General features: G+C 44.6%; 8 protein-coding genes and 1 pseudogene across 15 annotated transcripts in view; 2 read left to right on the top strand and 7 right to left on the bottom strand.

Moving 5' to 3' along the window:
* Window positions 1-8715, bottom strand: part of PRIM1 (DNA primase subunit 1) — an 18838-nt gene extending 10123 nt beyond the window's left edge. The window contains exons 1-6 of the mRNA XM_066584703.1: window positions 8556-8715; window positions 6945-7102; window positions 4658-4764; window positions 3511-3584; window positions 3071-3207; window positions 676-734 (exon numbers count right to left, since the gene is read on the bottom strand). Of these exons, the coding sequence (XP_066440800.1) occupies window positions 676-734; window positions 3071-3207; window positions 3511-3584; window positions 4658-4764; window positions 6945-7102; window positions 8556-8664 (644 nt within the window). The 5' untranslated portion in view covers window positions 8665-8715. The remainder of the gene's footprint in view (window positions 1-675; window positions 735-3070; window positions 3208-3510; window positions 3585-4657; window positions 4765-6944; window positions 7103-8555) is intronic.
* A 4032-nt stretch (window positions 8716-12747) lies between these two features.
* LOC136586571 (retinol dehydrogenase 16-like) lies at window positions 12748-27980 on the bottom strand. Its single transcript, XM_066584707.1, has 5 exons — window positions 27544-27980; window positions 22154-22473; window positions 20041-20299; window positions 15488-15651; window positions 12748-12990 (listed from the first exon to the last, which is right to left on the bottom strand). Exons 1-5 carry the CDS (start codon window positions 27696-27698, stop codon window positions 12803-12805), a joined length of 1086 nt encoding a protein of 361 aa, XP_066440804.1. The 5' UTR covers window positions 27699-27980; the 3' UTR covers window positions 12748-12802.
* Window positions 27981-56073: 28093 nt separating this feature from the next.
* LOC136586578 (retinol dehydrogenase 7-like) lies at window positions 56074-118067 on the bottom strand. 3 transcript variants are annotated; one of them, XM_066584718.1, is made up of 6 exons: window positions 118032-118067; window positions 74612-74934; window positions 72252-72510; window positions 65270-65433; window positions 62036-62274; window positions 56074-58210 (listed from the first exon to the last, which is right to left on the bottom strand). In XM_066584718.1, exons 2-5 carry the CDS (start codon window positions 74922-74924, stop codon window positions 62054-62056), a joined length of 957 nt encoding a protein of 318 aa, XP_066440815.1. In that variant the 5' UTR covers window positions 74925-74934; window positions 118032-118067; the 3' UTR covers window positions 56074-58210; window positions 62036-62053. The 3 variants fall into 3 exon arrangements, with proteins under 3 accessions (XP_066440815.1, XP_066440811.1, XP_066440819.1); XM_066584714.1 differs by lacking the exon at window positions 118032-118067 and adding an exon at window positions 78605-78718; XM_066584722.1 differs by lacking the exon at window positions 118032-118067 and adding an exon at window positions 78605-78718 and having other exon boundaries at window positions 56074-58128.
* LOC136586597 (retinol dehydrogenase 7-like) lies at window positions 88424-112722 on the bottom strand. Its single transcript, XM_066584734.1, has 4 exons — window positions 112410-112722; window positions 97990-98248; window positions 96156-96319; window positions 88424-88644 (listed from the first exon to the last, which is right to left on the bottom strand). Exons 1-4 carry the CDS (start codon window positions 112720-112722, stop codon window positions 88424-88426), a joined length of 957 nt encoding a protein of 318 aa, XP_066440831.1.
* A 9818-nt stretch (window positions 118068-127885) lies between the features above and the next one.
* LOC136613318 (retinol dehydrogenase 7-like) lies at window positions 127886-171610 on the bottom strand. Its single transcript, XM_066594041.1, has 6 exons — window positions 171515-171610; window positions 161222-161544; window positions 158461-158719; window positions 155957-156120; window positions 133277-133515; window positions 127886-128019 (listed from the first exon to the last, which is right to left on the bottom strand). Exons 2-5 carry the CDS (start codon window positions 161532-161534, stop codon window positions 133295-133297), a joined length of 957 nt encoding a protein of 318 aa, XP_066450138.1. The 5' UTR covers window positions 161535-161544; window positions 171515-171610; the 3' UTR covers window positions 127886-128019; window positions 133277-133294.
* A 17765-nt stretch (window positions 171611-189375) lies between these two features.
* On the bottom strand, window positions 189376-203895 carry LOC136586541 (retinol dehydrogenase 16-like). 4 transcript variants are annotated; one of them, XM_066584687.1, is made up of 5 exons: window positions 199660-199817; window positions 198024-198346; window positions 196560-196818; window positions 194787-194950; window positions 189376-189645 (listed from the first exon to the last, which is right to left on the bottom strand). In XM_066584687.1, the coding sequence occupies exons 2-5, from the start codon at window positions 198334-198336 to the stop codon at window positions 189428-189430; spliced, it is 954 nt and encodes a 317-aa protein (XP_066440784.1). In that variant the 5' UTR covers window positions 198337-198346; window positions 199660-199817; the 3' UTR covers window positions 189376-189427. The 4 variants fall into 4 exon arrangements, with proteins under 4 accessions (XP_066440784.1, XP_066440774.1, XP_066440778.1 ...); XM_066584677.1 differs by lacking the exon at window positions 199660-199817 and adding an exon at window positions 199053-199358; XM_066584681.1 differs by lacking the exon at window positions 199660-199817 and adding an exon at window positions 203738-203895 and having other exon boundaries at window positions 189377-189645.
* A 31504-nt stretch (window positions 203896-235399) lies between these two features.
* LOC136586526 (retinol dehydrogenase 16-like) lies at window positions 235400-250517 on the top strand (annotated as a pseudogene).
* Window positions 250518-269445: 18928 nt separating this feature from the next.
* LOC136586520 (uncharacterized) lies at window positions 269446-271965 on the bottom strand. Its single transcript, XM_066584645.1, has 2 exons — window positions 271831-271965; window positions 269446-270502 (listed from the first exon to the last, which is right to left on the bottom strand). Exons 1-2 carry the CDS (start codon window positions 271875-271877, stop codon window positions 269608-269610), a joined length of 942 nt encoding a protein of 313 aa, XP_066440742.1. The 5' UTR covers window positions 271878-271965; the 3' UTR covers window positions 269446-269607.
* Window positions 271966-272897: 932 nt separating this feature from the next.
* LOC136586500 (retinol dehydrogenase 16-like) lies at window positions 272898-285372 on the top strand. 3 transcript variants are annotated; one of them, XM_066584635.1, is made up of 5 exons: window positions 272898-272996; window positions 278279-278603; window positions 279616-279874; window positions 282324-282487; window positions 285165-285372. In XM_066584635.1, the coding sequence occupies exons 2-5, from the start codon at window positions 278291-278293 to the stop codon at window positions 285356-285358; spliced, it is 930 nt and encodes a 309-aa protein (XP_066440732.1). In that variant the 5' UTR covers window positions 272898-272996; window positions 278279-278290; the 3' UTR covers window positions 285359-285372. The 3 variants fall into 3 exon arrangements, with proteins under 3 accessions (XP_066440732.1, XP_066440717.1, XP_066440725.1); XM_066584620.1 differs by lacking the exon at window positions 272898-272996 and adding an exon at window positions 274346-274528; XM_066584628.1 differs by lacking the exon at window positions 272898-272996 and adding an exon at window positions 277894-277983.
* Window positions 285373-288358: the final 2986 nt, after the last annotated feature.

The raw sequence follows: 288358 nt of genomic DNA, 5'->3' as shown, positions 1-288358 counted from the left end.
ACAAATCAGTTATTTAGGGCGAGTTCACACACAGCAGAACTGCTGCTGAACTTCCACAGCAATGTACAGCACAATGTAAGTGAAGGAGCTTGTAGCAAACCCCAAACCCTGTGTAAGATATACCCGCCGCACGCTCCATCTTCTGTGGAAATACCACGGATTTTCACAGCGCAATGCAGTAAAATGCAATGAGTGAAATCTGGAGTCAAAATTCACCCACGGATTTGGGTGCGGATTTACGCCACAATGGATGATTATAGGCTTAACCCTTTGCAATCCAATTTTGGATTCAGGGTTTCCTAGGGGGTTTTCTCTTTCTGCCATTATACAATCGCGCCACCTGCTGGCTAGAGCCAGTACTGCGGTATTGGACATGCTGGAGAGGCCCCCAACAACAGAGCGGCCAGTAATATACAGTAAGAATACCCTGCTGGACATCTTCCAACATCAGAAACTGTACAGCCTTCAATCAGAATGTCTTTAGACATCAGACAGTGGATTGGAAAGGGTTAAAGATGTACTTAGATCAAGAGAAGGCAGAAAATAAAATCAAGACATGTAAAATATAGTAAAGCAGGAGCAGCACAAAACATGCCGGGCAACGCTCAAAATACTAAATCAAATAACCTGTACTTCAGTGAAGATGACCCAACAGCAGCGTGATTGCTACAATACCTTATGAGCGGATGAATTGGATCAGAGAGCTGGACCTTCTTTATGGTTTCTTCTCCTCCCTGCAAGATAAATGTTAAACTTTCAAAAAAAAAAACCCAACACATTAACCATAACAATATAAAAAAATGCTAAAAAAGTGCGGTCACATGATGGCATGGACTCGTGGTCTGAGCACGGTGAGCTATGGCCAGAAAAAACATCTAAGTTTATTACAGCACGGCTTTCATTTCTTATACTTTATCATTATCTATAGATTGCAGCGCTTTAAGTCAGGCAGCTGAGCGATCGGACCCCATTCTAGTCCTAAGATGGAGCCGTCTGGCCACGAGGATTTCCCTTTCCTGCTCCCCCCCGGACAGCGAAGCCCCTGTCGCAGATGTGAAACGCGTTCCATTACCAACAGTCCTGCATGAAGGTTAAAGAATACATAAAGACATAAATTGTTTTCAAAGTGCTAACTAAATGGTTACTGGAAAGTCATCCAGAAGGGCCAGTCGCCGTGCCTTTTCAGGGGTTCACTTTCGCCAAGAGGCCGGTTCAGACTACCGAATGGTGGATATCAGCACTTAATAGTAGGAAAGATGCTCGAGCTACGTCACAAAATATTTAAGAAAACAAGATCGCTTTCTTCCAGAAACAGTAACATGGGTCCATGGGTCATGTCTGGCATCATGGAAAGTATAGGGGCTGAGCTGCAATACCCCACACAACCTACGAACAGAAGTGGCAGTGTTTGTTTTGGGAAAAAAGTATGCTTTTTAATCAAGTACATCCCCCCATTAGGGTATGATCACACATTGCATGCAGAGTTTACATCCACAGCATGCCTGCAGTTAGCTTCTGCTGAAAGCGCAGAGGGTTTGTTAAAACCACATTCACTGACATTGTATTGTACATTGCTGCGGAATTTTAGCTCCTTCTGCCGTACATGAACTCACCCTTAAAGGCGTTTTCCAGGCAGCACCGGCTGTCAGTGCCGAGATGCATCAGGGTTGGAGAGGAAGCTGCTTCTCCGACCCCTGTGTAGTGGCCAGAGCTTGTAATTGCAATCTGCCTCTCACTGAGCGCTATGTAGCCTGCTATAGAAAAGGCAGAAGCGGTTAAAAATTACCTCTGCCTTCTCCTCCGGATTCTCGGCTGTGACTTAATAGCCGAGGACCCGACCTGCTCCTGCTGCATTGTAGGAACTTTAATTTTTTTACTATCAGCCAGGATTAAAACCCAGGGCCAAGTGTTGTAAATTGATGGCACTTGGTGCTTATTTGGTTAAATGAATGAAATACAAGTTATATTGAATCTTTCCCCATAAAGCTATATACCCATCTGCTCAGCTCCTCCGCTTCTGTAACAGCATGCCTGCAGTTTGATTATCATGCTCCAGCTGATCGGTTCCTTTAAAGTAGCACTCCATCGTTTCATGTGCAAGCAATTGCAGAGTTGTGAAGTGGTCCATAAAGTTCTTAAGGCCTCATGTCCGCGGGGAAAATCAGGCCTGCTACGGATTCTCCATGGAGAATCCGCAGCGGGTCCCTCCTGCCCTGCGGACATGAGGGCTGAAAATAAGAATAAACTTACCCGCAGCGGACCGGGCAGGTCTTCTCTTCTTTCTCCGGCCGGCAGCGTGCCGCGCGCATGCGCCGGGCCGAAGAAAGAAGATCCGGCCGTGAAGAAGAGCAGACCTGCCCGGTCCGCTGCGGGTAAGTTTTTCTTATTTTAGGTCTCCCGCGGATCCGAACGGCTTCCATAGGCTTCAATAGAAGCCTGCGGGAGACCCGCACGAAAATGGAGCATGTCCATTTTTTTAAAATTCACTTTTATTTACCATCCTCGGGTATTTATCTACCCGCGGGTGGTCAATGCATCCCTATGGGGTGCGGATCCGCATGCGGGTGATCCGCTGCGGATTTAAAATTATCTTTTGCCCGTGGACATGAGGCCTCAGTCAATACTTTCCGTAGCTTTATTTTCCAGTTACCTGGTCACGTGACCCCAACATCTCACTCCAGCTCTTATTCTGTCCACCAGAGATCAGACTCACCCTGCAACAGTCTTCCGCGAACTATAACGCAATGTCCCCTACACCTAGTCCCTTCCCACTTCTGTCGGTCACCACGGGTTGCGGAGCATTGACTTCACCCTCGTAGCAGCAAGGAAAGCAAAGGATGCACAACGAGAACTGTATGGCTAGGCATGACTAGGCTTGGCCGGACACAGTAAGCGGCTTCTGTGTCGAATGGGGAGAGAAGCAACCAAAAATGGCAGCTGGTGGTGTCGAAAAAAGGTAAATCGATCTATTGCACACAATGGAATACTATTTTGGCCACTTTTACCTATAATAGTTTGGGAAGAAAACCAAAATGAAGCGCTTCTATAATGCAGTAAACTCTTACTATACCTTGACTACAGTTAGGTATTCGGCCACTGCGGATCTCTCCGCCTGAGAGAGCTTCCTTGCCGACTCGTCACACACCCAGCAGTGAACGCCCCTCCGACCGGAGTAAACCCATAATCGGTGCTGGAAGCCAAAGTCCTCTGAGAAAGAAAGTTTGAATACAATGACATTAGGGGCGTCGCGTTATCCAGGAAGAGGGGTCACATACTAAGACTAATTAGGAAGAATAATGGGAAATCATACAACAAAGTAGCGAGAAGTGAAAAAGGCAAAAAAAAAATAAAATAAATAAATCAAAGGAACCGTTACTCTTTTCCCAATCATCAGCATGAGACGTCTTCCCACTGCAGTGTACGGGATTCAGCAGGGATACGCCACGTACAGATCAGACCTATATCACACCGTATAAAACGTACAGAACCATATCAGCACAAGGCGCCTACCATAGAGCGCTCGGTCCAGGATTCGAATAGCGATGGTCATCAGCGTCCAGCATTTATTGCAGATATCTGCGGAGCTAAAAAAAAACCCATTAATCAGACCGGTCATTAATTTAGAGCGTATATCTAATGACGCACTGCAAGGTGTTTAAGGTCTCGCACACACAGACGGCTTTTACAGCGTTTGGCGGGCGTTATTACCGCCTGTTAAAAACGCTGTACTAAGCCTCTAATCATTTCAATGGGACTTCTCAAACGAGCGGTTTAGCGCAGTGTTTATAATTAGCGCTAAAACGAACGCTGTATGTTCTATTTTCGGGGTTCGGCGCATTAGACGCCCTGCATCGCCCAATAAAATGAATGGGGTGCGATAAAAACGCTGTAAAACACATGTAGAGCGTTTCTAACGCCGCTTCCTATGCGATTGGGAAGGGGGTAAAAAAAAATTATAATGTCGGCAACTTGCCTTGCCTGCGTTGTTACTGCACAAAATGTATTGTAAAACCGCAGGCAAAGGCTCACAAAAACACTGAAAATGTAGTGCTTTACAAACGCTCGTGTGAGAGCGGCCCTAAAGCACAAGGTCAGCCTTGAACAGCACTTACATACAGAATACACCTTAACAAAGAGTGACTTGGTAAGTACATTGTAACTGCGGATCAGAACAAGTAGTCCAGAATATGTACGGTGGCCTGTGAGGGTCCGTGTCATCAGTGACCGCAACAGGCTGTACTGTTGGTACTAAATGTGACAATGCCATATAATACACCGAACTACATAAGCAGTGCAGTGTATTAGCTAAGCGATCAAAGGATCATATCTTCAAGTTCCCTTATGTGACACAAATGTGGAATCGTTCTTTTTTTTTACCCCCTTTACTGCAAAAAAATAAATCTTAAAAAAAAAAAAAATCAACATTTTTTTTTTCAATAGAACGCTATAATTGGAAAAAATGCCCCGCCACACATTTAGTATTGACAATCGGTACTGTAAAATTAAGAAGTACAAATTGTGAATCCAGCTCTACTCTGTAAAACAGGCAGGATCAGTGCAAAGTAAACTACTTACAAAGTTACTCAACTTTTCTAACATCTATAAAGAAACTGTAAAAGGGTCTTCGAAGGTTCAGATATCCTTTATATCATTTTACCTGCAGCATCTGCGAACGTCGTCATAGTCTGTCATATCGATATCAAATACCAGTTCCTTCTCCTGAGCTTGAAAGGTTCCTGATTTCACAGAGTTGTGCAAGCTGGGCTGCAGAGGGGGGGTGACAAGGATACAATATTAACCCCTTAATGACGAGGCCATTTTTCTTTTTCCATTTTCATTTTTTCCTCCCCCCTTCAAAAAAAATCGTAACTCCTTTATTTATCCATCGCCGTCGCTGTAGGAGGGCTTGTTTTTTGCGGGACGAGTTTTATTTTTCAATGGTGTTATTTAAAGTACCATATAATATACTGAAAAACTTAAAAAAAATTCTAAGTGGAGTAAAATGGAAAAAAAAAAAAACGACATTTCGCCATTTTTCAGTGTGTCTTGTTTCTACGGCGCACAAACGGCAACAAAAGCGACACGACAACTATATTCTATGGGTCGGTATGATTACTACGATACCAAACTTGTATAGTTTATTTTTTACTATACTTCTCTTTTTTTTCCCCAAAGACATTTAATTTTTTTCAATTATTTTCTGCGGTCATTTTGTGCACACAATACCTTTTTTTATTTTTCCGTCGACGTAGTTGAGCAAGGGCTCATTTTTTGCTGGATGTCCTGTAGTTTCCGATAGTATCAATTTGGAATACATACGACTTTTTGATCACTTTTTATTGCGTTTTTTCTGGGAGACAGGGTAACTAAAAAAGTGCATTTCTGGCGGGTTTTTTTTTCTTTTTCAGACGACGTTCACCGTGCGGGAAACAATGCGTTACTTTGATAGATCGGACTTTTACGGACGCGGCGATATCAAATACATATTTTTATTTTAGGATTTAGATTTTTTAATAATAGATATGGCAAAAGGGGGGTGATTTAAACTTTTATAACTTTTTTTTTTACAATTAAAAAAAAACTTTATTGATTTTTTTTTAACTTTACTTTGAAGTCCCCCTGGGGGACTTTAACATGCGATGCTTTGATCGCTCCTGCAGTATGATGTAATACTATAGCATCACCCCACGGGGATGGCTTAATAGGCAGTCTGGTAAGGCAGCCCTGGGGCCTTTCATTAGGCCCCCGGCTGCCATGACACGACACACGCACGGCTCCCCTGATCTCACCGCGGCAGCGGCGGCGGGGGTGGGGGGTGGGGGGGTGCAGGACCCCTGAACATCGTTCGGGGCATTTAAATGGTTAATAGCCACAATCGGCCGATAGCAGCTATTGCCCGCGGGTGTCAGCTGTTATAAACAGCTGACGCCCGCACTGTATACATACCCCGCCGCTCCATGACGTACCGGTACGTCATGGAGCGGGAAGGGGTTAAGAGTTGCCCAACTATCAGATGTATGATAGGGAATGATGCTGACAGTGTAAAGGTGTCCAAGTGCCCGCCAAGAGCGACAGTCGTACAGCCAGTGGAGGCAGAGCGTGCAAGTAACCTCTTCTGGACACCGACCTCCATTCAGAGTAAACAGACAGTCGTTCATAAATAAACAACTAGTACTTATTAGGAAATTATAGCACCAGTGTTTCTGGTGGTGCAATGCACCACTTACTAACATAATATAGTGGAAGGGATTGGAGTTGGTCATGGGTCCTAAACCAGCAGAGCAGACAGCAGCCTGTGCTTCCAAGACCCGTGATGTCACCATCATGTGATCAATCACCAGGGCTATGAGCTCCGCCCCCTGATAACATGACGGTGATGTCATTACAGGTGCTAAACCAGCAGAGCTGGACAGCAGCAGTGTGCTTACAGGACATGTGATGATGTCACCATCATGTGATCAGTCATCAGTGCTATAAGCTCCTCCCCTGATCAGGACGGTGACGTCATCACAGGTGCTAAACCAGCAGAGCCGGACAGCAGCTGTGTGGAGACCCAATGACTGATCACATGAAATCCCTCATTCAGTGCACAAGGATAAAGAACCTGTGATGACATCATCATTATGTGATCAGGGGCGGAGCTCAGAGGTGACTGATCACATGACGATGACATAATCACATGTAACTCACGGACAGGTCGTCGTTAGTATTTTGATTGCCTGTTTACTCTGAGTGGGAAGTTGCTAATTGGGATGCACCGGGTCAGAGTGGCAGCTGCTCCGACCCATGTAGTGGCCGGCATTCGTAATTGCAGGCTGGGGTCTCATAGGAGTCAGTGGGAGCTGCACCTGCATTTACCAGTGCCGGCTTCTTTACAATAGAGCATATGCTTTTGGCGCCGGTTTCTATCGAAAGTTGCATTCGTCATGAAACCAAATACTGACCTTGTGTGAATAGACGGCCCCTATGTCTATTTTATAGGGGTTCATCTTCTGCATCTCCTTCTCCAGCTCGCTCATGTTACTGAAGGACTGGTACCGCACGTAGATGTCGTCCTTCAAGGTGAAGCTGAACTCCCTGTTCGGGAAGTAGTTCTTTACAACTGCAATACACACAAGCAACGCCATTATAAACCTGAAGGGGGCAGTAGAGAACCTACCCTCAGAATAAGTCATCACTAGTTGATCAGTGGGGATCCGCCACTTGGGATCCCGGCCCGATCAGTGATCGCTGGGACTGCTGTCAGTGCGGATAGGGCTGTTAACATTGCAGTAGTCCGTTTGGCACTATAGGCACGGCTCCCAATTCATTCAATGCAAGCTGTGCCCGCACTACCAAACTGCGCAGGTGCGTATGGGTGGACATGTACGCCCTCCTGTGCCCGGGTTTGTATGGAGTGGGGTTGATCCATAGACAGCGGGTACCAAATGGCTTTGACAACTGCCCAGAACAGCTGTGACAAGCAATGGATGCTGATTGCCGCTGTTAACCCTTTAAACGTGGCTATCAATTCTAACAGCAGCATTTAAATGCCCTGATCCAAAAAGACCCCACGATGATCAGATCATAAGGTGCCGTTCGGTTGTCATGGCAGCCATGTATTTTCTGCCTATTGGCCTGTGAGTGCCGGCAGAAATGACATATTACAATACTAGTTTGCAGTATATGGTATAAGCGATCAAAGAGTCACAAGTTCAAGTCCTCTATGGGGGACTACAAAAAAGTTTAAAAAAAAGTAAGTGGAAAATTATAAAAAAATAAAAGGGCTTTTAAGAGTTACATTTTTCATAAGAAAAAAAAAACAAAACAAAGAACCCCAAAACATAAAAAACCAAAAACCACCACAATTCCAGAATTGCGCTTTGTCGGCCACCCAGCCTCCAAGAAAAAAAAAAAATGGAAAGTGATCCAAAAGTCATCCATACTCCAAAATGGTACCAATAGAAACAGAAAGGTCATCCTGCCAAAAGCTGGTCCTCATCCAGCCCTGTCGGCGGTCAGATCTTGGGGAAAAAAATGCGTTGCAGGGTTTGCGCTGAAAAAACAACCCCCAAAAGATGGTAAAACTGTGTATTTTTCCCCATTTCACTCCACTTAGAAACTTTTAAGAGTTTGAAAAAAAATCATCCTGCAAAAAAATAAAGCCCTCAGACATCTACCTTGATGGAAAAGACGAGCGTTATGATTTCTGCTCTTCCCACAGCCGTCCACAGTGGCCGCGGATCGGACGGCTTCTATTTACTTCAATGGAAGCCGTCCGTGCGGGAACTGCAGTAAAGTGGAGCATGCTGGGATTTGTCATCCACTAGCGGAAACCGCAATTGCTATCCGCTCGTGTGCAGGAAGAATCGCTTTCCCGTAGCGTGCTATGGGGGGGTTACTGCTGCGGAACCCGGCTGCGCCATTCATCTCTATGGGGCATCTGCACCAGGCCAGCAGAGACTAATGCAGGATCAGTCATCTAGGCTGCTGGACGTGGTCATAGAAGCCTCAGCATGATGTGAATGGAGTCCAGGCTTCTATACAAGGGCAGCATGGGACATAGCAGAGCTCACCGCCGCCGTAGTTGAGCCATCGGTAGTATTGGTAGAAGGGGAAGAGCCTCCGGTAGTAGAGCGGCAGCAGGTCCGGCAGGCTGGCCGGCTCATACACTGACAGGTCCATGCCACAACCCGGAGCAGCAGCACAAACTACGCGGGAAACCCCAGCTCACGCCCACCGCTTCTACCAAAAATCCCTACGTCACTTCCTGTTCCTACCCAAAGCATCATGGGAGATGTAGTTTTTGTTTCTAGAAGTAGCCAGAGCTCAATTGTAAGAATAAGCGTGGATCGCACTACAGTCAGAAGTAACCGCCGTGTGGAATCTTCAGCCGGTAACGTATATAACAAGTCACCTTGGCAGTGAGCGAAGAATGACTCTTTTCTGCACTGCTTGACCAGTGTTGACCACATGATGGCGCTCACTAAAGGTGGAGTAATGATTAGTCGTGTATACTGTAGATGATTCCACTAGATGGCAGTGTAGTTCTACCGTGTACAAACTCGCACGCGGCTTGATATAGTGTATTTATTGGGTGTAGACAATTTATTTATTGTTGTCATCTTTAACCCTTTAATAATGGGGTAGATTACTGAGGCAGAGGGATCAATGGAGAATCTGGACAGTTCTTCAGATTCTCCATTGATCCCTCTGCCTCAGTGATTTGCCTTAATAATGGGGCGTTTATTTCTTTTCATCATTTTTGTTTTTTCCTCTGCATTTTCCAAAAATCATAACTCTTTTTTTTTTCTTTTTTTTCCATCGATATAGCTATTTGGGCGCTTGTTCTTTGATAAATAATGCATTGGCAATACCAAATATGTTTTTTGGGTTTTATTTAGTTTTAATTTTTTTTTTTCATTATAAATGCAGAAGAGGGGAGGAGGGAGGATTAAACTTTTATTATCTTTTATTTTTTCTAATTAACTTGATTTTCAAATTTTTTTTGAAAGAGGGGGGGGAGGGGGACATGCACTTGCAACGATTTGACCATTCCTGTAGTAGGAAGTAATGCCTTAGTATTGCACTTTACTGCGATCTGACAGGCATTGCTAGATAGGTAATCTGCAATAGCAGCCCCAGGGGTCTACAGCAGGCCCCTGCCTGCCATGGCCACCGAATGGGACGTTGGGAGTCTCATTGCAGAGGACCGATTGGGACCCCAGAACAGAGAGTGGGGCATTTAAATGCAGCTGTTAGAATTAACAATGGCATTTAAACGGTTAACAGCTGCGATCAATCCTCATAAGGAAATTGAGATCATTCCATCACTCATACAGTACAATGCAATACTATAGTATCGCATAATACCGCTATTTAACAGACAGTCTTCACAAGGCCCCAGGCTGCCATGGCAACTAAACGGCACCTAACGATCTCTTTCGTCTGGGCTGTTGGGGATCCCCGGACATCGATTGGGGCATTAAAATGGCTAATAGACATGAATAGCGTTCACGTTGATCGGGGCTCTTGCTGGCATATGTCAGCAGTCAACGACGGCCGGCGCCTGCCATGTATGGGACAGGAGTGGGAGTCTGTCTGTTGTAACCTTTCCTGCCAGAAGTCAGTCTGTTTCCACCACAGCCGAAAAGCGAATGTCTTCAATACACTGTGAAGTCAATGGGAAAAACGGAGATCAATCAGGCACAGGGGCATAAAGACAAAGTTGTGCCCAAGTTTAGGCAGCATTCACACTGCACATAGTTCACTGAAGATGGCAGCCGCGCATTACAATTTTATCCCCCTTAATTTGGCATGCAGGCATATTGAAAAGAATGGTTTACTATAGAGTTGGTGGCATTTGTCAGGCCTCTAGAACTATGGGCACATGTATAGGCCAAATGTATCACTCAAACACTGTGTGAGCCTAGCATAACGGTATATTTACTGAGCGCTTAAAGGGGTTAGCCAGTTATAAGTTATTTCTGACAGTAGTAGACTGGTGAGAGTCTATCGCCTGAGACCACCACCGGTAAACTGGGCCTTTGGGCTTGTGAAGTGAGCTAATTTCTGCAGGAGGCAAACAGCTCCGTTCCGACTGTAGTGGCCCCCCTCGTTATTACCAGCATTGAAGTGCATGGCCTGCAATACCAAGCCTGACCACTGCAGGGGGAACTGAGCTGTCCGCTTCCTGCAGAAATCAGCTCAGTGCACAAGCACGAAGGTCCAGCTCACAGCAGACCTGCAGGTGTCCTAGGCAATGGAACCTCATTTATCTACTTTTGATGACCTATCCTAAGGACGGGCCATAAAAAAATAAAAAATAAAAATAAAAACACCCTTTAAGCACCTGACACCTGTACTTTCACACAGAAGTAATGATTGCTCACTGAATGGAGGCGGAGCATACCGAATATCTCTTCCCTAGTCACATGCTGTTTGCTTGCTATCTGAGCTCCTTAATTGGTAATCCATAAACATTGCTGATCTTAGTTAAGGTTTGCATAGTTAACTAGGTATAGAAGATCAAACAGCTGATAAAGCATTCTATTTGCTAAGCAGAGTACATTTCTAAAACAAAGTCTATCTTTAGTCAGCTGTCTTCCCAGGAGTAGATTCTGGAGTGAGCGATGGTCAATCGCAGCCTTCGTCTTCAGGCCCTCTATAACTTTCTGATTGTCCTATTCTTTAGAACAAAATATATCTGCATGTGTGTGTCAAGTAAGTTAGTCTGGAATGTTATCATCTCTCCTTAAGGAGAGCGCCTATAAAAAGGTGACTGAGGAGACTTATAAGGCCATGCATGGTCCTCTGGGAAATATATGCAAATAAGGAAGATGGAATAATACCTCTGCAGCGCCACCTATTGGATGGAGCATTCCTGCAAATCAGTGTCCGACCCTTTATACAGGTATTTAGAACAATGATTGGGAATTGAAAACCAAGCCAGAATAAGCAGCAACTAAAGGCCTGTTTAGACACAACGATTAACGCACAAAATTCGCCCAAAAGCCATCTTTTTAGCGATAATCGTTGTGTCTAAACGTGCGGCCATCATGAACTGTTCGTGTACTATTCGTTCATCGCTGATTTCTAGCACACTAAATATCAGTGATGAGCCTTATCAACACCGCCCGCTGAGTTCTCAGCGGGATACCAGCTGATAGCGTTCTTTCAGCTGGTATCCCGCAAGGAGCTCTCTTTAGCTACTTAAGTAATCGCTCAAAACTGTCATTCAAACTGCCATTTGAGCGATCATCTTGCTGTGTAAAGGCACCTCAAGTTAGAAAATGGAGTGGGGAACAAGATAGTGTTCAAAGACTACTTGTAATTATTAGGAAATTATAGCATCAGTTCCCCACAGCTCTGCTACATGCACGCGCACACACACTTTTCATCCCATGCAACAGGGATCACAACCAGCACAGCAGAATCCTGCACACACTGATCACCCCCTGGTCATGTCACCTACATAGGGGACTGATCACATGACTGACACCACAGGTGCTTTAAGCACACGGCTGCTGTCCATCTCTGAAGGTTTTTAATAAAGTGAAGGACCTGTGAGGACTTCAGTCATGTGATTAGGGACAGAGCTCAGAGCCCCGGTGACTGATCCTATGATGGTAGCATCCTCACATGTAACACACAGTCCGTCACAGACATGGTCGTTTTCCATAGCAGCTGAGGTGGCAAGGGTTTGTAAGGGTTGTAGCCCGATTGTAATCTGTACATGGATGAAGGATCTGTGATGACGTCACCGATATGGAATCAGGGGCGGAGAATGTAACTCACGAATACCGAGCCCAGGTGACTGATCACATGACGTTGACATCACCACAGGGCCTATAAGCACTTGGCTGCTGTCAGGCTCTGCATGTTTTATGTTTGAGGACCTTTTATGACAGTCATGTGATCAGGGGTGGAGAATATAACTCACAGGCACAGAGCCCAGGTGACTGATCACGGTGACATCAACACCGGTCCTGTAAGCACATAGCTGCTGTCAGGCTCTGCATGTTTTATGTTTGAGGACCTTTTATGACAGTCATGTGATCAGGGGTGGAGCATGTAACTCAAGGACAGACAGGTAGGCGCATCTTTGTTGGCTGCAAACAAATGAGCATGCCCTGTGGGTGCAAAAAGTACAATGAAATACACTGATGCACGTGCAAAAAAAAAAGCATTCATTCCACAAAACAGCGCTCAGGCACGGGCAAATGTGAAACAAACACAAAGAACAACTTTGATGGGTGAATAAACTTTTATATGTCAATATAGTTATAAAACGTAGATTTTTTTTTTTTTCATCTACAGAGGATTAACCAACTATGTAATCAGCAACACACGTAGGAAGATAAGACAGCGGCATGTAGAGGAGTTTGGCATATGGGCCAGCAGAATAACGGGTCCAGGGATGTACAGCAGTCAGGGCATGCTCCATGCAGTCTGTGACGACTGTCAGCTTGGCGCAAGTCCGTTCGCAGAGCGCATCGATGAATTTACAATCTGCAGAGAAAATACATATTTACAGCATCCAGTATTCTAATAGCAAACAGTAATATTACATAGTCTGTGAAAGTGATAAATTCAGGATTTTGGGGACATCAGCCAGTCGGAATCACCTCCTAACTTGCATTTTGTAAAGGAGACCGGTCTCCTCTCCCGATACGGCTGTTTTAGTAATAACTGAAAGTCCCAGAAGACTACAATTCTTTATAATCTGTATGTGCAACATTGTATCGTTCCTCTATTGTTCCTCCTGTAAACTTATGAATGCATTTACACTTGGATGTCACTTTTCTCCCCTCATCTAAAGAATGTGTCCCTATATAGTGTAAGCCAGGGGTATCAAACTTATTTTCAGCGGGGGCCACATCAGCATTAGGCCTTCTTCACATGGGCCTATATTTGCAGACTTTTTGTGCACGCAAAATTTATGTACGCAATATTCAGAGAATAGAAACCATTGATATCAATTGGTTCGTACACATTTTCCGTATTTTGCGGGCGCATTTCTTGCATGCGGAAAAAAAATAGCTGTAAAATCCATGAAAAAAACCCCAAACTGTATCCCATTAGGCTAAATAGCCATTTAAATCCTAACGTGGGCGAGTTCCCCGCACATATGCGCATGCCCTGTGTGTGCGCAAAAAAAGTACAGTAAACTCTGAAGACATGTACACAAAGCAACCTCCTTCATAGCGTAAACATGTTGCGCTGAAGCATGTGTATTTGCGCATATGCCAGTCTGAAGGAACCCTTATAGTTGTCTTCAGAGTCATTTATAAGGGCTCATTCACACGGGGATATTTGCGCTCCGTATGAGGTGTGTATTTTTCCATGCGATATACAGACCGCTTAATCCTCTAATTTTCATTGGAATATTCAGACATGCATTTTTTTTTTCACACGTGTAAAAATATCCAGCAGGTCTCATTTTGGTCCATATTGGACTGAATTTGCTCATTAAAGTTAAGTTTTTTTCCTTCTTCTCTTTTTGAGCACGTTAAAAACACAGTGAATACATGTGCAAAAATATACAAGCAGGTCCAAATACGCACAGTTTTGGTCCATCAAAACAGTATATTTCACGTACCGAAACTGCATACAACTGTGTGGGTGAGCCCTAAAATGTAACTACTTCTTAACATGACTACGGCGCTATAGGCACTGTGATGGGGTTTCTCTATTTCCACCTTAGTTTCTTGTCGAATGACTGCTGGGCTCTTGCTCTAATAGCAGGAACTGAAGAGACCTTTGATTCCCACTGTTTAACCCTTTACACGCCGCAGTAAATCAAAGTCCCCTACTGGGACAAAAAGTAAAAAAATTAAAAAAAAAAAAAAAAGATTAAAAAAATAACCCAAAGACTATGTAAATAAAATCAATCACAAATTAGGTATTGTTGCATTCATAATAAGCCAGAGGAAAGAAAAAAAAGGGTACCACATTATTTAACCCACAGAGTACACACCAAGGGAAAAAAAAAAAAAAAAGCAAAAATAGCTAATTGTACCTATCTCGTCTTGCAGAAAACAGAATAGAACGGAATCAAAATATTGCAGGGGATCAACAAATGGTACTAATAAAAATTACAACTGGTCACCAAAAAAAAAAAAATTAAATAAATAAAAAAGACCCTCACATAACACAGTTAACAATAAAGAAAAATGATAGGGGTCTTTAAATGCAGTGATAAACAAAAAATAAGTGTTTAAAAAAAACAAAACAAACCGTATAAATTTGGTGTTGACGTAATCGTACCGGTCTGCAGAATTAATTTAACTTCTAATTTATACTGCAGGGTGAACACCGATAATAAAAAATAGTAACATGCCAGTACTACAGATCTTGTTAAAACAAAAAAAAAGAAAAAAAAAAGAAAGTGGAATAAAAAGCAATTAAAACGTTATATATTCCCAAAAATTGGATAAATGAGGAGTTCATATCGCAAAAAAACAAGCTCCGTTGATGTACAAATAAAAAGGCTATATTTTTTGGAATGAACACCTCAAAAGACAAATCTTTGAAAAAAATAAATAAATAAATTAAAAAAAAAAAAAAATTGTACAAAATTTGCAAAAACACTGTATAAACTTGGTGCTGCTGGAATTGTACAGACCCCCCGAATAAGGTTATTGCATTATTTATTTTGCACACTGTACACCATAAAAATGAAATCCAAAAAAGCTGAATTTTCCCCCCCCCAACCCCCTTAAAATAATTAATAAAAAGTTATACAATACATTGTGTCCCCAAAAATGCTGGCATTAAAAAACACAACTTTTCCCGACAAGAAACAAGCCCTCATGGCTATGTTGAAGGAAAATGTAAAAAGGTTATGGCTCCTGGAATGCGATGAGAACCCCCCCCCCCCCCAAAAAAAATAAAAAAATAAACCACACCTAATAAAGGAGTTGGTCATTAAGGGGCAAACAGGCTTCGTCACTAAGGGGTTAATGCCGTAACATCGATAACACACCCCTTCATGCCCGATACTTACAGTTGTGATAGTAATGCTCCCCGTAGTCGTTTCTAACATCCGGCCGTATTTTCTTCCATTTGTCGGTAACCGCTTCTTTTAATCGTGCTGCATGGAGAATTTCAGTTTTAAAGAAATCCGGATTAATGATGGAGACCTTCACGCCAAAGGTTTTGAGCTCTCGTCTGCAATAAGGAGTAAATGATGAAAGAGCGTCATTTTTTCATTTTTTCTTCTTTAACCATTTTGTTTCAAGATCCATATAGTAGTAGGGGGGGAAAATCAGAAACTGAACCCGCACCATACAATAGGGGTAATGGCTGTTTCTTACAGCTGACACCCACCTGCAATCAACACTCCCAATGTCGGCAGCATTTAAATTCCCCGATTGGTGTTCGGGGTGTACTGAATGCCCCCCCGCGATCAGTTGTCATGGCAGCAGGGGGCTTTCTAAATGGTGTATTATAATATGGCCGATAGGAGTGCCCGCCCTGGGCCTGAGGCTCCAGGGGATCCCCATGGCCATCCAAAATTACCCATATTGATAATCCGCCAGTCCTTGGGCCTCTTGGAGGGGAAAGACATTTTTTGGAGGTGGGGGAACCCCCCCCCCCCCCAAAAAAAAAAAAAAAACCAAACAAAACACAACCTGTGCCGCTCCTAATACTCCTGGCCTCTGCAGTCCATGCTGCCTGCACTGTTCACCCAATGGGTTCCTGGTAGAGAAATCATGTGATCACTGCAGCCGGGCACTGGGCTCAGCAATCATATGATTGCTTGACCTGGAGGGGAGTGGGCAAGCTATGCAGGTAGCAAGGACTGCAGAAGCTGAGGCGTAAGAGAGGCGGCACAGGCGAGTGGAACCTTGCTTTTACTATACACAAAGGGTACTGATACTGAATGTGTGTGGTGGGGAATATATGGGGCATTATCACTGAGGTCTGTGAGGGCTTTTACTACTAAATGGTGGCCTATATGGGGAATTATCATTGAGCGGGAGCCTATAAGGAGCATTATTACCGACTGGGGGCCTGTATGGGTCATTACTACTGAGTGGGGGACTATTTAGAGCATTACTACTGAGTGGGGACAGTTTTACTGTGCGAGAGACATAAAAAGTGGCACTTATGTGGGGCCTCAAGGGAGTACATAAAGGGGGAAGCTATTACTATGTGTGTCACCTCAGATGACATTAGTACTATATGGGGCACTATGGATGGGGAGATTATGTGGAAGTAAAACAGAGCTAGGTGCCTGGAAAAATTGAAAAGTGAGGCTGCCTGCAGACGGGCAGGTCGGATCTGGCTGCGAGGATTCTCGCCGCGGGACCCGAGCGCCTGCAGAGAGCGTCGTGTACTCACCCGCGGCTCCGGCTGTTCGATGTGCCGGGTTGCCGGTGCATGCGCAGACCGGAGCCGGCGGCCGGGCAGTGATGTTTCGAGCCCCGCACAGAAATAGAGCATGCTGCAGTTACTTTGCCGCGTGGCCGTCTGCTTAGCAAACGCAATCCTATGGCAGCTTCCAAGGGTGGAAATTCCGCGGGAAATCCCGCCGCGAAGTTTCCGCCCGTCTGCAGGCTGCCTGAAAGAGGTCTATTTTCAGCAGATTCTAAAGAGACTAGGTATGACTGGGAGAAATCATGGCAATCTGGGCTGGATGAAGAAAAAAAGGAAAGTGAACGACTCAAGTCAGAGGAGACGTCACTGATCACTGGATATACCAGTACAGTAATCACTGATATGGTCTGTTTGTGCCTGTGTAGATCTTGTATATACTACTATATGGTCACTGCATGGGGGTATTAATCAGCATGTAGGGGCATTATGTTGTCTTGATTTGGAGGTATGAATGGACCCTCATATGGTGTTGTTTTGGTAATATTGATCTTTGTAGTGGTCTTTATTCAGTGGCGGTATGTTGGTATTAATCACTATGTGGTGGTAATATGTGATCACGATGTGGCAGTATTATTTGGCCCATCATGATAGTGTTACTATTGGTAATGTTGGTCATGGTATGATGGGTTTTGTTGAGTGAGTGTATGGAGGTAATTACAGTTAGGGCCAGAAATATTTGGACAGTGACACAAGTTTTGTTATTTTAGCTGTTTACAAAAACATGTTCAGAAATGCAATTATATATATAATATGGGCTGAAAGTGCACACTCCCAGTTGCAATATGAGAGTTTCCACATCCAAATCGGAGAAAGGGTTTAGGAATCATAGCTCTGTAATGCATAGCCTCCTCTTTTTCAAGGGACCAAAAGTAATTGGACAATGGACTCTAAGGGCTGCAATTAACTCAGAAGGCGTCTCCCTCATTAACCTGTAATCAATTAAGTAGTTAAAAGGTCTGGGGTTGATTCCAGGTGTGTGGGTTTGGATTTGGAAGCTGTTGCTGTGACCAGACAACATGCGGTCAAAGGAACTCTCAATTGAGGTGAAGCAGAACATCCTGAGGCTGAAAAAAAAAAGAAAAAATCCATCAGAGAGATAGCAGACATGCTTGGAGTAGCAAAATCAACAGTCGGGTACATTCTGAGAAAAAAGGAATTCACTGGTGAGCTTGGGAACTCAAAAAGGCCTGGGCGTCCACGGAAGACAACGGTGGTGGATGATCGCCGCATACTTTCTTTGGTGAAGAAGAACCCGTTCACAACATCAACTGAAGTCCAGAACACTCTCAGGGAAGTAGGTGTATTTGTCTCTAAGTCAACAGTAAAGAGAAGACTCCATGAAAGTAAATACAAAGGGTTCACATCTAGATGCAAACCATTCATCAATTCCAAAAATAGACAGGCCAGAGTTAAAATTTGCCGAAAAACACCTCAAGAAGCCAGCCCAGTTCTGGAAAAGTATTCTATGGACAGATGAGACAAAGATCAACCTGTACCAGAATGATGGGAAGAAAAAAGTTTGATGAAGAAAGGGAACGGCACATGATCCAAGGCACACCACATCCTCTGTAAAACATGGTGGAGGCAACGTGATGGCATGGGCATGCATGGCTTTCAATGGCACTGGGTCACTTGTGTTTATTGATGACATAACAGCAGACAAGAGTAGCCGGATGAATTCTGAAGTGTACCGGGATATACTTTCAGCCCAGATTCAGCCAAATGCTGCAAAGTTGATCGGACGGCGCTTCACAGTACAGATGGACAATGACCCCAAGCATACAGCCAAAGCTACCCAGGAGTTCATGAGTGCAAAAAAGTGGAACATTCTGCAATGGCCAAGTCAATCACCAGATCTTAACCCAATTGAGCATGCATTTCACTTGCTCAAATCCAGACTTCAGACGGAAAGACCCACAAACAAGCAAGACCTGAAGGCTGCGGCTGTAAAGGCCTGGCAAAGCATTAAGAAGGAGGAAGCCCAGCGTTTGGTGATGTCCATGGGTTCCAGACTTAAGGCAGTGATTGCCTCCAAAGGATTCGCAACAAAATATTGAAAAAAAAAATATTTTGTTTGGGTTATGTTTATTTGTCCAATTACTTTTGAGCTCCTAAAATGTGGAGTGTCTGTAAAGAAATGTGTACAATTCCTACATTTTCTATCAGATATTTTTGTTCAACCCTTTAAATTAAACGTTACAATCTGCACTTGAATTCTGTTGGAGACTTCATTTCAAATCCAATGTGGTGGCATGCAGAGCCCAACTCGCGAAAATTGTGTTACTGTCCAAATATTTCTGGCCCTAACTGTATATGGGCCATGATGATTACAGTGATACCATGTGTAGCTTATATGTAGCTCATTATCAGGGCTGAATCCGTATATATATAAAATGCCAATGATATCTGCTGTGTTCCTCCAGGCAGATTCGGAGCAGTTAGGGTACATTCACACATAGCAGATTTTTGTGTGGTTCCGCACCAAAAACTGCACTGTTGGTGCAGCTTTCACTCTGAATTAAAGGGATGAATTGTGCTGCAGATCCATGTCAAAAATCAGCACCAAATCTGCTACATATGAACATACCGTTAAAGGCAATCATATTGGGAATATTGGGGTACACACACACACACACACACACACACACACACACACACACACACACGATTTGCTGTTGACATGGAGGAACCTAAGTTGTGGGAACAGCCCCAGGCCTTTGGTCAACTAAATCTGCCATTGGTTGGGACCCATCTGCGAGAGTCTGCCTTGTCAAGGCAGATGGGCTTACAAAATTTGATCAAAATGTGTGCCAAGAACCTCAAACTTGAAAGTCTAGTAAATATGACAGTAATGCAAATTAAAATGATAAAGATATTACATGTTTGACTATATCTTGGCACCATCAGAATGCTGCCGCTTCTTTGGAATGATATCTGATCAGTCATTCATGCCTAAAGATGTTTGGGAACAAATATGACCAGAATCTAGAACGCCAACACAAAATTTTACATGCGGTAAGAATGGGAACAGGGTTCCACCTGGATATGGAAAGTTGTTTTTTTCTAAGGGGGTACCCCATTAGTAAGGTTGGAAATCAATGCCGTATACATTATTTTAAGCTACTCATGGTAGCAGTTTGTATTATCCCACATTTCGTATCAGATAAACTATTTTACCTTAGGCTGTCTGAGAATGCTTCAACGCCAAACTTCGACATGCAGTATCCGCCTCCACACAAGGATATCCTCCCAGCAATGCTGGATACATTTACAATGCGGCCTTTAGATTTTCTGATCAACGGAAGCAAATTGATTGTTACATCTACCATCCCCAGGAGATTGACATCTAGAATTTTTCGAAAGTCTTCCTTTGTTAGCCATTCATTAGGGGCCGTAGGGATTAAAATACCAGCATTATTTACTAGTCCCCATAGACCTGTGAAAAAAAACAAAAACATAAAAAGTGTCTTATCTGCCCCTTTAATATACCATGCTAGGACATTTACATTTTATAGGAGGAGTTCCGCTTGGAACATTCCCTCTAGGAGCCGGAGAGAAGACCGGGTAGCAGGGAGCAGCTCTAGCTCAGATCGACCTGGCCCAATAGTTGCCTAATGATTGGATGCCATATAATACTACACTAGTGCTACCTGCAGGAAAGGGGGGGGGGGGGGGGTTTGCATTTGCGCACGGCAGACAAACACGCCCCATGTTTAATGGCTATTTAACCTAATTAGGTCCAGATGTCTGCTTTTTTTTCCCCCCACAGGATTGCGCAGTGTATAGCGCATCTGTGTGCGCATTGCGTGTTTATTTGCAACTAAGGAAGATGGAACTGCCAATAGACTTCTATGGAGACCTGCGATGCGTAAATACAGCGTGCACGCAAAAAAAGAAAAGGAGAACAAACCGAATTAAATCAATAGGTTCTCTGCGTATTGCACCGCAAATTTTGCGTACACAAATATTCCCGTAGACTAATGATGCGAACTAATGCAGTGTAAATGCACAAATCTCTGTTTGTCCAGGACCAGAGGGTCCCTTTAAGCTTTTGCAATCCAATTTTGGATCAGGGTGTTTTCTCTTTCTGCCATTATACAGTAGCGCCATCTGCTGGCTAGAACCAGTACTGCGGTATGGGACATGCTGGAGAGGCCCCTCGACAGAGCGGCCAGTAATATACAGTAAGAATACCCTGCCGGACGTCTTCTGACATCGGAGCTGTACAGCCTTTAATCAGAATGTCTTTAGACATCAGACGGTGGATTGGAAAGTTTGGCAATTCAGGTTTATAAGCTGCCGTAGATTTACAGCTCCTGAACACTTGCATTTTTCTTGCATGTTTTTTTTAACGCAATTGTCAATGGGACTTTCTAAAGTTAAAAACGCGTCGCAAGTTCATTTCTTGCAATTTTTGTGCGATGCGTTTTTAACATTAGAATGTCCCATTGACAATCGCGTGAAAAAAAAAAAAACACAAGAAAAACGCAAGTGCGCAGGAGCCCTTAAAGGGGTTTTCCACAATTTAAAATTGCTTCACAACCACTCTATTCTTCCCCTTTGCTGCTGACTGGAACATGTGACTGCTGCAGCCAATCAGGAAGGACAGAATGGTTACAAAGCTATTTTAAGTAATGGGAATACCCTTTTGGGGCTTATTGTGACGACTGTATATCGGCCAGGTATTCACGCCCAGCCATTATACAGTGTCCCTCTCTGCAGGGAGAGGAGGCTGGAAGAGGCGGGAGCAGTGCTCTGAGCTCCGCCCCCTCTCTGCCCCTTGGCACTATTTGCAAATGAAGGGGTGGGATGTGGTTGGAGCTAAGTCGGGGAACTTAGCCCTGCCCCCACCCCGCCTCCTCATTGCAAATAGTGCCAAGGGGTGGAGAGGAGGCAGAAAGGGGGCGAGAGCTTAGTACACTGCTTCTGGCTCTTCTAGCTTCCCTCCCCTGCAGAGAGGGATGCCGTATATCAGCCGGCGTGAATACCCGGCCGATATACGGTCGTCTGAATAAGCCCTTAAGCCAATTTTTGGTGTAAGTGATAGTAAAGACGTAAGGGGGTGGGAGGCCCTACTAAACACAAATTTCTCTCACCACTTTAGAAAAAAGGCCAGATAAATACAAAAATGTCAGAAACTTCCAATTTCTAGGCCAAATGTGGCCTGCGCTATAATTCGCAACTTTTTGCATGCCATAATTGTAACATAAATTCCCCTCTAGGTTCCAACCGGGGAATCCAGGACTTTTTGGAGCTCGTTACCCATTAATAAATATTGTCCAGTAATTACCTTTGTCAGTAACAATGTCAGCAACCCACTTGGCAGCCGCACTGACACTTTGGCTGTCGGTGACATCAAGGTTTATAGTTTGCAGTCTGCTGGAGGTTTCCTTCTTTAACTCCTTAGCTCCTGCATCTGTTAAACAAGCTGCCAAAACCTTCATTCCTCGGCCGTCCAGCTGCTTAGCGATCTGTCTTCCAAATCCCGTGTCACACCCAGTGATAAAGACATACTTGTCTGAGAGATTTCCTAGGAGCTGACTCTGTCTGTGCCATCTGTACCAGAGGATCAACCCCAATACCACCAGCAGAGGGAGCCACATGACTGCACTGGAAGACATCATTAAAGGGGTTTACAGTCTTGTCAGGTGTTTCTTCAATATTACGGCGGCTTCACATGAGCGTATGCATAAATATATTTGGGCTATGAACGAGGTAGATTTGCATTCATATTGATGCATTTTAATACACTTTTTGAGCGCTTAGGGCCTGTTCACATGCAGGCAAACCCCTGTAGTGTCCTAGTGTAGGGACCTTTCAACTAAGGTTGCGACATCGAAAAACGATATATCGCTAATGCTTTGGTGATACTTTTCATCGATGTTGTTATGTCCGATATATTGGTAACATCGATCATTTAAGGCGATTTATCGATTTTTGTTAAAGGAGATGTCTCGAGGCAGGAGTGGATTTTTTTTTTGCCCAGTCCCCCTAATTAAGCACACATTACTAATTACCCCTGTAAATGACATTTCTAGCTGGTTTGTACTTACCGTTCCAGCAACTTATAAACATTTTCCCAAGATGGCCGCCGGCTCTTTTCCAATCACTTGCTGCAGCCCGATGTGCGCGCTCCCGAGACGCTACCAGCTGTGTCTCCCTGACAACCAGACGCCCCGCAGCCGCCGACCAGACCCCTGGAGTGAACACGGACGACCAGTCACCCACCTCCAGGCAGCAGGTAACCAGCGCAGCCGCCCACCCCCCATCGCAGCGACAGCCCCCCCGGCGCAGCGGCAGCCCCCCCCCGGCCCATCACTTACCTGGGTGGCAGGACGGCGGGACAGCTGGGCAGCTTCTCGGGACAGCAGGGCGGCTCTGCACCTTCCTCTAACAGAGGATGGCACGGAATGGCCGCTCCAGCGCGCTCCCGAGCAGTGACAGCTCGTCTGCGCATGCGCAGAAGAGCTGTAGCGGGGAGCACACTGAAGCGGCTCGTGCTGAAAGGAGGAGAACGGACTGCGCAAGCGCATCTAAAAAAGCAAGCTGCCAGCGAATTTAGACGGAGCCATGGAGACGAGGACGCTAGCAACGGAGCAGGTAAGTGGAATAACTTCTGTATGGCTCATATTTAATGCACGATGTATATTACAAAGTGCATTAATATGGCCATACAGAAGTGTATAACCCCACTTGCTATCACGGGACAACCCCTTTAAGATGAAACATGTCTTGTGGTCTAATGACCAGATTTTCTTGCCCTTTCCTTTGTGTTGTACAGGATGGAGTTTTGCTTGAGGCACTAATGAACTTATAAACAAGTTCTAGAAACTTTTGGAAAGTGTGAGGTGACTCTGTCACCAATAAGGTTTGCTCCAGGCAGAACGACTCTCAGAAAAGTGGGGTCTTGAGCCCCTTCTCCACATGCGTTTCTTCATCGCGTTAGACGCAGGCTCTGTACGCTTGCATCTACCGTGATGGCTGTGGGCAATGCTTTCTAAATGCAAGCATTTCCACATGCAGATGGAGGGCTGTGCTGAACGCAGTGCCCATAGAAAAGATAGGAGACCCATCTAACGCAATTACAATTGCATTGGCGTTGCCAGTCCCTGCATTGTTTACAAGTTGCCATGGAGACAGTTGGTCCCTCAGCGACAACTTGAAAAAAAAAAAAAATGCAGGGCACGCAGCCCCACAAACTCAGAGATCATGCTCACATCCCGTCAGATTCAGCGTCCATCTTCTAGTCTCCTTGTAGCTTGTAGGACCTGGTTTCAGTGTGTTTGTTGGCTCATTAGATAACGAACGATTATTGGGGCCAATGATAAAAAAAACAACTTCCTTTCATACACCTGATTTTAATTATCTGTAATTTTTTAGTTTCATTTGTAACTTTAATATATTTTCATGATGTTATTAATAGTTATAAGTTAATAATGAAGTCAACAGTTTAATAAAAAAAAAACAAAAAAAACAACTATAATTTTTTTGTTGATTGTGTTGCTTTATTAACCACAGACCTGTTTTATTTGTATACAGCATTAAAAAAACGTCGATATATCAATAGTTTTCCACCAATATTTTACAATAAGCAATAGATTGTTCAGTGATAGTTGATAAACCTAGCTTATCTCCCAGCCAATCCTAAACTAGTAGGTCGGCTGTCTACCTAATCCCGGGGCTGCTCAGGGTGACTGACACAACACACAGACTTAGGGCGAGTTCGGCACAGTCACTCCGGGTAAGGTTACACAGACACCAGACATTTGGCCTATTATTGACCTAGATAAAGCCAATACACACAACACATTCACCAGTACAAACTACAGGAGACAAACAATAAAGTGTTGAAAGTAGGGTTGGGACATCGGCACAAAAATGTTGATAGTGAGTTCGTCTGGAGAGGAGAAGGAGTGTGTGTTTTGAGGAGCCCAGAGCCAGAGTATGGAGCTTAAACAAGCCAGGCTTAAGTCGAGGAGGAGTGTATGGAGTGTATCCAAGTTCAATAGAATGAAGAAGTCAAGATTTAAAGTCTTTCACCCCTGCTGGTGGATGGAGCACTGTCATGCCAGACCACTATGAACTAGAAGAAAATTGTCATTACCAAGCATACTAAATCGGGGTGAAGCAAATTATGCCTCAGGATAGAACTAGATGAAAAAGGGCTGGTATTTCAAGCTATGTCTGAGACGTTTATGTCCCATGAATTGTAAAGTTGAACTGTTCTGTTGCTGTGAAGTTATTGAGTAAATTGCGTACCTTCAGTTTACTTCATCAAATCTAGTTTGGCCTCTTTATTTGATCGCTACCAGAAGGAGTCTTCAAGAAGAGGTACTGGCGTCACGTGAACATTTAAATGGCAGCATTCAGCGATGCCCTTGTGCCTTTTGTCACTGTAAGCAGCCAAAACAGGCCATTTCTTGGTGCTCCGGGGAGGAATGGCAGTGCCATCCGTGACAACCATCTTGCTTCCCCGGCTGTCTCCACCCCTCCCATGAAGGTCTGCGCTTGGCGGCCATACCCCTACCTCCTTCCCCCGATTTAAAAGGCTGTCTAGCCTAATCAGGTCTGGAGGTGTTCTTTTTTTCATGGCATTGCACAGTGTATTGAGCATTTGCACACGTCCCAAAGTAAAACAAGAAGACAATCTGGACCTCATTGAGCTAATAGCATTCTTTACACAATCTTTTATTGACTTTTAACCCATGGAAAGGGTTTCGCACAAACTGGCCCGGTGGGAGTAAAACCTAAAGTACTATGTGCAGACACTCATGCACATGTACCTCATCCAACCTCATTTATGCGCAAATATGTTGAGCTGCGGCGAGCATTTCTTGCGCATATGGTCATCTGAATAAGCCCTTACTTTGGTGTTAAGACTGTAGCAATATTGTACAGCGATAAGGAGCCCGTAATTCGCTCCACAGTAGCTTTCTAGCAGTATACTGTAATTAGTACAGAAGTGATGACTCTGCATCAATAAGCAACCCGGTCAATAAATAGACAAATGGGCATAAAAGTAGAGCAAGCTGCGTGTGACACACACACACACACACACACACACACACGACCCCATTGCAATCAATGGGTTCCATTTTATGCATATTGCGTGCACAAATTTTGCACATGCAAAAATGCATAAAAAATAAAAGATACGCCCATGTGAAGGAGCCCGAAGACCGGGCTTACATGTGTATGGTCACAGTGCATTACGTGCACACGTAATACACTGTACAAATCTTACGTTCACGAATTGCTTAAAATATGCACACAAAACAATTGCAGCATATTCTATCTTGGCGTTTATTACGCCTTTATACACGCCAAGATGGTGATTGGCAGCACAGGGCAATAAAAGCAGGTCATTGCAAACCCTCTGCGTGTCTCGCACGCGGCACATTACGGCCGTGTGAGCCGCGCCTAACACTTTTGGGCTTGTTTTAAACATGGAGGAATGTGCACTAATATTTACGTTATTGAGAGTAGGCACCAGCGTTATATATTCCAATATTATATTGTCTGGGGTCTCATTTGGTCCGCCAGAGGAAAGCCCATCCCTCCATCTGTAAGGATATGTATGTCTATATAGCATAATAAGCTATATTCCCCATAAACCCAAGGGGCACAGCAAAGGAACATGCGCAATATGCTGCGCAATTCTGGACCTCAATAGGCTACAAAGCCTTGTAAATCAGGGCTGGGTGCAAGAAGTATAGCACTGTGCGCCGTAAGTGTAACACCACATATTCTGGACCACACAGGGGTTTTCTTCTCTTGTGCAAGCGCTGTACAGACAGGACTTTGCATGAACAATATAGAAGGCTATGATCACACATGGTGGAAATACTGCGGAAGAAAAACCCGCAGCATATACTGGCAAACACCGTGAATGAGCTTTTAACAAATTTCATCCATATGGTGCAGAAAAATGCTTACAGAATTGACAAACTGAGGCTTCATACGCACGGCCGAGCGCGATATTGGGCCGTGAAACTTGGCGTTGTACCAGCAGCGATGCAAAGCTTTTAGTGTAAAAAAAATAAATAAAAAAATCTCCGCCTCCCATCACGACGGTGAGGTTGCAATCCTCTGGCGTGGCTTTCAACCACGGCAAGTGTTTTCCATTGTTTTCAATGGGAGGCCTCGCATCGCATGAACTGAGGGAATGCCCAAAGATAGGACATGCGGTGAGTCTTTTTTTTCCTACATCACGATGCTGGAAAAAAAAAAAATTGCCCATGTATGTGACCCCATAAAAAAAAAAAAAAAAAAAAAAAAAAAAACAAAAACAAAAAGTGGTTCATATTCCTGCGCCTTGCAGTGCACATATGTCATGTGATTTTCATGACCGTGTGAAAGCGGCCTGAACAGATATTAAACTCGAAGCGTGTCAATTTATTATGCAGATTTTCAGTACTTCAAACGTTAAATCTGCGTCAAAATCCCTATGTAACGTGCAAATCTTACATGGGACTGCAGCAAAGACGTAGAAGAAGTGCAAAGTTTTCCTTTATACTTGTGTTCTGGGTTTGGCTTACAAATATTGATACAAAGTAAGCTCCGCAGTCATATAGAACACATGTAGTTACTTTATACATGGATACTTTAGATAGTTGTAAATAGAACAGATGCCTCTATTAGTCTGTGGAATGGCCAACTAAACATCTAAAACTCACTTACCTTTTAAGATGCGCAAACCTCTTTTTCCGAGGTTCTAGCTGACGCTCCCCCCTTCTGCAGTAACATACAGCAGGGACTTTAGTTGAGACCTTGTAGAGGGAGGAGAGAAGAAAGAACTTGCTGATTCGGTACAACCTGAAAGTGTTTGCTGGCATATTAACCCATTGTGTTCTGGAATGTATCGAGGCAGAAGATATGCGCACACCGTACTAGATGCCAATGCTGAACGGCGAAATAAACCAGTTATTATTCCGTAATAGAAAGCAACAAGAACTGGGCACCTGCCTCGGCGGAAGCGCACTTAGGCGTGCATGTGCGTGTTTTACTGCACTGTAAGGGCTCCTTCAGATGAGCGTTTGTGCAAAAACGATCACCGCAGCACAGTGGATTTGCGCACACACACGAGCGTGCATTAAAGCCTAATGAGGTCCAGCTGTCTTCTTTTCCCACCTTTTGCGCAGTGCTTCAGTCATCCCCTTGAGTATTTGTGCACATCACATAGACTTCTATAGGGCCATTCCTGTGCAAAATGCAGGACAATAGAGCAAGAACTATTTTTTTGCGCAACTGAAATGCGCGCGAAATATATACACATGTGAACGAACCTATTGAAATCAATGGATTCTACTCTCTGCGTATTGCGCACGCCAATTTTGTGAGCACAATATGTGTATGAATTTGTGCGCCCAATATGCAGTGTATACAACCCATTGATTTAAATGGGTCAGTTCACACTTTTGTATTCTGCGCATGTATATGTGCAAAAAAAAAAGAAAAATCGTAGCTTGCTCTACTTTTGTGCGCATTTGTGCAGTAAAGGTAAATTTTCCTGCGTTCTGCACAGCAAAAGTACCATAGATATTGGTCCTCTTTATACACAAATACCCTGCGCTGCGGCGAGCGTCTGAGGCTATTACTAGTCTGGATTACTTTAAAATAAAATTCTTTTGCAACTGTGCAAAGTCTGTTTACTGACAGATGAGGACTGACAGTAGTTTCCCACACTAGAGCTCCCTCTAGTGACAGGGATACAACACTGCACAACAAAGCTTCCTCTACTGTTTAGTACTACTACATGTCAGCACTGGCTGAACATGGTACTACCTCCAATTTGGAACACCTTTTATGCTATATGACACCTATTAGCACTGCCATGGGCATATCCATCATTGCACTTTGAGCATGCTCCGAGGGCAATAATGAATGTGCCCTATATAAATCTTGCTCTGAGCACCAACAGGTGCCAAAGTATCCGGCCCCATCCTGACTCCAGCATTCCTGTATTTGTATTTGATATTGGCTTGTGACTTCTCTTTTGATCCGAAAAATTAGCATCTCATGCCCCATTCAGTGTTTGGTACTGGAATCAGGAAATAAAGGTACTTTTACACTGGGGCGCATTATCACCGGACAGCCTCCCCAGCATCTATTGTTCGCCGTCAGTGGCTGCTTGAACAAATTCACTGTCAGGCAATAAATCAGGTAATAATTGTCCTGTGTTTAATTAAACAGAATAAAACCAAAAAAATTATAGAAAAACAGAAAATTTAATTTACTTTAAAAACATTCCTAACAGTTCACGGAAGTTTTATGTTGCTTACTTACTGTTTTCAGTATCGAACACTGAACATGTGATACAATTTTTTTCCACACCCATGTATTAAAAAGTAACCAACCAAGTAGTCTCTCATGTAATTTGTCTATTACAAATTACCCTAGTAAGCTGGGTACTCATTTTAGCAATTTCAGAAGGATGGAAGCCAGAGTCAACCTTGATCTGGCTACCTGAACCAGGCAGAGATTGAACCTGCAACCTTCAGGTCGTGAGCAAGAGCTTAGGACTGCATTCTGCTGCCCTAACACTCTGCACCACACAACTGGATTTAATAAATACAGTAGCAAGAACTTGCTGACAGGTTCCTTTTATACTTGTCCATTATATGGGATTTCAGCATGCCAATTATTATTATGAATGCGTAGTAATTATAACAATGCATATTAACATTGGCTTTCAACTGTTTTGGCAAACAATGGGAATTCGTTGCATTAAACTCAGATTATTAATCCCAGAGAAGCCATTTACATGATCTGCAGGAACGTTTTCGTTTTATTAAATCCAGATGCAATTATATAGATTATTTATCAATTAGGTCGTTATGTCACTAATCAGTGTGAATAGTGTTATCCTGGTGAAACAGAATATTACACAATGAACAATACACGTCATTGTGGACTAGCAGTGATAATACATTCCTAAGGTAATGTTTAATGAAATAAAGTTCACAAAGTTAATGTTTGATGTAAAAGGGTTTTACCAAGGTCACCAAACATTACAAAACTGAAGCGGTTGAAAGGTAACACTTCACCACTGCAGGTATGAGAGGCCACTGCAATAGCCAAGTTTGTAGATGGCTAGAGGCTCATGCACTGCACACCCCAGCCCCTAAAACAGATATATATTAGATGGGATATTATAAGGGAAGTGTTGACTTCATATATAGCATATAATTGTACTTGCTGATCAATCTTCAATGACAGCCAGAAGATCAGAAAAGTTAAATGGGGTTATACCAAGAACTTTATGATCAGTGGTGGCCAATTGCTGGGATCCCCACCGATCCTGACAACAGGGGTACTGACGGTAGCAGAGGTTGCGCTTACTTGCCGCCACTCCATTAATTTCAATGACACCACAGGAGATTGCCAAGTGCTCAAACTCAACAAAAACTGCACCAAAAACTTTCACAAAGTTCATGCCTGATCCCAGTCTTAGTTCTATTTTACACGGGCGTTGCAATTTTTGGCCACCCGCATTACAGCCAAAAATCTCATGAATGAAAGAAAGCCGCGACCAAGTCACACCTAAATTTTCTCTCCCATTCAGATAGCTGGGTGAGGCGTATATACTCTCTCCCACTCCCTTTGCTGGCTGATCATGGCAAAAGAAGCTCCCATAGGGAGGGGGAGGGAAGTGGTAGGGAGCTTAGCAGCGCAAGCCACTGCTAATGTCCTAACCCCTCTTACCCCCTTTCCGGTAGCTCCCATAGGCAAGACCTATCTTTTCCGGCTGTGCATAAAAAAGGCTGCCTGGAATCTCCAGCATATGTGCTTTCTTTTCTGAATGGCCAATTTTATGCACCGGATAATCGCCCAGCTGAACGAATGCAATGGAACCCAAAGCTTCAGATGGTCGCAATTTTTGGCCGACGTTTTAAACGAATATGAACCCTACTCTTTTGAATCGGGTCATACATCCGAGTATTTTTTTTTCTCTCCCACATCCCACTGCGATGCGATGCCGGAGAAAAATCGTGGCATGTCCTATCTTTGGTCATTCCCTCACATTGCATTGCCCGTTGTTTTCAATGGGGTCAACAAAGCATTGCACCACGTGCTAGGTCCGTTTGAGTGCGATGCAAGGTTTCCCAGTGAAGGCAATGGTAAACACTCCGCAATCCTCCGCCACAGCTGTCAGCTTCACCTGAGAATTGCTACTTCCCCGAAGTGATGCGAGACGTTTTTGGCTATCACATTTTGGTGAGCGTGATATCAGACCATGTTGTACAGCCTGATATTGCACTCACACAACTGTAATTAGCCCTAGGCTGCGTTCATATGGCTAGAAACTCACGCGAGATTTGTGCATTGCGAGACGCCCGATCATGAACCCCATTCTTTTGAATGAAGTCATATACACGTGGAATGTCCTATCTCTGTGAGTTCCTCGGAATGCATTGCTCATTGTTTTCAACGGGACCTTAAATGCATCGCATGGCGCTGCTTGCTGTGTGATGTGCATGCGAGGGCAATGCAAGGTTTCCCATTGAAATCAATAGAAAGCACTTCCTATCCTCTCTCGCACTTGAAACTCACGTAATAGGATCGGAATTTCACAGATGCAAGGCTTTTTTCCTAAAAACACCTTGCATCCGCAAGTAACCCGCACGTTCACAAGCACAATATCAGGCGGAGTTTTACTGCCCAATAATGCACTTGCCCATCTGTAGGTAGCCTTACGAGTAGAGACAGTGGGGACAGAGTTGAAGTAGCCAAACCCACTGATTCTATACCATGGCAGATTTTCTTTACATGGCTGACCTTTTAAATCACTTGTGCTTAGCTAATAGCCATTGTGAAAACAAGCAAAAGTGCTAATTATTTTTTCTAAAATGATGTTTTTGTGCTGAAAAATCTCACTAAAGTGCTAACCACTAGGAGGAAACCCTATAATTTGCTGTTCATTCTTTGTTGTCAACCGAAGTCCATCCCTAGTAACAGGATGTGCAGGAGGATGATCACTTGCGGCTGGGACAGGAAAGGGCCAGCTGAGCAGGATCTATGTTGGCAGTTGGAAAGTCCGGTCCTAGGGCCCTTTCCTGTTTCCCCCAAAATAAGACCTACCCTGAAAATAAGCCATAGCCTAATTTTTGGAGAGGCTCGAAATATAAGCCCTACCCCGAAAATAAGCCCTAGTTACACTACATTAAAAAAAAGAATACATTACCTTGCAGGCTCGGTCCAGGCCCCTCCCACTGCTCTCTAGAGGTTTGATGCAGTTCCAGCAGTCCTCAGCTGCTCGTACAACATTACATCCTGGTTACGGGATTCATAAATCGCAACTCCAGGAATCGATGGCTGCGATTTGTTCTTCGACTGCTGCTCAGCCAATCAATGCAGTGCTGAATAAACTAATGACAGTCATTTATGAATCCCGTAACCAGGAAGTGAATTATAATAGATTTGAATTTTTTGTAACTGAAGTATGTGCCCCTATAAAAACTGCTGCCTGTCAATCAATAAACAGAAAACTTTGGATCACATCCCTAACTGTGTGGTTTGATGTTAATCTCCTGAGCCCAGCTTATCCTAAGAATTTGGACCCCAAAAGCATATCATATAGCAAATATAATTGTTTGCACTAACACTTTTGACGTTCAACAGGGGCATTGGATTGGCTCCAGATTCCAGCGAAGAATTTAGTGACTTTCACTTTCTCGGGAAAGTGCTGATAGCGTGTGCTCCACAAAAAAGTAAGATTTCTTAGAAAGTGTTTGTTTTTTCTTTAGGCTGTGATTGACCATCTGCACTGAAAGACCAGAGGGCACATTTCATATTTTGATCCGTACAAAGAGCCCAGCAGATTGATATGCTTTCAGGTAAGTTTGTGAATGTGCTGTCTGGACAATTTGTGAGGTGAGTGCTATAAAGTACATGATTTTATTGTCCTGAGATGAGATTGTGAATGAATGCTACAGTAGCAAATTGAGTGAATCTGAAGTGAAAAAGTTTGCTGGGTGATAAAAAATTATTGGATGGCTTAACCCTTTTTCACTCCAATGCCTGACCTGTTCCAATATAATGAGCTTCCTGTACAGCTCCGATGTCAGAACAGGTCTGCAACTGCAGTGCAGGAGTGCACCTGCACCCGCTCGTCAGACACATTCGGTGCAGATGCACTCCTGCACTGGTCCTCATTGAGGACCCCCGAGATGCTAATCATGTGACCACCGGGAGCCTCCTGATCTCAACTATCAGTCACCGCCTAGATCAGGAGGGTGAGGTAATACTTCCGCATTCCCCCGGCGATCATGTGACTGCCAGCACCCTCCTGATCTCAGCTGAGGGTTAAGAGAGAATGCCAAATAGGCATTCAAATAAATAAGCTGGGGAGAATGGAGGGGGAAAAATAAATTGGAAAGGGTTAATAAGTACTGAAGTATGTTATACGCTATGTAAAATGCTGGTGTCTTTGGAATGTGTGGGTCTTGGTGACGTTTCAAAGGAAGAAAAATATGTTTATCAAATGGAAAGGGGGGAATATCTAAAGAAGAATACAATACAGTCTGCAGAAACTGTAGGGCAAGTGTCAGAAAAGCTAAAGCTGATAATGAATTGAGGCTTGCAACAGAGGCCAAAAGCAATAAAAAATGATTTGGGGATATGTCAAAAGCAAAAGAAAAGCCAAAAGATGCTATTGGATGCTTACAGGATGAAAATGGTGAATTGGTTACGAATGATGTTGAGAAGGCCGAACTTTTAAATTCCTAATTTGTATTTGTTTTCTCTCATAAAGTAGATGTAACATCAACTGATCTTCCCTGTCTTATTGGGGGAATAAAAGAATGCAGGCTATCTATAAGCAGAGAGATGGTGAGGGAACACTTAGTCTCAAGTCTCAAGGTCCAGATGAATTACATCCTAGGATACGAAAGGAAGCAGTGGAGGTAAATGCTGAACCACTCACCATAATCTTTGAAAATTCCTGGGAACTGGTGAAGTCCCAGAAGACTGGAAAAGGGCAAATGTTACCCTTATCTTCAAAAAAGAGAAGAACGTGGATTCAGGAAACTACAGGCCTGTGAGCCTGACTTCTGTACCGGTAATGATCTTTGAATAAAGTATTAAACAGCATGAAGGCAAGTACTTGGATAAAAATGGAGTAATTAACCAGAGCCAGTATGGGTTTGTAATAAACAAGTCATGCCAGACAAATCTAATTTTTTTCTGTGACAGAATCACCGACTGGGTTGATCAGGGAAATTCGGTGGATATAGTATATCTTGACTTTAGTAAAGCATTTGACAAAGTATCTCATACCATGCTTATTGAAAAAATGACCAAATATTGGATTGAGAAGGCAACTGTTAGGTGGATTCACAACTGGCTGAGTGATCGTACTTAAAGAGTGGTCATAAATGGCTGCACATTCAAGTGGAAGAATGTATCAAGTGGGGTACCACAAGGCTCTGTCCTAGGCCCAGTGTTGTTCAACATTTTTATAAATGATCTGAAGGAGAGAATTGATTGGAAACTGATCAAATTTGCCAAAGACACAAAGCTAGGAGGGATAACTTACACTAGGGAAAAGAGGGAGAGTATTCAAAAAGATCTAGAAAAGCTTGAACAGTGGGCGGCGACTAACAGAATGGTATTTAACAAGGAGAAATCCAAAGTCCTACATCTGGGTAAGAAAAATGAAAAAAGCACATACAGAATGGGAGGATTTGTGCTAAGCAGCAGCACATGTAAAAAAGACTTGGGTATATTAATAGATCATAGACTGAACATGAGTCAACAATGTGATGCAGCAGCCAAAAGGCAAACACAATTCTGGGATGTATTAAGAAAAGCACCCCACTTTAAAAAAGACATAGACAAACAGGAGCAAGTTCAGAGAAGAGTTACCAAGATGGTGAGCGGTCTGCAAATCATGTCCTATGAGGAACAGTTAAAGGATCTGGGAATGTTTGGCTTACCAAAAAGAATGTTGAGAGGAGACTTAATAGCTGTCTACAAGTATCTGAAGGGCTGTCACACTGCAGAGGGATCAGCCCTATTCTCATTTGAACAAGGAGACTAGAAGCTATGGGATGAAACTGAAAGGGAAGAGACACAAATTAGATATTAGAAAAAAACTTTCTGACAGTAAGGGGGACCAATGAGTGGAACAGGTTACCACAGGAGTTGGTGAATTCTCCTTCAATGGAAGTGTTCAAACTGAGGCTGGACAGACATCTGTTTAGGATGATTTAGTGAATTCTACACTGAGCAGGGGGGTGGACCAGATGACCCTAGAGGTCCCTTCCAACCCAAAAATAGCAAAATAAAGTAGGGCATATAAAAGCAGAAAGAAAGTTAAATTATATTAAATTATTAAGTTGGGCAAATCGCAAAAGGAGCTTTCGATCCAGGCCGTCCAATCTCTTTAAAATTTTTCTTTTTTAGTTAATGCACTTGTGTGCATGCTTTCAAACCACCAATTGCCAACATTGCAACAATGGAGTTACTATTCCCGTGTTGTACGATATTGGTTCTACATGCAATTAAAGGGGTTGTCTCGTGAAATCAAGTGGGGTTCAGCACTTCTGTATGGCCATATTAATGCACTTTGTAATATACATCGTGCATTAATTATGAGCCATACAGAAGTTATTCACTTACCTGCTCCGTTGCTAGCGTCCCCGTCGCCATGGATCCGTCTAAATACGCTGTCTTCTGGCGTTTTTAGACGCGCTTGCGCAGTCCGGTCTTCTTCCTGGTGAATGGGGCCGCTCGTGCCGGAGAGCTGGTCCTCGTAGCTCCCCCCATCACGTGTGCCGATTCCAGCCAATCAGGAGGCTGGAATCGGCAATGGACCGCACAGAGCCCACGGTGCACCATGGGAGAAGACCCGCGGTGCATCGTGGGTGAAGATCCCGGTGGCCATCTTGGTAAAGGAAGAAAGAAGTCGCCGCAGCGCGGGGATTCGGGTAAGTAATAAACTTTTTTTTTTAACCCATCCCTTGGGTTTGTCTCGCGCCGAACGGGGGGCCTATTGAATAAAAAAAAAACCTGTTTCGGCGTGAGACAACCCCTTTAAGATATGAAGAAGAGGAGCGTGTAGTGTAGGGGGTATCTGATCTGCATCAATATTTAACAAGACTAGAGCAGGATTAGGTTGGATTTGGATGTTACTAAAATTGGTGATTAGTTGGAAGGCCTTGGTCCAAAGGTTAGAAACATATTGACACTCCCACCATAGATGTAAAAATGTCCCGTCTGGTGAACCACATCTCCAACACCTTTGGGAAAATCAACGTGCCATTTTGTTGAGGGCATAGGGAGTTAAGTACCATCTGTATAATATTTTATGAGAATTTTCAAAGTGGTTGGTACATTTAGAGTCCAAGTTAATTGAGAAATACGCCTCACTCCATTGGTCCTCTGATATTTGGGTTTTTAAGTTGTTTTCCCATTTTCTGTATAAATCTCCCAAGGGATCCACCAGCGGGGTGTTTAGTATAAGATAGCAGGTGAATAGGCCCTTATTGGAACCTTAAAGCGACGAGTGCCAGGCATCCAATTTGGAGGAAATGCTAACTCTTGTGGGAGGAAGAAAATGGTTTTAGAAGGTGGCTAATTTGAAGGTATTTGAGGAAATCTGATTGAGAGATAAAAAATCTGCTAGCAAGTTCTGAAAAAGACAAAAAAAACCCTATCTTCAAAAAAAATTGGTTGATATGAGTGAAGACTAATTTTTTTCCAGTTAGAAAGAGATAAGTTTTCAATGACTACCTCCAATAGTTATTTCAGTTTTATGGATTGGAAAGGAGATTCATTTTACCATTTTTGCCACCACGTTCCAAACATTAGTGTCACCATGCAGCGGTTGCGGCTCCTCCCGAGGCGACGGTGTGCTGGGTCCCGCGGTTGGGACGCGTCCCCCCCGACTTGTGGTCCGGCTGCCGGGGGTGTGGGTGCCGGGCTAGCGTGGTGCTGGTGGCTTGCGGCGCAGTGCATGCACTCAGTAGTCCTGGCAGCGCTGGGAGTGCAGCTGCCGTGCACGAGCTCCCTTCTGATGTGCTATGGGGAGTTGGCTGTCTCCCTCTCTCTGCCTCTGGGTGGAGGCCTCTGTTTAAAAGTCTGGCAGTGACTGCAATCACTGCCAGTTATTGGTTTCCCTCAGGTTTCTAGCTAGTCTGCATCTGTAGGTCTCCTGCCTGTCAGCTTGTCTGCTATTTTGTTACCATCTGCCAGGTTGTTCCATCTGCCTTGGTACTATCAGTATTGTTTCGTGTTGCTTTTTTTCATCTGCCTGTCCTGTCGATAGTCTAGCCATTTCATCTAGGTACGCCAGCGCTCCTTCTCAGTCCCTAGATAGCATAGGAACTGCCACCCAGTTGCCCGCCTAGGGTTAGCCAGGAATGGAGGCAAGTAGGCAGGGACAGGGGTTCCGGGTAAGATCCAGGGCAACCCGGGCTGGTGTATCCAGGGTAGATTACTGTAACATAATAACTGGCCCTTAAAATTGCCCAGCGGGTTTTGCTTTACACTCCAATGGAGTCCATGAGTACCCTCGCAAGTCAGTTGCAGGAATTAGTGGTCATGATCCAAGACCTGTCTGGTCGTATGGTGGCCCAGGAGCAGCAGGAGTCAGTGCATGTTTCTGCTGCCCCTTCCATTCCTAAACCCAAGTGTCCTCTTCCGGAGGTGTTTTCAGGGGAGAGAAGCAAGTTTCTTGTTTTTCAGCAGGCATGTAGATTGTACTTCCGGATGCGTTCACGCTCATCCGGCTCAGAGTTCCAGAAAGTGGGATTGATTATGTCCTTACTTCGGGGTTGCCCCCAGACATGGGCCTATTCCTTACCCGAGAGGTCGGCTTGCCTGCAGTCAGTTGATTTGTTTTTTCGGGAACTTGGAGTTATTTTTAATGAGCCGAACCGTGCGGGGTTGGAGGTATCTCATGTCCCTTCGTCAGGAGGAGCATTGGTTAGAGGACTATTGCTCTAAATTTAGACAGTATGCTGGTGAAACCTCTTGGAATGATAGTGCACTTAAGGATGTGTTTTTGTTGGGTCTTTCTGACGCTGTCAAGGATCTACTCATTTCCCATCCTGCTCCCGTGACACTTAGTGAGGCGATGGAATTGGCAGTCAAGGCTGACAGAAGGCTGAGATCTAGAAAAGAGGAACGTCAGGCCCGCAAAGCTAGGGAGCCCAGCAGACTTGCTCCCTCTTCTCCCAGGCCAACTTCTGGTGCCTAGCCTATGGAAGTGGACCAGCTAAGTCCCGAAGAACGGCGACAGTTCCGGATGACACAGCGTCTCTGTCTCTATTGTGGGAAAGCTGGACTTCGGTTAACAACCTGTGCTCAGAAGCCGATGCAGCATCAGCCTGAACCGGCGGAAAACTTCAGATCCTAGGCAACTGTCGGGAGGGTCGCCTAGGATCACAGGTACTCCCTAAGTTGTTGGTGCCCTGTCATATTGGCTTCACTCGGTCCAGTCAGGCTTTTATTGATTCGGGTGCTGCTGCTAATTTGGTTAGTCTAAGCTTTGTCAGACCCCTGATACCTGAATTCTCGGCATTGGAGACACCCATACGCTTCACTAGCATTGATTCCACCCCTCTGTCTGCGGGTGTTGTCCAGTGGAGGACTCCCATATTATAGTTCACCGTGGGTGTTCTCCATTCTGAGATTCTGTCGTTCTTAGTAATGGAGAGGATGCCTGTTGATGCAGTGCTGGGTATGACCTGGTTGGCACTGCATAATCCCCCATTTGATTGGTCCACTCGGGAATTGACACATTGGGGGTTGTCCTGTCATGGTCATTTAGCTACTATATCCATGTGTTCAGCAGATGCCATATTTATTCCCAAGTATTTGTCTGATTTCCATGATGTATTTTCCAAGAAACTGTCTGAGATTTTGCCTCCCCGTAGGAAGTGGGACTGTGGTATTGATTTGATCCCCGACAGTCCCATCCCAAGGGGAGCCATTTTCAATTTGTTGGGGCGGGAGCACAAAACCCTTAAGTCCTACATCTCAGAGTCTCTGGCTAAACGACACATCAGGCCGTCCAGGTCCCTGGCTGGGGCAGGTCTCTTCTTTGTAGAGAAGAAGGATGGCACATTGAGGCCTTGTGTGGATTATTGGGCTTTGAATAAAATTACTGTGAAGAACCAGTGCTCCTTGCCCTTGATTCCTGCCTTATTGAATCAGGTGGTAGGGGCCCACTGGTTTTCCAAATTGGACTAAAGGGGGGCGTACAATTTATTTCTAATCTGAGAGGATAAGGAGTGGAAGATTGCGTTCAACACCCCATTAGGACATTTCGAATGTCTGGTCATGCCCTTCGGACTTTGTAATGCCCCCGCTGTGTTTCAGGGATTTATGAATGCAGTCTTCCACGACTTCCTGGGGGTATTCTTGGTCATATATCTCGATGACTTTCTGGTGTATTCCCCAGACTGGGATGCACATGTGCAGCACCTGAGGCTGGTTTTAACCCGTTTGCACGAGTACCAACTTTTTGTCAAGTTGGAGAAATGCAATTTTGGTACTAAACAAAGTGTCCTTCCTTGGTTATGTGATTTCACCCACGGAGATTCAAATAGATTGGCACCAGTCTCCCAATGGGTCAGACCAGATAACCTGAAAGCTCTCCAGCGGTTCCTAGGGTTCGCAAATTTTTACCGTAAATTCATTAAGAATTCTTTGGTTATTGCGCAACCCCTGACCGATCTTACCAAGAAGGGGGCCGACTTGGTAAGTTGGTCAACAGAAGCCCTAAAGGATTTCAGTCATCTCAAAAGGGCATTTACTGCCGCCACGGTACTAGTACAGCCTGATGGACGGTGACCGTTCTTCAATGAGGTCAATGCGTCTGAGGTGGGGGCGGGGGCTGTATTGTCTCAGGAAATCAGTGGGAGAGCTGGGTATAGCCCATGTGCTTTCTTCTCGCGGAAGTTCAGTTCGGCGTAACGGAACTACAACGTGGGTAATCGTGAGTTATTGGCAATTAAGTGGGCTCTAGAAGAGTGGCGTCACCATCTTGAGGGGGGGGGGGGGGGAGCAAGGCATCATAAAAACTTGGTATATGTCGCCAATGCTGAGAAACTCACAGCTTGCCAAGCCAGGTGGGCGTTGTTTTTGCCAGGTTTAACGTCATTGTTACTTATATTCCAGGGGAGAAGAACGTGAAGGCAGACGCCCTCTCACGGAGTTTCGGTTCACTGGAAAGTGAGACAGTGGCTCCCGAGAATATCCTGTCACCTGGGGTAGTGGTGGCAGCTGTAGAATCTGATCTCATCTACAAAATTATCAGCAAGACGCTCCCTCGGGGGTGCCGGAGGGCAGATGGTTTGTGCCAGAGACCTTGCGTCTCAGGGTCATTGAAAAGTGTCACTCATCTGTGCTCGCAGGTCATCCGGGAGTTCAGGGGACTCTGGATCTTTGTTTTAGACACAACTGGCGGCCAGGCATGTCTCGGGAGATCCGCGACTTTGTTAAAGGAGGCTCTGTCTGTGCACACAGTAAAAGTCGTCGTCGTCCGGAGGGGCCTTTGAGACCATTACCGGTGCCTTCTCGTCCATGGACACATTTATTGGTAAATTTTATTACCGATCTACCTGAGTCTCAGAAGTTCACCACGATCCTGGTTGTTGTGGCTCATTTCCTGGAGCTAAAGAAATCATTTGTCTACATAGGGTTCCCGAGAACATTGAATCTGATCGCGGGGTTCAGTTTGTTGTGCCAATCTGGCGAGCCTTCTGTAGAAACCTGGTAACGTCACTTTCCTTCTCATCAGCATTCCCCCCGCAAACTAATGGTCAGACTGAGCGGAAGAACCAGGATTTGGTGCAATATTTGCGGTTGTTTGCTAGCGAAAAGCGCTCATCAGTGGGCAGAGTTCCTGCCATTGGCAGAGTTTGCGCTAAACAACCATACTTGTTCTTCCACTGGGGTGTCTCCATTCCGTTGCGTATATGGTCAGCATCCCTACTTCCTTTCTGCTATCTCTACTCCATCTGCCTATTCTGCAGCTGATGTCGCCACAGATGCGCTGCAGGGAGTATGGAGAGAGGTACAGAAGAATCTGGAAGCAATGGGGGCTCATATGCAGTAGCATAGTGGGAAGAGTTTGTCGGTGTCTGAATCTTACTGGGTGGGACAGAAGGTGTATTTGTCGTCTAGAAATCTCAAATTGAAGGTTCCATCCTTGAAACTGGCACCATGTTACGTGGGTCCCTTTGTCATTGCGTGGGTAGTAATGAACTTGAATTGCCAGCTACTTGGAGGGTACATAGAGTTTTTCACAAGTCGTTATTGAAACCTTTTGTCCCTTCGGTAGTCCTGGCGGCGCTGTGTGCTCACGCACCTAGGATTGCAGCTGTCGTGCAGGAGCTCCCTTTTGATATGCTATGGGGAGTTGGCTGTCTCCCTTACTCTGCCTCTGGGTGGAGGCTTCTGTTTAAAAGTCTGGCAGTGACTGCAATCACTGCCAGTTATTGGTTTCCCTCAGGTTGCTAGCTAGTCTGCATCTGTAGGTCTCTTGCCTCTGTCAGCTTTTCTGCTATTTTGTTACCATCTGCCAAGTTGTTCCACCTGCCTCGGTACTATCAGTATTGTTTTGTGTTGTTTTTTTTCATCTGCCTGTCCTGTCGTTGTCTACCCATTTCATCTAGGTATGCCAGCGTTCCTTCTCGGTCCCTAGATAGCATAGGGACCACTGCCTAGTTGCCTGCCTGGGGTTAGCCAGGAGTGGGGGCGAGTAGGCGGGGACAGGGGTTGTGGGTAAGATCCAGGGCAACCCGGGTTGGCGTATCCAGGGTAGATTACTTTAAAAATTAGTAGCAGTAAGAAAAGTAGCTGAACTGTAATGTAATTTAGAATTAAAATATAATTGGACTAGTAAAAGATATTTCAAAGGGTATTTATTTAACCTAAAATTTCCCATTCTTTGGTAGTCATTTAGCCAAGAGAATCTGAGCTAATCTAAAATATTTGCCCTATAGTACCATTTTCAGGGTATGTCTTATTTTCAGGGAAACAGGGTATTGAATAATAGGGGGTGTCTTCAGGCCTCCATCCCTCCGATGTCAGCAACGAATGTCCCATCTTACCCTGAGTCTCTTTTTCCCCCATATAAAGGATAGAAGAGTAGTTTGGATGCTTTTGAGATAGGAAATTGGTAAGAAAATAGGGACATTGTGTAATAGTAAAGTATCTTTGGGAGAATCATCATATTGATCGCTGAGATTTTCCCCAAAGAGATCCCATAAATCTTCAGTTTATCTAGTTCAGTTTTAATTGATGAGGAGAGGGTCAAACAGCTTAGAAGAGGGAAAGGTTAGGTAAATCCCTAGGTATGGAAGAGTCTCCTTGACCCAACAAAATTTAAATTTCTCCATAAGGTAGATGACTAAGGATTTTTTGACACCAATATTAAGTATTTGTGATTTAGAAGTATTAACTTTGTAATAAAAGACCTCAGAGAATTTTTCAGTTATGTTGTTCACTGCTGATAGAGAAGTGGTTGGGTTAGACAAAACTAAAATAACATCAGCATAAAGACCTATTTTATGCTTATAAGTGCCCACATGGATCCCAGAGATATCTGGAGATGTTCTAATACAGTGTTCCCCAACTCCAGTCCTCAGGGACCGCCAACGGGTCATGTTTTCAGGATTTCCTTAGTGTTGCACAGGTGATGTAATTATTGTCAGTGCCTCACACATTGCCACAGGTGTTCTTATTATAGGATATCCTAAAAACATGACCTGTTGGTGGTCCCTGAGGACTGGAGTTGGGGACCCCTGTTCTAATGCATTCTGCAAAGGGTTCCATTATTAACGCAAATATTAAACACCCTTGCCTAGTTCCATTACTAATTGAGAAGAATTTGGACATGAAACCTGAGGAGTAAACAAAGGGGTTAGGGAAAGAATATAAGGACATTGTAGCAGAAAATAAATTTCCATGAAAACCAAATTTCTCTAGAACCGTCCACAGGTATCCCCAATGGACAATGGTCAAATGCCTTTTCCGCATCTAATGATAAAAGCAGAGAGGCAATTCGACCAGACTCAGCTAGTTCAATTAAGTTGATAAATCTCCTAGTCACGTCCGATCCGAAGATTGCCTGTTTTTGATGAAGCCCACTTGATCATTTTGGATTAAACTCGGCAAAATGTTAGTGAGGCGAGAAGCCAGGATTTTAACGAAGATTTTTGTATCCAAATTAAGAAGGGAAATTGTCCTGAAGTTTGCAGGGCTAGTATTCGGTTTACCAGCTTTAGGCAATGTGATAATCAAGGCATTCAGCATTTCTAATGAAATGGGGCTTGTTTGAATAGCGTGATTGAAGATTTTAAGAGGGTAAGGAGGAAGAACATTGGCAAATTTGTTTGGACCAGGCGATTTATTTAGTTTTAAAGAAGCAATGGTGTCCAGAATTTCGTCTATGGAGATCTCCTTGTTAAGAAATGTACCTTGTACGTCAGAGAGAGAGGGAAGAGAGATATTATTCAGGAAAGTATAGTATTCGTGTCATTTTTCAGGTAATAAAGCGATTTGTAATAGAGTGCAAACTCCTTTGATATTTTACAGGGATCGGTAATTTTCTTTTTACGCGAGTCAAGAAAGAATGGAACTCTTGTTTTGGTTTCTTTAACTTTAACCCTATTAGCTAGGAGTTTGGAGCCCTTGTTCCTTTGGCTATAGTTAATGAGCTTCGACTTGCGAAAGGTGTAGCTCATACTTATTCTGCATAGGACTGTATAGACTAAATCTCTTTTTTCAATTCTAATAGAATTTTATCAGAGAAGTTGTTTTTATTTAAGTCTTCTAACTGCTTAGTATTAGAGATGAGTGAGCGTACTTGGTAAGGACAGATACTCGAGTATCGTCCTTACCGAGTGCCTGCCTGCTTGCCTGCAAAGATTCGTGTGTCGGCGGGGGTGAGTGCTGTGTTGCGGGAGTGAGCAGGAGGGAGCAAAGGGGAGAGAGAGATCTCCCTCCCGTTCCCCCCGCTCTCCGCCGCCACCGGCACCGAGTAGGCAGGTACTCGGTAAGGACGATACCGAGTACGCTCGCTCATCTCTACTTAATATGTGACAAAAGGTCATCTATCTCTTTTCATATTTTTTTCTTTTCGGAAGCTGCTTTTTTTTTTGGAAAGTGACCTCTTATCACAGCTTTGTAGGCACACCAAATAGATGTTATTGGCGTACCACTAATGTATTCCAGACAGAAGTAGTCCTCCAGACGTCCCCATGTCTCATCTAAAAAGTTTAGTTCATTAAGAAGAGAGTTGTTAAGCCTCCAAGGAGATGACAGAACTCATATTAATAGCGATTAGGGCATGGTCAGACCAGGATATGAGACCTGTGATAGATGAGTCAATTCTTTGAAGTAGCCATTTGTCTAAAAAGTAGTCGATATGTGAGTGCAACTGGTGGGGATGTGAAAAAAAAGAATAATCGCATTCATTGGCATGCTGAATTCTCCACACGTCGTATAGATCATTTTTAAAGATGAGGTCCTGTAAATCCTCGGTGTCGGGATTAGGATGTGTGCCGCTTTTGTCGAGGGATTTATTGGGAACAATAGGGAAGTCTCTGCAAATTAACACTGCCACTTGCTTAACATTGGATATTTGATCTATTACACCTCAGAAAAAAGTTGTTTAACATTAGAACACAGAATGTACAATGGCTATTAGAACACCTTTTTTCTTCATAATGGCATGGGAAAAAAGATATGGAGAAATCTTCTATTTTTAAATCTAACGCTTCAATGTTTCGGTGGGTTTCTTGGGTGCAGAAGATGTCACATTTTTGTTTATAGGCTTCTTTCCAAAAAAGTGGTAGTTTAAAATAGCTATTAAGACCCTTCACATTTAGTGTGGAAATTTTTGATCACCATAATATGTAATAAAGTGTTATATGCTGAGATTGTTGTGAACGCCTGCAAAATCTTACCCTCGGAACGAGGATCCCCAGTGTATAATACCATACTACAAAATATCTATCAGTACTAGAGATGAGCGAGTACACTCGCTAAGGCACATTACTCGAGCGAGTAATGCCTTAGCTGAGTATCTCCCCGCTCGTCTCTAAAGATTCGGGGGGCGGGGAGCGGCGGGGGAGAGTGGGGAGGAACGGAGGGGAGATCTCTCTCTCTCTCCCGCTCCCCTCCGCAACTCACCTGTTACCCGCGCCGGCCCCCGAATCTTTAGAGACAAGCGGGGAGATACTCGGCTAAGGCACTACTCGCTCGAGTAATGTGCCTTAGCGTGTATACTCGCTCATCTCTAATCAGTACCAATTTCTGAGAGATTTAACAAGACATTAGTAAAAAGCCATATACCGTGAAGTAACCATATAGTAAATAAAAATAAAGCAAAGATCAATATTAGTCCAGGTTCTACGTGAACCAACACGTGAGCGGATTGTAGAAGAGAAGTTACCGTCTGTAATGGGAAGGGTATCAGCTCAATAGAACAAGGTGTGTAAGCTCTGCTCTAAGTAAGAGAGGATTCGAGTACTGAGATTGAGGAGGAAAAGAAAAACAGAACATTTTGACCAAAGCACATATTGCATAAGTAGGCATACTATCAAAAATTCTTGGAAGGTTGCTACTCATGGGAAAAATTCAAGCAATTGAGTGGGAGTTCTGTATTCAAGCAGAGACATTTGGGGAGTGCCTCTGAAGGGCTTTAGACCATTCCTGATTGAGAGGCAGAGGCCTTTTTCTTGGAGAAGGTTTGGATTCTTCTTCTTCTTGTGGAAGGGCGAGAGACCATTTAGAGAACATAACTTCAGCTTCCTTGGGAGAGGAGATAACATGAGTGGTGTTGCTTTTGAAAACCAGGGGTTTCACTGGGAAGCCCCATTTATAAGGAATTTTTTGATCCATTAAGATATTTGCATATTTTGCGAATTGTCTTCTCCTAGCTAGGGTTGCTGGTGAGAGATCTGTGAAAAGAGAAATTTCTTGAAAGTGATTTGGAAGATCTTATAGCTTGTAAAGAAGCTCTGAGGAGAGCATCTTCAAAATGTAAGAAGTGTACATCTCTAGGCAGTCCAGGCGTTAAATTTTTGGGTTTAGGAACCTTGTGCGCTCTCTGTCAATCAGTAGGTTGGATTGTTGTGCATTAGGGATGAAAGCAACAAGAAGATTAGTGAGGAATTCTACAAGTTGCGGGTCTTTGATGTTTTCTGGTATATTCCTGAATCTTATATTGTTCCTCCTCGATCTATCCTCCAGGTCTGCCAACTTTATTTTGTGTGGTGCAGAGTGTAAGCTCTCGCCTACGACCTGGAGGTTGCAAGTTCGATTCCCACATGAATCAGGTAGCCGGCTCAAGGTTGACTCAGCCTTCCATCCTTCCGAGGTCGGTAAAATGAGAACCCAGCTTGGTGGGGGGTAATAAGTAATAATTACCTGAAAGCGCTGCGGAATAAGTTGGCGCTATACAAATACCATGATTTGATTTTGATTTTGATTTTATTGCCAGAATATCCCCCTCTGCCTCATTGTGAGCGTCCACTAATGTGTTGTGAGCTACCATAAAGTCCTTCATTTTTTCTTCGAGATGCGAAGTACGTTCGCCTATAGCTTTGATGTCATTGTGAATAGATGAGACAGCGTATTTTAATATCTTTTTGGATTGTCTCTTTAAGGTCTTGGAACATAGCTTTTAGCACTTCAGATGTAATGTGTTCCGGACCTGTATTGGTAGATGAAGACGGTTTAGTCTCATAAGAACCATGTGAATCTTTGTTGGGAAAGATGGAGGCTGAGGCACTTGGTTTGTGGATAGCGGTTCAGCAGAGTTAGAATTCCTTGTTTCTTGAGGAGAAATCATAGTTGAGAATAAGGAAGTCAGTTTAGGGGGACTAGCACCATTTTTCTTAGCATTTGGCATCAATGTGGTTAATGTAACAGTGCAGTTATTAGCAAAAGATTAAACTGGCAGACTCGGAGGGAAGTGCAACTGTGCTTGAGCTGATTAAATCATGGTATCTAATTCACACGCCTTATGTCATTGTATGTTTATCTTCAGTAAAACATTACTTCAAGGGTTATTAGGGAGTTAATGGGAACTTAAACCTTGAGATAGTAGATTTTAATATGCACCACTAGATGGCGATGTCCATTTACAAGATGAGTAATAAAAGAGAATACTTGTATGGTAGAATTCTAAAAAAAAGGGGGGGGGGGGGGGGGAACTAAAGTTTTTTAGGCTTTTTATGCTTTTTTTATTTTTTACGTTTCTTCTATGCTGATTTTTTCTGCTGTTTTTTTTGTAACTCTATCCTTTGCTGTATTTTTTTTATTGTAATTATTTACTGTTTGCACCAATCATACACCATATTTATATACATTTATCTATATGAACTGTTAAGAGAGATATTACTGCCCAGATATATTTATTAATCCACAAATTCTCTCCTTTTAATGAAGTTATTATCGTTCTTTGTTAAATGTTACATACAGGACTCCACATATATGGCCTGTATATAGGTTCGAATTAGGTCTATCTATGTGAGCATTTGTATTTGACCCTGTGTAGAGAAAATATAATGTACAGTGCCATGTCGATTGTGTGCAGGCGCAAATAGTGGAACGCACGTTGCGTTCCAATAGACGTTATGGGTATCTCATTATTGCCTTAGTCTGCTCATGTGCAGACCTTGGAGCAAACGTTGAGTACCAATAGACGTTGTGGAACCCTCATCATTATTTTCAAGCGCAGACCTTGGAACGCACGTTGCATTCCACTCGGCAGCCATGGCGGCTTTCACTGTGAGAACCGGGTCGCTGCCTGTGATGCTCTTTCAGCGCCCGGTATTCCCGCAGTTCAGCCACACATTGAATCTGTGAACAACTTCCAGGTAATTACGGCCTTAACCCTTTGCAATCTAATTTTGGATTTGGGGATTCCTAGGGGGCTTTCTCTTTCTGCCATTATGCAATGGCACCATCTGCTGGCTAGAGCCAGTACTGCAGTATGTGACATGCTGGAGAAGCCCCTGACAACAGAGTGGCCAGTAATATATAGTAAGAATACCCTGCCGGACGTCTTCCGACATCGGAGCTGTGCAGCCTTTAATCAGAATGTCTTCAGACGTCAGACAGTGGATTGGAAAGGGTTTATTCTATTTATGTATGCTTTCATGCCGCGCTGAGTTATGCCTGAGAAAGATGCCGTTTAAAAGATGACTGAGGAGGGCAATGGCAAACCACTCAGCAGAAAATGTTACAATGTGATGTCACCCTAGGAGTCAGTGATGACTCGGTGCTTGCACCAGGGGACTTTACCTTTTACCTATATTCACCTTAACACTAGAAATTGAAAACTGCTCTACTAGCAATAGGTTCTGGAAGGACTATTTGTGGGTCACAGTGGCAGTCTTTATGGCTCCTTGCTCCAAGTACCTATATGCATAAATTTGATATCAATGGAAACAAACTCAAAAACTTTCTTTTAGCAAAACTTTCTAACAGTAAAGCCCCATTTACCCGGGCAAATGATTCCCAACACTCATTCCAGTGATGTTTGCTCCAAGGCTGTTACACAGGAGCGAGCACTGCTGGCATCGTTCAGAGCGCAGCCAGCCTGGAGCAAGGACAGTTTTGCTAAATGGAGCCCAAAAAGTTTTATTCTGCTGTAGTCATTGCTAGGGAAATACGAGACAAAATGGCTGCCAACAATAACAGGAGAACTCTTTGTGTCCTTAATTTTCCAATCTGCAAGTCTGTTATTAGTCTGAAATGTCATTTTCTAACAAAGTTTGATGAAGATCCACCCAGTGGGTGCACAATTTGTAAGTGGTCCTCCAGTTTTAAAGAAAAAGGTTTCATCTGTAAGCGAAAATCATACGGCCGTCCACCAGTAAGCACAGAAACGGTGAAATGTGTCCGAGCAAGTCCTCAGAAAGAGCAAGCAGAGAATTGGATGTCCCGCCACCAACTGTGTGAAAGATTCTGTGCAAATGTTTGAAGTGTTTTCACTACCTATTGCAGTTGTTACAGGCGCTGAAACTGGATGACAAAGCGAGGAGACGTTCTTTCTGCGAGAGTACGCAAAGTGTAGTGGAAAGCGAAGGTTATATGGAATCTTTAGGCCTCATGTCCACGGGCAAAATAAGAATTAAAATTCGCAGCAGATTTTAACTCTTCTCCTGCCCGCGGATCCGCACCCCATAGGGATGCATTGACCACCCGCGGGTAGATAAATACCCGCGGATGGTCAATAAAAGGGATTTTAAAAAAAAATGGAGCATGAAAAAATCTGGACCATGCTCCATTTTCGTGCGGGTCTCCCGCGGGGACGGCTCCCACGGGCTTCTATTGAAGCCTATGGAAGCCGTCCGGATCCGCGGGAGACCTAAAATAGGAATTTAAAAGAATTTACTCATCCGGAGCGGGCGGGGAAGGTCTTCTCTTCCTCACGGCCGGATCTTTCTTGCTTCGGCTCACCGATGTGACGAATTCATCCGCCGGCCGAAAAAGAAGATCCGGCCGTGAGGAAGAGAAGGCTTTCCCCGCCCGTGCCGGATGAGTAAATTCTTTTAAATTCCTATTTTCAGCGCTCATGTCCGCGGGGCAGGAGGGACCCGCTGCAGATTCTCCATGTAGAATCTGCAGCGGATCTGATTTTCCCCATGGACATGAGGCCTTAGTGTTTAGTGATGAAGCCGCCTTCCATCTTTCAAGCAACAAACGTAATGTACGTCCGAAGGCCAATTAGGGACTGAGGCCTCATGGAATCTGAGCGGAAATGGTTTTAAAAGGTTTTTTGGGTGTTAATTATTGGAATATGGGCTTATTGGGTAGGTATTTAATAGATTTTCTTTGAGTTCACTACAGGGTCAGCTGTGAGCGGGCTGGAAGGTGCTGGAGGTTGCCAGGAAACGTTGGAGCCCTAGGATGGATGGTGATAGGTCTGAAGAAAATGGCGGGAAGAAGCCTGAGGAATCCTTCTGTGAAGCTCGGGCCCCACCACCAAGAGCTGATTGGTGGGAGTGATTGTGAGAGAAAGCTGATATAAGGAGGTGCTGACAGGACAGGGGCTTCAGTTTTTTATACAGCACCACAAGATTGTCCTGCCCGCCCTCTTGTTTAGCTTTCTTCTTGTCGCGGCATGCTTAAATGGGGGAATGCCGCCTGCCCCCTGCGGGTGGGTATAACATGGATTAAAGATTGGTTATTGGTGTAGACTTGAGTAGGTAGGGCTCAGTCTACCTGCTATATATGTTGGGTTTTTGAGTTACTAATATTTATAAGGTAACCCTGTTTAAAATAAATGCCGCAGCCTTTCAAATCCATGCTGGCGTCTGTGTGTTTTCATTTCAGGTATATGTTTGGATATTAACCCCTTCCCGCTCCATGACGTAAGGGTACGTCATGGCAGGCTGGTACTTCGCGCAAAATGATGTACCCTTACGTCATCGGGATAGTGCGAGATCATGACTGACCTCGCGCTATCCCGCAGCGGGAGCTGGCTGTCAGTCACAGCCGGCGTCCCACTGCAACCGCAGGGGGGCATCAGAGATGCGCCCCCGCTGTTAAACCCTTCCCTGCCGCGATCTAAGTAGATCGCGGCAGGGAAAGAGTTCACAGAGGGAGCGCGCTCTCTCTGTGTCTCCGGCCGGCTCTCGTGATGTTACCGCGAGAGCCCGGCCTGTTGCCATGGCAACAGGACGCCAGACACTGGCGTCCTGCAGTGCCAATGCCTATGATCGCTGTATAAGATACTGCCCTGCCAAGCCTTATCACAGCGATCATAAGTGCAGTGATGTAAGCCCCTTAGAGGGACTCAAATAGTGTAAAAAAAAGAAAAGAAAAATGTAAAAAACCTAGAGCAATAGTCTTCAGCACACTGCTGCCCCTGACGCAAAGCCATGAGGTGAGATACAGCTAACCCCGCCCGGTCCGGCTCATCAAAAATACCTCCTAGTTCCTGAAAAAATAAATCAACAGACTGCAGGCAAGCAGAGCTCTCGGGTAAGGAGTAGGCCCATGTCTGGGGGGGACCCTGCAATCCCACCTTCTGGGACTCAGAGCCGGAGGATCCGGACCGCATCCAGAAGTATAGTCCACATGCCTGCTGAAAAACAAAAAACTTGCTTCTCTCCCCAGAAAACACCATAGGGAGAGGAAATTTGGGTTCAGGAATAGATGCGGCGGCAGGAACCTGCGCCAACATCCGCTGCTCCTGGGCAACCATACGACCGGACAGGTCTTGGATCATGTCCATTAGCTCCTGCAACTGATTAGCAAGGACGCTCATAGTCTCCATTGGAGAGCAAACAAAACCCACAGGGTAATTTTAAGGGCCAGTTATTATGTTACGGTATCCTATCCGATGATACGCCAGCCCGGGTTGCCCTAGAACTTATCCGCAACCTCTGTCCCTGCCTACTTTCCTCCACTCCTGGCTAACCCCAGGCGGGCAACTGGGCGGCGGTCCCTACACTCGCTAGGGACCGAGGAGGGACGCTGGCGTACCAAGATGGAACTGGGTAGGATACCGACAGGAAGGGCAGATGAATAAACCAACAGAAAATATAAGCAGACCGAGGCAGATGGATAACCTGGCAGATAAAGCACACAAGCTGAAACACAGGAGACTGACAGAGGCAGGAAGCTAACACACTGAACAGAAACCAATAACTGGCAGTGAATGGAACTCACTGCCAGCCTTATAAACAGAAGCTTCCGCCGAGGGGCGGAGAAGGGGAGACGACACCTCCCAGCAGAATCCCATAACAGGGACTCGTGTATAGAGTTGCACTCACAGACGCCCGCGCACGCCGCCACCCGGACCCACGAGCGCACGCCACACGCCGACCAACCACCCGCGGCCCCAGCAGCCGCCGCATGGTAACAGGGGCTTTACTCTACACTATATTTATGTGTCCCAACGTAACAGAAAATTTGCAAAATAAATGAAAATCCAGAGAAATCTAAACTGTTTCTCCCAAAATTTTTACAGCGGTGTCCACACATGTATGCCACTGCACCATGCACGCCAATGGGAACTGCAGGAGACAATCAAGTTGAAGCACTTAACAATCTCTAGTAGTCTAATTCACTTCAATAGGACTGCCAGAGATTGCCATGTGCTTGAACTCGGCTATGTTCAGAGGTTGAATTAAAGTGAATCGTGTGGTTGCATGCCTGTATAGCTACCACTGTCAACATTTTGGGACCTGCCAAGGATGATTTCTCTGGATTGGTGAGGGTGCAAACAGTCAGACCCCACCGATTTGCAGGTTATTCCCTATCCTGTGGATGGGAATGCCCTTTTAATCTAAAGTGGAAAACAATTCTGCCCCAAGATCATTTTCGTGGAGCAGTGATTTAGACCAGACCTGGGCAAAGCACGGCCCGCGGGCCACATCCGGCCCGCTGAATAGCTCGGACCGGCCCGCAAAGAGTGTCCTGGTGACTCACCAATGAGTCCGGTGTCAGCAACGGGAAGCAGCGAAACTATGCACTCCGAAGCCTTGTCCATTTTGTTCACTTCTGTGCTGTGCTAATAGTTATTCAGGCCTTACTTATTCAAGCACCTCTACCAATGACGTAGGCTTGAATAACTTTATTAAACAGCACATAAGTTAACAAAATGGACAAGGCTTCGGAGTTTGTAGTTTCACTGCTTCCCGATGCTGAGTAAGTGATGCCACTGTAACTTCTGAGTGCCAGGATGCTCGTTGCAGACCTTGGGGAGTGCCAGGACAATCGTTCCACGCTCGTCATTGGTAAGTGTCAGGACTTTTCCCTTTGCATTGTAATTAGAATAATAATACTAATAATATTCACTTTTTAATCTCTCTTCTTGGGGCAGCTCTCTGTGCCCTCTCCTAGGAGCATACTACTGTGTATTAAAAAAATCTATTTTCCGAGGTTAGCTGTTAACCCTTAAATATGGCGGCTAACATTAAAAAAAGAAAAATTGATGCAGAATGCCGAGTTTTTAACAAAGAATGGACTTCTAAATATCTATTTACTGAAACCAAAGGTAAAGCTGTGTGTTTAGTTTGTGGAGAGCAGATAGCTGTATTTAAAGATTACAATTTGCATCGCCATTATGAGACTAAACACGGAGAGAAATACAAGAACTTGACGGAGGCAGAGCGGGCACGGGTATCTGAAGATTTGCTAGCAAAACTGCAAAGTCAGCAAGGATTTTTTAAAAAGCTTCACTCATCCAGGGATGCAGCCGTAAAGACCTGCTTTGTAGTATCCTACAAAATTGCAAGAAACAGTAAGCCATTCTCTGATGGGGAGTTTGTCAAAGAATGTTTGGTGGACTCTGCAGCGCTAATTTGTCCTGAGAAAAAAGAAGCATTCGCAAATGTGCCCCTCTCCAGGCGAACTATAACGAGACGGGTCGAAGACATAGCGGGGAATTTGTTGGTCTGGCCCTCTAAAACCATTCCAATTTCTCATGTGGCCCCATGGGAAAATTAATTGCCCACCCCTGATTTAGACACATCTTTGCCACATATTTAGGTTTATACATCAAAATTTATTGTGACATCAGAATGTAATTTACTATTAAGTCAATGGAATTTTAGAATAATCATCAGATAGCATCTCCTAGTTTAGGCTGTCCAATGGTTTACATCAAATCTGAGGCCAGTTTACATGTATAGGGGATTTTTTTTATTTAATGTGGTTTTATTTGTGTGTATTTTTGTGCCTTTTTCTTTTTGGATGTATGACTTTTCTGTATTTAATAAACTATATATATATATATATATATATATATATATATATATATATATATATATATATATATATATATATATGTTTTGTAAGTCCTGTACTCCAGTTTGCTTTTTTTTCTATATGAAAAATAAGAAATTGGTGGATTAGTAGACAAAAATAGTTAATTCATTGTCTTTCCCTTTTTTCCTTTTATTATGTCTAACTTCTCGCTTTCACAAAAACCCCCAAAGCTATTACATAGATGTTAATGTGGATGATATTATGAAGATCTTTTAATGATCAGATGTTCAATCTCTTTGCTGGTCTCTGTTGACTTGTTTGTGAGGTACACCAACCAATATATTACATTTATAATACATTTTCATAAGACGTTTTGTATTATCGTCCTTTGCTATTATTTTCCCTTTGATATTTCTTGGTATCGGCTTCCTTTTCTTCCGATCCGGTATCAGCTGTCTTTTTGATCTTCTTGATCACTTCCTTTTTGAGTTTCTTCTCTTTTACCTTGGACCCCCGTTTCCTCTCCAAACATGTATTTAAACATCTGATTTTCATTGATAGTTTATAACTAGAGATGAGCGAGTACCAAAATGCTCAGGTCCTCGTTATTCGAGTCGAGCTTTTCGTAATATTTGAGGGCTCTATTCGAGTAACAAACCCCATTGAAGTCAATGGGAGACCTGAGCATTTTTGTATTGGACCCACCGGGTGCCGAGCTTTTTGCTTTCTTTTTTTTTTTTTTTTTTATATAACTGATCAAGACTCTGCTTTGGTGCTGCAACACATAGTAATCAATAAAGAATTCAACTTCACCACATTGGTCCATTTATCTATATCCATCATGTGATTGTTCCTTTTACATCCACACTGGATGCACGGGGCAAACAAACAAAATGGAGCACTACTGTGCGTGACTAACAAAACAAAACCAAATAGCGCACAAATATAAATGCCGCCGAGGCGACACAGTAGGGAACAAACCAATAGAAGACAAAAAATAAACCAGCGCTCCGGTGTTTCGGAAGGTGACAATCAGAAGATGCAGAGATTTGTGTTATAATTGTAGTTGTATAGTAATAGATATTACTTACTTTACAGGGGTGCTTATGGTTAAGCACCCCTGGATCCAAGATAGCAGGCAGAATTCAAACAATATATACGGAAATTCTGTAATTGCGACGCGTTTCGGACGTAATCTCGGCCTTTTTCAAGCATAAAAATATATACAACATGTCTACATTATATAGTGCAGATAATTAAAGGGCAATAGGTCATGGCCTGCTGAGATGACGTTACAATAAGTTAGATAATAGACATGGACTGGATTGTATGTCAATGAATGAAACTAAATAGCAGCTTACTATGTATATATCTACCCACGTGCTGAGTGGCCTTATCAGACATATAAATTAGATGGTGTTGCAGTCCGGAGGTTGTTCATTGAGCTTTTAAGATTTACCGGCACACTGCCGGCGTGTAGCCAATGACGTAATTTACAGGGTGTAATAATGATGGAGGTGATCATCACATGATTGTGAACGTCAGATGTGCGCCACAAGGGCGCCGTTACTATGATGGAGATGGTCATCACATGATCATGGGCGTCAAATGTGCGCCGCAAGTTATGGGAAACCCATCCGAGGGGGGGAGAGTCACGTGTACAGCGTCATATTGTGTCACTGATGACCACCATATGGCACCGCCCCATGAACTATTACTGCATTATGAACGCCATTAGATATGGCACCGCCCCATGAATCATAACTCCACCATGAACGTCATTAGATATACGCATGCCCATTGACATTTTCGGATGGGTTTCCCATGACTTGCCGCGCACATTTGACGCCCATAATCATGTGATGACCATCTCCATCATAGTAACGGCGCCCTTGTGGCGCACATCTGACATTCACGATCATGTGATGATCACCTCCATCACAACGGCGCCCTTGCGGCGCACATTTTACGTTCGCGATCATGTGATGATCACCTCCATCATTATTACGTCCTGTAAATTACGTCATTGGCTACGCGCCGGCAGTGTGCCGGTAAATCATAAAAGCTCAATGAACAACCTCCGGACTGCAACACCATCTAATTTATATGTCTGATAAGGCCACTCAGCATGTGGGTAGATATATACATAGTAAGCTGCTATTTAGTTTCATTCATTGACATGCAATCCAGTCCATGTCTTTTATCTAACTTATTGTAACGTCATCTCAGCAGGCCATGACCTATTGCCCTTTAATTATCTGCACTATATAATGTAGACATGTTGTATATATTTTTATGCTTGAAAAAGGCCGAGATTACGGCCGAAACGCGTCGCAATTAAAGAATTTCCGTATATATTGTTTGAATTCTGCCTGCTATCTTGGATCCAGGGGTGCTTAACCATAAGCACCCCTGTAAAGTAAGTAATATCTATTACTATACAACTACAATTTTAACACAAATCTCTGCATCTTCTGATTGTCACCTTCCGAAACACCAGAGCGCTGGTTTATTTTTTGTCTTCTATTGGTTTGTTTTCTATCCCGTGGTGTGTTTTTTCCATCTCTGGGAGCAACCAAGACGCTCTCTTTCAGATGTCCTTGGTGACCGATGCAAGGAAGCTTCATCCTCATCGTGGATTGATGTGTCATCTTGGATTTTGAAGCACAGACATCCATCACACGGGCCCGGCGTCACTGGGTGAGTTATTTCTCCACATCATTTTCTTGCTTCATATACATATTTTTTGTACACTCTCTCATTTTCCATCCATTTCTTGGAGCGCTATCCATTATATTTTTTCTTTTTACAGTAGGGAACAGAAAAGGAAACCAAAAAGGAAAATCTATCCCTCAACAAAACCCCTTACCCAGGAGTAAGCACTACCTAGTCAGCAGGCCAATCGCCCTGATAAAGAGCGGACCCACACATGAACCTCCGTCACTATGAAGTCCCTATCAAGAAAGAAAAAGGAACAGGAGCAGTGGCAAAGAATAACAACAACAATGTTACTTAGCTCAGCAGCAGTCCACAGAAAGGAACAGGAGCTCCAGAAAATGGCTATACACCTCAGCAATCCCAGGAGGATACTAAAATTGATCAGTACTGCAGTACAGCCAGAACTAGATTATAAAGGGCCGGACAACGAGAACCAGGTGAGAGCTATTAGTTTTAGGGTTCACCAGGCCAGCGTGTTCCGTACTATAGATTTCTCATACTTCCCATTTATGCATGAATCCTCTTGAAGAAGTTAACTCTGTGTTGAAAGTGTCAAAAGTTGCTATAAATTTGTACCTCCAAATTCTTCTATGGCTTTGTGATTTGAAATTGCCTTTAAGTATAATAACTTTCCTGTGTTCTATGTTGTGTCCGTGACTAGAAAAGATCTCTGCCACAGGTAATTCTGTCTTTCTTTCTTTAATTGAGTGGCGATGAGATCTCATCCTGGCTTTTAGTTTTTTGTCCTGTTTCTCCAATATAAAGGGCCCCAACAGAACATTTACAGCACAGGATCAGGTACACAACATCAGACGTGGAACATGTGCATATTTCGGGGATCTTGCAGTCCCGCTGTGTGTTGGGGATTTGTATTCTATCCATGGTCAGTACATGTGAGCAGGTCTTGCAGTTCCTTACATTACAGGGGTAAGTTCCTTTTTATGTGTCAGAGGACAATGCACTCCTGATTATAAAATTCCTCAAATTTGGAGATTGCCTGTAACACAGAGGGAGAGGGTTCAAGAATTTAGTTCTCAGATGGTCCTCCTTGTGTAGGGTATCATGGAGTTTCTTTGCGGTTTCCTTAGTACCTCTAGCTGTGGTTTGTAGGTCATTATTAGAGGTACATGATTGTTTTCTTCCTTCTCTTTGTATTCCTGGGTATCCTGGTGGCTCTGGTGATTTAATCATCAATTAAGGTGCGATGGTAGCCCTGATTTAAAAATGTCCTTTTAAGATGGTATAGATGTTCCTCTTTGTCTGTTGGGTTGGAGTAGATCCGGTTGTATCTGATGGCCTGGATGTAGACAATGGACTTTTTGATGTGTTTAGGATGGAAGCTGTTCCATCTGAGGTATGTGGGCTGATCAATCAGTTTTCGGTATAGGGATGTCTGTATTGAGTTGTTTGAAATTTTTATGGTGGTGTCCAAAAAGTTGATTTCTGTATACGAATAGCTTAATGTCAGGTTTAGGGTGGGGTGGAACGCATTGAATCTCTCATGGAATTTTATTCATTCTTGTTTGGTGTTGGTCCAGATGATTATGATGTAATTAGTGTAGTGGAAGTAGGCTAATGGTTTGCTGGAAAAGGAGGACAGAAACTCACTGTCCAGTTTTGCCATGAAAAGATTGTCATATTGCGGTGCCATTTTGCTGCCCATGGCGGTTCCGGTAAGTTGCAGGAATATCTCTTTGCCAAAGGAGAAATAATTGCATGTGAGGATGAATCTGGTGAGTTGTAACACGGATTCAGACGCTACCCGATTAGCCTCAAGGTGTGCCTGGCAGGTGGTCAGTGCATCTTCATGTGGGATGTTCCATTAACAATAGAGCGGATCTGAAAATTTTGATTTCTCTGATTGATAGCCCGTAAAGAGATAAAAGTGAAGATATGAAGTTTGAAATATCATGAATGAGGATTATTCTGAGTAAAACATCTATCAAAAAAGAAAGACAATTTTATTAATACTAACAGTAGTAATGGCGCTAGTAAATATATAAGTAATGAGACAGTTTTGAAGATGTCCACAAGATACAGTGAACATTCCCAGCATAAGCAAAAAGATATTTGCCACTATGGAAACAATGGACTTTCTGACCATTTATGAAGATCTAACTGATCAGAACTAGACACTTTACAATAAATGTAACAAATATCATTTAATTGATGTCTGTTAAGACAATGAATTTAAGCCCCACTACACACAGAAATTGTCGTTTTGACGAACAAACAAACGAATTAACAACTTTTTTGCGTACAAATACTGAGTATTTACACTTAAAGATAATCTTTGAAATCCTATCCATTTCCCTCCATTTCCATAAACACTGTATACATACACACCTTATACATTTATGTTTGCTCAGGCGGGCGTGTGTTTATGCGAGGAAACTCTGGCCAGGAGGTTTTTAATTAGAGTGAAGAAAAGCCATTGTCATCTGCAGCATGAGAAGCATGGCAATCAATCACTCCTTTGAACGAATTTTGAGCGATAATTGTTGCATGTAAATGGGCCTTTAGGAAAGTTCGGGTGACAATCAGCAGTCTCATTACTCATATTTCAAATCATAGCCCAAAGACTGGACAAGATTTGTCTTTGTCACACTTCCAAAAAAAGGTGATGCTCAAGAATGTTGCAATTACCGCACCATCGCCCTCATACCTCACACAAACAAAATTATTTTAAAGATCATACAAAAATGCATTGTAACAATTGTTGAACGGGAACTGCCAGACGTTCAAGCTGGCTTCCGCAAAGGATGTGGCACTAGAGACCAAATCGCATACCTGCCCTGGATCATGGAGAAGACGCGGGAGTATCAAAAGGATGTGTACATGTGTTTCATTGACTACAGCAAGGCATTTGACTGTGTCAAACATGACAAGCTTTGGAAGTGTGGGCATCCCAGAACAGGAACAGCTGATAAGGTCGCTTTACCACAACCAAGAAACAACAGTCAAAACGACTTATGGAAAGACGTATTGGTTTGGAATTGAGAAAGGCAAATGGCAAGGTTGCATTCTATCACCAGTCTTTTTCAATCTGTATGCAGAAATGATCATGATGTGATGCAATCTGGACAAGTCATTTTTTTCAAGGTGCCCGATGTTCTGCATTGTTTTCAATGGAGCCGCGGCTGCTTCCGGCGGCTCCATTAAAAACAATGGTCTGCTGGCACCCCTGAATTGTTTTTCATGGAAGGACTTTACATATAAGCCCTTCCCTGAAAAACAATCATTTTAGTGTAAAAAAAAAAACACCCTCCGCCATTGCCGTTTCCCCCGCGGGGATGAAGAACACATCGGCCGCATGCAGCAGATGTTTCCTTCATCTCCGCTAGTAAGAAGAATTCCCTGCTGCTACATCTGCCACAGCTGCGGTAGAGGATCCTGCTGCCGACACCCGTCAATGGTTTTCAGGGAAGTGCTTTAATATAAGCCCTTCCCTGAAAAAACTGAAAAAATAGTGTAAAAAAATTTAAAAAGTGATACTTCCATCCCTTCAGCTGCAGCTCCCCTCAGCCAATCACAATCAGCTCTTTCAGCAGGCAGTGATTTTAAATCCCCGCCTGCTGAAAGATCAGCGGAGCTACAAAGCCGGGGACAGCGCGGCTAAGACGCGGCTGAGCCCCAGCAGCTGATGGTTTTTCAGGGAAGGGCTTTAAAGAATAGTGTAGAAAATAAGAAAAAAAAGAAAAATTGATACTCACCTGCATTCAGCTGCCGGGGCTCAGCCGCGACTTCTCTGCACTGTGCCCGACTCTGTAGTCCTGATCTATCAGCACGCGGGGATTTAAAATGTCATGTGTGACATCTGCGGTAGGTACTTGAAGAATTCCTCTACTGCATCTGTCACAGATGTGGCAGATGCAGTAGCAGGGAATTCTTCTTACTAGCGGGGATGTAGGAAACATCTGCCGCATGTGGCAGATGTGTTCTTCATCCCCGCGGGGGACATGGCAGCGGCGGAGGGTACGTTTATTTATTTATTTTTTTTACACTAAAATTATTGTTTTTCAAGGAAGGGCTTATATGTAAAGCTCTTCCATGAAAAACAATTCAGGGGTACCGGCAGACCATTGTTACCAATGGAGCAGCCGCGGCTTCATTGAAAACATGTGGGGAGGGACAAAATTTTCTCGAGCACCCGAGCACCACTGTGGTGCTAGGCTAGAGTAACAAGTACCTCGAGTATGCTAAGTACCATTATATGCTAAGTTCAGTATTAGAGGTACACTAAAGCCAAGCTGTTGTATCTGGGCCTAACATGGTGTGAAAGTTATCTTATGTTGTCTTTAATGTGTATGTACTTTTGCTTTTTCTGGGGAAAAAACAGGTCCTGCTATGCTTTCATTTACAGGCTGTCAGGACATCACTACTGGGGTGAGTAGAGTGGGGACCAATGGTGGATTACAATAGGGGTGATTAGGGCAACCGCCGTGAGCCCGAAACTCCAAGGGGGCCCAATGCCATCCAAATTGCCCCTATTGTAATCTGTACTGCTAAACCTTCAACTTCAGTGGGGGACCCTATTATTACTTCATCTGCAATGGGGGACTCTATCACTATTGGGGTAGCAATGGGGAACCCTATTACTACTGAGGCCACAATAAGTGTCACTATTACTACTGGGGACAATAGAGAAGATGCTATTACTACTGGGGCCACAATGGGGGAGCCTATTACTATAGGGGTCCCAATAAGGGTCTCTATTACTACTGGGGCCAATATAAGGGTCACTATTACTACTAGGGACAATATAGGAGTTACTATTGCAGCCGGTGGGCATTGAGGCTCTATTACCCTGTTTTACCACCTGTAGATTAGAAACAAGGTGTAATACAGGCACGCATGGAGGCTCTAGTACCCTGCTGTACCACCTCTAGTTTGGATACAAGATATGATATGAGCGGGCATGGAGGCTTTAGTACCTTGTTGGGCCTTCTCCAGCTTGGATACAAGATGTGATTCGGGCGGGCATGGAGGCATACAAGTTTGGTATGGTATCCTCCACCTATTGCTCTACATTTGCTGTAACTGAGTCTCTAGATCATGCAAACTTGTAGGCTGTGGAAGTTGGCATACCAGATGGTCCCATACATGTTCTATTGGTGATAACTCTGGTGACTGGGCAGCCACGGAAATGTGACAATATTGTGGGGACTCCTGTGACACCCTTGTGTGCCGCCGAGCATTATCCTGCTGGAAAATATACAGGAGATGTATAACTTATACCAGCTGTACATATATAATTATATACAGGAGATATAAGGTCTCTGCAGCCCTCTGCCATTGTTTTCAATAGGACCAGCGGCAGCAACGCGCCACGTGCTAGGTGATGTGATGCAAGGTTTCTTAATCGCTACTTCCCCGGAGTGATGCAAAACATTTTCTGTACAAAAATGCCTCGCATGCGCTGCAAAATCTCAGGCTGTTGAGTGCGATATCGGGCTGTGACTTACGGCCACATATCAAACTCATCTGTGTGAAATTAGCCTAAGAGGCATATTTTTATGTAGTCCAGGAAATGAGTCATGTTTGGAAAGCTTATGCCAAGGGGCTAGATCATGTCTGCAAATTCATTTTGCAGCTGTAGGAAGCACGTTTTAGGTATGGGTAACGGTGCAGGTGATGGTGGTAGGGGGGCCCGAGCTGAACATTTGCACCCAGACCCCTGAGCCTTTAGTTACACCCCTTCCTGTAGTAACACATATAACCAAACAGTCTGCTATAATTCACTAGAGTATTCATATTCACCCACCTTTGCACACTTTGTGCATCACTGCATCGCTTGCGCTGGTTTTGGTGTATACCGTGATAGCAAATAATCAATAATAAATGTCGGGAAGTAAGAAAGAGGGATGAAGAACAGTTTAGCATCCCATCCAGCACAATATCTTGTCCACGGGTGACGGGCGGTCAGTGCATGCTCCATACAGTTGGTCACCAGGTAGATCTTGGAAGTACCTGATGTAACTAGTTGGTTCAAATTATCGAGATCTGCATACATATAAGAAGATAACACTGTTTAATAGCATTTTTGTTACAAAGAATGTGAATGGTGTTCATAGCTAAGTCATGGGTGCTGAATTCGAAAATCAGTTTTTAGTCTATCGGTTCAGTTTTCTTGTGAAACGCTATCCTTTTTATAGAAATCCTTGAAAACGCTGCATTTTGGTATTCTGCTGGGGCTTAATTTAATTCAGCTGTTCTAATTCTTGAAAAACAATTGAAATATCCTAGGAATTACAATACAAAACCCTTAGAAAATAACGGAGGTTTCGCAACATTGCCCATGAGTCTGTTGCGTCAGCTGCCAACAGTGATGAACATGGAGAATGGTTCCACCAGGACAATTCTCAAATGGAAAAGCGTTATTAAGGCAAATGGATTACTGCAATGTTGTCTGACTGCTGCTGGACCTTACGGAGAGACGTTTCCGAGGCAAAGTACCGCAGGAAAATTTAGGAAGGAAAATTTTTTAGGTATGTTTCTTCACTTTTCTTGACTCTTAGGCCTCATGTCCACGGGGAAAATCAGGCCCGCTACGGATTCTCCATGTAGAATCTGCAGCGGGTCCCTCCTGCCCCGCGGACATGAGGGCTGAAAATAGGAATAAATCAGAATTAACTTACCTCTCACACGCTCCGGATACTTCCTTCGCTGCGGCGTCATCTTCTCTCGTCGCGGCCGGATCTTCTTTCTTCGGCTCGGCGGATGTGCATGATGACGTCGGTGACGTGCCCCGCGCATGCGCCGGGCCGAAGCAAAATGATCCGGCCGCGACTGAGAGAAGATGGCGCCGCGGCGAAGAGAAGAACCGGAGCGTGTGAGTAAAATCAGATTTTTGTGTCCCGCGGATCCGGACGGCTTCCATAGGCTTCAATAGAAGCCCGCGGGAGCCGTCCCCGCGGGAGACCTGCATGAAAATGGAGCATGTACAGGTTTTTTCATGCTCCATTTTAAAAAAAATCCCTTTTATTGACGATCCGCGGGTATTTATCTACCCCGCGGGTGGTCAATGCATCCCTATGGGGTGCGGATCCGCGGGCAGGAGAAGAGTTAAAATCCGCTGCGGATTTTAATTCCTATTTTGCCCGTGGACATGAGCCCTTAGGGCTCCCACCCACTGGCGATATTTTTTTTCCACTGCGATGCGATTCTAAAGTTTAAGTCTCGCATCGCAGTGTGAGAGAAAAAATCGGCATGACGCTGGGATATCGGCATCACGACGACATATCGGCAGTCTATTCAATGGGGCCAGCGGCAGCAGCGCTAGCCCCATTGAAAAGAAATGGAGAATGCCGGGGACTTCTGCCCCAGCTGTGACAGCTGTGGCAGAAGTTTCCTTCATCCCCGCGGGGACTGCTGCAGATCCCATTGAAAGCACTGCTGTCTGCCAAGCCGCGCGGAATGATTATTGGGGAAGGGCTTGAAATATAAGCCCTTCCCCGATAATCTGACAAAAGTGTGAAAAAAAATTAAAAAATGTATTACTCACCTCTTCTGCGCTCAGCTGCGTCCTCCTGCTGGCTCCCCGGCACTGCTATGAAGCCCTTTCAGCAGTCGGGGATTTAAAAATCCCCGCCTCCTGAAAGGGCTGTGCAAATTGGCTGAGGGCTCAACCAATAGCAGCCACTGCTTAGCTATTGGCTGAGCACTCAGCCAATCACACATAGCCCTTAGCTATTCATTCATTATTATCTTAGCATTCTGACATCTTTCTACATTCTGATTGAAGCTTGTACAGCTCCAACGTCAGAAGATGTCCGACAGGGTATTTTTTACCGTCTATGGCCAGCCACTCCGCTGTCGGAGCCTCCCTGGTGCACACACACTGGCTTTAGTCAGCAGATGGCACCGTTGTATAACAGCAAAAAGAGAAAGCCTTTAAGGAAACCCTAAATTCAAAATTGGATTGGAAAGGGTTAAAATCTATGGACACTAGTTTGGTGTGAATAAAATTATAATTTCCGAACATGAAATCTGCACCCGCAATTCTGCAGCTAATCTCCAATGTGTGAACTCACCCTTAGGCCTCAGTCACACGGGCGTACCGGAAGACGGCCGTCTCTCTCCAGTGCTGATCATAGAACACATGACCGGCAATGGAGCCGGTTACATGTTCTTCCTCCCGACGCTGCAGAGAGACGGCTGTCTTCAGGTACGTCCGTCTGCTGGTGTCAGTCACACGGGCACATCGGCGCCGGTGTACAAGTGCCGATGCGCCTGTGTGACTGAGGCCTTAGGCCTTATTCACACAACCGTTTATTTGCAGTTATTTGGCCGAAAAAAAAAAAAATCGCCCAAAAATCGTGACCATCTGAAGCATTGGTTTCCAATGTATTTATTCAGATGAACGATTTCGAACACAGTCGCTGATTTTAAGCGCTGCGGTAAAAGTTAGCTCTTGCCATATCTTTTGCTGAGATAAGCTCCCATAGATTTCAATGGAAATTTGAAATAAGGGAGGTGGACGGAGCTACATGGCGGAGATATGTTCTGGATCTATTTAAGCATTTTTGGTCATTCCGAGGATTTTACAGCGATCAATGATTTTCATCACTACTGCCTTTTTTTTGCCGATACGCAGCAGCTGCCCGTGTGAATGACGAAAAATACTCAGCTAAAATTTGTGACTCGATCGCAGCAATTATTCTTTCATGCGATCATATGGTGCATACAGGAGAGCATAAAAACGCATACGGTCATGTGTAGGGAGCCTGAGAAGTGCATTTAGTTTTCAACAGCCAGGCAATACACATCAGCTAATTGATTGGTATGGGTAACTTTTCCTCTGCACTAATTTTGAGAAATCCCCTCCATTGAATCTATAGAGTAATTGGCTTCATGACACATAATGAAACATTTAATTAGGCCATATTTGGCTGATAAAAATGTTAGAAAATTACAATATTCAGCCTGCATTTAGTCGAAGTGGGAAGAGGGGTCAGTCTGATTCCTATTTTCACAACAGAGTATAATGAACACTTACATGTTTTGAAGTATTGTTCTCCATAGATCTTCTTGGTCTCAGCTGGCAACGTCTTCCATTTATCCTCCACATTCTTCCCAACTGAAGACAACATTGCAATGTTTGTTTTGAATGCCCCTGGTTCAACTATTGAAACTTTTATCCCAAAATCTTTAAGTTCCCGTCTAAAAACAAGAACATATATTAAAAAAATATTCAGATTCATCAGATGTTTAGTGATCAAATTGTAAATGAAAAGCTTATAAACTGGTTTATAATAATCTGTGTGACAACCCTGAAACGTAACACTTCTAAAGATGTGTAATCCAGTTGGCTTATTCCTTTTCCAAACTGTGACATTATACAAAATTATGTTAAAGGGTTCTAATCTCATGGCAACCAGTGTGAACACTGCTGTCCCCACGGATAATGGTTCACCCAATACAGGAACAACTTATTGAACTTCTTTATTTCACAACTGAGGCCTTAGTCAGACGGGCGTTTTTAGCCGCGATTTGCGCATGCGCATGCGTCCGGCGATTTTATAAAACCATTGCTTTGCAATGGTATCGGACACATGAGCGCTTTTTATGCGCTCGTCCGATAAATTATAGAACAGAAATCGCAGATCGCACCTATGTGCGGGCGACTTGCGCGCACTGGTCACGCGATTTGCGGATGCGCATCCGTCATGCGATCCGCAAATCGCGTGAAAAAACGCCCGTCTGACTAAGGCCTGAGGGTGACTACCCACTACAGTTCTTTTTCACTGTGAAATTTGCAGCGTTTTTTTTCTCCAGGGGTCTATGGGACTTGTAATGTTAAAATTGCATCGCGCAAAATCGCGATTTCGCGGTAAATTGCGATTTTTGCCGCGATGCGTTTTTAACATTAGACAGCCCTGTAGACACCTGGAAAAAAAAACCGCTGCAAATTCGCAAACGCTAGTGGGTAGTCACCCTTAACGTAAAACGTTTAATAGCCACTTAAAGTAGATCTCATCAGAGCAGTCAGGGGACAAGTCTGCTCCCCTAATAGCCAAAACATCCTAAAAAAATAGTACACATAGCTTATGTATTCGATGTATATGCTAGCATAGAATCATGGGCATTGAATTATATATTAACCCCTTAACGCTCCATGACATGCAGTTACATCCTAAAGGTTAAGGGTTTGTATGGAGTGGATCGGAGAGGGGGTTGCATTTGCATTGTTCTCCATACAATGCATGTGCTGGCTGTCTCTTAGCAGTGATCAGCACTCCAACTTTTAAATGCTTCGATCGTCGTTCAAAGGTGCCAAACGATCCTCCGCGATGAGATTGCAGGATGCCATTTAGTTGCCATAGCAGATGGGTATCTTCTGAAAGACACCAGGGCTGCCATTGCAGATTGCTATCAAGCCATGCCTGTGGTGTGGCTTAATTAATTGCTTGTCAGATCACAAATTGATGTAATACTATGGTATTACATGATACTACTAGAGCGAACAAATCAAAGTCCAATCTATCAAACTAGTGCATTATTTTCCCCGCAGGGTGAAAGTCATCGAAAAAACAAAATACACATCATCAGAATTGCGCTTTTTGTTCACCTTGTCTCCAAGAAAAAAAAGTAATACAAAAGCTATCAAAAACCTATATGTACTCCAAAATTGTACCAATATAAACCACAGGACATCCTGCAAAAAATGAGCCCTCACACAACAATGTTGATGGAAAAATAAAAACGTTAAGGCGGTCAGAAGATGAATTTTTTTTAAACGTTTTTCAGTGCATTATATGTTACCTTAAATAGTACCAATGAAAAATACAACTGGTCCCGCAAAAAAACAAGCCCTCAGACATCTATGTTGATAAATAAATAAAAGAGTTATGATTTTCTAAATGTGAAGTGGGGAGAAAAAACAAAAATGGGGGTAAAAAGGAAAAAGTCTTTAAGGGGCTAAACATTTAAAAAAATACTGTCAAAAGGGTTATAAATAGAGATGAGCGAGCACACTCGTTTTAGGGCGGACACCCACTTGAGTTTTTTTTCTCCACTGCGCTGCAAGAGTAACTGAAAACTCTCGCAGCGCAGTGCGAGAAAAAAAACGGGATCACGCCGGGATATCGCCTGACTTCTCAATGGGGCCAGCGGCAGCAGCGCTAGCCCCATTGAAAAGATATGGAGAATACCACGGACTTCTGCCACAGCTGTCACAGCTGTGGCAGATGTGGCAGAAGATTCCTTCATCCCCGCATTTAAAAATCCCCGCCTCCTGAAAGGGCTGTGTTGATTAGCTGAGCACTCAGCCAATAGCAGCTAGTGCTTAGCTATTGGCTGAGTGCTCAGTTAATTACAGATAGTGCGCAGCTATTCATTCATGAATGGCACTATCTTAGCTATTCATGAATGAATAGCTAAGCACTATCTGCAATTGGCTGAGCGCTCAGCCAATAGCTAAGCACTAGCTGCTATTGGCTGAGCACTCAGCCAATCAGCACAGCCCTGCCTGCTGAAAGTGCTGGACAGCAGTGCCGGGGAGCCAGCCGAAGGACGCGTCTGAGCAGCGGAGAGGTGAGTAATTTTTAAAATAATTGTTCTACCACTTATTGATGACTTTCAGGGAAGGCCTTATATTTCAAGCCCTGCCCCGAAAATCATACTGCAGGGTTTGCCACAAACCACTGCTTTCAATGGGACCAGCAGTAGCGCTGATCCCATTGAAAGCAATGGCATAGCATGTTGCACTTCTGCCACAGCTGTCACAGCAGTGATAGCTGTGGCACAAGTCCACGGTATTCTCCATATCTTTTCAATGGGGCTAGCGCTGCTGCCGCTGGCCCCATTGAGAAGACTGCCGATATCCCGGTCTTATTTCGGCGTCTTTCTTGCGCTGCGAGGCAAAAGTTTTCACGTGCTCTCGCAGCGCAAGAAGGAAAATATATCCAGTGGGTGTCAGCCCTAAGGCTGATGCTCGAGCTAGCATCGGTCTTCTCGAGTAACTGATTACTCATCTGAGCACCATGCGAGGGGGCAGCGGGGTGGAGCTGGGGGGAGAGAGAGATCTCTCTCCCGTGCTCCTCCCCGACGCCCCCCCGCATGGTGCTCGGATGAGTAATCAGTTACTCGAGAAGACCGATGCTTGCTCGAGCATCAGCCTTAAACGAGTGTGCTCGCTCATCTCTAGTCATAAACATATGCAACCCCATATATGCGATTGACTTTCAATATAAGAAAAACGAATACCTTAAGATACATTTTTGCAAAATATCAGGCAGGTACAATTATTGTGGTATGGAATAGTGCACTATAGTACTTTGTTCAATATAAAGGCATAATAATAATCTTTATATAGCGCCAACATATTCCGCAGCGCTTAAGAGAAAAAATGGTATCCCATGGTAAGCATAAGAAAAATGGTATACCATGCGATGTATGTTTTTTACAATAGGGGACTGTTAGCGATGTATCCCATTGTATGCATTAGGCTGGTATATGTAAACACACTTTTTCTTTCGTGGTATGGAATAGCATAATAGACTTCTTTTATTCTATAAAAGGTAAAGTCCCCTTGTGCACCGAGTCATGACTGACTTCTAGGGTGATGTCACACCGTGACGTTTTCTTGGCAGACTGTTTTGCGGGGTGGTTTGCCATTGCCTTCCCCAGTCATCTGTTATCCACCCAGCAAGCTGGGTACTCATTTTACGAACGTTGGATGGATGGAAGGCTGAGTCAAGGCTGGCTACCTGAACTACATGGAGACTGAACCTGCAACCTTCAGGTCATAAGTAAGAGCTTAGGACTGCATCTATTCTATACAGATAGAAAAATCCACAAATCAGCTGACCTGCAACTATCTGCCAAACTGCGAAAGGCCAAAGATCCATATATAGATTTGCAGAGAAAAAGATCCAGCATGAAGCTGCGAGGCAAAAATACTTTTGGTTTAATTAGAAAACTAACTGAAGCAAAGGATGTATTCCAAAATGCATAACTAATCACCTCTTTCTATCTTTTTTGTACGTTTTTTGGTTTCCTAATAAAACATAAAGTCTTATTGCCTCACAGTTTGGTGCTGGATCTGTTTCTCTGTAAGTTTACTATTCTATGCAGAGGTATATGTATCCTGCTGTATGTCAATAGGGTGGGTTATGTCCCAACCTTCCATTGGAGTTGTACGTCAAGAGAGCGTCCTGTTGTATACTTCCAATGTAGGCTCCAAAGCGGATTTCAGTAGAGCCTAACATAGGGCAAGAATGTGGTGTGAACTCAGGGGAACATTTAAAGAGCCTTTTATATTAATGCGGTGATTTGTGCAAAAATGTGTAACTTTTTGGCTTTTTCCGACAACTGCCATGGTTGCCCCTTATGACAGATTTATGTTTAATTTAGACCAGAAACTGGCGTAAATTATACTAGAAGAGTACACCAGTACACTACACTACATTTCTGTGTAGGTGCAAGGAGGTGTCGAGATATGAAGAGGTGTGTGCCTCTTCATGTAGAAGGCGGTTGAGAAAATCGCACGATCTTTGAGCGATGTGAGAGTATACGGAATTATGAAACCCATGATTTTCAATTACTTCATTCCCATGTGCGATGTTTACTATCATGCAGTGTTGCATGGGTTTCTTGCGGCGATATTATGCTCGCCTGTGTGCCTTTACAGGGCCTACTTCACATGGGTGAGCGCGATATCACCGTGAGAAATTCAGGGCAATATCACATATTTGCTCATGACATGTCTATGCGCTAGCGATGCTTTTTCCTGGAAAATAATCTTTCATCACATCGCTGCTGCCAGTGATTATCTTGTGCGATAGACTACAACAGGAGTTGCTAATGTACAGCACAAGTTCATGTGCTGCGATGCAATAAATCGGAGACTCCATAGGGAAATATGAGCGAAAAAAAATAGCAAAACGCTGGAAGATAGGGCATGCAGAGATTTCCAAATCTCGCAACATCGCTTGACAGGAAACATCACAATGAAGTCATTGAAAATCATGGGCTTCATAATTCTGTGTTTTCTTGCAACGTCACATCGCTCAAAAAATCTTGTTACTTTATTGCCAGTGTGAAGGTGGCCTAAGGCACATAGTGCAGCGGGGTGAATGCAGGGCTTAGTAAATTTTCCCTCTTTTTGGAGAGCTTAGCCAAGCTAATATCAGAGATAAGGGAATCCATTTTTTTAAAATAGTTATACCCAACTCCTCATATTTACTAAATTAAAGAGAGAATGACAGAAATACAGATTGCAAAGCCTTTTTCTAGTCACTGACACAACATACTGTACGAGAGTTATCATACTTAGGCCTTAGTCAGACGGGCGTTTTTAGCCGCGATTTGCGCATGCGCATGCGTCCGGCGATTTTATAAAACCATTGCTTTGCAATGGTATCGGACACATGAGCGCTTTTTATGCGCTCGTCCGATAAATTATAGAACAAAAAATCGCAGATCGCACCTATCTGCGATCTGCGATTTCTGTTCTCTTCTGTATATGCGCTCAATGGGGCCGGCGGCAGCAGCGCCGACCCCATTGAGAACATATAGAAGACAAATCATTCTTCTCTGCTACAGCTGTAACAGCTGTGACAGAGAAGAACGATGTTTGCCCATTGAATTCAATGGAGCCGGCAATACAGCCGCTCCATTGAAAGCAATGGGCTGCCGGCGTGCGCGGGGTTAATTGTCGGGAAGGGCTTAAATATATAAGCCCTTCCCTGCAATTCATCCTAAAATGTGTTAAAATAAAAAAAAATTGTATACTCACCTTTCCGCTGCAGCCGGAGTCCAGCCGCGGCCGCTGTCAGTTCTCCTGAACTGCTTCTCGGCACTATCAGCCGGCAGGGCTTTAAAATCCCCGCCTGCTGAATGATCTGCCTCTGATTGGTCACAGCCCTGACCAATCAGAGGCAAGTTTCACTCACACACCCATTCATGAATTCATGAATGGGTGAGTGACTGCTGCCTCTCAGCGCTGAGCCAATCAGGGGCAGGTCTGACTCACATCCATTCATGAATTCATGAATGGGTGTGAGTGAGACATGCCTCTGATTGGCTCAGCGCTGAGCCAATCAGGGGGCAGGTCTGACTCACACCCCCTTCACACCCACTGCAGGACGGCCGCGCGGAGCTCCGGCTGCCGGGAGAAGGTGAGTACATATATATTTATTATTTTTACACATTTTAGGATGAATTGCAGGGAAGGGCTTATATATTTAAGCCCTTCCCGACAATTCATCCCGGGCTCGCCCGCAGCGCATTGCTTTCAATGGAGACGGCTGTATTGCCATCTCCATTGAATGCAATGCGCTGGACAGCTCCGGCCTGTTTCTAATGAAACGCGGCTAGGAGCAGATTTTCAGGCGATTTGCGGGCGACTTGCACGCACCGGTCACGCAATTTGCGGATGCGCATCCGTCATGCGATCTGCAAATCGCGCGAAAAAACGCCCGTCTGACTAAGGCCTCAAAGGCAATTTTAAGTCCCAACGTCACAGAAGAATTTGGGAATATAAGTTTATAAACATCTTTGATACTATCAGAAATGGTATAAATTTCAGAGGGGCATGGGGGGGGGGGGCCTACATCCGTGGGGATTATGAGATATTAAAAACCCAGAGCAGAGGTAACAGTTTGGCCTGGTGTTGACCCCCTAACAGCAATTTAGAGACTATAAACGTTCACATTTCTTGTCACTGGACTAATTTTTTACTGTTATGCTCATCCCTCCCTGGTATCTAAGTGCTATTAGTCACAATGTCTGTGCCCTCTTATTCTCTCTCTGGTATTTATCTCATGCAAATCAAGTTCACTATGTTGTACCCTCCCATGTGATCATGTGTCTATATTAAATACATCTTTAGATTTATGCCTGAGGAAGGAGCCTGAGAGGTTTGAAAGCTCACAATAAGATCATGTATTTTTGTTAGACATTTAAAGGTATCATATCTACAAGATTATGTGGTTTTTCTTACTGAGAACAGTAACAGGTTAATAAATTATATTCACCTTAAATTATCAGAAAAGACTTCCACACCATATTTGGACAAACTGTAAGGACCTGAAACAAGAGGCAATCTACCGGCAACACTGGAAACATTAACAATCCTTCCTTGGGCTTTCCTGAGCAGTGGTAGGAATGTCAGTGTCACATCGATCATTCCCAGTAAATTCACGTCCATAACCTTAAGAAGGTCTTCTTTTTTCAGCCATCCAAAGGGAGCGAATAGACCTGGAATCCCAGCATTATTCACCAGACCCCAAAGTCCTACAAAAACATTTTTGAATATACAAAGCATGTTTAAATGGGCATCAAACTGGGACAGACTTCAAGGGCTGTTTACGATGGGAACATGTAGTGACCATGAGTTGTCATTACTAAGTGTTAATACAATTCTGGGAAATTACTGCCATAGAACTGTGCGTTACTGTGATGATTCTGGGTTGTTTTTCTTGTTAAATAGGCTGAATAGATGTTTATATTGGAGCTGGAGGATCAGAGAGTTTAGATCAGAAGATAGAACAGCCTCAGTTACTCTGTGTTATTTAATGTAGTTGTCCTGCCCCTCAGCTCTGAGCCACTGGGAGGACCCCAAAAGTTTATAAAATTCCTTGTACAGTTCCAGAATCTTCAGTAGAGCCCATGAGGTGTAGCAAAAAGTGCCGACTGCTGTTTAGGGAATCGGCATCAAACCTCATGCAGCCTTATTTCTGGGTCTGAAGAAGGAGCAAGGTGCCAGATACATTATTGCAAGAGTCTTCCCAGGGCCCCAGTGAAAAGCCTCGATAAGCAGTACAGAATTTTCTTATAAACAACGGTATCTCCAGTTACCACCTATGAATTTGGATGCTGAAAATTGTAAGGAATGTTACCCTGTATGCCACCCGAGTTTATTTGCTGTTAACTCCTTTCTAACTCCGGGAGCTCCTTTCCACTAGGGACCTGCACCATGCTACACCATAACCTCATACCCAGGAACACATACCATCTTGTCGTCCATCATTCACTGTAGTGCAGCTGGTGGGAGTTAGAAAAATTAGCCACTGTAATATTAGCCTCCTGTCCTGGCTCACTACAAACATATTGTAAAGTATTTTTGCTGTAAAATGTTAGCATAATTAGAGCATTTGTCCAATTGTTAACTATTGGTGACCTTTCAGAAGAATAGGCTACTAATTGTAGATCAGCAGGACTCTGCCACCTGGGATTGCCACTGATCAGCTGTTCACTAGGCCAGTACTCTTGTGCATTCAGCTGATTTTTGCAGGAAGCTGACAACTCTGTTCCCACTGCAGTGGTCAGGCTTGGTATTACAAGCAGTGTTCCCATTGAAGTGAAATAAAATGGGAACTTTAAATGTAACACCAAACCTGGCCAGTGCAATAGGAACATAGCTGTCTGCTCCTTGCAGAAATCAGCTCAGTGCATGAGTACATAAACCTGGCAAGCAGCTGATCAGTGGGGGTTCCTGGGAAGTGGACCCTGGCTATTATTAATGGTCTATCCTAATGATAGACAATCTGTAGTTACAACTAGACAATTCCTTTAAGGCTCAACAGCTAATGTTTAATCTGATTCAATTGAAGGGGATGTGCCAGGTTCTAAAGTTATTCCCTATCAAAAAAGATAATGGATAACTTTATGATCAATGGTGGTCTAATCTCTGGGACCTCTATCAAGTCTGAGAATGGGGTCCTGAATGTCCCCCCATTTCTTAGTGAGAGCATCGAAAATAGCCAAGTATATAGCAGTCTCTGTCTCTCCCATTGAAATGATTGGGGTGGCGGTGCATATGTGTATCTTCCACTCCATTCATAAGGGAACCTTTGTGACCCCTGTTCACGGTTGGCATCCAAGTGTTTGGACCCTCACTGATCATACAGTTATTACCTATCATTTGGATGGGGATAACTTTATAACTTTGCACAACCCCTTAATAGTTCATATATTTTTATAATTAAATGTCAACTATTATTTCTGACAGTTACAAAAAAATGGCCCCAGGGTAGCGAATGGCATAAAAATATTTTAAAAAAGGACTCACCTCTATCAACGAGAGTGTATGTAACATGGAGTCTACTCTAGTGCTAACTACTGACCCTAGTGACAAGTTTTAGTAATCCTATGACATTGCAGGTGCTATTGGGGCACAATAATATGTAGACTTGCCACCAGATAGGGAATTATTTTGTCTGGGAGGATCAATGAATAATATTTAGTGTGCGAAATTGTGCACGACTTGACTGTGCAAAAGTTACAGTAAAATATGCTAATGTGCATGCAAAAAATGTAAGGTTCCTTCCATAAAAATGCTATGCTAATAAGCGAACAAATACGCATACACACTGGAGAATCCGGCCTAACTTACCTCTGTCTCCAACAACACGAGACACCCACTGAGCTGCAGAGCTCACACTCTTGCTGTCAGAAACATCTAGTGTTCTAGTTTGTAGTCTACTAGATGTCTCCCTCTTCAGGTCTTCAGCCCCCGTCTCTGTAAGACACGCTGCTAGAACCTTCATTCCACGTTTATCCAGTTGCTTTGCCAAAACATTTCCAAATCCGCTATCACATCCGGTAATGAAGACATATTTATCAGAGAGATTCTCCAGTATGTGACTCTGTCTGTACCATCTGTACAGGAGAAGGAGACCCATGATCACCAGCAGGGGGAGCCACATGATGGAAGTGCTATATAAAAAAGAAAACAAAGAAAATACAAAATAAAAGAATAATAGAAAAAGCAATGTCATAATCACTTGGATATGCAAAACCTTTACGGAGTTATTCTACGTTAAAGTGACACGTCAGATTTCCCAAATTTGGCCTGGTCATTAAGGCACAAAGAGACTTGGTCACAAAGGGGTTAAATGATTTTTCAATTATATAAACTGTAAAAGGATTTGCACTGAAAGCACTGGCCCTTTAACAATCAATGCAGGAGAACCATAGAAAATGATGGGGGGAAGGCAAATCTATTAAATCATTTTTTCTTAAGTGTATTCACAAAGGAAAAAGAAATATCACACGGAATACAGGGGGATAAAACGAATCCCATGCTAAATTTCACCATGAAGAAATGTAGACCAAGTTAAAAAGGATTAAAATCAGCTAATCCCCGGGCCAAGGGTTCTAAGGGAACTAAGGGACGTGAAAGCTAGACCGCTATTTCTTATATTTTTGGACACTAGAGACTGGGGTTGTACCACTGGATTGACGTATTGGCAATGTGATTCCAATATACCAAGAGGAATCAAGAAAAGAGCCTGGTAACTACAGGCTGGTAAGCCTCATTTCAATAATAGGAAAAATATTCAATGGGTTTCTGAGAGATGCCATTTTGGACTACTTCAAGGAAAACAACAGTATAACCCCTTGTCAGCATGGGTTCATGAAGGGTCGATCATGTCAGACCAATCTGATCAACCTCCACAATGAAGTAAGCTCTAGGCTGGACCTAGGAGAATCTATTGATCTCGTATATCTGGATTTTTCTAAAGCATTAGACACCGTGCCGCATAATAGGTTAATATATAAAATGAGACAGCTCAGTCTGGGCAAAAACGTGTGTATCTGGGTAAGGAACTGGCTCAGAGATAGGAAGCAGAGGGTGGTAATAAAAGGTTTGTTCTCTGATTGGGACACTGTTGCTAGTTGGGGGGCCACAGGGTTCAGTATTAGGCCCCATTCTGTTCAATATATTTATCAATGACCTGATAGAGGGACTGCACAGTAAAATATCAAGATTTTCAGACGATTCATAATTAATACAAAGAAGGACAATATACGGCTGCAGGTGGACCTAGATAAGCTGGGGGGTTGGGTAGAGAAATGGCAAATGAAGTTCAATATTGATTAATGTAAGGTTATGCACATGGGCAAGGGAAATGGATGTTACCAATATACACTAAATGGGGTACTGCTAGGGAAAAGTAATATGGAAAAAGACCTGGGGGTACTAGTTGACTGTAGACTTAACTGGAGCAATCAATGCCAGTCAGCTGCTGGAAAAGCTAATAAAGTCTTGGGGTGCATTAAAAGAGGTATAGGGGCGAAGGACGAGAACATTATTCTTCCATTATATAAGGCACTTGTCAGGCCTCACATGGAATACTGTATACAGTTCTGGACACCGATGCTTAGGAAAGATGTTGTAGTGCTTGAAGGGCTTCAAGAAGGGCAACTAAAATAATAAACAGAATGGAAGGACTGGAATACCCGAGAGGCTATCAAACTGGGATTATTCACCCTGGAAAAAAGACAGTTAAGGGGCGACCAAATAACTAAGAATAAATACATGAGGGGACAATACAAGGATCTCTCCTACAATCTGTTTATACCCAGGACTGCGACTGAAACAAGAGGGCATCCTCTACATCTAGAGGAAAGAAGGTTTCATCACCAACACTGAAGGGGGTTCTTTACTATAAGAGCAGTGAGACTGTTGAACTCTCTGCCTGGGGATGTGGTGATGGCAAAATCCATAGAGGACTTTAAGAGGAGACTAGATTTCTTTTTAGAGCACTATGATATTGCACAATATAACCACAGAGGTTGTTGATCCGGGTCTTGGAGTCTGGTAGGAACATTCAAACCCTGATTCAGGGATTATTCTGACTGCCATTATGGATTGGGAAGGATCCCCCCCCCCCAAATGAGCTAATTTGGCTTCTGTCTTATTGCAAGTTTTTTGCCTTCCTCTGGATCAACAAGGGGGGGTGGGGGGTGGATACAGGCTAAACTGGATGGACATTGCCTTCATTCAGCCTAACATGCTATGTTACAAACAATAGCGACTGCAATATGTAAGCAGAAGGCAGGGGGAGGAGGCTCTTTCTGTCACCCATCAGCACAACACAGTATGATCATGAGGTACCAATGGGTTCCCGTGGCAGCTGGAAGCCTGACAAAGGCCTCCGTGCCTGTCATGTAACACAGCTTATTAGGACCTGCCTTCCACTGAGTCTAATAGGCTGCTGTCATAGGCTTAGTAGAATGCACTACATAAGTAATGCCATGTACTATTCTAGCGAACGAACAATTGCATTTTCAGGGACTAAAAATGGTTTTAAAAAAGTCCAATAAAGTTTAAATTAAAAAAAAACAATTTCTAAAAAAATATGCATTTTCCCCCCCAAAGACTTAAATGGATAAATAAAGTTTTTTTGAAAAGCAACACAAAAAGGATATTACCGCATTAATGATAACCAAGACAATGAAAATATTTAGTGATTTATCTCACATGGTGTATGCTGTAAAAATAGTTTAAAAAAATAATGCTGGAATTGTTATTTTTCTTGTTTTTGCCTACCACAAAATGTAGTAATGTAATAAAAAGCAATCCAAAACAGTCACACGTACCCCAAAATCCTACCATTAAAACCTACAGCTCTTCCTGTAAAATACAAGACCTCACAGAGCTCCATTATTGAACAATTAAACATGTTATGGCTCTTAGAGTGGGACGATGCAGATTCAATAGTTTTTCTTTAAAAATCTATCTAAACTTAATACTGCAGTAATTGTGCTGATGAGATAAGAAAGTTATAAGAAGGTTATTTTTACCAAATGAACGCTGTAAAAACAAAACCCAAAAACAGTGATAGAATTTCAGGATGTCTTTTTCATCTCCCCATCCCACCCCAAAAAAATGTAATAAAAGTTCTAAAAAAACCCAAAGTGGTGCCTTTTAAAATGTTCAACTTATCCCAAAATGAAACAAGCCCTCGTGCAGCTATGTGAACGACTCACGGCTCTTGCAAAGTAACAATGAAAATCGCTTGATCCTTAAGGTACAGAATAGGCTGGTCTCTAAGGGGTTAAATATTAACAAAAGTTTAGGCTGCTGTACTTTTGTTTCCAGTTCAAGAAACGGAACCGAAATAGATAGCAACGTTTATGTTATGTTAACATTGCTGTCAATGGAAAATGGAAGCAAGCGGAACGTTATCTGTTTGCTTTAGCTTTTAATTTCTGTTTCTTTTCCTTTTAGCTGCCCCCACAGCTAGACGGAAGCAAAAAACGCCAGTGTGGACCAGCCCTAAAACATCATTTTTTGGTATGAGCATATGTTGCAAATATCAGCTGTGTGAGGTGTATCAAAATGTATCTGCTGCATAGAGATAGTATCATACTGTGTTAAACATGAGACCGCTTAGAGCTCTGCAGAGCATTTATGTATGTCTGTCTGTCTGACAACCAAAACGTTACAACAGATATTATGCATATGTTACAAATATATGAACCCTGAGTTCTGACAACGCCAACCCCTGTGTGTTTAGTACGCCCTTACTATACCGTGCTGCTATTACTGAATACTAATCATACAGGTATTTATGAAAGATTTTTATTTCTGTCTTACCTTTCTAGTCCACGTTCAGAGTAAAGGGGTTCTTGAAGCTCTATGTAAAGTAGTCAGAGTCGACCTGATATGCTTCAATGGACTGGATAGATAAATTGTGGGCTTCACTTTTTTTACATCACACTGTGCAACTATTTGGAAAGCATTTACATTACATTTGCATTTACAGGCAGGTTTTGTCATGTGTTTGTCATACCTCAGACTTGGAATGCATCCTAAAGGGAGGAAAAGCTTAAAGGCAAGACTGTACATAGCTCCAGAGATCTGGTTTGTTTTAACTTGCCTAACACTGCCTATAACTTTTTTTCTTGACACTGCCATAGATATGTATGCTCAGCTCACATGTAGTGAGGGAAAATAGTCATTCCCAGACACATCTCCTGGTGTAACTCCTGAGGCAAAAAGTATCGGACAGTTGAAATCCAGCTACCTGATGCTTGTCTCCTTTGACACGTGCCGTTGAGGGAGAATTGGGAGACCCCAATACAGAATGGGGTCCCATATTCCTCCGTTTGCTGATTCAAAGGAATAAACAGCATATAACCACTGAATTTCATAAATGTCCCTAATGGGCTTTCTTTATTTGCAACTAGCTTGTTACTCGCAACTTAGTCCGTGTGGAGTTTGTAATTTTTTATCTAATCTGTGTTTTGTTGTATATTGAAACGTAAAAAGTTGAAATAGTGAAAGAAATATATTGCAATCTGCTATATCAGCACAGCTCTGTACACTACATTTTTGGTCTTGTCATATTTTGCTAGGATAGAATGGTTTTGTGGGCTATATATACGTGAGCCGCCAAATACAGTTGCCTATGAGAAAAATCTGTTTTTTCTAAGTGTACACCTGCTACCTTAAGTGTTTGCCCTTGATCCTTATAGAATCATCACCACAAATGCTATTTTAGAGGGAATCGCAGCCTTTTGAATTGAAAAGGCAAATCCGTTGGTATTATCTCCTTTTGCTATTTCAGTCAAAATAATGGCGCAGAATGCTAAGGCAACAGAAATGCAGTCCAAAGCTCTCGCTTACGACCTGAAGATTGCAAGTTCAATCTCCGCATGGTTCAGGGAGCCGGCTTAAGTTTTATGTTTGACTCAGCCTTCTATCCTTCCGAGGTCGGTAAAATATACCCAGCTTGTGGAAAACCTTTGTGCTATACAAATAACAAGATTTTATATTTAATTTATTTCATCCCAGCTATGTAATTTGTAATCGTGCGCCGTTGCACAGTTTTGGCACATCAAGATTACGCATTAATAGGACCAGAACGCCAACTTTTAACCTCAGCTTATGGGAAGGCATTCCTGACGATTCCAAAGATTTAAGAAACTCTACAGGGTATGAGGGGACGTGTTCAGTGTCCATTACATTAACCACCGACAGATACTCTACAATTTCTCCTTCGACTTGTGAAATAATTTTTTCATCTGTCCTACAGTTTCATTAGTTGGTTCCAAAATTGCCATTCTTTATTCCCCATATTAGGTTGCAGTTGAGAATAAATCTGGTTTATCAGTTCCTCTGTACTATGAACATTACAGAATTCAAGATTTAATGTAATTATACCGTTAGTATCTTCGCTGATTTCCAAAAGAGCAGCAGCATATTGCCTTCATTCTGCCTCGTTGTGCAGTTGGACTCGCATATTTGTGGTCAGACGAAGTATTTTTACATGCTGCCATAACCTAGATGCCTTTGAACATGCATTTATTTTATCTGCCAGTGTGGCCCTACTTATTACAGGTACAGGCTGTCTAAAATCACCAGCCATCAATATCACCATTAGAGATGAGCGAGCGTACACACTAAGGCAAACTACTCGAGTGAGTAGTACCTTATGTGAGTACCTGCCCGCTCGTCTCAAAAGATCCGGGTGGCGGCGGCGGAGAGCGGAGAGTTGCGGGAGTGAGCAGGAGCGAGCGCGGGGGGGGGGGGGGGGGAGAGTGAGAGAGAGATCTCCCCCCCATTCCTCCACGCTCTCCCCCGCCACTCCCCGCCCCCCGCCGGCACCCGAATCTTTTGAGACAAGCGGGCAGGTACTCACGTAAGGTACTACTCGTGCGAGTAGTTTGCCTTAGTGAGTACGCTCGCTCATCTCTAATCACCATCCCTCCCACTATACTTTCGTTGCCATTAATATTATTCATGGTCCAATTTAGGGCTTTGACTGCCCTTTTATGGAACGTTGTACATTCATCCCAAAGTAACAGCTTACATTGCTGCAACATTCGTTCACGCTCACTATTTTTTACTGATGTTGCAAATTGGTGTTTCCTCATAAACTAAGTACAATAGCAGCTTAAGCAATGAATGTGCTGTTCGTCCACGATCAAGCAGCATGGCGGCTATTCCAGAGGTGGCTACCGCAACAGCAACTCCTTTATCTTTCCGATTTTCAGCTAAGAGCAGCTTTAAAAGGTAAGTTTTATCAGTAGCCTCATAGGGCATCCTCATGGGGCATCCAGGCATCTTTGTTCTGGGTTCAAACATGATGTGATTGTTTTCAGTAAGACAAACTAACAAGTAATATCTTGTATATATGATCCGTATCATAGCAAGCTTTCAGATCCTTCTATGGACCCTTCCTCAGCTTAATGATTTGGGTGGAATACATATATATATACACAAATGCAAAGATGACACTCCTCTTGACCTAAATACCAATGTTCACACACAGAAATTTGAGACTGATTTGCACTTAAAACAATACCAGACAAGATGAGCAGAGAGGTAAATCTGTAATCAGGCAACTCCTAAAGAATGTGACAGTTTTATAATGTGTGTTATCTGTCCTTCAGGCCTGCGCAAAAGAGAGATGGAGCAATATCTCCGCAGCATCACCTTTAAATATCTGGAACAATATCTCCGCAGCATTCCTTTAAATCAATGTATGAATTCTTAGGAAGTTTTTTAACTTTGGGGAGGCCTTGCTTGTGATCTGCAACCTCTTACCCTCCAGCGCCCTTAAAGGGGTGGTCTCGCGAAACCAAGTGGGGTTATACACTTCCGTATGGCCATATTAATGCACTTTGTAATGTACATTGTGCATTAAATATGAGCCATACAGAAGTTATTCCACTTACCTGCTCCGTTGCTAGCGTCCCCGTCTCCATGGTTCCGTCTAAATTCGCTGGCAGCTTGCTTTTTTAGACGCGCTTGCGCAGTCCGGTCTTCTCCATTCAGCACGAGCCGCTTCAGTGTGCTCCCCGCTACAGCTCTTCTGCGCATGCGCAGACGAGCTGTCACTGCTCGGGAGCGCGCTGAAGCGGCCATTCTGCACCATCCTCTGTTAGAGGAAGGTGCAGAAACTGGAGCTGCCCAGCGGAGAAGCCCAGCCCAGCCCAGCAGCCCCGAGAAGCCTCCCAGGTAAGTGATGGGTCGGGGGGGGGCTGCCGCTGCGCCGGGCTGCACCGGGGGGGCTGTCGCTAGGCCGGGGGGGGCTGCCGCTGCGCCGGGCTGCGCCGGGGGGGCTGTCGCTAGGCCGGGGGGGGCTGCCGCTGTGATGGGGGGGGCTGTCGCTAGGCCGGGGGGGGCTGCCGCTGCGCCGGGCTGCGCCGGGGGGGCTGTCGCTAGGCCGGGGGGGGCTGCCGCTGCGCCGGGCTGCGCCGGGGGGGCTGTCGCTAGGCCGGGGGGGGGGGGCTGCCGCTGCGCCGGGCTGCGCCGGGGGGGCTGCCGCTAGGCCGGGGGAACTAGCGCTGGGCTCCGGAACCTAGCGCTGGGCTCCGGGGCCTTCACCTGGGCTGAGGGTCTAGCGCTGGGGAGCCGGGGGCTAGCGCCGGTTACCTGCTGTCTGGTCGGCGGCTGCGGGGCGTCTGGTCGGCGGCTGCGATGCGTCCGGTTGCCATGGAGACACAGCTGGCGGCGTCTCGGGAGCGCGCACGTCGGGCTGCAGCGAGCGACGGGGAAAGAGCCGGCGGCCATCTTGAGGAAACTTATATAAGTTGCTGAAACGCTGGAACGGTAAGTACGAACCAGCTAGAAATGTCATTTACAGGGGGGCTTAGTAATGTATGTTTAATGGGGGGGACTGGGCAAAAAAAAAATTTAACTGCTTCCTCGAGACATCTCCTTTAATAATTGCATATGTGCAGCAACGATGTCTGCCCTCACGTGTCTGGCCATTTGTTTAGCCATAGTTTATGATGTGCATCCCTTTCCCCTCCTCCTCGCCGCACGGCGCCGGAGCAGAGGTTCGCCTGCACGTCACCAAATAAATTTGTGTTGTTGCGCTCCCTAAAGAACTGTATAAATTTTTGGGATAATACATAGCCTATGTTCTTCCTCAAGATGCAAGCTATCCCCCTGCCAGATTTCATCAAAATCTCTTCAGCAGTTTAGCCGTGAAAAGGTAATCAACAGAGAGACAGACAGAGCTACTTTCACATTTGTAATATTAGTATGGATGTATATGGGCACCTTTCCATGTGACAGTTGGAGGGCCCTGTTACAGAGTTATGGTCAAATTACATGCAGCATATTCACAGGAGTGGCTCTCGGAAATACGTGAGATTGGCAGAAATATGGTACAGCTGATAAAAAATCGTTCACTGAGTTCTAAGATATTGGTCATTGGTGGCTCGGTGGTTAGCATTACACTGCTGAGGTCCTGGGTTCAAACATGACAAAGAATAACATTTGTATGCTCTCCCTGTATTTGGGTGGATTTCCTCCCTCTCTTAGGCTTTATTTGCACGAGTGTATATTGAACGCTGTTTTCATGACCGGCCGATATGCGCTACTATCTGATTCATTAGATTCCAATGCATCAGATCAGACGGCGTATTCCCGCGGTGTAAAAGCGCCCGACTGGCCAATATATTGATGGGCGCTTTTACGCCGGGCAGGATAGTCCTATCTTTTCCAGCCGGAATACGGCTGCTGCCATAGACTGCTATCGGAGCCAATGATAGCTGACGGAGAAGGCAGGTGGGAGGGAGTTTAGCAGCGTGACTGCTAAACTCCATGCCCTTTCTCTTCTCTCCACCCCTTGCTGACTGTTTAAAATGGGAGGGGGCAGGACAGGGGTGGAGCTAGTTTCTAAGCTCCCCCCCTCACGACCCCTCCAATTGCTGGCTGCCAACAAGGGGTGGAGAAGGGGCAGGAGCTTAGCACACTAGCTCCCACCTCATCCCGCCTCCTCCCCTTGCAGAGAGTCGGCGAGGGGTAGGGAATGGCGAGACAGCTTAGCAGGGCTAAACTGTCTCCCCCCGCCCGACGGCATTGTGGGCTTAGCGTATACGTGCCGTTTGAACGGGCGCAGAAACGTTAGATTTGTGCACCTGTTTCCACGTTCATACGGCGCTGGCGGGCTCATGTAAAAACGCCTACAGCCTTATGAAGGACCCCTTAGAGAAACATTAATTTGGAAATTATATTGTGAGCCCCAATTGGGGACAGGTACCATAAGTGATGGAATTTGTGTATAGGAACATGTATGTGCTATATAAATATATGATGTAAGCCTAGCTATCAAATAAAGTTTCCAGCAAATATGATTTGCAAGATTAACTCTATAACACTATATTTATGTGTCACAAAGTAACAGACAATTCACTAAATAAATGAAACTTGAAAGGGGTAAAATCTGCTGATTTTCTATGTAATTTGTGCAGGCATCCTTAGGGCTTTTACCCACTAGCGTTTCTTTTAACGCTGCGATATCGCTGTTTTTTTTTTTTCAATGGGACTTTCTAATGTTAAAATCGCAACACACAAAAATCGCCTAGCATTTTTTGTGCTGAAAAAGCCCCTCTCGGCTAATACTAGAGTCAGGGAAGGCTTAAAAAAAACCCCTCCATACTCACCTCCCAGCCGGCGTCTGTGTCTCCGGCAGCGGTGCGGCAGGCTGCTTCAATTCTCTCTGCTGTCATCCCTCGCCGTCCTCTTTGCTCGGCTCTGTCATCCCCCGCCGTCAGCGCTGTGTAAGTAAGAGCTGTGATTGGATCGAGCGTCAGCCAATCACAGCCGGCGCTCGATCATTCACAGCCAATCAAGCTGCTTTAGAATTCTCCCCGCTGTCATCTCCCTGCTCGGCTTTTAAATCCCCTGCCATCAGTGCTGTGTAAGTAAGCGCTGTGATTGGATCGAGCGCTGAATCCAATCACAGCGCTTTCTTACACAGCACTGACAGAGCCAAGCAGAGAAGACGGTGGTGGATGACAGCGGGGAGAATTCCCTTTAAGTGCAAACCAATCACATCCATGTCTGTTCCTTGTCATAAGTATATATGTTATAAGTGTGTATAAATATTCATGTCTCTTCAGATCTATTCCATTTTTAGCCTGAAGAAGAGGCCGAGAGGTTCGCAAGCTCGCTATAACATCATGTATTTTTGTTAGGCATTAAAAAGTATCATATCTACAAGATTACTTGGTTTCTCAGTATTGTTATACACTGTATTTATTAGAATAAGTGCAATCATTCATTCATTGTAAAAAATGTTTAATATTAACTATTGTTGAGTTGGGGTTTCATGTCACAAGTATGGAAAAAAGCAAAGAAACTAGAAAGTTAAAGAAGTATTCCAAGTACTGCAAATTATCCCTATCCACAGGATAGGGGATAACTTGCGGATCTGTGGGGGGCCAACCGCTGGGACGCTCACCGATCCAGAAAAATCCACCCCAGCAGATCCCAAAATTTTGACAGCGGTGGTCGCACATACATGCCAAGCAAGACAGCTAAGTCTTTACTGGTTTAATTCATTTCAATGGGATTGCCAGAGATTGCCAAGCGATTGAACTCAGCTATCTGCATTAAAGTGAATGATGTCGCTGCATGCTTGTATGGCCACTGCTATCAAACTTTTAGGACCTGCTAAGGATGATTTGGATTGGCGTGGGTACAAACGATCAGACCTCACGGAGATGCAGGTTATTCCCTATCCTGTGGATGGAAATGCACTTGTAACCTAAAATAGGAAACAACTCTGCCCCAAGATAATTGTCGTACAGTGAATTAGACAAATCCTGGCCACAAACTTAGGTTTATAGGTCAAAATTTGTTGTGACATCAGAATGTAATCAAGTATTAAGACAAAGGAAATTTAGACTAATTATCATATAGCATCTCCTGGTCTAGGCTGTCCAATGGTTTATATCAAACGTGAGACCATGGTAGGTAGATAGGAAAGAGGCAAATAGATGAATTTGGCATCCCGTTCTGCAGAGTAATGAGTCCAGGGGTAAACAGCAGTCAGAGCATGGTCCATGCAGTCTGTCACCAAAGACGGGTCTTTGTTGCACATTGTTAACATTTTGTCGAGAGAGTATATATTTTTTATTTTCATAAAACATTTTGCATTCTCATACTTTGCTATTATTTTCCTTTGATATTTCTTGATTTAAGTTTTCTTTTCACTTTCTTCCTATCCGGTATCAGCTGTCTTTTTGAGTATCTTTCCTGTTTTGTATCAACTTCATTTTTGACTTTCTTCTCTTTTACCTTGGATCCCCATTTCCTCTCCAAAACATGTATTTAAGACCCTGTTTTCCTTAATGGTTTATGCCTGACCAAGGCTCTGGTTTGTTGCTGCAACACATAGTAATCAATAAAGAATTCCACTTCACCACTTTGATTCATTTATCTATATCCATCAACACTAGAGGTGATCTGAAAATTCTGATTTCTCTGATTGATAGTCAGTGAATAGATAAAAGTGAAGATATGAAGCTTGCAATATAACAAACGCAGAACATTCTGAGTAAAACATCTGTCAAAGGAAAAAAAGACAATTATTTATATATAATAATTTCCTACTATGGGAACAATGGGCATACTGACCAGTTATGAAGATTTCGTTGATCAGAACTGATCAATTTACAATAAATGTAACAATTATCATTTAATTGTCATGTTTGTTAAGACAATACATTAAACCATTAAGCCCCATTTATATGCAAAGATGATCTCTAAAATTGGTTCAAAAGATAGGATGACTGACAGTTTGAGTAATCCTTTTGCATAAATTGCTAATGGGCACTAATGCCTATTAGTAGCTTATTCACTTTATTTGCATGTAAATGAGCCTCCATTTACTGTATGCAGATAATAGCAGGTGCTCTGTTATCTGCATACAGACCCTTTGTTCTCTTACGGGACAGCAGCCCGTATACAATATAGTTGCGTATGGGCTGTGGGTATATCCACGACCATGGAGCACAATAGGCTCTATGCTGCGTATATCTGCGGTAAAATAGAACCTGCTGCATTCTCTTTTCTGCGAGTGGATTACGCAATTCGAACCCGCTAATGTGAGTGGAATTGTGTAATCCAATGCGATTGATCTGCGTATTACCGCGGATCAGACGCATGCGGAATCCATAATTCCTATCCGGTCATGTGAGACTGGCCTAAGGTAGATCGCTACCTTTTTATCACGTGACCGGGGACCGCTCACTGCTCCAGGCTCTCGGCAACCGTTGGTCGCCAAGAGCAAGGAGACTGTAGGTTTCCTGGGCTCCCTGCCTCCTGCGCATGTGTGCAGCATTTTGCTAGCAGTTGCATGCGCAGAATGTCGGGAAGGTACACGGAGATATGATCCGTGGGGGAGATGAAATGTAAGCGTTTTAAACTTTTTTTTTTACTTTTTCAAACTTCTTTTTTACCTTTTTTTTACTTTAAATGATCACTGTTATCCATTGCACATGGCAGCCAGGAGCAGGGGGATTTTAAATTTTCCGGGTCCTGAGCCCCTCTGTGCACGCGCCCGACCGGGACACCGCTAAGGACCGGGCGTGAGTATTTTCACCTCCCCTCATGGATCCAATCCATGAGGGGAGGTGAAATTAACTTTATTTTTACTTTTTAAAAACTTTTTTCGCGATCGTCGCTATCCACTGGATAGCGGCGATCGCGCAAAATTGCAATTTACCACGAAATTACGATTTTGCGCGATCGTGATTTTAACATTACAAGTCCCATAGACCCCTGCAGATACAAAAACGCTGCGAATTTTGCAGTGAAAAAAGACTGTAGTGGGTAGTCACCCTTAGGGTATGCAGTATTAACGATCAAATACTTGCAAGCTCGAGTCCTCTGTGGGGACTAAATGAGACTCTAAAAGAAGATTTAATAAAGTTTAACAGTAAACAAAGGTTAAAAAAACAATAAAAGTTCAAAATAACCCCCTTTTCTTATTTTTCCAATGGAAAAAATCCAAACAATTAAACATATTTGCTATCGCCGTGTACGTAATAGTCTGAGCTATTAAAATATTACAACATTTATCCCACATAGTGAAGGTTGTAAAAAAAAAAGTTCGGAATGACCAAATTTCCAGTTTTTTTTTTAATCAATGTTTGCAAAAAATTTCAATAAAAAATTATCAAGACCATTAAAAAATACAACTTGCCCTACCAAACCAAGCCCTTATACAGCTACATCTATGGAAAAATAAAAAAAGTAATGCCTCTTGGAAGGTGGGATAACAAAAATGAAAATAAAAAAGTGAAAAATCTCTTGTCCTGAAGGGATTAATAACAATGATTCTAAGGACTGAAATGCACATAATAGAAGGAAATTTGATATCATCAGGTGATATAATGCCATTTCATTATAAGATTATAGAGCATTTAGAACAATGGTGCGCCCGTGTGACTGTGCCCTTCTGCAGCGCAGAAGAAAGAACACATGACTGTTAATGAAGTCGGTCACATGTTCTATCTTCCGGCGCTGCAGAGAGACGTCCATCCTGAAGTGCAGCCGTCTCCTTCCTGCAGTAACACGGGCGCCGATGCGCCCGTGTGACTAACCCCTACCAGTCTGCTCTAATCCACTAGAGTATTCATTTTCACCCACCTTTACACACTTTGTGCATCACTGCATCGCTTGCACTGGTTTTGGTGCATTCCGTGATAACAAATAATCAGTAATAAATGTCGGGAAGTAGGAAAGAGGGATAAAGTGTAGTTTAGCATCCAATCCAGCAGAATATCTTGACCACGGATGACGGGCAGTTAGTGCGTGCTCCATACAGTTGGTCACCAGGTAGATCCTGGAAGAACCTGTTGTAGGTAGTTGCTTCATATTTTCTACATCTGCATACATATAAAAGGATAATTAATGTAATCTGTGCAGTAGTATCTCCATTCACCAAACTAGGATTTGCAATATTTTATAGAATATTTAGGTTGAATTTACAATTAGAGATGAGCGAACACCAAAATGCTTGGGTGCTCGTTACTCGAGATGAGCTTTTTGTAATGTTCGAGAGCTCATTTCGCGTAACGAACCTCATTGACGTCAATGGGAGACTTGAGCATTTTTCAAGCTGACCCATGCTCTGCATTGTTTAAAAACAATGGTCTGCCGGCACCCATTTACATATAAGCCCTTCCCTGAAAAACAATAATTTTAGTGTAAAAAATAAATAAATAAACTTACCTCTCCGCCACTGCCGTGTCCCCGGCGGGGAGGAAGAACACATCTGACGCATGTGGCAGATGATTCCTTCATCCCTGCTAGTAAAAAGAATTCCCTGCTACTGCACCTGCCACATCTGTGATAGATGCAGCAGAGGAATTCTCCAATTCCCTACCGCAGCTGTCACACATGACAGCTGTGGTAGAGCATCCTGCTGCCAGCACCCTGTCATTGGTTTTCATAGGGAGGGCTGCTCTCAGTAGTATTCAGCAGGCAGGGATTTAAAATCCCCGGCTACTGAATGGGCTACTTCTGATTGGCTGAGCACTGTGACCAATCAGAGGCAGCTCTCAGGCATGAATGACAGCTGAGAGCTGCCTCTGATTGGTCCCTGCGCTCAGCCAATCTGAGGCAGCACTCACCCATTCATGAATTCATATACAATAAACATCTATCTGAAAATGAAAGAGCAAATATAAAGCTCGAAGCCCCCAAAAGATAGTCACCTAGATAACTCCTAAGGCTGAGAAAATTGTTCAAGATTTGTTTATTGCAAGACACACAAATCACGCACAAATATGAATCCTATTCTTTTGAATGGGGTCATATACGTAAGTGGGGAAAAAAAATTACGACATGTCCTATCATTGGACGTTCTTTCAGAACACATCAACCATTGTTTTCAATAGGGCTGGAAAACACATATCAAGGCGTGTGGTGTGTACGCGAGTGTGATGCGATGTTTTCCATTGCAAACAGTGGATTGCAACCTCACTGAAGTGGTGGGAGATGTTTTTGATACAAAAACACCTCGCATCCACGGTGACATCGAACATGCAGGAGTGCAATATTGCACTCAGTCTGTGAAACTTGACTAACAATCATGTACTATGCACATAAAGTGCATCAAAATGCTATTGTACAGTACTAGATGGATGACTGTCTTAGACCCCACTGCAGACATGAGAGTTAAGTACTCCTTTATGCCCCTATATCTATTTGATATTGCAATAGGTTTTTGCACTTTATTGGATGTGAAGCTTATTCCTGGATGCTTAGTCTACAGGGGTTTACAAATTCCATGTGCCTATTATTTCTAGTATTTTATACTTGCATTTTGTACTTTATGTGCATACTAGCTGATATACCCAACCTCGCCCAAGCTAATTTGATACAGGTGTTTACGTGTTGTTTGCACTGAAAATGTTATTAAGTCAAGGTTACCTTAGAGTAACAAAATATGTCCACACATAGAGGAGCATTAGATTCTCCTCTGGCTGCATGTACCGATGTCCAACTGCAGAATGTGCCACCCCTCCCACTTTCCTCACTTAGGACCTAAAGAATGCTTGCACCAAATTTAATGCTTGTACAACACCGAGAAGTTACAATGCATGGGCGTGAACTTACTTTTGCGATTAGTATTGAATGATCGAGTTATGACCCCTTTGATTTTCCTATTTAGGACCAAAAGAATTGTCATGCCAAATTTCATATTTATATGACATCGGTAAGTTAGAGAATTAGATTAGGCACATTATAGAGGGGCGCCAATACTTTTGCACTTAGCTTTGAATTTTTGAGTTGTGACCCCTTTACGTTTCCTATTTAGGACCTAAAGAATGATCATCCCAAATTTCATGTCTGTACGACATCAGGAAGTTAGAGAATTAGATTTGGTGCATTACGCAGGGGTGCCAATACTTTTGCACTCCGCTTTGATTTTTTGAGTTGTGACCCCTTTACTTTTCCTATTTAGGACCTAAAGAATGATCACCCCAAATTTCATGTTTATACGACATGGGGAAGTTAAAGAATTAGATTAGGTACATTACACAGGGGCACCAATACTTTTGCACTTAGCCTTGAATTTTTGAGTTGTGAGTGACCCCTTTATGTTACGTGTGCTGCTGGAATCTGTAGTTCTAGGCTTCCTAGCAGCACAGCTACAGGTGGTTAAGGGTTAATTGAGCTGGCTGGGTGTGGTACATCCTGCTAGCCAAACTCCTGGGTCTGTGCTCACATATAAACTCAGCTCTTGGTCAGTCTGTGTCTAGAGTTCAAGGTGAGCAGTCATAAATCCTTGTCTGTTGAAGTTTGTTGTGTGATTTGCTGGTTCATGCCTGTTTGTTCGTTTAAATTCTGTCAGTTTTGTGTTGGCTTGCTGTGTGACCTGCAATCTGTGTAATGTCCTGTTGCAGCGTGCTGTGTGAACTGTGTCCGGTTCTGCTGGACTCCTGGTTAGTGTAGGGACTAGCAGTATAACCAGGAGCTGTGAAGTGGCCTGCTAGCTTCCACATATTGTACAACATGTCAACTAATACCTGGTATTTATATTCAGCTTATCATGTGTTACTAGTGGTTGCATTCAGGCTGCTGTATGCAGTGTATTCTGGCTCTGTGTGTCCTGTTGTTCAGTCCCTGTCATGTGAATGCATCCTGTTCTGGTGCGTGGCTCCTAGAATCAGCTAGGGCCCAGATCCGAAGATGGCTGGGCTGCTCTTATTGGGGCAATGTCCCCGCTTAGGTAGGGCCACTGCCAACCTCCCGGTAGCAGAGGGTCAGTTTGCCCGCAACCCATGTGCGTGCATCCACCCCCTTTGGTCGCGATCGTGTGGTCCCCGTGCCTATGTCTGCCCACACGATCGTAGCACTTTACTTTTCCTATTTAGGACCTAAAGGATGTTCCTGCCAAATTTCATGTTTGTATGACATTGGGAAGTTTGAGAATTAGTGGCGAGTCAGTGAGTGAGGGCTTTCACCTTCTAAAATATGGATTACGTGATGGTTTATGAGTTATCTGGATGACTACCTTTTTGGGAGCTGTGATCCAATCGCAGTGCTGACGGCGGGGATTTCAAAAGCAAGCCAGGAAGAAGATAGCGGGAAGAAGACAGCAGCAGCTGGCCCCACCGCCGGGGACAGCATCATGCCAGGGAAATAACCAGAAATACTAAATCGAGTCTATAGAATCCATTGGTAAAAGCAAATTTGGGGGTTGCTGCATTAAAATTCAAGCAAAGGCAAAAAAATGCCAATAAGGTTGCCAAGACAACAAAATTTTAGAATTTTTCTTTGGCCTATAACCTTTTCCGGGTCAAGATTATACTTTGTGAAAATTTCATGTCAATACAAATATACAGACATTGACAAATATATAGAAGATTACTGACTGAATTTTTAAAAAAACGAAGTATAAGGGCTGATTCACACGGGCGTCAGCCTTTTTACATTTTACTGGCTAACAAAAATACATGATGTAATAATAGCGAGCTTCCGAACCAACGCAGGGTTCTTCTTCAGGCTTAAATGGATTGGATCTGAAGAGGCATGGATATTTATACACACTTATAACATACATACTTATGACAAGGCACAGACATGGATGTGATTGGTTCTCACTTAAAAGGAATTCTGCAACAGCAAACAAACTTTTTTTTTGTCTAGGCACTGATAGCGGAGTAATTCAGAGACCATAAACTTTTACTCCCTTATCAGTGTTTAGTTAAAAATGTTTGTGTATCTCTTGTGGCATTTCTAGCCTGAGGACCTTCCACCCCCACCAACAGTAATTTAGGGACCATAAAACTTTCACTCCGCTATCAGTGCCTAGACAAAAAAAGTTTGTTTGCTGTTGCAGAATTCCTTTCAAGTGCGAACCAATCACAACCATATCTGTGCCTTGTCATAAGTATGTATGTTATAAGTATGTATAAATATGCATGCCTCTTCAGATCCAATCCATTTGGCCTGAAGAAGAACCCTGCGTTGGTTCGGAAGCTCGCTATTATTACATCATGTATTTTTGTTAGCCATTAAAAGGTATCATATCTACAAGATTACGTGGTTTCTCTTACTGAGAACAATCACACGACTGTATGTGCAACGCAGCATATTTGTGTATGGATGAGGTTAGAAGAGGTACATAATCTGTGTGCTGCATGTTTGTCTGCACATAGCACTGTACTTTTTACACATGCAAGGCCAGTTACACATGCGTGTGACACCCTTTCTGTGGATTTCATGGCTATTTAAAGCTTAAGGAGCTCTTGCATATTTTCACACGACCCATAGACTTTTATGGGACTTTTGCTGAGCAAAGCGCAGGAAAATATGGTAGGTCCTTCTTTTTCCTGAGCACGTGAAGTGCTTATGGGAATGAACCGATTGAAATCAGTGGCTTCGATTTTCTGTGTTTAATGTGCATAGATTCTATGTACGCACAAATCTGCACAAACACAGTCGTGTAAAGAAGCCCAAACATATTGTATACATTTTCTATGTATGGTGGTCTATTGAAAATCGCTATTCCCTACACTTGGGGCTACAGGATCCTGACACATCCTGGCCAAGAGTATGTTGAAAAGTCACTCTTTCAGTGTACAGCTGCCCATTAAACTCTATGGACACTAGTTTGGAGTGAATAAAATTATAATTTCCCCCAATATCTTCATAGTGAAGGCAGTGTCAGCTATACTCTGCACTGATCCGCCTGAGAACCAAATGAGATTGTGAAAAAGCATATTGCGCAATTTGGGTATGTTTACACATCATGGAGAAAATCCATGACAAAATCCAAGTGAAAGTCTACACCAAAATCTGCGTTTAAAAGAATTCTTTGTTGTAAATCTGCGCCATTTCTGCAAGTGAATGGGGTTTGTTAAAACTTTGTTCACTTACATTGTGCTGTACATTGCTACAAAATTTCGACATGAAATCTGCACCCGCAATTTTGCAGCAAATCTCCAATGTGTGAACTCAACCTTGGACTTTATTCACACAACCGTATATATGCAGCTATTTAGCCTAGCCCCCCCAAAAAGAAAAAAAAATATTTGCCCAAAAATCAGCTATCTGAAGCATTGGATTCCATTGGAGTGTAAAAAAATTGCGCCAGGAAAAATAGCACATCAGAAAATGGTCACTGATTTTATACACCGCATCGAAAGATAGGTCTTGTGTAGAGATGAGCGAACGTGTTCTTCCGAGCTTGATATTCGTGCGAATATTAGGGTGTTCGGTATGTTCGTTATCCGTAACGAACACCATGCGGTGTCCGGGTTACTTAAACTTTCTTCCCTGAGACGTTAGCGCTTTTTTTTGGCCAATATAAAGACAGGGAAGGCATTACAACTTCCCCCTGCAACGTTTAAGCCCTATACCACCCCCCTGCTGTGAGTGGCTGGGGAGATAAGGTGTCCGCCTGATATGAAAGTCGGCCCCTCCCGCGGTTCGCTATGGATGCATTCTATATGCGCTCAATGGGGCCAGCGGCAGCAGCGCTGACCCCATTGAGAACATATAGAAGACAAATCCTTCTTCTCTGGCACAGCTGTAACAGCTGTAGCAGAGAAGAACGATGTTTGCCCATTGAATTCAATGGAGCGGCAATACAGCATGTTCCACTGAATGCAATGGGCTGCCGGCGATCGCAGGATGAATGGTCGGAAAGGGGTTAAATATATAACCCCTTTCCTGCAATTCATCCAGAAATGTGTTACACTAAAAATATATACCGGCGTATAAGGCGACGGGGCGTATAAGACGACCCCCCAACTGTCACCTTATACGCCAGTAATACAGTGGAGCAAAGAATAAAAATCATTACTTACGTTTTTAGATGATCTGCGGCGCTCCTGCAGGCTGTCACTCCCTCCTGGTCCACGGCAGAGTATTGCTTTCTCCACGAAAGACTTTAAATCCCTGACTCCAGAAGCACACGTGCCTTCAGCCAATCACAGCCAATGACAATGATGTCATTGAATGGCTGTGATTGGCTGTGTTTCTGGAGGCGGGGATTTCAAGGCTTGAAATCCCCGCCTCCAGAAACACAGCCAATCACAGCCATTCAATGACATCATTGTCATTGGCTGTGATTGGCTGAAGGCACGTGTCTTTCTGGAGGCAGGGATTTAAAGCCTTTCATAGAGAAAGCTTGTCTGCCGTGGATTAGGAGGGAGTGACAGCCTGCAGGAGCGCCGCAGATCATCTAAAAACGTAAGTAATGCTTTTTATTCTTTGCTCCACTGTATTGCCGGCGTATAAGGTGACAGTTGGGGGGTCGTCTTATACGCCCGGTCGCCTTATACGCCGGTATATATTTTTAGTGTAACACATTTCTGGATGAATTGCAGGAAAGGGGTTATATATTTAACCCCTTTCCGACCATTCATCCTGCGATCGCCGGCAGCCCATTGCATTCAGTGGAACATGCTGTATTGCCGCTCCATTGAATTCAATGGGCAAACATCGTTCTTCTCTGCTACAGCTGTTACAGCTGTGCCAGAGGAGGACGATCTTTATGCTGACAGTGGGGGGGGGCACTCTTGCCGCTATTGTGGCTTAATAGTGGGACCTGTGAACTTGAGATGCAGCCCAACATGTAGCCCCTCGCCTGCCCTATCCGTCACTGTGTCATTCCCATCACTTTCCTGAATTGCCCAGATTTTCACACATGAAAACCTTAGCGAGCATCGGCGAAATACAAAAATGCTCTGGTCGCCCATTGACTTCAATGGGGTTCGTTGTTCGAAACGAACCCTCGAGCATCGCGGGAAGTTCGTTCCGAATAACGAACACCCGAACATTTTGGTGTTCGCTCATCTCTAGTCTTGTGCTGTCTTTTGCTGAGATACTCAGGAAGCTCCCATAGACTTCAGTGGAAACTTGAAAGAAGGGATGTAAAGGGAGTTACCCGTCGGACAACGCTGGGAAAAGATGTGTTCTGGCTCTATTTAAGCATTATTTGTCATTCAGAGGATTTCACAGTGATCAAGGGTTTTCATCAATACTGCATATTTTTTTTCCCGTACGCAAGTAATATTTGGGACTCGATCGTGGCAATTATTCATTCATGCGATCATATGGTGCATATATCATATACGAGTGAACGTAAAAGCGCATACAGTTGTGTAAGCTTAGAAGCGCATTTAGTTTTCAACAGCCAGGCAATACACATCAGCTAACTGATTGTTATGGACAACTTTTCCCCTGCACTAGTTTTGATAAATCCCCTCCATTGAATCTACAGAGCCACTGTAATCATGACACATAATGAAACATTTAAAGACGCCTCCTTTGGCTGATAAAAATATTAGAAAATTGCATTATTCAGCTTGCATTTAGTCGAAGTAGGCAGAGGGATCAGTCTATAAAGGTTCTAGAAAAGAGTATAATGTATACTTACATGTTTTGAAGTATTGTTCTCCATAGATCTTCTTGGTCTCAAGTGGCAACGTCTTCCATTTACCCTCCACATTCTTCGAAATTGAAGACAACATTGCAATGTTTGTTTTGAATGCCCCCGGTTCAACTATTGAAACTTTTACCCCAAAATCATTAAGCTCCCGTCTAGAAAGAAGAATATATATATATGCAGATTTATCAGATTTCTAGTAATTAAATTGTAAATAAAAGGCTGGTTATAGGCTGTTTCATAAATATCCTGTGTACTGTGTGACAACCATGAAACATAACTCCACATTTCTAAAGATGTTTAATACGGTTGGCTTATTTCTTTTCCAAACTGTGACATTATTCCAAATTATGTAACTTCTTTATTTCATAGCTGAACGTAAAAAGGTTTGAAGCCAATTAAAACGGATCTCATCAGAGCAGTCAGGGGACAAGTCTGCCTCCCTAATAGCCAAAACATCTTAAAATAAAATACTGTGTTCCCTCGAAAATAAGACCCTGTCTTATATTAATTTTGGCCCAAAAAGAGACACTGGGTCTTATTTTCCGGTGATGTGTTATTATGCTTAGATAGCAGGCTTGGTCCAGATCCTTCCCGCTGCTTACCAGAGATCCGCGTGCTTCTTACAGAACTTGGCTGCCCACAGAAGATCACTTCATGGTTACGGGATTCATATTTCCCACCTCCAAAAAAAGCGATGGCTCTGACTGGTCCTTGAACGCTGCTCAGCCAAGCAATGTAGTCGTTGATGAACTAATCTGACAGCTGTGATTGGTTCATGAAGCGCTGCATTGATTGGCTGAGCAGCGATTGAAGAACCAATCATAGTCATTGCATTTTGGAGGCGGCATTTATGAATTGAGCCTAACATAGGGCAAGTATGTGGTGTGAACAAAGGGGGACATTAAAAAAGCCTTTTACACCAGTTTCTGGTGTAAAAAAGTTGCAAATGTGGGAATTTGTGCAAAACTGTGCAACTTTTAGTTTTTTCCACCAACTGCCTTGGTTGCCCCTGACTGACAGATTTATGATTGATTTACACCAGAAACTGGTGTAAAATATGCTAGAAGAGGTACACCACATTAGAGTGTAGGTGCAAGGAAGTGCCAAGATAGGAAGAGGTGTGTGTCTCTTCATGTATAAGGACACCTTCACATGGGTGAGAAAATCGTGTGATATTTGAGCAATGCGAGAGTACGCAGAATTATGAAAACCATGATTTTCAATGACTTAATTCCCACGTGAGAGGTTTACGGTCATGCGATGTTGCATGAGTTTCTCACGGCAGGATCATGCTTACCCGTGTGCCTTTACAGGGCTTAATTCACACGGGCGAGTGCAATATTTGCTCATGCAATGTCTAAGCGTCAGCGATGCTTTTTCCTGGAAAATAATTATAGATCACTGCTGCCTGCGATTTTCTCGACTGGGACAGCCGCGGCAGAGATGACGGGAACCTTGCAGGGATGTGAGGCTGTTGCATCCAGGGGATTCCACATGTTTTCAATGGGGCAGGCAGCAGCAGTGCCGGCCCCATTGAAATCATTGGTAGAGCAATATGATCAGGACATCCAAGGCGAAGATGGAGAGAATCCTCGCAGTGATGCGTGACAGTATCCTTGTAAAAACGCTCCGCATCCAGGGCTTTTCAGAAGGACTGCGAGGCCAATATTGGGCCGTGAATCACAGCCCAATATCGCTCTTGCCAGTGTGTAGGAGGTGTGAGTCTTTTTTAGAGAGCTTAGCCCAGTTAATTTCTGAGATAAGGGAGTCCATTTTATTAATGTTTATGTCCAATTCTTCATGTTTAAGAAATTATATTCACCTTAAATTATCGGAAAAGACTTCCACGCCATATTTGGAGATACTGTAACCTCCTGGCATAAGAGGCAATCTTCCGCCAATACTTGAAACATTAACAATCCTTCCTTGGGCTTTCCTGAGCAGTGGTAGGAATGTCAGTGTCACATCTATCATTCCCAGTAAATTCACATCTATAACCTTAAGAAAGTCATCTTTTTTCATCCATCCAAAGGGAGCCACTAGACCAGGAATACCAGCATTATTCACCAGACCCCAGAGTCCTACAAAAAAATGTTGAATATACAAAGCATGTTTAAATGTGCATCAAACTGGGACAGGCTTGAGAAGTTGTTTAAGATTGAAACATGTAGCGACCCTGTTATAGTAATAATATATGTATTCCATTGTGTAAATAAATATACATGTTTCTTACATCAGCCTAGGCAAACACGTGTGTATATTCATATATCTACCTTCGTAGTAAGTAGCTGATAGCCTAGTGGTTAACGTGCTCAATATTATACACTGGTATGTGCAAGCAGAATGTTGTAGCACACTCCTACACAGCACTGTCTCCAGATGTCTTTCTCATGAGAACGATCTGGGATGCCCACCCTCATTAGGGGGAGCTGCTCCTTAACTATTCTTATGGATTCTTTGATCCAAGTAGGGACATTGATAAAGTCTATGCTAGTTGAGTTTCTTAAGAATTACATGTTTGGTAGCGGTATACACCAGGGGCATTAACTTATGTTAATCATTAGAGTCATTACATACTAAGCCAATAATGAGTTTTTATGATGTTGGAGGCGTACATATGTATTGATGCGTCATTTCCATTATATCTATACTGTTATGATGTTAATAAAGCAGAAGTGTACTGATGATTGACCAACATGGAGTAAGACTACTTCTTATTATAATGAATTTGGAGCAGGACAGTGAAGCAAATGGAATAGGATAATATTCCTGTAACATCTGGCGAACAGGAACAGACAAATGCTCCTGGAAATACGACTTCAACCAATGGACATGCGGTTTGATGGATGCACGCTGTAGCAAACAAAAGGTGGGAACATGTTCTCCTCTCCCCCATTATACATACCAGCATTCTGCGTACCAAGCATTGGGTGAGTAATTTCCGTTGATCGGATTAATTTTTGTTAAATGGTCACTTGTCTATTGAAGAATCCCGTTTTATGACTGCACTGTTCGGTGTTGCTATGCGCTGTTAAAATTGTTGTTTAGACATCAGATTGTTCTCATCATCGTTAGTAGCGTTTATCCTGGTAGCAAATGGATTTGATGGTTTCTTGAGATAAGTGATGGTTTCTTGAGATATTGATATCCTCACATATTGATATTCTCAAAGTTAGTTTAATTACTTCGGGCAAAATATTGCTAAGTAGTTGACAGTATAACCTGGACCATAAAGAGTTGCTTTTAGTGGTAAATAATGGGTAACGCTGACTTTAAAATTTATGATGCTGTAGATAGGATGTTTACAGGAGGAGCAATAGTGCAAGCTGTTGAAGGTAGAAGGCATCTGCAGAGAGTGAAGAGCCTGATGGAAATTGCGGACTGTTGTCCCAGTGGACGTTTAGATGAGAAGCTTTGGAAAAATGTGTTAGAGGATAATAGTGGATTTTTGGCTGATAGACGATTGCTCAAATTTGCAGAGGCCTGGTGGAGAATGTTTATGCAGGTCACGAAGAGTAAAAGATAGCAGAAGTTACAAGATTGCGGTTGTTACATGTGCTTTGTGTGAAATACAAAGAAGGCCAACCTGAGGGTTCTGCCCTGGCTGTGTTACGGATAGTGTTTTCTCCTTATTGCCATGCCCCTAGATGGCCGTGGTGTTAATATGGTCTGCATACTTTGATACGTGTCTAGTGTATAGTGTTCCTAAACCCGACCCTTACCATCACCCAGTCAGGCCATATTCCGGTGACCATTTCAGTGCCAGTTATGGGCCAGCAGCCATTTTAGAATTTGCTGTAACAATACCTTTGGCCGCCACCCAAGTGTCATTTTTGCTCCACAGCAGGCATGGGCTGGCTTTTAACCTCCCATCGATGTACCTTTTACCTGGCGTCCTAATGCTTGCACTGGTAGTAGAACGCACCACCATGCGTGCCTTCTCTGAATTGCATAGAAATATTCAAACTCCCCCCCCATCCCAGGTGTGCCTACCCGATTATCTGCCCTGCAGCCTGTGTTAGCACCCACCTAAAGTCGATTTGCCCGGCATTGTGCATAAATTGCCCACACATAAAGTTGTTGCTGGAAAGATCTGGGGGATCTTTTATTCTCCAAAGCAGAGGGGAAAGGGGAATCCTTTTATCCTCTTATTCATGTAGTCTGTGTCCCTCTATGATATGAAGGAAGTTCAAGCAGAATCTGTGGAAAAAGTCTCACTAACAGGTGTCTGTCATACGTGACAAATAACCCCTGTTTGTCCTGTGTGTCTTGATGTTTTGCTGTCTGCCTTAACACTGATGTTTGCTATACGTATTAGTCTCCTTAGAGAGTGCAAGAGTGTTATTGTGTCACCTTGGGAGGAATATAGGAAAAGATGTATGATAATAAACATTAGTATTGGACAATGGGAAAAGAAAACAAATCAGTTAGTCCCGGAATAAGACAGTGAAAAGAAATGTAGGCTACATCAGCATTGAATGGAGTTGCATTTACAAATAGCTTGGAGTACTAGCTCTGTGTGGTATGGCTAAATTTACAAATGGTTAAAGAATGCTTGATTCTTGCAAAGCTCTGATAGCAAAGTTGCAGTTCCACCTTCACCCCTTTCCAGCCTTACAGAACTTGTGTGACACTTTCAATGAGAGAAGGGAGGAAGGAATGTGTGTTGACCTTGTAACGTAGGAGTCTGGCAGCGGTACTCTCCTTCCGTGAATGGAATAGAAACTTGTAGTGAAGACAAACGTGAATTAAGTGAATTACACTATCTTACTATAAGCTCTTCACAGAATAGACTAATAATGAAACTAAATTATATTGTGTAGTTTAAAAAAACATGTAGCACAATTGGGGCACACAAAACATGTGTAACGGACTGAGTATAATGGCTGTCACACCAGGATAGGAGAATCTTGTTGTTTGAGAACACAAGATATCTATCAATAGTAGGCCTAAAGAAATCAGCCTTAATGCCACCTGATATGATTTTTTTTAATCTCGAGATTGGTGAAAAACATGGGAGCGAAGATAATGGCAAATCTCTGTAATCCTACTGAGATAGAATGAACAAACAATATGATTCATGTAGGGGACTTCTTATAAAACTTCGGCATGTCTCCCTGTGGATTCCATGGATCATCAAGAAATTATTAATAGGTTCCTTTGAATTAATCTATAATTCAAAAAAAACTCATCATCGGGCCAATTCACTAAGAATTCAATAGTGACCGAGGAGCACTGGGATAAAAGAACAGTACTGCATATGATGCCGGCGGGATTTGCTATTATACTCAGTCTAGTTGCTGGTAGCAGGGAGGCTTGTTCGCTATAGTTTGCTGGACAGCTGGTGGTTACCAGCCAAACAACACCCTGACGGTCATAGGGGATGCCTTAAGCCTATAAGGACACTTATAGTGAACGTAACAAAAACAGTGTATATATATATATATATATATCCGTCACGTGATGATAGCAACTCCTGATAGACTACTTGTTGGTATCTTGTAACCTGCACTAATTAGCTACTTCGGCATATTAGACCTGTCTAGGGAGAGTGATGTCTCTCCCCCTTCATCTTTTCCCCCCATAAGAGGATAAGAAAAATAACAAATCACTCATAGCCCTGATGGTAGACTAGAGTGTCAACCAACCTCCAAATAATGCATTGATAAATAGTGTCTTAAGAACCACCCATAGGTTGGGGATTGAATAACTCCTCCCTCCGCATAGTGGGCTGCAACATGTCAACAAAACCCTGGAGACTTATCCCTATCGGGGCATCTGTGAGGTGAAAACTGCCATTCACAAGAGCTTCAGGATTGATTTATGCTTTCAAAGTATACCGCCTAGGAGACGCCAGAAAACGGGCCAGTATAAGCTAATAAAATCCTTTATTAGTGGTGCTTTGTTTATCATAGTCGCCATGACAACATGCAGAAACTCCTCCTCAGGTGCTGCCTGTCTTTAGCAGCCGCAAACCCTATTCGCCGCGTCCTCTGACGCTATGCGGTCTGCAATGATGACATAGATATGTCAGTGACCCTGGCGTGCCTATGTGTGCCAAGACATCACCACACTGACGGGCTTCCCAGGTGGACAGGCGGCCGCGGCAACGCCTGACATGCTGCCCTCATGCGCATAACCACATTACGAGTGGGGCGTAACATAATGACCTCACGCGATGAGCGTGGTGACATCGGCTTAGGGCATAACCGGACCCTCCATCTTGGATAAGAGCATGGTTGGAATAAAGTATAATAAAGGTGATTTACAAATATTGTAGGCATCCCAAATATAACATGTATGTATTAATAAACAATAATATTCAATCAAAACTTTTATTTCTCTTGATTTTGATGCTGTTTTGAATAGCACAAAGTATGTAAAGATTGCCAAGGTTTTTCATAGGTACTAAGCCCAACAATGGAAGGGTTAAGCCAAACGATTTACGTTTTACCATGGTAAAAATTCCATAGCAGTGGATTTAAAATGCTTGCTTAACAGTATTTCCTCAAGCAATCCATTATGCGTGATATTCACCTTAGTGTCTAATTCTTGCAATCGCAGTATGTGATGATATTCATGGTTTTCAGAAGATAGCATAATTTGTTCCCTATCTAGGGCAACTCTCTATAACGGTTTCTTATGGAATATTTCAGCGTGTGTATAACCCATAGGTGGCTTGTGCAAATAGGAAGTTTAATAAGGAAAGATACAGGAATTTTAAGGTATATTCTTGCTGTTTTTGTAAATGTCAGTTCTGTGATTGGTTGGGCATGTATATAATTGTTAAATGGTGCTACAGTTGTTTATTCAGTGTGATAATGTCATTTAAGAGAAATAAGTTTTTGATAACCTGTACGTGAGACCTGAGTGCTCCAATTATGGGAAAATATTAGTAATACTAGTATTAGCTGTGGAATCTGTTGTACAGCTCTAGTATTAGAAACAGCTAAAGTTTTGCTGTTGTTTTTCTTCTTTTGTCTTCACTTCTGCTGTTTCTGATAACAGGAATTCCAGAGGGGGTAATAGTGATCGAATCCATTTGTATGCAGATGAGGAGAGTTGCTATTACCATGTGGCGGTTGCTGCTCCTCTTGGGGTGGCGGTGTGTGGGGTCCCGCGGTCGGGGCGTGTTCCCCCAGCTTGTTGTTCGGCTGCCGGGGGTGCGGGTTCTCCATTCTGAGAATCTGTCGTTTTTGGTAATGGAAAGGATGTCTGTTGATGTAGTACTTGGTATGCCCTGGTTGGTACTGCACAATCCATGATTTAATTGGTCCACTCGGGAATTGACACATTGGGGGTTGTCCTCTTATAGTCACTTAGCTACTATATCTGTGTGTTCAGCAGATACCATTCTTATTCCTGAGTATTTGTCTGATTTTCATGATGTATTTTCCAAGAAACTCTCTGAGACTTTGCCTCTCATTAGGGAGTGGGACTGTGGTATTGATTTGATCCCCAACAGTCCCATCCCTAAGGGAGCCATTTTCAAGTTGTTTGTGCGTGAGCACGAAACCCTTAAGTTCTATATCTCAGAGTCTCTGGCCAAACGACACATGAGGCTGTCCAGGTCCCCTGCCAGGGCAGGTCTCTTCTTTGTAGAGAAGAAGGATGGGACATTGAGGCCTTGTGTGGATTATCGGGGTTTAAATAAAATTACAGTGAAGAACCAGTGTTCCTTGCCCCTGATTCCTGATTTATTGAATTAGGTGGTGGAGGCCCACTTGTTTTCCAAATTAGACTTAAGAGGGGCGTACAATTTCATTTGCATCCGAAATGGAGATGAGTGTAGGATTGCATTCAACACCGGACATTTTGAATGTCTAGTCATGCCCTTCGGACTTTGTAATGCCCCCGCGGTGTTTCAGGGATTTATGAACGACTTCCTGGGGGTATTTTTGGTCATATATCTTGATGACATTCTGGTGTACACCCCAGACTGGGATTCACATGTGCGGCAACTGAGGATGGTTCTGACCAGTTTTCGTGAGTACCAACATTTTGTCGAGTTGGAGAAATGCATTTTTGGTACTAAACAAGTATCTTTCCTTGGTTATGTGATTTCACCAACGGAGATTCAAATGGAGTCTGATAAAGTGGCTGCAATCTCCCAATAGGTCAGACCTGAAAGCTCTCCAGCGGTTTTTAGGTTTCGCAAATTTTTACTGTAAATTCATTAAGAATTATTATGTTATTGCTGAACGCCCAACTGATCTTACCAAGAAGGGTGCCCACTTGGTAAGATGGTCGCCTTTCAGCTTGATACACGTGACTATGCACAAGCTAATGGCCCAGGAGACAGGGGATTCAGTCTTGTTGTTGATCAGTCATTAGATGACCCTGATTTTGCACTGTTTGTGGATAGATTGAGGTATGGTCAAGAAGGCAGGTTCTATACAGGTTATGTTCTGCTCTTCTTACATGATATGGTCAAGGCCAAATCCATTTCATCCTGCATGTCAGCTCGAGAAACCAAATTGCGAGCCTTGGAAGAAGCATGCAAGCATGCTCAAGAGAACACATCTAACCTCTACACAGACTCACGCTATGCCTATGGCATTGCTCATGACTACGGACCCATCTGGAGAGTGAGGTCATTCTTGAAAGCAAATGAAAAAGCAATTAAAAATTGTGTACAGGCACTGATAGAAGCCCTCTTGCTGCCCAAAAGAGTGACCTGAAAGTACAACAAAATGCCACTCCAAGGATGGCACAAAAAAGGCAACCGTAAATCACCGGGCTGATCAGGCTGTAAAGACAGCCACACAGAAGCCCAGACTCGATCCTTCAGGGGTTGGGTTGGTACAGGTACCCCCCTCAGGCGTTACTGCCAGTGGATTATGACCTGTTGATACAGCTACAAAAGCAGGCAACTAAGGGGAAAAAGGAACAATGGGAACTAGCAAAATGGGCAGAGACACCTGAGATAAATGGATGGTATCTAATAAGCTCTGTCTTCCACAGGCCCCCATACTATCATGGCTCCAGCCTCCCATGGAAATACACACCTGTCAAAAACAGCTATGACAGAGATGGTTGCTAGTCACTGATATGTACCAGGATTTAGTGTCACGGGAACTAAGTACACACAGGGCTGCCTTATTTGTACACAGAACAGCATAGGTAGGTCTGCACAGACTCCCATGCAGTGCACCCCTCGTCCCGACTACCCATTCCAGCGTATTCAAATAGACTACTTACAACTGCCAAGAGTGGGCAGGTACAAGTTTGTTCTGGTCTGCCTAGACCTGTTCTCAGGGTAGCCAGTCTGGCCTAACCACTTACAAATTTCACTGCCAAGAACTGATATCTAAGGTGGTATGCAGTTACAGAGTACCAGAGATAAGTGAGAGTGACCAATGCACTACCTCCATTGAAGAAGTGATACAAAAAGTAATGAAAGTGTTGGGGGTAGAACAGGCCTTTCATGCTCCGTACCTTCCACAAAGCAGTGGTAGAGCAGAGAGCCTAAATAGTACCTTAAAACCATGATCCAGAAGGCCATGGCAGAGCTCAATAGATCATGGACTGGGTGCCTCCCCCTGGCATTCTTCTCCATAAGGTACATACCTAACAGAATACGCCTCAGCCCTTATGAGGTACTTTTTGGATTGGCCCCAAAGTTAGGATTGTAACAAACTGTTATTGCTCTCACAAAAGGCTTAAAGGGGTTGTCCGGCCACACAGAGTAAAAATCTTTTAGAATGCTGCTGCTTCCCTTTCAGTAAGGATAGTAGCACACAGCATACAGGGGCTCAAACCGGCAGGCAGATCAGTTGCAATGTCAGTTTCTTACCTTAGTATCTGATCTTCACTGCAGCTTTCAAAGATGGCGCCTCTGTGCTGCCTTCCCACAATGCTCTGCGCTCTCCCTCTTCTGTGTGCGCGCTCCCGATGGCAGTAAGAGGCATGAAAAGGCAGGATTTCATGGCCTCCCTCAGCTCACGTCCTAGCCCCGCCCACGACACGCCCACCTCTATTGAACTGCTCTACAGTCTCTCCCCGCCCAGGCCCCGCCCCCTGCTGCATACTATAATCAGAGGGGGTGTGGCCAGGGGAGACTGCATTATACACTCATGGTTCAGGATAAAATCCTACCATGAGTGTAAACAGCAGCACTATGTATAGTGAATGGAGAGGGGCTGGGGAGAGCCGAGAGAGAACTCTCCTGCAGCCCCCCACTGCAAGGCTACCTACTGCCCCCCCCTGCTAAAGTAAAGTAAAACAAAACATTTCCCCACACACACACATGCCCTCATAGTGCCCCTCCCACAGCGACCCCCCCTCACAATCACCCCCCCACAGTGCACTCCCCCACAGTGCCCCCCTAATGATCCCCCACAGTCCCCCCCTACAGTGCCACAAACAGTGCCCTCTACAGTACCCCCTACACATGCCCCCCCACAGTGCCCCCCAGTGTCACCCCTACAGTGCCCTCCAAAGTAGCCCCCCTCATTCCCCCCAACCACAGCATTCTCCACAGTCCCCCCTCAACAGTGCCCCCCCAGTATTCCCCCCCACAGTGCCCTCCACAGTACCCCCCCTACACATGCCACCCCCCAGAGTCCCCCCAGTGCACTCCAAAGTAGCCCCCCTCCACATGCCCCCCACAGTCCCCCCATCCACAGCGTCCCTATACAGTGCCCCCCCGTGACCTCCCCCACAGAGTCCCCCTTTACAGTGCCCACACACAAGTACACTAACAGCACCCCCTGCCCCTCCCCCCTACAAGTACAGTGATACCTATATATAGATAACACAGGATCCACCATTCACAACAGACACAGCTCACCTCCTCCCCTCCCTGCACAGGCAGGATTATACCGTGTGAAAAATTACTGTGACAGCCCCACGCTACGCCCCCCCCCAGCGCGGCAAATTACTGTCACAGCCCCCCTCCAACCCTACGTGACAAATTACTGTGACAGACCACCCCCCCCACAGCTACAAATCTATGTGACCGCACACCCCACCGCGAAAGTCTATGTGACCGCACACCCCACCGCGACAAGTCTGTGACCGCACACCCCACCGCGACAAGTCTGTGACCGCACACCCCACCGCGACAAGTCTGTGACCGCACACTCTGCCGCGACAAGTCTATGTGACCGCACACTCTGCCGCGACAAGTCTATGTGACCGCACACTCTGCCGCGACAAGTCTATGTGACCGCACACTCCACTGCGACAAGTCTATGTGACCGCACACTCCACTGCGACAAGTCTGTGTGACCGTACACTCCACCGCGACAAATCTATGTGACCGCACACTCCACCGCGACAAGTCTATGTGACCGCACACTCCACCGCGACAAGTCTATGTGACCGCACACTCCACCGCTACACACACATCACTGCCCCCCCCGGACTTCTGACAGCCGGGTCTCCTGACATTACACTAGCACACACACACACATCACCGCCCCCCCCCCCCCCGGACTTCTGACAGCCGGGTCTCCTGACACCACACTAGCACACACACATCACTGCACAACCCAGACAGCCCCCCCCCCGGGACTTCTGACAGCCGGGTCTCCTGACATTACACTAGCACACACATCACTGCACCATCCCCCCCCCCCCCCCCCCGGACTTCTGACAGTCGGGTCTCCTGACACCACACTAGCACACACACATCACTGCACAACCCAGACAGCCCCCCCCCCCGCGACTTCTGTCAGCTGGGTCCCCGCACACCACTTGCACACATCCATCCATCCTCCCCCCTCCTCTCCCCCCCCCCCGCGAGAGCCCGCCCCTCCACTCATTTTTACCTTGGAAATGAAGAGCCAGCAGCCACGCCTCCCCTGCAGGCAGAACTGAGCTTCCCAGCGGCTGAAGTTCTTCTGCACATGCGCAGAACTGTGCTGGAGAAGCGCGTCCCCGTCGTCCCGACAAGAAGAGGACAAGAGACTTGTCGGAACCAATGGCAATCGAGGAGCAACACGGGGGGGCACCCCAAAAGGTAAGTGAATAACTTCTGTTAGCCTAATTTACAATGCACAATGTATATTACAAAGTGCATTGTATTGGGCAAACAGAAGTAATGAGATCTAATGTTTATGGCCGGACAACCCCTTTAACTAATGTATATTCTCAAGTGTTTGCTTCCCTCCTAGATCCTGATAGCTTAGCAGGAACTCATTCTGTGAAACTAGGAGGTTGGGCGGTTACTAAAAGACACATTCTAGAACCCAGACTTGACGGTCCATGACAAGTGTTCCTGACCAACACTACAGATGTTCAGATGGAAGGACAGAATCCATTTGGATACCCGCTTCTCATTGCAAGAGAGTCTTCCTAGTATGATGAACATATGCTTTCTCCTAGGTTGTTCAATCCATGTTATCTTTTTCACAGCTTTGGTTCCATAACTAAGGCTCTGAAGGGTCGAACTAGCGTCTTTAGAGAAGTAGCAGCAAATTCTGGCATCTCCGACCCCTTTGATTACTGGCCGACTGATACTTTTGGACTGATACTGCTATTGCTATTATTGGCTGCATTATTCTGTGCCTTCGAGGATTTATCTCAAAGACTATTGAAAAAAGTTGTCCCTGTTATGTATAATGAATGGTTTGCCTACTGTCTCTGAAGCTGAATCTGCTTTTGATCAACCCTCTCTTTTTGCAGTGCCATCCTATGATACTTTTTCTTTGTGGGTGCTAGGGGGCATCAGTTGGGAGATCCGGGGAAGTTGTGTAGGAATTTAATCACTAGGGCATTTGTAAGTACCTGGCTAGCTGTTCTCTTGGTTGCTCTAAAGAAACAAAAGGAGGGACTGTTATAGGGATAATATATGCATTCTATTGTGTATATATATATATGTTTAATACACCAGCCTTGGCAAACACGTGTGTATATTCATATATCTACCTTTTTAGTAAGAAGCTGGCAGCTTAGTGGTTATCGTGCTCCCTATTATACACTAGTATGTGGAAGCAGAAAAAAAATAAAGTAGGTCAGCACTACCCAATGGAAATATTTCCCAATAGAAATATATAGGTACACTTTAAACCATGGCTGCAACATACATTAGAAGCAGAAACCAAAAATGGCAACAGCACACAAAATAAATTTACTATCAGAGGTATACATACCTATAATCAATACTTTAACCACATTGCATAATGCAAGGTTTTTGGTATATAATTTGATGAAATTACATTGGCCCACCTACGAACATCCACTGGTATGTGCAAGCAGAATGTTGTAACACTCCTACATAGCGTTCCCAGGACACAGCATTGTCTCCAGGTGTGTTTCTCATGAGAAAGACCTAGATGCCCACCCTCATAAGGGGGAGCTGCTCCTTATCTCCTCTTATGGATTCTTTGATCCGGGCAAGGATATTGATAAAGTCTATGCTAGCTGAGTTTCTTAAGAATTACATTTTTGGTAGTGGCATACACCTGGGGGCGTTAACATGGGTTATTCATTAGAATCATTACATACTAAGCCAATTATAAGTTGTTATGATGTTGGGGGCATACATGTGTATTGATATGTCATTTCCACTATATCTTTACCATTATGATGTTAACAAAGCAGAAGGGCACTGATGATTAACCAACATGAAGTCAGACTCCGTTACATTGCATCCATGCTACTTCTCATTATAACGAATTTGGAGCAGGACAGTGAAGCAAATGGATTATGATATTATTCCCATAACAACCATGAGTTGTCACTACTAAGTGTTAATACAATTCTGTGAAAGTACTGCCATAAAACTGTGCATTACTCTGATTATTGTGGGTTGTTTTTCCTCTTAAATAGGCTGTATAGATGTCTATATTGGAGTTGGTGATCGGAAGATAAGGGAGTTTAGATTAGAGAGACAGAACAGCCTCAGGTACTTATTTAGTTTAGTTGTCCAGCCCTCAGCTCTGTGCTGCTCAGAGGACCCCAAACGTTTCTTGTACAGTTTCAGAATCTTCAAAAAGGAGAGCCCATGAGGTATAGCAACAAATTCAGACAGCTGCTTAGGGGAATCAACATCAAACCTCATGCAGTCTTATTTCTGGGTCTGAAGAAGGAGCAAAGTGCCAGATACATTTTGTTATAAATAATGGTATCTCCAGTCACCACTTCTAAACTTGGATGCTGGTAACTGCTAGGAAAATTACTAGAGATGAGCGAGCATACTCGTCCGAGCTTGATACTCGTTCGAGTATTAGGGTGTTCGAGATGCTCGTTACTCGTGACGAGTACCACGCGATGTTCGGGTTACTTTCATTTTCTTCCCTGAGAAATTTACGCGCTTTTCTGGCCAATAGAAAGACAGGGAAGGCATTACAACTTCCCCCTGCAACGTTCAAGCCCTATACCACCCCCCTGCTGTGAGTGGCTGGCGAGATCAGGTGTCACCTGAGTATATAAATCGGCCCCTCCCGCGGCTCGCCACAGATGCATTCTGACATTAGTTCAGGGAAAGTGGTATCTTGGTGGAGCTGCTATAGGGAGAGTGTTAGGAGTATTTTAGGTTTCAAGAACCCCAACGGTCCTTCTTAAGGCCATAGAAATCGCAGATCGTACCTATGTGCAATCTGCGATTTCTGTTCTCTTCTCTATATGCGCTCAATGGGGCCGGCGGCAGCAGCGCCGACCCCATTGAGAACATATAGAAGACAAATCATTCTTCTCTGCCACAGCTGTGGCAGAGAAGAACGATGTTTGCCCATTGAATTCAATGGAGCCAGCAATACAGCAGGTTCCACTGAAAGCAATGGGCTGCCGGCGTGCGCGGGGATGAATTGTCGGGAAGGGCTTAAATATATAAGCCCTTCCCTGCAATTCATCCAGAAATGTGTTACAATAAAAATATATACCGGCGTATAAGGCGACGGGGCGTATAAGACGACCCCCCAACTGTCACCTTATACGCCGGCAATACAGTGGAGCAAAGAATAAAAATCATTACTCACTTCTTCTGACGTTCTGCGGTGCTCCTGCAGGCTGTCGCTCCCTCCTGGTTCCCGGCAGAGCATTGCTTTCTCTACGAAGGGCTTTAAATCCCCGCCTCCAGAAACACACGTGCCTTCAGCCAATCACAGCCAATGACAATGATGTCATTGAATGGCTGTGATTGGCTGTGTTTCTGGAGGCGGGGATTTGCCCGATTGGTCCCGCTGAGCCAATGAGAGGCAGCAGTCACTCACCCATTCATGAATTCTTGAATGGGTGTGTGAGTGAAACCTGCCTCTGATTGGTCAGGCTGTGACCAATCAGAGGTAACTCATTCAGCAGGCGGGGATTTTAAAGCCCCGCCGGCTGAATAGTGCCGAGAAGCAGTTCAGGAGAACTGACAGCGGCCGCGGCACAACTCCGGCTGCAGCGGAAAGGTGAGTATACAATTTTTTTTAATTTTAACACATTTTAGGATGAATTGCAGGGAAGGGCTTATATATTTAAGCCCTTCCCGACAATTCATCCAGCGCTCGCCGGCAGCCCATTGCTTTCAATGGAGACGGTTGTATTGCCGGCTCCATTGAATTCAATGGGCAAACATCATTCTCTGCCACAGCTGTTACAGCTGTGGCAGAGAAGAATGATTTGTCTTCTATATGTTCTCAATGGGGTCGGCGCTGCTGCCGCCGGCCCCATTGAGCGCATATAGAGAAGAGAACAGGAATCGCAGATCGCACATAGGTGTGATCTGCGATTTTTTGTTCTATAATTTATCGGACGAGCGCATAAAAAGCGCTCATGTGTCCGATACCATTGCAAAGCAATGGTTTTATAAAATCGCCGGACGCATGCGCATGCGCAAATCGCGGCTAAAAACGCCCGTCTGACTAAGGCCTTAAAGGGATTTTCTGACAATTGCAAAAAAAAATGGCCTCAGGGTAGCGAATGGCATAAAAATATTTTTAAAAATGACTCACCTCTATCAATAAGAGTGTGTGCAACATGGAGTTTACTCTAGTGCTAACTGCTAGATATATGGTTATGACCCTAGTGATAAGTTTTAGTAATTCTATGATATTGCAGATGCTATTAGGGCACAATAGTATGTAGAATTACCATCAGATGGGGAACTAAATCCAGCACTTGGGTGAGTGCATTATTTTGGCTGTGAGGATTGGTGAATATTAATTAGTGTGCAAAATTGCCACTACTCGACTGTGCAAAAATTGGAGTAAAATATGCCAATGCGCAAAAAGGTAAAGGTCATTCCACAAATATGCTATCCTAATAAGCGAACAAATACGCATACACACTGGAGAATCCGGCCTAACTTACCTCTGTCTCCAACAACACGAGACACCCACTGAGCTGCAGAGCTCACACTCTTGCTGTCAGAAACATCTAGTGTTATAGTTTGTAGTCTACTAGATGTCTCCCTCTTCAGGTCTTCAGCCCCCGTCTCTGTTAGACAAGCTGCTAGAACCTTCATTCCACGTTTGTCCAGTTGCTTTGCCAAAACATTTCCAAATCCGGTATCACATCCGGTAATGAGGACATATTTATCAGAGAGATTCTCCAGCCTGTGACTCTGTCTGTACCATCTGTATATTAGTAGCAAACCCAACAGCAGCAATACAAGGAGCCACATGATGGAAGAGCTATTTGAAAAAGAAGACAGAGAAAAAGGAGAATAGTAAAATAGAATAATAGAAAAAGTCATTCTTATAGTATTTGGAAAATGAGCATTCATTGTGACTATATTGGGCATGCGTTCTTTAGAATTGCTCTAGAACTGCGGCCTACAATTCCTAGCATGCCTTATAGCCTTCAGTATCTAACTATGAGGCTTCTACAATTTTAATATTGCCTCTTTGAAGCCAAAATCTGGATTGGACCTAAAGAAAAGAAGCTATAAATGTATAAAAAGTGTGTATAATATATATATCTAAATCAATTTTGAGGTTCAGGTGTCTATATTAGTCCTCGTGCACTATTATGGGAGCAGAATAACATTTAGGGGCATTGTATAGCAGTTCAGTACAGCAACAGGGGCAGCTGGGACAGCAGCAGGCACGGTCTTGATGGTATCTGGAGGATGGCAGTGTTAAAGGATGGGAGATGTTGCTGTAGAAGCTAGGGATGGTCTGTAGAAGTGAGGAGCCAAAAGAATCTTGGCAAAAAAGTTATGCAGTTGTCAAGAGAAGCTATCAAGGCAGTCTGAGCCGGATGGAGAAGAAAAGTGAGTGACTACGATTAGAGAAAAAGTTGCCTTTGAGTCACTGAATGTTATTGTAGTTCTGCTCTGACTGCTTCTGAATTGCTAAGTTCGCAAGTATGATCTCCGCCTGTATAAAACTTATTTAGTTACTGTATAGGGGCATTATTGGTCTTTGAATATTGTCACAGTATAGTGAAATTATAAATGGTGGTAATAGTTGGTCATGATATGGTGTTATATGGTGGTATAATTGATGATGAAATGGTGTTACTATTCTACAGTCACTATATGGTGCTGCTGATAATTAGCTAAATTGTGGTAACATTTGGCCATGAAGTGGTGATATTAATCAGTCTTTATATTGCAGTTTTATTTTACCAATGTTTGGTTGTTTCATTTCATAATAAGGGGATTTTTGAAGCAGGCAAAAAAATACAGATATTGAGTCGGCTATATTGTGGAAAATACATTATGTGTGATTAGAGACAGATGGATTGTGTTACAGTTTAAGGCCTTAGTCAGACGGGCGTTTTTTCGCGCGATTTGCGGATCGCATGACGGATGCGCATCCGCAAATCGCGTGACCGGTGCCCGAAAATCGCCCGAAAATCTGCTCCTAGCCGCGTTTCATTAGAAACGGGCCGGAGCTGTCCAGCGCATTGCATTCAATGGAGCCGGCAATACAGCGCTGAGCCAATCAGGGGGCAGGTCTGACTCACACCCCCTTCACACCCACTGCAGGCCGGCCGCTCGGAACTCCGACTGCCGGGAGCAGGTGAGTACATATATATTTTTTATTTTAACACTTTTCTGGATAAATTGCAGGGAAGGGCTTATATATTTAAGCCCTTCCGGACAATTCATCCCGCGCACGCCGGCAGCCCATTGCTTTCAATGGAGCCGCCTGTATTGCCGGCTCCATTGAATTCAATGGGCAAACATCATTCTCCTCTGCCACAGCTGTTACAGCTGTGGCAGAGAAGAATGATTTGTCTTCTATATGTTCTCAATCGGGTCGGCGCTGCTGCCGCCGGCCCCATTGAGCGCATATAGAGAAGAGAACAGGAATCGCAGATCGCAGATAGGTGCGATCTGCGATTTCTGTTCTATAATTTATCGGACGAGCGCATAAAAAGCGCTCATGTGTCCGATACCATTGCAAAGCAATGGTTTAAAAAAAAAAATTGCCGGACGCATGCGCATGCGCAAATCGCGCAACAAAACGCCCGTCTGACTGAGGCCTAAGGGTGCATTCCCACGAACGTATATCGGCTCGGTTTTCCCACCAAGCCGATATACGTTGTCCTCATGTGCAGGGGGGGGATGGATGGAAGAGCCAGGAGCAGGAACTGAGCTCCCGCCCCCTCTCTGCCTCCTCTCCGCCCTCTGCACTATTTGCAATGGGGAGAGGCGGGGCGGGCCTAATTCTTAGAACTTAGCCCCACCCCCGCCCCACCTCCTTTCATTGCAAATAGTGCACAGGGGTGGAGAGGAGGCAGAGAGGGGGCGGGAGCTCAGTTCCTGCTCCTGGCTCTTCCATCGTCCCCCCCACTGCACATGAGGACAGCCGATATACGTTCGTGGGAATGCAGCCTAAGTGTAACGTTTCCATTCCTTGAAGAATATCTTGAAAATAATATATAGATTATACAGCAAGAATCTGTATTATCTACACTATTGTTATTATATATAGTTTTCTGTAAAGATTGTTCACTATTTTAATGTGTGGAGTTCCTAATGATATTCCAGGCATCACGTACAGGGAGTGCCTATTAGGCTTAGTTCACACTGGCGTTTTTTGTTTCTGCCTAGCTGTTATGTTGTGCGAGCAGCAAAAAGGAAAGAAAACGCTTATGTTTGCGCCCATAGACATGCATTGAAATTGAAGTTTTAATCCAGCGCCATTCCATTCTTACCTCATTAGATACTACAATACGCTTTTTTACTGACCTCATTACTGAGCCTTAAATCTGCACATACATCTTATTAAGGGATCAGTCAGATGGGTGTTTTTATGTGCATTTATTCGCGCATAGAAAACATCGTGTGACCATGTCCATTGCCAACCATATGTTCTATCCCTTGTAGGTGCGAATTTTATGCACATGTAAAATTCGCACATGTAACCGCTGCCATTGAAAAGCATTAGTTCTGTAAAGATGTGGACCGCAAACACAACTAACAAACGCACGTGGGACTGAGCCCTAAGGTGGTGGCCTGGCTGACTACTGACAGCCAGGCTCCTGTTCTAACCGCCAGGAATAGATCAACTTCAGATCCTGGCACTTTAACCTCTTACATGTTCCAATCAGTAGCATTAGTAGCATCTAAGCAGATGACAGGGGGAGGAGGCTCTTTCTGTCACCCATCAGCACCTCGCACTCGCAAGGTACCAATGGGTTCCCACTGCAGCTGGAAGCCTGAAAAAGGCCTCCATGTCTGCCATGTAACTCAGCCTATTAGGCCCTCCCTCCTGCAGAGTCTAATAAGCTGCTGTCATAGGCTTAGTACAATGCACTACATAAGTAATGCCATGTACTATTCTAGAGAACGAACAATTGCCTTTTCAAGTCCCCTTCAGGAACTAAAAAATAATTTCAAAAAAGTTCAATAAAATTAAAGAAAAAAAATCCACTTTAAAAAACTAGGCATTTTTCCCCACAAAAACCTGCATTAAATGGGTAAAATAACTTTTTTTTTTGAAAAGCAACACATAATAGTTATTATTGCATTAATAATGACCCAGAAAATGAAAACAATTTGTGATTTATCTTGCATGTTAAATGCTGTAAAAAATAGTTTAAAAAGATAATGCTGGAATTGTTATTTTTCCTTTTTGTTGCCTACCATAAAATGTAATAAAAATCAATCCAAAAGTCACATTTACCCCCAAAATGTTACCATTAACCCTTTGCAATCTAATTTTGGATTCAGGGTTTCCTAGGGGGCTTTCTCATTCTGCCGTCATACAATGGCACCATCTGCTGGCTAGAGCCAGTACTCTGGTATGAGACATGCTGAAGAGGCCCTCCTGACAACAGAGTGGCCAGTAATATACAGTAAGAATACCCTGACGGACGTCTTCCGACATTGGAGCTGCGCAGCCGTCAATGAGAATGTCTTTAGACGTCAGACAGTGGATTGGAAAGGGTTAAAATCTACAGTTCTTCCTGCAAAATGCAAGAATCCCAAAGCTCCATTACTGGAAAAATAAAAATGTTATGGCTCTTAGAGTAAGAAGATGCAGATTCGATTGTTTTTCTTCAAAAACGTGCTTTTATTGTGCAAAAGTAGTAAAAGATAAAAAATATCTATATATATATAAACTTAATCCTGCAGTAATCGTGCTGATCAGATAAGAAAGTTATCAGGTTATTTTTACCAAAAGGTGAATACTGTAAAAATAAAACCCCAAAACATAATGGCATTTCTGGATATTTTTTTTCATCTCCCCCCTCCCCCCCCCCCCCCCCCAAAAAAAATGTAAAACAAGTTGTACAAAACATTATATGTGCCCTAGAGGGGTGCCATTAAAGTGTACAACTTATTCCAAAATGAAACAAGCTCACGTACAGCTATGTCAACGACTCACGGCTCTTGCAAAGTATTCATGAAAATCGCTTGATCCTTAAAGGGATTCTGACATGAATAATGTTTTTATGCTTTACCAGCCATTGTTCCCTGGTCTGCCTAATGGACCCAGGGAACCCACGGTTTAATGGCTGCTAAAACATAAAAACATGATACTTACCTTGTCTCCTGTTGTTGTTGACATCGGGGGGGGAGGGGGGGGGAGGGGGGGGGGGGGGGGTCATCTCCCGGCAGGCGCTGTTCTTCCTCTTCTTCCTCCACTTGTCTCCTCTGTGGAGAAGCGCCCTCTGACAGGAGTCAGGACGGGCCGCGTCTCCACTGCGCACGCGCAGAATCTCGGAGTTCAGCCAGGACGGACGGGCCGCCCACAGCTAGCACTGCTTGTGACGTGCTTGCTGTGGGCGGCCCGTCCATTCACCTCAGAAGTGGCTGACGGACGGAGCAGAGCCGGAAGCGGTGATTTTGACCGCTCCTGCTCTGCTTCTACAAGCCACAGAAAAAGATGCCAGACGGAGGGGACATGCCTGGCAATCGGTCCTGGCCAGGCAAGGTGAGTACAATTTCTTTTTTTTTTATGTCAGAACCCCTTTAAGATACAGAATAGGCTGGTCTCTAAGGGGTTAAACATTAGCAAAAGTTTAGGCTGCTGTACTTTTGTTTCCAGTTCAAGAAACGAACCAAAATGGTTGGCAACGTTTATTTTATTTTAACATTGCTATCAATGGAAAATGGAAGCAAGCAGAAAGTTATGTTTGCTTTAGTTTTTCCTTTCCGTTTCCTTTCCTTTTAGCTGCCCCCACAGCTAGACAAATGCAAAAAACAGTGTGGACTAGCCCTAAAACATCATTCTTTGGTATGAGCACATGTTGCAAATATCAGCTGTGTGAGGTGTATCAAAATGTATCTGCTGCATAGAGATAGTATAATACTGTGTTAAACATGAGACCGCTTAGAGCTCTGCAGAGCATTTATGTATGTCTGACAACCAACCCGTCACAACAGATTTTATGCATATGTTACAAATATATGAACCCTGAGTTCTGACAACGCCAACCCCTGTGTGTTTAGTACGCCCTTACTATACCGTGCTGCTATTACTGAATACTAACCATACAGGTATTTATGAAAGATTTTTATTTCTGTCTCACCTTTCTAGTCCACGTTCAGAGAAAAGGGGTTCTTGAAGCTCTGTATAAAGTAGTTCGAGTTGACCTGATATGCTTCAACGGACCGGATAGATAAATTGTGGACTTTACTTTTTTTACATCACACTGTGCAACTATTTGCACTGTCTTTACAGTGGGCAGGTTTTGGCACCAAGTTTTGCATGCGTTTCACTCACCCCAGACTTGGAGTGGATCCTAAACGGAGGAAAGTTTTAAAGGCAAAGACTGTACACAGGTCAGAAATCAGGTATGTTTAAACTCGTGTAACGCTGCCTATAACTTTCTCTCCTGACCCCACCATACACATGCATGTAGTGAGAGAAAAAAGTAATTGCCAGACACCTCTGGCAGTGGCTTATCTCCTGAGACAAAAAGTATTGTTCAGCTGAAATCCATCTGCCTGATCCTTATCTCCCCTGACATGTGCAGTGGAGGGAGAGTTGGGAGACCACGGGAAACATGGGAAAAATAAACTTGCTTCCATTCCTCGTAAACGCCGCCAAAGTACTAATTCCCAGACATTGGAAAGATACAGATTCCTCCGTCATTCAAAAGTGGTACAATGAGCTAAATAACATGAGCAGCTATAAAAACACTAGATGTCTCCGAGATGAGAATCTGGATAGATATCTGGAGACTTGGAGTAAATGGCTATGCTGCAAAAATATCCAGAATCTTTTTCTTTTGTTCAACAGCATCGCATAAACTTCTCAATGACAAACAACTTGTAAGGAAAAGGGGAGGGGAAGAGGAGAAAAAGAGGAAAGAAAAAAAAGAATTTTGGCTACCTGACTAAATACAGCATAGATATACTTTCTATGCTCTCACTCATGACCTGAAGGTTGCAAGTTCAATCCCTCCATGGTTTAGGCAGCCGGCTACTTGGAGTAAAACATGAGTCACTCAAAAGCACTGCGGAATAAGTCGACTCTATACAAATAACAAGATTTAATATTTTTTATTTATTTCACCCCAGGTGTGTATTTTGTAGTCGTGTGGCGTTGCACAGTTTTGGCACATCAAGATTATGCATTAATAGGACCAGAACACCAACTTTTACTCTCAACTTATGGGAAGGAACTCTTGACAATTCCAAAGAGTTAAGGAACTCCACAGGGTATGAGGTGACTTGTTCAGTGTCCATAACATTATTCACCGACAGGCTAAATATTTTTACATGTTGCCATAACATAGACTCCTTTAAAAATGCATTTATTTCATCATGCTGGTATGCCCCTACTTATTACAGGTAGATTCTATCTAAAATCACCAGCCATCAATACCACCATCCCTATCATGATACATTTGTTGCCATTAATATCTTTCATGGTCCGATTTGGTGCTTCAGCTGCTCTTTTATGGGACATTGTACATTTGTCCCAAAGTAACAGCTTACATTGCTGCAACACTTGTCAACACTCATAAGCTAAGTTCAAAAGCAGCTTAAGTACTGAATGCACTGTTCATCCACCATCAAGCAGCGTGGCGGCTTTTCCAGAGGAGGCTACTGGAACAGCAACTCCTTTTTCTTTCTAATTTTGGGCTAAGAGGAGATTTAAAAGGTAAGTTATAGCAAGCTATATAGTGCAGATATAGCAAGCTTTCTGGTCTTCTATGGACCATTAATTTAATTGATTTGGATGGGGCATACACATACACACACACACATATATATATATGTGTATGCCCCATCCAAATTAATTTCATTAACGTTCCATAGAAGATCCGAAAGCTTGCTATAACTTCATGTATATTTGTTAGCCATTAAAAGGTATCATATCTACAAGATTACTTGGTTTCTCTTACTGAGAACAATCATATAGATATTGTACAAACCTGGGGATCATTCACTCACATCATAGGTAGACACCAATGGGTTAAACTCCAAATTCCTATTTATTTTCAACTTCACAGCAATAGCAGCTTGCTTCAGCACAGCATTTTATGCAAGTAAACTTAAATGTCCTTTTACTTCAGGGTTTTAATAAACAGTCCAACTGTGTTTCTCACCCATTCTCCAGGGCAGCTTCATACAGTTGTCTTTAGTTCAGGACTCACTCTGCTTTCCTCAGGAAGGTTTCACCCAACTTTCCTGAGGCACACAAATAGGCTTTCCAGTGTCCAGGTCTCTCTCCAGACCTCTTGCTCCCAGGCCAGGTCTCCCCCTGGATCTGTCTCGGGCTCTCACAGCCCCAGGTCCCTCTCACTGGATCTGTCTCTGGCTCATAACCCAGGTCCCTCTCACTGGACCTGTCTCTGGGTTGCAGCCCACTTTACCTCTGACTGTAGCTGGAACAAACACCTTTATCCTACTTACTGACCACACCTGTGGGTGTTTTTTTTCCCTTGTCTCAGGCACCAGACTGCCTGTCTGTTGCCCCTACAGGCCATTCTCTATAGTGCACCTCTACTATATATATATATATATATATATATATATATATATATATATATATATATATATATATATCATGTGCAGAGATGACACCCCTCTTGACCTATATACAAATGTTCACACACAGAAATTTGAGACGGATTTGCACCTAAAACAATACCAGGCAAGATGTGCAGAGAGGTAAATACTTGATCAGTCCACTGCTAAGGATTATGACAGTTTTATAATGTGTGTTATCTCTCCTTCAGACCAGCACATCAGGTGACATTTTTATGAATTAAAAAAAAAAAGATTGGGAAAAGAGACGATGCCATGAGGACATAACTCTTCACCTCCTTCACACTTTTCATATTCTCCACTGATGCAAGAATCCGCCTCCAAGGTTCATTCCATTCTTGAGGATATCAAAAATGGCCATAAATCTATACTTTCAAATTCTTCTGTGACACTGCGACTTGAAGTTGCCTTTCAGTATTCTAACTCTCATCTGCTCTATGCTGTGTCCATGACCACAAAATTGTTTTGCCACAGGTAATTCATCTCATTCTGACTCTCAGTTTTTGTCTTGTGTCCCTGATATAAAGCCCCTCAACAGGACATTTGCTGCACTGGATCAGGTACACAACATTGGACATGGAAAATGTGAATGTCCCAGGGATCTTATAGTCCTGCTGTGTGTTGGGAATTTGTATGCTGTCCGCAGTCAGTACATGTGAGCAGGTCTTGCAGGTCTTTACCTTACAGGGATAAGTTTCTTTTTGTGTGTCAGAAGGCAATGCACTCCGGGAAAATGGTTCTCAGATGGTCATCCTTATGTAGAGTATGATGGAGTTTCTTAGCAGTCTTCCCTAATACCTCTAGCTGTGAATTGTAGGTCCCTAATAGAGGTACATGTCCACTTTTTCTTTCTCTGTCTATTGGAGTAGTTGATTTCTGGGTATCCTGGTGGCTCTGGTGATTTGGTCGTCAATTGAGGTGGGATGGTATCCCTGATTTAAAAATGTCTTTTCGAGATTGTGTAAATGTTCCTCTCTGTCTGTTGGTTTGAAGCAGATTTGGTTATATCTGATGGCCTGGCTGTAGACGATTGACTTTTTGATATGCTTAGGATGGAAACTTGCCCATGTTGATCGATTGCTTTTTGGTATAGGGATGTCAGTAATGAGTTGTTTGAAATTTTTATGATGGTGTCCAAAAAGTTGATTTCTGTATGTGAGTAGCATAATGTCAGGTTTATGGTGGGGTGGAATGCTTTGAATCTTTTATGGAATTTTATTAGTTCTTGTTCAGTGTTGGCCCAGAAGATTATGCTGTCATCAATGTAGCAGAAGTAGGCCAATGACTGATGTCAAAAGTTGTTATAAATTTGTACTCCCAAATTCTTCTATGGCTTGGGATTTGAAATTGCCTTTAAGTATAATAACTTTCATGTGTTCTATGCTGTGTCCGTGAATAGAAAAGTGCTTGGCCACAGGTAATTCTGTCTTTCTTTCTTTAATTGTATGATGGTGAGATCTCATCCTCGCTTTAAATTTTTGTTCTGTTTCTCCAACATAAAGCCCCCCAACAGAACATTTACTGCACATGATCAGGTACACAACATCAGACGTGGAACATGTGAATGTCCCAGGGATTACAAATTGAGGCCTCGGTCACACGGCCGATTTTCCGTGCGATCGCCGATTTTATAGAACCATTGCTTTGCAATGGTATCGGGCACATGAGCGCTTTTTATGCGCTCATCCGATTTATTATAGAACAGAAATCGCAGATCGCGATTCCTGTTCTTCTCTATATGCGCTCAATGGGGCCGGCGGCAGCAGCGCCGACCCCATTAAGAACATATACTACAATGATCATTCTCCTCTGCCACACTGTAACAGCTGTGGCAGAGAAGAATGATGTTTGCCCATTGAATTTAATGGAGCCGGCAATACAGCCGGCTCCATTGAAAGCAATGGGCTGCCGGCGATCGCAGGATGAATTTTCGGGAAGGGCTTAAAAATATAAGCCCTTCCCTGAAAATCATCCAAAAATGTGTAAAAAGTAAAAAAAAAATTTATGCTCACCTTGTCCCGGCAGACGGAGTTCAGCCGCGGCTGGCCAGCAGTTCTCCTGAACTGCTGTGAGTAGTATTCAGCAGGCGGAGATTTAAAATGCCATTCAATAGCTGAGAGTTGCCCCTGATTGGTCCCTGCACTGAGCCAATCAGAGGCAGCACTCACTCACCCATTCATGAATTCATGAATGGGTGAGTGAGAGCTGCCTCTGATTGGTGAGGGCTGTGACCAATCAGAGGCAGCTCATTCAGCAGGTGGGGATTTTAAATCCCCGCCTGCTGAATACTACTCACAGCATTTAAGGAGAACTGCCGGCCGGCCGCGGCTGAACTCCATCTGCCGGGACAAGGTGAGTATATATCTTTTTACTTTTACTTTTTTTACTTTTTACACATTTTTGGATGATTTTCAGGGAAGGGCTTATATTTTTAAGCCCTTCCCGAAAATTCATCCTGAGATCGCCCGCAGCCCATTGCTTTCAGTGGAGCCGGCTGTATTGCCGGCTCCATTGAATTCAATGGGCTGGACAGTGCTCCACTGCTCCTAGCCGCGTTTCAAAAGAAACGCGGCTAGGAGCAGATTTTTCGGGCGATTTTTCGGCTCCGGTCACGCGATTTGCGGATGCGCATCCGTCATGCGATCCGCAAATCGTGGCAAAAAACGCCCGTGTGACCGAGGCCCTATAAAGACTTTTGACACTTTCAACAAGAATTAAATTTTTCAAGAGGATTCAGGTGTGAATGGGAAGTGTCAGAAATCTATAACACAGATAACACACAGGCTTAGTTACCTGATAACACTAATTCAGAGAACATAAAACTGTCACATGTTGATCAGTGGACTATTTAAATATTTATTTATTTCTCTACTCATCCTGTTTTCTTTTAAGTGCAAATTAATCACATCATGTCTGTGCCTTGCCATATGTATGTGTATATATATATATGCATGCCTCTTCGGATCAATTTAATTATGCCTGAGAGCTTAATTATGCCTAATTATGACCCTGAGATGTTCAAAAACTCGGTATAACATCATGTATGTTTGTTAGGCATTAAAAAGTTTCACATCTACAAGATTACTTGGTTTTTCTAGCTGGGAACAATCACATTTTGCTCTACTGGCTAACATGGTACCAAACTTTTTTCATGTTGCTGAGATGCACTGTATAAATTCTACCTAAAGCATCTGCAGCTTTACCACCAGGCCAATTCTGAACATGGATTCCTTGAACTCCGCGTTTCCATGCTTTTTTTGATGTATTGCAGGTGTAATATCTTGGCACCTCAACGTAGAGATAAAAAAAATGCGGTGTGTGTGGTTTTTTGGTGGTGTGGATACTCAGTTACGGAATTTATTTTCATTAAAATAGACCCGTTGACCATTCTCTAAGTGTACACTGAGGTGTATCACGGTGGGATGCCATTCATGTAACGGAAACCTCAAAGGCCACCACACGGCTTTGTTGCTGCTGATATAATGGTGGGACTGATATGTGTGTACTTCATCTATGGCATTTGTGAGCTCTGTGTTTCTGAAATTGAAAGTGGCTTGGTCGCTGCCTTTGATGATGTATTTACATATATATTTTATTGCACTCCCTGAACTGCATGCCTCTACATTGATGTGGACATTAAGCATTATTGACAAAATAGGGGAATAAGGAACCAGCCAACTATTATCGACCTTAGAATAACTGCCATTTAGAAGTTTTACAGATGCAGTTTGACCTCCGTCTATTGGCGCTCTTTGTTGGCATAGGGGGTATCTGTTTTCATTGTGAACAGTCTCTTTGTATCGCTTATGTGGAACTTTTTTAGTGCCTTTTCCCATCTTTCATGCAGGGGGATTGGGGATTTTTAGAGCTGTATGGACCATGAATCCTATTTTTAACAATAATGTCATATAGTGCCTTGTCACTGCTTGAATCAGGTATTTCAGCGCTGATGCTGTTATCCATTTGATTGGGTGTCAACTTGTCTTTTAACCAAAGTAAAATGTGGACACATGGTAAGCCGCGCTTCTGCCATTCTATGGAATACATAAAGCACAACACTTCTCTATATATTTTTCCTTTAGTTATAACTAAGGATGAGCAAGTATACTCGCTAAGGCACTACTCGTTCGACTAATGTGCCTTAGACGAGTATCTCCCTGCTCGTCCTTAAAAATTCGGGGGCCGCCGCGGGGCGGGGAGCTGTGGGGGAGAGCGGGGAGGAACGGAGGGGAGATCTCTCTCTCCCGCCCGCTCTCCCCTGCTCCCCGCCGCAACTCACCTGTCAGCCACAGCGGCCCCCGAATCTTTATGGACGAGCAGGGAGATACTCGTCTAAGGCACATTACTCAAATGAGTAGTGCCTTAGCGAGTATACTCGCTCATCCTTAGTTATAACCGACATTCGTTTTTTAACTTTGAATCTAAAAACTCTTATCAATTCATTGACTATTTTTTTCCATGTTTGGCTACATGTGAAAGTAATAAATAATTCCGGGCGACCATACGAGCGCACATAAGCGAATACATCTTGAGTATACTCATGCAGGTATCTTGGGCTATTTAGAAATGAAACCGGTAGAATAACCATTCAGTCTAAATTATTAGGATGAACATTTGCGTCATTTGCTGCAGCAGCTTGAAGATGGACGTAATTCTCTGCTCTTAACTTCGTCTGATTTAATGATCTATATCGCAGTTGTTCGCTTTCAACCTTAAGGTACATATTGAAATTAGGGATGAGCGAGCGTACTCGGAAAAGCACTACTCGCTCGAGTAATTTGCTTTATCAGAGTATCGCTGTGCTCGTCCCTGAAGATTCGGGTGCCGGCACGGAAGGGGAGCTGCAGGGGAGAGCGGGGAGGAACGGAGGGGAGATCTTTCTCTCCCTCTCTCCCGCCCGCTCTCCCCTGCTCCCCGCTGCGACTCACCTGTCAACCGCAGCGGCACCCGAATCTTCAGGGACGAGCACAGCGATACTCGGATAAAGCAAATTACTCGAGCGAGTAGTGCTTTTCCGAGTACGCTCGCTCATCTCTGATTGAAATATTGGGTCTGTACTGCTCTAAGAGCAACTTGTCTTTCAGCTTGTTGATGCCTTCTTGCCTCAGCGCGGTCATCAGATTCTTGGGTTCTAGTAATTTTCGCAGCCCTGCTAGAGCCACGTGCTAGATCTGATTTGCACTGCATATTAAAAGAAGACCGAAAAATGGATAGGAAATACGATTATCAAAAGGAAACCATTTCTTACACAGCTGAGGAAAAATTAAAAGCTGTGCCATGATTGGTTGCTAGGGGCAACACAGATTTTCTTTAAAATCTCAATCCATGTTAATGTGTCTTTCATTCAAGTTTTAATCCCGGGCTACGCTGTGTATCCCTGCTAGCTTATTGGTCGTATACGTGCGTCAACGACGCCTGCCCTCACATGTCTGTCTGTTTGTAGAGGCCTAGTTTATGATGTTCACCCCCTTCCCCTCCGCTATGCTGCACGGCGCTACGGCAGAGGAGATGCTCCTGCGCATCACCAAATAAATTGGTTTTGTCGCGCTCCCTAGAGAATTCTATACATTTTAGGGATAAAGCATAGCCTATGCCCATTTATAATATTAAATGAATGTGTATTAGCACCTCTACCTCTAGCGTAGATTATCTCTACACTATATTTATGTGTCACAAAGTAACAGACTATTTTCAAAAAAGGGTAAAATCTGCAGATTTTGCTTTGTAATTTGTAGCCGACAAATCTGCTATGTGTGCAAGTATCCTAAGGCCGGCTGCACACCGCCGTGACGGGCTCCGCCACGAAATTCCGCGGCGGAGCCCGTCACGGCGCCCCCCAGGAGACCCCATACTTACCTGCGGATCCGGCGTCCTCGCTCCCGCATGACGTTTCCCCGCCCACCTCCGTTGTGTCATGTGACACGCCCACCACGTCAGTGGCGGCGGTGGGCAGGAAGTGCAATCATTCTTTCATTGTAAAAAATGTATAATATTAACTATTGTTGGGTTAATATTATATTATTATGGGTTTTCACGTCACAAGTATTGAAAAAAGCAAACAAACTAAAAAGTTAAAAAAGTATTCCAAGCTCTGAAAATTATACTTATCCACAGGATAGGGAATGACTGCCTGATCTGTGGGGGGACAACAGTTGGGACGCCCACCAATCCAGAGAAATCCACCCCAGCAGATCCCAAAATGTTTAAAAAGCAGTGGCCGCACATGCATTCCAATGGGAATTGCTAGAGACGGCCAAGTCTTTAGTGGTTTAATTCATTTCAATGGGACTGACATAGATTGCTAAGCGATTGAACTGCACTATCTCTGGAGGTTGTATTAAATTGAATGGTGTGGTTGTGTGCCTGTATGGCCAACGCTGTCAAAAATTTGGGACCTGCTAAGGATGATTTCTCTGGATTGCTGGGGGTTCAAACGGTCAGACCCACTGATTTGCAGGTTATTCCTATCCTGTGGATGGGAATGCCCTTTTAGTCTAAAACAGAAAACAATTCTGCCGCAAGATAATTGTTGTACAGTGAATTAGATGAGTCCTTGCCACATATTTAGGTTTTGTTGTGAGATCAGAATATAATCAAGTATTAAGTCAATGGAATTTTAGACTAATTATCATATAACATCTCCTGGTCTAGGCTGTCCGATGGTTTATATCAAATCTGAGACCATGGTATGTAGATAGGAAAGAGGCAAATAGATGAATTTGGCATCCCGTCCTGCAGAGAAATGAGTCCAGGGGTTAACATCAGTCAGAGCATGGTCCATGAAGTCTGTCACCAAAGACGGGTCTTTGTTATACATTGCTGACATTTTGTCGAGAGAGTAAAATATGAAATTGGTGGGTTAGTAAAGAAAACTCATAATTCATTCATCGTGTTTTCCTTTCTTCCCTATATTATGTTAGCAGGGGTTTCTCACATGCAACGCTTCCATTTCACAAAGAAATACAAAGTTAATATACATAGGTGGTAAAATGGTAGAGATTATGAAGACCTTTCCATGATCAGATGTTCAAGCTCTTTGCTGGTGTCTGTTAACTTGTTTGTAAATTACACCAACCAATATATTCTAAAAGTTTCCATAAGACATTTTGTATTATCATCCTTTGCTGCTATTTTCCCTTTTGATGTTTCTTGGTATCAGCTTCCTTTTCACCTTCTTCCTATCCGGTATCAGCTGTCTTTTTGCCCTTCTTCCTGCTTGGTATCAACTTCCTTTTTGACTTCCTTACTTTTTACCTTCGATCCCAGTTTCCTCTCCGAAACATGTATTTGAACCCCTAATTTTCATCAATGGTTTATACCTGACCAAGGCTCTGGTTGGGTGCTACATAGTGATCAATAAAGAATTCCACTTCACCACTTTGATCCATTTATCTATATCCATCAACACTAGAGGTGATCTGAAAATTTTGATTTCTCTGATTGATAGTCAGTGAATAGATAAAAGTGAAGATATGAAGCTTGTAATATAACAAACGCAGAACATTCTGAGTAAAACATCTGTCAAAGGAAAAAAAGACAATTATATTAATACTAACACTAGTAATACTATTAAAAATATAAGCAATAAACCTAATGTGGAGATGTCCACAGGATACTGTCAACATTCACAGTGTAAGCAAAAAAACATTTCCTACTATGGGAACAATAGGTTTTCGGACCAATTATGAAGGCTATTTAAAGCTTAATGAGGTCCAGATGTGTTCTTTCCCTGCATTTTGTGCAGTGTTATACCCTTCCTCTTGTGTATTTTCGCACCTCCCATAGACTTCTATGGGACTTTTGCTGAGCAAAACACAAGAAAATAGAGCAGATCCTATATTTTTACATATACGCAAAATGCACTTAGAAGAACAAATTGAATTAACCCCTTAGTGACCAAGCCTGTTTGCGCCTTAATGACCAGGCCAAATTTTGCAAATCTGACATGTGTCACTTTAACATAGAATAGCTCCATAAAGGCTCTGCATATCCAAGTGATTCTGATATTGTTTTTTCACCACATGTTGTACTCATTTAGGCGGTGAAAATAGTCTGATATAATTTGTGTATATTTATTAAAAGTGCCAATATTGGGAAAATTTTGAAAAAATATCGTTTTTTCACATTTTCAATTGTAATATATCAAATATGTGCAAACATACTGTACAAACTTTTGCTAAGATATATATTTCCATCTATTTACTTTATTCTGAATACACATTTGAAAAACGTTTGTTTTTTTAACCATTTAGGAGACTTACAAATTTAACATTACTTTTCAGCATTTTGAGGAACACTTTATTTTCCTACACCAAGCCAAGATTGCAAAGGCTCATAGGTGTCAGAATAATAGATGCCCCCACAAATGACCCTATTTTAAAAACTACACCCCTTAATGTATTCACTGAGGGGAGTGATGAGTATTTTGCCCCCACAGTTTTTTTTCAGGAATGAATTCAATTTAGAGGAGAAAAACTAAAATTTCATATTTTTGCAAATATGTCATTTTAAAGACATATTTTTTTTCTATAGTTTACATGAAAATGAGGATTTACACCCCAAAATGGATCCCCCTGTTTGTCCTGTGTTCAAAAATATACCCAATGTGGCCCTAATCTTATATCTGAGTGCACAACGGGGCCCAAAATGAAAGGAGTAGTCAGTGTCTTTCAGAACAGACATTTTGCTTGAAGGCGTTTTAGGCCCCATAGCACACATGTAGAGTTCTTGAGCGCCCAAAACCATAGAAAATCCCAACAAATGACCCCATTTTGAAAACTAGACCCCTTAACAAATTTATCTAGGGGTGTACTGCCCATTTTGACCGCACAGTTTTTGAATGAATTCAAGCAAAGCAAAAGGAAAAAATTGTGTTTTCTGGTTTTTTGGCAATATTGTCATTTTAAAACCAGCTTTTTTTGTACAGCACAAATATAAATGAAGACTTGCACCACAAAATGGATACCCCCGTTTGTCCTGTGCTCAGAAACATACCCATTGTGGCCCTAATCTTCTGTCTGGATGCACAACGGGGCCCAAAATGAAAGGAGTAATCGGTGGCTTTCAGAACATAGATTTTGCTTGAAGTCCTTTTAGGCCCCATAGCACACATGTAGAGTTCTTGAGCGCCCAAAACCATAGAAAACCCCAACAAATGACCCCATTTTGAAAACTAGACCCCTTAACGAATTTATCTAGGGGTGTACTGCGTATTTTGATGCCATAGTTTTTGAATTAATTCAAGCAAAGCAAAAGGAGAGAATTGTGATTTTTCATTTTTTTGGCAATTCTGTCACTTTGAAAACAGCTTTTTTTGTACAGCACACATGTGAATGAAGACTTGCACCCCGAAATGGATACCCCCGTTTGTCCTGTGCTCAGAAACATACCCATTGTGGCCCTAATCTTCTGTCTGGATGCACAACGGGGCCCAAAATGAAAGGAGTAATCGGTGGCTTTCAGAATATAGATTTTGCTTGAAGTCCTTTTAGGCCCCATAGCACACATGTAGAGTTCTTGAGCGCCCAAAACCATAGAAAACCCCCACAAATGACCCCATTTTGAAAACTAAACCCCTTAACGAATTTATCTAGGGGTGTACTGCGTATTTTGATGCCATAGTTTTTGAATTAATTCATGCAAAGCAAAAGGAGAGAATTGTGATTTTTCATTTTTTTGGCAATTCTGTCACTTTGAAAACATCTTTTTTTGTACAGCACACATGTGAATGAAGACTTGCACCCCGAAATGGATACCCCTGTTTGTGCAATTTTCAGAAATATACCCATTGTGGTCCCAATCTTACATCTGGATACACAACAAGGCCCAAAATGAAAGGAGCAGTAGGTGGCTTTTAGAACATAAATTTTGCTTGAAGGTCTTTTATGCCCCATAGCACACTTGTAGAGTGCTTGAGTGCCCAAAACAATAAAGAACCCCCACAAATGACCTCATTTTGAAAACTAGACCCCTTAACGCGTTCATCTAGGGGTGTACTGTATATTTTAACCGTACAATTTTTGAATAGATCTAAGCAAAGCAGTAGGAAAAAATGACGATTTTCATTTTTTGGGCAATTGCGTCAATTTAAAAACAGTTTTTTTTGTACAGCACACATATAAATGAAGACTTTCACCCCAAAATGGATACCCCTGTTTGTCCTGTGTTCAGAAACATCCCCTTTGTGGTCCTAATCTACTTAGAGGACACATGGCTAGGCCTACAATGAAAGAAACAAAGGTTGGATTTCAGGGTACAACTGAATAAATTCCAGGTCCCATCGCCCACTTATAGAGCCATTGAGCGGCTAAAATGATAAGGAACCCCCTCAAATGACCCCATTTTGAAAACTAGACCCCTTAACAAATTCATCTAGGGTTATACTGCGTATTTTGACCCCACAGTATTTGACTGAATCTTATCAAAGCAGAAGGAAAAAATTACGATTTTCAATTTTTTTGAGAATTTTTTCAATTTAAAAACAGCTTTTTTTTGTACAGCGTACATAGGAATGAAGACGTTCACCCCAAAATATATACCCCCGTTTGTCCTGAGTTCAGAAACATACCCATTGTGGCCCTAATCTACTTACAGGGTCCATGGCAAGGCCTATAATGGAGGGAACACCCGTTGGATTGCAGGGCACAACTGAATAAATTCAAGGCCCCATTGCTCATTTGTACGGAATAAAAATTGACTCCCTAAAAATATCCCCCCCCTCTGCGCCCTTTTCGGCTTTCCCCAAATCTTATATAAAAGTAATAATGTGAACTATGTGGTATTTCCGAAGACAGGGGTAATTACGGAGGCTGGTTGGAATGGGCACATGGGGCAATAAAACCGTGTATCCCCCCTCCTCTCTTTTTGGGGGTCATTTCTTGACCTCACGGCGGGTATGGGGTGTAAAAAGTAGCGCTCCGTGAGTCTTCGTAATCTTGCTCAGGTGCGGCGGTCTCACACAGAAGGCGCTCAACAAGCTGCTCCTGGAACTGCAGGAAGGCAAGTGTTCCCGGGGGTTCTTGTAAAATACGTATTACAGGTAGCGGTCTGAATAACGCCGGGCTCACGCAGCCGTAGGCGGAATCCGCTTGCGGAGGCCCGCAGCGGATCCCATCTGTGAGCCTGGCTGTGACCCTGCGTACGGCCGCGTAATATACTGCGCATAACTGCCTACTCACACAGGCGGTCATGCGCAGTACCTTTTTTTTGTTTGTATTTTCCGCACCGTCGCTTAGCGATGACGCAGGTACCCGCAGCCTGTATACAACGTAGTTGCGTATGGGCAGCGGGTATATCCACGACCATGGAGCACAATGGGCTCTATGCTGCGGATATCCGTGGTAAAATAGAACCTGCTGCATTCTCTTTTCTGCGAGTGGATTACACAATTCCAACCCACTAATGTGAACGAATTGTGTAATCCAATGCGTTTGATCTGCGTAATACAGTGGATCAGACGCATGCGGAATCCATAATTCCTATCCGGTCATGTGAAACCGACCTATGTTAGATCGCTACTTTTTTATTACATGACCGGGAACCGCTCAACGAGGCCACCTGCCACTGCTCCAGGCTCTCGGCGACCATTGGTCGCTGAGAGCAAGGAGATTTTAAGTTTCCTGGGCTCCCCGACTCCTGCGCATGTGTCCGGCATTTTGCCGGCGGTCGCATGTGCAGAATCCGGGTAAGTTCACGGAGGAGGATCTCATCTGGGTTCAAATACGGAGGCCTCTGGTAAAAAGTTTCATCTTCTCTCACCGATCGCAGCGGTGAGGGGAGATGAAACTTCAATTTTTAAAAAAACTTTTACGTGATCGCCATTATCCATTGTATAACGGTGAACATGTGACCAGGAACCGCTCACCGCGACCCCCCGTGAAATCTCCAGGCTCTTAGCTCAGTTTTGTAGCCAGGAGCAGGGAGAATTTCAATTATCCTGGCAATCCACAGCTTTTGCGCATGCGTCCGCCATTTTGGCGACGGGCGTGTGCGCAGAAGCTGGGGTAAGGTCCGCGGATAAATCCGGGGGCCTTATGTACGTACTTTCATCCTCCCTCACGGAAATGAAACGGGAGATGAAACGTACGCTTTTTAAAAGTTTTTAAAACTTTTTTACACTTTTTTTTAACTTTACATGATCACTGTTATCTATTGGGTAACAGTGATCATGTCCCCGTTAAAATCTCTCTGCTCCTGGCTACACATAGCAGCCAGGAGCAGAGGGATTTTGAATTTCCCGGGGCTCGAGCCCCTCTGTGCACGCGCCCGATGCCTGGCGCGCATGCGCAGAAGAGCGGCGGCGGGTCACCGCAGAAGACCCCGGAGAAGGCGGGTGAGTAATTTCAGCTGCCCTCATGGATCCTATCCATCAGGGCAGCTGAATCTTTAACTTTTTTAGTACTATTTTTTACTTTATTGCGATCCATTGGATAGCGCCGATCGCAATGCCGGGGGGGGGGGGGGGGGGTCCTCGCAGCCCGGGATGACAGCTCCATGCTGTCGGCTACTTGCGGCCACCGACAGCATGGAGCTGTCACGTCCATAGCCCACGGGGCTTTATTCTCTGTAGGACGCATGTTTTTACGTCCTCAGAGAATAAAGCCCAGTTGGGCAGGACGTAAAAAGGCAATGGGCTGGTCGTTAAGGGGTTAAAGTGGTTCTATTCCTGTGTTTAGAGCACGCAGATTTTCCATGCGCTAGGACCTGCGCAAACAAGGTTGTGTAAAAAAGCCCTAACAGTCTGCTATAATTCTCAAGAGTATTCATATTCACCCACCTTTACACACTTTGTGCATCACTGCATCGCTTGCGCTGGTTTTGGTGCATTCCATGATAACAAATAATCAGTAATAAATGTCGGGAAGTAGGAAAGAGGGATAAAGTATAGTTTAGCATCCAATCCAGCAGAATATCTTGTCCACGGATAACGGGCAGTCAGTGCGTGCTCCATACAGTTGGTTACCAGGTAGATCCTGGAAGAACCTGTTAGAACTTGCAGGTCCATATTATTTAGATCTGCATACATATAAAAAGATAATTAATGTAATTTGTGCAGTAGTTTCCCCATTCACCAAACTAGGATTTTGAAGATTTTATAAATTTAGGTTGAATTCACAATACATTCATTGATTGCCATTCGGCGGAACTGTGTGAAACTGTCCCACCAACCGTACAGACGAACATATATGCAACTGTATACTTATATAATAAAACCAATAAGGGAATGTGCACTACACCAATGTACTCAAAACAACAAGGGGAAGGGGGAGGCAAATCTATTAAATAGTTTTTTTTCAAGTGTATTCACGAATAAAAAAGAAATGTCACACGAGATTCAGGGGAATGAAACGAACCCCCTGCTAAATATTGCATGCCTAACACAGGAGAAAGTGCAGAGCCAGTTAAAGAGGATTGAAATTGATAAATCGCAAGGCCCAGATGAAATACACCCTAGGGTTCTAAGGGAACTAAGTGATGCGATAGCTAGGCTGCTATTTCTTATATTTATGCACACTATTGAGACCGGGGTTTTATCACTGGATTGGCGCATTGCCAATGTGGTTCCAATGTACAAAAAGGGGTCTAAAAGAGAGCCTGGTAACTACAGGCCGGTAAGTCTCACTGAAGTAACTGGAAAAATATTCGAAGGGTTTCTGAGAGACGCCATCGTAGAATACCTCAAGAAAAGCAATGGCATAACTCTTCATCAGCACGGGTTAATGAGAGGGTGATCATGTCAGAACAATTTGATTAGCTTCTACAATTAAGTAAGTAATAGGCTGGACCTGGGAGAGTTTATTAATCTTGTATATCTGGATTTCTCTAATGCATTTAACAGCTTGCCACATAATAAGTTGATATGTAAAATGATATAGCTCGGTCTGGAGGAAAACATGTGTATCTGGGTAAATAACTGGCTCGGAGATAGAAAACAGAGGGTGGTAATAAACGGTTCATACTCTGATAGAGCCACTGGCGCTAGTGGGGTGCCACAGGGGTCAGTACTAGGCATCATTCTGTTCAATATATATATATATCAATGACCTGATAGATAGAGTGCACAGTAAAATATCGATATTTGCAGATGACACAAAATTATACAAGATAATTAATACAATGTGCGGCTACAAAACCTAGATAAACTGGGGGCTTGTGTAGAAAAATGGCAAATGAAGTTCAATATTGATAAATGTATGGTTATGCACATGGGCAGGAGAAATGGATGTCACTAGAGATGAGCGAGCACCAAAATGCTTGGGTGCTCGTTACTCGAGCCGAGGTTTTTGTAATGCTCGAGAGCTTGTTTCGAGTAATGAACCCCATTAAAGTCAATGGGAGCCTCGAGCATTTTTAAATGAAGCCGCGGTTGCTGCCGGCGGTTCCATTGAAAACAATGGTCTGCCGGCACCCCTGAATTGTTTTTCATGGAAGAGCTTTACATATAAGCCCTTCACTGAAAAACAATAATTTTAGTGTGAAAAAAAAATAAAAAATAAATAAAAACTCACCTCGCCGCCGCTGCTGTGTCCCCATCTATGTGTTGTGCGAGACATCATGCATTGCAAGTCCTATTATCGCACGTGAATTACTATGGGTGTGAGAGGAAAATCACCCATGTAAATTAACCCATTGACTACAATGTGTTAATACTACTTGTAAGTTTGAATAATGCACAGAACTCATGCAATTTTTACAGCCATGTAAAAATTTTTCATACGAATTATATGATCGCGGGTGTTTAGTGCAATGCGGACAAAACTTGCATGAATACGAAATCCACTATTTTGATTGGATTTGTTTACAGAAGTGATTTTTGCGACACTGCGAGGAAGAGGAAAAAAGAATCTCAGCCTTTTCTATCTTTGGGTGTTCCCTCGAAACGCCCCGCCCCTTGCTTTAAATGGGACCTTAAACCTTTAAGTACCAGGCTGTTTTGTACCTTAAGGACCGGGCACTTTTTAGGGATTTTACTAGAGATGAGCGAACGTACTCGTCTGAGCTTGATGCTCGGGCGAATATTAGCGTGTTCGGGATGCTCGTTACTCGTAACGAGTACCACGCGATGTTTCGGTTACTTTCAGTTTCCTCTCTGAGACGTTAGCGCGCTTTTCTGGCCAATTGAAAGACAGGGAAGGCATTACAACTTCCCCCTGTGACGTTCAAGCCCTATACCACCCCCCTGCTGTGAGTGGCTGGGGAGATCTGATGTCACCTGAGTATAAAAATCGGCCCCTCCCGCGGCTCGGCTCAGATGCCTTGTGAGTTAGCTGAGGGACAGTGGTATCGTGCTGGAGCTGCTGTAGGGAGAGTGTTAGGAGTTAGTGTAGGCTTCAAGAACCCCAACGGTCCTTCTCAGGGCCACATCTAATAGTGTGCAGTACTGTGTTAGCACTGTATGTTTTTTTTTTCTTCAAAATTGGATCTGCAGAGCATTGCGCCCTGCAATAGGGACAGAAGTGGTGGTTAGGCAGGGAGAGTGTTAGCAGTGAGTGTAGGCTTCAAGAACCCCAACGGTCCTTTCTAGGGCCACATCTATCCGTGTGCAGTACTGTCCAGGCTGCTGTTAGCAGTGTTGCATATTTTTTTTTTCTTCTCAAAACCGGCTGTGCAGACCATTGCACCCGGCATTAATACTACAGGGATAGAATTGTGTAGGCAGGGCCAGAAGACATACATTATTCATTGAATAGACGCAGTGTGGCTTTTCCTTTGAAAAGCAAGGGAAAAAATTCTATCTCGCCTGCCTCTGACAGTCCTCAGGGCTCTGGGTACGTGTGTGCTGCGTGCAGAACGTTAAAAAAAATCAGACGCAGCCAGCTACGTTTTACTGCAGGCTTGTGCCAATTTTTTTCCTGCATGGGAAATCCCTGATCTGCTGTAGCGAATAACTTTGCATCACTGCAGTTCTCTGACACATTTGCAGGGCCACAACACAGTTATTAAACTTAGTAGTATTCATTGAATACACGCAGTGTGGCTTGTCCTTTGAAAAACAAGGGAAAAAATTCTATCTTGGCTGCAGGCTTGCGCCAATTTTTTTCCTGCATGGGAAATCCCTGATCTGCTGTAGCGAATAACTTTGCATCACTGCAGTTCTCTGACACATTTGCAGGGCCACAACACAGTTATTAAACTTAGTAGTATTCATTGAATACACGCAGTGTGGCTTGTCCTTTTGAAAAACAAGGGAAAAAATTCTATTTTGGCTGCAGGCTTGCGCCAATTTTTTTCCTGCATGGGAAATCCCTGATCTGCTGTAGCGAATAACTTTGCATCACTGCAGTTCTCTGACACATTTGCAGAGCCACAACACAGTTATTAAACTTAGTAGTATTCATTGAATACACGCAGTGTGGTTTGTCCTTTGAAAAACAAGGTAAAAAATTCTATTTTGGCTGCAGGCTTGCGCCAATTTCTTTCCTGGCTTGGAAATCACTGGTAATACAGCATGCTGAGGGGTAGGGGTAGGCCTAGAGGACGTGGACGCGGCCGAGGACGCGTAGGCCCAAGTGAGGGTGTGGGCACAGGCCGAGCTCCTGATCCAGGTGTGTCGCAGCCGACTGCTGCGCGATTAGGAGAGAGGCACGTTTCTGGCGTACCCACATTCATCGCCCAATTAATGGGTCCACGCGGGAGACCTTTATTAGAAAATGAGCAGTGTGAGCAGGTCCTGTCGTGGATGGCAGAAAGTGCTTCGAGCAAGCTATCATCCACCCAGAGTTCTGCGCCGTCCAGTGCTGCAAATCCGAATCCTCTGTGTGCTGCTCCTCCTTCCTCCCAGCCTCCTCACTCCACTACAATGACACATGCTCAGGAGCGGGCAGACTCCCAGGAACTGTTCTCGGGCCCCTGCTCAGATTGGGCAGCAGTGGTTCCTCTCCCACCAGAGGAGTTTATCGTCACTGATGCACAACCATTGGAAAGTTCCCGGGGTCCGGGGGATGAGGCTGGGGACTTCCGGCAACTGTCTCAAGACCTTTCAGTGGGTGAGGAGGACGATGACGATGAGACACAGTTGTCTTGCAGTGAGGTAGTAGTAAGGGCAGTAAGTCCGAGGGAGGAGTGCACAGAGGATTCGGAGGAAGAGCAGCAGGACGATGAGGTGACTGACCCCACCTGGTGTGCAACGCCTACTCAGGACAGGTCTTCAGAGGGGCAGGCAAGGGCAGCAGCAGGGCAGGTTGGAAGAGGCAGTGCGGTGGCCAGGGGTGGAGGCAGGGCCAGACCGAATAATCCACCAACTGTTTACCAAAGCGCACCCTCGCGCCATGCCACCCTGCAGAGGCCGAGGTGCTCTAAGGTCTGGCAGTTTTTCACAGAGACGCCTGACGACCGACGAACAGTGGTGTGCAACCTTTGTCGTGCCAAGATCAGCCGGGGAGCCACCACCAACAGCCTCACCACCACCAGCATGCGCAGACATATGATGGCCAAGCACCCCACAAGGTGAGACGAAGGCCGTTCACCGCCTCCGGTTTGCACCGCTGCCTCTCCCCCTGTGCCCCAACCTGCCACTGAGATCCAACCCCCCTCTCAGGACACAGGCACTACCGTCTCCTGGCCTGCACCCACACCCTCACCTCCGCTGTCCTCGGCCCCATCCACCAATGTCTCGCACCGCACAGTCCAGCCGTCGCTAGCGCAAGTGTTGGAGCGCAAGCGAAAGTACGCCGCCACGCACCCGCACGCTCAATCGTTAACCGTCCACATAGCCAAATTTATCAGCCTTGAGATGCTGCCGTATAGGGTTGTGGAAACGGAGGCTTTCAAAGCTATGATGGCGGCGGCGGCCCCGCGCTACTCAGTTCCCAGTCGCCACTACTTTTCCCGATGTGCCGTCCCAGCCCTGCATGACCACGTCTCCCGCAACATTGTACGCGCCCTCACCAATGCGGTTAGTGGCAAGGTCCACTTAACTACGGACACGTGGACAAGCACAGGCGGGCAGGGCCACTACATCTCCCTGACGGCACATTGGGTGAATTTAGTGGAGGCTGGGACAGAGTCAGAGGCTGGGACCGCTCACGTCCTACCCACCCCCAGAATTGCGGGCCCCAGCTCGGTGGTGGTATGTTCGGCGGTGTATGCTTCCTCCACTAAAGCACCCTCCTCCTCCTCCTCAACCTCTGTCTCGCAATCTAGATGTGTCAGCAGCAGCAGGACGTCGCCAGCAGTCGGTGTCGCGCGGCGTGGCAGCACAGCGGTGGGCAAGCGTCAGCAGGCCGTGCTGAAACTACTCAGCTTAGGAGATAGGAGGCACACGGCCCACGAACTGCTGCAGGGTCTGACAGAGCAGACCGACCATTGGCTTGCGCCGCTGAGCCTCCAACCGGGCATGGTCGTGTGTGACAACGGCCGTAACCTGGTGGCGGCTCTGCAGCTCGGCAGCCTCACGCACGTGCCATGCCTGGCCCACGTCTTTAATTTGGTGGTTCAGCGCTTTCTGAAAAGCTACCCACGCTTGTCAGACCTGCTCGTAAAGGTGCGCCGGCTCTGCGCACATTTCCGCAAGTCCCACACGGACGCTGCCACCCTGCGCACCCTGCAACATCGGTTTAATCTGCCAGTGCACCGACCGCTGTGCGACGTGCCCACACGGTGGAACTCTACGCTCCGCATGTTGGCTAGGCTCTATGAGCAGCGTAGAGCTATAGTGGAATACCAACTCCAACATGGGCGGCGCAGTGGGAGTCAGCCTCCTCAATTCTTTTCAGAAGAGTGGGCCTGGTTGGCAGACATCTGCCAGGTCCTTCGAAACTTTGAGCAGTCTACCCAGGTGGTGAGCGGCCATGCTGCAATCGTTAGCGTCACCATTCCTCTGCTATGCATCTTGAGAAGTTCCCTGCAAACCATAAAGGCAGCCGCTTTGCGCTCGGAAACAGAGCCGGGGGAAGACAGTATGTCGCTGGATAGTCAGAGCACCCTCCTGTCTATATCTCAGTGCGTTCAGGAGGAGGAGGAGGAGCATGAGGAGGATGAGGAGGAGGGGGAAGAGACAGCTTGGCCCACTGCTGACGGTACCCATGCTGCTTGCCTGTCATCATTTCAGCGTGTATGGCCTGAGGAGGAGGAGGATCCTGAAAGTGATCTTCCTAGTGCGGACAGCCATGTGTTGCGTACAGGTACCCCGGCACACATGGCTGACTTCATGTAAGGATGCCTTTCTCGTGACCCTCGCGTTACACGCATTCTGGCCACTACGGATTACTGGGTGTACACACTGCTCGACCCACGCTATAAGGAAAACCTTCCCACTCTCATTCCCGAAGAGGAAAGGGGTTCGAGAGTGTTGCTATACCACAGGACCCTGGCGGACAAGCTGATGGTAAAATTCCCATCCGACAGCGCTAGTGGCAGAAGGCGCAGTTCCGAGCGCCAGGTAGCAGGGGAGGTGCGGAGATCGAGCAGCATGTACAGCCCAGGCAGTGCAACAGTCTTTAAGGGCCTGGACAGCTTTATGGCTCCCCAGCAAGACTGTGTCACCGCTCCCCAGTCAAGGCTGAGTCGGCGGGAGCACTGTAAAAGGATGGTGAGGGAGTACGTAGCCGATCGCACGACCGTCCTCCGTGACGCCTCTGCCCCCTACAACTACTGGGTGTCGAAGCTGGACACATGGCCTGAACTCGCGCTGTATGCCCTGGAGGTGCTTGCTTGTCCTGCGGCTAGCGTCTTGTCGGAGAGGGTGTTTAGTGCGGCTTCGGGAATCATCACGGATAAGCGTACCCGCCTGTCAACCGACAGTGCCGACAGGCTAACACTCATCAAGATGAACAAAGCCTGGATTTCCCCAGACTTCTCTTCTCCACCAGCGGACAGCAGCGATACCTAAGCAATACGTAGGCTGCACCCGTGGATGGAAGCATAGTTCTCTTTCACCATCCAAAACGGGGACATTTCTGCTTCATCAATCTGTGTATAATATTCCTCCTCCTCCTCCTGCTCCTCCTCCTGAAACCTCACGTAATCACGCTGAACGGGCAATTTTTCTTAGGGCCACAAGGCTCACTCATATAATTTTTCTAAAAATTTTTTATACGTTTCAATGCTCTTAAAAGCGTTGGAACTTTAACTTGAACCAATTTTTTGTTAAACTGGGCTGCCTCCAGGCCTAGTTACCACTTAAGCCACATTAACCAAAGCGATTAATGGGTTTCACCTGCCATCTTGGTTGGGCATGGCCAATTTTTACTGAGGTACATTAGTACTGTTGGTACACCAATTTTTTTGGGCCCTCACCTACAGTGTAATCATAGCAATTTCTATGTTCTTCGCCTGCACTCATGGTACAGAAAGGTGTGTGGGGTTGGCCTACACTTTAGCTACATAAATGTAACTTGGGCCTTGGCTATACTGCAGCTACTGAAATGGAACTAAGACTGCGCTCCCACTATACTGCTGCTTCGGAATTGTTCCTGGGGCCTGTGTAGGCTGCTACTATTACTTAAATGGAACTTAGACTATGCTCCTCCTATACTGCTGCTTTGGAATTGTTACTGGGGCCTGTCTTGAGTGCTACTATTACTGAAATGGAACTAATACTGTGCTCCCCCTATAATGCTGCTAGTGATATGTTAGTGGGGCCTGTCCTAATGCTACGGCTGAAATGTTACGAATTCTGGGCTCTGCCTATACCGCTGCTAATGGTATGTCTCTGGGATGTGGAAACAGAGGCTTCCCAAAGACATGATGGCGGCGAGGCCATTTCCCACCAACGCGGTTACTGTTAAGGTGCATATAACCACGGACACGTGGAGAGGACACGTAGTGCCTCAAAAACATCGCCCTCCTCCTCCAACAATGAAAACATTCTTGGCAAATGCCTTTGCATTGGTTCGTCTGGTGGTAGTCCAAGAATTTCACCTTTACCGACACAACAAGAGAGCCCCCCCACCATCCCCCCGCCACGGCCCACTTAATCCTGGCCACATTCCGAAAACCAACAAAATACAACTGTGCTACTAGGTCCGCAGTCACCACCACATTACCACCAACGCGGTTACTGTTAAGGTACATATTACCAGTCTGACTGGGGCATACAGACACCTTGACAGAATGAATAGTGTGTGGCACATAGGTTCCCCATTGCTATGCCCACGTGTGCAGCTCCTGATGGAGGTGGCACAGGATTGGATTTCTCATTGCTTCTGTACAGCATTGTGGGCTATCGCCTCACCACTTTTAAAGAGGGTCGCTGCCTAGCCGTGCCAACCCTCTGCAGTGTGTGCCTGCAGTTCCTCCTCATGGCAGACGCACTTATAAATAGACATGAGGGTGGTGTGGCATGAGGGCAGCTGAAGGCTGCGCAGGGACAGTTTGGTGTGCGCTGTGGACACTGTGTCGTGCAGGGGGGAGGGGGGTTGGGCAGCATGTAACCCATGAGAAGTGGCAGCGGAGTGTCATGCAGGCAGTGATTGTGCTTTGTTGTAGCTAGTGTGGTGCTTAGCTAAGGTATGCCATGCTAATGAGGGCTTTTCAGAAGTAAAAGTTGTTGGGAGGGGGGGGGGGCCCACTCTTGCCGGTATTGTGGCTTAATAGTGGGACCTGTGAACTTGAGATGCAGCCCAACATGTAGCCCCTCGCCTGCCCTATCCGTTGCTGTGTCGTTCCCATCACTTTCTTGAATTGCCCAGATTTTCACACATGAAAACCTTAGCGAGCATCGGCGAAATACAAAAATGCTCGGGTCGCCCATTGACTTCAATGGGGTTCGTTACTCGAAACGAACCCTCGAGCATCGCGATAATTTCGTCCCGAGTAACGAGCACCCGAGCATTTTGGTGCTCGCTCATCTCTAGATTTTACCAATGTGGTGGTTTTACTGCCCTATTTTTTTTTCTTCAGCTACCAAAATTTCATGACATATAGGTTTTTTTTTATAAATTGGGGTGAAAAACTAAAAAAAAGATTTTTTTTTTAACATTTCTAGTTTTTAAAAAAAAAAATTGTATATTTACTCTAAAATAAAGTATAGGAATGGATTCCTCATTTTGTTTCGGACATTTGGATATATAATATGCATGGTTTCAGATTAGAGAGCATATACATCAGCTTTGGGTCATTTTTTAATGTATTTTTTTTAATTTTATTCTGCAATTTTTTCTTACTTATTTATGTAACTAGTTTTTTTTTATTTTATTTTTTATAAGACCTCTGGGGGACGGACATTCACATGGTTTTTTTTATATGTCATTTTTCCACTGCAACTGGAGCATCCATAGTCTTAACCCGTTAACCACCAGCCCATAGTGTTTTTACGTCCTCCCGAAGTGGGCTTTATTCTCTGAGGACGTAAAAACACGTATCCTGCAGAGAATAAAGCCCCTCGGGCTGTGGACGTGACAGCTCCATGCTGTCGGTGTCCGCAGGTCGCCGACAGCATGGAGCTGTCATCCCGGGCTGTTCGGACCCCCCCCCCGGCATTGCAATCGGCGCTATCCAAAAAAGTAAATAAAAGTACAAAAAAAGTTAAAGATTCAGCTGCCCTGATGGATCGGATCCATCGGAGCAGCTGAAATTACTCACCCGGGTCCGGTACGCTGCTCCCCGCTCTCCTGCCACTCCGAGCCCCAAAGCCGGTCTTCTGCGCATGCGCGCCAGGCGGCATTATGTCAGCCGCATGCGCAGAAGGCCTGGCGGCGCGGGAGATTTAAAATCTCCTGGCTCCCGGCTCCTCTAGGTAGCCGGGAGGAAGGAGATGTCAGCGGGGACCACGGTCTGCGGACCTTACCACAGCTTCTGCGCACGTGCCCGTCGCCAAAATGGCGGACGCATGCGCAAAAGCTGTGGATTGCCAGGATAATTTAAATTCTCCCTGCTCCTGGCTAGAAAACGTAGCCAAGAGCATGGAGATTTCACGGGGGGCCGCGGTGAGCGGTTCCTGGTCACGTGTTCGCCATTATCCAATAATGGCGATCACGTAAAAGTTAAAAAAAAATTTGAAGTTTAATCTCCCATCACTGATGCGATCGGTGAGAGGAGATGGAACTTTTTACCGGAGGCCTGCGTTTTTGAACCCCGACGCGATCCTCCTCCGTGGACCTTCCCGAATTCTGCACATGCGATTGCCGGCAAAAAGCCAGACACATGCGCAGGAGTCGGGGAGCCCAGGAAACTTAAAATCTCCTTGCTCCCAGTGACCAATGGTCGCCGAGAGTCTGGAGCAGTGACGGGTAGGGGCCTCGTTGAGCGTTCCCCACTCACGTGATAAAAAGGTAGCGATCTACCTCAGGCCGGTCTCACATGACCGGATAGGAATTACGGATTCCGCATGCGTCTGATCCCGGTAATACGCAGATGAATCGCATTGGATTACACAATTCCGCTCACATTAGCGGGTTGGAATTGTGTAATCCACTCGCAGAAAAGAGAACGCAGCAGGTTCTATTTTACCGCGGATATCCGCAACATAGAGCCTATTGTGCTCCATGGTCATGGATATACCCGCAGCCCATACGCAACTACGTTGTATACGGGCTGCGGGTACCTGCGTCATCACTAAGCGACGGTGCGGGAAATGCAAACAAAAAAGGTGTACTGCGCATGACCGCCTGTGTGAGTACGCAGTTATGCGCAGTACATTACGCGGCCGTACGCAGGGTCACAGCCGGCTCACAGCTGGGATCCGCTGCGGGCCTCCGCAAGCAGATTCCGCCTGCACCCGCGTGAGCCCGGCGTAATTCAGACCGCTACCTGTAATACATAATTTACAAGAAGCCCCGGGAACGCTTGCCTTCATGCAGTTCCAGGAGCAGCTTGTTGAGCGCCTTCTGTGTGAGACCGCCGCACCTCAGCAGGCTTACGGAGACTCATGGAACGCCACTTTTTACACCCCATACCCGCTACTGAGGTCACGAAATACCCCCAAAAAGCATGAGAGGAGGGGGAATACACGGTTTCATTGCCCCATGGGCCCATTCCAACCAGCCTCCGTAATTACCCCTGTCTTCGGAAATACTACACAGTTCACATTATTACTTTTATCTAAGATTTGCGAACGCCAAAAAGGGCGCGGAGTGTGGAGGGGGGGGGGGAATTTTTAGGGACTCAATTTTTATTCCGTACAAATAAGCAATGGGGCCTGGAATTTATTCAGTTGTGCCCTAAAATCCAACGGGTGTTCCCTCCTTTATAGGCCTTGCCATGCGTCCTGTAAGTAGATTAGGGCCACAATGGGTATGTTTCTGAACTCGGGACAAATGGGGGTATCCATTTGGGGGTGAATGTCTTCATTCCTATGTACGCTGTACAAAAAAAACTGTTTTTAAATTGAAAAAATTGCCCAAAAAATTGAAAATCGTAACTTTTTCCTTCTGCTTTGCTTAGATTCATTCAAATACTGTGGGGTCAAAATACGCAGTTCACCCCTAGATGAATTCGTTAAGGGTCTAGTTTTGAAAATGGGGTCATTTGAGGTTTTTTTTTTATAGTTTTGGCCGCTCAATGGCTCTATAAGTGGGCAATGGGGCCTGAGATTTATTCAGTGGTACCCTGAAATCCAACGGGTATTCCTTTCATTGTAGGCCTAGCCATGGGTCCTGTAAGTCTATTAGGGCCACAATGGGTATGTTTCTGAACACGGGACAAACAGGGGTATCCATTTTGGGGTGAAAGTCTTCATTTATATGTGTGCTGTACAAAAAACCTGTTTTTAAATTGACACAATAGCCCAAAAAATGAAAATCGTAATTTTTTCCTACTGCTTTGCTTAGATCTATTCAAAAATTGTAGGGTTAAAATATACAGTACACCCCTAGATAAATTCCTTAAGGGGTCTAGTTTTCAAAATGGGGTTATTTGTGGGGGTTCTCTATGGTTTTGGCCGCTCAAGAACTCTACAAGTGGGCAATGGCGCCTAAAAGGACTTCAAGCAAAATCTATGTTCTGAAAGCCACCGATTACTCCTTTCATTTTGGGCCCTGTTGTGCATGTGGACATAATATTAGGGCCACAATGGGTATGTTTCTGAAAACAGTAGAAACAGGGGTATCCATTTTGGGGTGTAAGTCTTCATTCATGTGTACGCTGTACAAAAAAAGCTGTTTTAAAAATGACAGAATTGCCAAAAAACCAAAAATCCTAATTTTTTCCTTTTGCTTTGCTTGAATTTATTCAAAAACTATGGGGTCAAAATATGCAGTACACCCCTAGATAAATTCATTAAGGAGTCTAGTTTTCAAAATGGGGTCATTTGTGGGGGTTCTCTATGGTTTTGGGCGCTCAAGAACTCTACAAGTGGGCAATGGGGCCTAAAAGGACTTCAAGCAAAATTTGTGTTCCGAAAGCCACCGGTCGCTCCTTTCATTTTGGGCTCCGTTGTGTATCCAGACATAAGATTAGGGCCACAATAGGTATGTCTCTGAACACGGGACAAACAGGGGTATCTATTTTTGGGTGCAAGTCTTCATTCATATGTGTGCTGTACAAAAAACAGAATTGCCGAAAAAACGAAAATCACAATTTTTTCCTTTTGCTTGGTTTGAATTCATTCAAAAACTGTGGGGTCAAAATATGCAGTAAAATACACCCCTAGATAAATTCCTTAAGGGGTCTAGTTTTCAAAATGCCGTCATTTATGGGGGTTTTCTATGGTTTTGGGTGCTCAAGAACTCTACATGTGTGCTATGGGGCCTAAAAGGACTTCAAGCAAAATTTCTGTTTTGAAAGACACTGACTACTCCTTTCATTTTGGGCCCATTTGTTGACTCAGATATAATATTAGGGCCACAATGGGTATATTTCTGAACACGGGAGAAATAGGGGTATCCATTTTGGGGTGTAAATCTGGATTTTCATGTAAACTATAGGAAAAAAATATGTCTTTAAAATGACAGATTTGCAAAAATATGAAATTTTTCTTTTTCTCCTCTAAATTGAATTAATTCCTGAAAAAAAACTGTGGGGTCAAAATACTCATGACACCCCTCAGTGAATACACTAAGGGGTGTAGTTTTTAAAATGGGGTCATTTGGGGGGGGGGGTATCTATTATTCTGACACTCATGAGCCTTTCCAATCTTGGCTTGGTATAGGAAAACAAAGTGTTCCTCAAAATGCTAAAAAGTAATGTTAAATTTGTACGTCTCCTAAATGGTTAAAAAAAAACGAAAGTTTTTCCCATGTGCGCCCAAAATAAAGTAAATGGGTGGAAATATAAATCTTAGCAAAAATTTCTATATTATGTTTGCACATATTTAAGATATTGCAGTTGGAAATGTGAAAAAATGACGATTTATTCAAAATTTTCCCAATTTTGGCGCTTTTAATAAATAAACACAAATTCTATCAGTCTATTTTTTCCGCCTAAATGAAGTACAACATGTGGTGAAAAAACAATGTCAGAATCGCTTGGATATGCAAAACCTTTCTGGTGTTTTTCCATGTTAAAGTGACACATGTCAGATTTGCAAAATTTGGCCTGGTCATTAAGGCGCAAACAGGCTTGGTCACTAAGGGGTTAATGACAGAGCTAATCAGGACCTTGCAGCTCTGCTGTAACAGGGAAAGCCATGGTCACGTGATCGCCAGCTCGCAGTGTGAAAGAAACATTTCCACTTTCACTTTTTATGTTTAATAAATTTTTCTTGAGATTTTAACATATTTATACATATAGACAAAAGAAAAAGTCACCCTTTAACAGGTCGTGCAGGACTGCAATACTGGCTTAAGAATTTTGAAAAATCAGGTGTCATAACAATCAAAGCAGCAAAAACCTCTGCTAAAAGTCCTTCCAGTGCAGCCTTAGTGACTGCATGTATAAAATATTATAGCATGACACCAGACCCTCAGATTTGACACTTCCGCGTGCTTGCAATAAAAAATACAATTTTCAAACAGCTTAAACCATAAAAAATAAAAACTAGAGACTAAAGCCTTCAGAGTAGACAAAAAGAAACAAAGGGGATCTAGGAAAGAGAAAAGGAAAAAGAAAGAAAAGGAAAAAGGCCCAAGGGAAGGGAAAAATACTCAGTATAGAGGGAGAAAAAACCCTCTGGCACAACCTGTCTGCAGCAGCCCTACTTCCCAATCCGCCTCATCCAGGTCACAGCTCCAGCCCAGCGCCTCCTTACAGAACCCCTCGATGCCCATCCCCCTACCATCCACCGCATTCTAGAACTCAGTTGAATCACAGTATGCGTTCCACAGTACCCAGGCCCATCCACTCAAGCATAGCCCCTCAGAACCTTCGTCGCCCAACTCCTCCATGTACATTAGTTGATTCATCTCCTGAACAAATTCCAGGGTCGAGGGAGCGATGTTGCTCCATCAATGGCATGGGATCACTGCTCAGGCCGCGGTGAGGAAATGCTGCAAAAGACTTTTTTTAATAGCGGTGAAAGAGCCAGGAAAGATAGACAGCAGTGCCAGCTGTCCCACCAGATATGCAGCATGGTACCAAGCTCAGACCCACATCACCAATACTCCTCTTGAACTGAGGGAAATATGCGGTGAATCAAATCAGGGCATCTGTACCACCTAGGAAGGAGCTTAATGTTTTTCTCTTGCGCCGCATAGGCAATAGGTAGTTTGTGTGCAAATGTGAAAGCCCTCTTCCAATCAGAGTCCTGCAACTCCAAGGCCAGATTCCTCCCCCAACCCCCGACATACCGTGGGAGACCCTCTGTGAGCCTCTCCAGAATGACTCTTCTTAGAGAGGACCCGAACCGGGGTGGCCGGCTCGCAAAAACAATTCCTCCATGGGTTCAGGGGGGTTCCTGAAGGGACATGACCCCAAATGGGTCCTCCAGAATGAAGACAACTAGAGATACTCCATCCACTGCAGTCTCTGCTCCGGTCAAGACACCTGTAGCTCGTTAAATGATGGAAAAACCCCGGAACCCACAATATGACAGCAACGTGTATTTTCCTCCCGCCAGCCAAGGAAGCTCAGTCTCTCCTGCCCTGGGGGAAATGCGGGGTTATGGAATATGGGGTCAAAGCTCCCTTGCAAATCGCCACGTCTCCACTGGTAGCCAGTCTGTCCCACATGTCTTAGCAGTTCAGAGTCAATGGAGTGTGAGGTTAGGGTGTTGGCCTATCCTCCACAGGGATCCACTGCAGTAATTGCAAGTGGGGCCAGATCAGAACTGTCTCCAAACCCACCGATTGCTTCGAGGCTGCATGATGATGCCATTCTACCAGTCTGGTGAGGACTGCGGCCGAATAGTAGATTTTGAGGTCTGGGAGACCTTCTCCTCCCCTGGGTTTTTTGTGTGACATGGTCTGGTAACTAATACAGCTATTCCTTCATCCCCACACAAATCTGCGAAACAATTGTTGAATCTGCTAAACGTAATGTACCTAACACTACACCCCCTCCGCAAAATCGGCCAACTTGCCCAATATGGTTCTACCTATTTGTGCAGGATTCTGATTGGGAAGGTACCATACCACAAAATGCCGATCTCTCAAAGCCAGAATGTGTCCTGCATGGAAGTGCATGTCCTGAAGAAATAAGACATGAGATTTCAGCTTGTGCATTTGATACAAAATCTAGCTTCTTTATCGTGCCACATTGAGGCCCCGGACATTTAGGGAGCAGAAATTTAACTTAGCCATGTTTAGGGACTGCAGCTGCAGCATGGTGGAGACCACCTAGAATGTTGGACACTAAAGGTAAAGAACCACAAAAAGAGAAAAAGAAAAAAAGGGGGGGGGGGGAAGGGAAGCGGGGGAGCAAGAGAGAAAGGTAAAAATAAAATTGGACCCCTAGGGGGGAGGAGCAGAGGCCACCACAGAGAGTCGACAGTCACTTGGGCCTTACCGTGCACCAGAAAGGTGAGAGGAGGAGGGGGAGAAGCAAAAACAGATAGTATTATTGTAGACAAAAAAAGAAAAGAAGGGGGGGGGGGGGGGACAAAAAGCAATATTTAACACAAATACAAACATTGAAGTGGGGTTCACTCAGAACCAGAATATCAGCAGCCCCTTCAATGGAACTCAGGCCTCTGAATAGCCAGGGCACACCCGCATGTAAATGCATGAGCAGAGTTCCTTCAACCTGTATCGATCAGCCATGCGGGGAGCCAGGCGGCAAATGCGCACCACCTCGTCCCTATTGGCGTCTTCTCCTTCTTCTAGGGTCCCTATATGGCTGTTGAGAAAGCTCATTCATAGGTAGTGAAGGCAGGGTTGGCCAACCCAATATTATGGGCACAGGGAGGCCGAGTATCTCACAAAAGGCCGGAGCATCCTCTGGGTTTCTCAGCTCCTTCACAATCCCTCTGTGGTGGACCTGAAGACGAAAAGGAAAACCCCCAGCTATACGCCATATCCCGGGGATGGAGTTCCTTGAGCAAAGGGCAAAGAGCCCTTAATTTAGCCCGGTGAATCTGGATAAGTCAGACAGTATTTGAAGCCATGCCCCCTCATGCAGTATTTTGCATCTCTCACTGGCTCCTCTCATTATGTCTTCCTTCAGTTGGAATTTATGAATCCTGCAAACTATGTCCCGGGGTCGATCTGGGTCCCTATGACATCTGTCCAACTCTAACGGTGCATCACATGGAGCCTCTTGCAGGTCATTGAAGATGCTTCGCACTATCACTTCTAACCAAGGGGGCTCTATATCCTCAGGGAGGCCTCTGATACAGATGTTATTTCTGCAACCCCTGTTTTCCACATCATCCAGAGGAAGTGTAACTGGTGGGATATGGTGGCCAGGGCAGACTCATAGTATTCCTCTCTATCAGCAAGGGACGCCACATCACCCTCAGTCGTCGAGACGCTGTCTCTCAAGTTGAGAATGTCTTGATAAATGGAGCATATCTAAGCCTTGTATGCAGACTCTAAGCACGAGGCATACACCTCCATATTCCCTCTAGTAGGAATAGATTGCAACTAGGCTCTCAGTTCACGGAATTCGGACTTTGTATATTTGTGACCCACTTGCTGGGGTGGGGATGCAGTAGAGACCCATGAACTGTCCGTTAACAATTCCTCCCTTTGCAGGAACCCTGCGCTTTGGCCGTTCTGCGTGACAGCTTTTGGATAGGTGTTAATTGTAGCTGGTGACTGTGCCCCCTCTGCGGGATTCTGGTCCCCTCTCGCTGGGGTAGACAGGGCGCATTGAGGATCTGGCAGGAGCCACCTGAATGGGGGCTAATAAAGAGCCCTGCAGCTCCATCTTGTGTAACAGTGGGGGCTGGGGGAGACAGTCCTTTCATAAAAATGGTGGACTGCACCCCTGATGGGGGTTGGGGGCAGTCTTCAGAGTGCCTGGTGCAGGTGTTCATCTTTTGCAGATGTAGCTGTGGTGCCCCTCTGTCCCCTCCATCATACCTCCACGAAAGCTGTCACGTGGAGCTTGTTGCCTCAGGGCTGGAGGGATTACCGCCGAGGTCTCGTCCCTGCTACGTGCACCCATTACTGCCACTGTCTCCTGTGGGTGCAGAGGTGGAGGAGCGGGGAGAACCTCCGTTCACCTCATGCTGCTCAGGAGAGGTGCTGTGTCCTTGCAGCACCTCCTCACGTTGCCGCCGGCCCCATCTTCCGTCCCTCCGCGGCTGGATCCTGGCCTCTGCCCGCCGATAAGAAAGGCATTTAACCCCTGGCCTGTTCCACCTCTTGATGGTCTCCGTGTGGTGATTTTATCCACACGGTGGATTGTCAGTGAGTGCCTCCGGTAGCAGGAGCTCTTACGGCCAGTCCAGGCCACACCCCCTCCACTTTCACTTTTTAGTACATAACGCTCACTGAGCACTATGTACCCGGGAAAGGAGAAGGCAGAAGGGTTAAAAACTGTTTCTGTCTTCTCCTCCGAGTCCCCAGCTGTGGACTTGACCTGCTCATGCTTGATTGCAGGAGTAGAGGCTTTAATCCCGTGCCATATTTATATGATCGGGCAGGATTAAAGCCCAGGACCAAGCACCGTAAATTTACGGTGCATAGTCCTTAAGCAATTAAAAGACATCGCATGGCACTTGCGTGCGATGTGCATGCGAGTGTGCCGCAATGTTTTCCATTGAAATAAATGGGGAAATAGTTGCAATCCTATAATGCGTGTGAAATGCACGTATGAGGATCACAATTTCACAGAAGCGATGTGGTTTTTAATCAAAAACGCTTCGCATCGCTGTGAAAATTGCTCAATATTGTGCTTGACTGTGAGAATGTAGTCTAAATAAGCCCTTATGTACATAATAAGACTACAGTAAAACAAAATTTACCACAGGGTGAAAAAGACACCATCATGGGACAATAAACATCAGTCTCAATAGGAAAGAATGAATACAAAGCTCACAGCGCCCAAAAGGTAGTCATCTAGATAAGGGCTCCATCAGACAGACGTATTTACGCACTTAATTCAAATTCGTTCAAGGTGCTGAAACCTGTGCAATTACGCATACCTTTGTCTGAAGGAGCCATGACTCAAACAATCGTACTATGCACATAAAGTGCATCAAAATGCTATTGTACAGTAGTAGACGGATGCCATTCTTGGACCTCGCTGCAGACATGGGTTAAGTACTTCTTTATGCCCCTTTTACTCTTTGGTATTGCAGTAGGTTATTGCACTTCATGGATGTGAATGTTATTCCTGGATGCTTAGTCTACGGGGGTTTACTAACTCCATGAGCCTATTACTTCTAGTAATTTATAGTTGCATTTTATGTGCATATTATACGATAGTTTATTATGAGTTATCTAGATGGCTACCTGACACTCAAACATCTCATGAACAAAACTGTGATTTTGCTGTGATTTTTTCATGGCGATATCGCGACGACCAGTGTAAAGGAGCCCTTGGGCCGCTTCCTCATGGGCTCCAAAATCGCGCGATTTTGTAGCAATGCAACAGTGCTACAAAATGCATGTATGAGAAACCCATTGTTTCCAATGCAGTCTTTCACATGAGAGATGTTTTGTAGCCTGCGATATTGCTAGAATACAAAATCGCTGCATGCTCTATACAGCCGCAATTTGCAAGGTTTTGTAGCCAATGCTTCCCTATGCAGCCTTCCTTTCTGTTGCATTGCATTGCACGAAAACACATTTTTCTTGCAGTGCGCTGCAACTTTTACAGTAGGAAGTCCTAATGTAAAAGCCCTAAAATAAGCCCTGGCTGCAATAAAAAAAAACAGATACATCACCTAACAGCCGCTGTCACACTTCTCTGCAGCTCCCTGGCACTTGTCTTCAGTCTTCAAGCAATTCTTCCTAGTACGGGGTTTGAAAAACCCCACCTCCAGGAAGCGCTGCCTCTCACTGGCTGAGACACAGCACTCGAGAACCAATCAGAGCCAGCGCTCGATGAACCAATCACAGCTATTCATTGAATAGGTTGGCTTACTGCACCTTTTTGTTTGGTGTGCGCTTGTTGTGCAGCCTGTTATATTGGTTAGGTGGCAGTTTAGCAATAGTTATAATGATTCTGTGTGTATATAGAGATTTTTGGGGTATATTGTACGCCTATACAGTTGCATAATGTATTTCCACTACTAACTGAGATTTAAAAAACACAGTGTAAGGGCAGTTGCAGACAACTGTATGCGCCTTTGCGCACGCTTCAGCACACTGTATTTGCGCAGTCAACGACTTTGATTTTCGTGTGCGTCGTTGTGCATAGTATTATACAGCAGGTACTATTTTTCTTGCGTGCACAAAAAACGTTCATGAGAACAAACCCATTGAAATACATAAGTTCTGTTCTCTACGGATTGTATGCGCAAATAAGGTCTTCTGAAGGAGCCTTCTAAGGGCTTTTTCAGATGACCATGTTTGCGTGCGTTTTTGCATACGTAAAATATACACGTTCAATGCACAGAGAACAGGACCCATTGATGTAAAAAAAAACTGCTCTATCTTTTTGTGTTTTGCACAGCAAAATCCCCGTAGAAGTCTATGCAAATGCACATAATACTGCACACTTTTGTGAAAACTAGAATACATCATTTGACTAAATCGCCTTTAAAATCCAGGTGGGTGTGTTTTGCGCAAGATGTGAACAGGCCCTGCCTGAGCAAAAAATGCAGTACTATACGCCAAGATGCATGCAAATCAACCTTGTTCGCTGTGCATACTTTGCGTTGAGGTGAGCATATTTGTGCATACGGTCGTCTGAATAAGCCCTACCATGGCGGTCTATTGAAAATCAGTTAACTGCACATTTGAATACACGTGGGGCTACGGGATCCTGATTAGAGTTGAGCGAACGTACTCTTCCGAGTTGATGCTCATTCGAGTATTAGCATACTCGATGGTGCTCGCTACTCGAGCGAGCATCACACCGTGTTCGACCCCGCCCCAGTTTTGGCCCCTCCCCGCTGCGCACGTCAACGGTGGTTTGTGGCTGGCTTGGTGGAGGAGAGAGAGAGATGAAAAAAAAAAAAGCTTGGCAACCAGCATGTCCCATATAAAAATTCTCGAGTCTCCCACTGAAGTCAATGGGGTTCGTTACTCGAATAGAGCTCTCGAATTTTACAAAAAGCTCGACTCAAATAACGAGGACCCAAACATTTGGGTACTCGCTCATTCCTAATCCTGATACATCCTGGCCAAGAGTATGTTGAAAAGTCACTCTTTCGGCATACAGCTGCCCATTGAAGTCTATGGACACTAGTTTGGTGTGAAGGCAGTGTCCGCTATCTTCTGCAGCGATCCGCCTGAGAACCAAATGAGATTGTAAAAAACATATTGCACAATTTGGGTATGTTTACACATCATGGACAAAATCCAGGACAAAATCTGCGTGAAAATCTACACTAAAATCTGCATCTGGCTTTCGGTGCAGTTTTTGACCACAGAATTCAGTCGCTGCATTGCAATGAAAGAATTCTGTGTCGAACATCTGCGCCATTTCTGCAACTAATAGAACAGTTACGGATTTCAAAATCTGCGTCATTACTCTATTCTGCTGTGGGATTTCTCTGCTGTAAGTGAACGGGGTTTGTTCACTTACATTGTGCTGTACATTGCTCAACATGAAATCTGCACCCGCAATTCTGCAGCCAATCTCCAATGTGTGAACTCACCCTTAGGCCTTATTCACACAACCGTATTTACACAGTTATTCAGCTGCGACAAAAAATCTTGACCATCTGAAGCATTGGATTCCAATCCATTCATTCAGATTAACAATTTTTGGGCACGTAAAAAAAAGTGCATTGGAAAATGGCACATCGGCAACCATTTTCGGTCGCCGATTTTATACGCCACGTCAAAAGATAGGTCTTGTGCTGTCTTTTGCTGCGATACTCAGGAAGCTCCCATAGACTTCAGTGGAATAAGGAAGGTGGAGAGAGTCACCCGGCGGACATCACTGGGAAAAGATGTGTTCTGGCTCTACTCAAGCATCATTGGTCATTCAGAGGATTTTACAGTGATTGAGGGTTTTCATCACTACTGCATATTTTTTTAAGACTTGCGCTATCTTTTGCCAAGATACACAGGAAGCTCCCATAGACTTCTATGGAAACTTGAAAAAAATGGAGGGGGAGAGACTTACTCAGCGTACAACACTGGGAAAAGAAGACAGCTGGCTGTATTTAAGCATTATTGGTCATTCCAAGCATTTTATAGCGATTGATGGTTTTCATCGCTTCTGCATATTTTTTTGCCGGTAAAGTGGCCCGTGTGAATGGCTGAGAATATATAGCTAAAATTTGTGACTTGAATGCAGCAATTATTCATTCATGCGATTATACGGTGCATAGGGGCAAATGTATTAATGCATAAGGGTAATGTGAAGGGAGCCTAAGAAGTATTTAGTTTTTAACAGCCAGAGAATACACGTCATGTAATTGATTGGTTTGGGTAACTTTTCCACTTTTCCATTGCACTAGTTTCGATGAATCCCCTCCATTAAATCTACAGAGCAATTGGCTTCATGACACAAAAAAAGTTTGGTACGGTGTTAGCCAGTAGAGCAAAATGTGATTGTTCCCAGTGAGAGAAACCAAGTAATCTTGTAGATATGATACCTTTTAATGGCTTACAAAAATACATGATGTTACAGCGAGCTTTCATATCTACAGCTGAGAACGATAACATTTTTTTCATCATGACTAGAGATGAGCGAGCGTACTCGGATAAGCACTACTCGCTCGAGTAATTGGCTTTATCCGAGTATCGCTGTGCTCGGGTCTAAAGATTTGGGTGCCGGCACGGAGCAGGGAGCTGCAGGGGAGAGCGGGGAGGAATGGAGGTAAGATCTTTCTCTCCCTCTCTCCCGCCTGCTCTCCCCTGCTCCCCGCTGCGACTCACCTGTCAGCCGCAGCGGCACCCGAATCTTCAGGGACGAGCACAGCGATACTCGGATAAAGCCAATTACTCGAGCGAGTAGTGCTTATCCGAGTACGCTCGCTCATCTCTAATCATGACACATAATGCAACATTTAATTAGGCCACATTTGGCTGATAAAAATGTTAGAAAATTGCAATATTCAGTTTGCATTTAGTTGACCTTGGAAGAGGGATCAGTCTGATTACTATTTTCATAATAGCATATAATGAACTCTTACATGTTTTGAGGTATTGTTCTCCATAGATCTGCTTGGTCTCAGCAGGCAACATCTTCCATTTATCCTCCACACTCTTCTTCACTATAGGCAACATTGCAGTGTTTGTTTTGAATGCCCCCGGTTCAACTATCGAAACTTTTACCCCAAAATCATTAAGTTCCCGTCTAAAAATAAAAATATATACAGATCAAAAATATGCAGATTCATCAGATTTGTAGTAACCAAAATGTAAATGAAAAGTTTATAAACTGGTTCATAATTATCTTTTGTGTACTGCGTGACAACCCTGAAACGTAACTCCAAATTTCCAAAGATGTTTAATACGGTTGGCTTATTCCTTTTCCAAAATGTGATATTATTCAAAATTAGCTCAACCCTTTTAGGACCAAGCGTGGTAGATTTCGAGCAATTGGTCTTGGGCTTTAATCCCGTCTGATAGCAAAAATACGGCATGGGATTAAAGCTTCTGCTCCTGCAATTAAGCAGGTGCGGGTCGAATCCTCGGTCACAGCCAAGGACCAGGAGGAGAAGGGAGAAGCGGTTTTTAACTGCTTCTGCCTTCTCCTTTCCAGGCTACATAGTGCTAAATGAGAGTTACGTACTAAGGAGAGAAAGTGGAAGTAATACTTCTGCTATGTGGCCCAGGGATCACATGACTGCCAGATGACCCCTGGCACAGCAGAGTTGCAGGGTCCTAGTAGACCCAGATCAGATCTGTTAGAGATTACTACTAGAGATGAGCGAGTATACTCACTAAGGCTAACTACTCGAGCGAGTAGTGCCTTAGCCGAGTATCCTCCTGCTTGTCTCTAAAGATTCGGCTGCCGGCGTGGGTGACAGGTGAGTTGCGGCGGTGAGCAGGGGGGAGCGGAGGGGAGAGAGGGAGAGAGAGAGAGATCTTTTTTTTTTAGCTTTTTACCCCCAATAAAACTAAAAAAATGTAAAAGAAAAAAGTCAGTGAAAACAGATAATAAAAATAGCCCTATATGTCATGGAAAAAAATGCAGCAAATATAATTTTGGTACCTGAAGAAAATAACATGAGGGAGTAAAACCACCATATGGGTAAAATCCCTAAATGGTCGTTTAGGACCAAAACACCTTAGTCCTTAATGGGTTAAAGGATTCTAATCATATGGCAACCAGTGTGAACACTGCTGTCTTCACAAATAATGGTGCACACAATACAAAGACAACTTATTGAACCTCTTTATTTCACAGCTGAGCAGTCAGAGGACAAGCCTGCTCCCCTAAAAGCCTAAAGATCATAATAAAAATGAGTACACATAGCTTATGAATTCGATGTATTGATGAAGAGACTCTCCGTAATTTCCATATTATCATTGGAATGGAAAAATAGATTATACATGTCAATAGGGATATAAACATATTCCATATGTGCTATTGACTTTCAATGTAAGAAAATGTATACCTAAATACCTCAAAAATTTCAGCCTGCGTCGGGCTGGTACAATTTTTTATACCATGGAACAGTGCACTATGTACTCTGTTCAATATACAGGCACAAGAACAATGGTTTGGTGTACGTTTTTTTTTACAATGGGAGACTTTTAGTGATGTATCCTATTGTATACCTCAGGCCAGTATATGTCAGTATATATATTTTTTTCTGGTATGGAATAGTGTAGTAGACTCTATTCTATACAGATAGAAAAATCAACCAATCAGCTGACCTGCAAACACCATGCATCTGCCAAACAGCGTGCACATTGTTAATTCCGATAGCCAAAGGATCCATATATAAACTTGGGGATAAAATAGATCCAACATGAAGCTGTGAGGCAAAAATACTTTAGGTTTTTTAGAAAACCAGTAGTCCAAAAGGTCCAAAAAAGGTAGAAAGTTTCGGAAAGCAAAGGATGTTTCCCAAAATGCATAGTTTATCACCTCTTTCTACCTTTTTTTGGACTGTGTTTCTCTGTTAGTTTACTATTATTCTATGCAGAGGTATATGTATCCCGCTGTATGTATATGTGGTGGGATATGTTGCAACCTTCCATTGGAGTTGTACGTCAAGAGAGCCTCCTGTGGTATACTTCCAATGTAGGCTCCAAAGGTGATGTCAGTAGAGCCTAACATAGAATGGGGTGTGAATAGGGTGACCATTACAAAGCCCTTTACAACAGTTTCTGGTGTAAAAAAGTTGCAAATGTGGGAATTTGGGCAACTATGTGCAACTTTTTGGCTTTTTCTTCCAACTGCCATGGTTGCCCCTGGCCGACAGATTTATGTTTAATTTAGACCACAAACTGGCTAGAAGTTTAAATTAGCTAGAAGGGTACACCAGGTTGGATCTGGCGTACAGGTCTGTGTAGGTGCGAGGAGCTACCAAGATATGAAGAGGTGTGTGACTCATCATGTATGAGGCACATCGTGCACCGGAGTAAATGCAGGGCTTAGTACATTTAATATCAGGGATATAAGGGATTCCATTGTATTAAAATGTTTATGTCCAACTCCTCGTGTTTAATAAATTATATTCACCTTAAGTTATCGGAAAAGACTTCCACGCCATATTTGGAGATATTGTAACCTCCTGGAATAAGAGGCAATCTGCCTACAATACTGGAAACATTAACAATCCTTCCTTGGGCTTTCCTGAGCAGTGGTAGGAAGGTCAGTGTCACATCGATCATTCCCATCAAATTCACATCCATAACCTTAAGAAAATCATCTTTTTTCAGCCATCCAAAGGGAGCCATTTCACCAGGAATCCCAGCATTATTCACCAGACCCCAGAGCCCTACAAAAAAATGTTGAATATACAAAGCATGTTTAAATGGGCGTCAAACTGGGACAGACTTCAAGGGCTGTTTACGATGGGAACATGTAGTGACCATGAGTTGTCATTACTAAGTGTTAATACAATTCTGGGAAAGTACGGCCATAGAACTGTGCGTTACTGTGAGGATTCTAGGTTGTTTTTCCCGTTAAATAGGCTGGATAGATGTCTATACTGGAGCTGGAGGATCAGAGAGGTTAGATCAGAGGATAGAACAGCCTCCGTTACTCAGTGTTATTTAATGTAGTTGTCCTGCCCCTCAGCTCTGTGTTGCTGGGAGGACCCCAAAGTTTTTAAAAAACATTGTACAGTTCCAGAATCTTCAGAAAAGAGAGTGCATGAGGTGTAGCAACAGAAAGCTTTTTAGGGAAATCAACATAAACCTCATGCAGTCTTATTTCTGGGTCTAAAGAAGGAACAAAGTGCCAGATACGTCATTGTAGGAGTCTTCCCAGGCCCCAGTGAAAAATCTGGATAAACAGTATAGAATTCTGTTATAAATAACGGTATCTCCAGTCACCACCTCTAAACTTGGATCTTGGAAACGGTAAGGAATATTCCCCTGTATGCCACCTGAAGCTACAATAAATGTAAGCTTGTTTGCTGTTAAACTCTTTCTGACTCCTGGAGCTCCGTTCCACTAGGGATCTGCACCATGCTACACTCGTCCCCAGGAGCACATACCATATTGTTGTCGATCATACACTGTAGTGCAGCTGGGTGGGAGTTAGAGACATTAGCTACCCACCTGTCCTAGCTCATTACAAACATATTGTGTGAAGTTTTTTTTCTGTAAAATGATAGCATAGTTATAGGATTTGACCAATTGTTAATTATTGGTGGCCTTTCAACAGAAGTTACCTGGAAACGTATTGTATGCCATTACAGCCTTTTATGTTTGTATGTGTGTGTGTTATCTATTGCCATCAAAGGACCTTCTAAATTCTGGTTTCTCTACCTCTGGCTTCACCATGCGGGGGTGGGGGTGGGGGGGGGGGTGTTTCTACCAGACTCCTCCTTCAAGTAAGTGTCATTTTCAGTCTTTGATATTCATGTGTACTGGACAGACCCAAACACGGGAGTTTTTAAAATTTATTTTACTCTTTTTTTTTTTTGCTACACCAAACCTTGCTTGGATTTTGGATGCTCTACCAGTTGTGGAAACCACAGATCTTCAGGGTGCTTCTTCTAATTTTGGCTTACGTGGACTGCAAGTGTGACGGTTGGCCCAGTCCCTGGGTCCAGCTGTTTACACCAGGTGAGTCCCCTACCTTTTATTTTGTTTGCATTGTTTAAACTCTGAAGCGCTGTCCTATTTACAAATATATTCCTTTTAGCAGAATAGACCATTAATAGTAGATCAGCAGGAGTCTGCCATCTGGGATCCCTGCTGAAAAGCTGTTCTCCAGGCCAGTACTCTTGTGCACTCAGCTTATTTTTGCAGGAAGTGGACAACTCTGTTCCCACTGCAGTGGTTAGGCTTGGTATTACAAACAATGTTCCCACTGAGTGTAATACCAAGCCTGGCCACTGCAGTGGGAACATAGCTGTCTGCTGCCTGAAGAAATCAGGTCAGTGCATGAGTACATCACTCTTTCAAACAGCTGATCACTGGGGCGTTCCCGGGAAGTGGACCCTGGCAATCTATTATTAATTGCCTATTCTAAGGATAAGGAATAACTTTATGATCGATCCTGGTCTAATCTCTGGGACCTCTACGACTCCCGACAGTTGGGGTTCTGAAGGTGCCTATATAAATAGAGAGTGGAGGACGCACATGCACACTGCAGCTCCATTTATTTCAGTGGGAGCATCGGAAATAGCCAAGTACTTAGCAATCTCTGGCTCTCCTATTGAAATGTATGGAGTGACAGTGCATATGTGCATCTTCCACTCCATTCATAAGGGAACCTTTATGACCCCTGTTCTCGGTGGTTGGACCCTCACTGATCATACAGTTATTACCTATCCTTTGGATGGAGATAACTTTATAACTTTGCACAACTCCTTTAATGGTTCATACATTTTCGTAATTAAATGTCAACTATGAAAGAAAGTTTCTGAAACTTACAAAAAAATGGCCCCAGGGTAGTGAATGGCATAAAAATATATTTTTTAAAATGACTCACCTCTATCAACGAGGGCGTGTGTGATATGGGGTTTACTCTAGTGCTATCTGCTAGATATATGGTTATGACCCTAGTGACAAGTTTTAGTAATCATATGATATTGCAGGTGCTATTGGGGCACAATAGTATGTAGAATTGCCTCACATGGGAAACTAAATCCAGCACTTGGGTGAGTGCAATATTTTGGCTGGGGGGATTGGTGAATTGTTCTTAGGGTACAAAATTGCACACAACTTGTGCATAAAAATTACAGTAATGCAGCAGCGTTCCTTCCACAAAAAACACTATGCTCATGCAAATACGCATACGCACTGGAGAATCCGGCCTAACTTACCTCTGTCTCCAACAACACGAGACACCCACTGAGCTGCAGAGCTCACACTCTTGCTGTCAGAAACATCTAGTGTTATAGTTTGTAGTCTACTTGATGTCTCCCTCTTCAGGTCTTCAGCCCCCGTCTCTGTAAGACACGCTGCTATAACCTTCATTCCACGTTTATCCAGTTGTTTCGCCAAAACATTTCCAAATCCGGTATCGCATCCGGTAATGAGGACATATTTATCAGAGAGATTCTCCAGCCTGTGACTCTGTCTGTACCATCTGTATATTAGTAGTAAACCCAACAGCAGCGATACAAGGAGCCACATGATGGAAGAGCTAGTTAAAAAAAAAAAGGAAAAGAATAGAATAATAGAAAAGTAATTTGTATAATACTTGGGGAAAAAAAGAGCATTCATTGTGACCATATCGAGCATGCTTTCTTCAGCATTGCTCTAAAACAGTGGTCTACAACTCCCAGCACACCTTACAGCCTTCAGTATCTATGAGGCTTCACAATTTTAGTGCAGCTTTTATTGCCTTTTTGAAGCCAAAATCTGGATTGGACCTAAAAAAAGAAGTTAAATGTATCCTTTCTTTAGGAGCCACTTCTGGTTTTAGCTAAAAAAAAAAGCTTCCAAGAATTGCCCTGAAATACAAGTGTAGAAATAATAATCTTTGTATAGTGAAGGGACGTACCTCTTAAAGAGTGCCTTGTGGAACACCCTATGGATTCTCCACGTGTCCGGCAGGGCTAACTTGTACGCCATAGGATTGATGACTCTGGTGACTGGGAAAGGCCCACAAATCGGGGGGGGGGGGGGGGGCCAGCTTCAAGGAAGGCACTTTTAATTTCAAATTCTTGGACGACAAGTATACTAACAGGCACACAGAAAACGGTTCAGAAATAGTACGGGTGTCTCTACTTAGCACCGCACCCCTAGACTGTTCCAAATTGTCCATAAATGCTCAACATGGTTCTCCAAATCAGGAGAGAGAACTAGAATGTCATCCAAATATACAACCATGAACGTGCCCAGAATGTCAGGTAAAATGGTATTCATAAACCCCTGGAAGATAGCTGGAGTGTTACATAACCCGAATGGCATGACTAGACATTCAAAATGCCCCAACAGAGTATTAAACACTATTTTCCATTAATCCCCCTCTCTGATACGAATGAGATTATATGCTCCCCGAAGATCGAGCTTGGGGAACCAGTGGGCTCCTATAACCTGGTTGAGGAGGTCAGGAATCAGGGGCAACAAGTACTGATTTTTGATGGTTATCCTGTTTGAAGCTCTATAATCGACACAGGGCCGAAGACCACCATCCTTCTTTTCCACAAAAAATAACCCTGCCCGTGCGGGTGATTTGGAAGGACGTATATGCCCCTTGGCAAGACTCTCAGTAATATAATACTCCTTCATCGCCTCGCGTTCTGGGACTGTTACATTTTATATTCCTCTCTTGGGGATCTTGCTCCCAGGAATGAGATCGATTTTGCAATCCCATTAATGGTGCGGAGGTAACGTCTCCGAAAGTTGTTTCGAAAAAACGTCAGAAAAATCCTCTATATATGGAGGTAACCCCCGCAAATTACACTCAGTGGAATGCACCTGGAATGAAGCCAAATGCTTACGGTAACCTTGCCCCCATTGCACTAGTTCTGAGGTGGCTCAATCAATCTGGGGATTGTGGAGCCGGAGCTAGGGTAGCCCAAGGACTAAATCAACTGAAAGGCTCTCCATCACTAGAAACGAACACACCTCAGAATGTGGCGCCCCAACAGAAAAATTTAGTTCAGGAGTCTTCTTACTGATTAACCCCGCTGACAACGGAGTGGAATCAATACTGGAGACCCGGATTGAAGGATTCAACCGTAAAAGACATGCAGACATTGATTTGACAAACTCAAAATTAATGAAGTTCGTGGCAGCCCCCGAATCAATGAAGGCCCATCTGTTGAGGTGGTGAGCATTATAAGAAATAGCGAATGACACAAACAATTTGCAACATTCTGGAAGTACCTGAGCTTCTAGGTGATCCCTCCGGACATCGCCTAGGAGCGGAAGTTTTCCGACGGCTGTTTGAGGCAGTTGGCGACCCGATGACCTGGACCTCCGCAATAAAGGCATAATCGGTCCCTGAGCCAGAATTCCTTGCATTCCTTTGCGGATATAGAGCCCACCTCCATAGACTCGACTACGTTGGTAGCTGAGGTCATGGGCAAACTCTCGGATCCGGTCACGGGTAGTTTGGTCTGAGTCTTACGTCAGGCCCTAAGGCGACAGTCAGCCTTTACTGTGATAGTCATAGCCTGCTCTAATGTCTCGGTTCCAGGTGCGACAACAACAGATTTTTAAAGGACTCAGACAACCGAGTTAGAAATAAATCTTTCAGAGCGCGGTCATTCCATTTTGACTCCACACAAAACTGCCGAAACTGGGAGCAGAATTCTTCCGTGGGAAGTCTACCCTGCCGAAGACTCAATAATTTAATCACGGCATACCCTGCTCTATCTGGCTCGTCGTAAATCTGCCCAATGGCCGTAAAAAAGACATCTACAGATTGGCAGGGCCGTGAGTCAGGTGGTAGCGAGAATGCCCAGTTTTGAGGGTCGCCTCTCAAAATGTGAAATAACTATGCCCTCCCTCTGGTATTTAGAACCCGACGAGTGGCGACATAATTCAAAACATAACCGACATGCTTCCTGGTAAGAAAAAAATGCCCTGCGGTCCCCAGAAAAAACGTCAGGTAGAGAGACCTTAGGCTCGACCCCCGACCCCAGGACTGCAGCTGTTGCAGCAGAGGCACTGGTGGCACACTGCTCCTGTAACTAGAGCCGAGTGGACAGGTCTTGCACCACCCTGGTCAAGACCTGAACTTGGTTGGCTAAAGCCGTAACAGCCTCCATGTCAGGGGTCAGACATGGAGGCCGAAACGAGTATCCAGCAGCAATAGGGCCAGTGTTTCTGTTATGGCCGGCAGGGACAGATTGACAGGGGATCCCTACACCCGCCCTCTCCCGTGTCCCTACCTACTTGCCCCCCTGGGCTAGGCCCCAGGATGACAACTGGGTGACGGTCCCTGCGCTGCACTAGGGACAGGGACCCCACAGAAGAAGGGACAGGGAAATTGAATGGGAGCACTGAGAAAACGGACAGAAAACAAACGGAGCAAAGCAGAGAGTCGTTGAGAAGCAGGCAGGGTCAAAACCGGAGGACACGTGCGAAGTACAAAGGGCAAACAGGAGGCACAGTCAAGAGAAGTCCAAAGTCAAACACGAGAAAATCAGGTCAATAAACGCGGGTGTAGGCAGAGCGAGTCTAAACGAAACACTGGCAATGAGAGTCTGGGTCAGCCAAGAGGGTGAGAAGAAGTCACAGGAAAATAAATGTAGTCTTGGCAGCATCCAAAGTGATAAAATTAAGTCTTCTTTATTCCTCCATAAAAGTACAGTAACGAGCAACGTTTGACCGTTTACAGAAAGAAATACGGTCTTTGCCAAGCTCAGTTAGTTGTGATAAAACTCACATTTAAATATACAGCAACACCACAAAGCACAGGTACAATACATCAGCTAATTAATCAAGTGAATTAACCCCTTCATGTCTTCTTGATACCAAGTCACCAATCTCAGTTGAATATCTACTAATTTAATGTTCACCAGGTAGGTCGTGGTTAACAGAAGTTAATAGAGGGCATGTCAGCCAATCAATCTTACTTACATCCCGCACTGACTAATGGACTAAATGAGCCCTTGCCACACCTAGATGAGTGTCATCGCTGTGCAGCGTCGCACATAGTATTGCATCGCAACCCTAATCCCCATGTATCTCACATGACCAACCCTGGTCACGTGACCCCCACAGTCACATGACGATGTTTCATTTCCAATGCATCATGTAGCCTAGCAACAGCATGTTCAAGTATATCAAAGAGGAGGGATAAATAGAGAGTTATCAGCACACTCCATCTTCTATCCCAGATATATTAACCCCACTGTAGCTTTTGTGTTCATTTCAGCAGTATTTTCATCATAAAGGAAGGGAGGGGAAGAGGGAGGGGGAGGAGAGATTTAAAAGGCTCTAATTGATCTGTAGCCTATCATTGTGCCTTGTCACCACATTGAAGCGCAAGTCAGCATCATTCTTCTTATGTGTGTAGTAACTAATTTTATCACTTTGGATGCTGCCAAGACTATATTTATTTCCCTGTGAATGCTGTGGAGATGTGATCCAACCTCCATCTTGGCTCTGCATTTTGCACTCCCGGCCTTTTTCCAGGCAGTGAATGCCACCCGGTGCTCCAGATATCGGATGTATGGGTATCTGCTGCTGGTGACTGAATTATTAGTTACCTAGGAAGAAGTCACATGCCAATGGGGGGAATCATAAAACCGTCTCCCCCCGACAGTGCGCAGTGACCCGAGTGCTGCGTGGCCGACCAGCAGGCAAGCGCACCCATGCGTGACGCGCCGCCAGCCACCGCCACCAACCACCAGAGTGGGGGAACCCCGGACAGAGACACCAGCCCCGGCCCCCGCAGCACCTGGACGAGCAACTCGCAGGTATCGGGCCCCGTCTCTAACACAAACTTTTTGATGATCCCTCTCCCTACATGTTAGACTTTCAGTGGCTCACACAATGGATTGACACTGGCTCGTGTCAGGACATATTGTAATGGGTAGCTATTTAAGTTGAGGAGACTCGAGGAGTATAAGAGGACTTCTTTCCATCTAGTCTGAGATTCAATTAAATTGGAGGGGGCGAGTGTCTTATTAAAGGGGTATGCAGGCCAGAAGCATTTAGCACTTATCCATTGGGACTCCCACCAATCACCAGAAATCAACTCTGCAATCTCCCATTCCCCTCAGCTGCAAGAATGTGGTAGGTGGGATTCGAATAGAAAAATGATGGAGCATTCGCTCTGCCAGTCCATTCAAAGTCAATCTCAAGGCTCAGTCACACAGGCGCATCGGCACCCGTGTTACTGCAGCCAGCAGACGGCCGTACCTGAAGACGGACGTCTCTCTGCAGCGCCTGGAGGAAGAACATGTGACCGGCTTCATCAGTCTTCAGGTATGGCCGTCTTCTAACTGTCAGTCACACGGGCGCATCGGCGCCGGGTACGGGTGCCGATGCGCCCGTGTGACTGAGCCCTCAGTGTTGGAAACTGCCAAGCACTTGTGAGAAATACTTCAGGCCACAATATCCCTTTAATTTAGAAGACTAAGGTCTAATTAATGTAACAGTCTGTCCTACTATCTAAATCAATTGTGAAGTTCTGTTGTCTATATTAATCCTCATGCATTATTATTGCAGCAGAATAACATTTGGAGGCAAGCATGGTCTTGATGGTAGCTGCAGGGTGGCAGTGTTAAAGGATGGAGGGTGTTGCTATAGAAGCTAGGGATGGTCTATAGAATTGAGGAACCAAAGGAATCTTGGTAAAAAATTCTGCAGTTTTCAAGAAAAGCTATCAAGGCAGTCTGAGCCAGATGGAGAAGAAAAGTGAGTGACTACAATTGGAGAAAAAGCTGCCTGTGAGTCACTCAATGTTTTTTAAGTTTGAAATCAGTGCTGTGTTCACATGTATGATCTGTGTGTGCATAAAACTCATTAAGTTACCTTAGGGGGCATTATTGGTCTTTGTATACTGTTTTTATTAAGTCATGGCATGGTAAAATTATCAATGGTGATAATAATTGGTCTTAATATGGTGTTATTAATTATTAGTCATCATATGGTGGTATAATTAATGATGAAATTGTGTTAGTATTCTGCAGTCACTGTATCACAGTACTAATAATTAGCTAAATAGTGGTAACATTTGGGCATGAAGTAGTGATAGTAATCAGTCTCTATATTGCAGTTTTGTTTCATCACTGTTTGGTAATTTAATTTTATAATTAAGTGATTTCAGAAGCAGAAAAATACACAAATATTGAAACTGCTACATTGCTGTATTGTAGAAAACACAGTATGTGTGATTTAGAGATAGATACATTGTGTTACGGTTTGTGTAATGTTTCCATTCTTTGAAGAATATCTTGAAAAATATTTTACAAAATAGCACACTGAAGATTGATACTGTAGGAATCTGTATATTCTACACTATTGTTATTATTTATGGAATTCTGTAAAGTTTGTTCACTATTTTAATGTGTGGAGTCCATAATGATATTCCAGGCATCATGTACAGAGAGTAAAAAATAAAAAAAGCACATACAGAATGGGAGAAACTGGGCTAAGCAGCAGCACATGTGAAAAAGACTTGGATATTCTAATTGATCATAGACTGAACATGAGTCAACAATTTGATGCAGCAGCCAAAAAGTCAAACACAATTCTGGGATGTATTAAGAGAAGCATAGAGTCTAGATCACGTGAGGTAATTATCCCCCTCTACTCTTTCTTAGTCAGACCTCATCTGGAATACTGTGTCCAGTTGGGGGCACCCCACTTTCAAAAAGACATAGACAAACTGGAGCAAGTTCAGAGAAGAGTTACCAAATTGGTGAGACAACCAGGTACTATGAAGAACGGTTAAAGAATCTGGGAATGTTCAGCTTGCAAAAAAGAAGGCTGAACGGAGACTTAATAGTGGTCTACAAATATCTGAAGGGCTGTCACAGTGCAGAGGGATCAGTCCTATTGTCATTTGCTCAGGGAAAGACTAGAGGCAATGGAATGAAACTGAAAGGAAGGAGACACAAATTAGATATTAGAAAAAAATTTCTGACAGTGAGGGTGATCAATGAGTGGAACAGGTTACCACAGGAGGTGGCGAGTTCTCCTTCAGTGGAAGTGTTCAAACAAAGGCTGGACAAATATCTGTGTTCAAACAACGGCTGAATCCTGCATTGAGCAGGGGGTTGGACCAGATGACCCAGGAGGTCCCTTCCAACTCTACCATTCTATGATTCTATGTCTGTTAGACTTAATTCACACTAACATTTTTTTTGTTTCTGTCTAGCTGTTCTGTTGTGGGAGCAGCTAAAAGGAAAGAAAATGTTTCTTTTTGTGCCCTTAACCCCAATAGTGTTTTTACGTCCTGCTGTTGCAGGACATGTATGGAGGGAGATAGCGCTGCTATCTCCCTCCATACAGTGTGGACGTCAGCTGTTTATTACAGCTGACACCTGTGGGCAATAGCCACGATCAGCTGTATCGGCCGTAACTCCCCCAGTGAGATCGGGGGAGCCGTGCAGGTGTCATGGCAGCCGGGGGCCTTCTAAAAGGCCCCAGGGCAGCCTTGGGAGACTGCCTATCAAGCCATCCCTGTGGGGTGGCTTGATAGACTGCCTGTCAAAAAGCAGTATAACGTAATGCTATAGCATTATGTCATACTGCAGGAGCGATCAAAGCATCGCTGGTTGTGGTCCTCTAGGAGGACTAAAAGAAAGTATAAAAATAAGAACAAAAAAGTTTACTAACTATTAAAAAAAGTTAAAAAGTTAAAAAAAAAACCCTTTTGACATATTTGCAATAAAAAAAAAATCAAAATATTAAAGCAAAAATACGTGTTTGGTATCGCTGCGTCCGTAAAAGTCCGATCTATCAAATAAATGCATTATTTTACCTGCACGGTGAACGTAGTATGAAAAAAAAAAATAAAGAATGCCAGAAGTGCACTTTTTTTGTCACCCTATCTCCAAGAAAAAATGTAATAAAAAGCGATCAAAATCTCAAATGTTTGCAAAAAACAACGGAAACAGGACGTACCGCACAAAATGAGCCCTCACTCAACTATGTCGACGGAAAAATAAAAAAAAGTTATTGTGCACAAAAAATGGACAGAAAATAATTTTAAAAAATTAAATATCTTTAAAAAAAAATACAAGTACTACAGTAAAAAAAGAAAACTATACAGGTTTGGTATGGTAGCAATCGTACCGAGCCATAGAATAAAGTTATTGGGTCATTTTTGTTGCAGTTTGTGCGCCGTAGAAACAGGACACAACGAAAGATGGTGGAATGTCGTGTTTTTTCCATTGCTTTCCACTTTTTAAAAACTTTTTCAGTACATTCTACGGTACATTAAATAGCACCATTGAAAAATACAACTCGTCCCGCAAAAAAACAAGCCCTCATACAGCGACGTCGATGGATAAATAAAGGAGTTACGATTTTTTAAAAGAGAGGAGGAAAAAACGAAAATGGAAAAAAGCAAAAAAGCTCCGTCACCAAGAGGATAAACATGCATTGAAACTGAGGACCTTCAGTTTTAATCTGTTTGCCAATTTCCTGTCGTCATTCCATTTTTAACTCTTTAGAGACCACAATACGCCTTTATACTGACCTCACTAATTGGCTTTAAACTTACATATACATCTTTTTAAGGTGGTGGCTTGGTTGGCTACTGACAGCCAGGCTCCTGCTTTAACAGCCAGCAGTGGATAAACTTCAGATCCTAATAGTTTAACCCCCTACATGCCACAATCAATAGCAACTACAGCATGTAAGCAGATGACAGGGGAAGGGGACTCTTTCTATCACCCATCAGCATCCCACAGTGGATCTCAAGGTACCAATGGGTTCCCATGGCAGCTGGAAGCCAGACAAAGGCCTCATGACTGCCATGTAACTCAGCCTATTTGGCCCCGCCTCCCACAGTCTAATAGGCTTTTGTTATAGGCTTGATAGAATACACGACATAAGTAATGCCATGTACTATTCTAGTGAACGAACAATTGCATTCTCAAGTCCCCTCCAGGAACTAAAAAAAAAGCTTAAAAAAAACTCAATAAAGTTTAAGTTAAAATACCAAAAAAAGTTTTAAAAAGCAACACATAAAAGTTATTACTGCATTTGTAATGACCCAGACAATGAAAATATTTTATTTATCTTGCATGGCGAGTGCCGTAAAAATAGTTAAAAATAATAATTCCAGAATTCTTGTTTTTCCTTTTTTTGGCTACCGAAAATGTAATAAAAAGCAATCCAAAAGTCACATGTACCCCAAAATGGTACCAGTAAAACTTACACCTCTTACTGCAAAAAACAACCCTCAAACAACCCTCCGTTACCAGAAAAATAAAAATGTTATTGGTCTTAGAGTGGGACAATGCAGATTCAATTGTGTTTCTTTAAAAATGTGTTTTTGTTGTGCAGAAGTAGTAAAAAATTGAAAAAATCTCTATAACCTTGGTACTGCAGTTATTCTAAAATTAGATAAGGAAGTTATCAGGTTATTTTTACCAAATGAATGCTGTAAAAACAAAACCCCAAAACAGTGATGGAATTTATGGATGTTTTTTTCGTCTCCCCCCTCCCCCACCCCAGAAATGTAATACAAATTCTACAAATCATTATATGTACCCCAGAATGATGCCTTTAAAAATGTAAAACCTATCCCAAAATAAAACAAGCCCTCGTACAGCTATGTCAACAACTTATAGCTCTTGCAAAGTAACGATGTAAATCGCTTGATCATTAAGTTACAGAATAGGTTTGTCTCTAAGGGGCTAAACTTTAGCAAAAGCTTAGGCTGCTGTACTTTTGTTTTCAGCTCAAGAAACGGAGCCAAAGTGAATAGTAACTAGAGATGAGCGAGCACCCAAATGCTCGGGTCCGCGTTATTCGAGTCGAGCTTTTCGTAAAATTTGAGAGCTCTACTTGAGTAACAAACCCCATTGACTACAATGGGAGATTCAAGCATTTTTGTATGTGGGATGCCGGGTGCCGAGCTTTTTTTTTCTTCCTAGGTTCGTTTCTCTCTCTCCCCCTGCCAGACAAAAAATTTGCCAATGACGCGCGCTGCGTCGCGGCAGGGAGGGGCCAAAACAGGCACGTCACAGCGGGGAGAAGCCAAAAACTAGCACCATCGAGGACGCTAATACTCGAGCGAGCATCAACTCTAATAGTAACGTTTATATTGTTATAACTTTGCTGTCAATGTAAAGCGGAAGCAAGCAGAAAGTTATGTTTGCTTCAGTTTTTCATATTTCTTTTCATTTAGCTGCCCCATGGCAAGATTGAAGCAAAAAACATCATTTTTTGGTATGAGCATATGTTGCAAATATCAGCTGTGTGAGGAGTGTCAAAATGTATCTGCTGCATAGAGATAGTATCATACTGTGTTAAACATGAGACCGCTTAGAGCTCTGCAGAGCATTTATGTATGTCTGTCTGTCTGACAACCAACCCGTCACAACAGATTTTATGCATATGTTACAAATATATGAACCCTGAGTTCTGACAACGCCAACCCCTGTGTGTTTAGTACGCCCTTATTATACCGTGCTGCTATTACTGAATACTAACCATACAGGTATTTCTGAAAAATTATATTTCTGTCTCACCTTTCTAGTCCACGTTCAGAGTAAAGGGGTTCTTGAAGCTCTATATAAAGTAGTTAGAGTCGAGCTGATATGCTTCAACAAACAGAGGAAATAAATTGTGGACTTTTGCTTCTTAGATCACATTGTGCCACTATTTGAACTGTATTTCCAGTGGGCAGGTTTTGGCACCAAGTGTCGCATGTGTTTCACTCACCCCAGACTTGGAGTGGATCATAAAGGGAGGAAATTTTTTAGGGCAAAGACTGTACACAGGTCAGAAATAAGGTATGTTTTAACTCATACAACACTGACTCTACACATTAGATAGCTGTCATCCAAACACTTTGGGACAACTTTCTTTCCTGACCCCACTATCTGTCAGTGGCAGTTGAAATCCAGCTGCCTGACTCTTATCCCCCCTGACATGTGCCGTCGAGAGAGAGTTGGGAGACCAATAATCTCACACTGGAGGAGCGTCAGGATGAGGCTTTTATAATGAGCCTGATTGGAACCAAGGCAGGGCCAGGACAGTGAGGGAGGAACTAGAATACATTGGACCATGAAACAAGACTAGGTTCAGCAGGGAAACTTGTCCAAAGGCTTGGATGGCTCAACAGGGAGAGTTGCCAGCTAGAGTATGGGAGATCCGAGGTTAGATTCCTCACAGTGGGCACCTTCTTCAAGAGCCTGGTTTGTCAGAATATCTCTTGTGAAACTCCCCTGCGAGCATGGATATTTCCCTCTGGCTCCCAAGAGATTTCCTCCGGCCCGTATCCCTACCACTGCACCAAGTATTGAAGTCTTCCCAATGTCTTCGGAAGTCCAAGATTTTTTTAACAATGAATTTGTCATGACCCTGAACCTTCACAGCAGGGGGAGGATGTTGTTGCCTCCCTGTGATGGTGTTCTCCTGGAATGGCTTTAGTAAGGACACATAGAAGACCGGGAAGATCCTTAAGTTGCCCGGAAGCTTCAAGTGGAAAGCTGCCTGGCCGACCCTAGCTAAAATTGGGAAAAGTCTGATGAATCTTTGCCGAAGCTCGGTAGAGGGGACGTAGGCTTTGAGATTCTTGGTGCACAACCACACCTTTTCTTCAATGTGGAAGGTGGGAGCTCCTTGACGGTATTGGTCTACAGCTCTTTTAAAGGCATCCTGGGCTTCCTGTAAGGGCACCTTCAATTCCTTTTGTATATCAGCAAATGCTGCCAGTCTCTGGTTGGCCGTCAGAACAGGGGTGTTGGTGGGAAGGCCAGGAATGAAAACAGGGTGCATCCTGTAGTTGGCAAAGAATGTACTTTGGGCAATAGAACTATGCTGGGCATTATTATAAGTGAATTATGCTGTTGATAGATACTCCACGCAGTCATCCTGGAGGTGGGAGATAAAACATCGGAGATATTGTTCCAAAGTCTGATTGATTCTCTTGGTAGGACCATTGGACTGGGGGTGGAAAGCGGAAGATAGGTTAATAGTGATGCCCAGAGCTGTGCAAAAACTCTTCCAGAACTTAGATGTGAATTGAATCCCCTGTTCTAAACTACGTCATCTGGTATTCCATGCAGTTTGAAAACCTCCTGGATCATCAATCCTTGGTGTGCTTGGCAGTGGGAATCTTTTCTATGCAGACAAAATGAGCCATCTTCGTAAGTCAGTCCACAACAACCGAGATGGTAGTCATTTCTTTTGAGGGGGCAGGTCCACCATGAAGTCCATTAATATAGATTTCCATGGCCTGGATGGGATTGACAGAGGTTCTAGGAAACCAAGAGGGCAAGCTTGTGGTGTTGTGTTCCGGGCACATACCTCGCAAAAGGTGATATATCTCTTCACATCCTTCTTCAGTCAGGCCAACAGAAGTAGTGAAGCAGGAGTTCCAGAGTCTTTGTAACCCCTAGGTGACCAGCCAGCTTGGAATCGTGGACCTGTTTGAGGACTTTGAGTCGACCAACCTCGAGAACGTATAGTTGGTGTTCTCGCCTCCAAAGTCCATTCTTGAAAGAGAGCTTCATGTCCTTAGAAGGATGATTCAGGAAAAGGATCACTTTTGTAGCCTCCCTTAAGCTTGCAGGATACCCAAAAAGATTTTTAGGGACAGAATTGTGTTGTCTGAATTTAACTTCTCTTTGGGTTCCAAAAATATTCTGGACATGCATTTGCCTTGTCATTTTGGGAACCAGGGTGGTAGAACATGACAAATTTAAACCTGGAGAAGATCAGGACCCATCGTTCTTCTCTCACAGATAACCTATTGGCAGTACAGAGAAATTCAAAATATTTCTGTTCAGTAAGAACCGTTAGTGGATGATGGGCTCCTTCTAAGAGGTCCCACATTCAGTGAAAACCACCTTGATTGCCAAACGTTCCTTGTTCCCGACATCATAGTTTTTCTCCGTGAGTGATAAGGTGTAGGACAGAAATGCACACGGATGTAGTTGCATCTTATCTCTCATTCATTGTGATAGGATAGCTCCCACAGCGGAGTTGGAGGTGTCCACCTCCACGACAAAAGACAATTCTGGTCTGGGTGGATAAGTACTGTTGATAAAGTAAACAGTCTTTAGTTTCTCCAAAGCAACTTGTGCCTCCAGGGACCTGGAAAACATGTGTGTTTTCCTTGTGTAGGATGTGATGTAAGAGATGACTTTGATAAGTCCTTGATAAATCTTATGTAGAAGTTCGCGAAACCAATCAGGCACTGTACTTCCTTCAAGTTTCTTGGACTGGGCCAATCTCAGATGGCTTTAACCTTGCTGGGATCCATAATTAAACTGTCTAGGGAGATAATGTATCCCAAGAATTGCATTTGTGTGTTTTAAACTCACACTTCTCTAACTTTTTGTAGAGGTTATTGGAGTCGTTCCAAGATCACCTGAAGATGCCTGCGATGTTCCTCCAAATTGTCAGAAAAGAGGATGTCATCGAGATTTGCTACTACGAATTGATCCAACAGGTCTCGAAATACATCATTGATAAAGTGCTGGAAGGTGGCCGGAGCATTGCAGAGACCAAACGGCATTACTAGAGATTCGAAGTGTCCATATCTTGTTCTGAAAGCAATCTTCCATTCATCTCCAGGGCGGATCCATACCAGATTATATGCTCCTCTGAGGTCTAGTTTAGTGAAGACCTTGGCTGCCCGAAGCTTCTACAGCAGTTCTGGAATTAGTGGGAGAGGATAGTGATTCTTAATAGTAATCTTGTTTATTTCCCTGTAATTAATGCACGGACAATAAGTAGAATCTTTCTTTTTAACAAAAAAATGAATACTCTCACTGGGGAGTAAGAAGGCCGGATGAATCCCTTCTTTTAGATTTTCATCCAAATGTTCCCAAAGGGTTTTTACCTCTGGTTATAAGAAATTGTAGACATGCCCAAATGAAATAGTGTGGTAACCGCAGCGTCCCATAGGGAGACCCCGGACACCTAACATACATGGGGAGCTGGGAGGGTATAGTGCTGGCTTGTCACTGTGGCACTTACCATGCTCCTTCGTGAGGGAAAACACGCAGCCAAGGCCAGAGTATCACAGCAGGCCACATGGGACACCCCTTTGTCGACTAAACAGGACAACAGGGGTTGTAGTTGTCATGCGTGACGCCACCGTTCCTACACACACCAATATGACCCTTGGCAGTTAATAAAGTCAGCCACAGACAGTTCTTAGTACCACAAGTCTCTAGGAATGGTTAGAGCCAGGCATAAACTTTACTTGAAACCTGGAGCAGATAATACAAGGCAGTTCAATTGTAGACTTCACAGTGCAGGAAAATGACTAGTTTTCAGAATATAGTACCTCCACATGGCTCTCATAAGCTCAGACACACATGTGGGAACAGACATTATTATCTTACAGTACCTCCACCCCGACTTGAAGACGCGAGATGTTACAATTAAAGGGTGTACCTCCACATGGTGATCCAGACCTCAGATGACCGCGTAGGAAAATTAGAGGATTATTTAGTACCTCTGCACTGGCCTTGGAAAAACAGTTGTTACTTACAAATGCTCTCTCTAACTCTTGAAGCTCATTCCATTACATCAGGCCCTCAAGCAACACCTGAAATCTCTCCTCCTCTTCCATGCTTCAGCACATGAGGGCTGAAGGTACCCCCATGTACCTGGACCTCCTGAACAGCAACACTCCTAAAGACATGGACCCCTTTTCCCGCTCTCTATCACTCACATTTATACACTCTCATACCACAAGATGTACATGTATGATATTTATGGAGGGGATCAGGATGGTGTACTGGGCCACTACAGTTTCCCCTCTACTTAAGAACAAGCCGACCCCAGCGCCTCCAAAACAGAGTGCATTAATCCGGAGTCGGGCCATCTTGAGTGTATTATTTCCATCCCCTTTTGAGAACTCTCTACGCAGTCACAGAGTGTGCAGGACGGAAGTAAACACAACTCCTACCCCATGTCACCTATGTGAAGGATTAACTCACTCCGAGTGTACTATGACTAAAAGAAGTGCAATTTCTGTATGTGGCTTTTTATTCATGACAGCATGTAAGAACTATGACTTGCAAGTACATTTGAAAATTCTACTAGGCTGAACTGAATTCAAGGGCATTAGTATTGCTATAGAGCAGTGGTGGCAAACCTGTGGCACGCAGAGCCCTCCCTACTGGCACGCGCCCCATCGGCCGCTCACCACTTGTGAATACCAGCAGGGGCCGCGGCTCCCCTGCCGGCATTCATAAACGGCACTGCTAGCCGACTGATCCCGGCACACACTGACTTCAGTGTGCAGCTGGAATCCCTCTCCCCACTGCCCCGACGTCTCCTACTACTTGGTTCCGCCGGGAGGGGGGAGGCGTCCAGCAGCAGTGTGTCAGAGTGTGTGCCGGGAGCATATTAACACTTTCTTCCCCACTTCTGCAGCAATCAGCAATTCCCAGCAACCTGATTGGTTGTTTGGGTTGGCTGATTCACCAAACAACCAATCAGGTTGCTGGGAATTACCTATTAAGGCAGAAGTGGGTAAGAAAAAGTTAATATGCATGCCGGGACCATCGCTGACCAGAAGAGGAGCTGAGCTTCCAGGAGGAGGGGGAGGAGGAGGTAAGTATGTGGGTCTCGGGAGGGGCACTGTTGGGTGTCACTACTGCACTGGGGGCGTCACTACTGCACTGGGGGCCGCTGGGAGGGGGTGTCACTACTGCACTGGGGGGCTGCTGGGAGGGGGTGTCACTACTGCACTGGGGGGCCGCTAGGGGGTGTCACTACTGCACTGGGGGGCCGCTAGGGGGGGGGGTGTCACTACTGCACTGGGGGGCCACTAGGGGGGTGTCACTACTGCACTGGGGGGGGAGGACACTATTACCGCTGGGGCCACTGTGGGGTGGGTGTTACGGCACTCTGCCCCCCGAGCGTCAGGTGGGGTGCCCTGATCTTCCCGCACCCCACTGTCCCTGCCTACTTGCCTCGGCCCTGGCTAACCCCAGGTGGACAACTGGGCGGCGGTCCCTGCGCTGGCTAGGGACCTGGCGACTACCTAGATGGAACTACTAACAGGAGACAGAGTGCCGACAGAAAAGGCAGGTGGAACAGACCAACAAAACTTACAAGCAGAGTAAGGCTGGAGATGGAGCTCACAGGCAAACTGACAGGATACTGACGAGCAACTAGAGCAGACTGAGACAGACCTGACTAGAGGCTAGCAGAACCAATAACTGGCAGTGAGCTCAGGTCACTGCCAGCCTTTTAACTTAAAGCCTCCGCCCAGGGGCGGAGAGTGGGAGGAGCCGACTCTCCCACTGTTGCATATGAAAGGTGGAGGAGAGCGGGTGGCACCCTACGGGCGGACACGCCCACGCTGCTGCACGCTGGCTGCTCCATGCCGCCGGGAGAGCCCCGACAGCAGAGCTCCGGGACGCCGGAGCCGACATCGGAGCGCCGCGCACCGGCCGCGGGACCCCGCTCCACCCTGCATGGTAACAGTGGGGGTCACTATCACCTCTAGGGCCGCTGTGGGGTGTGGGTCACTATCACCGCTGGAGCCGCTGTGGGGGTCACTATCACCGCTGGGGCCGCTGTTGGGGTCACTATCACCGCTGGGGCCGCTGTGATGTGGGGGTCACTATCACCGCTGGGGCCGCTGTGATGTGGGGGTAACTATTATTGCTGGGGGGTGGGGGGGGGTCACTATTACTGCTTGGTGGGGGTCACTATTATTGCTGGGGGTGCTGAGGGGGAGTGTCACTATTACTTATGGGGGGTGGGGGTCACTATTACCGCTGGGGCTGCTGTGTGGTGGGGGTCACTATTACCGCTGGGGCCGCTGTGGGGGGGGGGGTCACTATTACCGCTGGGGCCGCTGTGGGATGGGGGTCACTATTAACCCTGGGGCTGCTGAGGGGGTGTCACTATTACCGCTGGGGCCGCTGTGATGTGGGGGGCACTATCACCGCTGGGGCCGCTGTGATGTGGGGGTCACTATTATTGCTGGATGGTGGGGGGGTCCCTATTACTGCTGGGTGGGGGGTCACTATTATCGCTGGGGTTGCTGGGGGGGAGTGTCACTATTACTGCTGGGGGGTGGGGGTCACTATTACCACTGGGGCTGCTGTGTGGTGGGGGTCACTATTACCGCTGGGGCCGCTGTGGGGAGGGGGTCACTATTACCGCTGGGGCCGCTGTGGGGTGGGGGTCACTATTAACCCTGGGGCTGCTGGGGGGGTGTCACTATTACCGCTGGGGCTGCTGTGTGGTGGGGGTCACTATTATCGCTGTGGGGGTCACTATTACCGCTGGGGCTGCTGGGGTGCTGGGGGGGGGGGGTGTTACTATTACCGCTGGGGTATGTTTACATGCGGCAGAAATGGGCAGGGCTGTTTCAAAATAGACAGCGTGCAGATTTTGACTGCTTTTTGGATGCGGAAATGCTGCAGAATTTTCCACAGAAATTTCCGCTGAGGACATTCTGCAGTATTTCCGCATCCAAAAAGCAGTCAAAATCTGCACGCTGTCTATTTTGAAACAGCCCTGTCCTTTTTAGAACGACGGGGGTAAAATTATATGTCGTGATAAGCCCCGCCCCCTGATGTATTGGTACTTTGCGATAAATAAGTGGGTTTTAGGTTGCAGTTTGGGCACTCAGTCTCTAAAAGGTTTGCCATCACTGCTATAGAGCTTCATACATGACTCTTTACTCCAAAAATAAGATCAGTGGAATGAACATCACTGTCTTTTTTTTTTTAGAATGAAACACAGCGTTACCAATACAAAAATATGTAACTGTGAGTGGCAGGAAAAAGACCAAGAGACGAGTGCTATGAACTTCACTCTCCTTGTGTAGAGACAAAAATCAGCGGAGCAGTCAGTAGCTTAAGTCAATACCACTTTCTGCAATTGTGAGGAGGTGAACGGAAGGCCCCGCCACCTGGGACAGGCTAGAATGGGCTGCAAACTTGAAGAAGCGACATAGAGGGACACGAGAAACCTCCAGTCATACACATGTAACATTCACACTATGCACGGGGTTTTCATGCATATGGTAGCATTGTGGCAATTAATACTAATTAATTTACTCTAAAGTTGACATATATATTCATTGGAAAAATAAATGACTTTAAATGACTTATTTAGAGAGCATGAGACAATGAGATACAACAATATCCATGCCTTTACTTCTCCTCCTGCACATCATTTGAACATTGTAAACATTGCAAAACATCATAACTTTTCAATTTGAAAAACAGTTGATAACGGGGCATTATTCTTTAAAGTCTTTTTCTTTAAGGGGCTTAACTGGGGTATCTGAAACAAATGTCTCTTACATAGTCTATTTATCAAAACTTAAAAATGTTCTTGGCCCGCTGTACCATCTGAGCTACATAAATCTCCCCATACTCTGACTCTGTAATCCAGCCAGTGGGAGACATTGTACTTCCCCAGGACTGTATCCCTAAGGAAGCCACAGATGAGGGACTGTCGAGGTCTCTGCAGCGGCGCGTCACCGTTCTGGGTGGCGTGGCAGGAGGAAGTTCCTTAATGGCAGCTGTTCTGGAGAGGGGTGGTCGCAATTCATTCCACAGTAGTAGGTGGTCCCTGGCACTGAAATATACCTGCACCCTGGGATCCTTAGTCACGGCGCTTGCCTGGGCTGCATGGTGTTTCCAGATAGAACTGCTGGCCAAAAACTGGCGAAACCCACCATGTTGCCAGTCCTCCTTGGCCTAGGAGGTTGAAGAGGCCCCAAATGCAGCCACCACTGCTTCTCTGACGTGGCCTTTGGCTTGAGCGGAGCGTCTTTGTCCTCCACTTCCTGTATGTCCTCAGGACCACCCCAAAGAAATCGGAGTCTGGGTGGCAGTGGCTAATTAACTACTTAAGAGATTATTACCGTGTAAATGAAGGCAGAGCGGAAGCTGACAGCTGCTTTGTTCTTGGAGCTATCAGCTGGTATCCCGCTGAGAGCTCCTAGCAGGATACCAGCTGAAAGAATACTATCAGCGGTATCCCACTGAGAACTCAGCATGCAGCGTTGATAAGGCTCATTGCTGAATTTTAGCTTGCTAAAAGTTAGCAATGAACGAATAGTGCATGATGGCCACACATTTAGGCACAGCGATTATCGATCAACACATGACTTTTGAGCGATTTTTGAGCAAAAACGGTTGTGTCTAAATGGGCCTTTAGACTCAACAGATAAGGAATCTACTCCTCTTTGTTCATCATCCTCTTCTCTTCCCCTCTCTTCTTCACTGCTTCTAAAATGCCCGACATCTCCTTTCCACTTAGCATGATTCCAATGTACTAATGCCTTCTCAGCCACATTCTGATATCCATCATATTTATTCATAAGCAACTTATTTTGACATTGCACAACTGTAAAAGCACTCCTTGCCTCACACAACTGCTTTTACAATTCTTTTACTTGCAGCAACATTCGCTCTTTCTCTTCTCATTTCATACGATAAGCTGCTAAGAAAATCCAACCAGGTCTGCACACATTCATAAAATCTTTTTCTTTTCTCAATTTCACTTTTTGCAAACATACCATCACATCCATTACAGGATTAAGCCCATAATGGCAGCCTCCCAAAACAGCACGGGAGCGCGCTGCTGGATAAGAGTGGGGAGAGGGGGACTGATAGCCCTGCCAGAGCGTCGATGTTAGGGGCAGAGCGGGGGCCCGCAACTCCCCCTAACGGCCCAGCAGAACATGCAGCCCGTACTAGCAGCCTCCCAAAACAGCAGGGGAGTGCGCTGCTGGACAAGCAGGGAGAGGGGACAGAGTCAAAGAATGAAGCAGCATCTCACACCTCTGTGTGGTCTAGGCTATGTGGGTGAAACCACCATGGAGGTGTAATCGCGAATGGTGAAGCACAAGAGCACCATTAGGACTGGGAATATGGAAGTACCGGTTTCCACACATGTTGTGGAAAAAAAACCACACAATTAGCCAGTTTCGGTACAGAGTGATCGATCACGTCCAGGGGGTGCGGATCGATATGCACTTCTGAAAAAATGTGAGCTTAAATGGATTTTTAAACTAGATACAATGCATTCCAATGGGTTAAACCTCGAATATGCCTATTTGCCACATATTTAATCTGTACTATCAGACGTGTCAGAGTAGGGTAGGATATCGTTTTTACCTATTTGATCATATATATATTCATGTTTTCTATGTTTTACTGTTGCGTGTATTATAGTACTGGATGAATGTATATTCATTTATGTTTGTTTGCTTACAGTGTGTGTGTCTGGAGGTCTCAACCCTCTTTCCCTCAAGAACCTTGAAAAAATTATATACAGAGTGGATAAATAATATAAACAGACATGAATTCATTATACTTTGGACATATGTGTGATTAATAAAATACGACTGCATCATTCTTGGCTTGTTTGTTATTGATGCACTTGCCACTTATACCTTCCCTACAATGCAGCGTGTGTTTTTAGGCCACCTTTGGTCATGAAAATTTTTGTGCATTTGCGTTCTGCGCAAAAAAATGCGCAGCAAACAAACGCCCGTCTGACTGAGCCCTTACACAAATGCTAACTCACTAAATTAATATTGACCTAAGTTTAATATTTATTAGGCCCTCTTTGTCTTGGCATAGTTCATAGAAACTTATGATATGCCAATAGGGTTATGTAAACCATGGAAGGTCCATGCAAGGACAGATTGAAACCTTTACTTCAGTGAGCGCACGAATACTTTGACTAAACCTCTAAACGGTCATTCTAGCTAAGCATTTTTGCCAAAGTTGATGTTGCCACATACCCGCTGTACCTTTCACTTAAAGAAAGGCTGCTCACAAGTCACAAGTAGAAGAGGGCAAAATTGCTCAGGAGGGCATTGTGGGTGCCACCGGAGATGATTATACCTCGCAGTGTGTGTGTTCCATGACCTGTATAAAGCTCTTGGCGTGAGACCTCTAGCTTTTATATGGTTACAGACATTAACAACAATGCAAGAATAACATATGGGTTGTTTCAATTCGAAATGATTACAAACCATAAGTACATGGACAACCTTAGTCATGGCTCTCCAGAATATTTCTCACCACTGTACTAATCCACCAATGTCCAAGACATGGATCACATGTACATATTACCTAATAGTCTCATAGACAGCAGGAACCACTATTCCTTTAAAGGGATTATCACATTAATCATTTTTAATACCACAAGTCATGAACGACTGTTAAGAACAGTTTTAGGGCTCGTTCAGACGAGCGTGTTTTGGTGCGTACTTAGGTGCGTACATACGTCCGCACCTAGGTACGAGAGCAAAAGCACGCGTGAACACAGCTGCGTGCTTGTTGTCAATGGAGCCACGGCTGCTGCCGGCGGCTCCATTGAAAACAATGCTCTGCCGATCCCCTGCATTCTTTTCCAGGGAAGGGCTTTACATATAAGCAGATGTATCCTTCACCCCCGCTAGTTAAAAAAATTTCCTGCTGCTACATCTGCCACATCTGTGGCAGATGCAGCAAAAGGAATTCTTCAATTCTCAACCGCAGCTGTCACACATGACAGCTGGGGTAGAGAATCCTGCTGCCGGCATCCTGTCAATGGCTTTTCAGGGAAGGACTTCATAAGCCCTTCCCTGAGAAGCCATTTAAAATAGTGCAAAAAAAACAATTCTCACCTCCCTTCAGCTGTCGGGGCTCAGCAGTGACTTCTAGTGCTGTCCCAGGCTCTGTAGTTCTGAGCTATCAGCAGTCGGGGATTTAAAATCCCCGCCTGCTGGTAGCTCTGATTGTGGTTGGCTGAATTGCATCACAGAAGGGGAAATCAAGAATTAAAAACATTCACAGAAAAAAGGCCGTTACTTACTGAATGAGGAGTGCATATAGATGCATCCACCTCTCACCATGCAGGTAGCTGACTACCAAATGGAGGAGCCAATAACACCTGTGCAAGACACCGATATAACAACCACTCACACTGCCTCTTGATAATGAGGGGGGTGAATGCTTGGTGTAAACTCCCACACATAGTGGATACAGGGTGCCAGACCATTCTGATATATGTAGTACACCATGCAGACCAGCAACCTATTAATGACGCCATGATAATTCGGCGGGTTGCCCTGCATATCCATCAGTGAACCACATTGGTACTGCCACCCTGGGCTCCCCCTGGAGTCTTAATGCCACACTGCATGTGAATGATAGATAATAAATGCAAGGCATTGGTTGGATGTTGGCCAAGATACATGAGCGCACTAACCACTTCACGGTTCCTTGCGTTGTAGTGGGTCCCTACACTAATATAAATGCATCACAGAAGGGGAAATCAAGAATTAAAAACAATCACAGAAAAATGGCCGTTACTTACTGACTGAGGAGTGCATATAGAATTGCTTCAGCCAATCACAATCAGAGCTACCAGCAGGAGGGGATTTTAAATACCCAGCTGCTGATAGCTCAGCAGCGCTACAGAGCTGAGGACAGCGGCAGAAGTCCCCGATGAGCCCCGGCAGCTGTTAGTGGCTTTGCAGGGAAGGGCTTCATAAGCCCTTCCCTGAAAAGCCTTTTAAAATAGTAAAAAAAAGAAAAAAAAATAGGTACTCACCTCCCTTCAGCTGCCGGGGCACAGCCGTGTCTTCTCCTGCTGTCCCCTGCACTGTGTTGCTGAACTGCTGATCTATCAGCAGCCGGGGATTTAAAATCCCGCCTGCTGAAAGAGCTGAATGTAATTGGCTGAGGTGCTCAGCCAATCACAGGCAGCTCTCACCTGTCATTCATTCGGGGAGAGCTGCCTGTGATTGGCTGGGCACCTCAGCCAATCACATTCAGCTCTTTCAGCAGGCGGGGATTTTAAATCCCCGTCTGCTGATAGATCAGCAGTTCAGCACCACAGTGCAGGGGACAGCAGGAGAAGACGCAACTGTGCCCCGGCAGCTGAAGGGAGGTGAGTATCTATTTTTTTTGTTTTTTAAATCACTTTTAATTGATTTCCAGGGAAGGGCTTATATGTAAAGCCCTTCCCTGAAAAACAATTCAGGTGTGCCACAGACCATTGTCTTCAATGGAGCCGCCGCCAGCAGCAGCGGCTCCATTGAAGTGAATGGCTGCATTTTATTTTTTTTTCACCAAAATTTTTCCTTTTCAGTTAAGAGCCTATATGTTAAGCTCTTCCCTGAAAAAGAATTCAGGTGTGCCAGCAGACCATTGTCTTCAATGGAGCCGCCGCCAGCAGCAGCGGCTCTATTGAAGTGAATGGCTGCATTTTTTTTTTTCACCAAAATTTTTCCTTTTCAGTAAGAGCCTATATGTTAAGCTCTTCCCTGAAAAACAATTTGGTGGTGCCAGCAGACCGTTGTCTTCAATGGAGCCGCCGGCAGCAGAAGCGGCTCCATTGAAGAGAATGGCTGCATTTTTATTTTTTTTTACACTAAAATCTTTCTTTTTCAGGGAAGGGCTTATATGTAAAGTCCTTCCCTGAAAAGGAATGCAGGGAGCCAGCAGGTCATTGCTTTCAATGGAGCGGCCGGCAGCAGCCGCGGCTCCATTGAAAACAATGCGTGCATTCCCTATGGTGCACGCATGTCCTATCTTTGCAGGCACGCACCTGCAAAGTACGGACATGTAAACACACCATAGGGAATGCAGTGTTGTAAACACGTTCGTCTGAACGAGCCTTTAGGCTGCATTCCCACGAGCGTATATCGGCTCAGTTTTCACGCCGAGCCGATATACGTTGTCCTCCTGGGGGGGGGGGGGGTGGGAGAGCCAGGAGCAGGAACTGAGCTCCCACCCCCTCTCTGCCTCTCTGCATTATTTGCAATGAAAGGAGGTGGGGCAGGGGCGGGGCTAAGTTCCAAGAATTAGCCCCGCCCCTCCCCATTGTAAATAGTGCAGAGGGGCGGAGAGGAGGCAGATAGGGGGCGGGAGCACAGTTCCTGCTCCTTGCTCTTCCATCCTCCCCCCCCCTGCACACGAGGACAACGTATATCGGCTCGGCGTAAAAACCGAGCCAATATACGTTCGTGGGAATGCACCCTCAAAGTACAACCCTATTTCCTACAAAGTTGGTACACTGTAAAATGTAAAGAAACAAAGAATGCAATGATTTGGAAATCTCATAAACCATATTTTATTCAAAATAGAACATAGAAGACATATCAGAAGGGGAAATTGAGACATTTCTCCATTTCATTAAAAAAATTTAATCATTTAAAAATTGATGGCAGCAACACATCTCAAAAAAGTTGGGGCAGGGCCATGTCTACCATTATGTAACATTACCTCTTCTTTTTACAACAGTCTGTAAATGTCTGGGAAGTGAGGAGACCAATTGTTGTAGTTTTGGGAGAGGAATGTCTTTGCTGGGTTTTTGCTTCACAATGTGCCAAATTTTTCTATTGGTGAAAGGTCTGGACTGCAGGCATACTGCAAAAAAAAACTTCAGTAACCGGACTCTTCTTCTGAGAAGGCATGTGGTTATGATGGAATCAGCATGTGGTTTAGCATTGTCTTGCTGAAATTTCCTTTCTTTCCTTGAAAGAGAAGTTGTCTGGATGGGAGCATACGTATGCTGTTCTAAAACATCTATATAGTTTATCTTTCATAGATGTGTAAGTTGCCCATGACATAGGCACTAATGCAACTGCATACCATCAAAGATGCAGGCTTTACAACTGTGTGCTAATATTAAGCTCAATGGGCCCTTTTTTCTTGAGTCTGCAGAACACGGCATCCGAGGTTTACAAAAAGAATTTCAAATTTTGATTCATCTGACCACAGAAGAGTTTTCCATTTTGCCTCAATTCATTTTAAATGAGCTTTGGCCCAGAAAAGACACTGATGTTTCTGGATTGATATATAGCTGTTGATATATAGCTTTAAATTGCATTTGTGGACTGCACAGCAATTTCTAGAAGTATTCCTGAGCCCATGCAGTGATTTGCATTACAGAATCATACCTGTTTTTAATGCAGTGATGCCTGAGGGCCTGTAGATCTCAAGCATCCCATCTTGACCACCAGCCTTGTGCACATGAATTTTTCCAGGTTCTCTGAATCTTTTAATGATATTATATACTGTAGCTGGTGGGATATTCAAATTTTTAGCAATTTTACATTGAGGAACATTTTTATGAAATTGTTTCTCAATTTTTAGATGCTGTTTTTTCACAGATTGGTGAACCTCTGACCATCTTTGCGTCTGAGAGACTCTGCCTTTCTAACATGCTCTATTTATACACAGTTATGAGAATTCCCCCTCCAGGTGTTTTTCATTAGTTCCACTCACTTTTCCAACCTTTTGTTAACCCTGTCCCAACTTTTTTGACATGTGTTGCTGCCATCAATTTCTAAATTAGTTAATTTAGAAATTAGTTGCTTAAACGGCTGAATGACTGAACAAATTGACAACCTTTTTGCATAAAATTACACATACAGATAATGGCTTGAAATAATCTCTATTTACCTCATTGGCTAAAAGTAAACTTTAGTAGAAGTAAAACTAATTGTTTGCTCAGCTGAGCATGTGTTTATGAGAGGGATTATATGGCCGGCAGGATTTCATTATCTATTGTGTATGAAAGACAAACACAAGGCTTCTTAATGATGGAGCTCAGTGCTGCCATTGTTTTAAGAATCAATTTTGTTTGTTTGATCTGGTCCCATTTTTGAGGAATGGTCACTTTAGACCTTTTTGGACAAACAACTCTATGGATTGATATTTGCAATACAAATATTCAAGCAATCTATTATACTAAGTATAAAAGACAGGAAAAGGTTTTGGAGAGTTAGAAGCATTTTGGACCTGCGATGGGGAACGCCCTCTCACAGTGTGGTTCCCAAGAGGCCACCTGTTCTCTGACTTTTCAGGGCTGTTGTATCAGTAAGAAATAACAGAGGGTCTCAGCAGCACACCTTGAGCGACACGGCTTACAAGTAGGGAGATATGGCAAAAGGCAGAAAACAGCGTTAAGCTGGTGGATGCACGCTCACCATGAGATCCGGACTTTTGGGTCCCGAACAAGCCTTGGAAAAATATCTAGGAAAGCAGCAGCATCTGGAGCTTTTCAGAAAAACCTCCTGGAGTCTTCAAGGAGTAAAAGGGGTTTGGTTGTGGCCCTTTGGACACTTGAGCCCCTCCCGTTCCCTCCCCTTTTTCCTTCCCCTCCCCCCCTTTTTTGTTTATGTAATTCATTGAGGAGCGTTGCAGCATACTAACCAACTATGTATACTACAGGTATTGGATAGATTCCTTTGTCGCATGCTACTTCCGGTTATATATCGGACATGATTTATTCCAGTATGTGCCAGCTGTGTCACTGCCCGGGGCCATTCTGGTTTCAAGCACAATACTGGCCAATCTCTGGTTTATCTCCTGACATGCCCCCATGGCCACATTTAGTGATGGAATTTGCGCTGCTGTAATATTTTCCTCTAACGGCATTATGAACGAGAAACAACGGTGACATACTTCCGGCATACATCCCTTTTTCACCGAATGTGACATAGCGTGGTACGCGCTGCCTGGGCGATTGTCCGGCGACACAGTACCTTTGCCTGTTAAGTGAGGTCCGTGACAGGCTTTCTCAGCGATCATATCCGGCAATTCCCAGACGTTTGGGTGCGCCAATGGACGCCGTAGTCTGGATATGACGACTGGTTACTTGCGGTTTTTGTCACCTTCCGGTTCAGACCGGATGTGACATATCGGCACCTGCTCTTTACTTGCTATGACCCCGTGACGTTTACTGCCACCTATTACATCCGGGTTTAGCCCTGCAGCCCTGGACAGTGGGCTCTTTTTCATCATAGTTTCCATTAAGCCATTATACAATTATTAGTAACATTCTGTGTTAATAGGCTACATCTGGTGTGACAAGAACGTCCTCCTTTTCGTCCTATCCTGTGTGGCCACATATGGGTGTGTCTTTTTGGTAATGTCTGATTGATGTGTGTTTTACTTATATACTAGTCTATGTCTCTATGTGTATATGCTTGACAAAGTCCTTTACATAGGACGAAACGTTGCAGGCTCCTGTTTTGTCAATGGAGTTCTTTTATTAATAAAGAAGGAAGTTGGACTTTTACTCCTAGAAGACTCCAGGATGTTTTTCTGAAAAGCTCCAGATGATGCTGCTTTCCTAGATATTTTTCCATGACTTTTCACGGCTGCTTCTCTGGTTGAGGCACAAGGCAGATGAAGTATATCTAAGGCTCTTGCTGATTCTTTTGGTGAGATATCCCTTGTTTTAGATATTCTAAGTATTTTTACCTTTATTTACAAAACATATATGCAATATCACCTATTTTATCTAACTTTGTTTTATTTTCATCGTTTATTCATTTGTATTATAAATTGAGTTGTATCAACCCAATTGTCCTTCTTTAACCCTTTCCAATCCACTGTCTGACCTCTGAAGACATTATGATTTAAGGCTGTACAGCTCCGATGTTCGAAAACGTCCGTTGGGGTTCTCTTACTGTAGATTGCCAGTCTCTCTGCTGTCGGAGCCTATCCAACGTGTCAGCTTATGCAGTACTGGCTTTAGCCAGTAGATAGCGCCATTGTTTAGCGGCAGGAAAAGAGTAAGCCCCCTAGGAAAACCAGGATACAAATTGGATTGGAAAGGGTTAAGGCCCAATGTCCACTTGCACGCTCGGATTCCACTGCTGAATCCCGCAGCGTGGATATCCTCTGCGGCGGTAAGATTTTCTTTCTTCAGCACAGAGGATACGTCCGGACGTGCCAGCTTACCCGTGGATCTGTGGCACAGCCACAATGACAGCTGTTGCTGTGCCTCGGATATGACGGCTTCCATTGACTTCAAAGGAAGCCGTCCTGCAGGATCCGCAGGAAAAAATTTTTTAAAAAATCACATGCTATCACTATGCGCGTTAAGAGGTACGATCTCCCGCATAGGAGACACGTGTGGATTTTATAACTGAAATCCGCCCGTGGACATTGGACCTAAAGCCATATCTGAACTTATTGCCATTCAGCTTGGCAATATACATGTTAGATGTGCATTTTGGTGCAGGCATGTTCCATGTGGAACATGCCAGCTTATGTGAAAGTACCCACAAAGGGATTTTCCAGAGAAATACCATTGATGACTTATCCTCAGGATACATCATCAAAAGTTGATCGGCTGGGATCTGCTAGTCGGTCCCCGACCAATCAGCTGATCCGTCTCCTGCTGTCAGTGCTGCTACACACAGGGTTATGGAGAGGAAGCTGCTGCTCCGACCCCTGTGTAGTGGCTGACGTTTGTATTTGCAGGTGTAGTTTCAATTGATTTTAATGGCTCCGTACCTCTGTGTGTAGAAGCGCTGACAATGGGCGCCCGATCAGCCAGGGCTAACCAATCATTTATGAAGTGCATAGGAGAATTATGTAGAGATAAGTTCTATTGTAGTAAGAGGACAACAGATATACCGGTATATGTAGAAACATTTATTGTGGAATGTCTGGCGTTTTGGAAAAAAATAAGGACGATCATTAGCCAATCTTTGCTGGCTTAGGATATATACTAGCAAATAGAAAATCAGTAATTATAGTAGGCAAGTAAGAAAGAGGGATGTAAATGAGTTTGGCGTCCCATCCAGCAGAATAACGAGTCTTGGGATGGACAGCAGTAAGAGCATGCTCCATGGCATCTGACACCCGTGACAACTTCCTGCTGGACGTTGACACCATCAGATCAACGATTTTACAATCTGCACAGAGAAATGGAAGATTTGTTACTAGTAATAATACACTCAGGACAAGTAAAAACACCATGTCAAGGCCAACGCGGATGATGAGCATCGAACACTAATCGGCATGACTTCTGTGAACTTTGTGGCTAAGGTCAATATCATATTGCCTGTCTACCGTGCTTTTAATTTTCAATTTTTTTCCCCATTTTTTGATCCCAAAGAAAAAATTCAAAATTTTACTAGATTATTGTTCAGATGTCAGTTAGGTTGGGCTCAAACGACCGTAAGTGCAAGAGTGCCGCAGCGAACCTCCCTTGGGTGGAGGCACTGATCAAACTCATTTACGTGCCCACTCTTCCTTCAGCGAAGGTTGTAGGTCTCCTTGTCCTGACAGGTTAGCGTCAAGGTCTTTTGTGGGAGGGTCAGTGTTCATACTCCTACCCCAAACGGGGTTACACATACAATATGGTTGCTTTTTTTATGGGAATGAATAGCAAACATCTGCAGCTATACATGTATATGGTGGCATATGTCTGAGTCATACATTTGGCAGACTGTTTCAAATAGTCCCTCTGAACATCATCTGCAATGATCCCTCCAGTTACAATGGCCTCAGAATACAATTTTTTCAACACACAATCTTTTTTCCCAGCACACCGTACCTGAAACTAGACCCAACATACAATGTCCCAGAAAGTTCGGATCTGCGGTACATGCACTCCGCTGAAAAATCCAGCCAATCATCATAGATCTTGTATTAGCAACACACCTGTATCACTGAAGTGCCTGCACTGATTGGCTGCTAGTAGCGCCTCTCTACAGTACAGTGTGGTACTACATGTCCTATTGTGCTCTACCTGTACCGGGATAAGCTGCTCCTTTGGACACTGGGTGAGGATGTGCCTATTTTATTTTTCTTGTACTTGGTGCACTGAACTCCCTGAAGAAACTCCCGTCCTCATCATAAATTTATCTATATCTTCCAGCAGCTATTTGGGACTTTCATATGTTAGAACTTGTATTATCTTTATTAGTTATTTGCTTTGTTTTTTAATCTTCATATTATATAACTTTTTATTGATATTTTGACGCTTTTGAACTAATTATCAGTTCTCCATAGAATTATGGTTTCAACATACAAAAGTTGTCCGAGAACCAATAACATTGTATGTTAAGGGACCATTGTATATTCGTGGTGTAAACCTAGCCCTTTTTTATTTTGGACATACCCTGCTTCCCCAAAAATATGACCCACCCTGAAAATAAACCCTAGATTAATTTTCAGGGAGGCTTGAAACATAAGCTCTACCCTGAAAATAAGCCCTGGTTGCACTACATAAAAAAGAATACATTTCCTAGCAAGCTCAGTCCAAGTCCCTCCCACTGCTCTGGTTCTGTGCTCTTCCCGCAGTTCTTAGCTGCTCGTACAACATCGCTTCTTGGTTACAGGATTCATAAATCCCACCTCCAGGAAGTTATGGCTGTGATTGGTTCTTTGACAGCTGTTGAGCCAATCAATGCAGCGCTGGATGAACCAATGCGGTGGCTGTGATTGGCCATGGCTCAGCCAATTCATAAATCCCACCTCTACAACATGATGGCTGTTGATTGGTTATTCCACTGCTTCTCAGCCAATCAATGCAGCACTGGATAAACCAATCACAGCCATTGTATTGGTTCATCCAGCACTGCATTGATTGACTGAGCAGCAGTCGAAGAAGCAATCACAGCCATCACTTACTGGAGGTGCGATTTATGAATCCCATAACCAGGAAGTGATGTTGTATGAGCGACCAAGGACTGCAGAAAGCGCGTTGGAGCTGTGGAGAGGACCCGAACCAGCGTGAGGACCCGAACTGAGTTGCTAGGTATGTATAATAAGAACTCCCCGAAAATAAGACTTAGTGCCTCTTTTGGGAAAAAATAACATAAGACTGGGTCTTATTTTTGGGGAAACACGGTAGCTCATTTTGACTTTGAAGATGCAACAAGATTTTTCTGCTTTTACCGCACTACATTCTGAGAGCCACGACTTAAACATAAAATTTGGTATTTAATTAAAAAAAATTTTAAGCAGAATGTACAATGAATTCAATTCCAACTTTTGTTTTTGTGTTTTGTATTTCAGTTCAGTTCAGCAGTCTATCATGATTAAGGGGCTAATCGGTATGTTAGTTTTATAATGTTTATTGACTAAAACTTGTTTTAAATTAAAAATAATCATGTTTGTGTTTCAATTGTATTTTTTTATTATAATGCACTTAAATACAGTCCGTATGGCAATGCATTAATGCCTGTGTATGTAGAGTGCACAGGAAACTCTCGGGGTATGTTCATACAGCGGATTCTATCGCAGAATCTTCCTTGTGAAATTCATCTGTAAAACCATGGCAGAAAACCATGGATCCATGTGTAAATGTAAGGTTGCCTACCCACTAGTGTTTTTTTGTCTGCTGCGAATTTGCTGCGCTTTTTTTTTTGCCAATTGTCAATGAGACTTTCTAATGTTAAAAACGCAACGCAACTTGTGTTTTTGGTGAGTTGTGTTTTTAACATTATAAAGTCCCATTGGCAATTGGAAAAAAAATGCAGCGAATTTGCAGCAGAAAAAAGACGCTAGTGGGTAGGCACCCTAACTCTACCAATGGGCAAGATCTGAGTGTGTAATTTCTAACACGTTTTTGCAGAGATCTGCAAGATCTGCATCAAAAACGGTTTTAAAGTTGAATTCCGCGTGAAAAATCTGACAGTGGAATGCACCAAGTGAACACATTGCAGATATGACATAACAGGGATTACTTGAAAACACCCCAGTAGCTGTAAATCTATTCTAAATGCTATATATTTCGTGCCAGTACAACAAGGACAAACCAGTTCCAGCGCTGTCACCAACTTCAGTCCATGTGGTGGACTGAAATCTGACTCTTCTCAGAGTCCTGTGCATGCTTATGCCCATAGACTTGTATAGAAAAGCGCAAGCACGGTCACTGAAGAGAATCAGATTTTTGTCCAGTGCGTGGACTTCAGCGGCGGGCACCATAGGAACCAGTAAGTGGGTATAAAAAAAAATACAGCACCCAGCTCCCTGCCACCTCATCTAAGTAACTTATAGAACGTTAGGCAGGTGAAAGGTTCCCTTTAAATATTTCTTTTAAGTTTATGTGTTGAAAAGGTGACATGATGGTAAGTAGGTGTGATGAAAAGATAATCTGAAATATATATAGGTAACCTAGCGGTTACTCGCTTTCTGGGATTGCCATCTTCAGATCCTGAGATGGTTGGCATCACTTTCAGACAGATGCTGGGCAACTGGATTCAAATATCTGGCTTCGGCCAGCTTTATTGCACATAGCAAACTTATCACAGTATCAACACACTGCATATGCACTGGAACATGTAACAAAATCATGGTTCATGGCCTGCAGTGTTCCCGTTACTTTACCTAGCAAGGGCATCTAGGGGGCGTCCTCCCCGGTCAGACTCGTGATGGACACAGTCTGATCTAGGCCGGACCCTAGGCTTTGTAACTCCTGTAGCTGCCTCCACAGCCTCTCTCCCTGGCTTTCAGCAGGGAACTTAATGTGTCTGGAGGTTTTAACTTCTCCAGACTCAGCCACACAGCTGTCCTTTAATAAGCCGAGTCCCTGTTGATCTGAACCTATAGCCTTGGTAGTGTTAAGCATTTGACTGCTGGAGAACAGTGTGTGAATTTATTTGGAACTTCTGAGCAGTTTACCGAAAGTGCTGGCGGCATATATCTGGGGTTAATTAGGCTGCATCCGCACAGGATACAAAATCTCGCTACAAAATCATCACTACAATGTGAAGCTCATGGTTTCCAATGGGTTCTTTCACCTAAGCGATGTTTTATAGCAAGATTTCGTAGCCTGTGCGGATGCAGCCTAAGGCCTCCTTCACACAAGTGACAAAGTCACGTTGCTAGAGTGCTACAAATCGCATGTATGTGAAGCCCATACTTTCCTATGGGTTAATTCACACATGATGTTTTGTAGCATGCAACAACCCAACACAAAAACCTCACTGGTCTGGCGATATGCCCACGACTCATAAGGTTTTGTAGCCCACGTTTCCCTATGGAGCCTTCCTCTCTGTTGCTTCGCATCGCACGAAAACTTGAGTTTCGAGCAGTGCAATTCAACTTTGACAATAGGAAATCCTATTGTCAAAGCCCTAATCTAAGCCCTAGCTGTCAGCCCGGCCGCATCTTCTTCCTCTCTTGTGGCCGGGGATTGAAAAATCCCAGCCTCCTGGAAGCGCTGGCTGTGATTGGCTGATGCTTAGCCAATCACAGCCAGCGCTCGATGAACCAATCACAGCCATTCATCAAGTGCTGGCTCTGATTGGCTAAGCATCAGGCAATCACAGCCAGTTCTTCCAGGAGGCGGAGATTTTTCAATCCCCAGCCAGAAGAGATGAAGAAGTGCCGAGGACCAGGAAGAAGCTGCAGCGGCATCCTGGTCAGCGCTTCTAGGTGATGTATACTTTCCCTTTTTTTTGCAGTTAGAGCTTATTTTCAAGGTAGGGCTAACATTTCAAGTGTTTCACCCCCGAAAATCCCTGCATGTCGTGTGACTTTGTAGCGCTACACAATCGCGGTATTGCTGCGAGAAGATGCAGCAATATCATGCGGACCAGAGATATCACAGTGATTTTCTCGTGGTGATGCCGTGCCGTCCCTGTGAAGGAGGCCTAAGGCCTCTTTTACACGGGCTGCAAAATCTTGGTACAAAACGCATGCATGTGAAGCCTTTGATTTCCAGTAGGTTCTTTCAGGCTTAGGCTGCGTCCGCACGGGCTACAAAATCTTGCTACAATACATCGCTCATGTGAAAGAACCCATTGGAAACCATGGGCTTCAAACACATGCGTTTTGTAGCGATGATTTTGTAGCCCATGTGAAAGAGGCCTTATGGACTGTGCTGAGGTGCTATCTATGCTCAATGAGTGGAAGATGAGCACGTGATTGAGTGATTCCAAATAGATTACCTCCTTTCAGTCGTACTCATGTCACATGCTGGGAAACCTGTGCATGTGACAGTTTATTTCAGCTTCGCTTCTATGCAAGCAAAATACTAAGCAGCCCAACAATGGTGACATTTGATTAAAAATTGTTCGAATTCCTTGGACAAGCCACTTACATTTTTCGTAGTATTGCTGTCCATAGCTCCTGCGAATTTCATCTGATGCTTGAGCCCAGGCTTTAGTGGCGCTCTCTTTAAGCAGTTTAGCATCTGTTACTTGTGTTAAAAAGAAACCAGGTTCTATGATACAGATCTTCACACCAAAAGACTTCATCTCGTGCCTATAAAATACATACAAATATATAAATACAGTCTGCTTGGATAATTTGCACCTTCATTCGAACTAGTGCACAAGGCAGTGTGGCTCCGTTTTATTTGTAGGTGCAATAGGGCTATGATAGAGATGCCTTACTGTACCTCTCTATGCCTCCAATTTAATATGGTAGCAAACAGATGTTATTTTATGTTTCATTCCATACAAATATTGCTACTTTGATATACCAGAGCCAATGGAGCATGGTATGGCATGTGGCTCCATAGTACATAGATGTATTGGACTCCTCCTGTATATGACACTCCTGTGTGCATGTGCCTTAAACATTGTATTGCAAGTGATACAAACTAAATATTATGTTTACAGCCTAGTTATGCATACTAAAATTTATCAAAGATTCTAAAAAAAATGTAAAGTTTTTATTTTATTCCAGCAAATCCACATTTGAAAACTATATAAAATAAATATACTCACCGTGGTGCCATTTCAATGGTCTTGCACCGAGAAATCTAACAGGTAAATTCACCGGGTAAGAAGACCTGATGACATTCCATAAACCTGTCGCATGGGCTTTTAATGTAGAAGCCCCCGACAATGACGTCGCTGTCAGGGCTTCTATTGGTTGCAGCGGTCACATGGGTAAACAACCCATGTGACTGCAGTAGCACCTATAAACAGAAGACCTTAGCATGGTGAGTGGTGGTGGGGAGCATCACAGCAGTGGAGGCGAGTATTGTGTTTAGTGTTTATATATATTGCCCCCCCCCCACTGACACTAATTACTCAGAAAACCCTTAAGGCCGCCTGTTAACAAGCAATATTGAATTGCATTACTTGCGGCGATAATCCATCCGCGAGTAACGTAGTGCACGCTTTCCATAGAGTTGCTATGGAAAGCGCAGCCCCCTGTCCACGAGCGGAGAATCATGCAGCGATGTGCCGTGATTCTCCAAGGTGAGCCTATCTGTCAGATAGGCTCACCACAAAGAACTGTGGTGAATCCCTGATGATTGAAGCAAGACTAGTGCTCTGGTGAGTCCCGCTGTTATTTTGGTCTGTATCAGGCACAGTCCCATACATTGTATAGCGGCTGTGCCCGATATTGCAGCCCAGTCCTTTTCGCTTGAATGGGACTGAGTTTCCCTCAGGCCATGTGACCGATTTACATGACATCACAGACCTGAGAAAAGGCCACAGCACTTACTTGAGTTCTCTAGTCATCAGTAGAAAGAGTTTAAAGTCCCGGAATACACCTTTACACATTGATAACCTACCTATAGGATAAGCCATTAATGTTCAATTACTCGGGTCCAAATTCCAGAACGCAGGACTCCTACAACAGAGTGAATAGGGCTGAGTTGCAGCACAATGTACTGCCTCCTGTAAAGATGAGTTACCGGTCCTGTTAGAGCAATGGGTACCCAGGGGTCACAGGTCTACCAATTAAATGTTGATGATCTATCCTAAGGCAACTTAAGTCCTGGAAAACCTCTTTAAGTCACCAAACCTGAGAATATTTCTGAATTGGTAATTTAAACCAAAATTTGCTTTTATGACCAGCTAATAAAAATATGTAAACCAGGAAAATAAAAACGGAATAATCAGACAGTGCTCACCGGAGACCATCGGAGAATGATTCCACTCCATATTTAGACATGCAGTATCCCCCTCCACAAATGGTTGATCTACCCGCAATGCTTGCAACATTCACCACACGTCCACGAGCTTTTCGAATCAAAGGCAATGTCTTGAGCGTGACATCAATAATGCCCAACAGATTCACATTCAGGATTTTAGAAAAATCTTCTTTAGTCAGCCATTCATTTGGGGCACAGGGGGTAGAAATACCAGCATTATTCACCAAACCCCAGAGACCTAGCAGAAGAAAGTAGAAGATGGATAGCTGAAAAGGTCACATTTTCAAAAATGCATGTAGTACAGTGATAGCCTATTCCTACTCAAATGGTTCTAGGAACATTGACAATTTTCAATAACAACCGACAGAATTGTGAATGCAGCTCAGGACTAAAATACAGGCCAGAGGTGTAACATGAAGCTTCTGGGCATCAGTACAAAATCCTTAACAGGGCCTCTCTCTCTTACATGCCATTTACAATAATGGTGTATTTTACAGCAGTGCATGAAAGTTTGCGAACTCTTCAGAATTTTTTGTATCTCTGCTTATAATTGACCTAAAACTACGTCAGATTTTCACAAGTCTTAAAAGTAGATAAAGAGAACCAAATCAAACAAAAGAGGCATAAATATTAGACCTGGTCATTTCCTTCTTGAGGAAAATGATCCAATATTACCATCTGTGAAATTTGATGGTGGTAGTATCATGGCTTGGGCCTTCTTTCCAGCATCTGGGCCAGAACAGCTGGCCATCATTGATGTAACAATGAATTCCGAGTTATACGAGCAAATTCTAGAGAAAACTGTCAGGTAATCTGTCCGTGAGCTGTTTCTCAGAAGAACGTGATTTCTTCACTCTCCACTGTTAGAGCATATGCTAGGCTGTCATCCGAAAGCTGAGCACCTGCTCTCCCTGGCATAGAAGACCCATGCCAGACTTCTGATGCAGCGCCATCGAAAGAATAAACCCCGTAACGACCGCCTTCAAAAGATGTATGGGCGAACATTAAGGGGTTAAAATGATAGGAAAGTGGAGTAAATCTGAAAAATGATGTTATTTGTTAGTGTATGGTGGTTTCCTGCGTTGCATCTAAAACTTGAGAGTTTGTATAACTAAGGCCGCCTGCGGGACCCGACCCGAGCGTCTGCAGAGAGCGGCGTGACACTCACCTGCTCCCGCGGCTCTTCCATGCGCAGAGCGGAGCCGGCGGCCGGTGAGTGACGTTTCTATGCGGGACTCTGAGAGCCCCGCACGGAAATAGAGCATGCCGCGATTTGTTTTCCACGCAGCCAAATCGCGGCCGTCCGCATAGGATTGCGTTTGTTAACGCAATCCTATGGCAGCTTCCAGGGGCGGAAATTCCGCGGGAAATCCCGCCGCGGAATTTCTGCCCGTCTGCAGGTGGCCTAATGCTTAGCTAACATGAGGTTCTTAAATATCATACCTTTATCTCCTACTATAGATGCAACCCATGCAGCTGTATCATTCACACTCTGGCTGTCAGTAACATCAAGGATCACGGTCTTCAGTCTACTAGAGGTCTCCTTCTTCAGGTTTTCAGCTCCTTTCTGTGTAAGACAAGCTGCAAGCACATTCATGCCACGCTTATCCAGCTGCTTGGCTGCTACGTTTCCAAAGCCGGAGTCACATCCTGTGATCAGCACATATTTATCTATGAGATTTGGAAGAATCAGACGTCTTTGCTTCCATCTGAAGAAGTAGATGAAAGCTAACGCTACAAGGAGCAGAATCCACATTGCACAAGTTCTGGAAAGAAAATGCAAGGCATGAAATAGAGATGGGCACAAATTATAACATCAAATATAATACATTGTTCATAGGTAAAAGGGAACAGCCCCAAACCAATTAACATTGTACTAAATAATCAGAGTGTTATTAAATGCTAATATATTACTGACAGCACAGACATTTTATTTTATTATGGCAGGGTCTGATAGGTTGTCTGTCAGATAGTACACTGCAACAGAGGAGGATTGGAGAATTGCAGATAATACAATGTAATGGAAAGGATTGGAGGATTGCAGACAGTACACTGCAATAAAAAAGTACTGGAGGATGGAAAATTTATATTGGGGACTTTTGTAAAGTTTATTGAAGAAAAATACAAAATCCTAAACCTCTTTTTCCATTAACTGTTTAACTGTGCAAAAGTTAAAAATAAAAAATACAATACAAATTTAAGGGGACTATGTCTGAAAATCATCATGAGGCAGATCTAAGCACTGATCTTTTCCTAAGGTTTCCTAAACAGCAGCTTACCTCCAAGATGTACCAGGATCGGGTGCAAAAATTCAACATACCCAATCCTTTTCTCAACATCACCTGTCAAGGGAAAGTTGGGCGGCCTACCTAAACTTACAAAAGTTGTCCAGTCCTGCAGAAATTGGCATGTTTGAATGACTCCAGTCTAATGTGCATAGAGTCCTTTATAGTGTTATAGTCATTAAGTTACCTTAAAACCATTTTCCCCAAACTGAACAATCTTCATTTTGCTTCTCTCTTAGGCCGGCTTCACATCAGTGAGAAAATTGCAGTCATTTTTTCAATATTTGCAACCCTTTTGAGTTGTGGATGATGTCATGTTGAGTATTAATAAAGTTCTTATGTTGAATTAGGAGGTATGAAAACAGTATTCGTAATGCCAGTGTCACCTCACATTCTCCTTGCATCAGCTCTTACATCCTGTGAGCCGAAATGTTGACACTGCAACCTTGATGGTAGGCAGTGGTCACCTGACATCCGTTGTCAACAAAGACCGGGAGAATTGCAGGGCCGCAACGCTGTTTCACCAAGGTTGAGGATGTTTTAAGTAATTTAGATCTAAAAAGTCAGTTTATAACTGGACAGACCCTTTAAGCCCAGCTTATAGGATAGGATGCTGGTAAAAATACAACATACTGCAATACAGTAGTACTACAGTATATTGTACAAGCGATCAAACAATCACAAGTTCAAGTCCCCTAGCGGGGCTAAGAAAAAAGTACCGTATTTTTCCGTGTTTAAGACGCCCCCCTAGTTTTCCCTCCCAAAACATCACTAAAAGTCCCCATTATACTCACCAGCTGTCCTCTCATTGCTGCCGGCAGGTTCTCTGCAGCTCTCCCCCTTCACTTCCTGTTTAAAGGTTGCTATGGGGACCAAGCGCAGAAGACTGCAGACCCGTCGGGCCAATGCTGACAGGACATGGCTGATGAGTATACAATTGTTCTATGTGTGTGTGTGTGCTGTGTAGTGTGTATGGGGGAGGGTGCAGGATGGCATCAGGCATACTCACCTTGCTGCAGCTCTCCCTCTCCCCGCTCTGTACTGTGCCGGCGTGTTAGTGTAAGTTTTCGCTGAATCGCGTCTTATACACGGAAAAATACGGTGAAACTAAGTAGAGTAATTATTACAAAAAATGAATAAATATTGTTTAAAAAAAATAAATAAAATAAAATAATACATATTTGGTATCACCACACTTGTAAAAGTCCAATTTCTTAAAATACACATTACTAATCACATAGTCAGAAAAAAATGCTGTTTTGGGGTTATGTTTATAGATGAGCGGGTATACTCGCTAAAGGCAATTGCTCGAGCGAGCATTGCCTTTAGCGAGTATCTCCCCCGCTCGAGACTGCAGGTTCGGGTGTTGGCAGCTGGCACGGAGCTGCGGGGGAGAGCGGGGCGGAACGGAGGGGAGATCTCTCTCTTCCTCTCTCCCTCTCCCCCCTGCTCCCTTCTACTGACAGCCGCTACTCACCGCTCCCCCGTGCCAGCACCCGAACCTGCAGTCTCGAGTGGGCAGGTACTCGCTAAAGGCAATGCTCGCTCGAGCAATTGCCTTTAGCGAGTATACTCGCTCATCTCTAGTTATGTTCGACCCACTCCCTGTTCAATCACTTGCAGGCTCATGCCATCTGCACCTCCAAAACAGAATCCACCTATTTTATGGAAATGGCCCAAACTGTTTTTGTTTCCTTCTCGTCTTCATTACGGTAACTCACTACTGATCGCTCTTCTCCTCACTAAACTCTCCCTTCTCTAATCCATCCTGAATGCAGCAGCCTGGCGCCTCTTTCTGTCCTGCCACTACAGTGATGCCCCTACCCTGTGCCAGTCACTGCGCTCACTTCCGAGTACAAATAAACTTACTACTCTTAGGCCTCTTGTTCACGGGTGGATTTGATCTGCGAAATCCGCGCAGGCGAAGTTCCGCAGATAAAGCCACCTGTTGGGAAGCATGGGCGTCCGCACTTGAATTAAAGTATGCAGATTTTTTTTGAGGATCTTCTGGTGCAGAAAACAAATACCAGCATTTCTGTGCGGTTCCTGCACGGACGGCTTCCATTGAAGTCAATGGAAGCCGTCCGATCCGCGGCCTGTTCACATTTGACATTTGATACTGCAGGAAGAGCAGGAGATGAGCTGGTGAGCTGTGTGGACCATGCACAATACAGAAAACTTGGAAGTATAGAGGTCTGCGGAGATGCCACCGCCTGCACACACAAGTACGCAGGCGGCATGGGCAGATTCCATGTGGGATTCCCCACAGTGAATCCGACCCGCCTGTGGACATGAGGCCTTACCTTCAAAGCTTCCCACAGTGCTGCATTTCCCCACATCTCCTCCATCTCGATCTACCATCCTGCCTGTGACCTGCTTTCTGCTAACAATCTAAATAACTTCCTCCATAATCCGAACCTCCCAACTCCAAGACTTCTCTCATGCTGCACTACTTTTCTGGACACACACAATCAGGTTCATTTCCAATGTCCAAAGTTTTAAAGCCGTTGTCCAAGTTTTTTTTAATTACAAATTGCCAGGGCGCAGATAACTGTATGAAAGAAAGAAAAAATATTATTCACCGTTTAAAGGATCATTTGATTTACAAAAAAAAATGAAAGCCAAGAAGTGCAATAAGTTCACTTACTGAAGGCCCCTATGTGACTCTGACAGTTTTTCTTCTGCATCTGTGCTTTGATTTTCAGCAGCAGTGCCTCTGTTTACAAGGGCGGTGTCTAGAAACCAGGGGAACTACATTTCCCATGAGTCCTTGCTACAAAGCCTGCCCTTCCCTCTGTATTTCCTCATTATCATTCTGCAGCACCACCGACTCTCTCACAAAAGTTCTTCCCACGGCAGCGTAACTCGGAAGAGAGCAAAAGTGCTTGAACAGTTGCAAATTCACACAGCTCGAGATTCAGTAGCCGGTAGGGGGAGCACAGAGAGATGGCGAGAAGGATGCAGGGAATACGCTATTTTAGAGGTGGAATCCATGTGAAAAAATAGACACTGGATTTTGCCATGTGCACATACCCTAAGGGCAGCTTCAGATGAGGTTATACACAAATACGCTCGCTTCAGCGCAACGTATTTGCGCAGTGAACGGGGTTGACTTGCTCACGTATCGGCGCGTTGTGCTGCTCTTATTTGTGCATGCACAGCCTGTAGATATGCGCGTATGACACTCCACCACCTTGATTTCAAAGGCTATTTAGCCTAATGAGGTCCGGATGTGTTCTATTTTTCACAGAACTGCGCATTTCCGCACCTCTCTAAGATTTCTTTGGGGCCCTTTGGTGTGCAAATACTCAGAAATATAGAGTAAGTACAATTCTTTTGCGCGTGAACGAAATGCACGCAAAAAATTGTTGATGAGAATTCTTAGGAGAACAATGGGTTCTACTCTCTGCGTATTGCGTCTGCTAATTCCGTGCACACAATGCGTGTTGCAAATCTGGCCATAGAATAGAACACATTGATTTCAATGGGTTCCCTGACACCTCTGTATTTTGCACGTACATTTCGTGCACTCGTGGAAGAATATGGAAACTCCTCTATTTTTCATATTTTTATTATTGTGCACCAAAGGCCCCACAGAAGTCTATGGGAGGTCGCATTGATGTGGAGGAGGAAGAGGTAAGTATATGGATCTCAGGCACTATTACTACTGGGGCCGCTGTGGGGGTCACTATTACTACTAGGGCTACTGTGGAGGTCACTATTACTACTGAGGGGGTCACTATTACTGCTGAGGCCACTATGGGGTCACTATTACTGCTGAGGCCACTGTGGGGGACCACTATTACTACTGGAGTATGCTTACACGTGACATGCTGCAGAATGTCCTCAGCTGAAATTTCCGTAGCAAATTCCGCAGCATTTCTGCATCCAAAAAGCAATCAAAATCTGCACCCCGTCTATTTTGAAACAGCCCTGTCCTTTTTATAACGACGGAGGTAAAATCATATGTCGTTATAAGTCCCGCCCCCTGACGTGTTGGCACTTTGTGGTAAATAAGAGGGTTTTGGGTTGCAGGTTGGGCACTCTGTCTCTAAAAGTTTTGCCATCACTGCTCTATAATATCTGATGCCTTTATATATATACCCTCTGAATTGTAAAAGTTCTGTGGATTATGTTGCCGTTATATTAGATTATTTGTCTTATTACTACTACTACAAGTCCCAGCACAACCTAGTAATAAATACAGAGAGGTGCAGAACAGCAGGGCTCAGCTATCCTAGGGTTGGTAACGGACAAGCTGTACAAGAGGGCAAATTCCACGATTCCTTGGCAGCATCAGGGATAGATTGCAAGCTGATGCATGTGAGTGGCCATCTCTTCCTTCCTCTACATACACAGCATATTCCTCCCTTGTGATGATGCTGCAGCGTGCAGAAAGAGGTCAGAAGGAAGGAAGAACAGCCAAAGCCCACACTGACCCCTTTCGCATTTGCCAAAATTGCCAGATGGGCAGCTGACCTGTGTGCAGCACTGACTCTTGTTTTACAGATGCATAACTTCTAAAGTTTGTGCTGGTTAAAAAGTAACATAAAACACAACAGTCTAATAAAGTATCACATAGTGAAAGTTTTCATCTAATTACACTGTTTCCTTTGCAAATGCTGTACTTTGCACTGATAGGAGACACCAATAGGCGATAAGAAACAGCAGCTGAATTGCACATTTGTTTCATGTCTATCATAGCAGAGTTTTGCAATGCATGTTATCACAGTACACACTGGGAGAAGGAAAACTGACAAAATATGGCTTTCACATGAGCACACTTAAAGCAATGCAAGCGGAAATCAGCTTGGACTCGGGTTTTCAATGCTGTACACAACAGAGTATGATAGAAAGAGTCTCAGTACTTACACATTCCTATCACAGCCATGGCGACTTCTAGAGGTCTCTGTACTTCCCTTAAAATGCCAGGATATCCCCTCCGCCAGCAGGAGCTGGCAGCCTGCCACTTAAGCTAAAACTTCTCGAAATACTTTGCAAATAGAAATGTGAGCAGTACAAGTCAGGGCAATCACAGCTGGAATGTTAGTAGTTTTTTATGTATCTTTATAATGTTCAGAGCTGCATTGTTTAGATTTTTTTGGCCAGAGCTCCAGATCCTCTGCATAGCCTATGGCTACATTATGCTGGCTACCTGCACCCACCACTAAAGGAAGCTTACTGCCTGAAGTTATATATGGAACGCAATAATGGCAAAGTGAGCAATAATCTCCTCAGCTCCCTCTAGTGGCTGGTAACTAACTTGTTATCTCTTAACAGGACACTAACTTTTCCGACGACTTCTGCCCTTCTACTAGCTTGTACTAGGACTCCTGTCCAGGGCGGATTTGCATTGCGGAGTCCAGAGCGGGATTCTGCCTCCGGACTCCGCAAGCAAATCCAGCCCATAGCATGCTATGTAAGATCGCAGTTTCCTGCCCACAAGCGGAAATTGATTGCGATTTTCCGCTTGCGGGAAAGAAATCGCAACATGCTGCGATTTGGTGCAGGCTACGCACAGCTGGCTTCCATTAAAGTCTATGGAAGCCGGCAGTCCCATGGCCATTCTGCAGTTATCATTGCAGAATCGCCGCAGAAGCCGCCTCTTCGCCATAGTGATGGTGCGGCCTCTTCTGTACTGCGCATGTGTGCTGGAACCCAAGCCGGGGCATCCACAGAGAAGAAGAAGCCAGACAGGTAAGCAGGGGGCACCGGGACGAACTCCGCTGCAGGGTTCCGCATGCGGGGTCCGTCCTGCCCTTGGACAGGCGGCCTTAGTCTCATAGCTTCTGTTCTATACTTGCATTAAGCATGTTGTTGTTTTACTACTTTAAATCACGTTTGAAGTGGCTGCCACTAGGGGTCTCCCTTCCAGCTTCTCTGCAATCTACTCTCTGTTGTAAAGTACAATCTCTGCCTCTTCTGCTGTTACAGTGTGTGGGTGTGTGTGTGTATGCACATTGCACACGCACATAGTAACATAGTATGCAAGGCTGAAAAAAGAAATTTGTTTATCCAGTTCAGCCTATTACCCCAATGTTGATCTAGAGTAAGACAAAAACAACCCAATGAGGTAGGAGCCAATTTTCCTCATTTTGGGGAAAAAAATTCCTTCGAACTCCAATCTGGCAATCAGCATAAATCGCTGGATCATTGACCCTTCTGAGTAATCAGTGACTATAACATGTAATATTGTTACACTCCAGGCCCCTGTTGTACTCTTTTAGTGAGTTCTCCATCACCACGCCCTCAGGCAGAGAGTTCCTTAGTCTCACTGCTCTTACAGTAAAGAACCCCCTTTTACATCAGTGTAAAAACCCCTTCTTTCCACTAGACGTAGAGAACGCCTCCTGGGTATAAACAGATGATGGGAGAGATCTCTGTGTTGTCCTCTGATATATTTATACATAGTCATTAGCTAGCCCCTCAGCCGTAAAGTAAGGTAAATAATCCCAATTTTGATAACCTCTCTGGGTATGGTAGTCTGTCCCTTCTATTTATTACTTCTGTTGCTCACTTTTTTATTTCCTTAAGCTCTCATATATCCTTTTTGACTACCGGTGCCCAAAACTGTACACAATATTCCATGTGTGGTCTGACCAGCGGCTTGTAAAGAGAGAGAACTGTCAGGGTTCAAACCTGGGAACTCCTGTGCTCCAGGCAACATCTCTCCCTTGTGAGCTATTCAGCCTGCTGGACAGCTCCCCTACCTAACCTTGCCCAGTTATTTGCTCCTGCAACCCAGCTTCTGATTAGCTCCAGCTCAGAACTACTATTGGTAACATTAATTGGGACAGCGTCCTCAAAAATAAAAGTACAGACGACAAAAGGGAGAAGTTTAAAGACATCCTAATTAGCTCATGTGAGCAGTTCATACACTTTAAAAATATAAGAACTACAAGTAAAAGGAAACCAATGTGGCTCGACAAGACTGTACGGGAGCAATAGATAAAAAAGGAAAGCGTTTAAAATACTAAAATGAGAGCAGCGAAGAAGCGCTAAAATCATACAGGGAAAAAAACCGAAATATGTAAAAAAAATATCAAAATTGCTAAGGAGGAGGCAGAAAGACTGATTGCCAAAGAGAGCAAAAATAACCCTAAACTATTCTTTAATTATATAAACAGTAAAAGGATTTGCACTGAGAGCACTGTCCCTTTAACAAATAATGCAGGAGAAATCATAGAAGATGATGGGGGAAGGCAAATATTAATTAAATCGTTTCTTTTCAAGTATATTCACGATTGAAAAAGAAATGTCACACGAGATGCAGGGGAATAGAACAACACCCTGCCCATCCCTGCTAAATATTGCAGGCCTAACACAGGAGAAAGTGCAGAGCCGGTTAAATAGGGTTAAAATTGATAAATCACCAGGCCCAGATGGAATACACCTAAGGGTTCTAAGGGTAACTACGTGACATGATAGTAGACCGCTATTTCTTATATTTATGGACACTATAGAGACCGGGGTTGTACCACTAGATTGGCGCATTGCCAATGTGGTTCCAATATACAAAAAGAGGTCAAGAAGGGAGCCTGGTAACTACAGTCCAGTAAGTCTCACTTCAATAATTGAAAAAATATTTGAGGGGTTTCTGACAGATGCCATCCTAGAATACCTCAAGGAGAACAAAAGAATAACTCCTCACCAGCACGGGTTCATGAGGGGTCGATCATGTCAGACCAATCTATTCAGGTTCTATGATGAAGTAAGCTCAGCTGGACCTGAGAGAGTCTATTGATCTCATATATCTGGATTTCTCTAAAGCATTTGTCGCCGTGCCGCATAATAGACTGATATATAAAATGAGGCAGCTTGGATTGGGTGAAAACATGTGTATCTCGGTAAAGAACTGGCTCAGGGATAGAAAACAGAGGGTGGTAAAAAATGGTTCATACTCTGATTGGGCCACTGTCGCTAGTGGGGTGCCACAGGGCTCAATACTAGGCCCCATTTTGTTCAATATATTTATCAACGACCTGATGGAGGGGCTGCACAGTAAAATATCAATATTTGCAGATAATACAAATTTATACAAGGTAATTAATAAAAAGGAGGACAATGTACGGTTACAAAGGGACCTAGATAAGCTGGGGTCTTGGGTAGAAAAATGGCAAATGAGGTTCAATGTTGATAAATGTAAGGTTATGCACATGGGCAACAGAAACGGATGTCACCAATACACAGTAAATGGGGTACTGCTAGGGAAAAGTGATATGGAAAAAGACCTGGGGGTACTAGTGGACTGTAGATTTAACTGGAGCAAACAATGGCAATCAGCTGTTGCAAAAACAAATAAAGTCTTGGGGTGCAATAAAATAGGTATAGGGGCTGAGGGACGAGAACATTATTAACCTACTTTATAAGGCACTTGTAAGGCCTCACATGGAATACTTTGTTTTGGACACCGGTGCTCAGGAAAGATGTTGCAGTGCTTGAGGGGGTTCAAAGAAGGGCAACTAAATCAATAAACGGAATGAGAGAACTGGAATACCCAGAGAGGCTATCAAAATTGGGATTATTTACCCTGGAAAAAAGACAGCTTAGGGGCGATCAAATCACTATGTATAAATACATGAGGGGACAATACAAGGATCTCTCCCAGGATCTGTTTACACCCAGTACTGCAACGGTAACAAGAGGGCATCCGCTACATCTAGAAGAAAGCAGGTTTCAGCACCAATTTAGAAGGGGGATCTTTACTGTAAGAGCAGTAAGACTGTGGAACCCTCTGCCTGAGGACATGGTGATGGAAAAATCCATAGAGGAGTTTAGAGGGGACTAGATGCCTTTCTAGAGCGCTATGATATTACAGGATATAGACATTAGGTGACCAGTGGGGTTGTTGAGGGATTATAGGTCAGGAAGAAATTTTTTTCTCCAAATGAGCAAAATGGCTGCTTGGGTTTTTTTTTCCCTTCCTCTGGACTGACAATGGTGGGGGTTGAAACAGGCTGAACTAGATGGACATTGTTTTCATTCAGCCTAACTTACTATGTTACCCCATACTGATTAAACACACTATATAAACCTATCCCTCCCACAGTGTGTGATTACTGTACTCCTAGTCAGTAGTCATGCTCTCTCAACTGCTGCTTCTCCTGCTACCTGACATATCTACCTGTGTACCGACGTCTTCTTCCCTGACTACGCTACCTGCCTGCTCCTCTGTACTGCGAACTGATACCTACCCGTCTACGACCTCTGGCTTCCCTGACCACGCTACTGATCCATACCGGTTACAACAGAGTGACTCCCTAACAAGATCATAACAAGAACAATAACAAGGAAAAGTCCCAGTACTTCTAGTCCATGTCTCTAGTAAATAACTTTTTATCCTTCAAGCTAGAGGTCTGTCGGGCTACGCAATCAACAGTGGTTAGCCAAGTCAGATGTCAAGACCACAAATTGTCTCTTCTGTGATAAATTCAGAAATTTACAGGATCTTCCCTGGCTGAATATTCTCCTCCATTTGATAAGGTGCAACAGCGCAGTACCATGCAGATTTAGAGAGAGGACCACAACTGCTGGGTACTGGCCATTCCAGAGAGTAGCAAAGACTATGTGTTTTGTCTATGCAGACGTACAAGTAGCTAAAGCCCATAGGGCAGATGGCACTGGTGTCCTATGTGGGAAAGGCCGCGACTGCAGACCCACAATCTGCGTCCTCACAGTACTGCTGGCTTCCTTGCTCTGTTCTCCGGTTGGATACCAACCAGTGATTGCAGGTAATCTAGGCAGAGCGCCATCACACAGCATTCCCCCTTTGGTCCTACACACACCTATACCTTTTATAAGTATACCTATGTGTCCTATACCTTCCATATAAAACATGCTAAACCAACATTGCCCCACAAGATCCATGAACATAGCACTGCTGTCTGCCTTAAGGGGAACCTGTGACTGGATAGATCAGTATGGCTGGCTCCTATTGACTCTATCCCCATTTATTGTCTTCCCATAATCACCTTCCTTTGCCCTGACCACCTCTTCTTAGGCCTGGTTCCCGACACTCTCAATGTGTAAAGTTGGCAATCCCCACCATTCAATTTCAATGAGTAACATTGGACTGTTAATCCAGAAATGTGGACTACCAGTGATATGCCCCCTTTAAAGTGGCCAGAGATACTTGTTGGTGACAGCTATCTCTTTATATCCACTCATTCACCTTCAGCTTGGCTGAACATGCATGTGTTCACAATAGGGGAGAAGAGAAAGTTACTGCCAGACCACTGGGGATGGCATAGATGGTGGACTATTTAGTATAGGACAATATCTGCCCAAAACAACATAAAAGTGCCTAAATAGGCCACAACCCTACATGTCTGACCAAGCAGAACAATTTCAAGTTGGACACTGACTCAGGGCCCTTTCACATGGGCCAATAAATCGTTCAGATTCTTGCATCCAGCATGCAGTGTAAATTCATGCTCCGACTGAATGCCGAACAAGAATTTATTCTCTTCTCGTTAGTTGTTCCGTTTCGGCATGCGCTGATCGACCGTGTAGACAGGCAGTCATTGATTTATGAACGACTGCGGGCTGCAAGGATCCCGGCCTACTTGGTTTCCATTCACTGAACAATGCTCATTCCAGTGTAAAAGCACCGGAAGGGTTATTACTGGGATGACCTGTCAGGCATCTTTAACCAATAGGTCATCCTGTGTAAAAGAGTCCTTGTAGGCAAGCTACCTCCCAAAAGGCTGCACTGCAGAGGCATTGTACCATCATCTATTTGTATACCTTATTTACCCGAGGAACATTTCATGCCCCGTAAGTCTCCTCATGCCAATTTGGCGGTCTCCAAGAAACCGTTCCCCTCCCAAGCCGCATCACAGGCCGCTCACGCAGCCAACCAGAGCTCTGCACCGATGAGGGACAAGAACCCTGAAACATCCGGTATGGAAATAAGTGTATTTTTCCTTATGGAAAAGACTTTAGTTTAACTTCAATCCTTAGTCATGTTGCAAAGCCTGTTGGACACTGACTTATAGAGTTGGACATTGGCTTATAGAGAAGCTATCCTCCAAAAGGTGGCACTCCAGAGGTGTTGTGTCATCTACCATTTGCATACCTATATATTTATGAACATTAGGAATTTTTTGTGAATCAACACCAACATCAAGTTATCTTCTTCTTCTTCAGCATCCTAAATTTCCACTACCTGACTAATCCTTTTTACATTTATCAATAGCTGAAAATAGGAAAATAGAGAACGTTCCCCCATAAAATCACCCGGTGGGATTTGTTGCAGAGGCGCTTTTACATGGAATGACTATCGGGCGCAGTAGTGCCTGACAGCTGTCCAAGTGATATCACTCCTGTGCTTTTATACAAAAGTCATCTTCATGCAGTGAATTCCCGTGTTCCAGCAAGAATCAAAACAATATAATCGTTCATTGTCAAGGAACCCTTACATCTTGATGTGAAGGGACCGGTCCACCATCAGAAATTCACACTGAGGGCGACTTCAGACGACCATATGCACAATTGGATTTGGCTGTATGAACATGGCCTTCATGAAGGACCAATGAAAAATGCCTTGTTATGCAGGAGATGCTATGGATCTATGTTTCCAAGGATCTATGTTTCCGACCGTGTGCGGAATTGCGCACACTTTGGCGCAACGTATTCGCGCTGTGAGTGAGGTTGATTTGCGGTTGTATCAGCACATAGTACTGTACTTTTTTGTGCATGCAGGGCATATTCACACGCACGCAAAGCACCCCCGCTGTGATTTAAAAGGCTATTTAGCCTAATGAGGCCCAGATGTGTTCTGTTTTTCATGGAATTGCGCAGGTTCCTGCATTTTGCGCAATCCCATGGGCCCTTGCTATGCAAATACACAGGAAAATAGGTATATGCACAAAATAAGGTATTTAGAGCGAACCCATTCAAATCGGTTGATTCTATTGTCTGCGTATTGTGCAGGCGAATTTATGGTATCAGCCTTTTACCTCGCAGCGTCGCGAACTCCCAACAGAATGAAGCCATTCTAATTTCTCTAAATTTTGAAAGAAATGAAAATGGTTTAATTTTGCTGGGAGTTCCGCATCTGCAGTGTATGTATACAGTGATATGCATAAACTGCAAAAAACAAACTTAGCAGAATTGTTAATGAAACCCCGTTGTAATAATAAATGCCAGTGCAAAAAAATGCATTTACGTTAAAAAAAAAAAAAAAAAATTGCGTCCGGAAGGCGTCCAAAGCCTTTAAGTACTAGATGGACGTGTATTTTAGTTTAATTAATTTCACTATAAATTCCTTTTTTTAAAAATAAGCATCAAGAAATAGTTAATATCCAAAGTAGACAAGAATGACTCATTGAAGAGTCAACAGTATTACAAAATAAAGAGACGTATTACATTTACCGGACAGCGAAAAGTAGAGAATAAACCTTAGTAAAATATCCCATTGAGTCCTCCACTGCTCTGAGCGTCCCATGAATTAGTTTATGACTTAGTCTATTCAACAACCTATATGTGAAATTGAAGTTAGCAATGCAGTTGATCGCAGAGGGCAATAATTCCTTACTGTACCTGTGAACAGACAGGTGAAGAGAGGACTTGACTACATTCAGTAGGCAGGAAATGCCACATAATAGGGGACAAATGTCACAGGCTGTGGTTGGCAATCATGGACTTTATGACTCTTATCAGATCCCCCTCCTTCTTCTGTGTGAAATGAGGAGGAAAGGTAACTTTCATCATTATCAGGTAACCAATCCCCTCCGGTACACAAGTGCAGCGAGCGGTGTACACTACAGAGAGGAAGAAACAGCCACACTAGGAGGTGTGAAAACATAGGCGAGACACAGCATACGTGGCCACGGTGCTTCTAAAGTGCAACATGCTTTGTCGATGTGCAACAATTTGCGTTCTTCAGTTTCCTTGATACTTTTTCTGATTTCATATAGTATTCATACAGTCAGTGAGCAATTGTTTACCCCTTTCTTAATTATATTATGGTCTACAAATTTTTCAAAGCGTTGCATGCCACCATTTAAGGCTCAGATCTGTGACAGAGGTCCTGTTTGGAACCTCTGGAGCAGACCAAAAATGGCAAAATGTCAGTGAGAACCTAAGAAGCCAGACAGACCTCATTATAGAATCATAGAATGGTAGAGTTGGAAGGGACCTCCAGGGTCATCGGGTCCAACCCCCTGCTCAGTGCAGGATTCACTAAATCATCCCAGACAGATATTTGTCCAGCCTTTGTTTGAACACTTCCATTGAAGGAGAACTCACCACCTCCCGTGGTAACCTGTTCCACTCATTGATCACACTCACTGTCTAATATCTAATCTGTGTCTGCTCCCTTTCAGTTTAACCCCATTGCTTCTGGTCTTTTCTTGTACAAATGAGAATAGGGCTGATCCCTCTGCACTGTGACAGCCCTTCAGATATTTGTAGACAGCTATTAAGTCTCCTCTCAGTAGGGTTGGGACATCGACAGAAAAATATTGATAGTCGATAGTATCGACTATCGCTGAACAAACTATCGATTATTGTAAAATATCGGTGCAAAACTATCGATATTTAAATATATCGACTTTTTTAAATGCTGTACAAAAATAAAACAGGTCTAGGGTTAATAAAGCAACACAATCAACAAAAGAATATAGTTTTCTTTTAAAAACCTATAAATATTAATAACATCATGAAAATATATTAAAGTTACAAACGAAAATAAAAAAATTACAGATGAAACATAGAATTAGGTGTATGAAAAGAAGTTTTTTTTATCATTAGCCCCAATAATCGTTATCTAGTGAGCCATGAAATATTATTTTGCTCGCATGCTCTTCCTTCAAAATGCTCCTTCGAGCAGACAGAATTTCACCAGCTTTTGAAAACATTCTTTCTGCAGGAACCAAAGTAGCAACTGCAGAAGGATATTTTCTACCAAGCTGGTACATATTGGAGTAGGGTTGACATAATGCCTACATGCCCTGCATTTTTTCAAGTTGCCGCTGAGGAATCAATGGTCTCCATGGCAACTTGTAAACAATGCAGGGCCTGGTAACGCGAATGCAGTGCCCCAAATGCAATTGTAATTGCGTTAGATGGGTCTCCTATCTTTTCTATGGACACTGCGTTCACGTTAGACGCTGAACGCACAACATGTCGCATCTCCTTTTCTGGACACGGCCTTCATGCGTTCAGCACAGCCCTCCATCTGCATATGGAAATGCTTTCATTTAGAAAGCATTGCCCACAGCCATCGTGTTAGACACAAGCGTTCAGAGCCTGCGTCTAGCTCACATGTGTCAAACACAAGGCCCGTGGGCCGAATCCGTCCCGCTGCCTCGTGTTATGTGGCCTGCGGCGTGCCAACGTAGCAATTACCAGCTGGGGTGCCGCAGCTCCCCGCTGGTAATCACGCCGGCAGCGCTGATCCCGGCGCACACTGATGTCAGTGTGCAGCCAGGATCCTCCTCCCCTGAGTCCCCTGCTCTTCAGTTCCGCAGGAGAGGACTCAGAGAGGAAGCCCTCCGGGCACACACACTGATGTCAGTGTGCACCCAGGGATCAGCACGAAAAGAGGAGGAGCGGCACTGACAGCAGGGAGGAGGTAAGTATATGGGTTGGGGGGGGCTATTGTTACTGATTGGGCTTATTACTGGGGGGTTCATTACTGAGGGGGGGCTTATTATTGTTACTGAGGGGGCTTATTATTGTTACTGAGGGGGGCTTATTACTGAAGGGGGGGCTTATTACTGGGGGGGGGCTTATTACTGGGGGGGGGGAGCTTCTTATTGCTGAAGGGGGCTTATTGCTATTACTGAGGGGAGCTTATTATTACTGAGGGGGGCTTATTATTACTGAGGGGGGGGGGTTAACGTTGTTATGGGGGTATTACTACTGAGGGGGTTAATATTACTAATTGGGCCACTGTGGGGGTCATTATTTTTATGGGGGCCACTATCAGGGTCACTATTAGGGCTCATTCACATGGGTGTAATTGTATTTCGGTTGCGAAAATACGCTGCGTATTTGCGCTATCGAAAATCGCTTAGGCCTGTATATTTGCGTTTGCAAAAATGAACGCAGGTGGGCCCATTGAAATGGTGCGCGAATATGCAGTAATTCACCACGTATTTGCGCGGCCCATGCACACGGGCGGAAATTCCGCGGCGGGATTTCCCGCAGAATTTCCGCCTGTGGAAACTGCCATAGGATTGCGTTAGAAAATGCAATCCTATGCAGACGGCCGCGATTTGTCCACATGAAATCTCGCGCAGACTGGGCCACTCAAGACTGTCCACTATATCTTCAAGAGGTTTTACAGGTAAATACTATTGATGATCTATCCTCAGGATAAGTCATCAAATTGATCGACTGTGACCCGTCACTCGGGATCCCCGGCGATCAGCTGATCACCTGACCCGCTGTCAGTGCAGTGGGATCGGACCTTAGCATCAGGGTCAGAGGCAGAAGTGTCCAAGATATTGAGTGCATTCAATGGGAGTGAAGCCTTCTATTACACTTCCACCTCCAACCCGAAGGGCTTACTCAGACGGCCGTATATCGACTCGGTTTTCGGCTCGGGGGCGGAGCTAAGCGCCGGTAATTAGCTCCGCACCGTCTCACCCCCTCCTATTGCAAATAGTCACAAGGGACGGAGAAGGGGCGGGAGCTCAGTTCCTGCTCCTGGCTCTTCTTTCCCCCGTTTAAAGACATTCTGACTGAAGGCAGTAGAGCTCCGATGTTGGAAGACATCCGGCAGGGTATTCTTACTGTATATTACTGCCCGCTTTGTTGTTGGGAGCCTCTCCAGCATGTCCCACACCGCAGTACTGGCTCTAGCCCGCTGATGGCGCCATTGTATAATGGCAGAAATAGAAAGCCCCCTATGAAACCCTGAATCCAAAATTGGATTGCAAAGGGTTAATGACCTATTCTGACAATAGGACATTAATAGTATTTGCTCAAAATTCCGCTTTATATGGATATTTTCAACTGAAAGATTATATGATAGACATGGATCGCACACCCATGTAGAATAGAAGGATCAACCTGCCAGGTGAGAAGGAATGGAAGTGGGCATGCATGTGCACAGCTTTTCTTCATTTGCTGTGTTCTGAAACCATTACTATTCTAGGGCGGTTCAACAGGCGTATGCACATTTCTGCCACGTATTTGCGCATTGGGCTTCCAGTTTCTTACTGTATTTTTTGCACGTAAATGAGCAGGAAAATAGAGCATTCTGCGTATTTTTTTTTGTGGGACAGAATTGCGCATGCAAAATATGCGCTTGCGAATGAAACCAATGATTTCAATGGGTTCCATTCACTGCATATGGTGTGCACAAATTATTCAGTGCAAATACGGTTCTGTGAATCTAGCTGTAGACTTTATTTTGAGTGTCCAACTAACAGCAAACCTACTAAATCAGGGCGGGGGTGTTTTGCGTGTGCATATGAACAGGCCCTGCGTGTGTACAAAAGTATAGGACTAGGCACAGACACACGCAAATTAACATTGTTCATAATGCAAATAAGATGCGCTGAAGCGTTCACATTTGTCATACACTCGAATGAAGGAGTCCTTAGGATATGTTCAGATGACTGTATGCGAGTTATGCCCAAGGTCTGCCCCTCTTATGGCTCCTTTTACGTGGAGCAAGAAATTGTTCGCTGAAATGTCGCTAAAGATAAGCAAATGTATTAATGTCCATTGTTCAATCGTTGGCCGTGTTTATACTGAGCGATCATTCAAATTTGCACAATCCAACAATTTTTTTAAACGATAATCATTCGGTCTTAAAGGGTCCTATAGCCTTATAAGTAATAATAATCTTTAGGGTGCATTCACACGAACGTATATCGGCTCGGTTTTCACGCCGAGCCGATATACGTTGTCCTCGTGTGCAGAGGGGGGAGGATGGAAGAGCCAGAAGCAGGAACGGAGGCTCCCGCCCCCTCTCTGCCTCCTCTCCGCCCCTCTGCACTATTTGCAATGAGAGGAGGCAGGACGGGGGCGGGGCTAAAGTCCGGGAATTAGCCCCGCCACCGTCCCGCCTCTCCCCATTGCAAATAGTGCAGAGGGGCGGAGAGGAGGCAGAGAGGGGGCGGGAGCACAGTTCCTGGCCCTGGCTCTTCCATCCTCCCCCCTCTGCACACGAGGACAACGTATATCGGCTCGGCGTGAAAACCCAGCCAATATACGTTCGTCTGAATCCAGCCTTATATAGAACCGACATATTCTGGAGCGCTTTACAAGTCAGGTGGTACAATAAGACATCGCATAGAGTATTACATGACTAAACAATTTGCAGCATCACTGGCAAGAGCCTATAATCTATGAAGACATATGCATATGTAAGAATTAGAGATGAGTGAGCACACTCGTTAAGGCGATTTACTCGAGAGAGCATTGCCTTTTTCGAGTACCTGCTGGCTCGTCACTGAAGATTCGGGGGGGGGGGGCGCAGGGTTGAGCGGGGGGTTGTGGAGGGGATTGGGAGGGGGAGAGAGATCTCTCTCACTCTCCACCCCGCTCCCCTCCGCTGCCCCGCGCCGCCCCCCGCATTCCCCCCTCTGAATCTTCAGGGACGAGCCAGCAGGTACTCGAAAAAGGCGATGCTCTCTCGAGTAAATCGCCTTAACGCGTGTGCTCGCTCATCTCTAGTAAGAATACCTCTGCCCCCACACATTAACCACTTCAGCACCGCCTACTGTAAATATATGTCCAGATTTTTGTGCTATTCTGCAGAACTGGTGTATATCTATATCCATCCACCTGCGGCTGATTGTGTCCCCAGCAGCAATCTCAACACCCAGATCCCGATCTTACTGATAACCTCAGATCCTGGTACGGTCCTCAGGACCACATTGGTTCAGGTCCCGATCCTGTGATCAGCATGACAACCAATCTTTGAATGTACAGGAATATTTTGTTGTAGCAACTGTTACTGGGTTCTATGCTGCAGAACATCCTCCTCCCCTCATGTGTCTTGTGAGATCGGAGGAGGCAGAGAAGGTTGTTCCCAGCATACACATATAATTGAGTGAAATTAATTAGCTTTTAACCCCTACCTGCCGGCCTCACATAAATTAATGGGCTAATGGCACACTCCTCTCTGTTTTATGTGCCCTGTTGGATGGCACTGCCCGCTCCAGTACCTTTGGCTAGTTCAGTCACAACAGATCAGCCCTTTACTGTGATAGCGACGGAAAAGGTAATGTCCTGCTCTGCGAAACTCATGGAGAGAGGAACATAAATGTAACATCTACGTATATTCTGCATTATAGTGAAATACGATATTTGACAGGACAACTCAGAATCTTCTCAGGAAAGGGAGCTTATTATAGTGCGCACAGACCCTGGTGATTCATCATCCCAAAAACCACAGTGATAATACAAAAGGGTTCTAACAGCCTTATACAGTGTGGGCAGGCTTATTAAAAGCTAACACTTATTGGTTCATCTTATCTCTTACACCAGCTATCTACATACAGATACATGGTTAGAGGAACAGACTCATACCAAGGGGGGTTAGAATGCAATGTGGGCAATCTTAGTATCAAATTACAACAGTGTAAGCAGAGAAGACTTACCATATACTCCAGGTCTCTAGCTGATAACAGAGAGGCAATAGCAGTTAAAGTACATACATTTTTTTTATTTTACATTAAATGTCATCATACCACAATAGTAAAGACCACCATGTCATCATATTAGAGTTCAGATGTCCCCATAACAGGGGGTTGGCTACAGATATCTACGCAGTTAAACATTTTTTCACACCATTTGGTATTAAACTTTTTTTTTACTTTCTTCTCTCTAAAACTTGATAATGATGATGATTATCTATTCAGTCGCATCTGACCCTCAGTCACTCCATGGATGTTTTCCATGCATTTCTGTCTTTTACGGCTTCTTTCAGTTCCGCGATTGACATATTTATGGTGGTCTTGATTGTATCTAGCCATCTTGTTCTTTGTCGTCCTGATCTTCTCTTTCCGCTGACCTTGTGTAGTGGCCCAGTAATACTATCCTGGCCTCCTCCATAAATGTCATACATGTAATGTCTTATGTTGATACAATGAGCAAAGTGTCTAGTCATTCTGTTATATGTATTGCACAGCTGCAGATTGTGATGGGTTAACCCTTTCCAATCCACTGTCTGACCTCTGAAGACATTATGATTTAAGGCTGTACAGCTTTAATGTTGGAAGACGTCTGTCGGGGTTTTCTTACTGTATATTGCCAGCCTCTCTGCTGTCGGAGCGTATCCAACATGTCACCTCATGCAGTACTGGCTTTAGCCAGCATATAGCATTGTTGTATAAAGGCAGAAAAAGAGTAAGCCCCCTAGATAAACGAGGATACAAATTGGATTGGAAAGGGTTAAGTGATTGCATGAGCCTGGGAGATGCCTGTAAATGTATCCATTTATGTCCTGTCATGTGGTATGAGTGAAATTATAAATGTGAGTGTGTGAGAGCGGGAAGAAGGAGTCGTTGGAGATTCTTCTGGGTTCCTAAGAGTTCCAGACACATGGGGGTACCTTCAACTCTCATGTGGTGAAGAATAGAGGAAGAGGAGAGGTTCCCTGCAAGTGTATGTCGGAGGTGTGGATTGCAAGACCTAGTGCAGATGTGCTATCTCCATGGCATTTGCTGAGGACTTGTGTGTGTTACACAGATATTCAGCTTCCTTTTATAGTGTACACTCACACCTGCTTTGGGGATTTCCAGCACAATTCTGTCTTTTTAACCCTTTCAAATCCTATTTGTATTCTGTTTTTTCTAGGGGGCCTACTCTTTTTCTGCTGTTATACAATGGCGCTATATGCTGGCTAAAGCCAGTACTGCATGAGATGACACATTGGATAGGCTTTGACAGCAGAGAGGCTGGCAATATACAGTAAGAGAACCCCGACGGACGTCTTCCAACATCTGAGCTGTACAGCCTTAAATCATAATGTCTTTAGACGTCAGACAGTGGATTGGAGAGGGTTAATTAAATTTTTCTGCTCCCAAAATAGAATTAAACATTTTTATTTTTCCCATTGCTTTCAGTGGATTAAAAGGAAAATCAAGTTTTCTTGCTTTCCATTATGTTTTCCATTTTCATACTTACTCAGAAGCAAGTAAGCTTGCTTCTTGTACCATAGCTATGCAGTAATCTTGGTCTTGTTTCCGTAGAAAGTTGGTTCTGGTAGCATATCTATACAGTAAGCTTGTTTCTGGTAAACTCTCTATTCTGTAATTTTGGATCCCTATGTATGTAGTAAGCCCTGTTATGGTATCGTGTCTGTACAGTAATATAAAAAAAAATCCAGTTTATTTCCTTTCCATTATGTTTCCCTTTTTTCATACCTATGTAGTAAGCTTCTGAATGGGCCACAAATTCCATGGGAGTATAAAAAGAAAAAAAAAACTGTAGTGCTCATGTGCACTGACCGGTGCCTTCACACACATCCGCAGTCCAGAAAAAAAGAAGACAGGCACAGGTATGCAGGGTCGCCCACCACGGGCAGGGTCGGAATCCGCTGTGGGCTCCCTCATGTGGACTTGCTATAGAATGTATCACAGGTTGGTTTGGTGTTACTCCACAAGCGCCAAGACCATTCTCTAACATTCTCACACTTCCACATGATATGGAAAACTTCACTCATGGCAGTTTATTCTTACAAAACTTAGTATTTTAGATTTTTTTTCCTCTAAGGTGAATTTTGCGTTCTCTTTTATAACAAGTAAAGATGGGCAGCCTACTAGTCAGTATGTCGAGACCGCCTTCCATATTATGTATATTTACAAGCCAAAAGCAACATCATTAAAATGTTCTAGCAATTCTTTTACCGTAAGTGGAGCCAGAACCGGGCTGGAATCACACAGGCTGTTTGGCAGGCAGTTTCTTGAGCCAAACCCAAGGCTGAACCCAAAATGAAAGAAAAGCATGAGGGAAAAACTGATACTTCTCTCTTTTATATTATTTGTTGTATTTGACTACAGTAGTAAACTAAAGGGCTCAATAAAAGCGCACAGCCCTCTGTAGATCTTGTTCCAGATTTCCAGACGTGGCATAAATAGGTCACTATTGATATTCCTCAAACTTACAATAGGCAGAGAGCCGGGATCTGCAGGCTATGTCAGAAGATGAGAACGACAAGTATATGAATCTCCGATGTAAACTAAAGGTTCGCACGTAGAGATGAGAGAACGTGCTTGTTTAGAGCAATTACTCGATTGAGCATCACTTTTTTCGAGTAACTGCCTAATCGGGCAAAAGGATTCAGGAGGAGCCGGGGGTAAGCGGGGGGTTGTGGGGGGGAGTGGGGGGGAAAGAGAGAGAGAGCTCCCCCTGCTACCCCCCACTCCACCCCGCCGCCCTCCAAATCTTTTCGTCCAAGTAGGCAGTTACTCGAAAAAAAGCGATGCTTGATCGAGTAATTGTCCTAAACGAGCACGTTCACTCAGCTCTATTCACACGGTATCAGTACAGAGGGTATTCTGCTAGCAAAACCAACCAGGAAGAAGGAGTTGGGGGGGGGGGGGTGATTGGCTTTTACTAGCAGAAGAGCTTCTGTACTATTCACTGTCCTTACAATCTATGAGTCTTCACGGGTTCATATTGTCTTTCCCATGTTTCCAATATAGGTGTGAGATCTGAGTCCTCTACCTATTATAGGTTTGAGGAAAATTAACATTGACCTACTTATGTCAGTTCTGGCGCCTCTGAAACAAGTAGTACAGAAAACTGTGTGTTCTGTTCAGCCTGGTAATTTTAATGACTCCAATAAAGTTTGGCTTTAGTGTTTTTTTGTTCCCCCTGAGGACGCCGCAAGACGAAACATGTCGGGGTGGTTATAGATTAGTTTTAATAGGGTTTTGGTGGTGCTGACTTATTACTTTCTGCATAGGCTTTTGGAAGTTGGCCATCCAGGCGTATGTTTAGTGTGTATATGCACAATTACACACATGATACTAACTGATGACTGCTGGTCATATTTCATTGCTATCACCGTTTACCCCTTTATTTTAAATATCATTCGATTTTTGTCTATTTTGAACAATAATTATATTTTAGGGGATATTACCTATGGGTATTTATTGCCTTTGGCAATTAGAATTGTGTACACTAAAGTTTTGGTTTCAAGTTTAAGGACAATGGTAATTGGGCTTATTTATCTTGGCAATTAATATTATAACACTTTATTGTCGTTAATTTTTCTAGGGTCAAATTTTGATTTGATAACATTATGTAACTCATTTTAACTTTTATTCTGTCTTTGGGCATTAATTGTGTTCTCCTGTTTCCCCGTGTTTAGAAAGTACAGAAAATGGCCTTTAAACCTTCCAAAGTTTGCTTTTGTGCTCAGGAGAATGAGTTTTATATTTTGCATATCCCCCAAATGTGTAACAAATTTTTATTTTTATAAACAGACAACATCTAGATCAAAAGTAATGTTTATTTGTACTTCAAAACAAGGCCAATATTTAGAAATGTGTGGTGTTTTAAAATTTACAGTGGTACTGCACACCACTTTCCCGATTTAGTCCCCGTATGTAGTCTTCCATCATGCTGTCATTGTACTGTCCTTGGTATTGACGTTCGAAGCAATAATATCTTGGTGGAAGTGTTCGCCGTGCTCTTCTGAGTATTCTCCCATGTTCCACTTGAAGTGATCCCAGTGAGCATCAAGGATACGGAGTTTTAGAGACGTCCTGTAACCCATTTTGCCATAGTTCTTAACCAGAGTTTCAACCAGCTTCACATAGTCGTCGGCCTTGTGATTCCCAAGGAAACATTTTTCTTTGGGGTCAGTTTCTTTGGGAATTCGGTGCACTTGATGAGCTTTTTTACCTGTGGTCCAATGAAAACACCATGATGGGTTGCAGGACGTCTCAAAAACTCCATGATGCTCACTGGGATCACTTCAAGCAGAACATGGGAGAATACTAAGAGAGGCACAGCGAACACTTCCACCAAGATATTACGGCCTTTGAACGTCAATACCAAGGACAGTACAATGAGAGTTGATGGCAGACTACATACAGGGACTAATTCTGGAAAGTGGTGTGCAGTACTACTGTAAATCTAAAAACACCACACATTTCTAAATATTGGCTTTGTTTTGAAGTATAAATAAACATTACTTTTGATCTAGATGACTAATCAATGTACCGGAGGGATAAACAACTTCAAAAGGAATTTATGAAACACCCTATGCACCCTCCAAGAACTCGGAAAAATCCAACTCATAAGCTAGAGGATTAATGACTCGCATTATGGCAAGGGGACCGATAAAACGCGGCACAAGTTTTACCGAGGGGAGCTTCAATTTTAAATTCTTCGTGGACAGATAGACCTTCTGACCGACCACAAATGGCTCTGAAACAGTGGACCTTTTACAAATGCGTAGTTGCATACGACCACTTGCTTCCTCCCGATTCTTCTGCACACCATTCCAGACCTCCTGCAACTCACTAGTAACAACATCAACAGCGGGACAAGCTGTAGGTACTGGAATAGAAGTCAGGAACCGGGGATGCCGACCAAACACACAGAAGAAAGGTGACACCCCTGTTGCAGAACTGATACAATTATTTATGGCAAATTCAGCCAAAGGTAAAAACTCTACCCACCGACTGACCCTCTCGCCCACAAAAAGACGCAAGTATTGTACTAGGTCTTGATTTTTACGTTCCGTTTGCCTATTCGTCTGTGGATGAAATGCTGATGAGAAAGACAGAGATGTTCCCAAGTTTTTACAGAAGGCCCTCCAAAATTGGGCCACGAATTGCACCCCCCAATCCGAAACAACATTGTCCAGTATTCCGTGCAATCTTATAATCTCTCTAATGAAAATCTTCACTGATTCAGTGGCAGACGGCAATTTTTCCAAAGCAACAAAATTGGCCATTTTCGAGAACCTGTCAACAGCTACCAAAATGGTGGAACAACCTTGTGACAGAGGCAGGTCAGTGACAAAATGCATGAACATGTGTGACAATGGACTACCAGGTACTGACAGCCGCATTAACAGTCCCTCAGGGCTCTTACAGCGACTCTTACCACGTGTACAAGCTGAACACCGATTTACGAACTCCTGGACCTCCCATGCCATGCCGGGCCACCAGTAGAATCGGGAACATAGCTCAAGAGTCCCCTGGACCCGCGGATGCCCTGCAAAAATGGAGGAATGAGACTCTTCCAGAACCAACAACCGCAGAGACATCGGTACAAATAACTTCCCTGCCGGAACCCTCTCCAGGGCTTCTTGTTGATATTCCTGAAGCTGAGCTGGAAGGTTCTGTGTCAGGGCTGCCACCACGACACCGGGCGGGACGATGCCTTCCGGAGAAGAGTCCTTAAGCTCCTAAGTCCCAAAACTGTGAGAGAGGGCATCAGCTTTCACATTTTTATCTCCCGGCAGGTATGTGACTGTAAAATTGAATCTTGAGAAGAAAAGCGCCCACCTGGCTTGCCGCGCATTAAGACTGTCACCTGGTGTCGAGCCCCCTCCAGAAGATGACGCCATTCCTCAAATGCTCATTTTATTGCCAACAGTTCCCCGTTCCCAACATCGTAGTTGCGCTCGGCGCTACTGAATTTACGGGAAAAGAAGGCACACGGACTATGCCCTGAACGGCCCCCCAATTCCTGGGAGAGGACTGCCCCCACCCAAACCACCGAAGGGCTTCTGAGGGTCTGGCTGAACAAGCACCGGCGCAGTGGAAAAAGCCCTCTTAAGTTGCTCAAACACCTCTGAAGCTTCTGGAGACCACGACGTCATGTCTGCTCCTTTTTTCATGAGATCAGTCAGCAGTTGTGCAATCACTGAAAAATTTCGCATAAATTTTCTGTAAAAGTTTGCAAACCCAAGAAAGCACTGAAGAGCCTTAAAATTATCTGGTTTAGCCCATTGTGTGATTGCCACAACCTTGTCTGACTCCATACACACATCAGTTGGAGTAATGCTATACCCAAGGAATTACACACGTTTGACCCCAAATGAGCACTTCTCCAATTTAACATACAATTGGTACTCCCGTAGCTGCTCTAACACTAAATAGAGATGTCTGACATGCGTGTCCCAATCCGATGAGTACACAAATATGTTGTCCAAATAGAAAACCATAAAAACCCCTAGATAATCATGGAAGACCGCGTTCATAAACCCCTGAAAAACCGCAGGGGCGTTGCATAACCCGAAGGCCATAACCAGACACTCGAAGTGCCCCAACGGGGGGGTTGAACGCGGTCTTCCACTTCTCACCAGACTTAATTCTTATAAGATTATAAGCCCCCCGAAGGTCAAGCTTAGAAAACCAGCTTGCTCCCACCACCTGATTCAACAGATAAGGGATCAGAGGGAGCGAGCACTAATTTTTTATGGTGATCTTGTTTAAAGCCTGATAGTCAACACAAGGCCGCAAAGACCCATCTTTCTTTTCAACAAAAAATAGGCCTGCTCCAGCTGGTGACTTTGATGGTCTGATATGTTCCTTGGCTAAAGCCTCTGAAATATAGGATTTAAGAGCCTCATGCTGGCGACCCGACAGATTAAATATGGCGCCCTTAGGGATGGGACTATCCGGGACCAGATCAATTCTACAATCCCATTCGCAGTGTGGGGGTAATACCTCAAAAAGCTTCTTAGAGAACACATCTTGAAAATCCCGTAAATAGTCCGGAATACTAATAGTATCGGTGGAGCACAATGTAACAGACACTAGATGATCCTGACAGAACCCTCCCCACCGAACTAGCTCCAGCGTAGTCCAATCGAACTGAGGATTGTGCGTCCTTAGCCACGGCAATCCCAGAACGATATCCACGGACATCTTCTCCATGACCAGAAATGAAAAAACCTCCGAATGTAATGCGCCCACCATGAACTGAAGTTCTGGTGTCCTCCAACGCACTACCCCTTAGGACAGAGGGGTTGCATCGATACTGGTAAAGTGGATCGGCAAACCTAACGCGGTAAAATTTGATAACAGTGGTCTTACGAACTGCAAATAGATAAAGTTTGCGGCCGACCCAGAGTCAATAAATGCCTGTCCCACCCTGTGAAAAGCCTTGTAAGACACACTACAAGGCACCAGTAATTTAGGGAGTACCTGACCTCCTAGATGGCCCTCCCGACAGTCACCTAGGAGCTGAAGTTTTCCTGCTGCTTTCATATCTGCCTTTCCTGGCAGGACGCGATGCGATGACCAACCTTGCCGCAGTAGAAACAGAGTTGGTCTGAAACCCGGAACCGCCTCCGTTCTTCAGGACTCAACCGGTCCACTTCCATACTATCAGCTCCGGGGGTTAACAATGAGGTACAGGCTGTAGAAGTCGCCAGAGACTTAGCACCACGTTTTTGACGGTACTCTAGCTTAGCTTCCCTTCTAGACCTGAGTCTACGATCAGCTCTGACTGCCAAGTCCATAGCCTGATTCAAAGTAGAGGGTGACGGATGGGACAGCAATAGATCTTTAACTGCGTCAGACAGGCCTACTAAAAACAAATCTTTGAGCGCACAGTCATTCCATGCAGATTCACCTGAATACTGCCTGAAACTAGAGCAATATTCTTCTGCCGACTGGTGCCCCTGGCGTAGTGCCAACAACTTACTGACTGCATAACCTGCATGATCGGGTTCATCAAAAATATTCCCGAGCTCAATGAAAAAAGAGTCTACTGACTGCAGACAAGCGCAATCAGACGGTAAAGAATAGGCCCATGCCTGAGGCCCTTCTCTGAGCAGAGACATAACAATCCCCACTCGTTGGGTCTCGGACCCAGAGGAACGAGGCCGCAAGTGAAAAAACAACTTACAAGCCTCCCGGAAGACAACAAATTTTTTCCGGTCCCCAAGAACACCTGGGGTAATGGGCATTTAGGTTCAGGTACTGGATCAGCGGGCACAACCATCCGCTGGTCATGATGGCTGAGACGCCCCGACAGGTCCCGCACCATCCCGGCCAGGTCACGAATCTGACCGGTAATTGTATTGTAGGACTCCATTCACACCGTGAATCCCACCTCAAAAAACCGCAGGAAAATATCTTTTGATCTGAAATCAGCTGCAGAAACTGATTCGCACTGATGGTTTTTCAAACTTCACTGTCCAAAAATCGATATTTTACATGTTATATCACAGACCAATTGATGTGCAGAGAACTATGACACACAGTTAATACCACCACTACAAAGTCTTCTTGGTACCTATACTGTAGGTCCATCATACAAATTTCCTCATCTTTGTACAAAATACCATTCCCATAATATGTAGAGTCCTCAGTGCCAGAAGAAGTCGTAGGTACACACCAATTTCTAGAAGTCAAAGTGAAAGACACAGGTACTCTTTTTCGTACTTGGATACCAGAAGATATAAAGCAGTGATTTACGACCACTTTTGCAAACTACTTAGAGCAGTATGATCAGGAATGACAAAGACGTGCACCAACACCTTATTGATCGCTAACTTTTATATGACTAGACTAGCTGACTAGAAAGGGGGCCAACCCTCATCTCTCACTGTGTAGTGGCCCGAAATACCTATATCTGGCCTCTCCATTGTCTTGTATTTGTCTCACATGTCATGTCTTCAGTGCAGATGCACTGTGCAAATTGTCCTGTCAGCAGTTATGTGTATTGCACAGCTGCAGCATGCAAGAGGTGAATGTCTGGGATATAATAATAATAATAATAATAAACTTTATTTGTATAGCGCCAACATATTCCGCAGCGCTTACATAGACAGGGGGGATACAGAAAGACAAAATACAAACATTACAGAACCACGGTTACATAGTAATCAATTGATGGAAACAATAGGGGGTGAGGGTCCTGCTCCAACGAGCTTACATACTACAAGTAATGGGGTGATACAGAGGGTAAAGGGGCTGGAGATGTGCACGGTATGGCGAAGTGTGAGCGATGTTATACACATAGACAATGGTCAGACATTTAGCCGTGTGATGGCAGAAACGGTGTGACTGCAGGAGCGGTTTATGATGGCTAGCAGGGATTGCAGTCAGTAGGTCAGGGAGCATGTTATCAGGCGGAGTACAGAGAGGTTTGTTTAGGGAATGCGGTATGCCTCCCTGAAGAGGTGCGTTTTTAGAGCACGCCTGAAGTTCTGCGAGTCCTGGATTGCTCGGGTAGCCTTTGGTAGTGCGTTCCAGAGGACAGGTGCTGCTCTGGAGAAGTCTTGGAGGCGGGAATGAGAAGTTCGAATGAAAGGGGCACTCAGTCTGGTTTCATTAGCAGAGCGGAGAGCCCGGGCTGGTTGATGGATTGAGATGAGGGAGGCGATATAGGGTGGCGCTGCACTGTGGAGGGCTTTGTGGATGAAGGTAGCGAGTTTGAATTGAATTCTGTATTTAACGGGCAGCCAGTGCAGTGACCGGCACAGGGCAGAGGCGTCCGAGTACCGGCTGGACAGGAAGATGAGCCTGGCTGCCGCATTAAGGATGGACTGGAGAGGGTAGAGTCTGGTGCAGGGGAGGCCGATCAGCAACGAGTTGCAGTAATCGAGCCGGGAGTGGATGAGGGCGACAATAAGCGTTTTTAACGTCTCCACAGTGAGAAAAGAGTGGATTCTTGCGATGTTCTTGAGGTGCAGCTGACATGGATATCTCTGAGAAATATAACAGTTTGTGTTATCACGTGGGTCTGTTTGCTATAAATGTGGAAGCAAGGTGTGTTGGAAGGGGGGCTTCCTAAGGAGTGAGTACTGGCCACATGGGGGTACCTTCAACCCTCATGTGGTGAAGAATGGAAGCAGAGGAACAGTACCCTGGAGGTTCATGCCCAGGACCCCTACCCTTAGAGAGAAAGACTAAGAGAAAGAAAGAGAAAGAAATCTGCCGTGCAGAGTTCAGAAAGCATCAGAAAGTGAGGATCAGTGGAGTGTTCTTGTCCTCCTCCGAAGTGTGTGTGTCCAGGAGCAGAGTCATGCAGATAACTTGACTGTAGGTCCAGTGTCATCCTGTGTTTTCCTCCTTGACCTCGGTCATTGACCTTCCTGCACTGGTGTGTGAAATTATCTACAGAGAATTGTGATTTTACCTCAAGATATTTCTCTGCAAGTCAAGTTCCAGTTGTTGACCATTCCCAGCACCTGAGTTTATCAAGTTAAGCATGTATTAACTCTCTTATTTTTCTGTCGGACATCGTACGGAGCAAGGAACAGTGGCGTCACCCGTGACAGAATTCTTACAGTGCACTACACTATTTATTTCGGAAACTGCTGCCCTAGCTTGCCTGGAGAGGCCTGTCAGCACATTGGCAGAGGGTCACACGTGTCCCTCAGGGGAGGAGTTGGTAGTGCCACTGTTACATCCCTAACAGCTACCGCATCTCCTCAGTGGTGTGCCTCATGTCTCAGTCGCTGCAACTGCTCTACCTGTAGGTCACCAGCTTGGCAGGTCAAATCAAGTTTGCTGTCCTGAACAGATGGATCTCTGCTCTTTCCCATTAGATAGTTTATCTGGTAAAATATCAGGTTAAAAAATCCTCAAGACTATCCTCAAGGAGAGAAAATAACCCACATTATTGCAAATCATCAGCAATCTGCAAATTAAGAGTTAAATCATACAGATGTAAGATAGTGGAGGAGCTCATCTCCTTCACAAGATGATGCCACCTTGAGGAGACGAGGGATACTGCACTCTGACTGAAGACCACAAAGATCTGTCTTGATTCCAGGGCCGTCCTTCTGCATCCTCCTGGTGGTTGTGCTGTGTTCTAGGCAGTTGTCATGTGCCCTTTGTGTCACTGGTCGGATGTAATTTGATTCCGGTGGCCTATTCAAGCCTGCACTTGTTCCTGATTTACTCTTGTGTACTGACTCTATCGTAAAACCAAACCATGCTGCTGCAGCAAAACAGTGGTTAAATCTTCCTAGTTCTGAGCTCTCAGTTCCAGGCCATTCGCCTTGGTTCTATCTCAAGGCCAAGCTCTTGGTTGTCCATGCTCCTGGTTCCAGCTTATGGTCTTGCCCCTGGTGTCTATCCTAGTTCCAGTTCCTGTAAGTGCCCACAATGTTTCCTGCTTTAGGTTCCAGCCACATGCCATACCCATGCTCCAGGATACAGATCCTGGATGTGCCCCATTGTGCCCGTGCTCTAAGTCTGCGCTCTTGATTCCAGTTCTTGGCTATGGCCCTGGTTTCAGTGCTTCTGCTTCCCACTCCTGGCTAAATGGCTTCATGTCTGGACTCTTGTTTTTTGTTTTTCTTTTATACTCCTGTCCTAGTTCCACAGTCCTATTCCTTGCTCCACATCAGGTCTTGCTCCTGTTTGGAAATGCCCACAGATTTAGGCCTTATTCACATGACCGAATATATACACAGCTATTGTAGCTGCGCATTGGATTCTAATGTATTCATTCAGATGAGTGATTTTTAGGCACGTAAAGAAATGACGCCGGTAAAAATAGCACATCGATGACTGAAAACGATGACCGACTTTATACACAGCGTTAAAGGTAGGTCTTGCCCTATCTTTTGACGAGATATGCTGGAAGCTCCCATAAACTTCTATAGGTGCTGGGGAAAAAAGCATATTTAAGCATTAGGACTTAGGAGTCATTCTGAGGATTTCTACCGACCGAGGGATCTCCATGCTGTAGCATGTTTTTTTGATGATACGCTGCAGCCGCCCATTTGAATGGACGAGAAAAGGATCAGGATTTAATCGTGACTAGAGATGAGCGAACTTACTCGGTTCGGGTATTTTTGCACTCGAGCACCGCATTTTCCGAGTAACTGACTACTTGGACGAAAAGATTCAGGGGGCACCGGGGGGCGGGGGGCGGCGTGGTGGAGCAGGGGGTAGCAGTGGGGAACAGGGGGGAGCTCTCTCTCCCCCCCACACTCCCCTCTGCAACCCCCCGCTCACCCCCGGCGCCCCCCGAATCTTTTCGTCCGAGTAGTCAGTTACTCAGAAAATGCGGTGCTCGAGTGCAAAAACACCCGAACCGAGTAAGTTCGCTCATCTCTAATCGTGACTATTCTTCCTTTATGCATATTTTTTTTTATCTGCGATCGACCGAGCATAAAAATGCATATAGTCATATAAAAGAAGCCTTAAGGTGGCTCAAAAATCGCAGGAACAAAGAGGTGTTTTTGATGTGATTTTTCCCGCTGCAAAATCGCGATCGCCCGTGTGAAACTAGTCTTAGAATGACCAGTATTTTATAAGATAGTAATATTGGGTTGCCAGCAGCACCCACACTCCTCATGCAGTTGCACAAACTTGCCTGTGCACGCCTAACAAGGGGCTGGATCCCGTTGCCCCAAATAACAGTCACAATATCAATGGTAGAAGGCAGCACTTCTTACAGCAGTGGAATAAAAAAGATATGACCTTTATTCAATCCATGGTCAAACAGAATGCCTCGGCAACGTTTCAACCCCAGCGTGGGTTTTTTTCAAGCTTGTGTGAGACACCTCACATTATATATACCATTCTCTTATGAGACTTGCATAAAAATGGGACATGCAGCAATTTTTCTCCCAATAGACAACTCAATATGTGCTCTTTCTCTGTACAAACATGCAGGAAAACAGAGTATTTTTTGTGTGCGCAATAATGTTTGTGTGAATAAACACCTAAGAGAACGATCACACATCGCGAAAAAGATCCGCACCAAAATCCACATTTTTTCACAGATTTTCCTCATTGCATCGCAGCATTTCCACTGATCATACTGTGGATTTGCAAATCAATTCACAACCTTTCACAGTTTCCCTCCTAGCCTGGAAGTGTTGTCATGGGGTCCTGCATGGCACTCTTTTACAAGTTCAAACTATAAACAAACCATGCACGTTAATGACTTCCAAGAACTTTATATATCAATTTCTTCAAAAATAGCAAGCATATTCATCCAATTGATGTCATATAGTCGGATGAATCGCAGGTCAGGGATATGGGGAAGCTGAAGATGGCGTGGAGGCTTCAGAACAACCGGATTAATGCTTTCACAAGTTGGAACGTGTCTACAAGTTCTTACACATCACTTCTCTAAAGCTATACCCCTCCCAATTCTGCTGCAGCTGTGACTTATAAGAGCGCACACCCCTCTGTGCTCCCAGTGAGAAGGGAACGTGTGCCGGACGGGATCTCCTATAGAATCGTCCTATATAGAGGTGAGCTTTATGTAGCAATGCCTAAGGTTCATGTGTCTATACTAATGTAGCAGATAGACAGATACTGTATATATTGAGAACTACGTGCAAGTTCTAGGTTTTCTCGCGAGTGTCCCGCTAGTGTAGACGAAACCATTGAAATAAAGGGTGTCATTTCATCCCGTTATGTGGCTGTGTTTATCACAGCCGCATAACGGGACTAAAATACGCCCATGTATTTAAGACGTAAAAACGCAGTTAACATGTGGACCAGATATGCAAGGCATACACGATGCTTTGGTCCATGAATATGCTGCATATTTACTAAGTAAGGGCTTTGTATGTATGGTTACTGCTATTACTCCATGCAAGGAAACATTGTTTGTGACTATTACCTCTTACAATTTTCAACCACTTACTAATAAAACAGCAAAGGAAAAAGGAAAAAACAGCGAAGGCAAAGTCAGGCAACAGCGTTTGGGCTCCATTAGGAATTTCCATCTCTCTGTTCTGTTTTTGGAGCAGAAAGAGGAAATAAAATGGAAATAAACATTTTCGTTTTTTCCCAATGATTTCAAAGGGGTTTTAAAAAAAATGGAAATATTCCAATTTTTAAAAATCCTATAGAAATTAATGGGAAAAATGGAAACCCTGATTTTAGTTTCTCTGTTCCCAAAATGGAACAGAAATCAGCTGACAAATGAGTGTTGGCTAGGCAGCGGATCGCTAACCGCGGGTCCAATGGTTTCCACTGACTTCAATGGAAGACATCCGTGCGAACACCGCACAAAACTAGAGCGTGCCGTGATTTTTCCTCTGCAAGCACAAAATCACAATTGATTTCCGCTCATGTGCAGGAGAAAGCATTTCTCCATAGGCGGTATGTGCTGCAGAACCCGGAGGCGGATGCCCGCCTCAGATTCCTCAATGTAAATATGCCTGTGTGCAGGCGGCCTAACATCTTTATTTCCTTCCGCTCATGTATCAGAAAAAGGAAGGCGGGATGGGGCGGCGCTATTTCTCGGAACATAGCCCCGTCCCGCCTCCTCTCATTGCAAATAGTGCAGAGGGGCAGAGAGGGGGTGGAGAGGAGGCAGAGAGGGGGCGGGAGCTCAGAGCACTGCTCCTGGCTCTTCCAGCCTCCTCCCCCTGCAGAGAGAGACGCCGTATATCCGCCGGCGTGAATACCCGGCCGATATACGGTCGTCTGAAGCCGCCCTCAGGGTGGACTTGCTTTTACAGTGTTCACGGTGCAGTAAAAATGGCATGTTAGCTTCCCTCAATGAGTCAATACTATTAGGACAAAATTACGCGTATAGATTCTGCTTATATTTTAGTACTAAAAAAAAATTAAAACCCCCTTTCTTAAAGATGTTCAAAGCATGATGTTCAAACTGCAAACATGATGTTATAGAGCAGGAGGAGCTGAGCAGACTGATACCGTGTTTCCCCAAAAATAAGACCCTGTCTTGTATTAACTTTTGCTCCAATAGAGGCACTAGGTCTTATTTCAGGGAATATTTCATTATACTTACCTAGCAGGCCTAGTCCCTAAGCCACAGCATTGATTGGCCAATTCATAAATTCACTTTCATAACGCGATGGCTGTGATTGGTTCTTGAGCGCTGCTCAGCCAATCAATGCAGCACTGGATGAAACAATCACAGCCATCACATTGGTTCATCAAGCGCTGCATTGATTGGTTGAACAGCGCTCAAGAACCAATCAGAGCCATCACTTCCTGAAAGTGGAATCGAGCCTGATAGGTAATGTATTGCTTTTTTATGTAATGCAGCTAGGGTTTATATTTCAAGCCTTTCCGAAAATCCTGAAAAATCGGAGTAGGGCTTATTTTTGAGTAGGTCTTATTTTGGGGGAAACAGGGTATATAGTTTTATGGGGAAATAGTCAGTAGAACTTGTATTTTATTCATTTACATCTCTGCTCATTCTGAGCTTAGAGGTCCAGTGGGCGGAGCCATCAGTGATTGACAGCTATCTGTGTATGACCTAACAAAAGTGTAACTCTGCTCTGAAGGAGCCCTAAGCATTTGCAACTGCTGATTGGAGCAGTTTTGGGGTAGGTAATGCTCCATCAGAGGTGGGTTTATTCAGTCAGTACTATCAAGTCGCATTTTGTACTGCAAAACTGTGTCAAAATAGTGCATTTTTGTGAAACTGCCGTAAAACTGCAGCATTTTCATTATTACTACATAGATGACAGACCCAATTTCACTACATAGATGGTAGCAGAACCACTGTCACTGCATAGATACAGTACCAGAACAAAACTTACAGCATATATATGATACTAAAACTAAACTTAAAGGGGTTGTCCCGCGCCGAAACGGGTTTTTTTTTTTTTCAACCCCCCCCCCCCCGTTCGGCGCGAGACAACCCCGATGCAGGGACGTACAGAAAGCTTACCGGAGCGCTTACCTTAATCCCCGCGCTCCGGTGACTTCTATACTTACCTGTGAAGATGGCCGCCGGATTCCTCTTCCTCCGTGGACCGCAGCTCTTCTGTGCGGTCCATTGCCGATTCCAGCCTCCTGATTGGCTGGAATCGGCACGTGACGGGGCGGAGCTACACGGAGCCTGCATTCTGCACGAGCGGCTCCATTGAAGAGAGCAGAAGACCAGGACTGCGCAAGCGCGGCTAATTTGGCCATCGGAGGGCGAAAATTAGTCGGCACCATGGAGACGAGGACGCCAGCAACGGAGCAGGTAAGTAAAAAACTTTTTATAACTTCTGTATGGCTCATAATTAATGCACAATGTATATTACAAAGTGCATTATTATGGCCATACAGAAGTGTATAGACCCACTTGCTGCCGCGGGACAACCCCTTTAATGCATATGCATGGTACCCGAACCAAGGTTACTACATAGACACAGTAACAGAACTAAGCTTACTTTATAGTTACAAGAACAGGACAAACTTACCATATAGATATTATACCAGAACCAAGTTTACTACATAGATACAGTAAAAAAAGACCAAACCTACTGCATAGATACACTTCCTGAACCAAGATTACAGTAAAGACACAATACCATAACAGGGCTTACTACATAGACACAGTAACAGAACTAAGCTTACTTTATAGTTACAAGAACAGGACCAATTTACCATATAGATATTATACCAGAACCAGTTCCTGAACCACGATTACAGTAAAGACACAATACCATAACAGGGCTTACTACATAGATAGGATACCAGAACCAAACTTACTGTATAGATATACTACCAGAACCAACTTTACTACACAGAAACGGAAACAGGACCAAGGTTACTGCATAGCAGTGGTACCAAAACCAAGCTCATTACATAGGTATAAAAAAGGGAAACAAGATAGAAAGCAAGGAAACTGGATTTTGCTTTGAAAATTCATTGACAACAATGAGGAAAAAATGAAACTCTTTAATTCTAGTTTTTCACTTCCAAAACAGAACAGAGTGTGAGTGCACCCTAAAAAGGAAGCTGAATAGCTGGTAACACACACAAGCCCTCAGCAAGTATCATGGACATAGCAGTAGGTTTGCTAGAGGTTAAAAGGATGTTCCCATCTTGGCTATTCATGGCCCTCTGTTTCCTACCACCTGCCAGAAACAGCCGAGTACTTCAGACCAGCACTGTTTGCGTAGCTCCTATTCACTGTAGGGGCAGCGCTGGACCGAAGCGCTCAACTATTTCGGAGCTACTGGCCATGCAGCCGGTGAGTATTTCAGCAGTTTCCCATCTCAGCTATGAAAAGCCAAGATGGGAATACCCTTTAAATAATAACTGCACTTTTTAAAAACTTTTGACAGGTCAGAGTGGTATGTAAAAAGTTGTCAAGGGTGCTGAGACCCCACTGAACATTGAAGCAAGATGGCTGCAGCACTCACCCGAGTGCTGTGGCCCTCCAGCTGTCTTTGCTGCCTGAAGACATATGCATAAACTTCTATAGACATCTACCTGCCGAGAGACTCCGACAGGTAGTGAAGACAGCTGAAGGGGCCCAGCGGTCAGGTGAGTTCTGTAACCACCTCATTTCAGTGATCAGTGGGGGTCTCAGCAAATCGCTCTGACATGTTCCAGGTTTTTAAAAAGTACAGTTACTCTTTAAAAGGAAAGCTCCCAGGAGAGGAGCAGTAGCAAACACCAGGGGGAGCTGTTCCACCAGGAAGACTGATGTGCTAGTGAACAGTAGGCTAAAGGCCCAGTCCAGCAGTTTAGGAGGAGGACAAGTTCAGATGTGCAAAAGTGGGACTGCTGTCATGTAAGTGCAATTTCTTCTATTTCTTCTGAACTCCCCTTGCAGCTCATAGGGGAATTCAAACTAAAGGCATGAAATCTGCTGCAGATCTGCACCAAAATCCATTACATCAACTCAGCAAAGTAGCAATGTGTAACTTGTCATATCACACGAGAAAAAACCTTATAGCTGTTACAAAGTGAAGAAGGCAACACTAATCAGAGCAAGGGGAGAGTCAGAGGAACAGCAGGCTTTATCTCACTGGACCCTGAGTTGTTTTTCTCACGCTGTATACTGCGTTCTACAGAGGTAAGAGGCCTTTTGGAAACTTTGTCTTTAGAATGTTAGAAGTGATTGTTTTTAGATAAATTATGCCATAAGTTAGCAATAAGTAAACTGCAGAACAATCTACATAAGTTTATAAAGTTTTGCTGTATGGAGTCTTCACAGCTGTGAAAACTGGAACAACCCGCAGTTCTGTAAAAGTTTTTTTGGTAACATTTTAATAAACAGTGCATAGCTGCTAGGCTCACAGAAGCACAGCAAACTATTAGACCGGCTGCACACAACCAGGTGGGATTCCAGATGTGGGATCTCGCAGCGGAATCCGACCCTGTACCTGGCCGGTGATCCTGCATACTTGTCAGTCGTCTTCTCTCTTCTATACTGCAGATGGTCCGGACGGCTCGCTGCCAGACATGGGCAGTACAGATTTTCCTGTGCCGGCGCCTAGCGATGACGCAGGATTTGCAACTTTTCCACAATGTTAAGGTCCGTGGGTCGGACGGCTTCCATTGACTTCAATGAATGTTGTCCACACGGAATCCGCTCAAATTAGAACATGCTGCGTTTGTTTTTTTTCCTCTGCTAGTAGAAAATGGAAATTGATTTACGCTTGTGTAGGAAAAAGCGCTTTTCCGTAGCATGCTATAGAGGGTATTTGCTGTGGAACCCGGAGGCGGATGTCTGCTCCAGATTCCGCAATGCAAATCCGCCTGTGTGCAGCCAGTCTTAAGTGGAAGAGCTTCAGTGGTCAGTGAAATGTGAAAAATGTTTTAAAGGTCACGGACCTGGCACCTCTAACTCCTCATCGGCTATAATCTACGGATAAGCGCTGCGGAATAAGTTGGCGCTATACAAATAAAGATTATTATTATTACGGATGGAACATGCACCTGGCTCCTCACAAGTATGGCATTACATGCCTTCCATTTGAATGAATGGCTGACCATATCATTCACTTGCAGCCAGGGTCTGCCAGTACAGGGTCTCCCTCTTGAGTCTGTCTTCCCTAATACCATTTGGACAGGGGTTGTCTTTATGAACGGGTCTTCAGTACACTTTGTAGTAGATTGAAGCTGCCTTCACACAGGCAAGAATATCACGTGAGATTTGTGCATTGCACAAATATGAACCCCATTCTTTTTAACACGGTTATACAGATGAGCGATGTTTTCCTGCGTGGCACCACGATGCGATCAGGAAGCAAATCGCGGCATGTTCTATCTTCCTGCATACTTTCGCATTGTTCTCAATGGGGCCGGCGGCAGCATTGCACCACATGCTAGGTGCACCTGATGCGAGGTCTCCCATTGTAGCAATCTCATGTAGGATTCCTACATCCCCAAAGTGATGTGAAGCTGTTTTGACATGAAAACGCCTTGCATCCACGGGAAATTTACAATGTGGGGAGTGCGATATGGATCGTGATTTAAGGCCTCATATCGCGCTTTGCCTTGTGAAGTTAGCCTAACTTAGACCTGTATTTTATATGTTAGTGTGAGTACTGGTGTGACGTAAGCCAAATGTGTTAAGGGGTGCAAGCTTCTTGATAGATTTAGCATATCTTTGGGCCATCTGTGCACCAAATATGAAAGCAGCTATGTAGTTTCTAGTGTAAGTTATAGTAAATCTTATTGGCTGCGAGTGGCCATACCATACCTAATGCTAAGCCCCTCCCATTTTTTTTTTGAAAAGTAGCACAGCCAGTGCAAATCAGCAAAAAGTTGCACGTTTTAGCATACAAGATGCAACTTTTATACGTCAGGTGAAGTAAAGCACTTGATAAATGTGCCTCTGTGGTTTTAGGTTTTTTTTTGTTTAAAGTCCACTACGTAGATTTCTTTTTCTTCCATTCATTATACAGCTATTCCCTCAGTGTATATGTGAGCCAGTGTTACCTTGGTTAGTTATTCCTTTTTATCTGAAACTTTTTTTCCTCAGATGGTCATGTAAACTCATTTATGATTAACTCAGATTTACTTCAGTTTATGCATTCAGTTTTATAGTCTGTGTGATGCTGTTACATAAATCGTACCACTGAAGCTCCCTAGAGGGGGACACAAGGCCTCCTATCATAGATTATAAAGTTAGTTAGTTGATGATGACGATGATGACAGAACTCCTTTCACACAGGTATAATAGAGGAGATCACAGCTCATTCTCCTGACTGTATACTTATGGTCTGTAGCTTATTTAGATGAATATAGAAGGTAATGATACTTAAACTGTCCACCTAGCAGACGTAAATGGGATAGGCTCTAGCTATACTCATTGTACCATACTAATATTGTACTCATACATCATGAGATTAATTTGAAAGCAAAAGTAAAAAATAAATCTCACCATTAAAACGGTGCCTGATAAGCATCAGACAGTGGCTACGCTGCTGATTTCAGCAATAGAAAGGAAAGCCCAGTGGCACATATACTTAGTGTAATAATAAACACTTGCCCATTAGGGCGCCAGCTAGATCGTAGTTTTCACCTACTTCTAAGAGCTTATATCCATGGGCATTTTTTCACCGTGTATTATGCATGAGACGAACAGCCATGTGACACGCGATGAATGGAGTCAATGGGCTTTCATTGATCCATGCACATGTGTGTGTAGACACTGCATGTGGATATACATGAGAAATAGATGACAACATTCTCTATTTCTTAGCGTACCACGCAGCATGAGCCCTATGCTTTTGTATGGCCAGCATATGCAAACGCTGCCTATATGCAATACATTGCATATGGGTGGCATTGTCATACACAACCCTGCTATGAAACCGGGCGGGGAATTACAAAAAAAAGTCATACTGCGCATGTACGTGTGCGTAAGATACGTGGGTTTGCACAGTACACTCGCTGCCATATGTGGTCTCTGCCACTCCAGGCTCTGACACTAACTGCCTGAGCTTGCAGCCTTTTATGTCCCAGTGATGAGCTTGTTGGACCGAGCTGACACAAAGGTAAGACCTGCACTGGAGTTTGATCTCATCCAGGCTAAGCATCTGGCTAGAGATGAGCGAGCACCCAAATGCTCGGGTCCGCGTCATTCGAGTCAAGCTTTTTGTAAAATTCGAGAGCTCTACTCGAGTAACAAACCCCATTGACTTCAATAGGAGATTCGAGCATTATTGTATGTGGGACGCATTTTTTCTAGGTTCGTTTCTCTCTCTCCTGCCTGCAAGACAAAAAATTTGCCATTGATGCGCACTGTGTTGGGGCGGGGAGGGGCAAAAACAGGCACGTTACAGCAGGCAGGAGCCAGAAACTGTGGCGGGGTCGAACACTGCTTGATGCTCGTTCGAGTAACGAACACCATCGAGTATGCTAATACTCGAACGAGCATCAAGCTCGGCAGAGTACGTTCGCTCAACTCTACATCTGGGTGAAATGTATTCTTCCTTTCACATGTCTACACCTTTTAGTAATGCATTCCCTTCATTTCTTTCGAGTATAACACATATATATGGTACTGAGCTAATTGAGTGCTATTGCTTTTTATTGGCAGGGGTCTTAAGAAAAATTGTGGCCCATTTTCACATTTTTTAAATTTCATTTTTGAAATCACAACTCGTGGCACAATCTGAACTACAATTAGAACAAGGGCAGCGATCCAAGGTTCAAAATGCAGAAAACAGATCTCCAAACTGGAGGTAACTCACCTGGTGGGATCAGTTCACCCTAAAAAAGAGGTGTAACTTGAAGCTCCTGGGCCCCAATGCGCAACCTGTAACAGGGCCCCAACTATAATGCTTTACTTATAGTACTGGGCTCTCTATATGGAGAAGAGAGGCCTTATGGGCCCCCTAAGGCTCCTGGGCCTGGGTGCAACCACATCCCCTATAGTTACGCCAGTGGTTGCACCTCAATCCAGGATAGCTTTACTGTTAGAGAACTGAAGTATTATCAATTTTGTCTTACCCTGTTTTATTATTATTATTATTTGCTATTATGCCTTAAAGAAGTTTTATTTCAGATACATAGAAACTCTTTTAGGACAAATGGTTGGGATGCTCTGCAGAGCAGTTCTACACTAGAAGGACCTGTTTTGCTTAGAATGCAATTTTGTCTTTGATCTTTATCTAATGAGCTAAAGAAGCTTTTAAAGAAATACCAGATCTTAGAAAAAGGTATTATGTATATTAAGATGACTTATCTTCAGCATGTGACCTCTCTATTCTACAGAAGAAATCAGGCTGAACCAGTTGAAAATGTAAAACCCAATATAAACACTATCGCCATAACAGATGCCAAACATGAAAGCTTTGAGTTGAAATATTTGCTGAGAACAACCAAGAAGAATGTATATAGGTTAAATGCTACATAGATTGATGTGAATACAAGTATAACTGGTTATATATGCTGTTGCACCACTTGCAATGGTTTGGTTCTGGATTGGAGTCTCTTGTATTGTAGGGAGTGTGGGGTTAGTCCGCAGCTCATGAATCCCAAGGACTGTATTGTCCCCTCATGTATTTATACATAGTTATTTGGTTGCCCCTTAGCCATCTTTTTTCCAGGGTAAATAATCCCAATTTTGATAGCCTCTCTGGGTATTCCAGTCCTCCCATTTAACCCCTTGAGTGGCAGGTTTTCTACCACCCTGTCGTGCCCACCAGGGCAGGTTTTTTAAAATGGTCTAATCATTGAATTTCAACTAGTTTTGCAGTTGCGTCTCAAGAGCCATAACGTTTTCATTTTTCCAGTGACATGGCCATATAAGGGCTTGTTTTTTGCGGGACAAGTTGTGATTTTTTAAACAGGGGGGAGGAAAAAAAGAAATGGGGAAAAAAGAAAAAAAGGAACCATGTCATTAAGGGGTTAAATAATGTATTAACTTCCTTCTCTGGGTCATTACGACGCACACGGATAGCACATGTGTGATTGTATTTTTGATTTTTTACAAAGTAAAGGGAGACAAGTGTTTTTTTTATTTTTTTAATAATTTTTTAACTTTTTTTTTTTTTAATTTTTAAATTTTTTTTTTCTTTTTTTGTCCCTTTAGGGGACTTCCACAGGGACCCATCAGGACCCCCTGATCACATTCCGGGGGTCCGATGGTGACAGCCCTTTACATGCTGCAGTGACTACCCTTTACATGCTGCAGTCACATAGACTGCAGCATGTAAAGGGTTAACACAGCAGAGATCGGAGGTTTTCTCTGATCTCTGCTGTAAGAGCAGGTACCTAGCTGTCCTCTCACAGCCAAGCACCAAGCTCTCCCTGCCACAGAGACCATCGGCTTGCTTCTGACAAGCCGATGGTCTCTATGGCAACTTGTAAACAAAGCAGGACATTGCCGACATGTCGGCAATATCTTCTGCTGGTTTTTCAAAGCCCTTGCACTGCTCTGTGTGGGTCTGTGCAGGCAGAGCACACTGTCACAGCTTGTGGCATTGTGCTCTGCAGCTCCCATAGTGATACATAGCCCGGAAATCTTCCGGGCTATGTTGCTATGAGCAAAGGAGCTCGTCCTGGAAAATTTCCGGGCGTGCCACTCAAGGGGTTAATGTATTAATTTAGTTGCCCTTCTTTGAACCCCCTCAAGCACTGTAAGAACTTTCCTGAACACCGGTGACCAGAACTGCCTCCATGTGAGGCCTGACAAGTGCCTTATGTAGTGAAAGAATAATGTTCTCATCCTTCGCCCCTATACCTCTATTAATGCACCCCAAGACTTTATTTGCTTTTGCAGCAGCTGACTGGCATTGATTGCTCCAGTTAAGCCTACAGTCAACTAGTACCCCCATGTCTTTTTCCATATCACTTTTCCCTAGCAGAAACCCATTTAGTGTGTATTGGTGGTGTGGCCATGTGCATAACCTTACATTTATCGATATTAAACTTCATTTGCCATTTTTCTATCCCTAGCTTATCTAGATCCATTTGCAGCTGTACTCCTTTGTATTAATTACCTTATATAATTTTGTGTCGTATACAATTATATTTTACTGTGCAGTCCTTCTATTGGGTCATCGATAAATATATTGAACAGAATGAGACCTAATACTGAACCCTGTTAGCACCCCGACTAACAACGGTGGCCCTATCAGAGTACAAACCCTTTATTTCCATCCTCTGCTTTCTATCTCGGACCCAGTTGTTTTTTTGTCTCATCAATAGACTCTCCCAGGTCCAGCCTAGAACTTACTTCATTGTAGAAGCTGATCAAATTGGTCTGACATGAACGAGCCCTCATGAACCCATGCTAATGCAGAGTTATGCTGCTGTTTTAATTGAAGTATTCCAGGATGGCGTCTCTTAGAAACCCCTTGAATATTTTTCCAACTATTGAAGTGAGACTTCCCGGTCTGTAGTTACCAGGCTCTCTGCTTGACCCCCTTTTGTATACTGGAACCATATTGGCAATATACAAATCCAGTGGTACAACCCTGGTCTCAATAGTGTCCCTAAATATTGGCTACAATTTCCTTGCACATGCCATAACATTCCAAAATAGGAATAAACATATAGGGGTCATCTAAAAAGCAGTAAAATTCATAAAATTGTATAATTCATTCATATATTTCCTTATATAGAAGGGATTAATTACTTTTTATCCTGCTTTGCATTCCTATAGAAGCTGACCAGTATGTGGCTCCTTCTCATTGTGCTTTTGGGTCTGGTCTTCCTCTACCGACGATACAGATATAGTCAGATACTGGACAATCTCACCGACAAATATGTCTTCATTACTGGATGTGATACGGGATTTGGAAATCTGCTGGCTAAACAGCTGGACAAGCGTGGAATGAAGGTTCTTGCGGCTTGTCTGACCGATCGTGGAGCAGACGCACTAAAGAAGGAGACCTCCAGCAGACTATAGACAGTACTGCTAGATGTCAGCAGCAGTCAGAGTGTCAGCGCTGCCGCAGACTGGGTCAAAGATATTGTTCGTGATAAAGGTGAGCTACATAAATGGAGAATATGTTTTTACATTTCACAAGGAATAACCTATTTATATCTTTTAAACGAGCATCAGAAAAGTAATATTTGGAAACGTAAAGGATTGCCATGAATATCATGGAGTACGCAGCGCAGCATAGAGTGGACTATACTGGAAGGATACAGTTTGGCCTCCAAGTGGCCATTTTTTGTAAGATAAAATAGCAACTAAATGGCCGTCCAGCACTTATTGTTCAACTAATATCCCTCACGGAGTGTTGGAGCCACCAAAAGTCTTCTCTGCCAGCTTTCAAGAACACTTTAGCAACTTTTCCCTCACACTTGACTTTGACACAGACCCTAGACAGAGAGCTCACTGCGCCCCTGGCCTCCTGGAAGTGTCGGGGCTGTAGCAGAATTAATCATCTAGTAGAAGGGATTCTTGTTTGTTGCTTTCCAAATTAAATACATTTTGGAAGCACATAACTCTCCTCCACAACAAATCCAGCAGGGGTGCCACACAATCAGGGCTGCACCCTCCACTGTCTATTTCAAACTCACAGGCACTAGAGCAGAGTTTGAAAAGTTAAAGAAAAAAAAACCCGTTCATGCACAAGTACGCCATCCACCTGCTACAGAAAAAGTCTGCAAAGTAAATTACCTGCCTTGCAGATTTTACATCCACAACAGGATGAAATGAGAGGTGACATTCCGCAGCAAATCTGCACCAAAACTATGTCAAAATCCGCAGTATTTGGTGCAAATTTGCCGCTGCAAAAACTCTGCAATGTGTGAACATACCCTTAGGTATTTGCATGTGTAATATGCAGTGAATACAACCCATTTCAACCTCTTAGTTGTACAGCTGAAAAAAGATAAGACTTGCCCAATCTTTCCTGCGTGTACTTATTACTACGTGCAGGAAAGAGAGGGCAGGACCTATCTTGCCACATTTTTTTTTCAAAATCCTGTGTTATGCCGCAAAGTTTGAAAAGCCAACGAAGGGGGAGAAATACAGGCGCAGCTACGCTCCGTACCGGTCATTCTACGTTAACACATAGGTGCGGATTTTGTTTCTTTTGCCAAAATGTTGCAGAATTTGCTGCAGAATTGCTGCGTGCTCCCCTGCGTGCCAGCAAATACTTGTGTGAGAGAAGCCTTAGGGATAGCAACTAGAAAGCATGAAGAGATTTATAAAGCCATCCATGCTCCTCTGGGAAATATGCATAGTTTGCAGAGGAGCATGGATGTCCTTTTACGTCTCCTCACATCTTCTAGCTGCTCTTCCTAAGGGAAAACTATACCCTTCCTGACCCACAGCTGCTACAAAAACACTTAGGGACATTTCACATGGGACGGAATGTTTCACAACACTGTTCTGGAATATGTTCTCCTGTGGAATATTCAACCACAGAATCCACGCTGCTAACATGCAGATTTTGATGCAGAATTGAAATTAGCAGAATCCTGCTGGCAACTCCGCATCAAGATCTGTAGTTATCCATGCGGAATTCAGGGATGGCATAGTTTGCAACACTGTTGTGGAATATTCCATCCCATGAAAGGTCCCTCATACTGTCATGTTGCTTAACTCCAATATATTATGATGTATATGTCGACTTTATTTAGATATTTACATAGTAATGCAATAAATCTAAACAAGAGACTTTATTTGTTGCAGTACTTTTCTTTACTGTGTGTCAATTATTTTACAGGACTCTGGGGTCTGGTCAATAATGCGGGCATTAGTCTCCCAGTCGCACAAAACGAATGGCTGACTAAAGATGACTTTGCCAAAGTTCTAAATGTGAATCTTCTAGGAGTTATTGATGTTACACTCAAAATGCTGCCCATGATTCGCAGAGCTCGGGGTCGTGTTGTCAACGTTGCAAGTATTGCTGGAAGAATAGCTATCTGTGGTGGAGGATATAGCATATCGAAATACGGGGTGGAGTCCTTTTCAGACAGTCTCCGGTAAGCAATACTTTATTATGGACTACATCATACTATAGCGACTGTCCAGTTTCTGAACAAAACACTCTCCTGGGACTGGAGGGTGGAGGAGTACTTGATCTTCTTCTCTTCATGTTCCCTATCTTCCACTGTAATTTTATGGTGGGCAAGATGGCCAGTGCTATTTTCTATCTAGTAGACACTGAACTGTTCTGTGATTAGCCAGTGCTAATCATGTGAGCAGCGATGACCATCACAAAGCAGCTACAGAACATTGGTAGTCCTAACACTACCGATGCACTATGCAGGCTCTGGTAGTCTAAGAATGGTCACCGATGTCAAAACGTCAGGACATACCAGTGATGATATCTTGGGATCGCTGAGGGTCCTGTGTATAACGTGCTGAGATGAATTGCCCCTTTAAGGCCTATACATTGCAGAATTATCTGGCGGTAGATAGTCTTCCATCTTCATACTATGGCAGATGTTTGTCCAGCTTCTGTTTGAACACTTCCATTAAAGGAGAACTCACCACCTCCAGTGGTAACCTGTTCCATGCATTGATCACCCCCACTGTCAAAAAGTTTTTTTCTAATATTTAATTTGCGCCTCCTCTCTTTCAGTTTCATCCCATTGCTTCTATAGTCTTTCCTTGTGCAAATGAGAATAGGGCTGATCGCTCTGCAGTGTGACAGCCCTTCAGATATTTGTAGACAGCTATTAAGTCTCTTCTTAGCTTTTTTTTTGCAAGCTAAACATTCCCAGATCCTCGTAGGACATGATTTGCAGACCACTCACCATCTTGGTAATTCTTCTCTGAGCTTCCTCCCGTTTGTCTGTCTTTTTAAATTAGGGTGCTGGACACAGTATTCCAGATGAGGTCTGACTAAGGTAGAGTAGAGTGGGATAGTTACCTCATGTGATCTAGACTCTATGCTTCTCTTAATACATCCCAAAATTGTGTTTGCCTGTTTTGCTGCTGCATCACATTGTTGACTCATGTTCAGTCTATGATCTATTAGTATACCCAAGTCTTTTTCACATGTGCTGCTGCTTAGCTGAATTCCTCTCATTCAGTATGTGTTTTTTTCATTTTTCATGCCCAGATGTAGGACTTTGCATTTCTCCTAACCAGCAGAATGGTATTTAACAAGGAGAAATGCAAAGTCCTACTTCTGGGCAAATTTTTTTTTAAAAAGCACATACAGAATGGGAGGAATTACGTTAAGGCCACTCTCACACACACTGCTTTGTATTGCGATTAGCGTGCCATCCGAGCGCCACACTAACCGCGGTACAACCCTCCCATTGATTTTAATGGGGCCTCTCACGTCTGCACTCATTTTTGAGCACTGACTTTTCTATTTTTCAGCGTTTTTTGCATTTGTTTACGCAATCCATCGCCCATCACAATGCTGGGGTGTGTTAAAAAGCGCTGTCAAACGCCGTGACATTGTTTTAAAAACGTAGCTCGAAATCACGGTCCTGAGCTATGTTTAACTGAACGCATGTGTGGGAGTAACCTAAGCAGCAGCAGATATGAAAAAGACTTGGGTTAACTGCTTAAGGACATGGCCCTTTTTTTTTTCATTTTCGTTTTTTCTTCCCCTTTATTTATCCATCGACGTCGCTGTATGAAGGCTTGTTTTTTGTGGGATGAGTTGTATTTTACAGTGGTACTATTTATTATACCATATAATGTACAGAAAAACTTTAAAAAAATTCTAAGTGGAGTAAAATAAAAAAAAAAAAAATGACACTCCAACATCTTTCGTTGCATCTATGGGTCACTACGATTACTACAAAACCAAACTTGTATAGTTTTTTTTTTTTTTTTTTGCTGTACTACTTTTTTTCAAAAAATTAAATCTTTTAAAATAGAACAGGGGGTTGGAGCGATGACCCTGGAGGTCCCTTCCAACTCTACCATTCTACGATTCTAGAATGTTGCTTCATTTAAGTACTTCTATATCTTACAGATATGAGATGAGCAGATTCGGTGTGAATGTCTGTATCATAGAGCCCGGCTACTTCAAAACATTAATATGTAATCCAGAATCCATAGGAAAACTACGTAACATTTGGGAGAACCTCTCAGAAGAAATCCGTACTGCTTATGGCCAGCAATATTTTGAAAACTGTAAGTTCCCATTTAAACAAACATTATACATAGAAATAAACGATGAAGGCAAACGAGATAATATTGCACATTGTCAAGATGTTCTGCATGTCCTTGTAACACAGTGATTAGGCTGGCCACTTGTAGACTGTAGTAGAAAAAAGTCTGATCCAGCACTATTTCTTAATACTGGTGTCCTATATTGAAATAACAATAGCGTACTTATATAGGAAGGCATGGATGCGCAACATGGTGGTATGGGCTCTTAGGGACCCTGGAACATGGATTTGAATTTTATGTTGTGGCTCCTGTAAGAGAGAGTAAAACCCAACTGCAAAGTTGAAGAGTTCTGCATCTCTCGAAGTGACTTCTTACAAGGGAAAACTGATGGACGCAGATGCGCCTGACAGTCGTTCCAATGATAATCGCTCCTGTGCTTTTACATAGGAGCAATCATCTCTCAGTGAATGGAGGCATAGAGGGCTGGGGATTGTTCCAACCTGCCTGCCTCCATTCATAGAAAACAGGCAATTGTTCATAGGTGAACGACTGCCTGTTTACACGGGCCGATCATTTTTTTTTCTGCAAACGGGCCCCAAGTTCCGTGGGACTGCTCAGATGACTGAAATCAGGAAAGCGTACTCAAAGTTGCCTCCTTCTTCTACGATAGTGGTAGATGATTTAGGAAGTCACCCACCATCATCCACAGGAGATTGAAGTACAGATCTGTGTTGAGTGTCCCTAGAATGAACACAGGTCCAACAACTGCTCCATGTATGTATGGTAGCAGAAGGAGGCCACTTAGAATTATGCTTTCCCTACTTCAGTCATGGCAGCGGTCCCACGGGACCTTTGAGGGGCGTGAAAGGCGGATTTCTGCTTCTTATATGCTATTAGATTTTATTCTCTCTCTTACAAGGGCCCAAGACAAAATTGAAATTCATGGCCCACAGAAACCTGTGCGTCATACCTTTGGGAAGTGCATCCATCCTACCTATTCAAGTACGCTGTTATTTCAGTATAAGACACCCGTATTGACATATAGCGCCGTCTTTTTCACACCCTGTATGCATCATATGAAAATTGATTTAACCTGCTGATTTTAGATAAGATGAAAATCTCATGTGTGGCGGCCTCCGTAGTGTTCGCTGGTGACAAGAGAAAAGAGAATCAGGTGTTCAGACAGCCCGATAACCACTTTTTTCTGGCTTCCATTGGCAAGTTGAGTATTTGTGCTCGTGGGGAAGTCAAGATAGATAGTCAGTTTGAAAATCGGAAGAGTACTTTGATTTCTAAGCAAGAAAATAGTAACCAAAGGCAGCACTCCTGGGGTAAAGAAGTATATAGGTGTTCAAAGCAAAATAAAACTTACTATATGGACCCTCAAACTAATAAATTTAAAACATAACTTTTATTCGTAATACCTAAAATGAAGAAGAACAAACACACATACACTTATCATATAAAATAAGAAGGTATCAGAGAAAGCATGAATGATGCCACTTTACTAGATGGATAAAGACCAATCAGGTGGAGTTGCAAAAAAGTTACACTCAACCGTTGTGTAATATTGGTCCCGGGTCTGAAAGAGAGAGATTAATGCGCAGGTGTCATCCTGATGAAAAGGAATGATATTAGTGGAGACCTGAGCATTAATATGACCCAATGCCACTTTTTGAAGGAAAAGAAATCAATTACACTCGACTATTATGTAGTTTTTGATCCAAGGTTATTGGAAAAAAAAGAATTTATTCTCAAAGATTATTGCTCAGGTGACATCCTCATGGTTAAGGACGACATTGCCGAAAAAACCTGAGCAATGATATAACCCTAACCCTACGCGTTTCCCCCACAGAGAGTGGGTCCCTCAGGGGTTAAAATAGAACAATTGCAAAAAAGATCGTAAAACCAGATGGTGGCTGTAAGAAGTAGATACCAGCAAAGAAAGCTAGATAGTGGCGTCAACAAAGTAGGATCTCCAGAAAATTAAATATCTGGTATCTCTAAACTAAGATAAAGATGAGAATTAAGGTAGAAATCTACTCTCCTAGATGAATTGTGACCATAGATGAAGTTCCTGGTCAATAGAATGCCGTAAAGCTCTTGTTTCAAAAAAGACCAGCTAGCATTTAATTATCAATGCTAAAGCTCTAGCTGAGGTAAAGTCTCCCCACTCGATACTAATACCCTCCGTAAGGAAACAGAAACAAAATCAATAAAGAAATAAAAAGAACGGCGGCATGTCAGTCCTGGTGGTGGGCTGACAGCCCACCACCAGGACTGACATGCTGCCGTTCTTTTTATTTCTTTATTGATTGGCTGAGCGCTCCGCCAATAGCTAAGCAGTAGTTGCTATTGGCTGAGCCCTCAGTCAATCTGCACAGCCCTTTCAGGAGGCGGGGATTTTTAAAGCCCCGACTGCTGAAAGTGCTTCATAGCAGTGCCGGGGAGCCAGCAGGAGGACGCGGCTGAGCGCAGGAGAGTTGAGTAATACATTTAAACAATTTTTTTCACACTTTTGCCAGATTATTGGGGAAGGGCTTATATTTCAAGCCCTTCCCCGATAATCATTCCACGGGGCTTGGCAGACAGCAGTGCTTTCAATGGGATCAGCAGCAGTGCCGATCCCATTGAAAGCAATGGAATATAATGCCAGGGACTTCTGCCACAGCTGTGACAGCTGTGGCAGAAGTCCCCGGCATTCTGCATCTCTTTTCAATGGGGCTAGCGCTGCTGCCGCTGGCCCCATTGAAAAGACTGGCGATATGTCGTCGTGATGCCGATTTTTTTTTTTTTTCTTTTTCTCGCACTGCGATGCGAGACTTTAACTTTAGAATCGCATCGCAGTGGAGAAAATATCGCCAGTGGGTGAGAGCCCTAACACAGCAACAATGAATAATCAGATCTGGCAATCTTTGAAAATCTTTGGCAACCTGTTGATTTTAACCCCTGTTGGAGGGGACATTAAAAGGTGTGGATATCAATCCCTTCTGGAGCGCAAGAGAGTTTTTTATTTTTATGGCTCTTCAAACATATACAGGTACACTTACTCTAATTGTTGCGTTCCAAATGGATCATCATGTGACTTATATCACACAAAGTTCGAAACCCTTCCCACAGATGACATCACAGTAATCGACCCGGTATCTGACACATCAATCAGAGTAAGTGTACCTATATATGTTTGAACAAACTGTCTGTAATTTATGTTTGAGAAAGGCGCTTGCCAGCGCCCAAAAGCGTTGCATGTATATGCATAAAATATGGTTAATAGAACCATTTAGTTATTGGAGCTTATTCCTTTTCATACCCCAATCCGTGGAGCACAGAGATTTTTTTCATCCAGCATTGGTTACCAGTAGAGATGAGCAAACCTACTCGGCCACGCCCCTTTTTCGCCCGAGCGCCGCGATTTTCGAGTACTTCCGTACTCGGGTGAAAAGATTCGGGGGGCGCCGTGGGTGAGTGGGAGGTTGCAGCGGGGAGTGGGGGGGGGGGGGGAGAGAGAGAGAGGGCTCCCCACTGTTCCCCGCTGCTACCCCCTGCTCCGCCACGCCTCCCCCCGCCCCCCGGCGCCCCCCGAATCTTTTCACCCGAGTACGGAAGTACTCGAAAATCGCGGTGGTCGATCGAGTAATTACTCGAAATGAGTATATTCGCTCATCTCTAGTTACCAGATAATACAGGAAATGGAATAGATTGCAAGTTGTAAAACTTCTTACAACATATCTTCCACATGTGTACATACCCCGATTACCGACCTTTAACTTTAGGTTGTTCCATAAATTGCCTGAGCAAATTTTCAATGAGTAGAAAAAGTAATTTTCATAACAATGGCAACAAATAACCATTACTACACTATTATTCACACAGATTGCAAGAAAATGGCTGAAGGTCTAGCCAACTGTAACCCGAAGCTTCACCTGGTTATCGACTGTATGGAACATGCCCTGACAGCTGTATACCCAAAGACCCGCTATTCTGCTGGCTTAGATGCCAAATTGTTGTTCATACCTCTTTCATACTGCCCGGCTGTAATAACAGATTTGTTCTTTTCACAAAAATAAAGTTTAAGAAGAGCTCAGAGTGGCATCTCAGTATGTTAAGAGAGCTTAAAGAGGTTTTCCAGGCAGCGCCAGCTGTCAGTGTCGGGATATACCGGGGTTGGGGTGGAAGCTACTGCTCTGATCCCTGTGTAGTGGCCGGTACTTGTAATTGCAGGCGCCGCTCTTACTGAAATCAATGGGAGCAACTTTTCTAACTCAGACTATATTGGTCCAAGAGAAAAAATGCTTGTGTGAGTGTACCCACTCAATTTAATGGGTTCATCTCCCGTGCAAGTTTTGTCCCTCTTGGAATCGGACTGAACTCGTAGGGGGAAAAAAATCGCCCATGTGACTACACCCTTAGGGCTCCCACCCACTGGCATTTTTTTCTCCACTGCGATGCGATTTTAAAGTTAAAGTCTGGCATCGCAGTGCGAGAAAAACGCCGGCAGATACTCCAAAATCGCTGCTCAAAGGTGTGGCAGTTTTTCACTGAGAGCGCGGATGACCGACAAGCAGTGGTGTGCAACCTTTGTCGTGCCAAGATCAGCCAGGGAGCCACCACTACCAGCCTCACCACCACCAGCATGCGCAGACATATGATGGCCAAGCACCCCACAAGGTGGGACGGACACCGATCACCGCCTCCAGGTTACACCACTGCCTCTCCCTCTGTGCCCCAACCTGCTACTGAGATCCAACCCCCCTCTCAGGACACAGGTACGAGCGCCTCCCGGCCTGCACCCACACCCTCGCCTCCACTGTCCTCGGCCCCATCCAGCAATGTCTCTCAGGGCAGCGTCCAGCTGTCGCTAGCACAAGCGTTGGAGCGATAGCGCAAATACGCCGCCATGCACCCGCACGCTCAAGCTTTAAACGTGCACATTGCCAAATTGATCAGCCTGGAGATGCTGGCGTACAGGCTTGTGGAAACGGAGGCTTTCAAAAACATGATGGCGGCGGCGGCCCTGCGCTACCCTGTCCCCAGTCGCCACTATTTTTCCCGATGTGCCGTCCCAGCCCTGCACGACCACGTCTCCCGCAACATTGTACGCGTCCTCACCAACGCGGTTACTGGGAAGGTCCACTTAACAACGGACACGTGGACAAGCACAGGCGGGCAGGGCCACTATATCTCCCTGACGGCACATTGGGTGAATTTAGTGGAGGCTGGGACCGAGTCAGAGCCTGGGACCACTCACGTCCTACCCACCCCCAAAATAGCATGCCCCAGCTCGGTGCTGGTATCTGCGGCGGTGTATGCCACCTTCACTAAACCTTCCCCCTCCTCTCCTCCTACGCAACCTCTACCTCGCAATTAAGATGTCTCAGCAGCACGTCGCCAGCAGTCGGTGTTGTGCGGCAGCACAGCGGTGGGCAAGATTCAGCAGGCCGTGCTGAAACTAATCAGCTTAGGAGAGAAGAGGCACACTGCCCACGAACTGTTGCATGGTCTGACAGAGCAGACCGACCGCTGGCTTTCGCCGCTGAGCCTCCAACCGGCCATGGTCGTCTGTGACAACTGCTGTAACCTGGTGGCGGCTCTGCAGCTTGGCAGCCTCCCGCACGTGCCATGCCTGGCCCACGTCTTTAATTTGGTGGTTCAGCGCTTTCTGAAAAACTACCCGCACTTGTCAGACTTCCTCGACAAGGTGCACTGGGTCAGCGCACATTTCCGCAAGTCCAACACGGACGCTGCTACCCTGTGGACCCTGCAAGATCGGTTTAATCTGCCAGTGCACCGACTGCTGTGCGACGTGCCCACACGGTGGAACTCTACGCTGCACATGTTGTCCCGGCTGTATGAGCAGCGTAGAGCTATAGTGGAATACCAACTCCAACATGGGCGGCGTAGTGGGAGTCAGCCTCCTCAATTCTTTACAGAGGAGTGGGCATGGATGGCAGATATCTGCCAGGTCCTTGGAAACTTTGAGGAGTCTACCCAGATGGTGAGCGGCGATTCTGCAATCATTAGCGTCACCATTCCTCTGCTATGCCTGTTGAGAAGTTCCCTGCAAAGCATAAAGACTGATGCTTTGCGGTCGGAACAGGATACGGGGGAAGACAGTATGTCGCTGGATAGTCAGAGCACCCTCATGTCTATATCTCAGTGCGTTTTGGAGGAGAAGGAGGAGGGGGAGGAGGCGGAGGAGGAGAGGGGGAAAAGACAGCTGGGCCTCTGCTGAGGGTACCCATGCTGCTTGCCTGTCATCTGTACAGCGTGTATGGCCTGAGGAGGAGGAGGAGGATCCTGAAAGTGATCTTCCGAGTGAGGACAGCGATGTGTTGCGTACAGGTACCCTGGCACACATGGCTGACTTCATGTTAGGATGCCTTTCTCGTGACCCTCGCGTTAGACGCATTCTGGCCACTATGGATTACTGGGTGTAAACACTGCTCGACCCACGGTATAAGGAGAACGTTTCAACTCTTATTCCCGAAGAGGAAAGGGGTTCGAGAGTGATGCAATACCACAGGGCCCTGGTAGACAAACTGATGGTTAACTTCCCATCTGACAGCGCTAGTGGCAGAAGGCACAGTTCCGAGGGCCAGGTAGCAGGGGAGGCACCGAGATTAGGCAGCATGTTCAGCGCAGGCAGGGGAACACTCTCCAAGGCTTTTGCCAGCTTTATGGCTCCCCAGCAAGACTGTGTCACCACTCCCCAGTCAAGGCTGAGTCAGCGGGAGCACTGTAAAAAGATGGTGAGGGAGTACGTAGCCGATCGTACCACCGTCCTCCGTGATGCCTCTGCTCCGTACAACTACTAGGTGTCAAAGCTGGACACGTGGCACGAACTCGCGCTGTATGCCCTGGAGGTGCTTGCTTGCCCTGGGGCTAGCATCTTGTCAGAGAGGGTGTTTAGTGCAGCTGGGGGAATCATCAAGGATAAGCGTACCCGCCTGTCAACTGACAGTGCCGACATGCTAACACTCATAAAGATGAACAAGCCTGGATTTCCCCAGACTTCTCTTCTCCACCAGCGGAGAGCAGCGTTACCTAAACATTCTTTTCGCTGCAACCGCGGATGCAAGCATTGTTCTCTATTACCGTCAATCTGTGTATGATATTAGTCCTTCTCCTCCTGAAACATCATGTCATCACGCTGAACTGCCAATTTTTCTGCGGCCCAAAATGCTCATATAACTTTTTTCAAACAATATTTCTACGTTTCTAACTAAAGCATTGAAGCTTCAACATGAACCAATTTTTTTAACAGGGCTGCCTCCAGGCTCTGTCACAAATTAAGCCACTGTAAGCTAAAAGATTAATGGGTTTCACCTGCCCTCTCGATTGAGCAGTTTTTCTGGGGAACATTTGTACTGTTGGTACACTAATTTTTTGGGCCCTCGCCTACACTGTAATCCAAGTAATTCTTCTGGCCTTTGCCTACATGGTACACCAATGTGTCAGGGTTTGGCCTACACTATTGCTACAGAAATGTATCTCGGGTCTGCTTGCCTATACTTCTGCCACAGTAATGCTACAGGGGTCTGCCTATACTTCTGCAACAGAAATGTTACTTCGGTCTGCCTATACTTCTGCTCCTGAAATGTTACCGTGGTCTGTCTATACTGTTACTACTGAAATGTTACTAATACTGGGCTCTGCCTATACTGCTGCTACGGAAATGTTACTGAGGTCTGTCTATACTGTTACAGCTGAAATGTTACTAATACTGGGCTCTGCCTATACTGCTGCTACTGAAATGTTACAGGGTTCTGCCTATACTGCTGCAACTGAAATGTTACAGGGTTCTGCCTATACTGCTGCAACTGAAATGTTACTGGGCTCTGCCTATACTGCTACAACTGAAATGTTACTGGGCTCTGCCTATACTGCTGCAACTGAAATGTTACTGGGCTCTGCCTATACTGCTACAACTGAAATGTTACTGGGCTCTGCCTATACTGCTGCAACTGAAATGTTACTGGGGTCTGTCTATACTGTAACTACAGAAATGTTACTGGGGTCTACGTAGACTTCTGCAATATAACTGTTAGTGGGGTCAGCTTATACCTTTGCTACAGGAATATTACAGGGGTCTGTGCATAGTATGGTTGCACTAAGTTTTCCCATTGCGGTGTTCTACGTATCTGGCCCCAAAAAAAGAACCCAGACTGACTAGGGCATGCAGTGTGGGCCAAAGCCAACCTGTATTTTATCTAACGTTAGCTCAGCTGTCCGGGGCACTGCAATGGGATTTATTAATGTACCGCCGGTGGGTTCCAGGGAGCCACCCATGCTTTGGTCCACACAGACTTTCCATAGCGGAGTTGTACCTGCCTGTGACTATTTATAAAAAAAAACCAGTCTGACTCGGGCATGCAGTGTGGGCCGAAGCAAACCTGTATTTTATCTGACGTTAGCTCAGCTATCAGGGGCACTGCAATGGGATTTATTTATGTACCGCCGGTGGGTTCCAGGGAGCCACCCATGCTGTGGGTGCACACAGACTTCCCATAGCGGAGTTTTACCTGCCTGTGACTATGAAAAACGGCCAGACTGACTAGGGCATGCAGTGTGGGCCGAAGCCAACCTGTATTTTATCTCACGTTAGCTCAGCTATCCAGGCACTGCAATGGGATTTATTTATGTACCGTCGGTGGCTTCCTGGGAGCCACCCATGCTGTAGGTCCAAACAGACTTCCCAGAGCGGAGTTGTACCTGCCTGTGACTATTTATAAAAAAAACCCAGTCTGACTCGGGCATGTAGTGTGGGCCGAAGCCAAGCTATATTGTAGCTGACGTTAGCTCAGCTATCCGGGGGACTGCAATGGGATTTATTTATGTACCGTCGGTGGGTTCCAGGGAGCCACCCATGCTGTGGGTGCACACAGACTTCCCATAGTGGAGTTGTACCTGCCTGTGACTATTTATAAAAAAAAACTAGTTTGACCCGGGCATGCAGTGTTGGCCGAAGCCCACCTGTCCTTTATCTCATGTTACCTCAGCTATCCGGGGGACTGCAATGGGATTTATTTATGTACCGTCAGTGGCTTCCAGGGAGCCACCCATGCTGTGGGTCCACACAGACTTCCCAGAGAGGAGTTGTACCTGCCTGTGACTATAAAAAAAAAACCCAGTCTGACTCGGGCATGCAGTGTTGGCCGAAGCCAAGCTGTATTTAATCTGACGTTACCGCAGCTATCCGGAGCACTGCAATGGAATTTATTTATGTACCGCCGGTGGGTTCCAGGGAGCCACCCATGCTGTGGGTGCACAGAGACTTCCCATAGCGGAGTTTTACCTGCCTGTGACTATGAAAAAAGGCCAGACTGACTAGGGCATGCAGTGTGGACCGAAGCCAACCTGTATTTTATCTTACGTTAGCTCAGCTATCCGGGGCACTGCAATGGGATTTATTTATGTACTGTCTGTGCGTTCCAGGGAGCCACCCATGCTGTGAGTGCACACAGACTTCCCATAGCAGAGTTGTACCTGCCTGTGACTATTAATAAAAAAACTCAGTCTGACTCGGGCATGCAGTGTGGGCCGAAGCCAACCTGTATTTAATCTGACGTTACCGCAGCTATCAGGGGCACTGCATTGGGACAAACAGGAGCGATACAGTGCTAATGAGACGTTCACAGCTGCGCTAGCATTGGAGTCCGCTGTAGGCCCGTGATTGCTGAGGGTTTGTGCAGAGGCCTATGTCCTGGGTGCAGTAAAAGTCCGCTTCCTGCCTACGATTGCTTAAGCTGTTGGCCGAGGCCTATGTCCCAAGGTGGTCGCAAGAAATAGATGTTCCCTAAAAAGTTGCCAATTGGTGTAAAAATTAGATTGTCAAAGTTTCAGCTTGATCGAATAAAGTTAAAACCTGCCTCATCAACCTTAAAGTATTAGTAATTATTAGGAAAATATAGTACCAGTGTTTCTGGTGGCACAGTGCGCCACACAGCTGTGCTATTTTGTGCATCCATTATGATCCCCACACATGACACACACAGCTTTACTATATCCATCCTGACCCCACACATTTCACACACAGCACATCACACACAGCTCTACTACATCCATCCTGACCCCACACATTACACACACAGTACATCACATACACCGCTCTGCAGAATCCATCCTAATCACACACACACACCTCTGCTACATCCATCCTGACCCCACACATCACACAGCTCTACTACATCCATCCTGACCCCACACATAACACAGCCCTTCTACATCCATTCTGATTCCCACACATTACACACATTATATGGCCCTCCCCTATACTGTTATCTAACCAATTTTTCCGGACTTCGCCTACACTCATGGTACACCAATGTTTCAGGGGTTCGCCCTTTACTCTTGCTACAGAAACCTTACTGAGGTCTGCCTATACTTCTGTTACAGAAATGTTACTGGGGTCTGCCTCTACTTTTACTACAGAAATGTTACTGGGGTCTGCCTCTACTTTTACTACAGAAATGTTACTGGGGTCTGCCTCTACTTTTACTACAGAAATGTTACTGGGGTCCGCCTCTACTTTTACTACAGAAATGTTACTGGGGTCCGCCTCTACTTTTACTACAGAAATGATACTGGGGTCTGCCTCTACTTTTACTACAGAAATGTTACTGGGGTCCGCCTCTACTTTTACTACAGAAATGATACTGGGGTCCGCCTCTACTTTTACTACAGAAATTATACTGGGGTCTGCCTCTACTTTTACTACAGAAATGTTACTGGGGTCCGCCTCTACTTTTACTACAGAAATGTTACTGGGGTCCGCCTCTACTTTTACTACAGAAATGATACCAAACGTGAAACCCTCTTCTGTGTTAAACAAAGAGATAAGACGCTTATGCGTATTCCATTTGTATCAACCTTTGGCCCCATGAGTGGGCGTATAGCCAACACTCTGAGGAGACATTGGCCAATCTTGCACCAATGCCATCCTGAAGTGATAGAATTCAAACATTCACCCCTCATGTCCTATCGACGTGGGCCCAATTTGAAAGATAAATTAGTACACACGGTGAAAAAGACGCAGATACAAACACAGAGATTACTTGCGCCGCCCAAGTTGGGGAACTTTCCATGCCTTGGTTGCTCGTGTTGCAACAACATGACCAAGGGTAATTCGTTCATACACCCCCGGACGGGTAAGCGTTACCCGATCAGGTACAGATTCACGTGCAATGCTACCTACATCATTTACGTTATTACGTGCCCGTGTGGCCTCATCTATGTAGGTGAGACCACAAAGGAATGTAAGACAAGAATATCAAAACATAAGAGCACGATTCGCACAGAAAGATCTGACGTACCTGTGGCTAAACATTTTGTAGATTTTCATCATGCAATAAGTCAAATGAAGTTCCAAATAATAGACTGTGAGCCATTGAACAGCAGAGGAGGCGATAGGGAAAAACGGTTGAAGCGTAGGGAGGCAAAATGGATCTTTGAACTAGACGCGTTACACCCAAATGGTTTAAATTTAGAATATGATCCTTTACCATTTCTTTAAATACTGATCCATCTGGTTTTTAACTAATTTTTTATTGTTGTCCTTTTTTGTATCCTTAGATCATGTGTCGCCGTCGCTGCTGTGTCCACAACTGGCGCCGTCCTGCGGTTTTCTACTGCAGTGCTTTTTCATCTGATTTTTTATTAATTTGGTGCGGTTTGGAGAATGCATAGTCTGATTATATTAATATAAAAAATGGATGTCGGATATACAGTTGATATCAATAAAGTACATTTATAAACATTACATTTTTTTGTAATTTATGAAAGTAACCTATCTGTGTGATATTGTATACAGGGAGAGGCTGCTATATAAGGATATTTCCTACAAAATGTAATATTTATGGGCTGTAGTTATCATCCTATGTTACTGCCCCTGTGACGCTGACTGATAGTGCTTGCAGGTTGTCACGGGCATCTGTAACAGATATAGCCTGCTGTGACTATAATGATCGCTACAAGCGGCAGGCTAATGAATCTACACAGGCACTAACGCGGAGCTAGTGCTCCGACGCTGCCATAGCAACAGAAGACTCCGTCGGCGGCCGCTCTGCAGTACGACTCCATGCGCATGCGCAGTTCCCAGCATGTATTGCCAGAGGGATCTGTGACGTGTTCTGATAGCGCGGCGCTCACTGAGGACATCGGACGCCGGTTACCAAGGAGGGAAGTTGAACAGGTTGTGGACAAGCGTGCATGACGGCGGCCTCATGATCTACAGGTGCAAGTGGGTGTTTTTGTAATTATATGTAGCTTGTGTATTAGTGGGGGTTTATATAAATTCTGTATGTGTTCTGTATGGTTTTTATGCACTTGAGAAAGACCCATGTCGGGTCGAAACGTTGTGCGCTACTGGATTATCTTAATGCAATAAAGAGGCATCCATTGATGCATTTTTAAAAGAACAAGCATCCATCTTCTGCGCTGCTCGCTACTTTACTTCTTTGAACTGATGTTACTGGGGTCCGCCTCTACTTTTACTACAGAAATGTTACTGGGGTCCGCCTCTACTTTTACTACAGAAATGTTACTGGGGTCCGCCTCTACTTTTACTACAGAAATGATACTGGGGTCCGCCTCTACTTTTACTACAGAAATTATACTGGGGTCTGCCTCTACTTTTACTACAGAAATGTTACTGGGGTCTGCCTCTACTTTTACTACAGAAATGTTACTGGGGTCCGCCTCTACTTTTACTACTGAAATGTTACTGGGGTCTGCCTCTACTTTTACTACAGAAATGTTACTGGGGTCCGCCTCTACTTTTACTACAGAAATGTTACAGGGGTCTGCCTATGCTTTTACTACAGAAATGTTACAGGGGTCTGCCTATGCTTGTGGTACAGAAATGTTTCAGGGGTCTGCCTATACTTTTGTTACAGAAATGTTACAGGGGTCTGCCTATACTTGTGCTACTGAAATGTTACAGGGGTCTGCCTATACTTGTGCTACAGAAATGTTACGGGGGTCTGCCTATACTTGTGCTACAGAAATGTTACGGGGGTCTGCCTATACTTGTGCTACAGAAATGTTACAGGGGTCTGCCTATACTTCTGCTACAGAAATGTTACAGGGGTCTGCCAATACTTGTGCTACAGAAATGTTACAGGGGTCTGCCAATACTTGTGCTGCTGAAATGTTACAGGGGTCTGCCTATACTTCTGCTACTGAAATGTTACAGGGGTCTGCCTATACTTGTGCTACTGAAATGTTACAGGGGTCTGCCTATACTTGTGCTACAGAAATGTTACTGGGGTCCGCCCACTGGCGTACATATAGGGGGTGCTGGGGGTGCGGTTGCGACCCGGCCCCTGAGCCCCTGGGGGCCCACGGGGCTTACTTTCCGACACTGACTGACTGCACTTACTTTCACTATGGTCTCTGCGCAGGCAGGTAGCCTCTCCTGCACATCGGCGTTTCCTCCCAGGACCTCCGCTCAGACCCCTCCCCCATCTGGTTCTCCAGCACAGAGATCATCAGAGGGGAGGGGTCTGAGCGGAGGTCCTGGGAGGAAGCACCGATGTGCCCGGAGATGTGCACCGATGTGCCTGCCTGCGCAGAGACCATAGTGAAAGTAAGTGCAGTCAGTGAGAGGGAACGTCCTCGGTATGATTAAGAGGGGGGAGGGGTGTTCTGTGTGATGGGGAGTGGGGGTGAGTGAGGGGTGTTCTGTGTGTGATGGTGAGTGGGGGAAACGAGGGGTGTTCTGTGTGATGGGGAGTGGGGGTGAGTGAGGGGTGTTCTGTGTGATGGGGAGTGGGGGTGAGTGAGGGGGCTTCTGTGTGTGATGGGGAGTGGGGGGGACGAGGGGTGTTCTGTGTGATGGGGAGTGGGGGGGACGAGGGGTGTTCTGTGTGATGGGGAGTGGGGGTGAGTGAGGGGTGTTCTGTGTGATGGGGAGTGGGGGGGACGAGGGGCGTTCTGTGTGATGGGGAGTGGGGGTGAGTGAGGGGTGTTCTGTGTGATGGGGAGTGGGGGTGAGTGAGGGGGCTTCTGTGTGTGATGGGGAGTGGGGGGGACGAGGGGTGTTCTGTGTGATGGGGAGTGGGGGGGACGAGGGGTGTTCTGTGTGATGGGGAGTGGGGGGGACGAGGGGTGTTCTGTGTGATGGGGAGTGGGGGTGAGTGAGGGGGGTTCTGTGTGATGGGGAGTGGGGGTGAGTGAGGGGGGTTCTGTGTGATGGGGAGTGGGGGTGAGTGAGGGGGGTTCTGTGTGTGATGGGGAGTGGGGGTGAGTGAGGGGGGTTCTGTGTGATGGGGAGTTGTGGTGAGTGAGGGGTGTTCTGCGAACCGGCACCTGACTTCACTATTAGAGGTATGCTAGAACTGAGCCGCTGTATTGGTGACTAAGGGCTCAATGCCACAGCCGTAAGCCTACAACACTGTGGGGGACCACCAGCAGCTCACACATTTCCCAGCCATGCACGCTGCCGGCAGGGACCACATACGGCTTTCTGTGGCACTGCGCATGCACAGGGGGATTCTTTTTTTAATTCCCCACTCTGTTTAGAGTGACAATGCGTATGGAAACAATGTAATGTGTATGGGCAGTGTATCATACAAGTGTACAGGGCTCACGTTACGTGGTACGCAGAGAAAGAGAGCATGCTGGGATTACCACGTGTGCATAATACGTGTTGAAAACCTGGTCGTGGACATGAGCCCTAACATGTTATAAAAGTTAGCTCATGCTGTCTCCAATGTATGTGTGCCTGTATGTATGTGTATATAGAATTATTTTTTTCTTTCTTGGGGAAGCAAAGCGTGCCTTGAGGCTTGTGTTCTGGATGTTTTAAAAATCTAAAACCCCTGATTACTAATGATCCATTGATGGGTCATTAAAAAAAAACCAGTAATGTAGCTAAAAGTGATATACAAGGAGTAGCTGTGAAAAGGAGTGGTGGGTGGACGGGTCGGGAAGGGGGCCCCAAGCTAAACTTTTGCACCCGGGCCCATGAGCCTCTAGCTACGCCCCTGGGTCCGCCTCTACCTTTACTACAGAAATGTTACTGGGGTCCGCCTCTACCTTTACTACAGAAATGTTACTGGGGTCTGCCTCTACTTGTGCCACAGAAATGTTACTGGGGTCTGCCTCTACTTGTGCCACAGAAATGTTACTGGGGTCTGCCTATACTTCTGCTACAGAAATGTTACAGGGGGCTGCCTATACTTCTGCTACAGAAATGTTACTGGTGTCTGCCTATACTTCTGCTACAGAAATGTTACAGGGGTCTGCCTATACTTTTACCTCAGAAATGTTACAGGGGTCTGCCTATATTTGTGCTACCGAAATGTTACAGGGGTTTGCCTATACTTCTGCTACAGAAATGTTACTGGGGTCTGTTTATACCTTTGCTACAGGAATGTTACAGTGGTCTGTCTATATTATGGGTGCACTAAGTTTTCCCATCGCGGTGTGTTACCTATCTGGCACAAATAATACAGTGACTGACTAGGGCAGAAATGTGGGCCGAGGCCAAGGTCCTTGGCGGGCTGAATTTCTCCCATGGTTGGGCACTTGGATTTCTTCCTGTGTAATACCATCTTTGTGCACTGACAGCAAAGACGAGCCCAAGGAACTCAAAGACTTCCCCTAGCAGTGTTGAGCTATCTGTGTGGGGACACATGGATTTATCATTGCTATGTAACTCGCGGCACCTTGGGTCACACAAGGTGTTTGCTGGGACCGAGCCTGACCAAGGGCCCGCTCACATACTTCCCACACAGGCTACAGCGGGTCTTGCTCATGGTTTCTTGGCCTTCGAAGGCCACCTCCTCCTCCTGCTTGGGGTCAGGGGATCAGTACTGGGCATCATGTATTTTCTCTCGTATTACCACAGTTATCTGAGACACTGGTTTGGGTCAAAAAATAGGAGCATTACTGCATTAATGAGACGTTCACTGCTGTACTAGCATCGGAGCCCGCTCTATGCCCACGATTGCTGAGGGTTTGTGCTGAGGCCTATGTCCTGGGGGAACTGCAACTGCACCAGGTTGGGCCTGTGGAACTTCTTCCTGGCTAATTCAGTCTTTGGAGTGGTGAAAGCAAACGTAACTGATTTTAATGAGACCTTCATAGCTGTACTAGCATCGGAGTCTGATTCATGCCCGCGATTGTTGAGGGTGTGGGCCAAGGTCCTTGGAGGGGTGCAACTTTGCCATGTTTGGGTGCTGTGATTTCTTTATGTGTAATACCATCTTTGTGCACCGACAACATAGGCAAGCCCAAGGAACTCAAAGACTTTCCATTGCGGTGTTGAGCTATCTAACACCTACACAAAATGAATTGTGTGGGGACACATGGATTTCCCATTACTATGCAACTCATGGCACCTTGGGTCACACAAGATGGAGGCTGGGACCGAGCCTGATCCTGGACCCGCTCACGTGCTTCCCACACAGAGTATTGCTGCATTGTGGAGAGATGTAGAAGTGCTGGCATCTGAGTCCCCTTTATGCCCACGTTTGCAGCTCCTGACAATTTTGCGACGGAGGTGGCACAGGATTCGAATGATGATCAAACGTCAATTTATCATCAATTGTCAACAGCATTGTGGGCTATCGCCCACACTTTCTAAAAGGGTCGCTGCCTGGCCCTGCCAACCCTCTGCAGTGTGTGCCTCTGGTTCCTCCTCATTCAGTACGCGCTTATAAATAGACATGAGGGTGGTGTGGCTATGAAGCGAGCGTGTGGCATGAGGGCAGCTGAACGCTGCACAGGGACACTTTTGTGTGCGCTGTGGATGCAGGATCGTGCGGGTGGGTTGGACAGCAATGCCAACATGTAACCCAGGAGAAGAGGCAGTGATTGTCCATGGTTGCAGGTAGTGTGGTGCTTAGCTAAGATGTGCCTTGCTAATGAGGGTTTGTCCGAAGTAAAAATTTTTAGGGGGGGGGTTCAGACTCTTTCCCCCATTTTGGTTTAATAGTGGGACCTGGGAGCCTGAGATGCAGCCATGCATGCTGCCCCCGCCCTTCCCTATCCGTTTCTGTGGTTCTTCCATGACTTTTAGAGGTTTTCCAGAGTTTCACAAGTCATGACCTATGCGGAGCATCGGTCCCATAAAAAAATGCTCGAGTCACCCATTGACTTCAATGGGGTTCGTTACTCGAAACTAGCTCTCGAGCATCACGGAAAGTTCGACTTGAGCAACGAGCACCCAAACATTTTGGTGCTCGCCCATTTCTAGTGGTTATAGATTTATTTTAATAGGGTTTTGGTGGTGCTGACTTATTACTTTCCACATAGGCTTTTGGAAGTTGGCCATCCAGGCGTATGTTTAGTGTGTATATGCACAATTGCACACAAGATACTAATTGATGACTGCTGGTTACATTTCATTGCTATCACCATTTGCCCCTTTATTTAAAATATCATTCAATGTTGTCTTTGTCTCTTTTGAACAATATTTAATTATATTTTAAGGGATATTACCTATGGGTATTTTTTGCCTTTGGCAATTAGAATTGTGTACAATAAAGTTTTGGTTTTAAGTTTAAAGGGGTTTTGTCACTGAAAAAGAAATATCTAAACTTACCTATTCTTTCCCTGTCTTTCTCCTTATCACATCTTCTCATGGTTGAGCTTCTCCAGTGCCCCAGGTCAGCTCACTGCAGGCTGGGCACTTCTTGTTATGAGGACTGCATATCTCAAATTCCTTCCGGCTGGGTCAGTGCAGGTCACATCCTTGTGCCGTAGCTTCACTGCCTAGGAAGGAATTGTAATCTATTTCAGAGACAGCTCGCTTGAACAATCTTTGAAGACCTGTGAGCTGTGACGTAATGTTCATTGGTTGGCAGGCAGAAGACTGCCAACCAAATGTACGTAACCTCACAGGAAGGAGAAGAATCAGGCAGCTGGAGGTGAAGTGACACCCTGGACTGCAGGAGACAGGAGAAGATAAGGGAGGTGAAGATCTGGTAAGTAGACTGATGGGGAGGAATAGATAAGTATAGAAGTTTTATTTTTTAGTGACAGAACCCCTTTAAGGACAATGGTTATTGGGCTTATTTATCCTGGCAATGTCCTTAATATTATAACACTTTGTTGTCGTTCATTTTTCTAGGGTCAAATTTTGATTTGATAACATTATGCAACACATTTTAACTTTTATTCTGTCCTTGGGCATTAATTGTGTTCTCCTGTTCCCCCGTCTCCAGAAAGTACAGAAAATGGCCTTTATACCTTCCAAAGTTTGCTTATGTGTAACAAATTTTGATTTTCATAAACAGACAACATCTAGATCAAAAGTAATGTTTATTTATACTTCAAAACAAAGCCAATATTTAGAAATGTGTGGTGTTTTTAGATTTACAGTGGTACTGCACACCACTTTCCCGAATTAGTCCCCATATGTAGTCTCCCATCATGCTGTCATTGTACTGTCCTTGGTATTGACGGTCGAAGCAATAATATCTTGGTGGAAGCGTTCACCGTGCCCCTCTGAGTATTCTCCCATGTTCCGCTTGAAGTGATCCCAGTGAGCATCAAGGATATGGAGTTTTAGAGCATTTTTTCCGACCATTGACTTACATAATGTACAATGCAGGCATCTGCAGAGGCCCAGGAGAAAGACACTGACACTCTTTAATAAGCTTTAAAACCAATGTAACTAAATGAGGACCATTTACATATTATGAATTATAGTAGTCTATTTAGGAGGGCTTAAAATTTTGCCTTGATTGGACATGGCATGAGATATATGATTGATCAATGTTGGCTCCATCAGAGAAATAGAACGCACTTTGACTTGCAATGTCTGGCCAAATACACTATGGAGGTGCATCGACCGAGAACCAGGTCTTCAGCTGAGCACAGCGAGATACAAGATGCCAGCGGTTCATGATGGCCTTACCATCTCCTTCCCCCAAAAACTGAAGCATAGCCCAGCTCAGTCACTAGCAAGGGAGATAAGATTTTGGCAGACTTGATAACTGCTATTCAGTTCTAAGTTATTATCGTGATGCTCGTGTCCCTAGATAAGTCATAAGTTACTCGCGATAAATAAATGAGTTCACAGACAAAAAAGTGCTTTTCAAAACTGGGGACATGTGGTTTCCTTTTCCTTATGTTTCAACCTTGAAGATACCGGCTTCGGAACAGATTTCTGAGCTCTATCTCTCTGAACACATTTGACAATAGAAGATTATTCTCCCAAAATACACACATCCTCAGTTGCTGTTATCTGAAGAACACTTTCTTGTGTTGCATGGTTTCTCAAATCACACTCACTTCAGCTGTTAGCTGTCACAGGTTTCTGCGCTTCCCCTCCAGATGCAGTACAGCGAGGGGGCATGCCGCTCTTGCATTCCCAAGTCAACTCTTAAGCAGCATCTCCTGTGCTCTCGCCCCCGGAGGAGACAAGCCTTCTAGCAGCAGAGACATAGCCGCGGCCTGGCCCAGGCAGGAGCATCAGCCTATCTCTCCTCTGCGCACCTCCTTCTCCGACCACACCATACTTCTAACCAACTCTTTCACCCACAAGCTCCTCCCTCTTCTCTCCAACCACCAATCACAACACACTGATGGGACAGGGAGACAAATGAACTTACTTAAAGTCAAACAGATTCACAAATGATTGAGGGACCCTACTCTGGGTCACTACAGAGGCAAGGTGCCCGCACAATCCTTAGCCTGGGTTCACACAGGGCGTATTTATCCCGGATTTGCTGCGGTCTCCTGTTGCACATCCGCATTGCAGCCAAACCGTTGCGGTTGCAGTGCAATGCAGTGCAAATGTGTTTGGCCAAAATGCTGTTCTCACAGGGCCTTTTTTTTCACGCTGGGTCGCAATGCGGATATGCAACTGCGGCGCGGATTTGGAAGACGCAGCATGTTCATTCTTTCGACCTTTCCGCCGCGCATTTTTTACCATAGGCCCCCATGAACGCCGCTTAAACCGCTATAAAATCCGCAATTGCTTTTTTTTATTGCGGTTTTTTATAGCGGTTCCGCAGCAGAATGTTTGCTTGTGAAAAAGATGCAATAAAGTTTGTTTCACAGGAAGTGCTCCAGTGGCCATTTTATGAGACTGGCGCCATTTGAAGCGGGACCTCGTGGCAATAGGAAGCAAGGAGCAGGAGCTCCTCCGCCAGCATCTCCACCGGCAGCACCACCACCGGCAGCACCACTACCACCACCACCGGCAGCACCCACAAACAACATCTTCTCCCTACGGCCTAAGGTAAAAATATCCAAACTGCGTTGGTTTCCCACATTCCCCCTTTCGCCCACACCCCCCTTTGCTGCATGGTGTGCTTGTGGATCTTTGGACCCCTTTTTTGTTCATATGTCAATAATGCATTGCCCCCCCTTGTTGAATGGCGCTGTGTTGCATGTGTGCTGTTCCCCCTTTTTTTTATTTTTCCTCATGTGTATCGCTCCCCCTGCTACTAGGCGCGGCTTTGCACGGGTGCGGCCACCTTTTTATTGGATTTCGCTATTTTGCGTTGCTCCTTGCGTTGGATGGAACTCTTTTGCAATGGCATTTTCCCAGATAGCCCTCTACGTTTTTTGGCATGACGCTCTTTTGCCACCGTGCGCCCGCCATATTTGGGCTTTTTCTAATTTTGCACCAGTCCCCAAAGCTGCATGGCGCAGCTTGTTAAGGGGCACGGCCCCCCTTGGTATTGCATTGCCTGCGTTTGCATTGGCCCCCCTTTTCGCATTTTACCTTATGCCACCTGCAGACGGGCGGGTCAGATCCGGCGGCGAGGATTCTCACCGCGCGACCCGACCCGAGCGCCTGCAGGGACCATCGCATACTCGCCTGCGCCCGCCGGCTTCAGCTATTATATGCCAGCTTGTCGCGCAGGCGGCGCATGCGCTGACCAGAGCCAGCGGCGGGTGAGTGACATTTCTGTGCGGGGCTCTGCGAGCCCCGAACAGAAATACAGTATGGCGCGATTTGTTTGCCGGGCGATATATTAAGCAACGGAAATTCCGCCGCGGAATTTACGCTCGTGTGCAGTTACGTACTGCTCTATTACATGTTTTTTAATCTCTTTCTTGTAGGTTGAAAGTAATCCCCAAATTTGGGACACAGCCGACGAGGGCTACAGCGACCGCGATGTGAAGGCGGACACCTGGCTATCGGTCTGTTCGGGGATGTATCCTGATTGGGACAACGCCACAGCTGCCCTTCAAAGTGAGATATGTAAGTAGACATTCATATGTACATAGTTTGGTGTGTTATTTGCTCAGGCAGCGACGATGTCACTGATTTAACTCCATTCTTCCTTGCAGCCAAAGATGTTAAAAATTATTGTTGACCTTGTATTTAAACTTATTTTTCAATTGCAGTGAAAGACGTGAAAAATCGATGGCGTTCTGTCCGCGATCGTTTTAAGAAACACGAGAAGGACTGTGAGAAAAGTGGCTCTTCCCCATCAAAGAAAAAATGTCCACACTGCGACGAACTGGCGTTCCTAAGAAGCGAAAGACAATTGCGTACGTAAGGTTAATTCTTCGTACCCCTGCCTCATTGGTAGCGTGACTGTAATGTATTGTTGTCCTCCTCTAAATATTTCTTGTTTTGTCTTACACAGATCCAGCGGTAACATGCAGCCGTCGCAACCCGCGAACCTAGAGCCTTCGCTAAAAGCGTGCAAGCAGGCCTCACAAGTGTCCGCTGATGCTGAACTTCGAGAAGGTACCCCAACCTTGGACGACAGCCGACTTAGCACGCCTGATTTGGACCCCATTTCTGTTACCCCAGAAGTGGCGGGTCAAACAGCGTCGCGCAGCAGCAGTACTGGTAGCTCAGTTCCGAGCGGTCCAGTCGTAGCGTCGCAAAAAAAAAAATCAGCCAGATGCTGCCGAAGAAGCGCTGGCAATGTTGCGCCGCGCTGACACCGAGGATCAGTGGGATACGATGGGTGCAGCAGTGGCGGCACGCATTCGTGAATTATCCTCTGAGCGTTAGTGGGCAATTGCTCCCGTTATTTATGCTGTTCTAGAGGTCTTTGCGTCTCCACAGCCTATCGCCGACTCATGCGACGTCATAAAGGCAATGAAAAATGCGGCCTTTGCTGTCCAGCCGTCCACACGAACATTGTTTCCACCCCAATCTTGCCCTGACCATCCGGAAAGGGTTTCTAGGACACCTGGCTTTCCCATCCAGTATGTCTCCCACGATAGTGGCTTCACGGACACCATGACGGCCAGTTCCCCCTCACAAACATCGTTCATGTCATTGATGAACAGCCCTTTGACTCAAACAGCACAACACGCTACCTCAGTATTGTATTCACCACCAGGCAGTTCGCAAACAGGAAGTGGTGAAGGCACGTTCAGGAGTTATACGAGATTGCAGTGACCCCACAGTCATAGGGGGATCACTGCAATGTCGTGTAAGTGATACATGCAGTTTACGTCTTATCAACAGCTTCAAGTGTCTGGGACACTGTATGGGATTGCCGGGTGTCCCAGAAACTTTTCTGAATGGTCATGAGAAAGATTGTTGAAAAACTTGTTCTGGGGGCCTCAACCGGTGCTCCCTGCTCTACTACTACATGCAAAAATGCTACACATTCCTTTCCTTCCGTTCCATAACTTTGGTTGGTTCACAGTGGGTTTGTTTTTAATGAAACTAAACGGGAAGGAATTTATTGGGTCTGTAAATTACGCCCTCTGGGTGCCTTATTTACTACATATTCTCTGCCTCCTAACATGATGGCTGTCCTCCAAGGTTGGGGTAAGATTCTTCTCAAGTTCCATGACATCCCGTTTTTTTTTTTTGTCTTTGTACATTGTATTACATATTGAAATAAATGTTGGGATTTCCCCCTGAGATAGTGCAGTTATGTGATGGGTTAGTCTGTGTACCAAAAGTGTAATCATTTTTGTACCTTCATTTGTGGTTCGAATACTTGCATATTTCTGCGCCTATCTCAAAGAACCAAATTTGCCAATAAACATTAAGATAAATACTACTCAGGAAAGTTTTTTGTAAACAACATTTTTATTGCAATTTACCAGTTTGAAATGTGTGAAAACCGTTGTAGTAGCACAGTATTCTGAAAAAAAAAATTTGGGGGGGGTAAAATACATTGCATTCTGCAGTGAACTCTATATTGTAGATGGTCCACTAATAAACAAATTTAATTTTAAAATCTGGTCTTCTGTGTTCTTCTGGAGTTGGTCGCCGGGGGATCAAGCTGCAGTTAGGGCTGTACACCACCGGCACAGGAGTACTGCCATGGCACGGTGCCTTCGGGACTAAGGAAGTAGTCAGTGAAGTGTTCCCATACCTGCAAAGCGGTAGCAGCCGGGCGACCAGCACCCCAGTTGATGGCCGTGTCAAAGGCAGGTTCGAGTTCTTCAACATCTACCTTGGGGCGATATTCCCGGAGATAGTTGTGAAGAACACAACATGCCTTGACAAGGTCATCAACTGTGGTAGGGTCTACCATCAGGGTAGTCCCTAGAACTCTCCACTGACTAACCATAATCCCAAAGGCACACTCAACCACTCGACGTGCCCGGCTCAGCCTATAATTAAAAATCCTTTTCTGGGCATTCAGTCCTCTTCGTGGGTATGGACGCAGCAGGTTTGGCATTAAAGGGAAAGCCTCATCCGATACCATCACAAAGGGGACTGGATGTGTGGTTCCCGGCAACGGTTGTGGGGCTGGGAGCGTGACGCCATCTCGGAGAATTTGCATCCCAATCTGTGATGTTCGCAGCACCCGAGAATCTCCAGTACTACCATAGGCGCCGACGTCGATGCAAACAAATTTGCAATGTGCATCAGCCACCGCCATCAGGACAACCGGGAAATATTTTTTGTAGTTGTAAAACTTGGAGCCTGAGTGCGCTGGCTGAAGCACACGGACATGTTTGCCATCAACCGCGCCTAGGCAGTATGGAAATTTGGCAACAGTTTGAAAGCCTGCTGCGACACGGTGCCAAGTCTCCTCGGTTGGTGAAGGCATCACGATGGGCTGCAACTTCTGCCAGATGGCGCTGCATGTGCGCCTCACAATTTCAGTGATGGTTGATTTACCAACCCGAAATTGGAGATGCAGGGATGCATAGCTCTCTCCTGTGGCCAGAAAGCTGAAAAGGAAGAAGAGAAAAAGGCAAAAAAATTTGTACAATCCCAAGAGCCAAATTATTACATCACATAAATAACCACAGTATTTACTTACTGCACACTACAAGCAGTTTTGGACAATGGAAAAATGTGGCCGAATTTAGTGGCACACAAATACTATCTGCATTCCATCACAAGGAAGCATTTGGGCAGTTGGATAAACAGTTGACAATATCTCTATTTTTCCTCAGCCATTCTCCCCATCGTCATATTTGTTGTAGATGGGGAGAGAGAATTAGGAAAAAAATTTACCTGCACCCTTCGGGTGCTCTCTGATGCGGTGGGGGTAGGTGCTAACTTGTTGGGGTTTTTTTGCATTCTCCCTCCTGCCTCCCGGCTCTGAGATCGTGTGGCCGCAGTGGTCTGTTGGCAGCCAGCGGCCACATGATCAACGTGACAGGCGGCAGAAGAGAGAATGCTTAAGACACCAACATGGTAAACAGCTAGCCACCACGCTGCAGCATCGTGGCTACACGTTCATGAGACCGCGGGGAAAGAGCTAACACCAGCGGCCACATGACTGCAATCCAGAATCCACATGCATTACATTGCGCAATTTGGGAGCTTGGTAATGTATTCAGGAGAAGACAGGAAGGCTTACCATTTAGGCCTTCTCATCGGGCGTCTTGGATGAGGATCAGTGCCGGAGTGCAGATGCACCCGATGTGTCAGACGATTGGGTACAGACGCACTCCTGCACGGCAGTGTGCGGTCTTTCCAGACATTGTAGCCTCGGAGGGAAGTCATGACGTCGGGACCCACATACATTTGGGTATCAAGCAACTATGCATGCCCGAATCTTCCGCAACAGGATTTGCCACTGACTTTCCACACATTGGCGCTTGCATAGCATTGCAGACAAAAGTACGCAGTCCAATGCTGACGTCCGTGCTTTGTCTGCGCAAAATCGCGATAGGCTAACAAGCAAAGGAAGGTCCCAATTCTGTATGGGGCTCCCAGAGCCCCGCAGTGAACCGTTTCTTACCCTACGACAACCAATTCTCGCTGCGGGAGCTGACTCGTGCACCAGAAGAGTACTCCAAGGACTCATCCGGATGCACATGAACGAGTCAGAACTGCCAACGACAGTGAGTCAGTGGAGCACTCTGCAGGGGCTCAGATTCCGTCCCGCTGCGAGAATGATCCGCGCAGGCCATCATGGCTGACATGCTATGTCAGTTTACAACGGCGGAATTCCTGTGGAAACTTCCGACATGGAATTTCCACCAGTCTGCAGGCGGAATCAATCTAAAACAGCACTTAATTGTTAAAAAAAGAAAAGGTTACATACCGAAGGGTGATGAGCAGCCTTTCCTCTGCAGTGATCGCTTTGCGCATCTGGGTGTCTTAATATGTCAGGTCCCGGCGCACCAGCTCCAGAAGACGCTCGGAGGCCTCCATCGGCAGACGACATAACTGAACGAACTTCTCCAGATGACTGGAGAGCGAGAGAGCAAGAGAGCGAGAGCGAGAGAGAGAAAGAAAGAGAGAGCGAGAGAAAGAAAGAAAGAGAGGGAGCGAGGGAGAGGGGAGGGAGATATTTAATAACAATACTGTTTGTGCAGCGGCGAACTTACTTTCGTGCCATACTAGCCGTACTTTTTCAAATCCTGGAAAAGACTTGCAAAGTCCCCCTTTCGCTTAGCAGGGGATGGACCAAATAGCGGCGGCGGGATGCACGTTCGGTCTGCAAGAAGAAAATTGCAACAAGAGATTAGGCCACAATCGCACATAAGCGCACAGTACCACACCAAAAATTTGGAACTGCTATCTCAAGTTAAGCCAGTGAAACACACATTATCAGATCGCATATAGCTCACCTTTTTGGATTTATCAGCCTGCATGAGTACTACAAGTAATAGCAATTGTCGCCTATAAGCTTTACGCAGCCGTAGTCTACGTTCACTTTCCATGTTGAAACTGCAAAAGAGAATCTGCCACGTCCTGTAAGCACGAAAACTAAGCTATGGTGCTTATCGGTCACGGAACAAGGGGTCTGGGGTGTGCTTTTTTGCCACAGGGTATTTCCTCTTCCTTTCCTGTTGTGGCCAGGGACAATGACATCACAGGAAACAGTTTTTTTAGTCAAAATCTGCAACAAGAAATCAGCCAGAAAATACGCGACAATCATGTTAATTCCGCAGCGGTTTTTACCGCAGCACTTTTCCTGCGGATTGGGCTGCGGTAAAAACGTTGGAAAATACGTGTAAAAAAACGCATCACAGTTAAGGCACTAAGTGCGGATTTGCCGCAGATACGGCTAGGTTGCAGCGAATCCGCAACGGTAAAACCACAAGACTTTCGCAGAAAATAAGCCCTGTGTGAACCCAGCCTAAAGCTATACCCCTCCCAGTTCTGCTGCAGCTGTGACTTATAAGAGCACACAGCCCTCTGTGCTCTTAGTCAGAAGTGAACGTGTGCCGGACAGGATCTCCTATAGAATCGTCCTATATAGAGGTGAGCTTTATGTAGCAATGCCTAAGGTTCATGTGTCTATACTAATGTAACAGACAGATACTGTATGTATTGAGATCATGTAAAAATATACACAGATGGTGATGATACGTATATTGATTTCAATGGGTTCATTCTCACAATATTTAAGTATAGGCCTGCTTTTTCACTTCCTCCTTTAACTTTTAGTATCCGCTTTTCAAGATCTTCCCGACTTTCTGGCACCAAGTTTTTATCATCTGCAGATCTGAGATTGTTGAGGTTTCTTCCACCGATCTGGATTCTGATGTTGGATTCATCTAACTTGCATTGCCTCTGCATAAAAATTGAACAATGCATGGGATAAGGTCTCCTGTCCACAAGTGTATGCGTAAAATGCTGTGTGTAATTAGCTGTGTATCCCTGCGTTTTTGTTTTTTTTTTTTTATTATTTTTTTTATCCCCGCGTATGATCGCGTATGTGGGTTGTGCGTGTGGTGTGTGATTTATTTTTTTATTTTTTGTTCATGCATGCATATGGCTGGGTATGTACTCTGCATGCACCGCGTTTTAACATGCACTCAAAAAAAGGCAACAATTTCTTATTTTTTATCACTTCATTGTATGTATGCTAGCAACATGTGTTTCACAGGCATGCGTAAGCAATGCTTTGGAATTGAGTATTTAAACGCACCTGTAGAGATCAATAGGGCTGCACGCACGTAATACAAGGTAAAATAGAGCATGCTTTGGATGCAACCTTAGCTTGCACCTTTCCCGATTCTGAACCATCTCATGTTACCGCTGGAGTTCCTGCCCGTAGCCCTTTTGGTTTGCATATAACGACTGTGTGAGTCCTGGGATCCCATTTGTCTTATGTGTGGTCCCAGTATATCTCAGTACTTTAACCCCCTCCTGCCCCATGGGGGGGACGGGGACGGCCAATCTGCTGCTGTAAGTCCGGCTGAAACCACGGCTGCGGCCGCCGCAGCTGCGGTTTCAAAAGATGCAGCATGTCTGTTTACTTCTACTTTTTTGTTTACTTTCGTCGTGGCCGCACTCTCCTCTATGGGAGCGCCGGCCGCAACCGAAAAGCGAGCGGCCGGGCCGCTTCAAAGCCGCTGCGGCTTTTTCCGCGGCGATTCTCCTGGCGGAAATCTCGCGGTTTTCGCTGCAGCCAAACTGCGGGATTTCCGGCGGGAATACGCCCCGTGTGAACCCAGCCTTAGAGATCTGTTTCCACATTCTTCAGTTATAACCTTGTTCACACATTGCAGTTTTGCTGCAGATTTTGGTGCAGATTTCACCCTTTCAATTGAATTCAAATAAAGACATGAAATCTGCTGCAGATCTGCACCAAAATCCGTTAGCATCTCAGCAAAGTAGCAATGTGTAACTTGTCATATCACACGAGAAAAAAACCTTATAGCTGTTACAAAGTGAAGAAGGCAACACTAATCAGAGCAAGGGGAGAGTCAGAGGAACAGCCGGCTTTATCTCACTGGACCCTGAGTTGTTTTTCTCATGCTATATACTGCGATCTGAGTTCTACAGAGGTAAGGCCCTTTGGAAACTGTCTTTAGAATGTTAGAAGTGATTGTTTTTAGATAATCTGTTTTAGACTAAAATATTTTCTGATGTCTACTAACTAGAGATGAGCGAACGTACTCATCCGAGCTTGATATTCGTTCGAGTATTAGCGTGTTCGGGATGCTCGTTACTCGTAACGAGTACCACGCGATGTTCGGGTTACTTTCACTTTCATCTCTGAGACGTTAGCGCGCTTTTCTGGCCAATTGAAAGACAGGGAAGGCATTACAACTTCCCCCTGCGACGTTCAAGCCCTATACCACCCCCCTGCAGTGAGTGGCTGGGGAGATCAGGTGTCACCCGAGTATAAAAATCGGCCCCTCCCGCGGCTCACCACAGATGCGTTCTGACAGAGATCAGGGACAGTGCTATCGTGTTGGAGCTGCTGTAGGGAGAGTGTTAGGAGTTAGTGTAGGCTTCAAGAACCCCAACGGTCCTTCTTAGGGCCACATCTAACCGTGTGGAGGCTGCTTTTTGCAGTGTTGCACTTTTTTTTTTTGGGGTATATCGGCCGTGCAGAGCATTGCGCCGTGCAGTAATACTCCAGGGACAGAAGTGCTTAGGCAGGGACAGAAGACATATTATTGATTGAATATAGGCAGTGGGCCTTTGCTAAAAAATTTGGGGCAAAAAATCAATTTGGCCTGCCTGTCACATTGCTCAGTGTTCTGGGTCTGTCTGTGCTGGGTGTAGTAGTTCTACAAAATCATACGCAGCCAGCTAAGTGTTACAGCAGGCTTGCGCAAAATTATTTCCTGGCGTTCCGTAAGCGAAGTCAGCCTCCAACCACAGGCCAATCAGTGGCACATTTAATTACAGCGTTCTGTTTCTGCACTACTGGTAATACACCATGCTGAGGGGTAGGGGTAGGCCTAGAGGACGCGGAGGCCCAAGTCAGGGTGTGGGCACAGGCCGAGCCACTGCGGTGGCCAGGGGTAGAGGCAGGGCCAGACCGAATAATCCACCAACTGTTTCCCAAAGCGCCCCCTCGCGCCATGCCACCCTGCAGAGGTCAAGGTGCTCTACGGTGTGGCAGTTTTTCACAGAGATGCCTGACGACCAATGAACAGTGGTGTGCAACCTTTGTCGCGCCAAGATCAGCTGGGGAGGCACCACCACCAGTATGCGCAGGCATATGATGGCCAAGCACCCCACAAGGTGGGACGATGCCCGTTCACCGCCTCCGGTTTGCACCACTGCCTCTCCCCCTGTGCCCCAACCTGCCACTGAGATCCAACCCCGCTCTGAGGACACAGGCACTACCGTCTCCTGGCCTGCACCCTCACCTCTGCTGTCCTCGGCCCCATCCAGCAATGTCTCTCAGCGCAGCGTCCAGACGTCGCTAGCGCCACTGCTTGAGTGCAAGCGCAAGTACGCCGCCACGCACCCGCACGCTCAAGCGTTAAACGTTCACATTGCCAAATTGATCAGCCTGGAGATGCTGCCGTATAGGGTTGTGGAAACAGAGGCTTTCAAAAGCATGATGGCGGCGGCGGCCCCGCGCTACTTGGTTCCCAGTCGCCACTACTTCTGGATAGTCGCCATCTTATGGATATTCTTTGTTTTCCTTAAGTCAGGCTTATTTAATGTCTATATCCTGTAACATTATAGCGCTCTAGAAAGATGTCTAGTCTGCTCTTTAACCCTCTATCTATTTTTTTTTTTTTTTTTGCCTTCACTACATCCTTAGACAGAGTTCACAGTCTCGCTGCTCTTACAGTAAAGAACCCCCTTCTGTGGGTTTTGGTGATGAAACCTGCTTTCTTCTAGACGTAGAGGATACCCTCTTTTTACCGTCGCAGTTAAAGGAGATGTCTCGAGGAAGCAGTCAATTTTTTTTTTTGCCCAGTCCCCCCTATTAAACACACATTACTAAGCCCCCCTGTAAATGACATTTCTAGCTGGTTCGTACTTACCGTTCCAGCGTTTCAGCAACTTATATAAGTTTCCTCAAAATGGCCGCCGGCTCTTTCCCCGTCGCTCGCTGCAGCCCGACGTGCGCGCTCCCGAGACGCCGCCAGCTGTGTCTCCATGGCAACCGGACGCATCGCAGCCGCCGACCAGACGCCCACCGCCAGGCAGCAGGTAAGCGGCGCTAGCCCCCGGCTCCCCAGCGCTAGACCCTCAGCCCAGGTGAAGGCCCCGGAGCCCAGCGCTAGGTTCCGGAGCCCAGCGCTAGTTCCCCCGGCCTAGCGGCAGCCCCCCCCGGCCTAGCGACAGCCCGGCGCAGCGGCAGCCCCCCCCGGCCTAGCGCTAGTTCCCGAATCGCAGCGACAGCCCCCCCGGCCTAGCGACAGCCCCCCCATCGCAGCGACAGCCCCCCCCGGCCTAGCGCTAGTTCCCCCATCGCAGCGACAGCCCCCCCGGCCTAGCGACAGCCCCCCCGGCGCAGCCCGGCGCAGCGACAGCCCCCCCCGGCGCAGCGACAGCAGCCCGGCGCAGCGGCAGCCCCCCCCGGCGCAGCCCGGCGCAGCGGCAGTCCCCCCCGACCCATCACTTACCTGGGAGGCTTCTCGGGGCTGCTGGGCTGGGCTGGTCTTCTCCGCTGGGCAGCTCCAGTTTCTGCACCTTCCTCTAACAGAGGATGGTGCAGAATGGCCGCTCCAGCGCGCTCCCGAGCAGTGACAGCTCGTCTGCGCATGCGCAGAAGAGCTGTAGCGGGGAGCACACTGAAGCGGCTCGTGCTGAATGGAGAAGACCGGACTGCGCAAGCGCGTCTAAAAAAGCAAGCTGCCGGCGAATTTAGACGGAACCATGGAGACGAGGACGCTAGCAACGGAGCAGGTAAGTGGAATAACTTCTGTATGGCTCATATTTAATGCACAATGTACATTACAAAGTGCATTAATATGGCCATACGGAAGTGTATAACCCCACTTGGTTTCGCGAGACCACCCCTTTAAGTCTACAGTCAACTGCTACCCCCAGGTCTTTTTCCATATCACTTTTCCCTAGCAGTACCCCATCTAGTGTATATTGGTGGCATCTGTTTTCTCCTGCCCATGTGCATAACCTTACATTTGAACTTCATTTGCCATTTTTCTACCCAAGCCCCCAGCTTAGCTAGATCCATTTGCAGCTGTACATTGACCTTCTTTATATTAATTACCTTGTATAATTTTGTATCGTCTGCAATTAAATATTACTATCTGGTCGTTGATAAATATATTGAACAGAATGGGACCTAATACTGAACCCCATTGGCACCCCACTAGCAGCCGTGACCCAATCAGAGTACAGACCATTGATTACCACCCTCTGCTTTCTATCTTGGAGCCAGTTCTTTTTTTTGTCTCCTCAATAGACTCTCCCAGGTCCAGCCTAGAACTTATTCATTGTAGAAGCTGATCAAATTGGTCTGACATGATCGACCCCTAATGAACCCATGCTGATGAGGAGTTATGCTGCTGTTTTAACTGAGGTATTCCAGGATGGCGTCTTTCAGAAACCCCTCGACTATTTTGCCAATTATTGAAGTGAGACTTACCGGCCTGTAGTTACCAGGTTCTCGTCTTGAACACATTGGCAGTATACTAATCCAGTGGTACAACCCCAGTGTCAATAGTGTCCCTAAATATTAGCTACAATTTCCTTGCATATGCCATAACCTTCCAAAATAGGAATAAACCTATAGGTGTCATCTAAAAAGCAGTAAAAGTCATTACATTTATATAAAAGTCATTAATTACTTTTTATCCTGCTTTTCATTCCTATAGAAACTGATCACCATGTGGCTCCTTCTCGTTGTTCTCTTGGGTCTGGTCTTCCTCTACCGACGATACAGATATAGTCAGATACTGGACAATCTCACCGACAAATATGTCTTCATTACTGGATGTGATACAGGATTTGGAAATCTGCTGGCAAAACAGCTGGACAAGCGTGGAATGAAGGTTCTTGCGGCTTGTCTGACCGATCGTGGAGCAGACACACTAAAGAAGGAGACCTCCAGCAGACTACAGACAGTACTGCTAGATGTCAGCAGCAGTCAGAGTGTCAGCGCTGCCGCAGACTGGGTCAAAGATATTGTTCGTGATAAAGGTGAGCTACATAAATGGAGAATATGTTTTTACATTTCATAAGGAATAACCTATTTATATCCTTTAAACGAGCATCAGAAAAGTGATATTTGGAAACGTAAAGGCTTGCCATGAATATCGGGAGTATTTGCATGTGTAGTATGCAGTGAATACAACCCATTTCAACCTCTTAGTTGTACAGCTGAAAAAAGATAAGACTTGCCCTATCTTTCTCGCACATACTTAATACTACGTGCAGGAAAGAGAGGGCAGGACCTACCGTATCTTTCCATACTTTTTTTCCAAAATCCTGCAGTATGCCGCGAAGCTTGGCAAGCTAACGGAGGGGAAGTAATTCAGGCGCAGTTACGCTCTGTACCGGTTGGGCTACAATCAAACATGGGTACAGATTTTGACTCTGTTTCTTTTGCCAAAATGTTGTGGTATTTGCTGCAGAATTGCTGCGTGCTCCCCTGCGTGCCAGCAAATGCTTGTGTGAGAGCAGCCTTAGGGGGAGCAACTAGAAGGTGTGAAGAGACTTATAAAGCCATCCATGCTCCTCTGGGAAATATGCATAGCTCGCAGAGGAGCATGGATGTCCTGTTACGTCTCCTCACACCTTCTAGCTGCTCTTCCTAAGGGAAAAATGTATCCTTCCTGACCCACAGCTGCTACTAAAACACTTAGGGACATTTCACATGGGACAGAATGTTTCACAACACCGTTCTGGAATATGTTCTCCTGTGGAATATTCAGACACAGAATCCACGCTGCTAACATGCAGATTTCGATGCAGAATCCTGCTGGCAACTCCACATCAAGATCTGCAGTTATACATAGGCATAGTTTGCAACGCTGTTGTGGAATATTCCATCCCATGAAAGGTCCCTCATACTGTCATGTTGCTTAACTCCAATATATTATGATGTATATGTCGACTTTATTTAGATATTTACGTAGTAATGCAATAAACATAAACAAGAGACTTTATTTGTTGCAGTACTCTTCTTTACTGTGTGTGAATTATTTTACAGGACTCTGGGGTCTGGTCAATAATGCGGGCATTGGTCTCCCAGTCGCAAAAAACGAATGGCTGACTAAAGATGACTTTGCCAACGTTCTAAATGTGAATCTTCTAGGAGTTATTGATGTTACACTCAAAATGCTGCCCATGATTCGCAGAGCTCGGGGTCGTGTTGTCAACGTTGCAAGTATTGCTGGAAGAATAACTATCTGTGGTGGAGGATATTGCATATCGAAATACGGGGTGGAGTCCTTTTCAGACAGTCTCCGGTAAGCAGAACTTTATTATGGACTACATCATACTATAGCGACTGTCCAGTTTCAGAACAAAACACTCTCCTGGGACTGGAGGGTGGAGAAGTACTTTATTTATTTTTTTCTCTTCATGTCCCCTATCTTCCGCTGTTTAATTTCTTGGTGGGCAAGATGGCCAGTGCTATTTTCTATCTAGTAGACACTGAACTGTTCTGTGATTAGCCAGTGCTAATCGTGGGAGCAGCTCTGACCATCACAAAGCAGCTACAGAACATTGGTAGTCCTAACACTACCGATGCACTATGCAGGCTCTGGTAGTCTAAGAATGGCCACCGCTGAGATGAATTGCCCCTTCAAGGCCTATACATTGCAGAATTATCTGGAGGTAGATAGTCTTCCATCTTCATACTATGGCACATGTCTGTCCAGCTTCTGTTGTAGAAATCGCCACTTCCCGTGGTAACCTGTTACATGCATTGATCACCCCCACTGTCAAAATGTTTTTTCTAATATCTAATCCGTGTCTCCTCCCTTTCAGTTTCATCCCATTGCTTTTAGTCTTTCCTTGTACAAATGAGAATAGTATAGATCCCTCTGCACTGTGACAGCCCTTCAGATATTTGTAGATCGCTATTAAGTCTCTTCTTAGATTCTTTTTTGAAAGCTAAACATTCCCAGATCTCTTACCCTTTTCTCATAGGACATGATTTGCAGACCGCTCACCATCTTGGTAATTCTTCACTGAGCTTCTTCTAGTTTGTCTGTCTTTTTAAATTGGGGTGCCCAGAACTGGACACAGTATTCCAGATGAGGTCTGACTAAGGAAGAGTAGAGGGGGATAATGACCTCACATGATTTAGACTCTATGCTTCTCTTAATACATCCCAGAATTGTGTTAGCTTGTTTTGTTGCTGCATCACACCGTTGACTCATGTTCAGTCTATGATCTCTTAGTATACAAAATTCTTTTTTCACATGTGCTGCTGGTTAGCTCATTCATTTTTCTTGCATTTCTCTTTGTTAAATACCATTCTGTTAGTCGCTGCCCACTGTTCATGTATGTCCAGCGCTTTCTCTTTTTTTTTTCCAATGTTAACTAACCCCCCCCCCCCCAGCTTTGTGTTGTCGGCAAACTTAAGCAGTTTCCCCTCAATTCTCTTCTCTAGATCATTTATAAAAATATTAAACCACACCAGGCCCAGGACAGAGCTTTGTGGTACCCAAAATGACCAAATATGGGATTGACAAGGCAATTGTTAGGTGAATTCAGAACTGGCTGAGTGATCGTACTCAGAGTGGTCATAAATGGGTGCACATTCAAGTGGAAGAATGTATTAAGTGGGGTACCATAAGACTCTGTCCTAGGCCCAGTGCTGTTCAACATTTTCATAAATGATCTGGAGCAGGGAATTGATGGGAAACTGATCAAATTTTCTGATGACACAAAGCTAGGAGGGATAACTAACACTTGGGAAGAGATAGTCTACAAAAAGATCTAGAAAAGCTTGAACAGTGGTCAGCGACTAACAGAATGGTATTTAACAAAGAGAAGTGCAAAGTCCTACATCTGGGCAAGAAAAATGAAAAAAGCACACACAGAATGGGAGGAATTACGTTAAGGCCACTTTCACACACACTGCTTTGTATTGCGATTAGCGTGCCATCCGAGTGCCACACTAACCGCGGTACAACCTCCCATTGATTATAATAGGGCTTCTCAAGCCTGCACTCATTTTCGAGCACTGACTGTTCTTTTTTTCAGCGTTTTTGCATTTGTTGACGCAATCCATCGCCCATCACAATGCTGGTGTGTGTGTTAAAACGTGCTGTCAAACGCCATGACATTGTTTTAAAAACGCAGCTTAAAATCACGCTGAAATGCCACGGTCCTGAGCTGTGTTTAACTGAACGCATGTGTGGGAGTAACCTAAGCAGCAGCAGATATGAAAAAGACTTGGGTATATTAACTGCTTAAGGACATGGCACCCTTTTTTTTTTTTTTTCCCATTTTCGTTTTTTTTCCCTCCCCTATTAAAAAAATTGTAACTCCTTTATTTATCCATCGACGTCGCTGTATGAGGGCTTGTTTTTTGCGGGATGAGTTGTATTTTACAGTGGTACTTTTTATTGTACCATATAATGTACTGAAAAATGTTTTAAAAAATTCTAAGTTGAGTAAAATTTAAAAACAAAATGACATTCCAACATCTTTCGGTGCATCTTGTTTCTTCGGCGCACAAACTACAACAAAAATGACATGATAATTTTATTCTATGGTCAGTACGATTGCTACGATACCAAACTATTTATTTATTTTTTTTTTTGGTACTATTATTTTTTTTCAAAGACTTTAAATTTTTTAATTGAGCAGGGGGTTGGAGCGATGACCCTGGAGGTCCCTTCCAACTCTGCCATTCTACGATTCTAGAATGTTGCTTCATTTAAGTACTTCTATATCTTACAGGTATGAACTCAGCAGATTCGGTGTGAATGTCTGTATCATAGAGCCCGGCTACTTCAAAACATTAATATGTAATCCAGAATCAATCCTAGGAAAATTACGTAACATTTGGGAGAACCTCTCAGAAGAAATCCGTACTGCTTATGGCCAGCAATATTTTGAAAACCGTAAGTTCCCATTAAAACAAACACTGTACATAGAAATAAACGATGAAGGCAAACGAGATAATATGGCACATTGTCAAGATGTTTTGCATGTACTTGTAACAAAGTGATTAGGCTGGCCACATGCAGACTGTAGGAAAGTCTGATCCAGCACTATTTCTTAATTCTGGTGTCCTATTTTGAAATAACAATAGCATACCTATATAGGAAGGCATGGATGTGCAACATGGTGGTATGGGCTCTTGGGGACCCTGGAACATGAATTTCAATTTTAGGTTTTACTCTCTTACAGGGGCCACAACATAACTGCAAAGTTGAAGAGTTCTGCATCTCTCGAAGTGACTTTTTACAAGGGACAACTGATGGGCGCAGATGCGCCTGACAGTCGTTCCAGTGATGATCGCTCCTGTGCAGAGGCCATAACTTGAAGCTCCTGGGCCCCGATGCAAATTCTGTAACAGGGCCCCCAACTATAATGGTTTATTTATAGTACTGGACTCCCTTTATGGAGAAGAGAGGCCTTATGGGCCCCCTAAGGCTCCTGGGCCCGGGTGCAACCGCATCCCCTGCATTCCCTATAGTTACACCCCTGCTCCTGTGCTTTTACATAGGAGCAATCATCCCTCAGTGAATGGAGGCAGAGAGGGCTGGGGATTCTGCCTGCCTGCCTGCCTCCATTCATAGAAAACTGGCAATTGTTCATAGGTGAACGACTGCCTGTTTACACGGGCTGATCATTTTTTTTTTCTGCAAATGGGCCCCAAGTTCCGTGGGACTACTCAGATGAGTAAAATCAGGAAAGCGTACTCAAAGTGGCCTCCTTCTTCTACGATAGTGGTAGATGATTTAGGAAGTCACCCGCCGTCATCCACAGGAGATTGAAGTACAGATCTGTGTTGAGTGTCCCTAGAATGAACACAGGTCCAACAACTGCTCCATGTATGTATGGTAGCAGAAGGAGGCCACTTTGAGTACGCTTTCCCTACTTCAGTCATGGCAGCGGTCCCATGGGTCCTTTTTTAGGGGCATGGAAGGCAGATTTCTGCTTCTCATATGCTATTAGATTTTATTCTCTCTTACAAGGGCCCAACACAAAGTTGAAATTCATGTTTCGGGGCCCACAGAAACCTGTGCGTCATAACTTTGTAGTGCATCCATCCTACCTATTCAAGTACGCTGTTATTTCAATATAAGACACCCGTATTGACATATAGCGCCGTCTGTTTCACACCCTGTGTACATATGAAAATTGATTTAACCTGCTGATTGTAGAGAAGATGACGATCTCATGTGTGGCCTCCTCCGTAGTGTCCGCTGGTGAGAAGAGAGAATCAGGTGTGTTCCGACAGCCTGATAACCACTTTTTTTCCGGCTCCCATTGGCAAGTTGAGTATTTGTGCTCATGGGGAAGTCAAGAAAGATAGTCAGTTTGAAAATCGGAAGAGTACTTTGATTTCTAAGCAAGAAAATGGTAACCAAAGGCAGCACTCCTGGGGTAAAGAAGTATATAGGTGTTCAAATCAAAATAAAGGTGACTTACCTGGCATGCACAGGCCACCCACAGTGGGGCAGTCCGTCACGCCTGAAGTCCCTTGGGCAATTAGATTGGTGGTAGGTTATTCAATCAACTTCACCTGGTCACACAGACATCCCAAGGAAGAAAGCATCAATGGGACTCTGTTTATCTGCATTTCTACTTCCAAAATCCACATCAATGACCTGGATTATTGAGATTGATTGAGAGTAAGGGATATTCACTTACTTTACAGGGAAGTCTCAGATGAGAACAACCCCTAATCCTGGTTAGCAGTCGTAAGGATCCAACAAAGTGATTTTTACAAAAATATGGACTTGCCAGTCCTAACACATAAAAAAAAGAACAAAAAGAATTGGTTGAAAGTCCATGTTGCCCAGCGACAGCCCCAAAACATCACTGCTCTTGAGGAGATCTGCATGGAGTAATGGGCCAACATACCAGCAGCAGTGTGTGCTAACCTTGTGAGGACTTACAAAAAACGTTTGACCTCTGTCATTGCCAATAAAGGATATATAACAAAGTATTGAGATGAACTTTTGTTATTGACCAAATACTTATTTTCCACCATAATTTGCAAATTTGTTAAAAATCAGACAATGTGTTTTTTTTTGGATGCGTTTTCTCATGTTGTCTCTCATAGTTGAGGTCTACGATGTCAATTACAGGCCTCTCATCTTTTTAAGTGGGAGAACTTGTACAATTGGTATCTGACTAAATACTCCCCCCCCCCCCCCCCCCCCCCCCCACTGTATATATGTTTGAGCAAATTGTCCGTAATTTATGTTTGAGAAAGGCGCTTGCCAGTGCCAAATCGTGGTGGGTGTATATGAATATAATATGGTTAATATAACCATTTAGTTATTGGAGCTTATTCCATTCCATACCCAAATGCGTGGAGCACAGAGATTTTTTTTTTTTTTTTCTTTCATCCAGCATTGGTTACCAGATTATACAGGAAATGGAATAGATTGCAAGTTGTAAAACTTCTTATAACATATCTTCCACATATGTACATACCCCGATTACTGACCTATAACTTTAGGTTGTTCCATAAATTGCCTGAGCAAATTTTCATCTTGTAGAAATAGTAATTTTCATAACAGTGGCAACAAATAACCATTACTACACTATTTCTTCACACAGATTGCAGTAGAACGGCTGAAGGTCTAGCCAAGTGTAACCCGAAGCTTCACCTGGTCACCGACTGTATGGAACATGCCCTGACTGCTGTCTACCCAAAGACCCGCTATTCTGCTGGCTTAGATGCCAAATTATTGTTCATACCTCTTTCATACTGCCCGGCTGTAATAACCGATTTGTTCTTTTCACAAAAATAAAGTTTAAGGGCTCAGAGTGGCATCTCGGTAAGTTAAGAGAGGTTAAAGAGGTTTTTCCAGGCAGCGCCGGCTGTCAGTGCCGGGATATACCGGGGTTGGAGTGGAAGCTACTGCTCTGATTCCTGCGTAGTGTACGGTACTTGTAATTGCAGGTGCCGCTCTTACTGAAATCAATGGGAGCAACTTTTCTAACTCAGACTATATCGGTCCGAGAGAAAAATTGCTTGTGTGAGTTTACTAGAGATGAGCAAGCATACTCGCTAAGGCAAACTACTCGAGCGAGTAGTGCCTTATTCGAGTACCTGCCCGCTCATCTCTAAAGATTTGGCTGTCGATTGGGGGCGAGAAGCGGCGGGGGACAGTGGGGAGGAACAGAGGGCAGCTCTCTCTCTCTCCCTCTCTCCACCATGCGCCCCCCTGCTCACCGCCGCAACTCACCTCTCACCTGCTCCGGCAGCCGAATCTTTAGAGACGAGCGGGGAGATACTCGGCTAAGGCACTACTCGCTCGAGTAGTTTGCCTTAGCAAGTATGCTCGCTCATCTCTAGAGTTTACCTATTCAATTTAATGGGTTCATCTCCCGTGCAAGTTCTGTCCCTCTTGGAATCGGACTGAACTCGTAGGGGGAAAAAAATTGCCCATGTGACTACACCCTAAGGCCGGCTTGGAGAGTATGGAAAAACGTCTGTATTAGGCTGAATGCCCACGGATGAATTATCGCTGCAGGATTCGTGGTCACACCCGCCGCGAAATCCACAGCAATGTCCGTCCATAGACATGCTGTGTTAAATGATTCTCCCTTGCCCACGAGCAGAAATGAACTTCGATTTTCCGCTTGCGGGGGAGAATCACAGCATGTTCTATGTTGTGTGGAAAATCTCACAGACTGCTTCCATTGCAGTCAGTGGAAGCCGTCCGTCCCGCGATACTTCCGCTGTGAGCACTGAAGAAATATCGCGGGAATCCACGTCACAGCCCAGCGCCGGTGTGTCATGCGCTGCACTGCGCTTGCGCGCCGTCTCACCAGCCGAGACACTTGCGGTGCATCCGGGCAGGTGATTATGGTTCTCTGGAGGTCACCAGGTCTGATTCGGCTGTGAGATTTCGCAGTCAGAATCAGACGTGGGCTGTAATGTTACTAATACTGGGCTCTGCCTATACTGCTGCAACTGAAATGTTACTGGGGTCTGTCTATACTGTAACTACAGAAATGTTACTGGGGTCTCCCTAGACTTCTGCAACATAACTGTTAGTGGGGTCAGCTTATACCTTTGCTACAGGAATATTACATGGGGTCTGTGCATAGTATGGGTGCACTACGTTTTCCCATCGCGGTGTTCTATGTATCTGGCCCTAAAAAAAAAAAACTGACTAGGGCATGGAGTGTGGGCCGAAGCCAACCTGTATTTTATCTCACGTTACCGCAGCTATCCGGGGCACTGCATTGGGACAAACAAGAGGAGCGATACAGCGCTAATGAGACGTGCACTGCTACGCTACCATTGGAGTCTGCTCTAGGCCCACGATTGCTGAGGGTTTGTGCAGAGGCCTATGTCCTGGGTGCAGTGAAAGTCCGCTTCCTGCCTACGATTGCTGAAGCTGTTGGCCGAGGCCTATGTACCAGGGAACTGCAACTGCGCCACGTTGGGGCTGTGCAACTTTTTCCTGGCTAATCCAGTCATTGTATCCGGGAAAGAAAACGTAACTTATTTACTTAGCCAGCTTGGCCTTTCTGCAGGCAAGCGTATAATTTTTTCAGCCTACAGTGTGCGTTACAGTACCGCTGTCAGCCTCCAAGTGCAGGCCAATAATCGCCTCATTTTTTACAACGCTCTGTCTGCTTTATTCCAAAATACACCATGCTGAGGGGTATGGGTAGGCCTAGAGGACGTGGCCGAGGACGCGGAGGTCCAAGTGAGGGTGTGGGCACAGGCCGAGTTCCTGATCCAGGTCAATCGCAGCCGGCTGCTGTGAGATTAAGAGAGAGGCAAGTTTCTGGGATCCCCAGCTTTATATCACAATTTCCCCATGACATCATGACAGCATACGCTGGAGGTTGCTCACCTGCTGACCTGAAGGGACAGGAAGAGGCAGAGTATAAAAAGCACCTCCCCTCCACCAACACCAGTGTTTTTCCTGTCCCTTCAGGACAGCAACGGCAGAGCTCCAGCAACGCTGTCCCATGCCGGAGGAGGACTTACCGGCGAAGCGGCGGCGTGGTTTTTCGGGCAGCCCCGGCAAACCCAGTGGGAAGGACCCCATCTGGGAGCTTTCCGGGGACTGCGTGGGCCGGAGTCCAAGTACGGGCTGCCGGCACCACTGCGGCCGTCATTTCGGGCGGCGGCCGCCATCTCCGGTGGGCCGGGGTCCAAGTACGGGCTGCCGGCACCACTGCGGCCGTCATTTCGGCGGCGGCCGCCATCTCCGGGTCCAGGGCCAGCAGGAGCGCTCCAGGGGGCGTGGTTTCGGCGGATACAGCGCGGTGACGTCTGACGCTCCGCAAAGGGGGCGTGGCCTGGCGCGGCCGGCGCCAAATTCAAAAATCTGCTGCCCCTGCATCAGCTGGTGGTGTTTCTCCACGCTAAAGAACGATCCTAAGCACAGGAAGCGTTCCTGCAAGGCGCAAGATGTCGGCCAGGGAGGACCCAGAGACCCTCCAAACTGTAAGTGGTCCGGTGGACCAACCTACACCTGCACTACATACACTTCCCGACTAACAGAGTTTCCCTTGTCTTACAGGACAGGGATACTCAAAAACCGAGGGAGGCTAGACGGAGTAAAAAATGTCCAGTATGTCTAACCAAACTCGACGACTCCTGCACAAAAACGTTATGCGCTACCTGCTCCGCAAAAGTTATGCAGGAGGAAAAAACTTCCCTTATGGCCGAAATTCGGTCAGTCGTCCGAGAAGAAGTGCAGTCCTTTCTCTCGGACATCCAACCTGGGCCTTCCGGGGTTACACGAAGGTCGGTTCCGGCGGTGTCTGAGTCTGACTCCGAC

Source organism: Eleutherodactylus coqui, chromosome 1 (assembly GCF_035609145.1).
Source record: "Eleutherodactylus coqui strain aEleCoq1 chromosome 1, aEleCoq1.hap1, whole genome shotgun sequence".
Taxonomy (NCBI): Eukaryota; Metazoa; Chordata; class Amphibia; order Anura; family Eleutherodactylidae; genus Eleutherodactylus; species Eleutherodactylus coqui.
This window is presented reverse-complemented; position numbering and strand designations above follow the sequence as displayed.

Coding starts and splice junctions, on each gene's coding strand:
- LOC136586571 (XM_066584707.1), bottom strand. CDS start 27,698: ATGCCAGCAAACACTTTCAGGTTGTACCGAATCAGCAAGTTCTTTCTT. Junction 22,474..27,543: donor AGGTTTGCGCATCTTAAAAG/GTAAGTGAGTTT, acceptor GATGTCTTCCAG/TGCAGTCATGTGGCTCCCTC. Junction 20,300..22,153: donor TGACATTGTTACTGACAAAG/GTAATTACTGGA, acceptor TTTTTTTCACAG/GTCTATGGGGACTAGTAAAT.
- LOC136586541 (XM_066584677.1), bottom strand. Junction 196,819..198,023: donor ATCTATAGTAGGAGATAAAG/GTATGATATTTA, acceptor TTCTTCTGCTAG/GTCTCTGGGGTTTGGTGAAT. Junction 189,646..194,786: donor ACAGCAATACTACGAAAAAT/GTAAGTGGCTTG, acceptor TTCTCTGTGCAG/ATTGTAAAATCGTTGATCTG.
- LOC136586597 (XM_066584734.1), bottom strand. CDS start 112,722: ATGTGGCTCCTTGTATTGCTGCTGTTGGGTTTGCTACTAATATACAGA. Junction 96,320..97,989: donor GTCTTTTCCGATAATTTAAG/GTGAATATAATT, acceptor TCTTCTTTCTAG/ACGGGAGCTTAATGATTTTG. Junction 88,645..96,155: donor AGAACAATACTTCAAAACAT/GTAAGTATACAT, acceptor ATATGTATGCAG/ATGTAGAAAATATGAAGCAA.
- LOC136586520 (XM_066584645.1), bottom strand. CDS start 271,877: ATGCGCAAAGCGATCACTGCAGAGGAAAGGCTGCTCATCACCCTTCG. Junction 270,503..271,830: donor AGGCTGCTCATCACCCTTCG/GTATGTAACCTT, acceptor CTTCCTTTTCAG/CTTTCTGGCCACAGGAGAGA.
- LOC136586578 (XM_066584718.1), bottom strand. CDS start 74,924: ATGTGGCTCCCCCTGCTGGTGATCATGGGTCTCCTTCTCCTGTACAGA. Junction 72,511..74,611: donor TCGTGTTGTTGGAGACAGAG/GTAAGTTAGGCC, acceptor ATGTTTTTGTAG/GACTTTGGGGTCTGGTGAAT. Junction 65,434..72,251: donor GTCTTTTCTGATAATTTAAG/GTGAATATAATT, acceptor TCTTGTTTTTAG/ACGGGAACTTAAAGATTTTG.
- LOC136613318 (XM_066594041.1), bottom strand. CDS start 161,534: ATGTGGCTCCTTGTATCGCTGCTGTTGGGTTTACTACTAATATACAGA. Junction 158,720..161,221: donor TCGTGTTGTTGGAGACAGAG/GTAAGTTAGGCC, acceptor ATTTTTTTGTAG/GGCTCTGGGGTCTGGTGAAT. Junction 133,516..155,956: donor AGAACAATACCTCAAAACAT/GTAAGAGTTCAT, acceptor ATATGTATGCAG/ATCTAAATAATATGGACCTG.
- LOC136586500 (XM_066584620.1), top strand. CDS start 274,361: ATGTGTAACTTGTCATATCACACGAGAAAAAAACCTTATAGCTGTTAC. Junction 274,529..278,278: donor GCGATCTGAGTTCTACAGAG/GTAAGGCCCTTT, acceptor TCATTCCTATAG/AAACTGATCACCATGTGGCT. Junction 282,488..285,164: donor CCAGCAATATTTTGAAAACC/GTAAGTTCCCAT, acceptor TTCTTCACACAG/ATTGCAGTAGAACGGCTGAA.